The sequence below is a fragment of the Xenopus laevis genome, chromosome 4S, assembly GCF_017654675.1.
Source record: "Xenopus laevis strain J_2021 chromosome 4S, Xenopus_laevis_v10.1, whole genome shotgun sequence".
Taxonomy (NCBI): Eukaryota; Metazoa; Chordata; class Amphibia; order Anura; family Pipidae; genus Xenopus; species Xenopus laevis.
Window position 1 is genome coordinate 22772927 of NC_054378.1, and position 267521 is coordinate 23040447.

The 267521-nt window shown below is 43.1% G+C and overlaps 5 protein-coding genes, 1 non-coding gene and 4 pseudogenes across 16 annotated transcripts; 8 read left to right on the forward strand and 2 right to left on the reverse strand.

The window, feature by feature from the left end:
- Positions 1 to 1561: 1561 nt before the first annotated feature.
- LOC108714946 lies at positions 1562 to 8944 on the reverse strand (annotated as a pseudogene).
- A 184-nt stretch (positions 8945 to 9128) lies between these two features.
- LOC108715316 (F-box/WD repeat-containing protein 7) lies at positions 9129 to 11241 on the forward strand. Of its 2 annotated transcripts, none has more exons than XM_018260370.2 (2): positions 9129 to 9285; positions 9447 to 11241. In XM_018260370.2, the coding sequence occupies exon 2, from the start codon at positions 9533 to 9535 to the stop codon at positions 10844 to 10846; it is 1314 nt and encodes a 437-aa protein (XP_018115859.1). In that variant the 5' UTR covers positions 9129 to 9285; positions 9447 to 9532; the 3' UTR covers positions 10847 to 11241. The 2 variants fall into 2 exon arrangements, with proteins under 2 accessions (XP_018115859.1, XP_041416992.1); XM_041561058.1 differs by having other exon boundaries at positions 9150 to 9302.
- Positions 11242 to 18600: 7359 nt separating this feature from the next.
- rps13.S (ribosomal protein S13 S homeolog) lies at positions 18601 to 22160 on the forward strand. The gene is made up of 6 exons (XM_018260371.2): positions 18601 to 18730; positions 19364 to 19412; positions 19929 to 20007; positions 20491 to 20660; positions 21575 to 21675; positions 22081 to 22160. The coding sequence occupies exons 1-6, from the start codon at positions 18708 to 18710 to the stop codon at positions 22112 to 22114; spliced, it is 456 nt and encodes a 151-aa protein (XP_018115860.1). The 5' UTR covers positions 18601 to 18707; the 3' UTR covers positions 22115 to 22160.
- LOC121393472 lies at positions 20318 to 20408 on the forward strand (annotated as a pseudogene).
- LOC121393471 lies at positions 20993 to 21084 on the forward strand. The gene has a single exon (XR_005961088.1). It is a non-coding gene; the product is annotated as a small nucleolar RNA SNORD14 (small nucleolar RNA).
- Positions 22161 to 61781: 39621 nt separating the features above from the next.
- On the forward strand, positions 61782 to 148463 carry plekha7.S (pleckstrin homology domain containing A7 S homeolog). 9 transcript variants are annotated; one of them, XM_041561047.1, is made up of 28 exons: positions 61782 to 62527; positions 62637 to 62713; positions 64862 to 64919; positions 116205 to 116288; positions 120623 to 120734; positions 121521 to 121625; positions 122031 to 122103; positions 122478 to 122578; positions 131420 to 131592; positions 131874 to 132329; positions 132632 to 133145; positions 133552 to 133638; positions 135678 to 135731; positions 136765 to 136845; positions 137525 to 137593; positions 138167 to 138247; positions 138334 to 138483; positions 138723 to 138824; positions 139260 to 139368; positions 139542 to 139780; positions 140503 to 140709; positions 140793 to 140910; positions 141446 to 141537; positions 141702 to 141902; positions 144415 to 144561; positions 145400 to 145533; positions 145898 to 146040; positions 146140 to 148463. In XM_041561047.1, exons 1-28 carry the CDS (start codon positions 62172 to 62174, stop codon positions 146160 to 146162), a joined length of 4146 nt encoding a protein of 1381 aa, XP_041416981.1. In that variant the 5' UTR covers positions 61782 to 62171; the 3' UTR covers positions 146163 to 148463. The 9 variants fall into 9 exon arrangements, with proteins under 9 accessions (XP_041416981.1, XP_041416982.1, XP_018115864.1 ...); XM_041561048.1 differs by having other exon boundaries at positions 133552 to 133608; XM_018260375.2 differs by lacking the exon at positions 136765 to 136845 and having other exon boundaries at positions 61783 to 62527.
- Positions 148464 to 158093: 9630 nt separating this feature from the next.
- Positions 158094 to 185958, forward strand: LOC108714947 (annotated as a pseudogene).
- Positions 185959 to 190306: 4348 nt separating this feature from the next.
- XB5962542.S (uncharacterized XB5962542 S homeolog) lies at positions 190307 to 212825 on the reverse strand. Of its 2 annotated transcripts, none has more exons than XM_018259678.2 (14): positions 212529 to 212825; positions 211456 to 211788; positions 208525 to 208848; positions 208295 to 208390; positions 205421 to 205867; positions 204600 to 205016; positions 203332 to 204184; positions 202906 to 203089; positions 197733 to 198085; positions 197384 to 197388; positions 195938 to 196405; positions 194306 to 195158; positions 193892 to 194072; positions 190307 to 192151 (listed from the first exon to the last, which is right to left on the reverse strand). In XM_018259678.2, the coding sequence occupies exons 1-14, from the start codon at positions 212623 to 212625 to the stop codon at positions 191888 to 191890; spliced, it is 4875 nt and encodes a 1624-aa protein (XP_018115167.1). In that variant the 5' UTR covers positions 212626 to 212825; the 3' UTR covers positions 190307 to 191887.
- A 13536-nt stretch (positions 212826 to 226361) lies between these two features.
- On the forward strand, positions 226362 to 237479 carry LOC108714948. Its single transcript, XM_018259822.2, has 12 exons — positions 226362 to 226764; positions 227950 to 228294; positions 229403 to 229726; positions 230436 to 230543; positions 231633 to 232094; positions 232307 to 232669; positions 233084 to 233389; positions 233590 to 233901; positions 234605 to 234904; positions 234987 to 235295; positions 235519 to 235551; positions 236968 to 237479. The coding sequence occupies exons 1-12, from the start codon at positions 226686 to 226688 to the stop codon at positions 237282 to 237284; spliced, it is 3258 nt and encodes a 1085-aa protein (XP_018115311.2). The 5' UTR covers positions 226362 to 226685; the 3' UTR covers positions 237285 to 237479.
- Positions 237480 to 240195: 2716 nt separating this feature from the next.
- Positions 240196 to 263251, forward strand: LOC108714950 (annotated as a pseudogene).
- Positions 263252 to 267521: the final 4270 nt, after the last annotated feature.

Here is a 267521-nt window from a genome sequence, read left to right on the forward strand (position 1 = left end):
AAAATTATTATTCAAAATATTAATGTACATCAAAAGAGCATGACCTCAATGTGGGTAGGTGAGTCGCTCCACTGAGAGAGACCAAATTAAGTTGTTAGAGAGAGGAGTTTAAATGTTTAAATGTGGCAGGAGAAGCAAAGTTGTCAATGGGTATATTAGTCACCTAGAATGAGAGCAGGTGTCTTGCTGGAGAGAAAGGATGGAAACCAAGCAGCAAAGTAATCCAAGAAAGTAGAGTAGGGACCAGGGGGGCGATATATGACAGCAACGTGCAGAGAGATTGGAGAAAACAAATGTATGCTGTATTCGACATGAATACACAAAGGGGTGAGGCAGAAAGTTGAAGCGTTAGGGATTGGAGCCAATATCACAGACATTTCCAGTACAGCGGCTTCGTGGGTTCCAGAGAAAGGAATAAATACAATCTATGGCTTCTGCCGGTGTAATTAGGTCCAGAATTTCTCCTCCGTCCCTCGCTGTTCCATCCCATGACCCTCCCCATGTATGACTATTTCAACGCCCACCATCCTGTGTGAGCCAATCATTGCATGTTCCTCCACTACATTCATCAGCTAGGAAGTCACAGCCAATAGGAAGAGAGACTGAGCTGCAGTCAGACAGTGCTACTGGCTGGAGCCAGAGCTGGGAGGAGCTTCAGAGGCAATTGGTTGGCAGATGTTTCCTGCAGTTTATCCTCCCAGGAATGTGTCTATGCTGCTACTGCCCTACTCTTACCCCTCCCATGTGGCCCCAGCATATTTGCAAACAACTAGGAAGTGCCAGTAAATTCTCTTTTCATACACATGTATAACATATAGAGAGGGAACCCTCCTGCTGCATAACTGCCCCTTCATGCTAACACACTGCCCGTGCCCAGCAGGGTGTAGCCATATAGGTAGGATGATACGTCATGAGATTTATAGACCCCAAAGATCTCTGATAGGGACTCTATAGGACTGGGGGTTATTCCTGGAGTAAGGGGCAGTGGTGGAACTTGGATAGGCGTAACTATATTGTAAGGGGCTGTTAGAAAGTTGCATTAATCCTGCTGTAAAGGATTTATAGGATGGGATAGGAAGGGTTGAGTTACTGACGTGTTCCTGATCATAGCAGGGGACTGTACACTGTGGGGTTAATGCTGCAGAACTGTCTGTATCATTTGGCCCTGTGGGGCCAGTAGCCACTGTGCTCACTAGACTGGGGCATGGCGCTATCCAGTACCCATCCTTCCTACTGTTTGGCTGATGGAATGTGCCTTCACCTTTTCCAGTAGCTCCCCATTTTCAGTACAAAGATGTAACAGTCTAAATCTGGCCATAGATGTTGAGATTTTTAAAAGATCAGATCCTGATCGTGAGACCACGATCTTCTCAGAACGATCGTACGATCGTACGAATCTACCATCAACTAAAAAGACCAATTTACCAGGAAAACAAAGGGGAGCTGCCTGCTTGGCCCTGCAAACATAGAGAGATTGCACTGGGACCGACAAAGATTTTTTGACCTGGCCGATCAATTTCCCGACAGATGTCGGCCGAAAAATCGTAAGATGTACGATCGTTCGAATACCACTAACCGCACGATAATTTCGAAGGATTGGTCGGGCTTCCCTAAAATCGGTCGTTCGGCAAGAAGAATCGTCGCGTCTATGGGGACCTAAAGGCTCTGAAGTTTATTCAGCCCCACCTCCAATAAAGCTACAGAGGGGGCAAAGCAGTTTATCCTGGAGGTCTGGCAAAATCCCTCCCTCTACTAAAACAAAGTGCTGTTGTTGTTGCATTAGGGGCTGAGGAAACTGCAGGTGCAGCACCTGGTTAGGGGCATCTTCTTGTAAGACAAACATTCAATTATCCAGCACCTTCTATATCCATAGAGATTGCAGCACTCCCAATTTGATGATATTAAAACTGCCTTTAACACATTAGCAGCTTTCTTATATGCACACACAAAGCAATGCCCCCTAGTGGTTATAACACCATTATACAAATTATATTAATACATATTAATACATATTTCAGGGTTAAGCAGTTAGTAAATTGAAATGAGCACGCACTCCTACAGCACAACCAGTTCGGATAAAAATTCGATCTTTATTCCATGAATTAAAAACAAAAGTCAGTACGAATTTTTATCAGGACTTTTTTTAATTCATGGAATAAAGATTTAATTTTTATCCGAACTGGTTGTTCTGCAGGAGTGCGTGCTCATTTCAGAATTTCCTTGCATCTCATCCCAAGCTACAGGTTCGGGCGCTGTACCTGGGCCACCCATCTTCATCGGTGAGTGCGAACAATTTACATACATACATTGTTTATGCAACAGTGCCGAGAAGGCTGACCCCCTTTAGAGACGGACCTGGGGCTTTGCACCCATGTCAACTTTCATACAGGGTGAGCTTCAGCTTTTTTTTTTTTTTTTTTAGAAATGGTTAAATTAATATTTGGATATTTCAGTTTTTCTCTTTGTTTGTTAAGCAGTTAGTGACATGTGAAGCAGGATGGATTAGGAGGTTGAGGACCCTAATGCCTGGGAGTTTAATTAATTAATTAAATACATTGATATAGGACATGGCTTTTGGTCATTTAAGGGCAAGATCACACGGGGAGATTTAGTTGCCCGGCGACTAATCGTCTCTTCTTCTGGGCGACAGTCTCCCCGAACTGCTTTCCCCTGCCTTCCCGCTGGCTATATTGAAAAATAAGAAGTCGTGAGGCAACTTCGGGTGACTTCAGAAAACGAAGAGCTGTGAATGTCATCCCGCTGACGATTTTTCATTATAGCCAGCGAGAAGGCAGGGGAAAGCGATTCGGGGAGATTGTCACCCAGAAGAAGAGGTGATTAGTCGACCGGGCAACTAAATCTCCCTGAATCTCCCAATGTTACCTTACCCTAATGAAGTTTTTAATTATTGTTTTGTTTTTATTCTCCAATGGCCACCAAAGAAAGCACAAGTGGAGCAGTAAAGTTGTTGGAGTCGCACATTTTCGACATATCGCTGGAATCTCTTCCGATTGGGAAAGTGACCAAACAGCTCAGGGTCCCAGATTTTCAGGTTGAAATTGTCATTTAAGCTGATCACCCATTGCCCATCATCAGGGCTGCCATCAGGGGGGGACAGGGGGGACAAGTGTCCCGGGCCTTATGGGGGCCCCGGCAGTGCTGCATTTTTGAAAGAGCCGGGCCCCCCTTACGAGCGCCCGAGCCGTGCGGCCATTTCTCAGGTTGTAGAATGCGGAAGTGCCGAAAAGCCGAAGCAGCGAAAAGACCCGAAGTCACAAAAACAGCCGAAGCCGAAGTCCCGAAGCGGTGAAAAGACCCGAAGTCACGAAAACAGCCGAAGCCGAAGTCCCGAAGCGGCGAAAAGACCCGAAGTCACAAAAACAGCCGAAATTGAAGTCCTGAAGTGGTGAAAAGACCCGAAGTCATGAAAGGAGGCGAAGTTGAAGTCCTGAAGCCAAGAGTTCAATTCTACTGAATTTTTTTTAATCCCCTGGCCACCAATGTATTATTTTAATATTCTATAGGCCCCTGCCACCAATTTATTTTTTTTTAAATTTTTTGGAGCCCCAATTTTTTTTTTAACTTGTATGGGGCCCTTGCCACCAATGTTTTAATTTTTTTTGGGGCCCCAAATTTCTTTTAATTTGTAAGGGGGCCCCTGCCATCAATGTTTTTTTTTTTTTTGTTTTTTTTAAATGTTTTAATTTTTTTTTTGGGGCCCCAATTTTTTTTAACTTATAAGGGGGCCCTGGCCATCAATAGCTTTTTATAACTTGTGTGTGAGGGGGATTACTTTTTTAGGCGCTGATGTCTGTGTGGTCTTTTAACTCTGATGTGGAGCTTGGGTGTGAGGTGGGCGGGGCCCAGGGGGCCCCAAAAATTTTGTTGTACGGGGCCCCGTGATTGCTAATGGCGGCCCTGCCCATCACCAATATATGGAATATAGCCTGTATGTCCCATGAGAACATGTAAGCACTGTCCTGTCTCAATGTCCCAGATTCTGATGGAGCCGTCACCTGACCCACTCACCACCCATCTCTCATGGATATGTATAAAGCATATAGGATCAGTATGGCCACACACAGAGTGTGTATACCTTCCACGCTCTCTCCATTTCACACTTTTATTGTCTGATCCCAAGATCCACTGACAATGATGTGATCTCTGATTCGCATTGTTATGATTTAATCTGTGTGTTCCACAAGGGTCCTCAGACTCTCGCCTGTAACTGCCGACCAGATCTGTATTGTCTTTCCACACAAAATACAAATCATTTCCTTCCCATCAAAAGTCCAGGTTGTAAAATCCATATCCCACCCACTCATATCAAGTGTAATTGATCTGAACCTCCCTCAGCACCAGTTGTTATTGATCCTGAGCCGATAGGTGTAAGTGCTTTTCCATGGACCGGATCTAGAGCCTGTAGCTGAGCTTATGTGCAGCGGCTCCTCAATGCCATCAGCCTTGCACTTTCCCTGCCACAGGCCTTCATCCTCAGCCAACTGTCTCCAGCGCTGGCAAGTATGTGCCACCTGCAGGATATCCTTGCCATCAAGGTACCAAAGAATGCGCAATGCCAACTCATCCAGCAACTGGGAGACAAAGTACTCACTGGCTTCCATTCTGCTCTGATTGGCACCTGCCTGAGCCCTCTTGGTCCTTTCCATTGGCTGGTTGGTGGGAACAGTTAATGTGGCCCTGTGCTCTCTATAGGGGTCCCAGTGATGGGATCTGATCTCCCTGCTCCTCTCCCCTGGGGGCCAACAGAAATAATGAAGGTTAGTCAATAGCCACACAGGAAGGAATGGAGGATGCTGGGAAGTTGGAGAGAGGAAGTGGCTCAGGAGTGGAAGATACTGGGAAGTTGGAGTGAGGAAGTGGCTCAGGAGCGGAAGGTGGCGGGAAGACAAACACAGGAACGAGAGAGACTGTCAAGCACCTGAAGGACTGAGTTACCAAATCTGTCTCTGGGCTCCCTGTGATGCGGAACCAGGTGAGACTGGGGTGTTTCTCCACGACCTGGTAACCTCACTGAGAAACTTCCAAGTAGGAATCTGTCAACTGCAACTGCCAGTATTCATCTACCCAGCATCCTCCATTCCTGGGGAACCTGGAAAAACACAGAGTTGTTTGGTGACATTCCCACTTCCTGCTAGGATCCATCACTCAGAGCTGAGATGCTTGTGGCTATTACTGGTCACTGACGATGGTGAAATAAACATTCGGGACACTGAAACAAGGGGAGTACATGCAAATAATAGGGGAACGTTACAAATACATCATTACAGTATCAGAGATGGTCAATTGACAACTGGGGAAAGATGTTGACTCCTGGGTTTGATGGGAAGACAATCTGAGTGATGTGGAAACCGTGCCACTTCACAGGAATTTTGTGATGAGCAACACAGGGTTTGGGCCAGTGCCACTCTGGGATTTCAAACCCAACACGTACTTGGACATAAAAGAAAAAAATTCTTTGTTTCACTTTAGGAAATCAAACCCCTGTCTTATCTCATTGTTTCCTGTTCAAAAATGATCTGTGTGATTGGGGTAAATATAAGAAAGTGCAGGAGAAAGTGTTGTCACTCGGGGAGGAGGAAAAGGTTACAGTTACACATACATGTCAGTGTCTCATTTAGGGATGCACCGAATCCACTATTTTGGATTCTGCTGAACCCCCGAATCCTTCACAAAAGATTCGGCCGAATACCGAACCGAATCTGCATATGCAAATTAGCTATGGGAAGGGGAAAACATTTTTTACTTCCTTGTTTTGTGACAAAAAGTCACGTGATTTCCCTCCCCACCCCTAATGCAAATTAGGATTCGGTTCGGCCGGGCAGAAGGATTCAGCCCGATTGGAATCCTGCTGAAAAAGGCCGAATCCTGGATGCATCCCGAACCGAATCATGGATTCGGTGCATCCCTAGTCTCATTAAAGGACAAGAAAAGTGGCCATGTTCCCTCTTGGTGATGCCCAACAGGGAGTCTGACAGTGTAACATGGCCAAAGATGGCAGCCTCTCCTGGGCTCATTCAGTGCAGATGGTGCTACACTAGGGTGATGGAGGGACAGAATTGCCTCCCAGAGATGGGAAAGGACAAGAGCACAAACCTGTGACACAGTCAGAATTCTGAGCCCAGGGGATTTAATGGATCCAGTAGGAAAGATTTGGTGAGACAGTGTTAGAAGCTAAATAGGGAACAGCCCCAGGATGAATGGGGGGGGGGGGTATAACCTTCATTATCTCCTCCTCCTCCAGATACACTGTATGGGATGGCACTGATAGCTTCCGACTGTAAGGTTCCTGCAAATGCCAGCTGGGTATAATGACACTAAGCTGCTCATGGCTTCCCACTGTAAGGCTGCTGTACACAGGGCCGACATCAGGGGGGTACAGGGGGGACTGTTGTCCCGGGCCCTGGTGGTTTGGGGAGTTAAGGGGGGCCCGGCCGTGCTGCATTTACTTGCACTTACTTGCATTTACTTGCACAGCCGGGCCCCTGCATCAGAGGTCCGATGACTGGCTTCTTGTGTTCTGATTCGCCATTAAATGTAAGTCCCGGTAAAGCCACATGCGGATTGGTTGGGAGAAGTTTGAACCTCCCCTCTACTTTAACCAATCACCATGCGGGTTTACCGGGACTGACATTTCACTGGCGAATCAGAGCACAAGAAACTGAAGATACCGGGATCTGAACTCCCTGGCTAAGGTACGTGCAGTTTTTTTTTCTTTTAACTTGTGGGGGCCCTGACCAATTGTTTATTTATTTTTTTTAAATGTATGGGGGCCCTGGCTGATAGTTTTTTTTAAATGTGTGGGGGGCCTTTGCTATTTTTTTTTAAATGTGTGTTTTTTTTTAAATGTATGGGGGCCCTGGCTAATTGTTGTTTATTTAAAAAAAGTGTGGTGGCCCTGGCTATTTTTTTTTTTTAAATGTGTGGGGGCCCTGGCTCATTGTTTATTTTTAAAATGTGTGGGGGCCTGGCTAATTGTTTTTTTTTTAATGTGTGGGGGCCCTGGCTCATTGTTTATTTTTTAAATGTGTGGGGGCCCTGGCCACAAATGTTTTTTTTCTTTAACCACCACCTGACACCAAAACTTGTAGGAGGGGCCTGGGCACCAAAGTTATTTTTTTAACTTGTAGGGGGGCACTTAATGTTTTAATGCCTGTGTCTTGTGTGGCCTTCATACTTAGGGAAGGGGGGCCCAGAAAATTTTGTTGTGCGGGGCCCCGTGATTTCTGATGGCAGCCCTGGCTGTACAAGTAGGGTATTTATACACTGGGAAAGAGCAGCTCCTCCGCTAGACCTAATGTCCAGCCACTGTGTATAAAGGAACCGGATGCACCCCCCCTACAGTTCCACTACAGTAATATTAAGCACCGGCAGGGCCGGACTGGGAGTAAAAAGCCGCCCGGGCAAAAAGATCAAAGCAGCCCATATGTAAACATGCATTGGTCTTGAACTCATCCACTCATATATTGGCAAAAAAATTATGTGCATAAAGAGCTGCTTTTCTCACTTAAGTGTAATTAATGTAAAATATGTGAAAGATTCTGCAGCCTTGTGCCTTTATATGGTCACAGAACAACTCCTCAGTGACTTCTAATATCCTTATTTACAGTAGGGGGTACATTATCCCTTATAATACATGGGTGATACTCAGAGTTCCCTGTATAACTCAGCCTGCAGCCTTGTGCCTTTATATGGTCAAAGAACAACTCCTTAGTGACTTCTAATATCCTTATCATTTACAGTAGGGCAGGGGCACCCAGGTTGTCATTCACATCAGTCCAACCTATGTCACACAGGGCATCATTGCTCACACAGTGCGTGAGCATTGAAAATAATGTAACTCGTAGGAATACTTGCTCTTTCTGTGTTTGCTGTTTTAATTGGGATCTTCCCGGAATGATCGTATGATCGTACGAATTGTCCATCAACTAAAAATACCAATTTGCCAGGAAAACAAAGGGGAGCTGCCTGTTTGGCCCTGCAAACATAGATAGATTGCACTGGGACGAAAAAAGTTTTTTGACCTGGCCGATCAATTTCCTGACAGATGTCGGGCGAAAAATCGTAAGATGTACGATCGTTCGAATCCCACTAACCGCACAATAATTTCGAAGGATTGGTCGGACTTCCCTAAAATCGGTCTTCCCTAAAATCGGTCGTTCGGCAAGAAGAATCGTATCGTCTATGTGTATATTTTTAAGGTCATACATCAACATCAGTTTTAGTTGCTGCTTAGTTATAAATGTTATAATGAGCCTATAATGGGTAGTATAAGTAAGTCACTTCCCAGCTGGGGCTGTTACTGTTGCTTTGTCAATCTATTTTTTAATTTGTTACTGGGACCTTTTATTTTTAGATGGTACTTTTCTTTTTGTAGAAGAAGAAAACATGATAGCTCAGAAGGTGAAGGAAGTGAGGGGTTAACTTACGTTTCCTGTCGTTTATTTTGTCAGAACTTGGATAGGGTTACATCATTCAAAACATTTATTTCTTGTCCACAGCCAATACATAGAATAGTTTCACCTATAATCTAGTGATAAAAGCACTAAAAGCGCTAAATATTACAATCAGCTCACAGTTGATGAGTATCACGATAAAAAAATTAGCCACTCACTTACTTCATTCAATATACAGTTTAAGCTGAAATGTGCACCTCCCCCAGTATTTGAAGTCAATCTACTGAAAGCATAACAAAGTAGGAGCACAGTTCTGTGCTGTGTCTGTTGCTTCTTCCCACCGCTGGCTGCAGAAGGCAATAAATAAGCAGACAGGCAGCTCAGGAGCCTACCGTGCGGGGGACTGAGGAGCAGTCCGGCGCTGCCACTGCTTCCGGTTTCTGTGACGGAAGAATCACCACCCACTATGCCCTGCTTTGCGCTTTTAAAGGAGCAGTCGCGCTCTTAGGCATGCCTGAGCACCGGCTCCTTACAGTGGCATTTGCCTGACACCCCCTGCACTGGGATTAAGCGGAGTCTTTCAGGTGCAGCTTGAAACGGTGCTGGAAGAGAACCGCCCCGCTCTGCCTCACTGACCCCTCCCACTCTCCCCTATAGTCGTCTGAGCTCAGAGGGGCAGGGAAATCAAGTGACTGCAGGGAAGGCTTGTGCTTGGCTGAATACACAAAGGGGCGGGGCAGAAAGTTGAAGCGTTAGGAATTGGCGCCATTATTACAGACATTTACAGTACAGCGTCTTCGTGGTTTCCGGAGCAAGGAATAAATACAGCCCCGCCTGGTTCCGCATCACAGTGGGCCCAGAGCCGGATTCGGTAACTCAGTCTTTCTGGTGCCTGTCAGTCTATCTCATTCCTGAGTCTGTCTTACCAGCATCCCCTGCTCCTGAGCCACTTTCTCTCTCAAACTTCCCAGTATCCTCCCTTCCTTCATGTGTGGCTTTTGACTAACCTGCATTATTTCTGTTGTCCCCTAGAGGAGAGGAGCAGGGAGATCAGATCCCATTACTGGGACCCCTATAGAGAACACAGGGCCACATTAACTGTTCCCACCATCCAGCCAATGGAAAGGACCAGGAGAGCTCAGGCAAGTGTCAATCAGAGCAGAATGGAAGCCAGTGATTACTTTGTCTCCCAGTTACCGGATGAGTTAGCATTGCGTATTCTCTGGTACCTTGATGGCAAGGATATCCTACAGGTGGCACAGACTTGCCAGCGCTGGAGACAGTTGGCTGAGGATGAAGGCCTGTGGCAGGGAAAGTGCAAGGCTGATGGCATTGACGAGCCGCTGTGTATAACAAGGAGAAAGGCTAAAGCCTCTAGATCCAGCCCTTGGAAAAGTGCTTACATCCATCAGCTCAGGATCGACTCCAACTGGCGCCAAGGGAGATTTAAGACAAAAACACTGGATATAAGTGCGTGGGATATGGATTTCACAACCTGGACCTTTGATGGGAAGCAACTTGTTTGTATTGTGTGTGAAAAAACAATAAAGATCTGGTCGGCAGTTAGTGGAAAGCATCTAAGGACCCTTGAGGGACACACAGATAACATCTTTCCAATACAAATGAGAGATCACATCATTGTCAGTGGATCTAAGGACCGGACAGTAAAAGTGTGGAATGCAGAGAGCGGGGAATGTATACACACTCTGTGCCATACTCATGCCGTGTGGCGTATAAATATCCATGAGAAATGGGTAGTGACTGGGTCAAGTGACGACTCCATCAGAATTTGGGATATTGAGACAGGACAGTGCTTACACGTTCTCATGGTGCAGCTACACAATGTTAGATATATTCACTATGATGGTCAAAGGTTGGTCAGTGTTGATGACACCCTGAAAATCTGGGATCCCGAGACACAGAGCTGTTTGGTCACTTTCCCAATTTTGAATAAAAGTATCCGACATTCAGAGCTGAAAGGCACACGGCTATTACTGGCTGATGAGGATGCTACAATAACAGTGTGGGACACGGACACAGGGCAGTGCATCCAAACAATAACCGACCTTCAACGCTACATAGCCGCAATATCACTGAGGGCCAATATACTTCTCTGGGGAGATGGACTACCTGTCAGTTTTGATCGGAAGAGATTCCAGCGATATGTGGAAAATGTGCGACTCCAAAGGAATTTTGTGATAAGCAACACAGGATTTGGGCCGGTGCCGCTCTGGGAGTTGGAGTCCACAACAGTCTGGGATAGGAAAGAAGACATTTTCTTGTGGCGCTTGAGAAAAAAAAACCGACTTGTTTGTTATTTCATGGTCTCTCAAACAAAACTGATCTGTGTGATTGGAGGGAGAGAGGAACAAGTGAAGGTGAAAGTGTTGAACTTTGATTATTGGGAAACGAGGGGGAGAAAAAGGTTATAGTTACACATTCATGTAAAACCTGCAACATGTTCAGTACCAGCCAGTAAAATAATTTGTTACCATGGTGGTACTACTTTTTGGAAAATACTGTACTGGACTGTGTTAAAAAAAAAAGTGCCGCTGGGTAGTAACCCACTAACACCCTCAGTGATATATTGCCTTTCTTCATTTTTTAAAGACACCAATTAGAGATTTAGTTTCAGGTTCTACAGTAACAAACTGTGCCTTATCGTTAAGAGATTTGTACACACAAACACACTTGTTTTTGTTTAACAATTTTGTTTATTGAAATTTACAGTTATAGTTACAGAGATAAATAAGAGACCAGCATATATTGTAGAGTTGTGAAAGCAAATTCAGTAATAAACCAACATTGAGCATTGAGTGAGTCCAAACTCTTTGTTGCCTGGGACTATTCACTCCCGTGAGGGTTTTTTTTATACTGTGTCCTTGTGCGGAATTGAAATTTACAGTTATAGTTACAGAGATAAATAAGAGACCAGCATATATTGTAGAGTTGTTGCCTGGGACTATTCACTCCCGTGAGGGTTTTTTTTATACTGTGTCCTTGTGCGGAACTAACTTTAGGTACAGGAAACTTTGCCAGTGGGAAAGCATCGGGGGGTGGGGGTTACAAACACTTAATCGGACAAATTAGGAGAAGCTTCACATCTGTATTGGGGTTTCCCTCAGCTGTCGCCATCCAAGTCTCTCACCCCCCCAACTATACAGTTATTAATAGAACATACTGTGGATGGTTATTGCCCACATTATTTGCCAGTCCATATGTGCACAATTAAAAGTGGTGGTACATTCTGTAGCCCCGCCCTGTTCTTAATGCATTTGCCTGTAGTTCAGCCACACCAAAAGTTATAACTGCTGCACTTCCCATTGCAGTTTGGCTAGACTGCCTGACTGTATTTCCTTTGCTTACAGTGGAACAAAAGCAGCAGCTCAATCTTCCCTTATTCCTCAAACAAATCTGAAACTGTACTGGGCACAAGTAGTGGCACCTTCTAGAACATTCCGTGCCTATGGTTGGGGGGCACTTTTTTCACTAACAGTACCAGCTGCACTGGGATTAGGCAGGAGGATCAAAGGGTCTCCCACCTTTCCCCAATGACAGTGATGCTGGTGAAAAAGAGCTGAAAAAGTTTTTTGCCGCACACCACTTACTTTCTTGCTGGGTGCATCCGTATCCCTGGCTGCTTCCACGCCAATTGTTACAACAAATGTATATCCAAAGTGGGAAGGAGCACACCAGAATAAGCAGGCAATGCCTTAGATCATTTGCAGATTGACCACTATCTCTTGGGACTTTTTGTTTTGGATAAATACTGAAAGGGTTAATAAGTCACATGATGGATTAATTGCTTGTTTTCGTCTGGGGGTTGAATGTTTAAATTGCACCATGTTCATTGTTTCTGTATTGCACCTGAGGAAGGGGTTGTGTCCCCGAAAGCTTGTGTATTCAATAAATCTGCAAATGATCTAAGGCATTGCCTGCTTATTCTGGTGTGCTCCTTCCCACTTTGGATATACATTTGGTGAAAAAGAGCTCTCACTGCCAGTAACAGCGGGTAATATGAGAGAAGGGTGGCATTGAGTTCTGTGCTCGGGTTTGGCACACACACCTCTGCCAGCAGCAGAATCAGTATTTATTGTTCATTCATTCATAACCAGCAGTGTATAATCCCAGCAGCATCTCTGCCTCCATTCCGAAGTCTATGCTTTGCTCCCAAACTGGCACTCATTATTCCCTCTGTCATAACCCACACCCCCTTTACCTCTCCAACAACAGGCTGGATATTGGATATTGGTCAGGTCTGGAAATTCCACCAGCCAGGGACTGCATTTCCACGTTGATCGTCTCTTGATGGAACTACATAGGCACCCGCTGTGATCTGAATGTTGGCCTGGGGGCCAAATTATTGTGTCAGCATGATTTAGCCCAGAATGTAGGCACTAAATAGGACATAAGCATCTTTAGCCTCAAAGCTCCTTGTCTCTCTGATGTTCTAGGGAATCCTGAGCCACTTCCTCTCTCCAGCATCCTCCGCTCCTGAGCCCCTTCCTCTCTCCCAACTTCCCAGCATCCTCCGCTCCTGAGCCCCTTCCTCTCTCCAACTTCCCATAATCCCCCATTCCTCCCCCTGAACTTCCTATGTTTATCTTCCAAGCTGCCCCTTTGCCCTTGGGTAGGGTTGCCACCCTTTCTGGAAAAAAATACCGGCCTTCCTATATATTTATGTTTTTTCCCTATTATTAAGATTGGGATCAACCATAATTTATACCGGCCAAGACAGTAAAATACCGTCCAGGTGCCAACCCTACTCTTGTGGGACTACCTTTGTTAACGTTTCAAGCTTTCTTCATTCATTCCGAGGAACTTCCTGTGTGGCTGTAGGCTAACCTCCATCATTTCTGTTTGTGTTGGCCCCCAGGGGATAGTATGTAACCAACTGAGCAGGGAGATCAGATCCCATCACTGGGGCCCCTATAGAGAGCACAAGGCCACATATATATATATATATATATATATATATATATATATATATATACACACTTGCTCGTGTGCTACACCCATACTCTGGAAATCTCTGCCCTGTCCCATTAGATTCCCCCAGTGCCCCCCATCCTTCAAACAATCGCTTAAGGGAGAACTAAACCCCCTTTCTAATAAAAACCAAAAAAACCTACCCTCTATAGTCCCTGTTCCTCCCCCCCCCGCTCAGGAGTTAACACAAGTAAATACGCCTAAGCCGGTAATTACCTTGTTGCAGAGTCAGTGCAGCGGAGCACACGGGGGCCCACCTACCCACTTACTCTTCACTCTCTCCATCTCCAGAGACCTTAATATTCCTGTGCTCACTGTCCTCTTCCCATAAAGAAGTAGTGTGAGGCCCATGGGACTGTTCAAATGGAAGTGAAAGAACCCCAGACAGATACAGGGTACAACAGTTCACATCAATGGTTGCCAACACAATGAAAACTGTTTTCTGGGCCCACTGCTAGTTCCATCTCTTGAAGCAATGATATTGAAGTCACTTTGAAGATTTCCATTCATCCAGGTCATAACATCTCTAGTATAAGTAATTCTGCAGACACTGCTTGAATGAGTAGTGAAACATCTTCAATAATTACTCAACAAGTCCAGTTTCTGTATATTTGCTTTTTCTAGATAGATGTTGAAATCAATTCTTCTCAAGATGGTTTGTGGTATATTAATTCAAGAGGCAGAGAGAAAAGGATTAACCTGATCTGGCTGAACATGTAGGTGGCCAAGGCAGGGAATGATCCACTTGGTTGGTGACCTCAACAAACAAGTTGATCTCATTCTGTGGCCGTTAATGCTTTCTCAAAAAGGTAGCAAACACCAGGAAACAGCAAAAGAGGCTGGCACAAGCCTGGGCCCCACCAAGTAGAGAAGCCGAAGTCAGATGGTAAAAGTTAAAAATTTACATTTTATTTTCCATAATTAAAAAGTGAAAGTGTTTCATGTCCACCAAGGACACTTAGTCATAGGCTAAACATTGAGTACAGCATACAGAGTATTTAAAAGAGAGAGAGGCAACACATTCTCAGTATTATTAACAAGAAATCTCGAACACCTATTGCTAGACATTTTGAAGAATGTAATAACAGGACTTCCTGCTTCTTGAGTGAGAAATGCCGACTGCCCTGCTAACGTGTGGGACATTAAAACAGGCCGGTGCTTATGCACTTTGCGGGGTCCCGACCAAATCCCAAGCCGACTGGAAAGTCTGCAGCTCAGAAGGACCTGTGTGATTGGCAGCTCCAATGATGGAACCATGATGTTGTGGGACTGGAAAAGTGGCGCATCTTGGCAGAATCTGGCGCTGTGCCATAGAAAAGGGCCTTGTTTCACCCAGTTCCACATCTCCAAACATAGGCAGCAGAAGATGGTTTGGTCTGGGGGGGGGCAACAGAGGAAGGAGTTGCGGCACGCCCACTTTTTATGGCAAAGCCCATTTGACTCCACCTATTTTACCATGTGCTTTCACCAAATTTTCAGGAAATCAAAACCATAGCATTGGGGCAACATTTGCTTAAAGCCTGAACCCAAGTCCGTGCTATATAATATAGTAAGAATCAGTGAGCACAGGCACTCCAGGCCTATTATAAGTCTGACATTGCAGCATCTTCCCAAGCACTGCCTCACTCTATTGCCCAGGCAAAAAGCAAAGCATATGTAGCTGTAGGCCTAGAGCACCATGTAACTTGTAGGAAAAGCCATTCAGTGACATGCATAGTGATGTGCAAAATCCATATATCTCTCACAGCATGGATGCCTTTTTGCTGGTTTAAAGGCTGGTTAAGGGATCACATTTAAGCAATGCCAGTAAGCAGCATCAAGAACAAATAAGGTCTTGAGCTGTATTAAAAGGGTCATTGATTCATGGGAGGAGGGGGTCATTCTTCCACTGTATAGAGCACTGGTAAGGCCCCATCTAGAATATGCCATACAGTTTTGACCTCCATCACTCAAACAGGACATTATTGAATTAGAGAGGGTACAGAGAAGGGCAAATAAGCTGGTAAAGGGATAATCTTAGCTATGAGGAAAGACTGGCCAAGTTGGGGTTGTTCACGCTGGAGAAAAAAGCGCTTAAGGGGTGATATGATAACTATGTATAAATATATAAGGGGATCATATAATAATCTCTCTAATGCATTATTTACCAGTAGGTCTTTACAGTTGACACAAGGTCACCCATTCCGATTAGAAGAAGAGAGGTTCCAGCTAAAAATTGGGAAGAGGTTTGTTACAGTGAGAGCTGTGAAGATTTGGAATTCTCTCGCTGATTAGGGAATTAGTCGTACAGGCTGATACATTAGATAGCTTTAAGAAGGGGTTGGATGGTGTTTAGCAAGTTAGGGAATACAGGATTATGGAAGATAGCTCATAGTACAAGTTGATCCAGGGACTAGTCCTTTTGCAATCAGGAAGGAATTGTTTCCCTCTCTGAGGCAATTGCGCTCTCTGCACTAGAAGAGCCGAATTTCTGGGTTGAAAACTGGAAATTCGCTCTTAGTTACCAGGGGCGGCATGAGTGGATCAACTCACCTCATTGGTGGAGCGCCCCTGCCCGGGGGCCAATTGTGGCCTGTTTTAAAATTTACCCCAGCCCCCAGCCTCCATCATGAAATGTATAATAAGGAGCCCCCCAGCACAGTGCTATTAGGAATCCCATAGCAGTAATATTAATATTAAGGCACGTTATTGAAATGATCTGCCACTTGGTCTATATTGCTGCCTCTGTGCTGAAGGTGTTAGCAATAGACACGTACTGGCACATAGAGATCCACTGTCTCCACATACTTCTTTAGAGCTGAAGGTGTCAATAGACGTACTGACGTGACAGTACAGTAAACTAAAGAAGTATGGCATCACTACGTTCCAGTAAGTGTCTATTAATAACACCTTCAGTACACAGGCAGCAGTATAGACCAAGTGGCAGATCATTTCACTAATGTGCCCAAATATTACTGCTACGATTACTCTATTCCTGTAATTTAAAGTTAATGGTTCAAAGAATGTCGGGCTGAATGGTCGGCCCCCACACATTTTCACCTCACCAAATATGGCCCTCATTGCAAAAAGTTTGGGCACCCCTGATATACACCATTGAGAGTTTTCAACAAAATTTTCAGTGTGGTAATGCTTTATTGACGGCGTGTTTGCTATATGGGCGGGGGCCACAGGAAACCATGCATTTGTTCCTCGAATATATAAATTTGTTATCAACCCCATATTAAATTCACATTACATGCTGATTTATATAATATATATTTTTTGGACACTATGGTAATCAAGGAAGGTGATTGTTTAACAACTGATCTTTTTGTAAAAGCTACAGACAAAAACACTATACTACATTATGATTCTTTTCACCCACCACAGACACATACATTTTTACCTAAATAACAATTTCTAAGGGTAAAAAGAATAGTCTCTGATGACCTAAGATTGTCTGAACAGCTAGATAATATGGAGGATCAAAGCTGGGCCAACCCAGCCAGGCGCCCTAGGCAACCTGGCCAGCCACGACTCTTGATTGCGCATGTGCGAAAATGCTCTCAAGTGTGCATGCGTGAAACTGCGATTGAGCATGCATGCGTGAAACGGTGTGCGCGCATGTGCAAAAAAATTCCAGCCGCAGTCGGGGAGAGATGGGATCGGACATAGGGTAGGCAACATAGCAGGTACATGCCTGGCGCCTCCCCAGCTTTGCACCCTAGGCATGTGCCTACTCTGCCTACCCCTAGTTCTGGCCCTGTGGAGGATAATTTCATGCAGAGAGGGTATCCAATGCCTCTTCTGAGGAAACAAAGGGCCTTAGTTAAAAAGAAAGATAGGGATTCCCAAATTCCGTCTAAGGAAAAGGTGAAACGGATCTCCTTTGTCTCAAAATATACTACTCTCAGTTGAGAGGTGGCAAAAATCATACAGAGACATTATTAAAAGATGGGTTACCTGAAATTGAGTTTTTTTAAAAAAAAACCTCCAGTAATGTCTTATAAAAAGAATAAAACTATAGGGTCTAGGTTGGTAAGATCAGAGGTGGGAGGCCATAATAAAAAACGACAATTACTACCTCCAAGGAAAAATGGATTATTTCCGTGTTTATCCTGTAATTGCTGTTCAAATCTATCATCCACGAAACGGTAATCCCATAAAAATGAAAGTATACTACACTTGTATGTCATTGTTTGTAGTTTACACTATTAAATGCGCCTGTGGACTCCTGTATGTGGGACAGAACACTAGGATGGTGAAGGACACTATCAGGGAACATGTCAGCCATAAAGCTTAAAAATCAGGCCGTTTCATCACATTTTACTGATAAGGGCCATGGGGTCCAACAATTGAAATTCCAAGTAATTGATCATGTTCCTATATTTCTCCATGGTGGCAATAGAACTAAAGAACTTTTTAAAAAAGAAGCTAAGTGGATTCGTACCTTAGATACATTGGAACCCATGGCCTAAATCGTGAATATGATTTACAGGACATTTTTTAGACGATGCTGTATAAACTTCAGGTGAGATTTTTTAAGTAGGTTGTTTTTACATTTTGTTTATCACATTTTATCTTTTTCAGACTTTGAATTGATCTGTGTGGATTATCATACCAAACCAGATTTATAAGGACTAATTAGGGACGGAGTCAGAAAAAGGAACCTAAATGCACCTTAAAAAAGATAAGTGATACATTTTTGACTCATTGTGGAACCGTTGGGAGAAATAATACGTCACAGTCAAAAGATGGCGCCGCTTGAGAGAGTATGAATTGTAGTAAAACTTGATAAAGGGCCTGGAGCAAGCCAGAAACGTTGTATTTGTTACAGATCACAAAGCCATGTACCAAATAAAGGTTTTTTAAGTTTTAACGGAGCCGTGTCATATATTGGAATCAGACAAGGAGACAGAATAGGGAGGACGGTGAGAATACGGGTACAATATCTATAGTGAAACATCAGTGAACAACTTCTCACACTCAACTCATTTCTCACACAACTTTCATGTGGGCGGGCCTGAGACCTGACACTACAGAGCTGTAAGTGAGAGGAGACAGAGACTCCCAGTCATAGGGACTTAACTCACGGGCTATATCGCGGCTTTTGGGGGCAGAGCTCAGAACGCTAACCATGGAAGGAGCCGTCTCTTCCCACCCAATTAGAAACCAGTTTACTTCCCCCAGATCGAGGCTCGACACGCAATTCCCCCTTATCCCTGATGCGCTAGCGGCCCCGCCTTCTTTTAGACACGCTTCCGGCCTGGGCAGTAATCTTCGTGCCGAGCACTTCCGTTCCCTCTTTTCCTTTCCGCCGCCATCATGGGTCGCATGCACGCTCCAGGGTAAGAACGGGGAACGGTCACGGGGCGCGCCGGGAGGCATGGGGGGGGGGGGAGCCGGGGTTGTGAGGGAAAGGCGAGTCGGATGTTGGGATGTTAGTGTTTTCGACTGGGCCTTGGATGACAGCGTGGCGGCTACTCCTCGGATCTCTCGCTGCCTCGGGACTGTCCGGCGTGGGCAAATGCGCCTCTGTGTTGGGTTCCCGGGCCCCTTACATCTCCCCGCATACTGCCAGTATCTCCTAGTGTGTTTCCCCGCCCTACAGCCAGTCGTCTCCTCCATGTGGCCTATCGACTACAGGCCGCTGTGCTTGCTGTCCAATTACAGGCCGAACTGTCGTGCCTGTGTCTTTTCCCTCAGTGTGATGTGCAGAGAAACAGAGCTGCACTGGTACCAGCGTTTCACTGATAATTGAAATGTGTCCCAGTGCTACTCTTATACTTTATATGACAGTGGGGCCCAGCCTCAGCAGCTGCCCAATGTGCTGTCTCAGTGTGATTCTGCTTTCCTGATTGACTACAACTCCCACAATCCTCAGACACAGTTTGAGTGTTAGGACTAGAGCCCCAAATCACTCATTTCATACAGATGTGGCTTTATTGGATCTGACCGTTGCTTGTGTTTTTCTTTTACAGAAAGGGCCTGTCCCAGTCAGCGCTACCATACAGACGCAGTGTCCCCACGGTGAGTGCACTTCCTTGGGGAAGGGGTTGATTAGCCGGGTGTTGGGATTCTGTAGTGCAGTGTATGTGTAACAATGGGAGCTGGTAAGCGGGTGGTGCTGTTAACTAGTGTGCTGTCACTAGGGTTATCAGACTAGAGTAAGACTAATAAAAATCCATTACTGTGTTTCTCTGGCATACTCTGTTACCAAAACTGGCACTGCCCAATATACACAGTTGTACGTAAGGTGTGGGGTGTTATATAGCCAACAGCCCCAGCACCCAGATCTGGGAGACTTTTCCTGGGTGTCGGGTCACAGATCTCGCCCGCTGTGGTCTGTCTTCAGTGCCTGGCACTTCCACTGCTTTTGCCACACATTATTGCTTATTCATGACACATTGTGTCCATGCAGTGCTACTGTGTGATTGGCTGCTTTGCCTTGTACTCATATGCCCGTGTGTAGGGTGCCTAGTGCCCCTGTGTATGAATGACTTCCTTATTGGGTGGGTTTATTGACTCTGACTCCTTATCTTACAGTGGCTGAAACTCACATCTGATGATGTCAAGGAACAGATCTACAAACTGGCCAAGAAGGGTCTGACCCCCTCCCAGATTGGTGAGTTCAGTGGTTATCTCCTCCCCCTTTAAAAATCACAAACCCTTGTGCTGAATAATAAAATGGAATTGAAGCTCATAGCACGAGGACGTCTCTTCCCTGTGTGCCTCTATATTAATGTAGCTGCACATGTACAATATCCCTCCCTGGTGTGACAACATGAGCTCAGTCAGTTGGGGGGTGTAGACAATAGGCAGGTTTTATTTCTGTAATGTGTTCTCTGGCAGGACCCCTGGTCATGGTCCCAGGTGGGCACAGTAGGTTAGCAGCTCACAGTGAGGGTCCTGGGTGGGCACAGTAGGTTTGCAGCTCACAGTGATGACTGGTTTCCAATCATTCGCAGTTTCTACCAGAAAGCTTTGCTGGTGTTGGCCTGTAACCTTCCTTGGATGTCTGAGTGAGCGGAACCTGCCCCGGTGGTAATGTACAACTGGTGCCCCTTAATTGTGATCTTTCTGACCCCCCCAATGTTTGTGCCTACAGGTGTCATCCTCAGAGACTCCCATGGTGTTGCCCAAGTCCGCTTTGTGACTGGCAACAAGATCCTGAGGATCCTGAAGTCTAAGGGTCTCGCTCCTGATCTCCCAGAGGATCTGTATCACCTGATCAAGAAAGCAGTGGCTGTGCGCAAACACTTGGAGAGGAACAGGAAGGTAAGTGGCTGTGGCTCTTCTAAACAGTGACATTTGCCTCCAGTATGTGGGTTACGTATTGGTTATGCGCTGGTGAGGGGAGTCTTGTAGAGGTGTGTGTATTTCCCATGCCTTGAGGTTAGGCATCACCTGTGCAATATACTATTGCAAAAACTGACTCTTGCAGCTGCCTCTTGTTCAGATACTTATAGTTAAATTGTGGGGAGGCTTCAAGTGGGAAATTGAATTAGCTTGTGCCCCTGGATGTAACGGGTGCGCGTAGGGGCAGGGGTTATTCTTATTGCCCTGGATAACATGCAGCTACTGATCTTTTGCTTAAACTGCTCCCCAGCTCACAGTGATGACTGGTTTCCAATCATTCGCAGTTTCTACCAGAAAGCTTTGCCTGGTGTTGGCTAGTAACCTTCCTTGGATGTCTGAGTGAGCAGAACCTGCCCCAGGGCTAGTGGGAGCATAAAGGCTTCTCTGTAAGTGGCTGGGTTAGCGAGGAGCCCATTCTTAAGCGAAGAGCCTCTGCTAGAGACCCCAGGCATTGTGTTCAGGGAGCAGTGACTGGTTTAAGCCCAGTAAAATATAGATCTGTGTAAAATGGAACAACAGTCTGTTCCTTTGTTACTTCAAGAGAAATTGTTTCCTAGAACTGAAGCAGATGTAGTTCTGTGAGCATAATCGTGGTATTGTGGTTCCAGATCCGAAAAGTTTAATTTTGACTGCTGGTACAGTGGTTGTGTATCACAGGGGCTTGCTTCCCCTTACATGTAGTTTGCAGTTAACGCTGCCATAAAGAGATGCACCTGTAGCCATTTATTCCTGTAACCAGTTTGGGTATTAACCTGTTATGGGGAGCAATGTGACTGTGTGTTGAGGGCAGTTCCACTGAGATGTTGCATTAAATTCCTTGACCTTCCCTCTAGGATAAAGATGCCAAGTTCCGCCTGATTCTTATTGAGAGCAGAATCCACCGTCTGGCTCGTTACTACAAAACCAGGAGAGTCCTCCCACCCAACTGGAAGTAGTAGGTGTCTCTTTGCCCCTATGTATACAAGATTCCATCTGTGGGCGTCATTGGCTTTAGGGCAATATTTCCCCTTTATAAGGGTTGGACTTTATATAAATATTGAGTACAACATTGGGCAGACTAGGGGTCTAATGGAGTCCATGCACAGTCTCCCCCCCCAATCTAAATCAATAGCTGCATTGTACTTCCTAAACACACTTCTAATTGTGTATTTTGGGGCATTATACATTTTAGGGACTGGACTGATTATGCAGCAGAGAGGGGAGTAACCCCCAATAGCTGCTCTTGGGCCCCTGTTTGCCTGTCAGACTGATGCATTATCAGTAAGAGAAGTGGCCAATATGCAGCTATCGATGTACAGGTTTATGTTGGTAATAACATGATTTTTTCTCTTCTTTGCAGCGAGTCCTCCACAGCCTCTGCTCTGGTCGCATAAACTCCTTCCAACTGAACCCAATAAAATGTCTCTCTAAATCCCTTTACATTGTCTGTTGCCTGATTCTGATTGGCTGGTGTTGGTGGGGGGGCAGTGACTGTCTATGTAGCTAAAGGTGATCATATGATTGGTTACAATTCTCAGTACAGGCCAGTACAGATGGAGTATGTGGTTGGTTCTGATATGGTGCCAGTATGGCAATGGGTAATTTACAGCTGCATGTTCACCCATTGATGCCAACATGTCACATCTTTTCAGTGTTAAATGTATCTCTAGGGGCATGGTTTGTACCCAGAGACACCACATGCTTAAAGGGCCAGAAGTACCAGGCTCTGCCCTATATATTCCTTATGTGGCACAACCTCACGCTGTGTTTATTTTATGTGGGTGAAGCTGCAAACAAGCAAAATGCCTCTACTGATCTCCAAATCATGGTCTTTTTGTAAAAACTGGGTGGAAAGAAGGAATAGGGTATGAGCTGCTGAGCTTAGTAGAAAGACACATGGGGAGAAAGACTGGAGTGGGAGGCAGTGTCAGACTGGGATGCCAGAAGCCCACCAGAAAGCCTTAGACCTTGGGCCCACCAGAAAGCCTTAGACCTTGGGCCCACCAGAAAGCCTTAGACCTTGGGCCCACCAGAAAGCCTTAGACCTTGGGCCCACCAGAAAGCCTTAGACCTTGGGCCCACCAGAAAGCCTTAGACCTTGGGCCCACCAGAAAGCCTTAGACCTTGGGCCCACCAGAAAGCCTTAGACCTTGGGCCCACCAGAAAGCCTTAGACCTTGGGCCCACCAGAAAGCCTTAGACCTTGGGCCCACCAGAAAGCCTTAGACCTTGGGCCCACCAGAAAGCCTTAGACCTTGGGCCCACCAGAAAGCCTTAGACCTTGGGCCCACCAGAAAGCCTTAGACGCTGGACCTTTACAAACTAATATTCCTCGTGACTGAACCTCTTTATTCTCCTAGTTTTTTTTATATATACTTACAATATTCTCCCATTTTCCCCCAAAAAGAAATGGGGAATGACCGTGAAATAGGCCAAATGTTTATAAACAAGAGGGCCCACTGACACCTGGGCCCACCGGGAGTTTTTCCTGGTATACCGGTGGGCCATTCCAACACTGGCTCATGCTGTTGTACATAAAAAAAAAATTTCAGTGGGTATCATTTGTGAATCTGCCACTATGCGATTCTATCAATTCTGGGGGGGTGTTATACATGGAATCGCCTTTGTATAAAGTAACCTCCCCCCACTTCAGCAGAACAAACCTTCCTGGTGCCTCTGGACGGACCTTCCTCTTACCATTTTCCCAAAGGGAGTGATATGTGCAGTGAACCTCTGGGGAGCAGGGTACTATGGTAAAATATTCACTACGAATCAAAATGTAGAGTAAATTATGTACATCTTACTTTGGCCCAGGGCTCCTTGAATTTCCAGTGGCCCCTAATATCCCGCCTGTTTTCAGTAGACCTATCATGGGATTGACTGATGCCCAATGAAACATATCACAGACCTGCCTTTCCTCTGCCCAAATAATACCAAAGGCAACTTTATCATATGACAAACGTCTTCTAATGACAGTGGCATGTTTATGGGTCAGCTCTTTCTAGACCCAATGAGTCCTTTGCCCAAAGGATACTAATAGCAGTGACATGTATATCCAAGTCCCTGCTAGACCCAAAATAACATTAATAAGTCAGCACCTTCTGAACCCAGTTTCATAATGTACTAATCCCAGTGATATGTTTATATACACTGTATATCAATTTTATATGATTGGTCAATTGGTCAATTAAACATCTGACATCTGTGCAGATCAGTAGGACTGGGTCCAGACATGGCTTATCCCCTTCTTATTTATTCATCCTTAGCATCTCCTTTCACCAATTTCTCCCACCCTGCCTCTTGATGCCCCCTTCACTTTTCAGTGACCCTTTTCCCTTGCACTAGGTCTTCCTCCTCTGTAATGTTCCCCGGCAATACTATAGAACTAAAACAAATGCAAGAACACCAATGAAATGTGTTAACATATTTATTTATAAATTGAATGTTATATTTATGCATTTTAGGTTAATTCATACTAATTTAAATTAGGAAGGACTCACATCCATTAGGTTCAAGTTTTAGTGTAAAAGAGATCTTCCTATTTAATAGTTGGTACAGAGGAAGGCAAAAAACCCATCTGAAGCCAGAGCCAATTTGCCTCAGAGGGGGAAAAATTCCTTCCTGACTCCCAAAGGGCAATCGGACAAGTCCCTGGATCAACTGGTACTGAGAGTTTGTCAGTATCCGTACTAAGTTTATGTCTGGGTTTAGAGTAGGAGATGTGACTGGTTGTTGAGTGGATTGAAAGGATAGCAAGACAATTTGAATAGGAAGAACCACTGATGAATTGGTGTTAGGAGATTGCAGGGGGAAGCAAAAGAAGAAAGTAGAGAAGAGAAGCCTTTGTGTAGGGGCATAATTTTTAGCGTGTGGTGGTGACTACATGTATTGGTGAAATGGAAGAACCAATGGAGGTGCAGGAAGAAGGGCAAGGATTAAAAGATATTTTAAAGAGGAGAAACTGGATGATATGTAAATAAAAGAAGATATTGGTGGAGGTGTGATAGCACAGTTACAGAAGCTGCGGGTAGAGGTAAGGTAAAATACGGGATAAGGGCTGGCGGTGGAGCTAAAGTTAAATGAAAAGTCCTTTGGTGGAGAGGTAGTAAATGAGTACTAATAAAAACTAAGGTTCTAATAGTGGAGCTGTAGAGGTTGAAAATGTGTGCTGCTAGTGGAGCTGTAGAGGTCGATATGAATGATGGCGCTAAGGTTGTGTGAAATGTAGATGCTTAAGGCAAGATGTTGGAAAGTGAAGTGGTGATGTGGCCCTTGAATGTGAGACTGCTGGTGGATTGATGTAAACCGAAGACACCACTGGTGGTGATGTGGTTGTCTGAAAAGAATATGAATATGGAGCTACAGAAGGAGATAAAGTCCCTTCTGGTGGAGTGGGAATCTTGAAGTCACCACTGGCTGAACTGCATCCGCTTCAAAGGAGATGTTGCTGGTGGAGCTGCAGACGCCACTGGATCTTTATGAGAAAAAATATGTCAGTAATAGATCATCAGGAATTCTCATTCAGATGCATGGCATTTAAGCACAAGCCTTATTCATTAGGGGTGCCAACATGTTAGGGAGTTTTTCCTCCCAGGCTGATGCTCCTTTTAGGAATAAATGCACTGGCCATGGAAATTGGAAATAATGCCTGAGTTTCACGTTTTACCCTGTTGTGTAGGCTAATGTCCATCAGCACAGAAACCCCTACTGCCCGGTGTGTTTATTTGCTTCACACATGGGGAGGATTGTGACCAAGAAATGTAAACTTGAGCATCTTCTGGCCAAAACCCTCCTCTTTTGCACATTGAGGATTTGGGTCATACCAATGTAGACACACACTAGGCAACAGGAGATTAAATTGCTATTTGTCTACCAGCTGAGAACCATTGTACAGGGATACTGAATGGAGTTGGGACCTTACCCTGTGGATGTTTCTTCAGGGATCTCATTCTGGGATGTTGACGTTATTGGCCACAAGATCACTAACAGGAGAAGCCCTCCAGGGCCATTTGCAGAGCTGCTTCTTGTTCTGCCGATGTCTGTGTGCAGAAGTCACAAGCACGCCGCAGCTGTTTCTGGGTCCAGAGAGCTACTCCCTTCAGTCCTGTATAGGGAAAAATCATATTTGTGAGTCATGAATACTAATTAGAGCTTGTATATGATTCATAAACAAAAAAATAAAGACTGATGACCAAATGCAAATTGTCTTAGAAAGCCATTGTCACCATTATACTAAAATATAATATTACGCTAAAGTACCCCTTAAAACATGTTTATTATTCCCCTGCGCCATTATAATAAAACCAACTCTTGCAGCTATTGAGTTACACTGTGTGATGGTGCAGTCGTATCAAATATAATGGATTCCCTCACCTTTCTTGGCTGGCCGGTTCTGCAGTATCCGGAGATGTTCTTCAATCTCAGCCCTGATGATCTTCTTAGGAGGCAGTTGGGTGATGAATGGGTGCTGCAGGAGTTCTTCAGCACTCCCTCTCTCTGAAGGATCCTTCTTCAGACAGGACTCCAAGAAGGACACAAAATGTAGTGACCTGGAAAAAAAGTTTTTAGCTGTAGCTAGCAAAACAAATCCCCAGATCATTATTTCCAGATTCCAGAAGCTTTTACCCAGTAACCATTAGCTATACCCCAGCATATACATATATTTTGCAGTATATCTATCTACCTGTCTATCTATCATATATCATCTATCTATCATCTATCTATTTATCATTTATCTACCTATCCATCTATCTATCTATCTATCTATCTCTGTATCTATCAATATATCTAACGATCTATATATCCCTCAATCTATCATCTATCAATCTCTCTATTTATCTATCTATTTTGATGTGAATTCTTTAGCATGAAGTGAGACCCATAGTATTACAGCATTACACATTATAGAAATCTTCTCCCAAAGTCTTGTCCCTACTGACTATGCCTTACCTTGTGCACTTTTTCATCTCCAATTTGTACCTGTATGTTAGCTTCCTATCCACTTAGACTGTTCTACAGGGGAGGGAACTCCTTCCCACTATGTCTCTTACCCCATAACACTTAATCTCTTTGTCCTATGATTCTGTATATATTTATTATGTGATTTGTCTCCCCCATGGATACTTTTATATATATTGTACTTTTATGCACTGTACAGCGCTGCTTTGCAAATAAAGTTATACATACATACAAGTGTTCCCCAACCCAAGATACCCACCACTATCCCAAACTGGTCAACAAGTGTATATCAAAGTATATCAGTGGCAAATCTAGATGTCTATAAGGCTATGAGGGACAAGGTAAGGTCCTGTGATTTTCCCACACCCTCTCCTGACTGCACCATAGTGCATATGGCCTGTAATCTCACAGTAGTGGGGCCCATAGTTATACTGTTATGCCTTTAAAAAGAAAAACAGTGATTATATGCATAAAATATATAATATCTGCTCTGAATCCACCTATATTTCCCTGAAAACACACATATCCCTGCCTGCATCTCATGGGCCACATTTAAAATCTGCAGTAGAAAAACCTCTATTTATATTTAGGAGGTATTAAAAAAAAATACACATCCCCCTGAGCTGAGACTGCAATCTCCCCATTGTCCCAAATTTGTACAGACAAGGGGCATGGTGAGGCCATACTATGGAAGCTGCTAAGTGGATATAGGAGTTGCCAAATGTCCCAAATGTGGGGAGTTCCATGTCTGCAAGCACAGGTACAATGTACAGTGACACGAGCTGGGTCCGACTCACCATCTGTTTGATTGAAGCTTCGGTGGTTGGGCTTCTATTATCAGGTGCTCCACTGGGTATTGATCTGCATATGCTAAAAGTGAAAAACATATATATGAGGCCCAACAAACATGTCTAGAAGTTATTTATTTAATCTATAGCAAAAGTAATTTTTTGCTGGAAATAGCAAATCACCCCAAATTCCTCCCATTCTGATATAGAACCTCTGCTGCTCAATGTATAAAATAAAGTAGCCACAATTGTTGTGATTCACTTAGGTGGTTTTCCCTCAGCCATTTTGATGGCGGTTATCCCCAGCGACCAGATGTCACACTGCAAAAGACACACCAAAGAGCATTAGAAGGAGAGAATTGGGTTAATGGGCATTTAATAAAATCTAAGTAAAAATGCTACACTTATAACTCTCTTTTAGAAACATATACATATATTATTATGGGTGCAAAAGTACACGCCATTCTCCTTAGCTCAATTATGGCCAGAACAGAACAGAATACAGCTAAAATAACCCAATGCACACCCTAGTAAATGAACACACCATGGCATATGTAAAAGTGAAAAAAATGCTTTATTATATATAAACATGTATACAGCAATACATCTCCATTACAAATAATAGCAGTTACATAACACCAGCGTCACAATGCAAATGAGCAAATATATTAAAGCAGACACATTGTGCAAAAGGTTAAGAAACCCAGCCTTTCTGAAAAACTCCTTTCTCTCCATGAGAAAATGACTGCGTCTATGTCCCATTAACACTGATAAGTAAATGCTCAGTGTTGTTACAAGTATTATAAGTACAACATATTTTGGTGTCGTACGCCAGGCGCTGGCCCTTCTGCCTTATGGCCTCAGGTGCCATCCAATATGGAGTCCCTTCCGCTTCATGGCACAAGCCAGTTTGGGGGTCCAGGTCGCAGCTGTGTCCGAAGTCGACTGAAATGACAGATAGAATCTATTAATGGAAAATAACTTTATAATAATAAGATAGGAACCTGAATTATGAAACCCCCTGACTCCATATTCACAGAAGCTCCCCACAATCCATTACTCTTATAACTGTAAGTTTTACTCACTGATCTTCACTTTGGCCGTCTCTGTGAGCACGATGTTCAGGCTCTTGATGTCTTTATGAATGGCACGGTTCTTGTGGATGTGGTGCAGCCCCTGGGGAGATTGAGATGTAGGTTATAAGACTATAACAGACATAAGACTAAACATTCCCAACAAAGAGATTGTAAATAAAATTTATGCAATTAAAGAAGAGTCCTTTAGGGGTAAATCTGGCCTTACCTTTAAAACCTCCTTGCAGACATAGCCAATCCAGGTCTCCTTCAGGGATTGGCCATTGGTCTTGTGGATGAGGTTGTAGAGAGAGCCTCCACCACAGTACTCCAGAACAATCTGCAATATATAGAAATTATTTAAGGTCATGTAATCTATCACTTCCAGTGGAGATTGCTTTGTCACAAGAGGAATGAACACGATACAGTAAATCATTTCTTACTTCCAAGAGCTCCAATGAGCACTCCATGAGTGGAGCCCTGTAGTAGGCTCCATAGTAGGAGGCTATGTTTTTGTGGCCTCCAAACTGCTGGAGAAACTTCAGCTCCCTGCAGACTGACTCTTCATCCTGGAGTGGAATAATAGAAATCCCTTTAGCTCACATAGGCAACTACACAAATAGGATAGATATATAGAGAATGGAATTATAAAGATACAGTACTCGGCTGATGTTGGCGATCTTCACCGCTACCACGCCTTTACGATGGTGTCGTCCCTGTAATACACACAGAAAGGTTAACTTATATTCAAGTAGGAAAGAGAGGTTCTAATGCACCCCCCAAACCAGAAGCTTGAAATGTCTGCCAAAATCATTGTGTGATTGTGTGGAGTGATCACAATCTTGTTCAGTTCCCCTACTCTCTAGGAATTGCTTGGTCCCTTACCTTGTAGACGTCTCCGGTGCCGCCCACTCCAAGAAGCACATCCTTGGTCAGCCGACCATCAGGAGGCTGGAAAATAAAATAGAAAAAAGAAGGATTTTATTGATAACATAATATTCCCCAGGTTACAAAAGACGTCTCACTTCCAGCAGAAGCGGCGAGTGTTTTACCCTCCTTTCTACTCACCTTATAAATCTCGGAGAGGGGCCTGGATTTCGCCTGTGGCTGAAGGAGAAGAGAAAGATTCTATTACATTCTATACTTTATCTGTATCTGTTCTCTATACAGCAAACCCCTAAATTCAGATAAAACAGTAGCAGTTGTCTTACCTTCCTCCACGGGGCGCAGAATTGCATTGCGTCCAAGTTTTTTAGCTCTTAAAAGAGCTGTTGGGTTATAAAGAGATATCAGCTGACGTCAATGGAAGATGGTTTTTCCAAACGCCAAAAATCAGATGGAATATCGCTGAATATCTCTTTCAAACAATCGATGTGAAATCACTTCGAAAATCACTTCGGAAAATCGCTTCGAAAACGCTATAAAAACGCTTCGTCGCTTGGAAATTTCACTGTGTGGGGACACAAAAAGTAAGAAGAGATTGTGAGCTCACATGCACCAGCCCTCTCTGTTATACAACAAACCCTAAACGTATATATATTTTTTATCTGTTTTATCTGTTATTTTTATTCTGACAATAAATTCTGAAATCTGATATCCATTGGCAAAAAAACCCAAAATTTAGCATGTTATTAAAGCAAAGCTCCCCTTTAATTGACATGAAATTAAACAGGTTGCAGCATTTCCCTGCCTGTATTGGCACCATCCATTCTTCCCTCTATTATAACACGAGGCCCAGTCCCTGCTGAAATGCAGCCTCTCAACATCATATTATCACAGTAAACGAACTAGTAAAGGCTGACAAGGGATCCTGGGATTTGTAGGTCAGTAACAGCTAAAAGACCACTAGCTTCTGGTCTGACAAGGGATGCTGGGATTTGCAGTTTATTAAGAGCTAGAGGACTACGGGCTGCAGGTCTGACAAGGGATGCTGGGATTTGTAATTCAGTAACAGTTAGAAGACCACAAGCTGCTTGTCTGACAAGGGTTGCTGGGATTGATAGGCCAGTAACAGTTAGAAGACTACAGGCTGCGGGTCTGACAAGGGATGCTTTGATTTGTAGGCAGGCCCGGATTTGTGGAAAGGCCACCTAGGACCGGGCCTAGGGTGGCAGGATTTTAGGGGGGCGGCATGCTGCCCAACCACACCCATATTTGTTCAAAAACACTGGGGATGTGCTGGAGATACAATAATTTTTTTAAATTTCCCATGCGCCAATCACCATTGCTCCAGTCCAGATGATGAAAATTTGCACGAATAAAGGGGGGACAGGGGTGATGAACGACAGTGGGCCTAGGGGTGCCCACTATGTAAGTCCGGCCCTGTTTGTAGGTCAGTAACAGATGAATAAAGGCTGCAGTTCTGACAAGGGATGCTGGGATTTGTAGGTCAGTAACAACTAAAAGGCCACAGGCTGCAGGTCTGACAAGGGATGCTGGGATTTGTACTATAGGCTACAGGTCTGACAAGGGATGCTGGGATTTGTACTATAGGCTACAGGTCTGACAAGGGATGCTGGGATTTGTACTATAAGCTACAGGTCTGACAAGGGATGCTGGGATTTGTAGGTCAGTAACAGTTAGAATACCACAAGCTGCTGGTCTGACAAGGGATGCTGGGATTTTGTAGTTCATTAACAGCTAGAAGACTACAGGCTGCAGGTCTGACAAGGGATGCTGGGATTTGTAGTTCAGTAAAAGTTAGAAGACCACAAGCTGCAGGTCTGACAAGTGATGCTGGGATTTGTACTATAGGCTACAGGTCTGACAAGGGATGCTGGGATTTGGAGTTCATTAAGAGCTAGAGGACTTCAGGCTGCAGGTCTGACAAGGGATGCTGGGATTTGTACTATAGGCTACAGGTCTGACAAGGGACGCTGGGATTTGTAGTTCATTAGGAGCTAGAGGACTATGGGCTGCAGGCCTGACAAGGGATGCTGGGATTTGTAGTTCAGTAACAGTTAGAAGACCACAAGCTGCTTGTCTGACAAGGGTTGCTTGGATTGATATGCCAGTAACAGTTAGTAGACTACAGGCTGTGGGTCTGACAAGGGATGCTGGGATTTGTACTATAGGCTACAGGTCTGACAAGGGATGCTGGGATTTGTACTACAGGCTGCTGGTCTGACAAGGGATGCTGGGATTTGTACTACAGGCTGCAGGTCTGACAAGGGATGCTGGGATTTGTAGGTCAGTAATAGTTAGAAGACAACAGGCTGCAGGTCTGAAAAGGGATGCTAGGATTTGAAGGTCAGTAACAGTTAGAATACCACAAGCTGCTGGTCTGACAAGGGATGCTGGTATTTGTAGTTCATTAAGAGCTAGAAGACTACAGGCTGCAGGTCTAACAAGGTATGCTGGGATTTGTAGGACAGTAACAGTTAAAATACAAGGAATGCTGGGATTTGTAGTTCATTAAGAGCTAGAGGACTACAGGCTGCAGGTCTGACAGGGAATGATGGGATTTGTAGTTCAGTAACAGTTAGAAGACCACAAGCTGCTGGTCTGACAAGGGATGCTGGGATTTGTACTATAGGCTGCAGGTCTGACAAGGGATGCTAGGATTTGTACTATAGGCTACAAGTCTGACAAAGGATGCTGGGATTTGTACTACAAGCTAGAGGTCTGACAAGGGATGCTGGGATTTGTACTATAGGCTACAGATCTGACAAGGGATGCTGGGATCTGTAGTTCATTAAGAGCTTGAGGACTACAGGCTGCAGGTCTGACAACGGATGCTGGGATTTGTAATTCAGTACCAGTTAGAAGACCACAAGCTGCTGGTCTGACACAAGATACTGGGATTTTTTAGGCCAGTAACAATTAGAAGACTACAGGCTGCGGGTCTGACAAGGGATGTTGGGATTTGTAGGTCAGTAACAGAGGAGTAAAGGCTGAAGGTCTGACAAGGGATTCTGGGATTTGTAGGTCATTAACATCTAAAAGACCACAGGCTGCAGGTCTGACAAGGGATACTGGGATTTATAGTTCAGTAGAAGTTAGAAGACCACAAGCTGCAGGTGTGACAAGGGATGCTGGGATTTGTACTATAGGCAACAGGTCTGACAAGGGATGCTGGGATTTGTAGGTCAGTAATAGTTAGAAGACAACAGGCTGCAGGTCTGAAAAGGGATGCTGGGATTTGAAGGTCAGTAACAGTTAGAATACCACAAGCTGCTGGTCTGACAAGGGATGCTGGTATTTGTAGTTCATTAAGAGCTAGAAGACTACAGGCTGCAGGTCTAACAAGGTATGCTGGGATTTGTAGGACAGTAACAGTTAAAATACCACAAGCTGCTGGTCTGACAAGGAATGCTGGGATTTGTAGTTCATTAAGAGCTAGAGGACTACAGGCTGCAGGTCTGACAGGGAATGATGGGATTTGTAGTTCAGTAACAGTTAGAAGACCACAAGCTGCTGGTCTGACAAGGGATGCTGGGATTTGTACTATAGGCTGCAGGTCTGACAAGGGATGCTAGGATTTGTACTATAGGCTACAAGTCTGACAAAGGATGCTGGGATTTGTACTACAAGCTAGAGGTCTGACAAGGGATGCTGGGATTTGTACTATAGGCTACAGATCTGACAAGGGATGCTGGGATCTGTAGTTCATTAAGAGCTTGAGGACTACAGGCTGCAGATCTGACAACGGATGCTGGGATTTGTAATTCAGTACCAGTTAGAAGACCACAAGCTGCTGGTCTGACACGAGATACTGGGATTTTTTAGGCCAGTAACAATAAGAAGACTACAGGCTGCGGGTCTGACAAGGGATGCTGGGATTTGTAGGTCAGTAACAGAGGAGTAAAGGCTGCAGGTCTGACAAGGGATGCTGGGATTTGTAGGTCAGTAACAGCTTAAAGACCACAGGCTGCAGGTCTGACAAGGGATGCTGGGATTTGTAGGTCATTAACAGTTAGAAGACCACAAGCTGCTGGTCTGACAAGGGATGCTGGGATTTTGTAGTTCATTAAGAGCTAGAAGACTACAGGCTGCAGGTCTGACAAGGGATACTGGGATTTATAGTTCAGTAGAAGTTAGAAGACCACAAGCTGCAGGTGTGACAAGGGATGCTGGGATTTGTACTATAGGCTACAGGTCTGACAAGGGATGCTGGGATTTGTACTATAGGCTACAGGTCTGACAAGGGATGCTGGGATTTGTAGTTCAGTAAAAGTTAGAAGACCACAAGCTGCAGGTCTGACAAGTGATGCTGGGATTTGTACTATAGGCTACAGGTCTGACAAGGGATGCTGGGATTTGGAGTTCATTAAGAGCTAGAGGACTTCAGGCTGCAGGTCTGACAAGGGATGCTGGGATTTGCAGGTCAGTAACAGCTAAAAGACCGCAAGCTGCTGGTCTGACAAGGGATGCTGAGATTTGTACTATAGGCTACAGGTCTGATAAGGGACGCTGGGATTTGTAGTTCATTAGGAGCTAGAGGACTATGGGCTGCAAGTCTGACAAGGGATGCTGGGATTTGTAGTTCAGTAACAGTTAGAAGACCACAAGCTGCTTGTCTGACAAGGGTTGCTTGGATTGATATGCCAGTAACAGTTAGTAGACTACAGGCTGTGGGTCTGACAAGGGATGCTGGGATTTGTAGGTCAGTAACAACTAAAAGACCACAGGCTGCAGGTCTGACAAGGGATGCTGGGATTTGTACTAGAGGCTACAGGTCTGACAAGGGATGCTGGGATTTGTACTACAGGCTGCTGGTCTGACAAGGGATGCTGGGATTTGTACTACAGGCTGCAGGTCTGACAAGGGATGCTGGGATTTGTAGGTCAGTAATAGTTAGAAGACAGCAGGCTGCAGGTCTGAAAAGGGATGCTGGGATTTGAAGGTCAGTAAAAGTTAGAATACCACAAGCTGCTGGTCTGACAAGGAATGCTGGGATTTGTAGTTCATTAAGAGCTAGAGGACTACAGGCTGCAGGTCTGACAGGGAATGATGGGATTTGTAGTTCAGTAACAGTTAGAAGACCACAAGCTGCTGGTCTGACAAGGGATGCTGGGATTTGTACTATAGGCTGCAGGTCTGACAAGGGATGCTAGGATTTGTACTATAGGCTACAAGTCTGACAAAGGATGCTGGGATTTGTACTACAAGCTAGAGGTCTGACAAGGGATGCTGGGATTTGTACTATAGGCTACAGATCTGACAAGGGATGCTGGGATCTGTAGTTCATTAAGAGCTTGAGGACTACAGGCTGCAGGTCTGACAACGGATGCTGGGATTTGTAATTCAGTAACAGTTAGAAGACCACAAGCTGCTGGTCTGTCACGAGATACTGGGATTTTTTAGGCCAGTAACAATTAGAAGACTACAGGCTGCGGGTCTGACAAGGGATGCTGGGATTTGTAGGTCAGTAACAGAGGAGTAAAGGCTGCAGGTCTGACAAGGGATGCTGGGATTTGTAGGTCAGTAACAGCTAAAAGACCACAGGCTGCAGGTCTGACAAGGGATGCTGGGATTTGTAGGTCATTAACAGTTAGAAGACCACAAGCTGCTGGTCTGACAAGGGATGCTGGGATTTTGTAGTACTTTAAGAGCTAGAAGACTACAGGCTGCAGGTCTGACAAGGGATACTGGGATTTATAGTTCAGTAGAAGTTAGAAGACCACAAGCTGCAGGTGTGACAAGCGATGCTGGGATTTGTACTATAGGCTACAGGTCTGACAAGGTATGCTGGGATTTTTAGTTCTGTAACAGTTAGAAGACCACAAGCTGCTTGTCTGAGAAGAGTTGCTGGGATTGAAAGGCCAGTAACAGTTAGAAGACTACAGGCTGTTGGTCTGACAAGGGATGCTGGGATTTGTAGGTCAGTAACAGTTAGAAGACCACAAGCTGCTGGTCTGACAAGGGATGCTGGCATTTGTAGTTCATTAAGAGCTAGAAGACTACAGGCTGCAGGTCTGACAAGGGATGCTGGGATTTGTACTATAGGCTACAGGTCTGACAAGGGATGCTGGGATTTGTAGTTCATTAAGAGCTTGAGTACTACAGGCTGCAGGTCTGACAAGGGATGCTGGGATTTGTAGTTCAGTAACAGTTAGAAGACCACAAGCTGCTCGTCTGACAAGGGATGCTGGGATTTGTAGTTCATTAAGAGCTAGACGACTACAGGCTGCATGTCTGACAAGGGATACTGGGATTTATAGTTCAGTAGAAGTTAGAAGACCAGAAGCTGCTGGTTTGACACGGGATGCTGGGATTTGAAGGTCAGTAACAGTTATAAGATAACAGGCTGCAGGTCTGACAAGGGATGCTGGGATTTGTACTATAGGCTGCAGGTCTGACAAGGGATGCTAGGATTTGTACTATAGGCTACAAGTCTGACAAAGGATGCTGGGATTTGTACTACAAGCTAGAGGTCTGACAAGGGATGCTGGGATTTGTAGTTCAGTAACAGTTAGAAGACCACAAGCTGCTCATCTGACAAGGGATGTTGGGATTTGTACTATAAGCTACAAGTCTGACAAGGGATGCTGGGATTTGTACAACAGGCTAGAGGTCTGACAAGGGATGCTGGGATTTGTACTATAGGCTACAGGTCTGACAAGGGATGCTGGGATTTGTAGTTCATTAAGAGCTTGAGGACTGCAGGTCTGACAAGGGATGCTGGGATTTGTAGTTCAGTAACAGTTAGAAGACCACAAGCTGCTGGTCTGACAAGAGATGCTGGGATTTGTAGGCCAGTAACAATTAGAAGACTACAGGCTTTGGGTCTGACAAGGGATGCTGGGATTTGTAGGTCAGTAACAACTAAAAGACCACAGGCTGCAGGTCTGACAAGGGATGCTGGGATTTGTAGGTCAGTAACAGAGGAGTAAAGGCTGCAGGTCTGACAAGGGATGCTGGGATTTGTAGGTCAGTAACAACTAAAAGACCACAGGCTGCAGGTCTGACAAGGGATGCTGGGATTTGTACTATAGGCTACAGGTCTGACAAGGTATGCTGGGATTTTTAGTTCTGTAACAGTTAGAAGACCACAAGCTGCTTGTCTGAGAAGAGTTGCTGGGATTGAAAGGCCAGTAACAGTTAGAAGACTACAGGCTGTTGGTCTGACAAGGGATGCTGGGATTTGTAGGTCAGTAACAGTTAGAAGACCACAAGCTGCTGGTCTGACAAGGGATGCTGGCATTTGTAGTTCATTAAGAGCTAGAAGACTACAGGCTGCAGGTCTGACAAGGGATGCTGGGATTTGTACTATAGGCTACAGGTCTGACAAGGGATGCTGGGATTTGTAGTTCATTAAGAGCTTGAGTACTACAGGCTGCAGGTCTGACAAGGGATGCTGGGATTTGTAGTTCAGTAACAGTTAGAAGACCACAAGCTGCTGGTCTGACAAGGGATGTTGGGATTTGTAGTTCATTAAGAGCTAGACGACTACAGGCTGCATGTCTGACAAGGGATACTGGGATTTATAGTTCAGTAGAAGTTAGAAGACCAGAAGCTGCTGGTTTGACACGGGATGCTGGGATTTGAAGGTCAGTAACAGTTATAAGATAACAGGCTGCAGGTCTGACAAGGGATGCTGGGATTTGAAGGTCATTAACAGTTAGAAGACCACAAGCTGCTGGTCTGACAAGGAATGCTGGGATTTGTAGTTCATTAAGAGCTAGAGGACTACAGGTTGCAGGTCTGACAAGGAATGCTGGGATTTGTAGTTCAGTAACAGTTAGAAGACCACAAGCTGCTCATCTGACAAGGGATGTTGGGATTTGTACTATAAGCTACAAGTCTGACAAGGGATGCTGGGATTTGTACAACAGGCTAGAGGTCTGACAAGGGATGCTGGGATTTGTACTATAGGCTACAGGTCTGACAAGGGATGCTGGGATTTGTAGTTCATTAAGAGCTTGAGGACTGCAGGTCTGACAAGGGATGCTGGGATTTGTAGTTCAGTAACAGTTAGAAGACCACAAGCTGCTGGTCTGACAAGAGATGCTGGGATTTGTAGGCCAGTAACAATTAGAAGACTACAGGCTTTGGGTCTGACAAGGGATGCTGGGATTTGTAGGTCAGTAACAACTAAAAGACCACAGGCTGCAGGTCTGACAAGGTATTCTGGGATTTGTAGGTCAGTAACAGTTAGAAGACTACAGGCTGCAGGTCTGACAAGGGAGGCTGGGATTTGTAGGTCAGTAACAGTTAGAAGACCACACGCTGCTGGTGTGACAAGGGATGCTGGGATTTTGTAGTTAATTAAGAGCTAGAAGACTACAGGCTGCAGGTCTGACAAGGGATGCTGGGATTTATAGTTCATTAAGAGCTTGAGGACTACAGGCTGCAGGTCTGACAAGGGATGCTTGGATTTGTAGTTCAGTAACAGTTGGAAGACCACAAGCTGCTGGTCTGACAAGGGATGCTGGGATTTATACTATAGGCTTCAGATCTGACAAGGGATGCTGGGATTTGTACTATAGGCTACAGGTCTGACAAGGGATGCTGGGATTTGTACTAAAGGCTACAGGTCTGACAAGGGATGCTGGGATTTGTAGTTCATTAAGAGCTTGAGTACTACAGGCTGCAGGTCTGACAAGGGATGCTGGGATTTGTAGTTCAGTAACAGTTAGAAGACCACAAGCTGCTTGTCTGACAAGAGTTGCTGGGATTGAAAGGCCAGTAACAGTTAGAAGACTACAGGCTGTTGGTCTGACAAGGGATGCTGGGATTTGTAGGTCAGTAACAGTTAGAAGACCACAAGCTGCTGGTCTGACAAGGGATGCTGGCATTTGTAGTTCATTAAGAGCTAGAAGACTACAGGCTGCAGGTCTGACAAGGGATGCTGGGATTTGTACTATAGGCTACAGGTCTGACAAGGGATGCTGGGATTTGTAGTTCATTAAGAGCTTGAGTACTACAGGCTGCAGGTCTGACAAGGGATGCTGGGATTTGTAGTTCAGTAACAGTTAGAAGACCACAAGCTGCTGGTCTGACAAGGGATGCTGGGATTTGTAGTTCATTAAGAGCTAGACGACTACAGGCTGCATGTCTGACAAGGGATACTGGGATTTATAGTTCAGTAGAAGTTAGAAGACCAGAAGCTGCAGGTCTGACAAGGGATGCTGGGATTTGAAGGTCATTAACAGTTAGAAGACCACAAGCTGCTGGTCTGACAAGGAATGCTGGAATTTGTAGTTCATTAAGAGCTAGAGGACTACAGGTTGCAGGTCTGACAAGGAATGCTGGGATTTGTAGTTCAGTAACAGTTAGAAGACCACAAGCTGCTCATCTGACAAGGGATGTTGGGATTTGTACTATAAGCTACAAGTCTGACAAGGGATGCTGGGATTTGTACTACAGGCTAGAGGTCTGACAAGGGATGCTGGGATTTGTACTATAGGCTACAGGTCTGACAAGGGATGCTGGGATTTGTAGTTCATTAAGAGCTTGAGGACTGCAGGTCTGACAAGGGATGCTGGGATTTGTAGTTCAGTAACAGTTAGAAGACCACAAGCTGCTGGTCTGACAAGAGATGCTGGGATTTGTAGGCCAGTAACAATTAGAAGACTACAGGCTTTGGGTCTGACAAGGGATGCTGGGATTTGTAGGTCAGTAACAACTAAAAGACCACAGGCTGCAGGTCTGACACGGTATTCTGGGATTTGTAGGTCAGTAACAGTCAGAAGACTACATGCTGCAGGTATGACAAGGGATGCTGGGATTTATAGTTCATTAAGAGCTTGAGTACTACAGGCTGCAGGTCTGACAAGGGATGCTTGGATTTGTAGTTCAGTAACAGTTGGAAGACCACAAGCTGCTGGTCTGACAAGGGATGCTGGGATTTATACTATAGGCTTCAGGTCTGACAAGGGATGCTGGAATTTGTACTATAGGCTACAGGTCTGACAAGGGATGCTGGGATTTGTATTATAGGCTACAGGTCTGAAAAGAGATGCTGGGATTTGTACTATAGGCTACAGGTCTGACAAGGGATGCTGGGATTCGTACTACAGGCTGCAGGTCTGATAAGGGATGCTGGGATTTGTAGTATAGGCTACAGGTCTGACAAGGGATGCTGGGATTTGTACTATAGGGTGCAGGTCTGACAAGGGATGCTGGGATTTGTACTATGGGCTACAGGTCTGACAAGGGATGCTGGGATTTGTAGTTCATTAAGAGCTTGAGAACTACAGGCTGCAGGTCTGACAAGGGATGCTTGGATTTGTAGTTCAGTAACAGTTGGAAGACCACAAGCTGCTGGTCTGACAAGGGATGCTGGGATTTATACTATAGGCTTCAGGTCTGAAAAGGGATGCTGGGATTTGTACTATAGGCTACAGGTCTGACAAGGGATGCTGGGATTTGTATTATAGGCTACAGGTCTGACAAGAGATGCTGGGATTTGTACTATAGGCTACAGGTCTGACAAGGGATGCTGGGATTTGTACTACAGGCTGCAGGTCTGATAAGGGATGCTGGGATTTGTACTATAGGCTACAGGTCTGACAATGGATGCTGGGATTTGTACTACAGGCTACAGGTCTGACAAGGGATGCTGGGATTTGTACTATAGGCTGCAGGTCTGACAAGGGATGCTGGGATTTGTACTATAGGCTGCAGGTCTGACAAGGGATGCTGGGATTTGTACTACAGGCTACAGGTCTGACAAGGGATGCTGGGATTTGTACTATAGGCTACAGGTCTGACAAGGGATGCTGGGATTTGTACTACAGGCTGCAGGTCTGACAAGGGATGCTGGGATTTGTACTATAGGCTACAGGTCTTATAAGGGATGCTGGGATTTGTACTATAGGCTACAGGTCTGACAAGGGATGCTGGGATTTGTACTATAGGCTACAGGTCTGACAAGGGATGCTGGGATTTGTAGGTTAGTAACAGAAGACCACAGGCTGCAGGTGTAACAAAGGAATGCTGGGACATTAAGGACATGCATAACAGTGACGGAGAAGTTGGAGCTCCAAATATTTTTTCCTTTAATGCTTTTTAAGAAGTCATTTTAATATACAAAGTAAGATGCAAAGAGAAATATGGATATTAATAGTATTGGAGGAGAAACACCAAGTGGCCAACTGTCACTCCAAACACTGGGTGACCCCTGTAATATGGGAACATGGGGGATTTCAGACTTTTTCCCTTAATAATTGCTTAACTTTTACTGAAAAGCTTTTTAATAAGTAAATGTTATATACAAAGTGAGATACAGAGCGAAATATAAATATTAATAGCATTAGAGGACAAACCATAACACTCCAAACACTGTGGCCAACTGTCACTCCAAACACTATCAGTGACCCCTGTTATATGGGAACATGGGAGATTTCAGACTTTTGCCCTCAATAATTTCTTAACTTTCCCTTAAAAGATTTTTTAAGAAGTAAATGTTATATACAAAGTGAGATACAGAGAGAAATATAAACATTAATAAGATTAGAGGAGAAATCTGAACAGTAAGTGTCCAAATGTCACTCCAGATGCTGCCATACTGACCCCTGTTATATGTTAACATAGGAGATCTCAGACTTTTTATTATTTCTTAACTTGCACTTATTTTATACACTAATATATTTACTAATATAAAGCAATTGGAATCCCAAATGTTATTTTATACTTTCTGTATTTAGCCTGACAGGTGTGTAGTCTCCCTGCATCCCTGTTCCTTCCCCCAACCCCAACTCTCCTATAATCTATTAAAATGACAAAACCAAGGCTAATATCTATCTAGTGACTCAATTGAGTAGTGATTTTCTTCATTTATATCATTGTTTTCCATAAATTGTCCCCCCAGTGTGTGCTGTGCATCCACTCACTTCTGATCCCAGAAATGAAAGTGAGAAATCCGTTATTTAATTGTCACTTAGCCGTGCGGCCAAATGCCAGTATGTACTTCTGTGTGTTTATCCTGAGTTGTCTGTAGTCTCCCTGTTTCCCCATTCCTCCCATAATGATATTTTCTATTATAATATGCACAAAACCAAGGCTAATATCCCAGGCAGTAGCCAGTGTCACACTCAAATAGTGATTTCCTTAATTTCTGCCATTATTTCCCTTAATGCCCCGTGTATCAATGCTCCACTCACCTAAAAAAGTGAGTTTAAGGTCAATCACATTTTATGTTTATATCCTGATAGTGATTGGCTGCAAGTTCACCACATGTTTACATGTTGCTTAGATAAGTGGGACCTCAGTAAGGAGATGTGGGGGATCAGCTCATGAATCTTTGATAAGGAATATTAATTCTAATAGCCAATGTAAGAAGTCTCAATGAGTGAGCCCTATTGAAACCTCCCATGAGCCTCTATGGATATGAAGCTTACACCGAAGATAATTACCTGCCCTGGAATGTTGCACCAGCTGCTGAGGGAGCCCCATTCTGCCATCCTTAATACTGGCATCAATATTCTCTCCCAGTGTGTGATGGCCCCACAGTAGCCATTATGCTACTCTGTCACAGATCTCCCTTTCTGATTGAAGGTCTCCAGTGATGTCCCACCTCTACCAAAGGTTCCCATCCTTCTTGTACCTCTGTCCTACCGAGAGGTAAAGTCCTCACACTATTGGAGAGCAAGTCTGACTGAGTCACTGGGAAATTGGGGTTACAACAAAGGTAAAAAGTATAATATTCATCTTTAATTCTTATCACACAGACCAACTGCAGGAAGTTTATACTTCACTTCAATCCCATCGCTGAAAGTTGTGCAGATTCAGATATAGTTAAATAGTTAAATCGGGTTGAAAAAAGACAAAGTCCATCAAGTCCAACCCCTCCAAATGAAAACCCAGCATCCTAACACACACCCCTCTCTATTTTTAATTAAATTATATATACCCATACCTATACTAACTATAGAGTTTTGTATCACAATAGCCTTTGATATTCTGTCTGTCCAAAAAATCATCCAAGCCATACTTAAAGGCATTAACAGAATCAGCATCACAACAACACCCGGCAGTACATTCCACAACCTCACTGTCCTCACTGTGAAGAACCCCCTACGTTGCTTCAAATGAAAGTTATTTTCTTCTAGTCTGAAGGGGAGGCCTCTGGTTCGGTGATCCTCTTTATGGGTAAAAATGTCCCCCTGCTATTTGTCGATAATGTCCTCTAATGTACTTGTAAAGTGTAATCATGGCCCCTCACAAGCGCCTTTTTTCCAGAGAAAACAACCCCAACCTTGACAGTCTACCCTCATAACTTAAGTCTTTCACACCTCTAACCAGTTTAGTTGCACTTAGTCTCTGCACTCTCTCCAGCTCATTTATATCCCTCTTAAGGACTGGAGTCCAAAACTGCACTGCATACTCCAGATGAGGCCTTACCAGGGACCTATAAAGAGGCATAATTATGTTTTCATCCCTTGAGTTAATGCCCTTTTTTATGCAAGACAAAACTTTATTTGCTTTAGTAGCCACAGAATGACACTGCCCAGAATTAGACAACTTGTTATCTACAAAGACCCCTAGATCCTTTTCATTTAAGGAAACTCCCAACACACTGCCATTTAGTGTATAATTTTAATTTATATTATTTTTGCCAAAGTGCATAACCTTGCATTTATCAACATTGAACCTCATTTTCCAGTTTGCTCCCCAGTTTTCCAACTTAGACAAATCACTTTTCAAAGTGGCAGCATCCTGCATGGAACCTATAGTTCTGCACAATTTAGTATCATCTGCAAAAATAGAAACAGTACTTTCAATGCTCACCTCCAGGTCATTAATAAACAAGTTGAAAAGCAAGGGACCTGGTACAGAGCCCTGCGGTACTCCACTACCAACACTGGTCCAATTAGAAAATGTTCCATTTACCACCACTCTTTGTAGTCTATCTTTTAGCCAGTTCTCTATCCAGGTACAAATACTATGTTCCAGGCCAACATTCCTTAATTTAACCAGTAACCTTTTGTGTGGCACTGTATCAAATGCTTTAGCAAAGTCTAAGTAAATCACATCCACTGCCATCCCAGAATCGAGGTTCCTGCTTACCTTCTCATAAAAAGAAATTAAGTTAGATATGAGCAAGACGTTTATATAACAGAATAAATAGAATAGTGAACTTTTACGCCTCCATGTCCTTTCCATTGGAATCAATAATCTCTCCCAGTGGGCTCCTAATATATTGTATTAGTGGATTTCAATTTCAAAGAGGGGATAATTCCCTATCCTGGGATGTTAGTGTCTCCCCAATAGTGAACATTTCTGCCTCCATGTCCTTTCCATTGGAATCAATAATCTCTCCCAGTGGGCTCCTAATATATTGTATTAGTGGATTTCAATTTCAAAGAGGGGATAATTCCCTATCCTGGGATGTTAGTGTCTCCCCAATAGTGAACATTTCTGCCTCCATGTACTTTCCATTGGACTCAATACTCTCTCTCTGCCAGGGTGCAGTTGCCAGACACAAACCAACTTTTTTCTTGGAGGCCCCCGATGATGAGATCTCCCACCTGGGCTGAAGATTTCTGTCTTCCTGAGGACTAAGCAGCCCCTTCAGTTTGAACAGTGAGCTAGGAGCGGCTAATTGCGGGGGTGCAATGAGGCCATAACCTCAAACTTCATACACACAAATACAGAAGGTCTTCTGAACTCAAACCATTATTGATTTGGGACATTTGAGCCTTAAGCTATTTAAAAATACCCTCCCCTTTAATCAAAACAGGGATTGTTTGTCCATACCTGCAATTTGCCTATTTTTCTGTGTGACTACAAAATTTATACACACAAATACAAGAGGTCCTCTGCATTCAACCCATTATCAATAGATTTAGGACATTTTGTGCATTACAAATGCAAATTGCAACATATTCACTTGCTGCTCGATGCCATATCAAATACAAACAGTTATTGCTGCTGTTAAGCTCACAGTCAGCTAATGAGTGGTATTATCCTGAAATAGCTTAAAAAATGATAACTGAAGCAAGATATCGCACATCTGAGTTGCTATCAGGCTTAAAATTGTAAATAAAATGTTATGCATATCACTTTAGTATTTCAGGCATATACTGAGTGGTGTAGAAAAACCTGTTTAATTCATTTAAATGGGTGGTAGTTCATTGGTTAGCCTCGATTCCCTGCATCACTAAGCACATGGTTTATATTCACCAGCCACACAGGGGTTCACTTGTGAGACACACAGAACGGATATCAGGGTGGAAGTGTGAATTTTCAGGACAATATCTGCTGCAGATACATGGGTGTTAGAGGATTTATATACCAGCGTTAACGTGTTAGCACAGAAAATTAAGAGAAAAAAATAAAAAAAAATATATATATATATATATGACCAGGGCAATATCAAGTTCAGCCCCCAACCCCCAGGTTGACCAACCTCCCCAGATACCACCCCCACACCTCAAACAAACACTAGGAGACAGTTTTGAGAGAAAAAGGCAGCAGAGCATTTTATTAAACAGAATACAATTTATAATTGAACCACAATGTGATAACATATCTATATATAACAGTTTGTATAACAAATGACCAAACAGGCCAAATTCTTGTTCCACTTCATTACAAATACTATCCTCTTCCAACCACACTTGACCCTACCCAGGTTTTAACCCTGTCCTGTCTGATTTACAGTACCTGCCCCTGACCTATCCTACCATGAAACTTCCCTGCTTACCTTGACCACCAGGTCCCCACTCACCCAGCCATCCCATGCCCACTTGACCAGTTTACCTCTCCTCTAACACTCAATGGCTTACCTCTATGCACAAATACCCCCATGACCATGTAAACTTTCCCTACACTTTTCCATTGCTTTAAGGTCCAGCCAGTTTCACGTGACGATCAGACCACCATCACAACATCTGGGAGTACAAGCCTGACTCTGTTTAGATCCACCAACCCCGTTGCATCTGGCATGAATTACTAGGACATCAGGCCGCCTCCCAGGCCACTTCACAGCTCTGGATCCAAACCACTTGATTACCACTGTGTCCTCTGGAAAGTGCACCAGATAGCCGTACCTCGCCATACCTCCTGACAACACATTCAGTAAAACTACTAAACATCTCAAAAGTATTTGCAGAATATAGAATAGCCCATAGGGAGGCAGAGATAAATGCCATGGGCCTGTCAAACCAGCTCCTAAACAAATCATGGCATTCCCGGTGAAGGGGGAGGAGGCGGAATGCGATGCCCAAAACAATAGTTTTTCTTTCCTTGTGTTCTCACTCTGCTTCCTTCATGTTGGCAGCACCCCTGTGTCTGGCTGCTCCTCTCCATCTGCCCCAATCTTGTCTGACCCTGTGCTACCCCTGTCGGACTTGCCCCCTTGCCATCGTCTTACTGTGCCCCTGGCCCCGTTTAACCTGGCACTGTGCCAGGCTTGTCCCAAAGCCAGGCCCTTCTGGTCCCTACTTGTGTCTCTGTGGTCCCCTGATGACTGTTTACTGCTGCCTCTCCACCCTGCCAGTCAATTCCTCCTACTCTCGCTGCACTGCCGCTTTTACTTCTGACTAACCGGCATCTCAGACCAAGACTCCTAACCTGCCCCCACCTCCTCGGCTACACTTGCCTGTGCCTCCTGGTGGGCCTTGCTGAGAACTTGGTCCCCTCCTCCCCTGCGTGTAGGGTTGCCACCTGGCCGGTAAAAATGATGGTTGATCCCAATGTTATTAAAAGGGAAATTAGATAAATATATAGGAAGGCCGGTATTTTTTTCCAGAAAAGGTGGCAACCCTACCTGCGTGGTCTGGAGCCCCTTGGTGTTGTCCCCAGATGGGGCATCCAGGTGTGGTGTTCCTAGGGTGGCCACCTTTTCCTTCCTATATGTTTATCCCTTTATCCTTTTAATAACTTTAATATCCCTATTAATAACTTTGGGATCAGCCATAATTTTTACTGGCCAGGCTGGTAAAATACCGGCCAGGTGGCTACCCTAGGTGTTCCCCCTTCCCCACCCCCTCCACTTGCCTGCAGCTGAGAGCAGTTACCGATCCTTCCTGGACAATCATCAGGTTTCTCTCTGCCAGTTCCTACACATCACACCTCCTGGGCTGATGCCAAGACTCCTCGCCGGTTGACTGCCTTCTCCCACAGGATTTAGGGTTTGGAACTGCTGCGCATACCTCTTTTTGCTCAGTCTCCTCCTGCAATGGCCCCACTGTTATTCACATGTTCATGTATCTGGGGAGTTCATTCACTATATTGGGTCCCTTCTGGACCACAATTAAAACAAATATAAATGTTAGGGTCAATCCCTGTACTCACTGCAACCAACTCAATTCCTCAATCACTCTTAGGTGCTTCTTCTGCCCCTTGCAGCAGTAGAGAGCATTTTCCCTTTGGTCACTCGCTCACCAAACTGACCCACATAGCTGAAGTAACAGGCATAGTAAAAAAACAAGGTGGCCAGCCTTAATCTGCCACACAGGACTATAATTATAGAGGTGTAAATACCAAGAACATGGTGAAAAAAAAACCCAATTACCAAAAATGATAGGACACAAATATTAAATAAAAAAATATTGTAAACCTGGAAAAAGTGCTAGGGGTCGGCAACTCCTCCCAATCCTGAATTTGGAGAATGCCTATTAATAATAGGGGGGGGGGGGGCTACATTACAGAGCGATAGGCAAGTTTCCGGAAGTGACCGTTTCCCAGATACTGTATGTTCTTCATGGTCACATTCTTTCCTTCCTAGATGTTACAGATTTTTTGCGGTTCTTGGGAAACGGTGAAAGCAGTTCCACTGCAGTTACCATCAAGATGCAGTATTTAAAGAAAATAAAAATAGAAGAATGATACACATTAAGCACAATCATTGTTCTTATTCTAACTTTTCCCCAGGTAAAATCTTCAACATCAGATTTACTTAGGTTCGGCTGGTAAATTAAAATTTGATTTTTTTTTGGTCAAAACTCCCAAATTCGAATTTAAAACCACCAACTCAAAACTGAATCTGAGATTTATCACACTTTATATTGGAAACAGTTCTAATTGGACTATTGTCCACCTAAAACCTGCTGAGTTCATATAGAAGTCAATGTCAGAGGTCCCTTGAACTATTAACTTGATTTAAATTGAATTAGAGTTTTTGGGTCGGGACTATTCGATAGAATTTTAGACGTTTGAATTTTTTCATAAATAACATAACTTATTTATTAGAGTTTAAAATAATTCACATTGCTCTAAAATTTGACCTTTTAAAAATAACCCAACTGTTTCTAAAAGGTGCTTAATATTCTATGGCTATAGTTAAATGTTACAGGGGGACAAAGGGTATATAAATAGAGGATTTTATTGGTTTTTTTTCTATGTACAATTCATTTCACCAGCCCTTTTATATATTTCCATCGTTCTGCTGTATATTCACAAGTCTTGCTTGGGGCAGATGAGAGAGCAGACACAGACTTTTGAACACCTGGAAAAGAGTAAGGAAGACAATGTAACAGCCGGAGACAGTGTCGGACTGGGACACCAAGGGCCCACCAAAAAACCTTAGACAAGGGCCCTCCAAAAAAACATTAGACCAAGGCCTCATCCTCAGTACAATTTTCTTCCTCTCTTCACTTAACCTCTATTCTCCTAGTCTATTTTCTTTACATACTATAATCTATTATTCTATCTATTTAACCTCTTTGTTCTCATAGAAATAGGGAATGGCTATGAAATAGGCCAAGTGTTTAGCAGCATGAGGGCCCACTGGGAGTTTTCCTGGTATCCCGGTGGGCCAGTCTGACACTGGTGGGAGGTATGGAAATAGCATTAAGCAAGAGAAGCTGCAAATGGGATGTAGGGGGTGGGAAACAAGGTAAATATGGGGTGGTGGCAAATAAAGGGTTGGAAATAGGAAAAGACTGAAGGAGACAAGTGAGACTGGAGAGAGAAGGGATTGGCGAGCAGAACAGAAAAGATACTTAATAGGTACTTACATACAGGATCCTAAGGGCCAAGGTACCTGTATATTGTGGCTTTTAGACAGAAACAAACACACCCATAAATCAGCCCAAGTGGCAGCTCACGTTCCCAGTGCCTTATTTCTCAGTGGTGGATGGGAGGGCCAAGTACTACCCAATGATGAGATTAGCCTACTTGTATCATTATGGGTGCAACATTTGAATTGCTCAAAAAACAGTTTGGAGTTCAAGGCCTCCAACCCTGTGTCCTGGGCACGGCTGCACATATCCATGGTGACAGTAATTGGACCCACAGGTTGGCATCTTGTTTATGAAGATCATGGGTCAGCCTGAAACCCAAGAAAGTTTCCCCATCAGTTGCCAAGCAAATTACAGACTTCTATGGTGGAGTGGTTCCTGGTGCAATTGGCACCAGCTCACATGCCATTTGGAGGAACAGAACTGCACCCAATCACCTTCCAGATTGTCTTTAGGTACGAACCACCTCCTACATGGCACTGCCACACGATAAGGACTCAGCAGCAGCACAAAGTGTAATGGTCCTGTAGAGGCTCCACTTGCTCTGTATACAGGGGGTATTCTCCCTGGGCCATAAACCAACAACTTGGCCCTGTGGGACTTCATTTGCAGGTGGCCATCAATCCAACTCACTACACTTCCTAAATGTAACCAGACTCTCCAACTGTGTGAGAAGGACCTCCAGCTAGAGTCCTGCGCGGGTCCATTTTTTGGAACCCGTACCCGCAACCCGCATTTTTACCTGATTGGACCCGCAAGTACCTTATCCACAACCCGGACCCGCTGACCATCAAGAATCAGGGAGTGCTGTCATTGTAAACCAGAAGTGACATCAAAGGAAGTAGGTGTGATCAGAAAAAAGGAGTCAAAATTGCTATTGAGAAGACCTGCGGTCTGCAAAACAGACCACCCACATATATACCCGCACCCGGGAACTTCTACATGCAACCTGCAGGTTTTTGCGGGTAAGCCGCAGGTACCCGACCCACTGCAGGACTCTACCTCTAGCATAGGGGAGGAGACATTCTTATGAGGTGCAGTCCACAACGGTCTATTCCTCCAGTAGGTTAGGAAATGGAAGGAGATAGAGTCCAGGAATGGCATGGGTGCTTTTCAGGGTAACGCTGGCACGTAACTCTATCTCCCATTCAACTAACCATCTCTGTAAAGAATAGCAGCACCACCTCCCAAAAGGATCACTAACATGTTCAGCTACAACAGTGCTCAGAAATGCTCATGTGTTACTCCAGAGTGACAACAACAGGGGCCACTGGTCTTGGGAGTGGGAACACAATCAGGGCAGGTGGGTCCAGGCAGCTAGTGTACCAGCAGGGTCAGGAACATTAGTGGTATTATATCCACTACTGGATGCGCACTACTGGCTATCATTTAAATGAACTGTTAGTATGATATAGAGAGGGATATTCTGAGGCAATTTGCAGTTAGTTTTCATTTTTTATTAATTGTGGTTTTTGAGTTTAGATTTTTATCGAGCAGCTCTCCAGTTTGCAATTTCAGCCATCTGGTTGCTAGGATAAGAGACTGGAATATGAATAGGAGATGCCTGAATAGACGAGTAAGAAAAAAAAAGCAATAACAATACATGTGTAACCTTACAGAGCATTTTTTTTTCAGTAACCCCCTTTTGAAAGCTTGAAAGAGTCAGAATAAAAAGGCAAATAATTAAAAAACTATAAATAACGAAGACCAAATTAAAAAGTTGCTTGGAATTCGTTCTTCTAGAACATACTAAAAGTTAACTTAAAGGTGAACCACCCCTTTAATGAGGAATTCATTCATTATTTGGGCAAGACAGTGCCTTCTGGATCAGGCACATCCAATTCATTACGGTGCAGCTTTCTGGACCATACAGAAGCAGCTGCACTCACAACACTGGCCACTAGATGGCAGAAGCCACTAGCCTTTAGCCCAACACAAATTGTAGCGTGAGATTGATTGTTTTCAAGTGTTTACCATTAGACCAGTTATGATTCTGTATCCCCAGGGATTATGCAAGGGGTAGAAATACATAAATGTGACCTGTTTAGGTGTCACTGAAATGTAAAGTCAATCTGACACTTAATAAAGGTGCCACAGATCGGAGTTCCATGACCTGTATAAAAACACTCGGCCTTCGGCCTCGTGTTTTTATATGGTCATGAAACTCCTCTGTAACTGATAATATCCCTATATTTTACAAAAGGGGGTACTTTATTCACTACATCACCTGAGGTTAAAGCGTTGCAGGGAGTTGTATGGGATCCAATTACAAAGCAACAACCAACGCAAAGTGTACAATGTGTCTGTTGTACCAATTGCCCCCCTCCCTTTATTGCCCCAAACCTGAACTGATAGGTAAAGTCTGCGGCTCAGAATCTCATGTTTCACCTGTGAGTTTCCTGCTGAGAGACGGAACAATGGCATTATAGCCGGCCCCGGGGTTACGGGCAGGTCAGTGGCAAAAAGGTGATTTTACCAACATCACCGAAATGCTCCGTTTCTACAGAGAGTATTAAAGTGTAACATTTCCCCCCGTGATATTATATTAACCCCCTAAGTAATCTACCCCCCAAGTCTGAATGATCACCTCCTCCTCATGATGTTTCTATAGGTGTAGAACAGACAATACATATAAAGTGCCAGCAGGTTCCGCAGCGACATACGACATGAAACAAGGGGATCCCAAAAGTTTACAATAAAAAAGGTTTGGGGTACAGTTGTCAGATAGATTTGGGGATTATGCTTTATTGGATGCTGAGTTGAATCCAGGGGTGTCAGACGGACCTCCCAGGGAGTATCAGAAGGGGACAGGCTGATAGGGAGTAGAATGGGGCGTGGTTAGAGAGAAAGGGAGGAGTTTGAGATAAATCTGGCAGCCAGGAATGAGAGAAGAGAAAATTGGTAAATTAGGTAACAAGGTACTGAGTTTGGGTTGAGCGTTTGGAGCAGTGTAAGGGCTCTTAGTGACGTGCGTTTTTACCTGCGCTCCCCTGCGTTCCGTTTTTCTGCGTTCAGCCACAGGGGAGCGCAGGAATAGACGCATTCGATTTTTTCCAATGGGGCTGTACTCACACAGGCACCGAACGCAGGAAAAATGCAGCATGTTTCGTCTCAACCTGCGTTCGGCGCCTGCACGCGTCTGTGTGAGTACAGCCCCATTGGGAAAAATCGAATGCGTCTATTCCTGCGCTCCCCTGTGGCTGAACGCAGAAAAACGGAACACAGGGGAGCGCAGGTAAAAACGCTCGTCAGTAAGAGCCCTAAACCATGAGCAGGGGCGTAACTACAAAGGAAGCAGACCCTGTGGCTGCAGGGGGGCCCAGGAGGCATAGGGGCCCCATGAAGCCATAATTAATGAGTCATTTTAATATATATTGGTAATACACGGCAACCACTGGATATTTTGGGGGCCCTAAAATTATTTTGCTGTGGGGCCCAGTAACATCTAGTTATGCCACTGACCATGGGGTACAGGTTACATGGCCATACATTTTCCATATTTGCTTGATCCAATGAGCCTCGGGGGCCCCACACTGTGGAGCCCCACAAAGGTATGTAGCCCTGTGACAGTGAAGATTCATGCTGCCAAAAGATATTTATTAAGGAGGGAGGGCACTCTTCCTGGGGCCCAGAGGGCATGGTCAGTGGTTCCTGTTAAAGAAGATGTTGGGCAGAAATCCAGGATAGACGTGAGGTCACATGAGCTACGTCCATTTAACAGAGCCGGGGATCCAATTTGAATACATTTCCCTTCTCTGATAACGTTCCACCAGAATATCTGCCGCTCAGGCAGGAATCCTCACAGTGTAGAGGGGCAAGTGCTGTACCAAGTTCAGGAATGTGACTGTTCTATGGGCAGAACCACTCCCCTTCCCAAGTCTCACCTGCATTCTTGCTTCTCACCTGAGCATTAACCCTTCACCTGCAGGAAAGTATCAAGAAAGGCTTTAACCCAATTCTGAAAAATAAGTTTTTACCTATCAGCATAGGAAGGGGTTCTTGTCAGGTTATGGGATTCCATACCAAGAGAGGGGGAATTAGTGATTCATTGGTGGGGAGGAAAGGAGATATCACCGTCAGCATAGGAAGGAGTTCTTTACTATGAGGGCAGTCAAGTTATGGGATTCAGCAGATATATGTGTATGGGGAGAAGCCAACCTTGTTGTTATTCCACCTCGTTGTTGCAGAATCCAAACATAAGGTCACGTGACACCTGTAGGTGGGAAAAGGAGTGGATTTAAACCTGTGCAGTGCGCCCGGCTACTTCTCTCATTTACATGCAAGAAAAGAGAAGAATTGGTCTATTGGTCCCTCCCTATGGATATATAGTCTGGCTCCATCTCTGTTTCTCCAGTTCTGTTATAAAGCTAGGTGAGGTGAGTAGGAGACAGCTAGGGTTGCCACCTTTTCCTAAAAATTTTACCGGCTTGGGTGGGGGGCAGACCGCGACGTAAAAGGGGGCAGGCCGTAATGTAAAAGGGGGTGTTGCCGCATCGCAGCAAAGAGCAGAAGGAGAACAAAAGTTATGTTTGCAGGGGGCAGACCAAGGGGTTTTGTTAAGGGTATTACAAATTTACCAGCAGCTTAATTTGTAAATTTGTTGCAGTTGCCCCGGCCTTGGCAGGTGTTTTACAGGCTAGGCCGGTAAAATACCGGGCAGATGGCAACCCTAGAGACAGCAAGTAGGAAGGAAGGTCAAGAGACAATAGAAGAAAAGGTAACATATGTATATATATATATGTTTTTTTTTCTTATATATAATATAGTCTTTTCACCCATACTAAAATCAGCCTGGGTGGACTAACTGCACTGACCGTCTAGAAAGGATTTTCTGGTGAGTACAAAATCCCATTTTCTCTTGTCGGCCCTCCTGTCAGTGCAGACCAGTGGGGACGTCCAAACACTGTCTCGTAAAATTAAAAAGCGTGGGAAAGCTGACCCCTGGGTATTTCAGTCATTTACTTATGCAACTGCAGCCTGTAAAACTTTGCAGCCAAACACAGCCTGTTTAGAAGCAAAAGCATGTAAGCATCTCAAGAATCGCACTACATATTAAATCTCAGTTAATTGAATTTCATTTATTACAAAACACATAATTGATTAAATAAATATACTGTGAAAATTGATTAACCATATTGTCCAACCACTGTTAAAAAATCCTGAGAATGGAAGTGGGAGATTATATTTTAGTAGCAGCCAAGTAATCTCATTAGTATCAATTTGTTTCATTAGAGGATCACTACTTTTATTTCCAGAACAGGTCACAGTCTTTCAAATTGGAGTCAGTGTTAGAACTAATTCACCATGCATGGAACTCTTAAATCCACCATCTCTCTGCTGTGGCTATTAGTGAGTAATTCGCTTTAAAAGAAGCACGATATGCGATAGATGTATGTATGTTACGTACACTAACATTTAGCGATATATAGAAATTGTTTGCATCACATAAATACAGACATAAAGGAATACTTTACTGCACTGCTCTTTGGAACATTAGTACTTGCGATGATAAAACTAAGTAAGCCTTAAAGGAATTGTTCAGTGTAAAAATAAAAACTGGGTAAATAGATAGGCTGTGCAAAATAAAAAATGTTTCTAATATAGTTAGTTAGCCAAAAATGTAATGTATAAAGGCTGGAGTGATTTGATGTATAACAAGTCAGTCAGATCACTACTTCCTGATTTTCAGCTCTCTTGGTTTAAACTGACTGGTTACCCTGGCTACCAGACAGTAACCAATCAGAGACCTGAGGGGGGGGCACATGGGTCATTTCTGTTGCTTTTGAATCTGAGCTGAATGCGGAGGATCAATTGCAAACTCACTGAACAGAAATGTACCATGTGGTCCCCCTTCAAGTCGCTGACTAGCTCAGAGTTATAGAGCTGAAAAGCAGGAAGTTGGATTCTGGCTGTTTTATTAGACTGTTCACTCCAGCCTTTATACATTTTTCGCTAACTAACTATATTAGAAAGATTTTTTATTTTGCACAGCCTACTGTATTTACCCAGTTTTTATTTTCACACTGAACTATTTTCCTTTAAAGGGCAAACACTATAGCCCGCAGTTCCAGCACATTGATTGGCAATCGGAACTCCTGTTGAGTCCAATGGTCTTGTAGTGTGTGAGAGTGGCATACCGATCCCCATCTGAACGTACTGGCATCGGTCTTTACCACTTCCCAAGTTATGGGCACCCAAATTCTGCCTGTAATTATGTAAGAGAGACTGTCTCTTGTTTGGGTGGTTAACAGAATGATTTGCTGAAGATCTTGGAGATCTTTGTTCCAGTACTGTAAGAAATTGTGTTGCAGAACCTGCAAATGAAATCTGGCATACGGAATGGCCTCCAGTGCTGCCCCCACGAACTCTAGAAGTTGCAGGCAGTAGCCTGCCATGACTGTGGTTTTTTTGATGAGGCTTGGCATGGCACGGATTATATTGTCTACCTTGGCTTCTGTTAACTGAACTGTGACATCTGGAGTCGAACTGTAGGCCTAGAAAGCGTATTTGCTGGGCAGGTAGTAGTGCACTCTTTTGGTGGTTGATTAATCACCCATGTAGTGTCAGGACTTGTAAGGTTAATGCTGTGTCCTTGGTTGCTTGACTCTGTGACTGTGCTTTGAGAAGAAGGTCGTCTAATATGGTAATACATGTACTGTATTCCCATTGTTCTTAAGTGAACTGTCACTTTTGTGAAAACTTGTGGCGCAGTAAAGAGACTGAAGGGAAGAGCCACGAAAAGTTGATCACAGACTGCGAACCGGAGGAAGATTTGGGATTTTGGGTGCATGGGAACATGAAGGTAGGCATCTTGGAGGTCGATTGATGTCATGAAGCATTCAGGTTCCATGAAGGCTATTGCAGATCTGATCAACTCCATTCTGAATTTTTGGTTGTGAATAAATTTGTTTAGTTGTTTTAGGTTTAGGACTGGGTGGTATATCCCTTCTTTTTTGGTTACCAGAAAAAGATTGGAATAGAACCCCTTGAATTTTTGTTGTTCTGGTACAGGAGTAATGACGTTAGGCGTGTAGCTTGTGTGGAGGTACAACCGATGGGACAAACCGTCCTGGTGGAAGTGTAGTGAATTGTATTCTGTTACCCTGCTGAATGACTTTGAGAAACCAATTGTCCACGACGTGAGCTTCCCAACACGAGACGAATCTGGACAAGTGCCCCCAACTTTGGGTGCTGGGTTCTGCTGTGAGTGGTCAGCGTGAGGTTGGCTTTGTGGTGGGAGCCTTCCTCTGTCTTCCCAGTTGCTGCCACTGTAGTCTATTGTATCTTGCACTTTGGTCCATATTGTTGTTACGAAAAGTAGGCGAGTGAAAGAAACAAAATTGCTATTTGGTGCTGGCCATGTTCTCCTATTGGTCGATCTTTTTGGCTGGTACATCCGTCCCCTTTTTCCTGGTGAGAGGAAGGTACTTTTTCCTCCAGTGACATCAGTGATAATTTATTTAAGATCTGGTCCAAATAAGGATTCTCCTGTATAACGTAGTCCCAACAGTTTATTCTTTAAGGCTGTATCACCTGGCCAATGGCGTAACCAGACTTCCCTCTGGCCACAACCACATTGGCCGTAGATTTTGCAGCTAAGCGTACAATTTCTAATGCTGAGTCTGCTAGGAAGGAGACAGCCGTGTTAAACCTAATGATGTCCCCATCTAATTCTTGAGCTGAGGTAGGTGGATTGTGTGTCATTTCCTGTGCCCAGTGTTTTGCTGTGCGGGCTTAACCTGCCGCTGCCATAGCTGGCCGTAAAATTGCAGCTGTTTTGTGTGTATGCCCTTTTCAGGGAAGACTAACTTTCTATCCATGGGATCTTTGAAAGCTGCTTCTTCAGTTGGGAGAGTAGTTTGTTTTGAGAGTCTAGAAATGGCTAGAGTCTACTCTAGGTGGTTTATCCCATACATTAAGCGGGGGGAAGAAAGGGTTAAAGGCGAGTGTCAGTACCAGCATGATCAGGGTGCGGTGCAGGGACAATACTTCTCAGGTCCTGGTGCAGCACAATCAGCGCCGGCTCCGGGGATCTTATTGTGCAATCGACCCACAGACAGAAGAATGTGATAAAAATAACCCTTTGTTCCTGGGATCTGATTGTTTTATGACAAAAGGTCATATTTTGTTCAATGCCCCACAGGGCCAAACCAAGGGCCTCGACTGTATAATGTCAACTCCCTTTGCCTCCAGTTTATTGGGATTTAATAGGAATCCAAATCTGCCCACACACAACCCAACATTGTCTACTGGGCAGCGTCAGCAGCTTATTGGTCAGTAACTAGAGCCAGGCTGTTCCTGCAGGAGAATCTGAAGAAAAACAGCGTAAGCTCTTCTATCTGCTTTTTATTATGATGAGCTGCAACGTGATTGGCTGCCACGTGACCTTGTCTCAAACATCTTTTTTTTTTTTTTAATTATTCCTGGCACCAGCTGAAACTGGCGGCAGGCTTGGTATAAGGGGGTAAAATCTCTTTTATAACTACACTGTGTATTCTCATACTATGGGGTAACACTGCTTTTCAATCTATTGGGGTCTGAGTTGATCCCCATCACTGACTGGGGAATGGCTGCTATTGCAGGGGGTTTACATCTAAATCTGCCCCTCACAGCAGGAACAGCCCACAAGAAAGCACGAGATTCTGTCCTTTGTTACATATTTAAAGGACCTGTAACATTGAAATTAATTTTTTTTAAAAACATTTTTACCTAACTAAAAAAAAACAAAACACCAAGACACGTTTAACTTTAAATTTGCAAAGTCTTTATTAAGAAATAACTTACCGATTCTTCGCTTGCGCTCCTCTTCAGAAATGGCGATAGGGCGCCGATCCATCGTGCATCGCTCGATTTCTCCTCACTGCCTTCTATAGGAGATAGTCAGGGAGGAGAAATCGAGCACCGTCCCATGGATCGTTGCCCTGCCGCCGTTTCTGAAGAGAAGTGCAAGCAGAGAATCGGTAAGTTATTTCTTAGTAAAGACTTTGCAAATTTGCAAAAGTGTCTTGGTGTTTTTTTTCCCGTTAAGTAGAAACCAATTTTTTTTCTAAAAATGTTTTTGTTATTGGTCTTTTAACCAATTCTCTCCTGTTTATCAACATCCTCCCAACACAAAGGAATCTCCCCAAAACAGAAAAGCACCCCCACAAACATTCCTCACACAGACCGAATTGCCCCTAATCTCAGCTAATTGCCCAGCAGATGGAGTTGATAGAAGACACATTCATCAATTCCAGGAAACCCAGGGAAAGGAGGAAAATTCTCTTTTAACAGAGCAAGATCCCTTTTTTAGCAGGAAACATCTCCCTAGATTTCTTGGGGGTGCCAGACAATGAATGGTTGGTGGGTGCTGAAGCAGTTGGGTACATTTGCCCCATGGGAGGGACATCTGGCTGGCTCCCCTTATCAATAGGGCACAATAAACCATATATTGGGGCTCCCCCTGATTTATAAGGGAGATGAGGCACACTCCATACAACCCCCCATATAACAAAGCCCTGGGGTCTAGGGCTTTTGCTAATAAATCGGATACATTCCCAGCCTTTTTCATTTGCTTTATGATAAGGGAGTTTCCCTGTGTGTCTCTCCGGCTGAGCTGGCCCTTTAACTACAGCTTTAATTAAAGGGATTATGGCAGAGGATTTTGGCGCTTGTTCAGTGGCCTCAGGACAGAGGTGAGTGGACGCCTTTAACTCCTTCACTGCATACCTATAAACATTGCACCTGCTCGGTGAACCCGATTTTTTTTTTTACCCCAAGAGAGGGCTCAGTTATGGTGCCCAGGGACAGAGATAATGAAGAAGGGTAATTAAGCACATAATGGCAGTATAAAGCGACACACAAAAGATCAGAAGATGAGCATTGTAAATCCTCATTGGGATATTTCCTGAATCCAGGTCAGAGTAGTATAACGTGGCCCCAGCGCTGCCTGTAAGCTTACATCCCCCCCCCCCTGTCACTGTCTCGCTATGGACAGCCCATGTTTTATAGATACCGATTTATTCCTGGCTCCGGCATCTCTATTGTGCCCCTGTGTCACTGATAGAATTATATAAAGAGAAGGTTGAACTTGATGAATGCGAGTGTTTTTTCAAACTCACCTACTGAATTATTAATAGAGGTAGGAGCATGTACTTATAAAGCACCAGCATATGCCACAGTGCTGTAAAATAAATAGATTTATACAGTGAACATATAGGAATAGAAGTTCACCATCAGCATAGGAAGGGGTTCTTTACTGTAACGGCAGTCAGGCTATGTGATTCTCTACCAAGAGACTGATATGAGTGATTCATTGGTGGAAGAGTAAAAACTGTTTCCTTTGCAAATATCTGAATGACTTGAGGCTACTTAGCAGAGTTAGGGGCCCAGGAGATAGGTTCCGGCTTGTGGGTGCAAGTTTATGGTTTTTTGGTTTCTTTACCAAGGGGAGCTCTAGAAGTATCTCTCCCTGGTCCGGTGGGTAAATAAAACAGGAATAATGGGACTGAGCAGAAGGCTCAGGTTATAATGTGGTGGGGTTACTGGGGACACGACTCTTTAGCACTTAAAAAAAAACACCCCATTTCACAAAGACTTATCCATCGACAGGCTTTAACCCTTCCCCGCCACAGGGTCCCAATGATGTGCAGAATAAAAGGGCACATAGTTGTGTGAGTGCCAATTGCAGCTCATGTTACCCCCTCCCTCCCATGAATAATCAATGAGAGCCGCCTTTGTCTTCCCTTCCAAATCCCCTCGGCAGGTACAAAGTGCGGGTAACGGATCCCTGCCAGAGAACAAAACAACCCCCCGCTTGATTAAAGGAGAAGTAGCACCTTTTATTGCAACATCTCATACTATTCCATTAATAAAAGGGAGGGGACACTTACCCCTGCTCCATGCCAAACATCAGGTTTCTGTAGGGGGGCACTGATCTATTGCTTCTCATGGAATGGACTGACCATGTCTGACAGGTGAAAAATGGTACTGCATGTTACACAAGGAATCAGGCGTTCCAAGTCCTAGAACTATACTGGATATGGTGCATTGCTGCCTGGATCTCTTAGTTCTGTATATCCTTAGGTGTCCAGGGAACTCCTGTAATAAACTGGTCTACCGTGTGTAGCACCCACAGAATGACAAGTGCTTGATGAAGAAGGTAAAGCCACGAATCGCAGCTTTCAGGGAATTTCATTCTAAACTTGTACCCAAATTCTCACCTACCCATCAGCCTGCTTAACCTCAGTCACTTAGAGAAATTCCTGCACCCACAGGTTGGCACTAGGCTCTCTCTGGGGATAAGCACTGCCCTGGGGCACATAAGTGGCATTGGCACACACATGCTGCACATTTAACTACTAATTAACGCCTCTGTGTCATTTCATTGGCTCGTTAACTCTCACTTTAAACTAGGGATTCACGTGTGGGACTTCTGCGCAGAACTACCACTCCCAGCATTCTGCACAAAGCGCATTGGGTGGGCTGCGAATTAGGGGGTGGCAAGGGGAATGTTAATAGAAAAACACTCAGAACTATGGACCTGTACTGATTTCAGCGCCCCCTGAGCCTGGAGGGCACGTTTCTTGCTGCAGCCAAATACCCCACAAAATAAAATACCTTCTGGGCTCATTCTACAGACTAGGGCAGAGGTGTCCAAACTTTTTGCAACGAGGGCCAGATTTGGTGAGGTGAAAATGTGTGGGGGGCCGACCATTCAGCCTGACATTCTTTGAACCATCATTTAACTCATTTAAACAAGGAATCGCCTAGCTGTAGCAGTAATATTTGGGCACATTAGTGAAATGATCTGCCTCTTGGTCTATACTGCTGCCTGTGTGCTGAAGGTGTTAGCAATAGACATGAACTGGCACATAGGGACGTGCTGCTCTCGCATACTTCTTTAGTTTACTGAACTGGCATGTCAGTCTGACACCTTCAGCCCTAAAGAAGTATGTGAAGTGGTGCATCAATATGTGCCAGTACGGGTCTATTGCCAACACCTTCAGCACACAGGCAGCAGTATAGACCAAGTAGCAGATCATTTCACTAATGTGCCCAAATATTACGGCTAGGCGATTCATTATCACTCTGTGCTGGCGGGCCGCATTATTCATTTCATGATGGAGGCTGAGGCCTGGTGTAAATTTGAAGACGGGCCGCATTTGGCCCCTGGGCCACACTTTGGACATGCCTGGAATAGGGCACCAACTCGTGTTGGGGAGGAACACAAGCATGACAAATGTTTCTGTGGAGCCAAATCAGGGCTGTGAGTGACAACTGGTAGCCCCTATGTGGACTGGCCACTACAGGAGGCAGTTAGGCATTAAAGGAGACATATAGGATCAGTGGCTTAACTAGATATTACTGGGCCCCACAGCAAATTATTTTTCAGGCCCCCAAAATTGAAAGGGATTGCAAGGGGCTAATGTATTTTCCTGCCTGAACACTTGATTGCACAAGTATGCTTCTTATCACATACACACCAGCTGTAGACTGTGTAAACGTACTATAGCCACTCAGGTGTTCAAACATTACCAAATATAGGGTAATCACATTGTGTATGACATCACAATGGAATCTCTTTGTTTACTATGCTATATGTTGTAGTACTACCCATAATAAACTGAACTTGTTTTGCAACACACAAGCCTACAGTGTCGTTCATTGCAAGTTCCCTGATCAGCAAGCCTGGAGATATGATATCAGATGATTTACCGTTGCATCAATTATAAGACGAGCCAGCTCGCAGCTGCAAGGACAGTGCAGGGATAGCACAGTGGAGGTTCAGGGGCCCTTACAAAAATGTCTAGAGGTGGACCTGTATTGACCAATATATATTGAAATTGTATATGAATTAGGGCCTTATGGGGCCCCTATACCTACTGGGCCCCCCTCAACTGCTGGGTCAGCTGTAGTTACGCCCCTGTATAGGATACATGAAAAAACCCTAATTTTGCAGGCAATTATGAGTAATATATGATGTTGCTTTTACATGGTGCTAAAATTATCTTTAATAAATCGCCCCTTTATTGGAGCTCCCTATAGATGTTCTCTGGTCCCTGTTGTGTTTCAAATGAGGGGTGGGCGTGTCCTAACAGTCCCTGCCAGAAGCACAGTAGGAGGGGGATAGCCAATCACAGCCTTGCAGTCACACCAGCAAAGACAGGCTTCAGTTCCCTATCAGGTCCTGCTAGCTGCTGATTGGTTCCTGTCCTACAGAGCAGTGAGCAGAGAGCCACCGCTCCCCTGCACAGCCTGGGAATTCAGGGAGCAGATAGTGGAAGGGAGGGCCTAGTAGGGTTTTTGCTGAAATATTCAATAAATCAGCCTGAAACACTACTTTTATTAGCACAATTGTTCTATATCTAAATGAGTATAATGCAGTGGTACATTCTTATTTTTTACTCAAAATGTCTTTAAGCCTGGGTTTTATACAGCCAAAACTTGCACCTGCCAAGTACTTTCTGGTAATATTACTCAGAGGGAAGAGAGTGGGAATCAGCAGGGGTAGAAGCGACATAGGGCAAGGAGGGGTAGAACTGACAAGAGAGCATGAGGAATAGAAGCGACAATAAAGACAACAGATTTGCGCAGAAAGGTCAGTCAATTACTCAGGGGTCACAGGAGGATTAAACTTAAGTGTCCGGTTCTGATCCAGCTCATTATGTGAGGGAAGAGCCGACAGACCAGTCTGGGGACATTGGGAGCAGTCAGTAGAGAGAGATTTGTACTAGGGAGAGATTTAGGTGAGATATAATGGGGGTACAACGGAGAGGTAGAGAAAGAGAAGACCGATACAATGAGGAGGAAAAGTGAGCGAATGATTTGTCTCCTCAAACTTTCTCTCACGCCACAAACTGTGAGACTTTGTTCCCCATTCACGTACCCGCGCCTCCCTCACACACAATCACGTGTCCGCGCCACCATCCCCAGTCGGAGAGCAGATACGTGCCCGCGCTCCATTCTCCCCGGCGGGACGGGAAGCTTTTGTGCACGCGCAGAGAGGGACAGACACAAAGTGAGAGCGGCTTGGGGCTGCTGGTGGCAGCGCTCTTCCCGGTGTCCGGTGAAAATGGCGGAGGCTGCGGCGGAGGGCTGTTTACCCGCGGGCTGGTCGTACGGAGTGTGCCGGGACGGCCGCGTCTTCTTTGTAGAGTAAGTTGGGGGCAGCAGGTGCCACGGCGGGAGGGGGGCCTCAATAACTTCTGCCCAACTATCAGTTCCCAGTCCCGGACTCACCCGATTCTCTCTGTCTCTCCCGCAGCGACCGGGGCCGCAGCACCAGTTGGTTACACCCCCGCACCTGCGAACCCGTCAACTCCGGACACATGATCCGCTCAGGTATCGACCCCCCCCCCTTCTATTTATACCCCTCCCTCTCCTGGTCACATGATTCCCTCACTACTGACCCCCACCCTACCCTCCTGTCTCAGCCTTTACAGTGCAAAACTTGCACTTACTCACGTCACGCCGCGTCACTAAGCACCCATTACACCTGATGACATCACTAAGCACCCATTAGATCTGATGACATCACTAAGCACCCATTAAATATGATGACAACACTAAGCACCTATTCGATCTGATGACATAACTAAGTACCCGTTACAACTGATGACATCACTAAGCACCCATTACATACCTCCCAACATTTTGGAAGTAAAAAGAGGGACAAAAATTTTTTTTACGCATGTAGCGCAGCAATTTTTTGACCACACCCCTTTCTGTGGCCACACCCCCTAATTACCATGTTTGTCTTACAAAATTTGGCAGGTTATGAAAGTTTGAAAATATTTCTCCTTATCTAAACTGTGTTTTTGTGTCTCAAAATTGTTACAAAGTATCTTATTTGCACCTGTTAGCTGTTCTGGGCTCTCTGCTAAAAGCCAATTAAGTGAGAAACTTTGTTTCTTTTTCTGGCTGTTCAGTGCAGAGAAAAGAGGGACTTTCAAGTACAAATGAGGGACTGCTGGTTGAGCTGTCAAAAGAGGGACTGTCCCTCCGAAAAAGGGACAGTTGGGAGGTATGCCATTATAACCGATGACATAACTAAGCACCCATTATAATTGATGACTTCGCTTAGCACCGTTTATAAGGATATTCATGGCTCCCTTGTATAACGTATATATAGTAAATAAAGTAGCCTCTTGTAAATTATATAGTGAATAAAGTACCTCCTCTTGTCAATTATAAGGAAATTATAAGTACCGAGGAGTTTCATGACCATATAAAAACACGAGGCCGAAGGTCATGGAACTCTTCGGTAACTTCTAATATCCTCATATTTTGCAACTGGGGGTACTTTATTTATTATAATACACAAATTTCAGTGAGTCATGTGACTCATCAGAACTCACCAGATGTCTTCAGAACTGATGAAATCAGTACTCACCATTTATATAGTGAATAAAGTACCCCCTCTTGTAAAATATATACATATATATATATATATACACATATATATTTCCATGACCATATACATGGTCATGGAACTCTTCGGTAACTTCTAATATCCTGATATTTTGCAACTGGGGTACTTTATTTATTATAATACACAAGTTTCAGTGAGTCGTGTGACAGAAATGACATCAGAACTCACTGTTTATAACTGATGACATCAGAACTCACCGTTTATAAGGATATAATTTACAAGATATTCATGGCTTTTGTGTATTATATATGTATATTTACAAGTAATACAGAAGAACTCTGGACGTCCTGTAAAACACATCCCTATAAACTGAGTGATGTCATCAGTTATAATCAATGCTTAGTGATGTCAGTTCTGTCAGATGACTCATCAACAACTTATATAGAATTTATTTCCTAAATCTGCCCCCCCCCCCCACCAAGCAGTTAAGATGAACAGACAGGCAGGCGTTTGGGGGCTTGCATTGCTGGTTCTTACTACACATACCATTAAAACAGTGCAGCAGTATTCAGCTCTTCTCCAGCCGAGGCTGTTATGTTTTGTTATTCATAGGAATGTGCAAGACATGATGGGAATTGGAGCCTAAAGAAGAGCTGCCTCTAGCTACGTTGTTTTTCAGCTACACGTAGTCAGGACCAGCAGTGCAAGGAATAGCAGTTACTTTCACATATAAGTGTGTGATTAATGTATATTTGGAATTTGCTTAGAGAGCATTACCAACTGTAGTGCCATCCAGCGCTGGCTGTATAGCTGGACATGTACAGTAAATTACAGTCTGTATTCAGCCAATTTCTCCCCACAGGGCTGCAGCAATGCAGTGCCAGATTTTGATCCATGCCAGGCTGATGTATGCAGTGTAATAATATATTTAGCCAGAAGAGCATTGCAACACTCAGTTTGCCTAATAAGCAATGGCATTAATAAATGTTATATGGAATTAGCTCTTATATAGAACTAGCTCTTATATGGAATTAGCTGATATATAGAATTAGCTGCAATTAGAAGACATAAATGGCAACAAGTTGGACTGACGTGTCCTGTCTTTGTTTTCTTTCCAGATCTGCCCCGAGGGTGGGAAGAGGGTTTCACGGAGGAAGGAGCCAGTTACTTCATAGAGTGAGTACTGATACCCTGTCTCTGCCTGGGATGCTTCCTCTTTACTGGATGAAACTGGCGCCCAAGGCTTATAGCTGGCACAGGATGGCAGTTTTCCTATTGAGCACCTTGTTCTTTACTTAGGGTGAAATCATTGTCACTTATTCGTGTTTGTAACATGCCGGAACATGGGCCAAAGCAAAGGGGGGTGTTTGTTTAGTCTCTCATTTGGGGTTTGGAAGAGACTGTGGATGCTGAGCAGAGGAGCTAACAGTCTCTAGTTGCAGATGAAACATCAGGACGATAGGAATGAGTGAGAACAGTCTGGCATCCCCTGCCGTCCTTCCTGGTTCTTGCTGCGACTCCCAGGGGGGGTCTGATAATACTCTGCACTCCTGGAATCAGGCTCTGGGTTATTCTATTGGTTCCTGTCTGTGGGTCTCTTGTGGGACTGTCTGTGGGACTGATGCCAGAACATTGGGTAAAGAATGCAGTGGCCCCATGAGCCGTAGGGACACACATTTACTCTGCACTTGAGTGAGGGGCATCTGGGTAGCACCGGACAGATTTACAGGAGGTTCTGTATGACTCCCAAATAAATAAAAAGTATTATCATGTCCGTGGGACGTAGACTTGTATAAGATTTGCATATTCGTGAATATTTTATCTCTTATTGCATTGTTGATTTCTCTGTGCCATTTGGCAAATCCCTCTGTTTCTTTCCCAGCAAGATGTCTGGGTGTCACATAGTTCTGCATTGTGTCTGTGCACTAATTAAACTTATATGAAGCTATAACGAGAGCTGTAATGAACCAGTCGCTATTGTCCCATGGCTTAGAAAGCCCCAAACCACTATTCTAACCATATCTGTTCCACCAATAAAAGGCAAGTTAAGGGGAACTTTCTTTGTACTTTAAAGGAGAACTAAAGCCTAAAAATGATTATGACTAAACATGCCATATTTTATATACTGAACTTATTGCACCAGCCTAAAGTTTGAGCTTCTCAATAGCAGCAATGATCCAGGACTTCAAACTTGTAACAGGGGGTCACCATCTTGGAAAATGTCAGTGACACTCACATGCTCAGTGGGCTCTGAGCAACTGTTGAGAAGCTAAGCTTAGGGGTCGTCACTTATGATCAAGCACAAAATGAGATTTGTCTGTAATAAAAGCTGATGCTACAGGGCTGATTATTAAATTCTGATGCTAATTGCACTGGTTTTTATGTGCTGCCATGTAGTAATTATCTGTATTAATTACTAATCAGCCTTATATTGCGACATTTCTATTCTATGTGTACTGTATATTGTGAGTGGTTCCCTAAGCCCAGTAAGTGACATCAGCACAGAGCATGTGCAGTGAATCATCAGAAAAGAAGATGGGTTGCTACTGGGACATCTTTGGAGACACAGATATTTACTGCTAAACGGCTGTGGTTGCCTTGGGCTGGCACAGAAGCACACATAATGTACAACATTTCTAGATACTTCTTTAGTTAAGCTTGAGTTCTCCTTTAAAGCAAATGAAAGTGAATAAGTTAGTGGCTCGATGACACCATTGTTATGTCATAGCCAGGTCTGTTTCCCGGTGCCTGCAAGGAGGGAGTATACGGGCAGCACGTTCATGTAGCGTTTATTTTCCTATAGCAACTGTCAGCGTTATTTGCAGACCATTTCCTAGTGCCAGGCAACGTGCTGGGACAGGAGAGGCGGCACTTGTTTGCTTTTGGGGCTTGTGGTTCTGTCACAAGGGAAAGGGCAGTGACTGTGGAGCTGTTGTGCTGGGCGTATGCAGATTTGATGGGACTGGCCTAACACCGTTGGGCTCAGCTTCTTTCTCCAACTTTCCCTTGCACAGGCTCAATGCCGAATAATTCCCACTGCCCCAACCAAGTCCTGTCCCCCTACGATTTTCTACCAGTATATCTATGTTCTACTTAGAAATGGGAAGTAACACCAACACATCAAATACCTTAAATGCAGCAAATGAGGGTTTTTCCACCAACCCATTTTTTTTTTTCTATTATCAAAATTGAGTCCAAAGTTGGCAATAGAGTGATACGAATCAAAGGTTTGTATGATTTTCAGACCGTTTATGGATCGTCCCAAGATTTTCAGTTGTGATGTGTGGGTAAAGAAAAGCTAGACCTGCGCCCGGCCCAGACCCGCGCTTCACCAATCCGCACCCGACTTCTGGCTTATTTTATTGACACGAAGATGCACGCCTTTAAAACTGGAAGTCGGAAGCCGTCAGTGTGAGGTCACAGATGGGGAGAAAAGGCAGAAGGGCAGTGAGGTCGGCCCGACCCATGGATCCCACGGATATTGGGCCAGCTCGCACATCACTAGGCCATTTAGTCGATGGGACAGGTTAGACAGGCTAATGATGATATCTCTGCATGTATTGTCTATCTGACCATATCAATGGGTAACTGTCACTATTTGTCATACATAATTTCGTATGATTGCTGTCAGGGCCAGAACATCGCCTGATTTGTTCTTTATTTACTTTATTTCATCTGAATGGTTAGTGGCAGGTAGGAAGTTTGTGACGTCCGACCGTTCGTTGGATACAAGGCTAAAATCTGCACATTTATGGCTGGCTGAGTCTTAAATAGATATCCGGGGGGGCTGAAGCAGGCTTTGGTTGTGGTGTATAATATCACAGTGGCCTATGGAACGGGTGGGTTTGTAAGCAGAATGTGCCGATGCAGAGATCACCAGCTGACGCTAGAAAGCAAGGGATCGGTGCTGAGCAAACATGGATCTTTTATACATCTGTGAATATTGATTTGGATCAACTGAAACGAGCTTGGAACTAACGCCAGTGAATGTGGCCCCGGAGAAAGAAATGGTCTTCCTGGCAGTGCTCGCTCCTTACCCAGATTGAAGAATGTGATTGTAACGCTTGATTTTTTGCGGATTATGGAATATATATAAATTTGTAGAAAGTGGAAGCACTCACGGGTCAAAATATTGAAGGATTTATAAAACTTATCACGTTCCCTCACATAAACGCATTTCAGTTCCTTTAGAACCGTCGTCATATATAAATATAATAAATTTATATAAATCTCCGGCAAATTGGGCTTTAGAGCCCTCAAATTCCTTCCGCTGCCACAGGATCTGCGCCATAGTGCACTTATCAGTCTTATCTGTATATACCCACCTGTATGTACCTAACTGAATATAGTGCCCAAACTATGAAGACTTCAGACAAAGGTTTTAATAGTATTGGAATAAGGAATGCATTATTTAACTTGTCCTTTATTTAAAGCATTGGAATCCTGTTCTCCTACTTTGTTGTGTGGGGTGTTACTGTTCCAGTTCCTGTGCCCATGTGTTATTCTCTTGCTTGATCAGTACATAGTGATATTAGTCCATGTTGTCAGAGCCAGTGGGCAGACACTCCCAGAGTACACACGGGCGCAGGGTGCTTGTTATTCCCTGTCACACAGCTCCCATATGTTTGGCCAATGTGCCAGAAATGGCACCGGTGTGTGACCTTTCTCCTGGGAGTGGAAAGCCATAAATCTTCCTTGCTCTCTGCTCCCAGGGGCCAAAGTGGCTCTAATGAGATTTGAACTCGGCTCCTTAAATATCAGCATCCAGGATTTGGGTTGGGTTCCCCTATCAGCATCCAGGATTCAGGTTGGGTTCCCCAATGTGATAATTTCTGTCTATTGATCCAGTTATTGAGCTGCTTGCACTCGCTTTGTATTTGGAGCAGGAGTGTTTCTAATGGATGTGCTGAAAGCCAGGGATCAATGAGGATGATCAGGTCGTTACCATTTCCTAATCTGCCCCTTTGAGGACTTTATTATAAGGGATCCAATAGGTAGCAGCTTCAGCTTTGTACTAGGCTTTAGAAGGTTGGGCAGGGGCACAAGAGGGTAATTGTGTCTAGATCTTGTCTCCCATGATCCACTGGGCGCACTGTTTTCCAACCTTGTGCCACAGGTGTTGAATAGGTGTTGTGATTGGCCAATGATCATCAATATAATCCACTAAACAAACAGTCACAGCTCACATTGCAGTGTGCTAGTACCAGTACCGTACCAAGGATGTCTGGCCTGAGGGGGTGTCACAATTAATTATGTTGTTGGTGCTGCAGAACAGGGCTGATATCACTGCTGGTTGGCACACTAAATGCAGGCAACAGAGGGTGCTTCTTCTTATTCACGGGGTTCGACTTCTTGCTTGCAGGATGATGCTACTATCTTTTCTTTTACTCTCATGTAGATGTAGTTTTGTATCATTATTGTATTATTCTAAGTCAAAACCAACCCACTTGTGTCCACCCAGATACTAGCACTCACCTGTGTAACATAACCTGTACAACCACACGTATGTACCATAGACATGCCTGCCCTTTGCTCTTCCTCAATGGCTCCATAGCAGAGCACAGCACCGTGTGCTCACCTGGCTGCACAGACAACTCCCACACTTACCTGTCACAAGTGCACCTGTACAAACTGTCATTGGGCTAAACCCGCCACCTGGAGCTGTGTGTAATCTTGATCAGACTGGATTTCCAGGGCCCTTTCTGGGTCCAGGATGATTCTAAGGGAGGTCAATAGGATCTTATGAGACTTTTGTAAATTGCCTCTGTTCTGTCCAACTGATAGAGGGGCATTTGCATGGGAAGCTTATGGATATGTCGGATAAATATATACAGTTTCACACTGCTGCTGTGTTGCACTTTGGTACAGCAGCCCTTGCCCATAGCATTTTATTAAAGGAATGTTCTGTAGCTCAGAAACATCATGAATGAGATCTCATGTTTAATTCAGGTTACAGATCCATCTGCATGGTCTTCTGAGACATAGATGTGACCTTATTTGTGTGTTCCCCCCATGCTGGGCCCTAGTGAATGAATGAACCTGCGCTAGGAATTATATATAAATGATAGAGACGGGCTCCTGGCAGCTCCGTTGCTTGGGATCAGTGTTTGAAGCAGGGGAAATATACATTATAATTGGTCAGACAGCACAGGAAGATTTATTCACTGGCACTGACATTATATCTGCATTACAGTAAGCGGGGCAATTTCCCTGTGATCCAGGCAATGGCCAGGGAATTACTAAATGTCTGCGGGGAGACTGCAGGCCAGGGGCACAGAGCATATTCATCTTCATGTAGTTTAGAATCGCTGCTGACAGAACCACAGACAATGAGGGGCATGGGGCCAATTGGGTTGGATATGCAGTAAATTCTGTCTAATGGGCCCCAGGAAGGGGAAAATACAAAGGTGTATATATATATATATATATATATATATATTATATAGTCCGTTATCCAGAATGCTTGGGACCTGGAGTTTTCCAGATAACAGATCTTTCTGTAATTTGGCTCTCTAAAAAATTGCGTAAAAATTAAATAAACCCAATAAGCTGGTTTTGCCTCCAATAAGGATTAATTATATCTTAGATGGGATCAAGTACAAGCTACTGTTTTATCATCACACAGAAAAAGGAAATCGTTTCTAAAAAATTGGATTATTTGGATAAAATGAAGTCTATGGGAGACGGCCTTTCCGCAATTTGGAGCATTCTGGATAACAGGTTTGTGGATAACATATGTTGCCAATCTGGTTTACAACCCCAGGCTTTCCTCTGTTTAACCAGACAAATATAAACCTCTTTGTTCCCCTCAAGCTGGACTCCTAGATAAGACTGGGGGTATCTCTGCCCTAAGACTTCATCCCATCCGACATGAGTTACAGGGGTTAAAGATTCATTTATCTTGGTTGATGTGTGTGTGTGTGTGTGTGTGTGTGGGGGGGGGGAATATACACAGACAAGCCAATAAATCCCCACCCAATTGGCAGCTTATCGCCCGTGGCGATGTGGCTTTGTGGCTGGTAATGGGAAGACATCAATGTATGAACCCTAAACCCTTCAGATGACGTACAATAATTTGAGCGGAGAGCCCCTCGCTGGGGTACTTTCTGCTCCTCTCAATCATTTTAATTAGGATAAACAATCTGCTCTGCTCACAATCTGACCGGTATATTTAGCTGCGGAACAGTGCGTTCTGTCTTCATTCCCAGACCCTTCAGCGGATTCTTTCACTAGCCTTAGTTTTAGGGGTAATTGTGTCCTTTAGGGGAGCACCGGGACCCTTCATTTTCCATTTGACATAACACCATGTCCTCTTCATGCTGATATGAAGTAAAACGCTAATTTACATATAACAATTTAAGCATCAATGTTGTGCAACATTTTTGGGGTCAGTTCCCTTGAAAACAAACCAACCCGGGGGAAGCTTATTGGGGCGCACATGGGCACCATTTCCTTACATGAGGCACATCAACAGAAACATTTCCATCATAACCTCTACCCACAGGAACATTCCCTCCAATACAATTATTAATGTCATTCATTCTGGACCAGTTTATCGGTGGTGATTCTGGGCAGGGATGAGATTTAGGGGTAAAAAAACAAAACTGTGATCCATCTGCTGTATTTATTTAAAGAGAACAAAGGCGGACGGTGTTGTTTTTAGCAGAAGGGAAGAAGTCAATGAAAGCCTTAAATTGTATGTGTGTGGCCCACAGTTGTCTCTATGTAGAGTAGGTACATATATATCAGTATTTAAAGATACAGCCACCTGGTTAGCAAAGTAATTGGGCAGTTCATGCAGCTAAAGTGCTCCTAAGGAGGTGGGGGATTGGGCCATTTAGAATCAGTCTTCCCATTGCCATTCCTTTTCCTTGCTCTGCCACCCCACGGGACATGGAGTTGTCATACCGAGTGCCAGAGATGCATCAGTAGTACTTATGATCAGCCCATGAGTTTATAGTGAATGTGTCGAGGGACGGAGTCAGCGTTACTATAACACAAGTTGCTATTTTTAACTATTTTGCTTTATTTACGTTTCACTTTCAGGAGCGCTGTGGTTTGGCATTTACACTGCTGTCTGGTTGCTATGGTGAGGATGCACGCCCAGCAGGCAGTTGTTGGAGAGTCAGGATGGGCCCAGGGCCATGGTTTCTGGCAGCAGGTAGCACAGTGAGGTGCAGGTTAGTGACAGGTTCTACTGGATTAACAACAAATAGACAGAAGTCTGTTGTCACAGTGCCTGAGATGAACTTTATCTACAATATATTAATTTCAAGTGGAACTACCCCTTAACTGTGCCGTTAAACATTAACCCATGCCCTAGGCACAACTCCTCTGCCACCTGCAAACCAAATGTACTTAAGCATAAAAATCTTCACCAGTGAAATAATTCACCAAGTTGAACAGGTGGCCCAGGTGCTCCTGCCCCAGGCCCTCAGCCCAAGGGAGTGGACAATCCGTATATGGAGACACAAAATGTTGGAGCAAGGCACTCTGATAGGTCACGCATAGATCAGACTTATAGATAAAAGTATGAAAGTTGTATTTATGTAAACATCTCATGCCTAACGTGTTTCGTGTCACTTGGACACTTAAGGTCCCCATAGACGCGACGATTCTTCTTGCCGAACGACCGATTTTAGGGAAGCCCGACCAATCCTTCGAAATTATCGTGCGGTTAGTGGTATTCGAACGATCGTACATCTTACGATTTTTCGGCCGACATCTGTCGGGAAATTGATCGGCCAGGTCAAAAAATCTTTGTCGGCCCCAGTGCAATCTCTCTATGTTTGCAGGGCCAAGCATGCAGCTCCCCTTTGTTTTCCTGGTAAATTGGTCTTTTTAGTTGATGGTAGATTCGTACGATCGTACGATCGTTCTGAGAAGATCGTGGTCTCACGATCAGGATCTGATCTTTTAAAAATCTCAACATCTATGGCCAGCTTAAGTCATAGCTCAACGAAGTGTTCCAGTGACACGGAACGCTTCTCCTCTGCCACCTGCCCCACACATCCTCACGGTGGCCAAACATACAGAGATCCTCACCAAACTAGCAGATCTCTCCCCGATATGCACACCTTAAGGCGATTGATATTGAACTGATCCGATTGTGGGACCTAGGACCCAACGATTGGATCATAATGCCGACAATACAGTCGAGCAGCTTATATGGACCCATGTATGGCCACCTTTAGCAGGGTGGAATGCTGATATATGCTCTAGGGATTGGAGGTTTTGTGTCTCCCTTTAGTGGGGTGTGGGGCAGCACCAAACCCACAAGTCAGGAGTGTTGTGTCTTTGGTGGGTTGTGGGGTGCACACACTCCATGCGTGTTATGTCATGTCAGTACTGTAGCCCTGGCTCACATTCATTTACATATCTGTATCTGTGCCCAGAGATGGATCCAGGCTTTGGGTCTGTGCAGTTGGGATATCCTCAGTCTTTCTGCCGCGGGGTGTAAAGCAGCCATTGGTGCCACTGATGAAAGTTGGGGGGGGGGGCACATACCAATGTAATGACAACTTGATTTTGCTTTAATGGTGCTGCAGGCAGATTGTTAGAGTCACACAATAGTGCCACTGTTAGACACCTCGGCACAATGCCGTCCATTTGATCTTTCGCTCCGTTCCTTCCCTGAAATGGAGAGATAATGTTGTTGGGGTATAAATTACGTAGGAATCTCAGGCATGGCCAGTCATTTCTCTTTATGTGTTATCTTAACCTTTCTCTTATTGGATCAAATAAGAGCGCAGATTCACTTGCCTGCGCTGGAGGAACGACTTGCTCTCTAGCGTCACGCTCTGGTTCTCACAAGACACATAGTGGGTTAAATTCCCCTTTATTTGCAGCTATGTTTACAACACTACTGGTTGGAGATGTCTGGACTGATTTAGCTAGGAGAGTGACAGAAAGGAACATAATGCAAGGTTATATCAGCATGAATAATAATAATAGAGTAACTATTAGTGGTACTGTCTAATACCTACTCTTTGTTTTTCCTGCCCAGCTTGGAGCCCTCCTGTGGAAAGGCTTTGGTACCTGGGATTCATGAAACAGTGAACTTGATTAGTGGTATATATGTATTAATTACCAACGTTAGTGCTAATCGTTAGGACTGGTTCCTGCAGCACTGAGGGGGAGGTGCATAGAGTGCAGGAGACACAAACAGAGAGGCAGACATCCGCTGGAGGGCACATTATATATATATATATATATATACTGTATATGTGGGTATACGCTAAGCTACAGTCCTCCATGGGTCCAGTTTTTGAAACCTGGGCCGAACCTGAACCCTGCATTTTTACCTGCTTCCCAACCTGTTTTGCAACATGGAGACCCACACCCCTACCCCCTGCATGCAACCTGCAAAATACACCCCTTATTGTGCTTAATCCAACCTATGGTTGCCACCGAACACATATAGAATCCACCGAACACATATAGAAGCCACAGTCTGCATGGCTAATTAGCAATTCATTTAGATGCATGCTGCAGACTGAACTGATTTACGTGCAGCCATGCAGCATGCATCTAAGGGCTGAACTCCACGGTGCTCCAAGGAGTAATCCGTCGCATGTGATGTTTCAGATGTCAAGAGGCTAAAAGAAGTGAACGAGAAATTGCAGGTAAAAGCTACTTGTCGCATGAAAACGATGCATCTTCAATTGAGAGTCTTATATATGTAGTTTTTACCTGCTATTTCTCATTTACTTCCTTTATCATCTGGACATCTGACATGTCGCATGCGTGTCATCACATGCCGGTGGATCGCTCCTTGGCGAGCCGTGGAGTTCAGCCCTTAATGTGTCACTAATTAGCCATGCAGACTGTGGATTCCATGTGTTCGGTTTTAAAGGGGTGAGGTGCCAATCCTAAGAAGGTCTCTAATACAAGCTGGCTTGCTACTGCTTAATTGGGACTGGGCTTTGTAAAAGGGACCCCCCCATTCCATTTTGCACCCCTCTGTAAGAGGTTCTGTTCCCCACAGGAGACAGGGCGCCATGGGGCCCTACTTACAAGATTGCTCAATAAAATAAATCTCCGGGAGACGCTGTCCCACAAGCTGAGATGGAATATTATATTCTAAGCATTTGCTCCAATTTCCTGCAGTCTGTGGCTTTGTGATGAATTCATTCATTTCCACAGAGAAACAGCTGAGCCACTGGGACCCCACCCCACAATGAACCCAATGGCTAATGGTCATCAGTCTCAGTGGTAACGAGCCCATCCGGCTGTCTTTGTCTCCCCTCGAATGATACCTTTAATAGCAGAGAGGGTGGGTTCCCTGGACATTGGGGCAGCAGGGACAAAACAGAATGTATTTATTAACATTCCAGTCACTTCTTTATCCCTATATTCAGTTTATTGTGGGCTTTATAGGCCCTAAGGATAAGATATTCCTCTCAAAACATATTTGGTTAATCTGGGGCCCTTGAGACTTTGCACAGGGGCACTGAATTCCGAGATCACTTTGCCTTTACAAACATCCTGTAGGTATTTGCATGGAAAATATATGTATATGTGTATTATTAGTATTCATATTATTTCCCCTTTGGGCTTATAATGTTCTGGTTAAATTCCAAGCGACTGAGCCCCAGACAGGCGGACAAACAATGGCCCAATGTCACCCCTCTGGGACCCTGAATATTCTTCTCTTTCAGCAGCAAAGTGTCAGCTCTGCAGCCCCCATGAGTCAATGGTGCAGAAAAGCAGGCATTTTGCATGGGGGTTGATTACTGTTTGTATTCAGATGCTGCAGGATTTTGGTTCTGGGGCCGTTGGGGGTGGGGGATAACAGAATATTGAGCAAGGACAGAGCATATTAGTAGGGACCCATTTCTCTTTGTATATTATGGCACCTCTGCACTGCTGTACACGACTATCTAACACTATTACATATAATTCAGCACGTAGCATAGATAGACAGGGGCACGCTTATGCTTTCTGGATGGAAAAGGCATTCTGTTTTTATTACCCGTGTGAGCTGGAGATGAATATTGTTGGAGGCCTCTGATCATTAGATGGGAAGGCCAGGGCTGTATCTCGCAGATCCATCATACTCGTGCCAATTACCCAGATATATTGAATTCTGTGTCACCTACCAATCAGTCATTGCATTACACAGTCTGACTTGCTCTTTAACTCCAAAGTGCCAATGACCACCCACTGGCTGTGCCACAATCTCTGCTGTGTTTCACCCCGGCCAATAGTAAATGTTTCTTTTTCTAATGAGAATTGAAATCCTATTGGTCAATTTAAAAATGATCTGTGTTCCTCAGCTATAACCACTTCCATCAAGTTTAACCCTTTCAAACTGCCTTCAACAGGCCAATCCAGAGGAGCACACCCAACTGCATTGCTACGAAGGGCATTTGTCTCTTACTAATCCAAACAGTCGCATCTTATTTAGCTTCCCATTAAGGGCTCTTACAGACGAGCGTTTGAAGCTGCGCTCCCTTGCGTTCCGTTTTTATGCGTTCAGCCGCAGGGGAGCGCAGGAGTAGACGCATTCAGTTTTTTTCAATGGGGATGTACTCACACAGTCGCATGTAGGCGCTGAACGCAGGAGAAATGCAGCATGTTGCATCTCAACCTGCGTTCGGCGCCTATATGCGCCTGTGTGAGTACAGCCCCATTGAAAAAAACTGAATACGTCTACTCCTGTGCTCCTCAGCGGCTGAACGCATAAAAACGGAAGGCAGGCGAGCACAGCTTCAAACGCTCGTCTGTAAGAGCCCTTATTGTTCCGACTGCAGTCACAGCAGTGATGGATATGGAGCCTAATCAGTAGTTGGTGGCTGCAAACGTCCGTCCGTCCGTTCTGAACCATTTGCCTTGCATGTCGCTTTAATAAACATTCTTTGTAGCATTTAACAAGCCCTTGCCCCTACCCACTCTTTCACATTCTTGCTAAATGATGCATTTTATAACAGACAAGCTAGCAACTAAATGGATGCTCCTGCTGAATTGTGCTTAGTACAGTGGAATACTTATGCTGCCATAGTTTTATGGGATCTCTCTGTACAGGCTATGAGCAAACTTAGGTGCTATTCCTGCTGAACTGCGCTTAGTTAGGGTTGCCACCTTTTATGGAAAAAAATACCGGCCTTCCTATATTCTTGCCATTTTTTCCTATTAATAACATTGGCATCAAGCATAAATTTTACCAGCCAGGCTGGTAAAATACCGGCCAGTTGGCAACCCTTTGCTTAGTACAGGGGAATATCTATTCTGCCATAGCTTTATAGGATCTCTCTGTACAGACTATAAGCAAACTTGGGGGGTTGTTCCTGCTGAATTGTGCTTAGTACAGGGGAATACCTATGCTGCCATAGTTTTATGGTATCTCTTTGTAAAGACTATGAACAAACTTAGGGGGGCTGTTCCTGCTGAATTGTGCTTAGTACAGGGGAATACCTATTTTATGGAAAGAGTTTATATTCCCATTAGACCCAGAGGCAGTTGAGAATAAGCAATTAAGTTGATTTACTGATTCTGTTGTGAAGTGAGAAGCTCAGTGACAGTCGTGCAATTGAGGCAAAACTTTAAGCAGCCGCAGGTTCTCATCCACTAAGATCTATTCACCTGTGGGATGAGAAATGTCACACACTGTTGGTACGGATCCTCCTTGGCACTGTATGGGGGTCCTTCCTCGTATCTGCTGGGCCCTCCTTTGCTTTATGTGAGAGAGACTTTACTAGAAATTATTGTAAGAAACACAAGAAATGTAATGTTTTGGGAATGATTACCTTGTACAGCTAACAGAAAGTCCATGTAATGGTTAATTTCCCCTTTAAAGACTTATTTTCATTACTTTAAAACACTTTTATTTTTTAACATTACTGTTCCTTTTATGTGCATTGTTGCTGATGCAGCTGTGGGGCCGGGGTGGGTTGCAGTACCTGTCAGTGCATGTGGGGCTGTACATAGGCAGCCAAGCGTGGGGCCCAGTGACGTCAATGCTCAGGACCAGGGACAATGGGTTTGTATTGATTCACATGAAAATTTGTGTTTTTACTCCACATTTCCCAGGAAAGCCCCAGTCACGTGCTGCATTCCTGCTCCAGCTTCCCTTAAGCCCCTGGACCCTCCCACAATGCACTGGGAGGCAGGTGAGCAGCAGTCACGCAGAACAGTGCACTTTGCTAATCCTTTCCTATTAACAGAGCAAGTTCCCTCCTGTATCCCCCCCCCCCAAGTAATTACCCCCATGTTATCTGTATAGGGGCATGTGGCCTTTACTAACATACACTTTCATACCCACCCATCTCATGATACTGTCACAGGCCTTTACTACAACTTGAACCAGCTCATTGCTCACTCCCTTCTGCCATATGACAAACATAAGGATATAAAGGTGCCAATGTCAGTAATAGTGTGAGCTTTGTGTTTATTACCCCCCTCTGTAATTCTGTATAGTGAGCTTTGTGCATATTAACCCCAGGCAGGCCAGCAAGACAATGCCACTGTAATAGATTATTCTACCCCAGTTAGGAGTAAGATCTCCCATTGGCAAGTGATCCTCAGCATGGCACAGAGCTTGGCTTAGAGGCAGCACATCCCATAGACTGATCTCACACATTACCCTAACTAGAGGCCGGGAAATCTCTTTCAGCACTGTGTGATAACACACTTGTCTTTTGCACAGATCATTTGCACGGTACCCTCCTAGGGATTATACGTGTGTTTCTAAGGGAATCCTTGTGTAAGCAGCAGGGCTGGGATGTGATGGGGCACAAAGCTGCATTGAAAGAGAATTTCCCAGTGGGAGTCTGACACTTGCCCCCAGTCACAATCCTCTCGCAAACTCACATTCCTTCCAGCAATCCGGCAGTCGGGCCCCGCTGGATCTACAGGGCCAAATCATTATCGTTCATCTAGCAACACAGATCTACAGCTTGGCCCGGAGAGATTTTCACAAACAATGGGTTTGGGGTGCAGTTGTGTCCCCAGAAGGGGTGGCTGGAGGAGCAGCGAGGAGGAGCCCAGGGTGAGACATTGCACAGGGTAGGGACTTATGCAATTGCTAATAACATATCTATGTCTGTAATAGAGAAATTTGATTGTAAGTTCCTGGGAACAGAGTTGATATATTTACATAATATCTCTGCACAGCTTTAAAGGGGTGGTTCACCTTTAAGTTCTGGTATGTTATAGGATTCTAAACAACTCTCCAATTGGTCTTCATTATTTATTTGTTATAGTTTTTTAATTATTTGCCTTCTTCTTCTGACTCTTTCTAGCTTTCTATTCAGGCCTCTCCTATTCACATTCCAGTATCTTATTCAAATCAACAAATGGTTGCTAATGGTTGCTAATCTTAGCAACTATATTGCAGAAACTGCCAACCGGAGAGATGCAGAATAAAAAGCTAAATAACTCAAAACTCACAAATAATAAAAAATTAAAACCAGTTGCAAATTGTCTCAGAATATCAGTCTCCACATCATACTAACAGTTAATTTAAAGATGAACAACTCCTTTAATAGAATCCTTTTAAATGGAACTTATTCCCAAAGCTTGAGGGTTGCTGAATATGACACTCTGATGCCCAGAGTCTGATTGGAACCTTTACTGTGTGACCCGCCTTGCACCAGTACAATTTACTGTCTGCTTTGAAACACATTAAAGAAAAAAAGCAAATAGCTAATCGCTGATGTCTAATTGAAGAGCCACCCCCGAGATGAACGGTTGTTGCATTTATTCACTGTAATTGAACGTTTCGTCTGAATGCGCCGGCACGATGCTGGGAGTTGTGGCATAATAAACCCTTTTAAATGCCCCCAGAGCCCCCTCTGTGCAACTGCCGGCCTGAGAATAAATCCTTCCAAGAGTGGGAAGAGTGGATCTGAATGGTGGCATGCTCCGGCATTTAAAGGATATTTATCTGTCCATTTGGCCAGGAAAGGGTAATGAGAATCCAGTTCTGTGAGTAATTCCCCATTATTAGATTTTGCTATTAAATGCACAGGTCTTAATGATCTCAGCTGAGTGATCTGGGCAAAGGCAGTGCCAGTGCCACCTTCAGTGCCCATTTTGATTGGCTGTCGGCAGGCTCCGACATTGTATGCAGTCCCATTGTTGTACTTTACCGCCATACTATATAGTGACCTCAGACACCCCCCACAATCTAGTAGCTTTATTGGTGCACCTGGGCGTTGTAGTTCTTCTCGTTCCCAGAGTCCTTTGCTGGACGGCTGTCATGGGAATGATATTCAGAGGGTGCAGCACAATCTCTAGCTCCGGCACTGCACTCTGATTGACTGCTGAGTAGTAAATCCTGATATGAAAGAGAAATATGAGCAGATACTTGGGACTTTGTAGCGACAGATGTTTTTACCCCCCCCCCAACACATGAAAAGCCAATAGGAAGAATTCACTCTATATAAATGGCTCTCATTTCCTCCTGTTTGATGGGTCTCTCTTCCCAGGCTGCAATTATACCCCAGGGCTTTTAACCTTCTTGGTAAGACCTACACTGTCTTCTACTCAGCATTAAAGAGGAACTTCAGCTTCATCAAAATCATTGCTTTCAAACAGTTCTGTATGCAAAAAGCTGTCCAAGGGATGGTTCACCTTCAAGTTGACTTTTAGTATGGCCAATTCTAAGCAACTTTTCAGTTGGTCTTTATTATTTTATTTTTTATAGTTTTTGAATTGCTTGCCTTTTTCTTCTGACTGCTTCCAAACTTTCAAATTTGGGTCACTGACTCCATCTAAAAAGAAATGTTCTTTAAGGCTTCAAATTTATGGTTATTGCTACTTTCTATTCCTCATCTTTCTATTCAGGCCTCTCATATTCATATTCCAGTCTCTTATTAAATCAAATCATTGTTGCTAGAGGAATTCAGAACCTAGCAACCAGATGGCTGAACTGCTGGATAAAAAGCTAAATAACTAAAAAAAAAAACCACAATTTATAAATAATGAAAACCAAAAGCAAATTGTCTCAGTATATACCTACTGTATACAATATATCTCTACATACTAAAAAATGAACAACCCATTTAATGGAAAAAGCACCTTTTTTGGTCTTGAGGCTGCCTCTGTCTTCCTAATGCGAGGCTATTGGAAAACATGGGTCAGAGGTAGTTGCACGTGTCTAGTGGAACTGATATTACAATCTGATGTGATAACTGAGAGATTTCCCATCTGGCCAATGCCTCCTGTGCAGTTCTGCTCTCAGCGATACAAATGTAACTGTTCCAATTGCTGCATTAACCACAGACCATGGATTCTTCCTATATCACGGCTGAGATGTGTTGAAATGTTCTGCAGTTCTATTTGCCCTTTACTCATGATCATTAAATTTGTTTCGACCCCAGACAAATGGAGCCCCAGTCTCAGTGACCCTTCTACCTCCAGATTGGGGTCCATTTTGCTAATGATTGCCGTTTATTAGAGCATATCTGAGATATATATATTTCATCTTCATGCCTTTCCACAATGCGGAATGTGAGCTCTTGGTGGCAACTGAAGCCCACAGATACTGACGATTAATATAAATGCTGACGTGGCTACACATAATTATTGACAGGCATTAAAGCTTTTCAGTGTGTCTTCATTATTTATTTTTCATTACTTATTTTGTAGTGTTTTTGATTTATTAGCATTCCTATTCTGCCTCTAAACAGGCTGCAACATAAATACAACCTCTTAATAGTTATTGGGGTCTCTAACCCTGGAAACCAAAAAACAGATATATTGCCATGATTTGTGTTAATCATAATCCTTATTTTTCCTACTTATCGTTCTTATCTAGTTGCAGTACTGTAGGCAGAGGGGACCCCAACAAACATAAAAATGTTATTTGTCGGTCGTGAAGGAGAAAGGGCTTATTGAAGAGCCTACCTTGTGCACATTACCATGCCCCACTAGGGACAACATATTTGGGGGAGAGTTTGGGCACAAGCACAGAGCTGCTCTATGTACGGTTTTCTGCAGCAGATCATCTTGATTCCCATCCCCTGTTCCTAGTGTATCATTTATTCTGTCCTGTGTGTGATCAGGGGGAGAAAAGGCCCACCACGTTTGATTGCTGGCACCAAAGTGTGGGTCTTGGATCCATAAGGGTTTTTATACAGACAGTTGACCTAGCTCCGGCCTTGTTCGTGTCTGTGTGTGTGTGCAGACCCATAGAGATCAATGAGATGTGTATTTCCTTGTGCTGCCATCTGCTGGACATTAAGGAGCTGAGCACATGCAGCTTGCTGAGTGGCAGAACGCCTGTGAACAGGGTAAGGCAGGTGGCATTGGCAGCAATGAGACACGTTACAATTATTTTTGTATATTCTGCTTGTCTCTCGGCCCCCATGTGATTTTACAGCTGAATGTCGCATTTCAGAGCTGGTCTTCAAGCAGATTTGTTTTACAGCGAGAGGCACAAAAAGAAACTGCATTCTCCGTGGGACGGAATAATCACTGATTTATTGTTGCTGCGGCTGGGATGTAATATAGGAAAGAAATCCACTGGGGGCTCCTGGAAACTGAATGGCACAGTATCAGTCGGCTGTCATCTCATCCCTTATAATGCACATGAGAAAAGGCTTGATGCAGACTGCACTGGATCTAGTGTTGTGTTTCCATTCTGTGCCCAGAACACTGCCTGCCTGACATGGTAGCAATTTTCCCACACTCCTCAAAATGTGCGTGTCTGTGTAGCAGGTGTGACAGGTTTATGTGTTTGTGTCTGTGTAGCATTTTAAAGCAATCTCTGTGCCACATCGTGTGTGTGTTGCATTAGGAAGGAATCTCTGTGCCACATTGTCCGAATGAACCAATAACCTCTGCACTTAAAGCATTATCTGCATTCTTCAGCCGGGACTATTTGCAGCCTCGCTTGTTTGTGTAACCTACAGGTGCGGCCCAGGAAAGTACAACACTGGCTGGTTTGTAGCACAACACAATGTCACATGGACAGAGCTGTGTGTGTGTAAGTGCTGGTGCACTTCTACTCCTTATGTTGTGGCATTTCCTCCAAACAATAGCCACTATACAGCCACATGTACTTGCCATGTACTCACCTGTACAACTGCAACTCCCTGCAGAATGAAGAAATCTTGGATTCTAGGGCATTAAATGATAATCACCAACCGGCAGGTACATTTGCTCTGAGTGTAATACTCCCTTTCCCAGAAAAGCTTGCAATTGAATGACCCCCTCCTATACACAATTCATGCCCTTGGCACAACATCACATGAATGAGCAGTTGCGTTCACTGTTATACAATTGCGTGTGACTCTGAAGTACAGTGGGATAGGAATATTGAGTGAGTTGATATTATTATTAATAATAATAATTTTGAATATGAGTCAGTGTATTTAGTAGTCGGTGCTGTGCAGGATGTGAGGATGATACTAAGTGATACATTATATCTATAAACTCTCCTCTTTCATCTCTGTCCACATTCACTGACTTTGCTCTTGATTCTGTGGTAAAGTGGACCTGTCACCTACACATAAAAAAAGCTGTATAATGAAATTCCTTTGCATATTAACCATGGGACCTAAATTATTTTTTTCATTAAAACATCCATACTTGTTATAAAGCTGTTTAAATATTAAATATTACCTGCCCGTCTCTATGCCTGAGGCATAGAGGTGGGGCAGTCAATTTCTTTCACTTTCCATTGAGTAATTCTTAGATGTCACTGCTCTCCTCACATTCCCGCTCTCTCCTCAGGCTCTATAATTGTGTAGTGCACTGCACATTGGCATTAGGTCCCCAATTCTGGTGCATACGCAAGATTTTGGGGTGTCCACAAAATGGCTCCTGCCTGCTTGCTGTGATTGTGTAATTCCAAGACTGTAGGAAACAAAATTTAAATAATAAATATAGTGTAAATAAAGTTTATGTTACTCAACTAACATGATAGAAATGAATCTGGAATTATTTCTTAGGGTGGCAGGTCCCCTTTAAGGGTTGTGGATTCCAGGCTGCAGGTTCTCCAGCTGTATAATATTAATAATAATGGAAAATAATAATAATGGAAATAATAATAATAATAAATAAGTGAGAGGTGTTGCCGGGGGGCAGGATGGTGACAGTTATGTGTTATCTACAGCAGGAGGATATTTTTGACAGGGGGCTGCGACTCTATGTGAGAAGCTCTGGGAGTCGAGCGCTGCAGAACTTTCCCTGTATTGTTATTTAAAAGTTAATTCCCTGAGTGGCAGCCCAACTGATATGATATTGAGTCTCTGGCCACCGTCCTGAACAAACAGTGGGACAGGGTATTTACTCAGGGAATTAAAGGGAACACAGAGGAACGGAGCAAATCTAATGGACAAGACCGATATAGTGGATGCCGGCAGGTATGGGGCCCTTTGTGTTACACTGTGTGTGTGTGTTTGTGATACCTGTGCTGTCAGATACACACATTTATATTATTCTGCTCTATCTGCCCCCTCCCTCCAATTCTGTGAAAAATCACTTACCCACCACAATGACAACATAAACCCTTTGGTGGTGCGGGGCTTGGGAGTGGGGGACTTGTTGCACAGAGTGAATCTCAGGTGTGTATATATAGATATATATAGTTATTGATTCAGTGTTGTTTGCTTAATGCTAATGAACTGTGCCAGTTATGGTTCTGATAACCTTCTCACTTAGAAGCAAGCAGACTGTGTGAGGGTTGCCTATTTACTTAAGGATTGTTAAAGGGGAAGAACACCCCAAAGAATTCTGCTTAATGAAAGAAAATGTACATGCTAAACAACTTCCCAATATCCATTTATTCCTTCTCACTGGGTTTATAGTTCTGTGTAACTGTCATTGTGTCTGTCCCTCTCTCTTCTCTGCTGGTTCTGACTCTTGATACAACTTCCCAATATCAATTATTTCCTCATTCTCACTGGGTTTATAGTTCTGTGTATCTGTCATTGTGTCTGTCCCTCTCTCTTCTCTGCTCTGCTGGTTCTGACTCCTGATACAACTTCCCAATATTAATTAGTTCCTCATTCTCAGTGGGTTTATAGTTCTGTGTAACTGTCATTGTGTCTGTCCCTTTCTCTTCTCTGCACTGCTGCCTCTGACTCCTGATACAGCTTCCCAATATCCATTCATTCCTCATTCTCACTGGGTTTATCGTTCAGTGTAACTGTCATTGTGTCTGTCCCTTCCTCTTCTCTGCACTGCTGCCTCTGACTCCTGATACAACTTCCCAATATCCATTATTTCCTCATTCTCACAGGGTTTATAGTTCTGTGTAACTGTCATTGTGTCTGTCCCTTTCTCTTCTCTGAACTGCTGCCTCTTGACTCCTCCATGTCTGTGAATCACCTGGCTGCTGCTACATTGTTTCCAAGGTCACCAGCAGTGCAGGTAACCGAAAGGGACAAACAGCAACAGTGACAGACAATAGTAGTGAAAGTTATGAATGAATGACTATTGGGAATCTGAATTATCTCAATTCAGATACATTTTACAGACTGTACTGGTTTGTGTACAGCCATGCAGCACACCTTTAGCCACTCAGAATGTTACTTTTGCCTAATTGTTATTGGTAAGGAAGTGGTACCTTTATGAGCATAATTGATAATTTATGTTTTTTTTTTGTCTTATGTTTTTCCCCATAGGCTAGAATGAAAATTCGCCTGCACTAATGCACACGCGGCGATGCGTTTTCAATAGTCGCCCAAAGTTGCCTCTGAGGCAACTTCGGGCAACTATAGAAAACTCATCGCCGCGTGTGGATTAGCGAAGGCAACTTTCAATAGTCGCGCAAAGTTGCCTCTGAGGCAACTTCGGGCGACAATAGAAAACTCATCGCCGCGTGTGCATTAGCGCAGGCGACTTTTCATTCTAGCCTATGGGGAAAAACGCTGAGGCAGTTCAGGGAAATAGTCGCTCAAAAGACGAGGTGACTAGTCGCCATGCGACAAAATCTTCCCGAATCTCCTCGTGTGGCCTTACCCTAAAGGGTATACACCCTAGAAATGAATATATACATATATGTAAATGCACAGAAGCACAGTATATACTCTGTGAGTTTTTAGTGCATACACAACTGTATATGTGCTCCTGTTCTCTGTCTTTCCCTCTGTCTGTCTTTCTGTCTTTATCTCATTCTCTCTGCTTCCCCCTGAACTATAACTCATATTATTCCCAGTAACTGCTTCTACATGAGTCGGTGGCTGCTGCTTGCTGTGCCCGAGTCTCCTATTGGATTGGCAGTGACACACAATCACTATTGTTAGCACAATGGGGAATTTTGGTGCCGGGTTTAGTTTGAAATAAGAATGCCATGGCACCCCTAAAGATTGCAGGAAGAGGGGTGCAGCTGAGAGCCCTACACCATACCCCCTCAACTGTCCTGTTTTTAGAGGGACCTCTTTCAACAGCTCAAACTGCAGTCCCTCGTTTGTACTGGAAAGTCTTGTTTTTCTCTGCACTGAACAGCCATAAAAAGAAACAAAGTTTATAACTTAATTGGCTTTTGGCAGAGAGCCCAGAACAGCCACAGCTACATATAAGATACTTTTGTAACAATTTTGAGATACGCAAATTAGTAGTTGTAACAATATAAAATAAGGTCCCTTGGGAGAAGTTAGACTCGCAGCTTAAAGGTCAATTCACCTTAATTAGCAAAACTGTAATAACTGGAAAAAAAAAACAGAAATATGTTCAAACTTTAATAACCTGACAAATTTTGTAAAATGAACATGGTAATTAGGGGGTGTGGCCACAAATTTGGCATGGCAGCAACTTTTTATTTCCAAAATGTTGGGAGGTATGCCCTACACACACCTAAAGCTGGTGACACGGGGTGACTTTGGGATACTGCACATGTGGACATCACACACCCCAAATATTATGCTTCCCATTTAACTGGCTGCAGAATGAATGTGACTTACTGGCAGCAGGAGAAGTCTCTGTACCCCCATTAAATGCACAAAGTAGGAGGTCCCTGTAGACATGGGGCTTGTTCTAACGAAGATATTGTTATGTCTTAGCTCCACTTGTCCTTCACGTGACCTTCACCCCCATCTTTCCATGTGCTACACAGTAGCAATGCCAATTATTTTATCAGGAATGTGTCAGGGGCTTTTGGGGGAGTGATGTGCATGGGACGAGGGCCAGGGCAGCATGTTAAGCCTTAATAAGGAAAGCCTGCACCTATCACTCCGCTTGGCTGCTAGGGTGTTAGACGGGGGGACGGTTTATACAGAGGATATTTCTCATAATGTCTCTGCCCTGAACCTGACTTTTTAGCTCTGTGTTACATACCTGTCCATGGAGGGGGTTTGTGATAGCTACTCAAGGGGAGTCACAGAGACAAATGCACTCCTGGGGTTTAGCTTTATGGGGGAGCCCAGCAACAGGTTTATAAGCGCTAATGATTCATGATCCCCCCTGATGAATGCAAAATTGCTGCTGGGGTATCAATTTAGGTAACTTACCAGGGACATGTGTGGCAGCTTCAGCCCACTAACCCCCTCCCCAAAAACACAGGTTTGAAAATGTAATAAAGAGTGGCAGCTGGTGCTGCGTGATATGTCACCAGAACCCTTAGGTGGTGGCAGAATCACAAGTAATGAAATATGCTTTGTACAGAAAGCCATAAACCCCCCCGACAAAAGAATAATAAAAATACTTTGTGGCCCCCGCACTTCCAGAACTGTGAATATAAAGGTAGGGGGTGTTTGTTTTCCTGTATTTGTTCTCTAACAACAAAGGGGAAGTTTCCCTTTAAGGCACAGCCCTTAGAATATTGGGGTCCATTAAACCTTACACATGTGATCTGTGTCTTGGGATGGTTATTTAATTCTTATTGGTGACCTTTTTAACTAAAGATATTCTGAGTTTTGTACCAGAATTGTGTTTGGTGGAAATCCCTGTGCCGTATGGTTATATATATAAAGTACCCCCTCTTGTAAAATATAAGGATATTATAAGTTACCGAGGAGTTTCATGACCATATAAAAACACGAGGCCGAAGGCCGAGTGTTTTTATACAGGTCATGGAACTCCGAGGTAACTTCTAATATCCTCATATTTTACAACTGGGGGTACTTTATTTATTATAATACACAAATTTCAGTGAGTCATGTGACAGAAATGACATCAGAACTCACCGTTTATAACTGATGACATCAGAACTCACCGTTTATAAGGATAGAATTTACAAGATATTCAGGGCTTTTGTGTATTATATATGGATATTTTCTCCTTTGTGCTGAGATACAAACTAAACATTCGGATCAATGAAATGAGGAGCCATCGGTCACTCTCTCCCCTTGTCGTTTGATATTTGTGAATGTTAAAGTGGATGAATGAGGTGCTGGGTGGCGTGGATGAAACAGCAGATGATTAAGATGGATGGCGGGGAAAGCAAATTCTACACATAAACTCACTTTGATAGGACAGACGCACAGCCTGGGGAGGCATTGCATAGAAATATCTACTTAGTGCTTCTCTAGTAATTGAGGAGGCCAAAGGGTAATGTAATGCGAAGGAACTAAAGCCTATAATGGATCTGCCTAGAAATGGTGTAATACTGTATTTTGTGCCTGTTACATTGTATCTATACCGTATACTGTTCCTGTGATATTGTATCTATACAATATATATTGTGCCTGTTATATTGTGTGTGTGTGTGTGTGTGTATATATATATATATATATATATATATATATATATATATATATATACTGTATATTGGGCCTGTTATATTGTATCTATACCGTATATCAGTGCTGTCCCAACTTCTGTGTTACTGAGGGACAAAATTTTTCTGGCCTACATGGCGGAGGGCCGATAATTGAAGTCAGTGTTGACCACTCCCTGTTTTTAAACCACACCTACTTTAAACCACACCCATGTTACCACAAGACCATATCCACATTAATTGTAGTAGCACACCAAAAAACCAAATGGTTGGTGCTCACTGCAGGGATATCAATTATCACTCATATGTGAAAAAAGTTGTCATATTAAGACATACCCAATCCATATACCTCCTTATCCCCCGTGGATAATACAGCACCCCCAGCACATGATTAAACACTTTCCACAGGCAGAGCAGGGCACATACAGGCAGAGTATGACACACAAGACAGAGTATGTCACACACACGCAGCGCATGTCACACACAGGCAGAGTATGTCACACACAGGCAGAGTATGTCACACACAGGCAGAGCAGGGCGCACACAGGCAGAGTAGGGTACACACAGGCAGAGCAGGGCAGACACAGGCAGAGCAGGGCAGACACAGGCAGAGTAGGGCACACACAGGCAGAGCAGGGCACACACAGGCAGAGTATGTCACACACAGGCAGAGTAGGGCAGACAGGCAGAGTAGGGCACACACGGGCAGAGCAAGGCACACACGAGCAGGGCACACACAGGCAGGATACACACAGGCAGAGCAGAGCAGGGCACACAGGCAGAGTATGTCACACACAGGCAGAGCAGGGCACACACAGGCAGAGTATGTCACACACAGAAGAGCTAACGAGGTCGCACAGCCTTATTAATAATATAATTAGATTGTGTGTGTAACTTGGAAACCATGAAAGGAATAATTATTGCCTTAAAGGATGTTTTTGATGAGTGCAAATAAATTCATTCAAAATAATTGCATTGTGTCCACACTTTGATGAGTTATCATTATTATATCTTGTGATAAACAATAAAGAGTTAATAAAGTGCATTAGTGTAAGGGGTGCTAATTACGTAAGCAACAGTTCGCATTCCACTAGTGTGTAGAAGAAGGAATTACTCAATAAAACATAACATTTAATAGTTCATTTAAAATCAAAAGAGGAATTTAATGAAATATAAAAACACTTAAAAATATGATGTATCCCGATCTGGTTTCACAGTTATAAGGATTGCAGTATATCTGATTAATGAAAATACTGGTCCCACCTAGATCATTACATCAGCCTATATGCCCTCTGATAGTAGTATGAGTTTGGGTGGGGAGCAGGAGGGTGTCTATAGTAAAAGAAATTAGGTAGCTCCCATTGTGGGAAAAACAACGGACAAACCAACACCTTGTATGCTGAACCTTGAAGTATCGCACAAGTGTTAATTCCAAAATGGTGTGCATAGAGGGCATATAGGTTGATGTATTGATGTATTCATTCAAAATTATTGCATTGTGTCCACACTTTGATGTGTTGTCATTATTATATCAAAAATGTGAATTGTTGTGGAACAAATCCAAGGCAGCAAACTCGACTGCATTATTATATCTTGTGATAAACAATAAAGAGTTAATAAAGTGTCTTAATACAAGATTTTTTGACACAAGACCCTTGGTGCTGGCATTTTTTGTTCTTCATTATATATATATATATATATATATATATATATATATATATATATATATATATAATATATATATATATATATATATATATATACTGTATATTGTAAGTGGGTTCCTAAAGTACAGGTAAGTGACAGCATCCCAGATCGTGTGCACTGAATCAGCAGAAAAGAAGATAGGGGGCTACTAGTGCATCTTTGCAGGTACATATATAAGTTGATAAAGTCAAATTTAGAAATGTTCTGGTTCTGCAGGAAGGAAGGTTCTATTGGAAGGATGAGCCCCAGCTCAGTGCCACTCTGGCTTATTTCCCTGCTTTACAGCACTTTATTAAGGATCAGTTGGAAGCTCCATTGCCAGAGCTAATTGGTAGCTCCATTTCCAGATTAATTAGAAGTTCCATCGGTGGAGATGGTTGGAAGCTCCATTGCTGGAACTGGTTGGAAGCTCCATTGGTGGAGATGGTTGGAAGCTCCATTGGTGGGTTGGAAGGTCTGTTACTGGAACTGGTTGGAAGCTCCATTGTTGAAGCTGATTAAGCTCTATTACCAGAGTGGGTTGAATGCTCCATTGTCAGAGCTGGTTGAATGCTCCATTGGTGGTGCTGGTTGGAATGGCTCTAGCTGGAACTAGTTGGAAGCTCCATTGCTAGAACTGGTTGAATGCCCCATTGCCAGAGCTAGTTGAATGCTATGTTGCTGGAACTGGTTGTATGCTCCATTGCCAGAGCTGGTCAGAAACTCCATTGGAGGTGCTGGTTGGAAGCTTCATTGTTGGTGCTGGTTGGAAGCTTCATTTGTGGTGCTGGTTGGAAGTGTCATTGGTGGTGCAGCACAGTAAGAAGAAAATACCATCCCTGGTACCCCCAATTATATTGCATTTATACCCCACACACACACAACTCCCCATAGAAAAACACAGCTTCAACCAGTGGTTCTACAACCATAATAATGGCTCCCATCATTCTTTATCTAAAACCCAAAATGCTCACTTATTTAAAGGAGAAGGAAAGGCTAAAATTAAGTAAACTTTATCAGAAAGGTCTATAAAAATACACCAGTAATGCTGCGCTGAGTCCTCTGTCAAAAGAAACACAGAATTGATGTCCTTCTATTGTGTACACATGGGCTTCTGTATCAGACTTTCTGTTTTCAGCATAAACCTCCAGGGCTAGGGCTTGAGCATGCTCAGTTTGCTCCTCTTCCCCTCCCTCCTCCCACCCCTGCTGTAATCTTAGCTCAGAGCTGTATGTTAGCAGGAAGTGATGTCACACCAAGCTTATATGGCAGCTTCTATCCTAATCAAACAGAGACAGTGTCTACAGCTGTTTATTCAGGTATGGTAAAGCATTCTGAAGAATAAATATAGCGTTCTAGCTTGCACTATTGTGGCTAATCTGTTGGCAATAAACTGTCTTGGAGCTTTCCTTCTCCTTTAAACAAATCAGTTAGAATTGCTCACAAACACAGTGCTGTGTAAAAAGTGGAATTTGAGTGCTATGCATTAATTGTATGTTCTAGGTTTTAGAGTGGGAATTGAGTTCCAGGTATTATTGAGTTGTATGTTCTAGGTGTTCGAGTGGGAATTGAGTTCCGGGTATTAGTGAGTTGTATGTTCTAGGTGTTAGAGTGGGAATTGAGTTCCAGGTATTAGTGAGTTGTATGTTCTAGGTATTAGAGTGGGAATTGAGTTCCAAGTGTTAGTGAATTTTATGTTCTAGGTGTTCGAGTGGGAAATGAGTTCCAGGAATGAGTGAGTTCAGAGCCCTGTGATGTTGCATTGCAGGATAATGACTAATCCGCTGCCTCCCTATCTGTGCGCTACACACAATATGACAGTTATTTCAGGCACGTGTAGCCAATTAGAGTGAATGGCATTGCTGGGGCATTAGATCTGAATCCAGGGGGATTCTGTGGATTAAACCAGATGGGCCCCTTATATCCTGTAAGTGAATGTCCAGGGATTCCAGTGATGTGTCTGCTGTAACCTGCGCTCCATGGGCCGCAGGGGGCGGGTTAAATGTAATAATCTTGTGCCAGAAGCATAAAAGGGAAAATAGATACCCTGTTTAACTGGAGGATTTAGATTACATTTCCTCTAAACAGAGAGTCAGTAATGAGCACTTAGCTAATTATTTGCCATATTGCTCCCTTCTCTATATAGCTGGGGGCAGAAGCACAGTCTTGTTATAACTTCTGAATGGGACTGTTCTTTACTGATCTATGGGCTGGATCTGTATCACGTGAGTTAGTGCTTTGCCCATTATATTTGAAACATTTTTTTTTCTGCTGTTGCACCATTTTCCTCTATTTCCATCTGATTTAACCATGCAACAAGCTGTGCTGCTTGTGCTCTCAGCATAAATGAAAGCAGTGTCGGACTGGGATGCCAGGGGCCCACCCGAAAACCTTAGACCGTGGGCCCACTTTCCAAACTATTATTCCTCCTCTCCTCTCTCGACCTCTTTATTCTCCTAGACTTTTATCTCTACTTACTATACTCTATTCTTCCATTATTAAGCCTCTTTTTTCCCATAAAGAAATTGGGAATGACCATGAAATAGACCAAATGTTTAGAAGCAAGAGGGCCCACTGATACCTGGGCCCACCGGGAGTTTTCCTGGTATCCCGGTGGGCCAGTCCGACACTGAATGAAAGCAAAGTGAGTGTCTATGTGACCATAATGATTTCCTATTGACTGGTCACTGCTGAGCACCATTAAACACTACATTGAGCAGGGCTACAAATATTTGTATTTAAAGGAGAACTAAACCCTAAAAATTAATGTGACTAAAAATGCCATATTTTATGTACTGAACTTTTTGCACCAGTCTAAAGTTTCAGCTTCTCAATAGCAGCAATGATCCACGACTTCAAACTTGTCACAGGGGGTCACAATCTTGGAAAGTGTCTGTGACACTCACATGCTCAGTGGGCTCTGAGCAGCTGTTGAGAAGCTAAGCTTAGGGGTCATCACAAATTATCCAGCAGAAAATGGGGTTTGTCTGTAATATAAACTGATGCTACATCAGAATTATTAAATTCTGATGCTAGTTGCACTGGTTCCTGTGCTGCCATGTAGTAATTATCTGTATTAATTACGAATCAGCCTTATATTGTGACATTTCTATTCTATGTGTACTGTATATTGTGAGTGGGTCCCTAAGCTCAGTAAGTGACAGCAGCACAGAGCATGTGCAGTGAATCAGCAGAAAAAAAGATGGGGAGCTACTGGGGCATCTTTGGAGACAGATCTTTACTGCTAAAGGGCTGTGGTTGCCTTGGGCTGGTACAGAAGCACAAAACATCATGTACAACATTTCTAGCTAGTTCTTTGGTTACGTTTTAGTTCTCCTTTAATATATTTATATTAGAGATACAATCATTTTAGTGGGATGTAACCCAATATGGCCAAATGAAAGCAAATATAATTCTAATCAACTTTCCTATATTCATTCATTATTAATTGTGAGTGAGTTTATAGTTATGTGTAAATGTATTTGCTATTGCATTGCAGCAGTAAAGAGTGACTCAAGTTTATCAGAGCACAAGTCACATGAGGCACCTGGAAAACTGACAATATGTCTAACCCCGTGTCCAATTTTAAAATTAAATATAAAAAAACCTGTCTGCTCTTTTGAATTTCAGTGCAGAAGTCTGCTGGAGCAGCAATATTAACTGATGCATTTTGAACAAAAAAACATAACAGAATCCCTTTTAGGAGAAAAAGCTCCTTATGTGTATTTTCATTGATTTGCTTCTATTCAAGTAAAACATACATGGGATATTCTGCAGGGAGAAAGACAAACACAGGGAGCAGTCACAGACCTTATGGATTTATCTTCCTGCTGTGCTGTCAGGTGAAAAACGTTCCCGATACGTACAATCTCCAAGTAGAATTATTGAACACGGAGCACCAGCAGTCATTAAAATCCGTATTTTATTGATTCTTCATTAATAGGTTGAGCAAGACATATATCCCAAAGCACGTGTGACGCGTTAAATGGGCTAAACCACTTTCTCAAAAGCTATTCTCAATCTGTCCAGGTGAACATTTAAAAGGTAACACCACACCCCTTTAAAAACATTAACCCCTGCGTTGCTGGCCCTTACAACACATAGGGACTCGTAAATAAATATTACAGCAAGAGAAAGGGTTTAGTCATATTAACCATATTATTCATATTATCTTTTGACATTATCATATATCCTTCATACTATAATTAATTCTGGTGTCATATCGATAGAATCCTCTATATAATCATTGATAAATAATTAGTTAATAAAGCTCATGGACACAGTTAATAAAGGGAAAGGAAATTAGAAAAAGGAAAACACCGGCTGGAAAATATCCATAAATTAAATAATTATATACAGCTGGGCATAAGAAATCAATTGAATCAATTAATGCAGTGATATAATAATATATAATAAATTCATCGTGTCACAATAACAAACTTTTGTGTTTGTTTACATACTCAGTTACTTGATTTACAGGTACATGTGATAATAATTTAATCCAGAACCGCTGCTGGCAACCTCATGTAATAATAAATTATAGTTTATGTTAATAGAAACATGTTAGCTCACATTCGCGATTAAGTCCACCGTAAGTATCTATTGTTTTAAATTGATACATCCAATACACCTCCATCCTAGACAAAATCTTATCTTTGTCTCCTTGTCTCACATTATGTTTAAGTTTACAAGGAATTTAGATAGAAAAAGAAACCCCACCAATAGTTACTGTTATATAGGTTTGAAAGAAAATTTATAAGTGTTCAAGATCGGTGTTGAGGAAAGGACGCAAACTAAGTTCGGCGCATCCTCTATGACTACGTTCTCGCGAGAAGTAAAATCAATGACATATATTGCGGAAGTCTACTTCTATGTGCACACCGAATGGGCTCCTCATTTCCGCCCTGACAAAAATCTATGTATCGAAATGTACGTCGGCATTTCCTGAAATTTCTAATTGTTCTCTTGATTCAAATCGATTTTTTCTTACAAACTTAGCTTATAGATCATCAGTCTGGTCCTGATTTTAACTGAAGTGGGCCGAAGTGCTGTTGGGTCAAATCCTATCTTTTTGTTTACAACCTCTCCATTATTCCTTCCATTCTAAGGGGCCGACGGTTTGTGGCTTTTTAGGGTTACTTAGCCTCTCTAAACATCTAGGGCAAGTTAAATATCAAGGCCACAGCCCCAGTTACCCTGTCCTTCCTTATCTTTGTGGTGTCCCAGGATCTAGAAAAAATCAGGCAGCTCGTTTATGCAACAACTCCACCATCTATTTTTCCAATTTCTATTAACTATTTTATGGATTACGACTACAGATTTTTTTAAGACACTCTCAATTTTGGTCATTTTAATACTACTTTTTAATTAGCCAATGAATTATCTAGGTCATACACATTAATTTATTGCACTGTACTTTAACTGATAATCAATTGTGAGCTCTGAAATATTAATTGAAATATCCTAAACTCGCTTTTTTGTATAAAATTATTTGATGAATTATACTTAATTAGTTAATTCTTGGATGAATTTGTGAAGTATTATTAACTTATAGATGAACTTCTCTTCATAGAAATTGATTATTCTTATAATTTTTTTCACTTTAAGTTATTTAGGATAACTTAATAGAATCAATAACTGCACTGGCACTTTATTTCAATTGCACAGCACTTAATCTATTTATTTATTTTCTTATATAGGTACGGTTGAACACTTATTAGAATTTTCTTTCAAACCTGATAATTATATAACAGTAACTATTGGTGGGGTTTCTTTTTCAATCTAAATTCCTTGTAATCATTTGTATTATCTGACTTCGTCAGACCTCAACCAATAGCTGTAAATAAAAAGTTGTTTTTGTACAAATAAGGGCACCTAATTTGGGCTTTAGATTATGTTTAAGTTTGCCAATTATCTGAATGGTTACGCTAGACTCACCATTATGCTGTTCTACAATATGTTTGGCAATAGCCGTTTTTTTAATCTCCTCTCTCGGCAGCCAATAAATGTTCCAGGAACCTGACTCCGGCACAACGTGTGGTCTTGCCCACGTACTGCACACCACAGGTGCAGGTAGCCAGGTAAATGAACCCCTTGGAACAACAATTAAAATATTGTTTCATGACAAAAGACTCCCCAGTGTGTGTGCTTATAAAAACGGTGGAAACATTAAGTACTGCACAGGCTTTACATCTGATATGGCCACATTTATATGTACCTTTATACCTTAACCAGGCAGATTCAGGGTTAGTTCCTTTTGATCTATATAAACTAGGAGACAGTTGGGAGGTTAAAGATTTCCCCTTCCTAAAGACAAAGGAATGGGATTGATCCAAGGATTGTTTCAGAATCAGGTCTTGTAATAACACACCCCAGTGTCTACGGATACTCCGTTGTATGGAATATGCATCTTTAGTATATACTGTACTGAAATGTAATTGTTGACCCTGTTCCTGGACTCCTAAATGTACAACCAAATCATCTCCAATTCTATCTTCATTTTGATTATCACTTTTATTTCTATTTTTGTTTTTATTTTTACTGCTTTTTTTATCAACATTTCCCAAAAGAGCTGATCTATCTCTGGAAACTGCCTTTTCATATGCTGATTTGATATCTTTAGTGTCGTATCCACGATCCACAAATCTATCCCAAAGCTCCATGGATTTATCCTGAAAGGCAACCCACGTGGAGCATATGTGACGTAGCCATAAAAATTGTCCCACGGGGATGCCCCTCAGACAAGCTGCTGGATGCCCACTGTGAGCATGCAACAGCGTATTCCGTGTAATTGGTTTACGATATAATGTAGTTTCGATGTTGCCTTGTTTCACAGGAAAAACAGTGTCCAAAATGTGTATATAGTCATGGTGAAGCCTACACCTTTCGTTGTCTTATTACAGTAATTGAAAAATGATGCTAGATATTGTTCATCCCCATCCCAAATTCCGATACAATCGTCGATATACCTATAAAATCGGACAGTGAGTTTATAGGTGTATAATACACAAAAGCCATGAATATCTTGTAAATTATATCCTTCTAACGGTGAGTTCTGATATCATCAGTGATAAACGGTGAGTTCTGATGTCATTTCTGTCACATGAATCACTGAAACTTGTGTATTATAATAAATAAAGTACCCCCTGTTGCAAAATATGAGGATATTAGAAGTTACCTCGTAGTTCCATGACCTGTATAAAAACCCTCGGCCTTCGGCCTCGTGTTTTTATATGGTCATGAAACTCATCGGTGACTTATAATATCCTTATATTTTACAAAAGTGGGTACTTTATTCACTATATAAAATGGTCAATGAGTTTATAGTTATGTGTAAATGTATTTGCTATTGCAGTGCAGCAGTAAAGATTGACTGAAGTTTATCAGAGCACAAGTCACATGAGGCACCTGGAAAACTGACAATATGTCTAGCCCCGTGTACAATTTTAAAATTAAATAGAAAAAAAACCGGTCTGCTCTTTTGAATTTCAGTGCAGAAGTCTGCTGGAGCAGCAATATTAACTGATGTATTTTGAACAAAAAAACATGACAGAATCCCTTTAAGGAGAAAAAGCTCCTTATGTGTATTTACATTAATTTGCTTCTATTCAAGTAAAACATACATGGGATATTCTGCACTTAGATGTTTCTTTGCAGCTGCCATACTGCTCCCCATTTAAAGTGACCTACTCACATGCTTCTGGGTAATAGCACCTTGCAATCATTTACCAACCATTGCCCTAAATGTCCTACAGGACAGGGGCCTCCATATCATCCATGTACTCATTGATGAGGGGGGCCTCCTTGTATGTTACCAGCATGGGCTTATTTAGCTGTCATTGCATGTGCATGGCTTTGTTTTAAGGGATAATTTACCCCCTACTGTAAATAATAAGGATATTAGTAGTCACTGAGCGGTATGTGACCATATAAAGGCTGCAGGCTGAGTTATATAGGGAACTCCGAGTATCACTCATGTATTATAAGGGATAATGTACACCCTACTGTAAATGATAAGGATATTAGAAGTCACTGAAGGGTTCTGTGACCATATACAGGCACAAAGCTGCAGGCTGAGTTATACAAGGAACTCTGAATATTACTCATGTATTATAAGGGATACTGCACCCCCTACTGTAAATGATAATGATATTAGAAGATACTGAGAGGACCATATAAAGACACAAGGCTGCAGGTTTTTATGTGGCTCCAATCCCCTTAGTTCTTTCACTACGGAGTTGTACTAATGTCCTTTATGTTGCTCCCCTGGGGGGATGTGATAATGGTGGGGTAGATCATAAATACTGCAGAGAGGTGCATGTCTGAGGGTCACTAAGTTCTGTAGCAATAAATTTTTGTTGTGTGTGACAGTCGCCTCCTATTTTTTAGGAATTTATATGCCAGTGCCTCCCCCCTATATAACAGATTGCAAGGTCAGATCTGCATCCGTCAGCCTGTAACCCCTCACTGCAGTAACCGTCACGCTGACAGACTGAGAATCCTTATTCTCTGCTCATTGGGGGGATCAAATTGGAAATACATTTGTGCTGCTTATAGACCGACCTGCCAGGCAGAGTGAATGGAGATTGATTGCTGAATGACTTTTCTATATCCTTATGCAAAACCCTCACAGCTCAGTGTGGGGTAACACTGGTTTGGGCAGTAGGTCAGAGGGTGCAGATGCACCGGGTTACAGATATGGAACATCCCCTGCAATATGAGAAGAGGCAGACATTACACAGAGACAAGACCCCCCCCCTCTCTGTTGCCTCTGTCCCCCCCCTCTCTGCTGCCTCTGTTTACCCTCTCTGCTGCCTCTGCCCCCCTCTCTGCTGCCTCTGTCCCCCTCTCTGCCGCCTCTGTCCCCCCTCTCTGCCGCCTCTGTCCCCCCTCTCTGCCGCCTCTGTCCCCTCTGTCCCCCCTCTCTGCCGCCTCTGTCCCCCCTCTCTGCCGCCTCTGTCCCCCCTCTCTGCCGCCTCTGTCCTCCCTCTCTGCTTCCTCTGTCCTCCCTCTCTGCTGCCTCTGCCCCCCTCTTTGCTACTTCTGTCCCCCCTCTCTGCTGCTTCTGTCTCCCTCTCTGCTGCCTCTGTCCCCCCCTCTCTGCTGCCTCTGTCCCCCTCTCTGCTTCCTCTGTCTCCCCTCTCTGCTGCTTCTGTCCCCCTCTCTGCTGCCTCTGTCCCACTTCTCTGCTGTCTCGCTTCTCTGCTGCCTCTGTCTCCCTCCCTGGCTCAGCAATTATCCTCTCATTGCTGCTAATGGTCCCTCTGCATGGGAGCACTCACTTCTGATATAACTGGCCATTTGGCAGGAGGAGTGTTTTATATCTAAACTTCCCCGGGGACTGACTCTCTGTCTCTCGCTGCGGACCCTCAAGGTCGTCGATCACCGCATTCATTTCACAGCCAAGTGGGGACAATTCGCTCAAAAATCACATTACACCTGCAGTCTGGATCTTCATTAGCAGATAGATAGGATTTGCAGCATGGGCAGTAAGTTGTGCAACTGACTGGCTGGGAGCCAGGGGGTAGGTTGATCTCTCTGTTGCGCACACACACGCATGCATGGATAAAGGGACAGGCACTCGTATTCTTTTACAGAAAAGAGCTTCTTCCCCTGTGGGGTGTTGGCTATAGAATTCTGTACCTTACATGGAAATAAATGAAGGCTTAGGAGCTGCCACAATAGTATCCAGCTCTCGCTGGAGTCCCTTGGAATTGATTGTGTTTGGTTCTGGTGCTGGCAATGTACTGGCCATAGGAGGATGTTTGCAAAGTGGATCTAAATGCAGAAGACAATGCAGAATGGTGGATTCTCCGCTTCCCTTCCTCGGACTGGATACCAGGTGTCCTGCAGGTGTGTAACATTCCCGGCTGTCATTCCCTGTGTTTTTCCCTCTGCTGCAGTGGGAACAAGTGGCTGCTTGAACAGGGAGGACCTCGTTAATTCACCCTAACGATCCTCACGTTCCTTTCTTTCTAACTCATGTTAAACAGATGAACAGCCCATCGTTAGATTGTCTGATATCCTGTAGTGTTGTATCCTTTTGTTCCTTTCATTCCTATATGTTACATTGTATCCTTGTCTTTCCTTTCCATAGTTGTTTGTCTCCTGTCCACATGGTTTCTATGTGCTTAATCCTTATATGTTACACTGTCTTGTGAATGGATTGTATACCTGTGTTTCCTCCTGTACGTTACCTTATGTAGGGATTGTGCCTCTATGTTTAATTCCAAAGTGTTTCATATCCTGTGCATATAATTGCCATGTGTTTAATTGCTATACAACGTTACACTGTCTTGTGTATGGATTATACCTGTGTGTTTCCCTCACCGCTGCAAAACTGGCAACAAGGTGGCAAGTGTCGGACAGCGCTGTCAAACATCATGCATTCGTGCAACTCTTTCCAGATCAGTTTAGTGCAGTCTTTGCAGTATTTCTTGCCTGCATAACACACACACGGACTCTGCATTGCATCTCAGCCTGGCACAGGCGCCAATCACACTTCCAAGTAAGAACCTCTATAGAAAGTCTCATTAGAATGCGGTGTTATTCCAGGGCTCCTGCTGTTGTGATTATTGCATTAGAATAGACAATATGGGGGCTATGGGAAGCGGGGGTGCATATCCTACATGGAGCAGCTGCTGCATGGCAAGTTTGGGGTATTTTGGGACATAGTGCTAGGGTAACTGTGCAGCTTCACATGCACTTATATAAAGAGACCAATCGTGAGGCTGGGGATGTGTTAGAGTCTGTTTGTTCTAGGGGGGCACAGGTAAATGGATATGGTACCCAGAAATCCTGCAGCTCAATCGAATGCATGACAGCGAGGTTCAGATTGGTACAAGGTGAAACATGTCTGGCTTCACTCTCTCAGGGATTATTATTCCAGTGATAGACATGGGGCTCCACCTCTCATTTCCCTGGTGAGATGTACATTAATAATGATGCCCCATGCCTGGCACTTGTACCATATAATGGTATAAATAGAGGCACCCATGTAGAACACTATGGGGACACTGCCGTCCCATATAAATGTGTCAAGTGGGTGTATGTACAGTAGTGGGTGTATAGAGGGTAGGGGCGAGTGTTGTTTGTACAGATCCCACTCCAGGTTTTACCTTAATATCAATGAACAACACATGGAGGAAAGAGTTAGCTCTGTGTCTCATGCACAAAGGGACAGAGTGTCTGGCTGAGCCCATTGTTTTCTGCTCGCTGGAAGGGGGCGAGTTCCACTCTCATTACTCATCTTTTATCAGCTCTTCAAATAATAGCATTCCCTTGGCGTTAATGATTGATCCGAGCCGAGGGAGCTGTGCCTTTAATACTCCGTCTCACACACCCTTGCTCCTCCCTATAGAGACTCTCCACAAGTCACCTAACTGCATTTTTTGTACCTAAAGTCACTCATATAAATGTGTATTGCTGCCGACACATTGACTGCATCTATTGTGCTATTTGCTGTACATTCCACTTACACTTTGTCTGATACACGCAGAAAATCTCCAGCTGAGGCCACTGCCCAGGGGAGCAGCATGAGGCAGGAAAGTGAGAGCAGCTGCAGGTAGGGTGGCATGATGGGCACAGGAGAGCAGGTTGGCATCATTAGGGCATAAGGATGTCAGAATGTTAGGACATTGGGGAAAGATGAATCCAGTATGGAGATATGGATTAGGAACATATGGGTCTCCTCTATCTGTTACTCACACCTCTCACTTGTTATTGGCATCACCCCAACAACAGAATAGCACCCCACCTGGGAATACGCTGCAGACATTATGTTTGAAAAGCTTCCCCCCAAAGTTAAACATTCCCCTTGTTATCAACCATAATTCAGCATGTTTGTTTCCCAAAAAAGGTGCCTTCCGTGTCCAAGTTCTGTGCAGAAGGTGCCATTATTGTATCCCTTCCCTCTGATGATTGGTAGTCTTGTTCCCCATGCTAGCTACCATGACATGGTTCCTAAATGCTTCCTAAATAGAGTTTATGTCACAGAATGAGGAGGGGGGGGTGTATGAAATGATTTCTCTGTGTGTGTAAATATTTATATCGATTGAGGAAACCCTGAGCTGTAGGATCAGTGCCAGGCTGCAAAGGTTGATACATTACCCACTTGTATAAATAGGGGCAAATAATCATGCAATGCCCAGTTCTACATCTCTTGCGGGGCTGAACCTTCAATATATATATATATATAAATATAGTTCACTTGTGCGCTGAAAACCTGAAACGGTTCTTAACTTAAAATCTAAAGCCATGCACTTATGTACAGTGACTTTATATTCATAGGACAATGTAAGTGACACAGAGCCATGTACAGGAGGGGATATTTTAGCATCAGTAAAGGAAAGGGGTATTTTCAGTAGGGTTAGTGATCTGCCGGCCTATGGAGGTGGCAATAGTGGGTCCTGTAGATACATTTAATAAATGATTTATTGTGATTGGGTGATAAATCTGTTTGCCCTGCTTGAGTTAGAGAAGATTGTAATGCCCTCCTCTGTGGCTAAATTGGTACCTGCCCCACTGTGTGACTTGATCTCCACTGGCAGCATGGTTCTATGTGACCAACCCACTGTTGATTGGCTGCAATACATGTTGCCTTGATTGATGATGCCCCTATATAAGAAAGTGCATGAAATGCATTGGGCCGTTGTTTACCATGTCTTAATAAACTTTTGTACTTTTTACTACATTGACTGATTTTTTGAGGGACACACAACTATTTTCTTGTGGATGTGCACCTATGGACTGGGGTGAACTGTGAGTATCCTCCTCCCCTTGACAATTGTTGTGCTTTATTGCAACTATATTAACTCTTGGTAGTGCCCAAACTGGCCTTTGGCAACTATTCTTTTTGTTTTTGGTAAGCCACTTTCCTCTCAGCCTTTGGCCCCAAAGAATTTATGAACATCCCTGGGATTCTACAGTCCCTGCTGGAGTGTGCATGTGTGGGAGCTGCCACTTCGCACCTGGTGGCAGCATAAAGAGTTAAAGAGTGCAGAAATGGTGTTTACGTGATTACGCCCCAACGGACCACAGACTATTTAATGCATGGGAGATATATGTCATTTATCGGTTTAAAGGGCTTTGGATTGGGGTGGGACTGGCATGGCTTTGTTCTCCTTGGGGGGTAGGGGGTACTACTTGGCGAGGGAACTGTTTCCCTGTGTAATTCAGTACCGCCCATCATGGATCTCACTGCTGAAAGCTGAGGGTTCAAGGCCCCCAGAACACAGCTGCAGCCAACACCTGGCTTGACAGGTAACTTGCTATTGGAAATCTCATTAACTATAGATGGGCAGCAGAACCCACGCCATTCATATTTAATCAGCTCTGCCACAAAGAGAACTGGCGGCTGTGCATGAACTGTTATGTGCCATCCAATCAGCATTCACCGCTAGATGCTCTGCATTCTTCAAATTGAGCTTTATTATGGGGGTTACGTGTGCCACCCTGGCATTATTGGAGTTACATGTGCCCCCCTGCTGAGGCTGATATTATTATAGAATTTGGTGTTATTCATAGGGCATGGGTGCCACTGGCTGGGTTTAATGGCTGCTTGGGCAGTTATTATACCATGGAGCGCTCTCAGAATATTTTCACACACACAATTCACTCATCCACTGCAGCTTAAAAATAGACACAACGAGTGTGCGATTATTTGGACTGGATGCACCCACCCCAACACACACGTCGCAAAAGTGGCTTCATATGCTGATGCATAAGAGGTTGGTGGGCACTCCCTGCACCTGCGTCTCTTGGCCTTTTTGTCATGCGACCCAGAAAAGGGCTGAAAAAAAAGACCCTCAACCTTATGTTAGTGTTTGCCCTCTTAGTGGTTAGTTGGGGCAGTAGGAAGGGGTCTCAGTGGTTAGTTGGGGCAGTAGGAAGGGGTTTCAGTGGTTAGTTGGGGCAGTAGGAAGGGGTTTCAGTGGTTAGTTGGGGCAGTAGGAAGGGGTTTCAGTGGTTAGTTGGGGTTGAGTCTACACTGGGCAGATGTGGCTGTTGCTCAGCAGAAAAGTTCCATATTATTTGCCCCCTTTGGCCACCCTAATGTTCTGTACATTAGAAATGGGTAGATGTGGGCTCATAAAAATACAAGATTTAAGGCACTTAGTGTAATAAAGTACTCACTGTACAGTATTTTCGCTCTAAAGTGAATGATAGTTTCCATAACAACTTTAGACGTGGGTCCCTTAATCATTTTTCCTCTATAGCCTAATTAAAGTGATGTAATGCAGAGTGACTTACCTACAGCGGGAAGGTGATACACACGTTGACTTATAATTGGACCTATTGTATCTACGCCCCCCCCCCCCCAATCATTACTGCCCTTTTTTCTGTTGGGCTCCATGAACTGGACCAGTGCTCCATATGTACAACCCAGGGAAGGGACTTTCGCACGGCTGACATTTCATGGAGCATAAGCTCATGGTTTCTGTCTATTCGGTGGATCTGGCACAGACGAACTCATTAACATAAGTGAACAAGAAAACAGCACAAGAGTCACATTTGCCCAAAATAAATCTCCGTTCCGCACTAATCACTTGGATGGGAAGTTCTGGACACATCCTGCGTTTCCTAGAACCACTTTCCAGCGACGTTCTCCGGCACCAGATGTTGTGTAGATATTTGCTCTGTGCATTTCAGCTGCTCTCCGATGGGAGGGATTGGAGCAAACCCTCGAGCCGGTCCCACACAAGCCTTTTAGGCTCCATGGTGTAAAGGGAAAATGTGATTCATTTGGGATTCTTCAGCCCGACACATTCCTGCTCAACCTGTTTCTCCAGGTAGGAGGGCTTAGGAGCAGATCAGGCCTCTACCTCCTTCCCTTGCAGGGAGGTCTCCTGGCACATAAAGGAGCCTTTCATCAGTAAATGCCACAGTTTGGAATTTTATTAAGCCTCATGTTGTTGCTTTGTGCCGACTCCGTGTGAATGCCACTCTGTGGGCACCTTCTCTGTCCACAGCCTATGTTCCAGGCTTCTTGCATCTCAGCACTTGAGCATAGACCTTATTTCATATTCCGCCTCTTTATTTCGTCTCTGATGGAGACATACAAGAATAATAACCTGCTGCTTATTTCCACTTTTGTTGCAAGTCAAGTCTCCAGTCTGTTCCAGGGCAAGTCATGCCAAGTCTAGATTCTAATTTAGAGTCATTGTCTGCAGCCATTGCTATTGGTTCTTGGCTCATGGTGCTCTTCAACACTAGTCAGTGTTTTGGGGCTGAAAAGTACTAATAAACATCAGGTGGAAGGACTCATCCGTCGATTGGTCGCAGCCGGGTTCCAAGTAATTGATGGTTGCAGGATGGTGGGAATTCAGCTGGAAAGCCATAAGTTGAAGATCACTGCCTTACCAAATAGGAGACTGAGGTACGGAAGCCTTTGGGGTCACCTGCCGACCCTTATTAGTTTCATGTATTTGCACTGGCAGGTGTGTCACTACTGTACTGATGGTGGAGGATCACTTTGATGTTTTGGTTAAATGGGTTTTGCTGCTCCTTTGATGTTCTCAGAACATTTTCTATATAGTTATATCCTTCATATATTATGTGTGCTGATTAAAGGTTATTTTTATTTACTATCAGACCTATGAGGAGCTGCCAGTAGCGCCCTAGTAACACAGGACTGCACTCATTCTATATGGAACAGGTAGCAGCCAGGCTTTTGTGTAGAAGGAAATGTAATTAGTGTCATTGCTGTGGAAGTCACTTTGTTGTCGCTTGTCAGAGATACCTGTATGATGATTATAGGTGTAATACTTCATCTTCTCTCTAATTGCTTTCTCGCTGCATTTATATTCTCTCCATAGACTGGGCCTGCGTACTGGAAAGCCTCATATCGGCTACCTTTACCACCTCCTACAGCCATGTCCCCTATCCTGTACCCTTCTGCTGTGCCACTTTGGTGCCACTGTAGTGCATTTCATAGTCTGCCTGTTCTGCTGCATTACACAGCACTGAGCTACATAATACAGCACTGAGCTACATAATGCAGCCCCTCACTACTGCACTGCATGTCACTCCTCGCTACAACATCATACGGTGCATTCATGCCATAGTTGTACCATGCACTGGTATCATTCACTCCAGTACAGTGCTGCAGCTTTGGGTTTTTAATCAGAAAGAAACAATACACAGTGTTCCGGATCTGTGCCCGAGGCATTGTTTCATCCCGCTCCACATGCAGCTGCACGTTACATCCTATTTAATAAAGGGCGCCGTTTATTGTAGGCAGTTTTCCCGTCAAACAGGTTCTTTGCTGAGTGGCTGCTGCACAAATCACTTCTGCCAACTACTCCTTGGCACTGCCCGCTCTCTCGCCTGGGGCCCCTACTGCATCCAGCCTCCCCATGCCCTTTCCATTGTATCATCAGCTCTGCATTAATGAGATATGTGTATTAGCAGTAGGGATGCACCGAATCCAGGATTGGTTCGGGATTTGGCCTTTTTCAGCAGGATTCGGATTGGGCCGAATCCTTCCGCCTGGCTGAACTGAATCCGAATACTAATTTGCATATGCAAATTAGGGGTGGAGAGGGAAATCACATGACTTTTTGTCACAAAACAAGGAAGGAAAAAATGTTTTCCCATTCCCACCCCTAATTTGCATATGCAAATTCGGATTCGGGGGTTCGGCCGAATTCAAAATAGTGGATTCGGTGCATCCCTAATTAGCAGTGAACCTTTTATATTTTAAATTAATAGTTTTATTAAAGGAAAACTAAAATCACTAGGGAAGTGCCAAGTTGTTTGTCTATAGTAGAATAAATGAGGACTGGGCAGGGCCCCATACTAATGTTACCATTATTAATCCATTGGTCACCTGGTCAGAGGACCCTGACACCAAGTAAAAAAATAAAATAAGCAGTGGCTGCAAGGCCACGCCACTGATCCACTTAGCCACACCCTTTATACTACTGCCAAAACCATACATTCTGACCTGCAAGCCCCGCCTGTAACCTTCAAATCAAACTTACATCTCTTGAATGCAGCACTCCCTTGATGGGGGCACTGGGAGTGGGTGTCTAATAACTTGGCACCTCCTGGTTGATTTTACCTTTAAAATCCACTTCAAAGTACTTCAGTATTTCCCCTCCACCCTATCAGTGCAGTAAAGTCTATCTGGCAAGCTACTCATGCTCCCTTTCTGCCAGTCTGTGACATGCCTAGGGTGGAGCCACTAAGGAAAGTCATTTCAATCTCCTTCCCTCTTTGAGAAACAGTAAGGGTCAGTCCACACGAGCAGATTCGGGGAGATTTAGTCGCCTGGCGACTAATCGCCTCCTCTTCTGGGTGACAATCTCCCCGAACTGCCTTAGCGTTTCTTCCCTTAGCGCTTCGTTTTCCGAAGTATAGTGGACGGGAAGACACGCTAAAGCAGTTCAGGGAAAATGTCGCCCAGAAGAAGAGGCGATTATTCGCCAGGTGACTAAATCTCCCCGAATCTGTTCGTGTGGACTGACCCTTAGAGTCCCTCTCCTAATTGCCCCTCTCCTAACTGCCCCGAGGCTCCAGCACACAATGTGCCCAATCAGTGCAGTCACAAATGGTGATGTCATAGGTGTAGTCATGATGCGATTAAGAAGTAGAGTTAATAGTATTATTCGTTTTATATCTTTTCATCTAATTGCTGAGAGCTTTTATTAATAACAAAACCCCGAATTGTGTGGGTTACATGAGATGCAATTGTAGCAAAGAAAGGGAGCTCTGCCGAGCGGCACATCAGACCCGGCTAATTTCCATTTAAATTAGAGGCTTTTTGTTGCTCAGACAATTAGGGAAGATAAACAAAATGCTGAAAGTGTCACGGGGGGGAGGAGGGGTTTACAGACTTTCACCTTCGCTTGTCTCCACTTGCAGCTTTATTCTGCCATCGCCATTTAATGCGCAGTCACATTATTCCCCTAAACATTGCGATGGGGGCTGCTCCAGGAGCTGGAATTAAACGCAACACAAACGCATGAAATATCAAGGTCACAGCATCTGCTCAGGCTCCTTATTTTCTGTGTCACTTGGAGCAAACCTCTTCCCGTCACATAGAATGAAAGGCGGCAGTTAGTAGACCTGAGTTCACTCTTACGTAGTTACAATGTGACTTACAGTATCATTGTAGAGAAGTAGATTGAAGGATGTGCTTTATACTGCTTGATATACTACAGACATTTAATCAGGAACCTTTGTAATAGAATTGTCTGCTTAACTACTAGCTTTATCTGATACTTCAAATGCTGTCTGGTTGCTAGTATTGTCCTTGGCAACCAGATATCCGGTTGATATTTCCTAGTGTGAGTCGGAATTAGATAAAACCATCCTGCAACGCCAACGCCAACGCCACAGGCAGAATATACATTAAGGGTAAGGACACACGAGGAGATTCAGGGAGATTTTGTCGCCTGGCTACTAATCGCCTCGTCTTTTGAGCAACTATCTCCCTGAACTGCCTCAGCATTTTTCCCCATAGGCTACAATGAAAAGTTGCCTGCGTTAATGCACACACGGCGATGCGTTTTCAATAGTTGCCCAAAGTTGCCTCAGTGAGGCAATTTCAGGCAACTATTGAAAACGCATCGCCGTGTGTGCATTAACACAGGCAACTTTTCATTGTAGCCTATGGGGAAAAACGCTGAGGCAGTTCAGGGAGATAGTTGCTCAAAAGACGAGGCGATTAGTAGCCAGGTGACAAAATCTCCCTGAATCTCCTCGTGTGTCCTTACCCTTAGGGTAGGGACACACTGGGCGATTTGGGGAGATTTAGTCGCCTGGCGACTAATCGCCGCGACTTTCCACGACCAATCTTCCCCGAATGCCTCCCCTCACTCTGTGCCTGGATAAAATGAAAAATCGCCTGCGCTAATCACACGCGGCGATTTGTTTTCCGAAGTCGCCCGAAGTTTCCTCGTGAGGCAACTTCGGGCGATTTCGGAAAACGAATCGCCGTGTGTGATTAGCGCCGGCGACTTTTCATTTTATCCAGGCGCAGAGTGAGGGGAGGCATTCGGGGAGAAAAGTCGCTGCGATTAGTCGCCAGGCGACTAAATCTCCCCAAATCGCCCAGTGTGTCCCTACCCTTAGGCTTAGTCCACACCAGGCGATTCTGGGAGATTTAGCACCTGGCGACTAATCGCCTCTTCTTTGAGGCGACTAATCTCCCCGATCCTCTTCCTCTTCTCCTGCGCCGGCTGTAATGAGAGTCGCCTGCGTTATGACACACGCAGTTTCCTCGTGTATGTGTTTAAAATAAGTGACTTCATCCCTTTCTAATAATATACTTTCTGTTTCAGAGAAATGGTGGCAGATGGAATTAAACTATTTATTTAATGAATTTGTGAACCTTCTATTTGTTCTTATTTGGGCAGATAAAATATCACCTTGATCCTGTTATTTGACTGCCGGGGGAGCGGCACCTGCCTCTTCCTACAGTGAGCAGAGCCTAAGGGCACTGGGGGTCTTATGGAGTTCACTACAAATTCATGACTACCCTTTGGGGAAAAAGCTTCTTGTAGCTGCTTCTTCTTGCTCCATAGTAAACAGTGAAACCTTTCTATAGCAACAAGCCTTGTCATACATAAACATACCAGGTATCTGGACTTGTTGAGCCTGCTGAGCTCATCTTAGGCTGGACAATACTAGGGTCATGTAGAGAAGTACTTGTACTGTATGTCTCCTGGGGGTTACAGACCCATGAGCTGTTCTTTAATATTTGCTTGTGAATAATGTGTACTGTGCCCCCAACTTATCCTTGTACCCCCATAAGACACAGCTAAATGAGTACAGCCAATCACAATAAGCCTGACCCACCTGCCTGTTGCTAGAATGCCACCTTGTGCACTTCCAGTACATTGCATGCTTCGGTGGATTGGCTCACATTGGACCTAGCCATAAGGGTGTGTGTGAGTGCTTCTGTTTATTGGTACCAGTATCATATACATATCCAGGGAATAATCTCACAACAAGAACTTTTCATACGAGGCCTTAGGAAAAGGTATATAGAGAAAATAAGTGAGCCGGGGCCCCGGTTGTACAGCTATGGCATGAGCCCTACATTGGCCACAACAAGCTGCAGCTTTGTTTTCATGTTTCGGGCTGATTTATGGAGCCCATTGCTGGTTTATGACTCCCATAGATGAAAGTTCTGCCAAATGTGTTTTTTATGAGTGTGTGTTTCAGCTCTATAATGAAGCACTTGCTCTCTCGGGCCATTTATCTCTCTTTTCTTCGTTTGTTCAACCGCAATTATCCTCAAGCTACATGCCAGCCATGGGATTGGTTTTGTGGGGCTTCTGTTTAATATGAGAAAAGGGCACCGTGAGCCGGGAAATCACTGATGTCCTCAATCTCATGATACAGCAAGAGAGGTTCTGCATTGGGATACCGTAGCCTTATTTGCTTTGTGGTTATGGGGGTACACAGTAAGAGTCTGTATTGGGGTACTGTAGCCTTATGTGCATTGTGGTTATGGGGGTGCATAGAGGGTATATATTGGGGTATTGTAGCCTTATGTGCTTTGTGGTCATGGGGGTGCACATAGGGTCTATATTGAGGTACTGTAGCCTTGTGTGTTTGTGGTTATGGGGGTGCACAGAGGGTATATATTGAGGTACTGTAGCCTTATGTGCTTTGTGGTTATGGGGGTGCACAGAGTGTCTATATTGGGGTACTGAAGCCTTATGTGTGTTGTGGTTATGGGGGTGCACAGAAGGTCTGTATTCGGGTACTGTAGCCTTATGTGCATTGTGGTTATGGGGGTGCATAGAGGGTATATATTGGGGTACTGTAGCCTTATGTGCTTTGTGGTTATGGGGGTGCACATAGGGTCTATATTGAGGTACTGTAGCCTTGTGTGTTTGTTGTTATGGGGGTGCACAGAGGGTATATATTGAGGTACTGTAGCCTTATGTGCTTTGTGGTTATGGGGGTGCACAGAGGATCTATATTGGGGTACTGAAGCCTTATGTGCGTCGTGGTTATGGGGGTGCACAGAGGGTCTGTTTTGGGGTACTGTAGCCATATGTGCTTTGTGGTTATGGGGGTGCACAGAGGGTCTGTATTGGGGTTCTGTAGCCTTATGTGCATTGTGGTTATGGGGGTGCACATAGGTTCCATATTATGGTACTGTAGCCTTATGTGCTTTGTTGGGGTTGGTTAAACCACAATCTTGGAAAATATAAAGAATAGTGATATAAATGATGAGGATATAATATATAAGTAACATTGTAATTAGTTTTATTTGAAGAGCTTATCGGGACACCTTTATTTAAGCCTCTCATTAATACCCATCAGTTGTGTTGCAGTAGGAGAATGTTCTGCACAAATAGATGAAGATGATGGCTGAACTGTTGTTTCAAGGAGTGGTGACACTTTGATAACAGTGTGTTGCAATACTTAGACCCATATTAGGATATTTTCAATTTGGGAGTGGGCATGTTGTTTGCATTGGGCACCAGTTCTCTGGGTTGTTCCAGCTGCTATAGAATTACATGGTGGTTCTGTTACAGTAAGACACAGGACACGTATGGCTGGGGCTGTCATAGAGATTAGTCACCCACCACCACCGTCCCCTCCCTTATAAATCATCCCAGCTGAACTCCCAGAGCATCCATTTAATAAATCAGGCACTTATTCGGCACAAGCCGTGGCGCGGCAGGGCGGCCAAATAATACACAAATCTATAAAACAAGTGGCGGTTTGTTCAGAATCAATGAAAAAGGTTCAGAGAGGTTGGGGGGGGTGGTACTGGCAGTATCCCAGAGTCTCAGTCTCGGCTGCAGAAATTCTCTTATTGTTCTAATTGAGCAGACGAGGTGCTGGGTTCATGTCTTCTGGTTCTGACATATTTAAACAGGTTTGGACTAGACCTAGAACACTATGGGGTCCCACTGGTGCACCAGTAGGTACACAAATTTTCATGCAGACGGGATGTTCATCCGTCACAACTTGCATCAGTTGCATCTTTTATCATTGAAGCTGCACCAGTTGCTTTGCATTGATTTCTGCCATTAAGGGTAATTCTATTTTTGTTTTATGAACGGCCAATTGCACTAGTGCGGGTGTCTGCTGATGGTCACAATTCCTCCGAGGCAGTGTTAATGTTCATATTAATTGTGTGACTGTGTGTCCCATTTAGGTGCATCAGCGCTGTGCCAAGTCAAAGTATCAGGTTTGGTTTTTGTGGTTTGTGGGTTTTTAATCACTTTTGAGAAAAAGCACGTGAGGAATGAAAATCCTTGCAGAGAAAGGAAAGCCCCAAGGCATTCTGGAGTATTGGGCTTGGCCAGTGCCGGTTCTGTGTGACTGTAGGTCCACGTGATGTCATAGGACTTGGACATTAAGGTTCAGTATCTGCTGATTGCTTTTACTGTTGTTCCGAATGGACCTAACAAACTCAGTTTGACTGCTCCAGTGCTCTGTATATTATATACAGTTATGGGATTCCTTATCCGGAATCCCATTATCCAGAAAGCTCCGAATTATGGAAAGGCTGTCTCCCATAAACTCCATAATAATCAAATTATCTAATTTTTTTTTAATTATTTCCTTTTTCTCTGCAATAATAAAACAGTAACTTGTACTTCGTCCCAACTAAGATAAAATGAATCATTACTGGAAGCAAAACCAGCCTATTGACTGATTTTCTTGTAGACTTAAGGTATGAAGAACTAAATTACGGTAAAATCCATTATCTGGAAACACCCAGAACCTGAGTATTCTGGATGTGTTGGGCCCACATTTGATCTCCGGCAATTTAGCTTTTATATGACGGTATAGGCCAGACCTACAGCACTCCAGCTGCTCCAGTTGGGTTTAATCCATGGCTGAGCAGTGCAATCAATACTATACTGAATGTTCCTATGGCTAATAGCTAAGTGTGAATGGGGAGCTACTATATTACTGGATACAATGTATCCCTGTGGTTTCAGTAGGGCAGGAGTCACTGTAATATATTTCCTCACTTCCCCCAAAGAGCCGATGGCTAGAGACCCCCTGGTGGAGCTTTCATTAAATATTGAGCCCCGGTGATATTTCTTCTCTGGGTCCAAATGGAGGGCCACTGGCCCCAGTAATGAGATTTGGATGGCCCCAAGCAAGCATCATTTCTGCTCAAATGCAGGAAACAGTGTATTACTCTGCCCATATCATAAGCTATAAATTAAGCACCATTATAATGGCCCAGTGATGTGTTACAGCAGGTACTGTTACACAGTGCATCAGAGCTAGCACGACGTCTCACAAGACACTGAAAGGAAAATATTACTTTTATTTCCCTTTGGCAACATAAATGACCCGCTGCGTTGCTTTATACTCCAATAAGTTTTTACTTTTTTTCCATCATTAGAGAAGTGTAACTGGTGATTTTATTAGTTTATTATTCAGTGTTGCACTCAGTCGGGGAGGGTTTTGGCTTGGGCTGTGAGGGGGGTACAAGCAGGCCTGGACTGGGAGTCAAAATAGGCCCTGCCATTCCAAGAAGAGCTTTGGAGAAGCCGCACACCACACAAACCCAAAGATTCTTATCCTGGTGCCCAGTGATAGAGGAATCGGCCACCTCACAATACAGGTAAGAAGAATTTCACTGTCACACAGGAGTTGCGGTAGCAGGGCAAGCCCTTGCAATTTTATTATGCAGCTGTGCAACGTTTCGGGGACACGCCCCTTTATCAAGCCTGCCATTCCAAGTACATAGAGGCCCAAACAGCCCCCTACCAGCCCACTATATGGTACCTTTCTATGGCATTTGCCAGAACCCAGAGATTGCCAGTCCAGGCCTGGGTACAAGGGGAACCCCAAAGACTGTTTGTTACTAGGATAACACGAGTCTCTGTGAAGAAAACATGGAGAATGTTAATGGCAGAAGAAGCAGAGCCTGTTGCCTCACTGACTCTATGACAGGTTGGGGGACACACAGCCGCTGCCTATTCATATTGTCTTATAATAATGTCATGGAATCCAGGCCCCGCGGATTAATGGGAATATGTGATGGAGGGATACGTGCGCATTAAGGGGATTAACGCATTAACGGGATTGAATGTGTGCAGGGGGGCTCTCGCTCGTCGTTGGCTTAGATTGGAGCCATTCCGTAACTGTCCTGTGTCGGGCCACGTCAAACTGTCAGAGAGACTGGCACATATCTATCAGTTTGTATCAGGGAACAGGGTTTGCTGGGGTCTGTAACTCAAGCACTAGGTGGGACTGATGCCATTGCATGGGGAGATTGGTCAGAAGTCTGGGACTCAAGCAGTGGGTGGGGCTAGAACTAGGCAGCTTACAGGGGAGTGACAGGGAGCCTATAGCTATAGCAGTGGCTCCCAAACCTGTCTTTTCCCTTTATATATTCCTTGCCTGTGTTTATTGAGGAAAACATACCCAGGCTTCTCTTCCAAGAACCCTCTTCCCACTCACATGTTTCTTAGAGCGATGTGTCTGATTTGCGTTTGGTACAGGGCTTTTCCCATACACATTCCTCACACGGATCAGTCCCATTGCACCCAATTAATGAGCATTAATGAGGCTCCGGTTGCTTGTGAGGCCAGTGAAATGCACAAAACCCCTCTGTGGCCAGTAAGTGAGGGCGTCACATTATACCTCATCTGAAAAGTATTTTGTCCCAGTGCCAGTAAGAGTGGGCACTGCCAAGTCATTAGCACAAGCACTGATTTCAGCAGCTCGGGGGAAAGGCAGGAATGTGGCTCTTTGTGTTTTTCACTATTTGTGTACTTAGTCAGGGTGCTTGGAGGTAAGTCCTTCACTTCTTATGCTTCACTGCGCAGCACTTAAGTGTCTGCCCCTCCTACTGAATGGCATCAGCCCTGACACTTTATCTGTGGAATCTCTGCACATATAACCTACAGATTGCATGTGGTTTGATCATATCTTTCCCATGCACAGAGGCAGCTCAGCCCAAAAGCCTGTTTAGCTTTAATCATTCCCTTCATTTAAATATATGATTATTAAAAGGTATTTATTTAGCACCAGCATATTAATCAGCACTGTATAATAGTAGGGCACATACATGATACAGGTTCAATATAGATATAGGAGGGGAAGAGGGCAGCACTCATTATAGGCCATGGCTTTTTCCTGGACCTTCCTTGTCTACTTCATGATTCATATCCCTTATCCTGTTGGATACTTCCTGGGCCTTCCTCGTCTACTTCCTGATCCCTTTGGGTGCTTCCTGGACCTTCCTTGTCTACTTCCTGATCCCTTTCCCTGATCCCTTTGGATACTTCATGAGACTTTCTTGCCTACTTCCTAATCCCTTTGGGTGCTTTCTGAACATTCCCTGTCTACTTCCCGATTCATTTCCCTGATCCCTTTGGGCACTTCCTGGGTCTTGTTCTTTCCCTGATCCCCTTGGGGATGTGATTGGGAGCACAGGGTAATGTACTGGCATTTCCTTCATTACTTCCTGACCCCCGAGTATCCTCTATAACACTTCTGTTCAGACTGTGTATATTTCTGCTGTTGTTTGGTCATAGAGTAAAGGTTATATTAAGGGAATAATTTAAGATAAACAGGAATCAATTAGCTCCATAACAGGTTGTTAGAGTAATAAATGATAGCAACCAGCCAGAAGAGTACTGCCTGCAGTAAGACATTTTGTCCCTGCCTAGCCACCTTACTTCCTGGTTGTACTCTGAGCCAAGCACCTCCCTCTTAACCTGAGTGGGCAGAGTCAGAGCGTTTTGGTTGCACCTATTGGTGTATTGGGAACAAGCATTATGGCAGCTTTCAGAGGAAACTGGCTGCTGTTAATAATAATAATAATAATAGGCCTTTAATTGATTTTCCCCAGAATGGAAGCACTTGACTGAGAAACTAAACCCAGGCCAGATATGGAGCTGGGGTTGAATTATCCCCTGTGCTGGTGCATTAATAGCCACAAGATACAGGGGCTCATGGGTTACAGGGGCCCACGAGATACAGGGGGCACACTGAGCCAGCAGTTGGGGTTGTGTTTTTGTAAAAGGGGGGGCTAAAACATTTTTGTTGGGCTGGTGTTGTTTTGCCCCTGCACTGAGGGAGGGGCACAGGGGAAAGGGATATGGCTGGCATTAAAGGAAGTGGGATGTGTGAATTCCATCCCCCATGAAGGAGTTGTGTATGATAATAACTGTATTCCTCTTATCTGAATCATCTGCTCACACTTACCATTCTCTTCACAGCCACAATCAGAGGGCCACCACTTTCATGCACCCCGTGACGGGCGACATCTCCCCAGAAAACTTTGACTTTGATTTACGAGACGGGTAAGTCCGGCCACCATCATTGTGTGCAAGTGTCTGAGCTCAATGTTTAACATGACCCCGTGTCACCCATCTGTGCGCTCATTTATTATCCAGGCCCCAGTCACCCTGTATAACACAGGGCATGGTGATGCTGGAGATGTTTCTCAGGCAGTGGTTACATCCATGTGTGAACCCAACATTCGCCTGGTACAGCTCATATGATATATGGAGGTTCATCTGATTGCATGTCGGGGTGCAGTACATAGGAATAAGAGTATCACACAGGCTCCAGCCGCTGCCCAACGTCAGTAATGTATTTGATTTGAATAAAGTGCCGCTAAATTGTAGCCGGGAGTCCGAGGATGTGACGGGGAGATCTTGTCTGCACTGAGCAACTCATTAACTAATGTGTGTCTGCCTCTAACGATCCCTTCCTCATTAATCTGCTACATGGCTAATACCTTGTCTGACTGGCACAGCAGCATCTCATTACACAGATGATATTAATATCCAGCCAGGACGGTTACATTCACACCGCATCACTCCGGGTCCACACATTTCCCCTTCAACACAGACATCCAATAGAATCACTGTACTGAACCTAACTACATCTCAAGGACACGCCATTTATTATAGGGGTACTCTGCACCACTTACAGGTCCCCCAATTACACTTACATCCAAAGGGCACCCTACTTCAGTCAAATTATTGGGACACTCAATTTGCAGCAATTATGGCCTTTATTTATGGTACTGAATATGTATAAGGAGAATTGTGGAAGGGATTAAAGGTACTTGATCTGTTATACCCACCGGTCTGCAGTTACCTGTAATTATAGAGAATTAGAGCTACCTGTGGGTTATATGAACTTGTCCTTTGCGAGGGGCACAGGCTTGCAGTGCAGTATGGCACCCCACTTCAGTACCATAGGGAGCAACATTCACACAAGGTTCACCTAAATATCTGCACTGTGGCCACCATGCTGGAGCGACAAGCTGTAACAATATTAACCTGCCCGTGTCATGTGTCTACTTCCATAAAGTAATTGCAGCTGATAACGGTGGTACGTGGCCCCTGGGGAGTTGTGCAGTTTCATCCATCGGGCCCGTTACTATGGCAGCAAAAGAAGAAATGAATCAACACCTGGGAGCTAAGAACTTTGTCCGTTTGTCTCCCACCTCTCCCAGCACAAAAGGTGGGCAGGTTCCTTCCTCCTAATTAATAGAGGTGGTCTGTCCCCGTGCTGGGCATATGTGCCTACATTAGTGTCTGCCCTTCTCTCTGCCAGGTAAGAGTCCATTAGCATTTTATCTGCACCCATAGAGGGCACCTCATTCTGCTGGGCATTAGGGCTATTTATACCCATCTGCCCATGGACACTGTTGGCAGCAAGAAGGCATACAGGATTAGATTTACATGGGCACCCCCGTCCCTGCATGTAAATAATAACTCTGGCATAATAAATTGCTTTGATGGGAGAGAAGGGATGGGTGAGGTGGCAAGGAATGTGATACTAGGACTGGCAATTCATTAATAGGAAGAGAATTGATCTGAGGCACATTGATCAAATAATTTGGTTTTAAAGTGCAACATGTGCCAACGTCTGCCCGTACCTTCCTCTGGCACATGCTATAAATGGAAACCTTTTCTACCCCACCCTTGTATCCTGGCGACTCATGTGCCCTCCCCTGGTACCAACTCTGTAAACAGATATGCCAGCTGGGACCATCTGTTTGTGTGCAGTCCCAAAGGCAGGGCATAGGCTGGCACTAACCCTCTATGGCCCAGGCAGCTCCTGGTGTAGCAGAATCATTGTTTGTGTAAACACATTGGGAACTTCACTTGTTCCCTTCAGCACTTTCCTCTGTTTACTGACTCCCTATTCACTGCATGGGCCCCTGGGGCAGGATTTTACTCACTGGAGACATCACATGGGGTAAGTTACTCACTGCACACACAACCCAAATAACCTGTAGTCAAAGCCTGGCTCATTGCTGCAATTTACACTAGTGATGGGCAGTTCTGTATAATGGCACCTTCATAGAGAGGCAATGTCTCCATACAGGAGGGTTTACTAATTCTAATGATAAACTGGGGGAGACATGGGCTGGTGGGTAACACACTGGAAAAGACACAGGCTGGTGGGCAACACACTAGGAGAGACACGGGTTGGTGGGTAACACGCTGGGGGAGACAGGGGCTGGTGGGTAATACACTGGGGGAGACAGGGGTTGGTGGGTAATACACTGGGGGAGACGGGCTGGTGGTTAACACACTGGGGTAGACAGGGGCTGGTGCGTAATACACTGGGGAACACAGGGGCTGTTGGGTAATACATTGGGGTAGACAGGGGCCGTCGGGTAACACACTGGAGGGAGATGGGAAAGGAGGGCACAGCACACATGTTATTTAACAGAAGCAGCATCACAGTTATTATAATTAAGGGCAAAGGCAGTGAAATCCATGTGATATTATAGAATGGAATGACAGACTTGGGCTGGAGGAAATAAGGGAAGTATTGATCCACTTTGCCTTCTTTTCATTGTGATTTGACTCTGTGTGTATCAGATGGGATCATATGGGTATAGGATAGTATGGGTATAGGTATCAGATGGGTATAGTATGGGTATTGTATAGATCTCAGATTGCTATAGGATAGTATGGGTATAGGTATCAGACAGGTATAGGATAATATGGGTATAGTACAGGTATCATATGAGTATAGGATAGTATGGGTATACTGTAGGTATGAGATGGGTATAGATGGGTATTCAGGCTTCATGTGTATTGAACAAGAAAATTGTTTCTGACAGTGCTTTGAAGTCTGATGATTTGAAATTGGATTCTGCAGTTTCTATGGGGAGTCAGAGAGAAGGAATCGGCTCCCTCTGTGCCCAGTGCCTACTGAATGCCAAATACTCCACAAATCACATTATTTTCACTCCTTTTTTTTACAGGAAACAAAGTGCAGCTGCTTTTCTCATATAGAAATTGTACAATTCTCAAAGGGCTGAGCTGATAATAAATACTGTACTTCTATTTGCTGGCAGAACCCAGGGCACACGCTGCCATGTTTCTGTAAAAGTAATTTATCTGATAGGCCCCCCTTCCCCCCCAAGCCCACAGCACCGCAGGCACCCAGAGCAGTCCAAGGACATCATTCTCCGTCTCAGAGACATTAGTCAGTGATATTGTACTTTTCCCTGAAACAGAAAGAATGCACTCACCAGTAGAACATTGTTCTATCCCTGACACACTGTGTGCTAAATGTATAAGAATTATATAATAACTCCACTCTTATCCTCTCTAAGATAGAAGGGGCCCAGTCTGAAGCTTAGTTTGGGGGATATTTAGGGTGATGCTTTTTTCATTTTCTACACATGAAACCCAACTTGAAGGTCCAGTAGGGTGAGATTTGGAGCAAACACTTCTTTCCTTTCTAACATATTTGTGTAACTGTGACTGGTTTACCTGTTTATATTATTTATATCTGTGTGACTTTCTTTTGAGCTTCTGGGGGCCACAATCTAAGGTTGGACCTCCAAGGGGGGCTTCAACTGAGAAAAAGTCCAACCAGCCACATTTTCTATGAAGGTTATACACCCCAACCCTCTTGCATCCACCTACCTACTTATCTACCAATGTGACATTGGATGGTTTCCATGGTAACCTGGCAGTGCAAACTTTACCCCTTGAGCCAAGGTGTAAAATGTGTTGTAAAAGTATCTGTTTATCTTCTCATGCCTGTCTAAACCATCAGTTTTGGCCCATCCCATAGATGTTTTGTTGGGGTTAGGTGCAGGCCACGCTGGTTCTTCCACTCCAGTCTGAGAGAACCTTCCTCAGGCTTCATAACTTGAACCTCTTTTTGTGAGTATGTGTGGCCTGAAACTTCACAGCTGCCCAGAGATATTTCCAGTTCATATATCGGGCCACTTGCATTTGGGTGGAGCAGGTCTAGCAGAGAACAGACTATGTTGGTGCCACATTGACAGTCACTTCAGTGCCACCCGTTCTACTGGCAGTGTTTGTGTCTGTAGATCACACAGCTGTACAATTAACTATACAATATGATAATATGCTTATTATCGGGGATGTCTGAACGTGGGGGCTCACTAATTTAGCTGGTGACATTATTGTTCAGCAATAAATCCAGAGAAAAAGCCATTCCTGGAAACTACATGGCAACTCACCCTAAAGATTCAACTTGTGTTCAACCCACATCCATTGCACTAAATATTATTGACTCATCACCCCTATCACGTGTGCCGTATTTGCACCTGGACCAAGTCTTCTTCTCTGGTGGCAAATCATTATGTCTTAACAGCAGGTTGCCTTCTCCTTCTTCCCTGCAGGCACAGATCAGTCATGACCCAACCAGCGAGCGGCCAGAGACCTTCCAGTGTCATCAGTGAAGGCTCCACAGAAGTCACCAATTCTACCAATGAGGTCAAACCAGTCAGCAAGGTGAGGAGCCCTCATGATTAACGTTCTGTAGGTGGACACAACATGAGGACTCGGTGAGAGCAATACATATAGTGATACTGAGAATAACCAGTCAGCAAGGTGAGTGTCCCTCCTGGTTGAGGTTCTGTAGGTGGGCACAACATGAGGACTCAGTGAGAGCAATACATATAGTAATACTGAGAATAACTCTCCAGCAGGGAGCCTTCTAACAGTGGGCTTTATTGGCAGTCTCTAAGCAGACATGGGAGCAGTGTGCTGTATAATCTGCTGCTTCTAATGAACCAGTGCAGGGGGGGGTAATTATAGTCTAGTCTTGTGTTTTAGCCCCTCCATCTGCTGTATTGACATTTCTCTCATCCTGCCTGGCACTTGTTCCTATTGGGCATTAGGGGCTGCTCAAAGCTGCATTGCCAGGCTTAGGGTAGAACCAACACGTCATTGGTGGGTGCATCTATCATGGCACTTATGGTTTGTGGGTGCAATACTGGGGTATTACTAAGCCCCATGGATGTGCCTCAAAACTAACAGATGTAATATGACAGCATGGCAATCCAAACTCTCATTTACTCTGCTGCTGTAATTCCCCACTGCAATGTGGTTGATTGGTTCAGTACCATAGCATCCATAGCAACCATTGTTCTTTTGTTTCTTTAATTCCATCTGAAATATGTATAGCTTTAATTTAACAGTGAGTGTCTCCTCTTCAGTGTGAATGTATCTGTACAAATGCCCAGGGACTTAATGCAACTAAAGCCACACTACAGTCACTTTGCTGATCTCTTTAAGGTCCACAAGCCCAGTCAGAAAAGCCACAGCTTTGGCAAGAGAGACCATTCCATCAAACGGAATCCACATGTCCCAGTGGTGGTGCGAGGCTGGCTGCATAAACAGGTACGTTACTGTGTTATATCCTCTCTCTGTCTGTCTGTCTCTATATATATACTGTATACATACAGGTCCTACTGAGCAAGGACCAACCAAGTACATGAGAATGACACGCCTTCTATGGCAATATTATTCAAAGGGATTCTGCTGTAACACATATTGGGCTAGTGGATAGTCATTCCTGGCCAGATTATTTTGCCAGTACCCCAGATTGGAACCTCCCTTACAGCGAGTCTTTCCCTGGGGTACAAGAGCACAAGAACAACCCCACTAGTGAAATAAGCCTGGTATCTCTCCCGGATAATAGGTCAGGGTGCTCATGGGAGAGACAGGTTCTTGGGGTGTATTCGGCAGTCAGGGTAACCCCCATATGTACATGGTGTGACCCCAGCTTTGTGCCTCTGTGTGCAGGACAGCTCAGCCATGAGACTCTGGAAAAGACGCTGGTTTCTTCTGTCCGACTACTGTTTGTTTTACTATAAAGGTAAGAGACCCCGTCACCTGAAGAAGTGGGATTCGCAAGAAGGGAATGTCCCTGCCTTGTTCAACTCTTACCATGTTGCAAACAGACACGTTGCAATTGGGCTCATTTTTATGCGACTTTTGAATGGTTATCTTTCTTCAAGGTTGCAATCTCAGCAGCTATGTGATTGCTAGGGTCCAGTTTACCCTAGCAACCAGACAGTGTTGTACATGAGAGATTGAAAGATTAATAGGAGAGAGGTTGAATAGAAAGTGAAGTAATAGAAAGTAATAATAATATTGTAGTCCCACAGAGGAATAGTTTGTCGCTTGCTTGGATCAAGTACTCCCTTTTAAATGCTGGAATGCCACTCTAACAAGTTCTTTCTATTCCAGATCACCAAGAGGAGGCAGTTTTGGGAAGTATCCCCCTGCTCAGTTATGTCATTTCACCTGTCGCACCCGAAGATCGGATTAACCGCAAATATTCCTTCAAGGTATCCTTGTGCCTCTGTTACTTGTACTGGTGTATCCTTCCACACTCACATTACTGCTCAACTTCACTCTGAAGCAGGACCATCACTGCAGTCTCTTCATGTCTCACAATAACCCAACTGCAGTCTCTGCACATCTCACAATAACCACCATGCAGTCTCTGCACATCTCACAATAACTCCCCTGCAGTCTGCACGTGTCTCACAATAACCCTAATGCAGTCTCTGCAAGTCTCACAATAACTCCAGTCTCTGCATGGAAATCCTTCCCTCATGCAGGGAATTCCTTGCCTTGCTCTGGATCATCAATTGTCCAGCAGGTCTTATTTGCACATAAAAGGATGAACTCAATGGACGTGTGTCTTTTTTTCAAACATTTACTGTGTTACCTACATTAATTTGGGCCATTGCTGCCCCGAATGTGTGTGTGTTCTGCTGTCTCTGTGGTTACAGGGAGTAGTTGTGTCTATTAAAGTTACTTATAGGCAGGGTTACTTCCCCTTTAGCTTGTGTTGCCAATTCCAGTAACCTGGGGGGTGTCAGTGGACGTGAACAGGGCAGGAGGAATGATTGGGATGAGGTCCTTTGGTTCAGCCGAATTGCTGAGTTGACGGGCGAGTGCGAGTGAATGGCTTGTGTTATTGCTGTGTAATGAGAGATTAATCCTGTCTGTCCTACTGACTCCTTCTCACTCACTGTCTGACCTCCCCACTGTGCTCTGCCCGCTGGTACTGGTACTGGCCCAGAACCACAGCAAGGGAAATGTTATGTAAGTATCAACTGTTAGCCCAATGTTTCTTTATATCTGTAACCTTGTTATGAGCTAAGGGGGTCCAGCCTGAAGGCCAGTTAGGAGGAGATTTGGGGTGAGTGCTTATTTGTGACCTGGGTACCCCTGGAAATATAGCAGGGTGACTGTTACCCCAATGTTTCTATATAACTGTAACCTTGTTATGAGCTAAGGGGGCGCAGCCTGAAGGCCAGTTAGGAGGAGATTTGGGGTGAGTGCTTATTTATGACCTGGGTACCCCTGGAAATATAGCAGGGTGACTGTTACCCCAATGTTTCTATAACTCTTAAACCTTGTTATGAGCTAAGGAACCTGAAGGCCAGTTATGGGGAGATTTGTGGTGAGTGTTTATTTGTACCCTGTGTACCCCGGGAACTATTGCAGGGTTATCTTAATTAAATGTTGCCAGCGTACACATCTATTTTATATATGTTTACATTACCCAAATCCTTGTGGGCGGTGCGTGAGATAAAAAATGAATTAATTTGAAATTGATAAAAAAGTATCTATTTTATGGCACTCTGTATATTACTTCATAATAATAATTTGTTAATTATTTTTCATTTGTGGATTTTTCATTTGAGATTTCCAATCCACATAGAAAAACACAATAAACGTTACATATATTTCTCAATAATCATTTCATATATATAAATCAATTGATCAGTTTCATGTTTTATTTTTATTTTTTAAAAAAAAAAAAAAAAAAGTTGATGTGAAATCACAGTCAATAATTTAATTCCAGAATTGATTGCTTATAGGGATGCACCGAATCCACTTTTTTGGATTCGGCCGAACCCCCAAATCCTTTGTGAAAGATTCTGCCGAATACCGAACCAAATCCGAAACCTAATTTGCATATGCACATTAGGGGTGGGAAGGGGGAAACATTTTTTACTTCCTTGTTTTCTGACAAAAAGTCATGCAATTTCCCTCCACGCCCCTAATTTGCATATGCAAATTCGGATTCGGTTCGGCCGGGCAGAAGGATTCGGCCGAATCCGAATCCTGCTGAAAAAGTCCGAATCCCGAACTGAATCCTGGATTTGGTGCATCCCTAATTGCTTTTAAGAACATCCTTTGGAGGTATCGGTAAGTTCATTCATTACACGTAGTATTTGCAAGCAAAGTCAGTAATAAATTAAGTGAATGGCCTCAATCAGCTCTTGCTGGCAGAATTATATCTTAGGAAGTTATTTGTGTCTGTCCCGTTACTGCTTCTTGTTACAAAGTTATAAATCGCATGCAGTATGAACAATGAGGCAACATTGTATCCTAGAGCAGTACATTTGAATCGGCACAATCCTTTGTGGGAGAGGCAGCACTCCGGCTCTATAATCAGTATGACAGTCTGCGTTATTATTCAGTCTATAAACAGACTTTCATTGAAGGGCCGACACGACTGCCGTAGTTGCTCTCACAGTGGCTCCGTGTTCCGTCCAACTTCAGCTGTCCGCCAGAATTCTGAACACACTCTCGATTCCAGACTTCTCCTTCCTATCTTTCAAATAGAAGAAGGGGGATGGTGGTTAGCACAGTTTTTCCAAATGGTATGCGTCCAATTCCTTAATGGTTGCTCTGTGCTGCAGCTGCAGCAAATGATCCAAGTATAGGAGAAATGAATTCACTTGATAAAGGGTATTGAACCCGAAACATGTTATGTTTACCACTGCCTGGAATAAAAAGTTGTTTGCAGTAAGACTGCTGGAGTTCCTCTTCCTTCTCCTATACTTGGATCCTTCCTATCTTTGCCAGATTATCCGGACCGTCATTGAACCCCAATATCTCCACGCGGCCAACCATGGATGGCTTTGTCAGAGCGCTGTAATGTCATCCATTAATCGCCTCTTATAGCCCATTATTTGGTGAATTACATGTAAGTTGCTATGGCAACTTGTAAGTAAAACCATTTCAGATTTTTAATCATTTAATCTAAAGTCTCCATTTTATCTTATTTAATTTCATTATTATTGAAATATTTTACAGCTATACATTAAAGCATGAAAAAATTAATTAATAAAATCACAAGTGTTTTTTTTTAGGTCAAAATTATTAAATCCAAATGAATTTTTTATCACAAAATACCCCAAATTTACAATCTTTATTTAACCATTAGGCCAAAGTGTGTTGAGTTCATACATCCACCTTAATTCTTTTTCCAACAATATTTTGTCAATTTCCCCACCTCGAATTCCTGAGATTAATATCCCCAACAAGAGTCTAGTACTTACAGATCTTTGTGTTTTTCCCACATACCTTAAGGGGCATTCACATTCGAGGACATAAATTACTCCTGTTGTTTTACAATTTATGAATTCATCTTGAATTTCTTTTCACTCTGCAATTGTTACACTTTTTGACATATTTACAGCCTTTGCAGTGCCCACACTTAAACATTTCCCTCTCTCATTTTGGTAGCCATGTCGGTGATTTCTCACTACTCATATTAGTGAAATGGCTGCGCGTTAATTTTTCTTTTAAAGACGGTGCATGTCTCGCTGTCATTCTGGGAAAAGGGCCTACCAAACCATATAGGTCTGGGTCTGCCGTCAAGATGTCCCAGTTCCTTTTTAAGACGTCTTGTATATCATGCTGCTGATCATTACAGTCTGTTATGAATCTAATTTTAGTTTCTATTTGTTTTTTATTATTTTTAAAAACAAATTCAGGTCTGCTTGACTGTTTTGCTCTCTCGTATCGTCTACTTATTAGTTTTTTTACTGTATCCACCGGTTGGTCAGTCTCTGCGACAAGTCTTCTGCCTGAACTTCATAGTCAGCATCTTGTGAACAATTTCTCCATACTCACCAATTGGGATACCTTTTATAAGTGACTGTGGATGATGAGTTTTAGCCCTTAATAATGTGTTTGTGGCTGTTGACTTTCGATAAGTCTTACTACAAAAATCTCCATCTGTTTTGAAAATCAAGTTGTTTATGATAATTTAATGTTAATTTTATATTTTTATTATTCACATTATGTTTTTCAACAAATTGTAGCAAAAGGCCAGGATGACCGTCCCATAATAGAAGGAGAACGTGCTTCCTGGCCCACTCCGCCAGGATATTTTGTACTTCCCAACGTCCTAGATGAGCATGCGTAGGTCGGATTTCCAAAACCCACCAGCACTCCCTGGCCTCTCGAGTTAAAGCTGGTCCGGTGCACAGTTGAAAGGGACATACTAGCAGGAAAAAAACCGGCACTCAGGACTCAATACAAGCGGGCAAACCCTGCGTGTTTAATGCATTGAGTCCTGAGTGCCGGTTTTTTTCCTGCTAGCATGCGTAGGTCGGGGCACACGTTGCTCCTATGGTTGTGCCTCTGATTTGTCTATAATATCTACCATCAAAAACAAAAGAATTGTTATTGAGAACAAAAGTCAAACAGTCAATGACAAAATTTGTGTGAAGTTCATATTTTTTGCCCCTGCTATCTAGATAGTCTTTAAAGGCTTGACTACCAACTTTGTGTGGGATTGAAGTATACAATCCTTCCACATGTAGGGTTACTAATAGCACCTCATCTGAGATGGGCAGCTGATCAGTCTTCCTTATGACGTCGGCCATATCTAACACGAAAGAGGATAGTGTTAAAAAAAATATTCTTAAACTTTCATCAACATAATTGCTTAAACTTTCTGTCACACTTCCTATGCCTGATACTATTGGACGTCCTGGAGGGTCGTCCAATCTTTTATGGATTTTTGGAATTATGTAAAAAGTTGGGGTGACTGGATCTTTTACATTCAAAAATTCAAATGCATTTTTCAAGATTATCCCAATACTTTTTGCTTCGACTAAAATTTGTTTTCTAGTGTCCAATTTTAATCCTTCTAAAGTTTTTCATACTGCTGTTTGTCGTTTAGTTGTCTCATAACTTTTTTCTTATATTTGGTTTCCTCCATTAGCACTGTATTTCCTCACCTTTTATTATAAGACCTTTTTTACTTCGCAAATCTGCTAGGGCTAACCTGTCTTGTTTTGTTAAATTATCCAAATGAATTGACTTCTCTGATATTGCTAAAATGTATTTTTCTACCCTCTGTGCAAAAGCTTTTACATTGGGTACTTGTGAAAAAGCAGGCATGTACTCAGATTTCTTTTTTAATGAAGAAAATCTAATTGTTGCATCTTATAATATTAAGTCGGATTCAAACATTAGTGACTCCAACATATACACACTAAGATTATTATTTGTGGTTAAATTAATTCTGTTAGGTGTCTGTTTGTATATTTTCTTTAAAGCTAGCCTTCGGGCAAAGAGGTTTAAATCTTTTATGGTAGTGAATCTATCAAGCTTTTTCATGGGACAAAAACGTAGTCGCTTTTTTAACAGTGAAATATGTTGATTCTTTTAATTCAATGCTGGATAGATTCACAATTTGCAATTGGTCTAATTTGTTTTCTTCTTGAACGTTCTTTTCAAGAAATATCCCTTGACCCTTGGACCTGTCTCTCAGCTGTACTTGGTTTCCCCCCTCTTATCGCCCTCCTCGCTTTTCTTTTTCTCCATTTTTTGACTGCATTTTTCTCCCTAAATTGTTCTGTCATTTCTGATTCACTATCACTAAATGTTCTCATTGTGTAACTGATACACCTGGCTTCTCTTATAGTCCTCAGTGTCACGAGAATTTTTTTTCTTTTTCCTAATTCTAATATCTTTATTTTAATCAACTCATTCTTTATATTTTTATTAAGTGTGCTGAAGTTACTTTCTTCTTTCTTATTTTATAAATGTTTTTTTGCTTCTTCTACTTGTATATTAGCTTTTTACTGTTTTCATCTATCATCAGTTGCATGAGCCTAAAAGAAAGTCAGAAAGAATGGAATTCCATTTCTCAATGAACTCTTGACCAGCACTTCAAGTTAAATTGCTCCCCGGGATTTTTATTAATCTTAAACCCCTGGGGATCATTTTTGCTTTTAAGATATTTTCTAAACTTAGATCTCCCATCTCAGTCTCATCTGTTGTATGACGACTTTCGTATATATTTTAAACTAAGTACCTAATGATTGAATTTCATTTTCTGAAACACAGTAATTTTCTGATATATTTTCAAATACCTCGCTGATATCCGACTCCCATTCTGAGTTTCTTAAGCTAAAAGCCATATTGAACCAAATAAAAAAAACACTCGTTAATAGTTCTGAAATCTCAAATCGAATGCAAATCTTGTTTCTTTATAAATTTGTAAATTTATCGTGATGCTGCTGAACCAGAAACAAGAATAAAGAATGAGCTCTATTATATTAATTAAATGTTGGCAGCGCACACATCTATTTTATATATGAACTTTACATTACCCAAATCCTTGTAGGTGGTGTCTGAGATAAAGATTAATTAATTGGAAATTGATAAAAAAAGTATCTCTTTTATCGCATTCAGTAAATTACTTCACAATAATAATTTATTAATTATTTTTAAGGATTTCATTTGAGATTTCCAATACATATAGAAAAACACAATAAACATTTCATATATTTCTCAATAATCATTTCGTATATATAAATCAATTTCATATATTATTTTTATAAAAAAAAAGTTGATGTGAAATCATTAGTCAGTAATAAGTTAAGTGATTGGCCTCAATCATCTTTTGCTGCCAGTGCCCCATGAACTATAGCAGGGTGACTGTTACCCCAATATTTCTATAAATCTGTTGTTATGAGCTAAGGGGGCAGCGATTGAGGGTCATTTAGGGGGTGATTTGGGGTGCGTGCTTATTTGTACCGTGGGTAGGTACTAGTGATGGGGGGGTCAGGGTTTTCCTGACCTGCACCTGACCCTAACCCGCCCTGCTGCAGCCCGCGCCCACCCGCGCTTCCGGGGTCCTTTTATAGACCCGCCTCGCCACTGACGTCACAAAAGGGACAAGACGAGCAGACGCAAGACTATAGACCCGGAAGTCAGATGCCGGCATTTGAAGGTGGGGAGAGCAGGAGAAGAGCTCAACCCGCACCCACCCAGCACCCGTGAGGAGCAGTGCGAGGTCGACCCGAAACCGCGTGTCCCACGGGTATCGGGTCTGCCCGCACATCACTATTGGGTACCCCTCGAACTGTAGGAGGGTGACTGTTACCCCAATGTTTCTATATATCTGTAACCTTATTATGAGCTAAGGGGGGCCTAGCCTAAAGGCCAGTTAGGTGGAGATTTGGGGTGAGTGCTTATTTGTGCCCTGGGTACCCATGGAACTATAGCAGGGTGACTGTTACCCCAGTTTTTCTATATATATGTAACCTTTTTATGAGCTAAGGGGGCCCAGCCTGAAGGCCAGTTTGGGGGACATTTGGGGTGAGTGCTCATTTGCTGTATTTTTTAAATATTGCTTGTTACTGGGTAAATGTTAAAGAGAAACAAGGAATGTGTGGGTATCCGCGAGTGATGATATATTTGGGGTATATAGGAGCAGAACCTGCCGTTAGAAATCACAGGGCCCTGTACACCAAAATGTTGGGGCCCCCTGGCTTTTTTTTTTTTTTTAAAAAAGCATTGGTGCCAGGGCCCCCCTTACAAATTAAACAAATTGAGGCCCCAATGAAAATTTTTTTAAAAAAAACATTGGCGCCAGGGCCCCCCTTTCAAGTTAAAAAAAAATTGGGCCCCAAAGAATATTTTTTTAAAAGCCATTGGCGCCAGGGCCCCCCTTACAAGTTAAAAAAAATTGGGGTCCCAAAGAATATTTTTTTTTTAAAAAAAACATTGGTGGCAGGGGCCTATAGAGTATTAAAATAATATATTGGTGGCCAGGGGATCAAAATAAATAAAAAAACACAGACATTGGTGTTCAGAGATATTGAACTCGAGGCTTCAGGACTTCAACTGCTCCTCCTTTCGTGACTTTGGGTCTTTTCGCCTCATCAGGACTTCAATTTCAGTTGTTTTCGTGACTTCGGTTCTTTTGACTGTTTTTTGTAAATTTGGGTCTTTTCGTGGCTTTGGGACTTCGGCTATTTTCGTGGCTTTGGGTCCTTTCGCCGCTTTGGGACTTTTTCGCCACTTCCGCATTTTGGCTGTTCGGGACTTCGGAAGAAGGCGGCACAACTTCGGTGCTGTCAAGGAGGGCCCGGCTCTTTCGAAAAGTTCAGCACTGCCGGGCCCCCCTTCACTCCCGGGCCCAGTACACTTGTACCCCCTATGCCTCCCTGATGGCGGCCCTGTATAGGAGCCTATGCTTGTGGCTTTACTCAAATCACATACGGAGATGCCATATACTTCTATGCATATAGTCTAAATTGCTGCTGCACACTGACAAAGTGATTCAAGTTTTAGTTGTGCAATTTTATTGGCTCAAACAAAGTAGACAAGGCAATGTTTTGGACCTCATAGGGCCCTTTTTCAATGCTTGATAAAGGGCCCTGTGAAGTCTGAAACTTTGCCTTGTCTACTTTGTTTGAGCCAATTAAATTGCACAACTAAAAAGTTTAAACACTTTGATAGTGTGCAGCAGCAATTTGGACTATATGTGACTTCCTAACCATGACAGGTTGGGTAATACGCTGTTTCTCACCTGATCCAAAAGGAAGAAATACAGGGATTGAGCACTTCAGCATTGAGTGGAATATAATTGTATGCAGACCATACTTTAGATATATAATATGCAGTGGATATATACATACAGTACATATATGGTGATCAGAGATGGCACAGTGAGAATGAAGAGGTTGTTAGTGGGTCCTGCAGTTTCTTTTGTTTGAATGTATGAATTGAATGTTTGCCAATGAGCAGTTTTATAAGCATTAGATTCATTCAGCATCTTCTCCATAAAAGTTTAGTGACCCAATTTCCAAGGCTTTGCCCCCCTCCCTCCCCCCAGCTCCCCCCTTACTGTCACCTTTTGTCTCAGCACAATTCCCTTTTTCATGGAGAGAGAGGAGAGAATGTCACTTTGTCCCAGTGTAGCCGGATTATGATGCCCATAGCGAAGGGCAGGGTGTGCCCATTACACATATTACAGGGTGCGGCTGGGCATTCCCTGTAGGGCACTAAGCACCGGGTAGAGGGGAACATTAGAGAGCTTCCCCACATTGATCCATTTGCTGTGTCTCTTTCAGGCTGTCCATGCTGGAATGCGAGTGAATATTAACCAGAAAGGATCTGGAGCTCAGCAGGACCATTCGGGCATGCGCACCTACTACTTCAGCGCTGAAACACAGGAGGATATGAACGGCTGGATCAGGGCGATGAATCAAGCTGCACTCATGCAGACACCCCTAGGGGCACAGAGGCAAGTTCCCTGCAGTACTGCACTCAAGCAGCAGAATATCTGATGTACTTAATAGGCCAATTAGAATTTACTTGCAAGGTGTCCTGGAGTTTTCTGCACCCTCACACTGAACCCCTTGTTCCAGTTGACATTAGGTTTCCTGACATCTGTGCCCATTGGGTTCCTGTTCTGCAAAATGTAACCTTCTGTGCACAGATCTCTGAGGAGCAATAAAGGGTGGGTAAGTGAGATACATGGGATTATGTGTATTGTGTCTCATCTCTGTGCTGTCTTTTCTGCAGTGACAGTGCGGAGTGGTCGGCGGCACAAGTGGATAACCATGTGGATTCCTATAAAGAACCGGCACAACCAGAAGGCGTCCAGAGGAAGGAGAAATACCAGGGCGCCAATGAGAAGACTCTGCCCAGCAAGCCAGAAGAGCCGAGGCGCGAGTTGTTGGAAGACAATCGATATTTCCTCCCCAGGTCTAAGAACTTGCTGGTTTCCAGCAACAGAGAATCGGCTTTTACTGATTTCTCCAAAACCTATAGAAGCCAGAAAGCTCAGCCGCAGCCTCAAACATTGGAGAGGAACGGGAACCTCCCCAGCACCTACAGCACAAGCCCCATCCAGCAGAATGGCACAGACGGGTACAGGAGAGTGTTTGTCCCCCAGGCCAATATGGAGAGGCATGGCCAGAGGAGAAGCAACATGGTTCAGGTGGAGCAGTGGGTCAAGGTGCAGAAAGACAATAGGAGGTGAGTATTTACCTGCCGAATACAATCATCTCAGGTTCTTGTCTCAGGCCCAGTCAGGGTGACACCCCATCCCAGTTCCTTTTATTACTTATCTGCTGGTTCCAGCGCTCTTCTGCTCTGTACCATGGGCAAAGCTCTCATGCTGTTTTGGGAGAGGGCAGTCCCACAGAATCCCAGAATGAGGTTTTGTATCTTTACAGGGGCTGTTGGCAGTGGGAAGGGCTATGACAGCCCTATCCCAAAAAGAAAGAGCTATACCAGGTACAAGATCACAATGGCTCCTCTGTATCTTTTCCTTTCAGACCTTCGGATTACACTGTCCCTAGACACGTAGTCAGTCAACACAACCTTCATTTTGAGAACTACCAAACGTTGCCAAAGACCACCCGACAGCCTTCCGGAATGTCCCCTCCAACCAACCGGCATTTGCCAAGTGACTATAAATATGCCCAGGACCGAGTCAAGAACTACAAGATGTCCAACAAGGAGCGCAAGGCCACCAAGGAGGGGACCGTGTGGCAGTTGTACGAATGGCAGCAGAGACAGCAGTTCAAACACGGCAGCCCCACCAGCCCCATTTACATGGGCGCTGCTGATGTGGTGGATCGGAGCAGGAGTAAAAGTACATTAGATGTTCCCCGGTGCATTTCTGTTCCCCCCTCTCCATCAGACGTCCCCCCATCACTACCTTCAAAAACCTTTTCCATCAGGAGGCCGAACACCCCCTCTGAAAGGGTGACAGTCAGGCCAGAGGAGAGGCTGTCGGACGCCCCCTACATTGGATCTCCGCAGAAGAGCCGCGTCCATGCTGTAAAGGTAACGAGCCTGATGTGCACTATGGGTTCTCCTTCAGTACTTCACTGACTTTGCACTTCAACAGAAATGCCTTTGCTTTGGGGGAGAAAGTCCATCTTTTTGCATGTACATAATGATAAACCTCCCTGGCTCTATTTTTGGAAAGGCAAGTTCAGTGTGTGTGTGTGTGTATAGAGCAGAGAAACAATGGCATTGGGGTGGGAGGAGCCAATGTTGGCGCTGCGCAGGTTAAATGTTAATTATGAATCTGCCAGAAGGTTGTGAGTTAGTGATGTGCCCACTCAGGGAAAGTAGCATGTTGGTATAACTCATAGTGATTCCTCTCTGCCCGTTTAGTTGTGCTCATACCCCACCCGTGATCCGCCGTGTCCCCAGTATAATGGTCCCTCTGTGCTTCCTTTCCCAGGCTGCGGCCCACGTGAACAGGCGCTCGATGCCAGCTTTCGGGTACATGACTCACACTGTAAGTGCCCCGAGTTTGCATGGCAAGACGGTAAGATGTTCATCTTCTTATTTGGCATTCTGTAGTTTCCGGCTAGACTCGTTTCTGTTCCCTGTTCATTTAGAATAGAAAGTATCCACCAAGCCTAACGAGCGATATAAAGACGGGGAAAATGTAGCCGTAATAATTACACACGGGGATGCATATGGGTGCAGAGCTTCTTCATCTGAGGCACAGGCTCCTGGCACTGCATTCAGTTCAAACCCAAACCTCCCTGATTGCTCTCCCTTATATTAAATGGATTCTAGACTTGCCCGTTTGTCACAAAGCCCAGAATTTCGAGCAGCTAAAATTGTCAGAACCACGGAAAAAGAAACTGCAGCCGTACAGAGGCTCGAAGTGCAGCAACTCCGGCCCAATGCAGCGGCCAGCACCCTCCCACAGATTAGGAGCACCTTGAGGAGTTCAGGAGACAATCAGGCTGAATTGGTCAGTGTGTGAAATTACACAATTGCCAAATAAACAGGCGCATGAGTGAAGCACCCTCTCAAACACATGTCTGGCTGCTGCTGGCGTATTTGTGCTGCCACCTAGTGCTCACCATTGTTCCTCCATGCTCTGTACTGGGAGTCATTACTTCTTCATCCTCTCCTGCTTCTTCACTGCTTGTTTGGGGGGAAAAACATTTTGTCACCTACTTGCCCCCTGCTAAATGCCACTGCAACATGTGTAATAGGGCACAGTCAGCAATGGCACAAGCTTTATGGTGAATAAGCCCCATAGTGCTGGAAGGTGGAACTTGTAACAATCCCCAATTTGGGGCCCTTTGCTTTTGTACAGGGCCCACTCTGCTTTGTCTCCAGACTATAAAATAAACACAACAAGGGCTGCACTGCCCAAAGCAGAAGCCTGTCAGTGAGAAAGAAAATGATTGGTCAGCAAAGTCTGCGGCCATAGAACTGACAATAAATCCAGGGGCCCAGATCAATGATTGGCAGCGGCTCCCATCTCTCTCACGCCCAGGCCTGAGGGGAGCGATCTCATTAATATCGCTAAATAATTAATGCGCCTCGGGATCAATGCGCCACGCTTTGGTACCGGGGGCTGTTTATTAATAACCCGGCACAACTGCAGCAATTTCCACAGTCAGAGCCAATATGCTGTTTTGGGTTTTGGCTTGTCTTGTGTCCATATGCACGGGGGCTCTGGGGTTTGTTTTCATGTGATCCTTGTACAGACTGTACGGGAGACTGGGGGAACCCAATCGATACACGCAGCTGGTGGGTACCACTAAAATCACTATTATAATCCTGTTTATAGCAGGGACATATTCCACAGTGTGTTCACTCACCTTGTCCCTGCCCAGCTTAAAGGGGTGGTTCACCTTTAAGTTAACTTTTAGTATGTTATAGAATCGACCGTTCTAAACAACTTTTCAATTGTTCTTCATTATTTATTTTTTATAGTTTTTTAATTATTTGCCTTCTTCTTCAGACTCTTTCCTGCTTTCAAATGGGGGTCACTGATCCAATCTAAAAACAAATGCTCTTTAATGCTGCAAATTTATTGTTCATATTCCAGTCTCTTATTCAAATTAATGCATGGTTGCTAGGGGATGTGCACCCGAGCAACCAGATGGCTGAACTTGCAAACTGGAGAGCTGCTGAATAAAAAAAACAAATAACTGTAAAAGCACAAATAATAAAAAATGAAAACCAATTGTGAATTGTCTCAGAATATCACTCTCTACATCATACTAACAGTTAATTTAAAGGTGAACGATCCCTTTAATCTCTACTTCACATACACCCTAGGGCCACTGTCACTGGGGCAAAAAACAACACACCTCGGCACTTGTGTCACACGTGACTCACGACGTACTCCAAAGGACCATTGGCATCTGTTCATGTGAACACACCATACGTTATTAGTTGCTCCATTCCACAGGCCAGCTGGTCATGTAAATGGGAAGTCATAAACGCTGGTGCATGCTTCTCTAGTAACAAAAACTTTTACATGTATATTTATATTCATGGATCATTTTGTGAACCCTAGGAGAGATTGTTTAACATGTTCTCTGTTTCCCACAGGCGGATGACACCTATCTGCAGCTGAAGAAGGACTTGGAGTATTTAGATCTAAAGGTAACAGCACTTGTACCTCATTCCTGCTCCTTCTACTGACTGGATTTGCTTTTGGTTACAGGCGTCTTTTAATCTGTATCCTGCAAGGGCAACAAACACACAATAGACTTTGCCGTGGCTGCTGTTTTCTTATGGCTTACACTTTTTAGTGGGAACATAAAACTATGTCAGCATAGGTATTCCCTGTACTAAGCACAATTTAGCAGGAACTGCCCCCTAAGTTTTCTTATAGTCTGTACAGAGAGATCCCATAAAACTATGGCAGCATTGGTATTCCCCTGTACTTAGCACAGTTCAGCAGGAACAGCCCCTAAGTTTGATCATAGTCTGACAGAGAGATCCCATTAAACTATGGCAGCATAGGAATCCCCCTCTACTAAGCACAATTCAGCAGGAACAGCCCCTAAGTTTGATCATAGTCTGACAGAGAGATCCCATTAAACTATGGCAGCATAGGAATCCCCCTCTACTAAGCACAATTCAGCAGGAACAGCCCCCTAGGTTTGCTCATAGCCTATACAGAGATATCCCATAACAATTATGGCAGCATAGATATTCCCCTGTACTAAGCACAATTCAACTGGCACATGTTGGATTATATGGCCTTTAAATCATTGCTTTGGTGATGACATTGTGGTGTGGCCAATGAAGCTGACACTCTCCAGGTCAGCAGATTTCTATTAGTGAGCCACCAGTTTGTGGTCCATTTGTGCTGATGCCCGGGCACCACATTACACCCTAATTACTGGCAGGAAGGAAGGTGAAATCGCAGTGTTTTATGTTTTCTCTTAGTTTTGCTGACAGCAGCCCCACAATCCTGACCGTTACACACACACACTCCATTAGAGTCTGGAAAGTAACATTTACCTAATTGTTCCCCCCTGTTGGTCCCCACTAAATGAGAAAGCCCATCAGCACCTCTTTGTGCATCTAGTGACCCATATATGTTCAACTGCCCCGCGGGGCTATAGTGAAACACTAAGGGACTCTGGGCACAGGGCCTCATTAACACTTCCCCTTTAATTTGGAACAGATAAAATATAACGAACCTCTGGTCAACCTGGTTCACAGTCTCTTAAAGAACTCCACCCCGGGGTATCGAACCAGCATCAATGTAAGCCGCCCAGTTGGTACAATGTTCCCCGTTCTACGGCTTGGCAGAAAGCGCCATCGGTAGCGTCATGGCTGCTCTAGTGTCAGTGATTCACTTCTCTGTAGGTTTTTTTCAGTTCCATCTTTCCCGAGCGCAAAAGTTTTTATTTTTTTGGCTGCCTTTTTGTTTGCTTTCATAGCACCCCCCCCCCCGGGGTACTTCATTAGATTGTGAGCTCTGTGGGCAGGAATTCGTTGTAGCCTGTTGTGTTTCAGTTGCTGCCAAATGTTCCATTTCATTTCTGTTATATTTGCTGTAAAGGGAAATCCATAGACTATTATGAGGTGCAGCTTCCAGTGTCTGACCCCATTATACAGGTGGGAGTCACAGACCTCTGCTCTCCTTCCAGAACTGGATCCTTTAACTGTGGGGCGACAGTGTCCATTTATTATTTACTCTATTTTTCGTCTTGTCCCAAAAAACTGACCTTTCCTAAAAAAATGCAAATGTTTCATTAATACAAATCCCTTTTGCCCCCCAGGAGAGGGGGAATCTGGGCAAGTGCTAAAGCTTTATTGTATGCGCTTCCTTTCTTTGCAGCAAATGTGGTGCTTGCATGCGCTTGGCTAATCCACTACCTACATTTCTCAGGATCCTCTCTGTCCCCGGAATGAAAACACTCTCTTTTACTGTTCTTTAGGTTTCTGGGAGAGAATCACAGAAAGATCGCTCTCTGAAACCCGTCAGGATTGCCGAAAGTGATGTTGATGTAAGTGCCAAGATGCATACTTCCCCTTTAAATGGTACATTGTCTCTGTATCAGTGGATTTCCATTGTAAGGGATGTGACTGGCAGGACAAGCGCACACAATAAGATGTGTAGCCGTTATCAGGCCTGACACCTGTGCCTCGGTGCTGAGATGGCCAATTAGATAGAGCCGCTGACAGGAACCCGTTTGTTATTGTATATAAAATGCAAATACAAATGAGCCAGTAAATCACAGGCACGTGATTGGCCATCAGCAAAGGCCCGATCCTGTGCATTTCAGGGTTTCCATATCGGCTCGATCTCTGTGTATCTTGTACTGTGATTGTCAGCCTGTCTCCCCCATAGAATAGAGAGCATTAGACTGTCAGGGGGTCTATGGAGTATGATGCCTCTCTGGCTGGTACCCCAATTTAATCATTCTACCCTCTGTGGAGGGATGGAGCAATTATTGCAGGGAGTAATGATATAGACAGATTTCTGGTTCTCCCTTAAGTCCTGTAAACATAAAGTTTCATATATTGATTGTGTTACTGTTAAAGGTGAATCACTTTTTTTCTTCTATTCTTTTCTGCAGGTGAAACTGAGCATTTTGTGTGAACAGGACCGGATCCTGCAGGACCTGGAAGACAAGATCCGAGCCCTGAAAGACAACAAGGTGAGAGAGGGGTCAATGGATCCCGGGGGGTGAGGGTGCAGCCGGAATGGAACATGGCGTAACCTCTTGTCTGTCTCTTGTTGCAGGATAAACTGGAAACTGTCCTGGAGGTTCTGCACAGGCAAATGGATCAGTACAAGGAGCAGCCACAGCACACGGAGAAGATTTCCTACCAGCAGAGGCTCCTACAGGAGGATTTGGTGCAGATTCGAGCCGAAATGTCCAAAGTTTCTACCGTAATTATTATTTTTGGTTTCTGAGGGAAAATTAATGTTTAGGATCTGCCCTACTGACAGCCAGAACATTGCGTTTGGAGTTTTCTATGCACCATTTTGAGTGTTGGGCCCTTGTCACATTCTTGTAAAAGTCAGCTCAAGGGCCAGATGTTGCAAGTCACCATTCTACAGTATTCAGTAAGTGCAGTGTCCATTAATTCAGTTAAATTTTAACAATTCCCCCCCCCCCATTGTTACAGGATATGGAAAACGCTTGGAACGAGTACATGAGGTTGGAAAACGATGTGATCTGTTTACGGCAAATGTTACAGCAACAAATGAACAGATCTCTGTCTTCTCAGGTCAGCTGACTCTTAGCAAGGTTTGCTTGCCCTTTAAACCCCTGTGTGCAAAATAAGCCAAGTGATAGCTGCTCACATGGAGATGCTTAATCCATTACAACTGTGTTACCTTGTGTTCCTGTCAAGGCAAAGGGGCAGTATTTTATGATGGCTGATGAAATGTGATTGGTTACTTGTATTAAGTTAATAGCAGCCAAATACTCAGAGCAGATCTACTGGCTTTATCAAAGGCATTCTTTCCCCCGAGCACTGCTGATCCTCACCAGAGATTCTGTTTTCAATGGCTGCATATGCCCAATAGTCGGGTGACCCAAAATGGTGGGACCAGACAATAAGATAATAAGTACAGGAGGAGCCTAGAATAAGACTGCTGTATATACATTCTATTTAATAGGGCCCGGTCTAATTATACATTTGTTTCTGTTTGTTCCGTAGGAAAAGGCCCAGATGCAAAAGGATTTGTGGAGAATTGAAGATGTTACCGCCGGACTCAGCGCTAATAAGCTCACCTATAAGGTTCTTGTAGAATCTTTTAAGAATCCAGGTCAGTGTCATGAGTAGTATCACCCAGAAACTGATCCATGTTTGGGAACCCCATAACCCTGGGGGTTTAGTCGTCTGCGGTGCTAGGATTTGCCTGTATTATTTATAAGATGTGAGTCTAGTAAATACATTTCATTTTATTGCAGCTAATACATTGGTCTCTTCTTTTTGTAGAAAGGAAAACAGTGCCTTCTGTTAATCCGCCATTCGTGCCTTCTGGGACTACAGCATTTACGTCAGTGCGCAGTAAATCTGTATCCTCCCAAAACCCCTCTGTGAGCCTCGTGAAGCCCACACTGGATGTGAGATTGTATGCACAGCCCTACTCCCAGACACGCTCCCACTCCCAGCCCCAGCTCCTCTCCAAATCCGATTTCATCCTCCATTCACCCACAGGAGGAAAACCAAAGCTTGTAAGTACCTTATCCACCCACTAGTGGGCTGTACTGCAACTACTTCTGCCACCAATGGGCTGTATTGCTTCTACTACTCCCCCCAGTGGGCTGTGTTAATACTCCTCTTCCCACAAGTGGACTGTGTTACTACTTCCCCTCACACCAGTGGGCTGTACTGCTACTACCCCTCCCACCAGTGGGCTGTGTTACTACTTCTCCTCCCACAAGTGTGCTTTGTTACTACTTCTTTTCCCACCAGAGGGCTGTACTGCTACTACTTCTCCCACCAGTAGGTCCTACTGCTACTACTCCTCCCACTAGTGGACTGTACTGCTACTCCTCCTCCCACCAATGGGTTGTACTGCTACTCCTCCCACAAGTGGGCTGTGCTACTACTTCTCCCACCAGTAGACCTTACTGCTACTAATCATCCCACTAGTGGTTTGTACTGCTACTTCTCCCACCAGTGGGCTGTATTGATATTACTCGTCCCACCAGTCGGCTGTGTTACTACGTCTCTTCTTACTAGTGGGTTGTGTTAATACTTCTCTCACCATTGGACTGTGTTATACTTCTTCTCCCACTAGTGGGCTCTGGTACTACTTCCCCTCCCACCAGTGGACTTTGCTCATACTTCTCCCACCAGTGGGCTGTTTTTAGCCTCTGTTCTTTAAGATCCGATGTGCAGGACACTGTACAGAAAAAAAACCCAAATAAATAATACCTATCTTTCTCCCCAGGATGAAGATGCCCCACCGCGGCCCCCACTTCCTGATGTGTACAGCCCAGAAGGGCCAGAACCATCACCCACAGCCCCTCCTCATCCAGCGCTTCCACCTCCTCCCAGAGACTCATCAGTGATCAGACACATGTCAGTGCGTGGCTTGAAGCGCCAGTCGGACGAGAGGAAACGGGACAGAGAGCAGGGGATGAATGGGGATTATAGGGTAAAGCTCCTCTTTTTCAATTGACCCGGAGTCAGTTCTGCAGCTCTGGCATGTTCTCATTACAATGTTGTGTTGAACTACAGGTCGACCTGCGCACGTATGTGAGTGAACCAGAACTTGCAGCAATGGGGAATGAGTCCAGCCCACCAGCCCCGGGTTTCTTAGGTTCTGATGCCAGCTACCAAACATTGCCATCCAGAGGTCAGTTACTTCCTTAAGTGCAACTACAGAATAATACTGTGAATCTGACATCAGGCCCTCATAGTGGTTCTGTTGTGAGCCCCCCGTATACAATGTATTGTAGGGACAGAGTGGGCCCCGTAATGGTCACAGTTGGGCAGAAAGGCCAAATAACAAGGTGTGGTCACTCTCAGAGGCCAAGGATAATTCAGAACCAATCATTGGGGTAGGGTTGCCACCTTTTCTGGAAAAAAATACCATTGGGATCAACCATAATTTTTACCGGCCAGGGCGGTAAAATACCAGCAAGGTGGCAACCCTAATTGGGGGTTATTTATAAACACTGGGCAAATTTGCACCTAGGCAATTACCCACAGCAACCAATCATATGTTTACTTTCATTGTTTTCCGTGTAGCTGGCTGGAAAAATCCAATAACTGGTTGCTATTGGTTACTGCAAATTTGCCCAATGTTTATAAATGAGCCCCAATGTATTCTGTTCTCATATTATGATGTCACATATTAGGCATTAAATTATCACTTGTTGCCCCCAAAGGTCTATCTGGATCCACCTCCAGGCTGCCGCAGTCTTCATCTGTCACCTCGTATGTCACACTAAGGAGAGGGGTGAATTCTGACGTTGCTAAGGTAGGAACAAGGAGAGGAACCTTTTGGGTTACTCAGCATTAGGGATAACACAACACAAAGACTCAGATCCAATCAACAAGTAAATACCCGCTACTTAAATCCTCAGTGCCTGAAGGCTCCCGTCCCCTCCCCCAGCGCAACTCTCAGGGTCTCCTCTCTTACAGGAAAGACCAAAAAGTGCCTTTGAGCGCCTTTACTCTGGGGACAACCAAAGAGGCAAAATGAGTGCGGAGGAGCAACTGGAGCGAATGAAGCGTCATCAGAAGGCCCTGGTCCGCGAGCGTAAGAGGACTCTGAGCCAAGGGGACAAACAATCGGTGGCCAGTAACTCCTACATGCAGCCCATTCCTGCGGACATCAGCTCAGTATGTTAGCTAAGGATCATGGGAGAACAATGAACCTTTAACCTTTAGCATTTGGATAGTCAACTACCTTACATGCACCATGTATTGTAACTCACTTATCAATGTAACCACTACCTACGTCTGTGGTGGGCAATTCACTTGTACTCTAGTCTCTGCACCCACAGATCTAGGTAAGTACTTACCTTTATCTATACCATTGCTCTGATACCTACCCACCAAGCTCAGCAGGCTCACTTGCTTCTTCTGCATTCACTGGTCGGCTTTCATGTGGCTTTTCAATGGCTTTTGTTGCATCAGGGTGGATGAAGGGTAACTTTGAGGGTCCTCCTTAAATCAGGTCAAAGTGAGCCCACTCAGCTTGGTGGATAGGCTTTACAGAGCGGGTACAGTTAGGGTTTGCTTTGGAATTCTGTAACAGAATGAGGAACATGTGCCGATAGCAACAGGAAGTTTGCAATCTATTTCTCAATAGACGACTACAGGTGAATTACCCCAATTCATCCCTTTAAGATGATGTTCATTACTGAATGTGCTCGGCCTGGGGACATCTGTAGTACCATGTGGGGGGGTTCTGGTGCTAGATTAGAGGCTAAATCAATGCAATGATGCTTGCAGTGGCTTTTTTATACAGAATAGTTGAATATTTTTTAACTGAGGCACCGTTATTTTGGGGTTTTCCACAAGCACCCCTGCTTCTGGGCTCTGTAACAAGCACAACCTCACCGATAGCAGTTTTTGCACGTTTCTAGGGAATTGGAATGAAATCTAAAGGCTTGAGCACAACAGGTAAACAGGTGGCAACATGGAGCACCTTCCAGGCTTTCAGAGGAGCCCCCACACACATGAGCAGGCCCTGGGGCCACACTACCTGATGCCGGGCTGAGCCTTGTACTCATACAGTGAATCCTTCCATCGGTACCATGTGGCTAATCATTTTATCATTCCAACTCCGTGCCAGTGACCCCCAAATTTCATTACTCCGCTCCCCAAATGGCTTTCCATTGTACCCGCTGCCTTCCTTTAACCTTCCCAGAGTGCATCTGTGTGTAATCTCTGCTAACCGCCATACTCATTCTCGCCAGGCTTGTCTCTTGCTTTGCATTCAATACATGCCCCCCGTGAATAGCATACAAAGTACTCGCCCATGTAATTCCCTTCCTGTAACTCTCATTCTCCATCCGTCTGCTTCTGACTTTGAGGACCCCCTGGAAGTCTCACGCTCGCCCTGGATGATTATATGTACAGTTCCCACTTAGGGGCCAATAAGCTGCAGTTACACAGTCACTTTTGGGTGTCAGGGGCCCGACACAAGTAGCTGTAGTTTTTGGGGTAGCAAGGCAGACATAGGGCAGCCAGTAAGTACTGAGGGCTCCATTGCAAACCCAAAGTTAGGGGACCAGGGGGCGAATCCATATTATCCTAATCATTGATTTCTTCCTTATTGATTGTGTTCTGATCTATTAACTAATCAGTTGATTGTATAACAGGGAATGGTACAGAAATTATAAACATAGCACTTAACGAAGCGGATCTGTAATTAATGGAGGGGGGGGTTGAACTGTGCCAGGAGATATTTGGTACCAAAACTTGGACATGCTGGTGCGCCTTAATCCTCCAAGCTCAACATGGGCCATGAAAGGAGAGAAGGAACACAGAATTGTCTGAGTGATAACCTTCTCCCCTTCTTTCATTTCACTATACCCCGCACTTTCCATTCTCCCACCCCAATGCCTTCATATGTTCCGCCCTCACTGTGGAATGGGAAAACCTGGGGAGTTGCTTAAACTCCCCGAGACTTCCTGTAAATATAACGAACAAGAGCAATAATGGACTCTCCCCCCGGCATCGTTAGCTCGGCAGAACCGCTCTCATGTTTCCCTTTTATGCAAATATTAACTTTGTCCGATTTTTCATTAGAGCCTTTTGGGAATAATGTTTAACAAGGAGAGTTGTGATGTCTGTCCGACCAATAAAAATGTGTCGCCTTTATCTCACTCTTCTCCTTTATTCTCCGACGCTACTCTATAGACATCTATGGGCCCCCTAGCGGCCTGGCTAGAATGAGAATGGACTGGTTGCTCAGTAGTCTTGCAATGAACCATTTGATTGGTTGGTGAGTATCATACTGCTCTTTGTGATTGGTACAGTGGAACTGTAAAGAAAGGCACCTGAATCTGGTAACAGAATTTACATGATGTCTGGGTTCTGTATAGAAAACTGGTACTGGCAGGGAGTGTATGTGTATGTATGAGTGGTTCCTATATTGTGTATATGGGCTGGTACTGGCATGGAGTAACTGTATGTGTATGTTTGAGTGGTTCCTATATTGTGTATATGGGCCTGGTACTGACAGGGAATGAAGAAAGGTGCATGTGATACAGTGTGTTTATGTGTGTTTATATATATATATATATATATATATATATATATATATATATATAGTGTTAGCGCCCCCTGTCAGTGAGGCATGACACAGCTTGTGCTTAACTGCCCCTCTTGGTTCTGTTCTTAGTGGAAAAGGGAGCAGGACTTTGACCTGCAGCTGCTGGAGAGAGCGGCCCGGGACCAGGAGGAACAGGATTGGCTGATGGCTAAGGTTGTACGTGTGACCGAGTTGGATCTCGAACCGGAGGACTATAATTTGGACATCAGCAAAGAGGTGGGAGTCAGGAATGGGGAGCTTTGCTTCCGTAATATGGAGTTGGGATTGGGGAAGCAGCTTAAAGGGGAAGTATTCCTCAGCGGCCCTCAATGCATTTTCCCATGTTGTTTATTGTCTCAGAGGGAGGGAGGGGCACCAATGTAAATATAAAGATTCCAGTTTCTCCCTGTCCCATATTTGCCCTAAAACACTGCAACCTCCATGTGCCTTAGTGTTGACAGCAGTGGTGAGTTGGTGGAAAGACCTTGCTGGTTACAAAGAATAAAAAGACTCCATTTCCATCCTGGCAGCTCCTAGTGATTAAAGGACAAGGAAAGGCAAAAAAATAAAATCTCATTTTTACTTTCTTTAATGAAAAAGAAACCTATCTCCAATATACTTTAATTAAAAAATGTGTACCTTTTTTATAAGAAACCTGACTGTATGCAGTGAAATTCTCCCTTCATTTACTGCTGTGGATAGGAATTGTCAGATGGTCCCTAACTGCTGAGCAGGGAAACAATCATACTTATGAACAGCAGGGGGAGCCCCCGCCTTACTTACCAGCCATGCAGAATTCAAGCAGCTTTGTTTATGATGATCCCTAAGCAGCCAAGACCACACTGAGCATGGGCAGGGTCAGGGTCAGGCAAAGATGTTTAACAAAGTTACAAGATGACAGCCCCCTGTGGCCAACTTTGAAAGCATAAATCATTTGTTTGATTAGGCTTTGGGGTGCAGTAAGTTCATGCTTATGTTTAGTATACAAAATACAGCATTTCTAGCCTTATTCTATTTTAGACTTTCCTTGTCCTTTAAATGCATGAAGTGAATTGTGCCCTCTGCTCTGCCGTAGCTCTCCATGCCAGATAAGGTTGCCATCCCGGAGCGATACATTGAGATGGAGCCGGACGAACCGATGAGCCTGGATGAGTTAGAGGCCCGACGGCACAAAGTCGAGAAGATAAAGAACATTCTGGCCCGGTCAAGGTCAGTAGTACCTGATTTACTGAGTGTCATTCCTTGTCCTCTGCCTGTGTGAGTCCTACACATGCTAATTAGCACCTAGTTAATTAGAGGCAGTCATATGATGTGTAGATATATAGATACTCCTAGATCCCTTGCATGATGCTCAGATCAAGCGGCAGGGGGTAAGGAGTCATTAGAAACAATATAATTTATATTATAAAAGCTGTAACCTGTTATTTCTGTGCCCCCCCCCCATCTCCCTCAAAACATGCAAGTGAGCTGTTCGATTCCTGCCCAGAACAGTCCAGGTTCTGCTTTGAGCCTTGAATAGGGGTTAGTGCAGGGGGCAGTATAATATAATCATGGTTTGCTCCCCCCCCCCCAGTGTGCACAATCTACAGAGCTCCGTGTTTCCGGAGGACCTGGGACTGACGGATTTGGACACACAGAAAGAGGAACAGGAGCGGATGATCACTATATCCTATGCATTGGCCTCGGAAGCCTCCCGGCGTAGCAAGCAGGTAGCAGGTGAGTGGGGCAGTGCGACTGAATGTAACTACCCCAGGGGCAAGATGGGCTCATTATGGCACTCACTCCTCTAATCTTATTGGTTCTTCCCTGTAACAGCTCATGCTGTGAGTGATCACTGACCTGCCGGAATATTCCCAGCAACTGCCACCTTTCCTGACGTCTGGTGGAGACAAGTACAGAGAAGTTGGAATCAGCGCTGCTTTCCCATCCTCTGGACTTTATCTCTCATTCAGACTCTTTCGCCGATATTTCGGGTCAGAAGCCCAGTCGTCCGCTATCTGGAGCCAGTAAGTCGAGCCAGTCGGTTGGATCCATGTGAAGGCCTGGGGTGTTTGTATATATATTTATGCACGGGTGGATCACAAGGTCCAGGATCCTTCTCAGATTCTTCTTGGGGGTCACCCGGGGCTCTTTGCTGCCAGCAGTACAGACGTCATCAGGAAAATAAGGGCAAATTTATGTAAAATAAAGTTTATTTTCCCAACATAAACTGAGCAGCGTTAGCCCATCAGAACCCGAAGGAACAGCTGAGCCTGATTGGACCAGGAAGTGCAGAACAGGGAGGAGACTATTTTGGGGCCAAGGAAAGGAATTAATGGACTCAGTTGTGATGAGAAGTCTCAGAACCACAGAATGAGATGAAGCAGCAGGGGACTTACTGGCCTGGAGTGGCCTGTGCCCTAGCTCGGGGATAATAAACCTTACAAGAGATGCTCAGGTGCATTGAGTTTGGTATTGGGACGTGGCTGATAAACCCTGTGGTCCGTATTTAAATGGTGCTGGCAAGCGATGCCGTGCCTTATCCCATTGTAGCTCTGTGATACTATTATTTCCATTGGCTCCTCCCCCACACACTAACTGGGGGGCACTGCGCTACAGTGTACAGGACATTAAAGGGACAGTAACTTATGTTATGGTGTCGCCCACACACTGAATATAAAGGGCGGAGATCAGATTAACATTATTTTCTGGAGTAAAAGAAAATATGAATAAATTTAGTTTGTTTTCAATTGGGTGCATAAGTAATTGCAACTCATTATTTTGTGTCCAGTCACATGGCCCGTAAATATTTCCGTTTTCCCTTGGTTCTTCTTTTCCCCTGGGAAATACCCCAACTGCATCAGTTAAAGGTCAACTAAACACTAATGGGTTGAAGTTTCCATTTTATGCTTCTGCACCAAAACTCCTCCTCGTTCTGTTCTTTAATTAGTCAAATTTGAGGGAATTTGTTTTTACTCATTTTGTATTTTATAGCAGGAAACTTCCTTGAATGTAACAAATAACGTTTTTTTGTACATCCCTTTAATAACCACACGTGGAATTGCCGTGGTCCAAACCGACAGCACTGACCCCTCATGCTGACCAAGAACAAAAATCACCTTCTATTCATGGAGAAAGATAATAATATACATATATTTATATGTGAAATCACTGTGTGACACCAGTATCCTGTGTTTTACACTCACTTTCCTATCAGAAATGTACATTTATTTTTCTAATAACAAATTGCTTTTGTAAATCCCAAGGATTGCTGTGGTTTCTGACTCAACTAACTCGCTCTTTGTACTGCGCCACTAATACGTCACATGACTTCAGGTTTAATTGGAAACAAAGATTTATTGTTTTTTATTTTCAGTATTCTGACAAAATAATCTATTATTATATCTAGAAATGTCTATTTTAACTAACTCTAAACTGCCAGTATCAGCGTCATGTCTTTGCCAAAATTAAATCTATTTTTTGCCTTTTTGTAAAAAAATGTAAATAAAAAAAAAGCAATAAAAATAAACAGAAATGTCTACTGAGAATGTTGTATACATTATCCCCAAGGTTTGGGGGGCAGGAGTATAAAGGGGCCAGTGGGGTTCCTGACTGAGGTACGATATAAATAAATGTGTGAGATACAGATCATTATCCCAAGGTTTGGGGGGTGCAGAAGTATAGAGGGGCCAGAGGGGTTCCTGGCTGATCAATATATGTGTGAAATACAAATGATTATCCACAAAGTTTGGGGGTGCAGGAGTATAGAGGGGCCAGTGGGGTTCCTGACTGATCAATATATGTGTGAGATACATATGATTATCCCCAAGGTTAAGGGGTGCAGGAGCATAGAGGGGACATACAGTGCATCACTGTAGGGAATATAACATTGATGTTTTATATAGTTCATTCAAATTCGTTGAATTTCTGAGAAATTGAAACTGATCCATTGAAGAAAATTTTTGGAAAATCTGAGAGGGGAAATCATGTTCTTTTATAGGAGGGCACACCCAGCAAAACATTTGTACAGGATAACTAAAAAGGATATCAATTATTCGAACATTTTTTGAACTAGCACCCTTACAGTATGTGTAAAGAAAAGTAGCTGTCATGTTATCTTCTTGCTGTTCATTGTGAAACATCCAATAAAATATTTGAAACACAAGAAGAATCTCGGCCAAGACTAGTCTACCAAAATCCAAAGAGCTGACTATTCCTTTAAAACATTTGCTATTCCTCAGTTTTTTACTACATTTTTTGCAATATATATATATTTTTTCCATATAAATGGGTTTTGTGCCACATGAGCACAGTCACCTTTAACTCCTTTAATCCCCCAGGAACCTGGTTTCTTAATATTTATTAACCTTCTATTCAGTGATTTTAAAGCAGTATATAAATAAATCAGTATAAGTCTAAATGGTTATATCTTTCTATATCTGACCACAAATTTTTTTTTTTTTAACCACAAATTTTTAATAACAATATTAAACCCAGTCCTACAGAAAACTGTATCAATCCACAAAATTAATTGTTGTCCCCAGCTGGGAGAACATTTTAGTCACCACGGATTTACTGTCTTCTCAGCTGCAACTTATTGGTCCATCAGCCCACAGCTGAGAAGAATAAACATTTTGGCATCAAGTTTGATCAGCTGTGGCTCAGGTGTAGATACTTCATAAGCATGAAGTGTCCTCCTAGAACCTCCATGTCTTTTAGGTGCATCAACCAAGTCCAAAATACTCTCTAAGTTGCCATAGACGTAGAGATCTGCTCGCTTGGCGATGTCGCCAAACGAGCGGATTTCTGCCTGATATGCCCACATTGAAGTGGGCAATATCAGGCTGATCCGATAGTGGGCCCTACAGATCATTCTGTAGGAGAACGGGCGGGATTTTTTGATATTGATCGGGAAAGCCCGTCGGATGGGCCCACATATGGGTCAATAAACTGCCGACTCGGTCTGTCGGCAGCTTTTATCTGCCGGTGTATGGGGGCCTTTAGGGTTCACAACTGAAATACAAAATGCTGGCAAAAGTCCTTCTGTTTTGGGAAACTCTAAATATTGCCCTCTTGACATTTCTACCTGAACCCTAGCATGAGTCTCTCATTGAAGTTGACTTTTCTCCTGGTTGTGTCTTCCATTTATAACTTTTTGCTTAGGTCTTTTCTTCCTGTATTTCTCTTGGTATCGCACTCATATTATAGAAGTTGGTCCCTTCCCAGCTGCCTCCAGTGGTTACAGTGCCGCCTTGGCCTGTGAGTAGCTGGACCTCGTAGTGAACTCTTATTTTGGCTTTCTAGACTGTGGCCTCCATATGTATAGTTTTACCAATTTCAACCACAACGGATTCTTGCAGTGATAATGTGATCTACAATAAATGAAGGAAAAATATTTTCAGACTTATTCAATACAGAAACTGTGCAGCTTAGAGGCCCATTGCCCCACCCAACAATGGTGTTGTTCTCCTGCAAATAAGCATAATCAATTGGGCTCATCTTACAAACCCCAGATCATTGGTAAAATGAATACAACTTTAGTCTCTAGTATGGAGAAAGGAAGATATGGAATTCGTGAGTGTAAAGAGAAGAATGGCGATGGGGGTATGAAGAGAGGCAAGATCTTCCCTGAGGACATGAGGGCTCCATTGAGATGAGAAGAAAGGAGTAAGTATGGGATGTTAACGGGATGTTAACGCACAGGTTACAAATATTGTTTGTTTCAATCCCTCCACAAAATAGCCTTATACTGTAGTTAATTAATAACATTGCACAATCACCAAGACTTTCATTTATTGCTGCTTCTCATGGGGAATCAGGGACATAACAGTCACGGAATTGTCAGGATATGCTGTAATGTTAAGGTACTTTCATTGGAACCTTTTCCCAAACCATGAAAAAATAGACATACAGTTATTTAGGTGGGTCCTGTTCTGCTGGTGGTTTCCAAATTCAGATGACATTTCCAGTTGGTGAAGAGCAATTCCCAGTCTAATGGCAGCACCACTCCAGCTGACACTTGGGTACCACAAATGTTTTTGTTTAAGGGAGCCTGTCCCCCAAAAAAAACTATTGCCCCCAAGATAAATAGTACAGAGTTTTAATGTCATCCTGCTGTACACATGAGCTGCTTGGTGGAATCTCAGGAGCTTCATGTAGAAATGAATTCATTGTGTTTGACTCTGAGGAAGGGGAACTATATTGTAAATGGCACTGCAGAACTATATTATGTAGTTATTACTTTCATTGTATCGATTAATCAGCTCCAACTGACATGAGTAATTAGACTACTGGCTCTAAGTTAGTTGGAGCCCGCCAGTTCTTGGATTGAGCTTCAGTTGCTCCCTCTTAATATCCATTTGGTGGTACCACCCCTGCACCCAAGACAATTAACCCTCTCTATGACTGGGTTTCATTCATTGGTTTGAACCCTAAGGTGGGCGGGATGATCAAAAAAACTGACAATCGCTGCTAGAGGCACTTACACATGGGGTTCCCTGGGTTTTCATATACAGGATCTACAGGCCAGTGAGGCCAATGTTCTGCCAATATCCCAGCCCCAGATCAAGGTTTCAGTAATACAATGGTATTTCCATCTTCATGCTTTACTTTCTGCTCACACCCATACCCTCTGCTATGTGTTTTACCTTTTTTGTCTCACTGTCAGCACTGGGCCAAGCTGGCCAACCAACCTGCCTTCCCCCCACGCATGTGACAATAAGCTGGTGCCCACATGAACAAACGGGGGTGCATGCCAGTTGCTGATGGGATGGGGAAATCCAAATTGTGAGCAGTGAAGGGACAATGGCCTGGACTAGGGGTGGGCTGCAAATGAGATACATGCCTAGTGCTCCTCAAGCATTGTGCCAGAGCCGCCTGCCTCTTCTGCCTGTCCCTAGTTCCAGCCCTGCTCACTCCATGTTTTATCTTCTGCTTCTTCCTCCATTGTAACTTATTCACCTTCTGCCCCCATACCTTTGTCTGCACCATGATGTCTGCCTTACTCCTACAAGTCATTTTCTCATTAGTCATTTTATATGGCTGAGCCATGAGCAATGAACTCCCTTCTCTGCATCTCACATGGCTTGCGACATCATCCAAGTCCCCTAGTTAAACAGAAGAAATGGTGTCAGTCAGATGGGCAGTGCCACTTGGTCTCCTTTCTATGCCATTTCCTATGGGCTAAAGCACCAGTGAACAGAGCAAGGAGCTTTATTATTAAATATTTAATATTATTAAGTATCCAGCCATCACTCATGGTAAAAAAACATAAAAAAACTATTAAAAGGAACACTCTCACCTCCTCATGTAAGATTCCCTTATTTAAAAACCTCTCTAGAATCCTGGTATAACAATATGTGTTCCATCTCACCAGATTTCCAAGCCTGTAAGTTTCATGCTGCATGGTTTAGACTTCCTAGGCAGCGCCCACATGAAGCCTGTTGCAATAATATATGGGGGTGGGGCAACGAAGGCTGGGATGCATTGCTCATGGGTCATGATATCATGGGGCATTAATGACACATATCATGATAAATGTTAGCCAGATTTGTGTTCAGGTTGCACAATGCTGAAACCCACACTGACAGTTTTCATTGAAACACACCCAAAAAAACTGGATCAAAACAATTTTTAACTCTACGAAGAGATAATGTGACCAGTGAATAAGGGGGTAGCAGCTGTATATGTAATAAATGTTCAAAATTCAAAACAGAACTATCCCTTACTTTACTTTGAGGCAACCACCAGGCTTAGGAGGCCATTGGCCTCTTCCTTATCTCTACCTGGGGAAGGGTACAGTAACCTCCTCGGCTTTCTCTACACTTTCAAATTCATGTTGGCTCGTCTGGCTCCATAAATTCCAAAGGGAAAATCCCTTCCCAGTAGCACCTGATGCATAAGAGATTTTACCACCACCCCAGTGGGCTCCAATGGTAACTATAGCAGTGGGACCCCTATGTATACACATTACCCCCAGGCAGGGCCCTTAAATTTATCACTGCCCACATGGTTGGCATTTGCTAGACTGACCTCACTGCCAGAGTCTAGTAAAGCATTAACACTGCAACCCTAAATACTACTAAAACATTCCCTGCCCTTGAAACAAAACAGGGATTGGTTTCCCATATATTGCAATATATTCAAGCTGACCAACTGCATCATAATCTGGCCAAGCCTAACACTCACTTTCATCTAATGAAGATCATGAAGAATTCATGTGTTTATGAAGTTATTTCTATTGTCATTTTTACATGTAACTCCCAGGATTTCCCACTTTATTGGTAATGGGAGTTGGCCACTGCTCCTGTATAAACGATAACAAAAGGGAAAAAGTGATGCACCAGGCACAGAATTAAATCTTCTCTCTTTATATCCCAAAGGGGGGCCAGCAAAGCTGAACGGGACCATATTTCTGGGCTCAGAATGGGCAGCAGAAATATTAGTGAGTAATAAGTTACACAATAACAGGATCGGCAAATCTGAATATCTTATTTACATGGCAAGTTGTTTATTGTTTAGCTCATTAATGTCTAAAAGGGTTAACGGACACTTTCCTGAGAAAACGTATGTTTAGTTGTTGATTACTTTGAGGTCTATGATGATTCTCATCCATCAAGTCATGATATAAAGTATCCAGTAGAATTAAGTCAAAGTCAACTGGATTTTTAGAGTTTTCTTTAAAACGTTTCATCCCCCACATAGAGGATTCTTCAGTTCATCCGAGTGGCTTTTTCAGGTCATCCGAGTGGCTTCTCCAATTCATCAGAGTGGCTTTTTCAGTTCATCCGGGTAGATTCTTCATTTCATCCGAGTGTATTCTTCAGTTCATCCGAGTAGATTCTTCATTTCATCTGAGTGGATTCTTCAGTTCATCAGAGTGGCTTCTTCAGTTAATCCGAGTGGCTTCAATTCATCAGAGTGGCTTCTTCAGTTCATCCGGGTAGATTCTTCAATTAATCTGAGTGAATTCTTCAGATCATCCTAGTGGCTTCTTCAGTTCATCCGGGTGGATTCTTCAGTTCATCCGAGTGGCTTCTTCAGTTCATCCGAGTGGCTTCTTCACTTCATCCGAGTGGATTCTTCAGTTCATCCGAGTGGCTTCTTCAGTTTATCCGAGTGGATTCTTCAGTTCATCCGAGTGTATTCTTCAGTTCAACTGAGTGGCTTCTTCAATTCATCAGAGTGGATTCTTCAGTTCATCCGAGTAGATTCTTCATTTCATCCGAGTGGATTCTTCAGTTCATCAGAGTGGCTTCTTCAGTTCATCCGAGTGGCTTCTTCAGTTCATCCAAGTGGATTCTTCAGTTCATCAGAGTAGATTCTTCATTTCATCCGAGTGTATTCTTCAGTTCATCCGAGTAGATTCTTCATTTCATCTGAGTGGATTCTTCAGTTCATCAGAGTGGCTTCTTCAGTTAATCCGAGTGGCTTCAATTCATCAGAGTGGCTTCTTCAGTTCATCCGGGTAGATTCTTCAATTAATCTGAGTGAATTCTTCAGATCATCCTAGTGGCTTCTTCAGTTCATCCGGGTGGATTCTTCAGTTCATCCGAGTGGCTTCTTCAGTTCATCCGAGTGGCTTCTTCACTTCATCCGAGTGGATTCTTCAGTTCATCCGAGTGGCTTCTTCAGTTTATCCGAGTGGATTCTTCAGTTCATCCGAGTGTATTCTTCAGTTCAACTGAGTGGCTTCTTCAATTCATCAGAGTGGATTCTTCAGTTCATCCGAGTGGCTTCTTCAGTTCATCCGAGTGGATTCTTCAGTTCATCCGAGTGGCTTCTTCAGTTCATCCGAGTGGATTCTTCAGTTCATCTGAGTGGTTTCTTCAGTTCATCCCAGTGGATTCTTCAGTTCATCTGAGTGGCTTCTTAAGTTCATCCGAGTGGCTTCTTCAGTTCATCCGAGTGTATTCTTCAGTTCAACCGAGTGGCTTCTTCAATTCATCAGAGTGGATTCTTCAGTTCATCCGAGTGGCTTCTTCAGTTCATCCGAGTGGATTCTTCAGTTTATTCGAGTGGATTCTTCAATTCATCTGAGTGGATTCTTCAGTTCATCTAAGTGACTACTTCAGTTCATCCGAGTGGCTTCTTCAGTTCATCCGAGTGGATTCTTCAGTTCATCCGAGTGGCTTCTTAAGTTCATCCGAGTGGATTCTTCAGTTTAACCGAGTGGAATGAGTAAACCCAAGGAAGGCTGCAGGACCAGACAAAATCCCTGGCAGAGTGCTAAGAGAATGTGCAGATCAGCTGGCAGATGTTTTCACTGACATATTTTACATCTCCCTGAACACCTCCACTGTCCCGAAGTGCTTTAAAACCACCACCATTGTCCATGTGCCGAAGAAGTCATCAGTATCCTGCCTCAATGACTACCACCCTGTGGCACTCACCCTTAGACTTCAGTTAAGCATTCAACACTATCATTCCTCAGCATCTGATAGAAAAGCTGAGCCTGCTTGGACTGAACACCGCCCTCTACAGTTGGGTTCTGGACTTCCTGACCGACAGACCTCAGTCAGTCAGGGTTGGAAACATCATCTCCAGAACGACCACACTGAGCACCGGAGCCCCTCAAGGCTGTGTGCCTAGTCATCTACTGTTCACTCTGCTGACGCATGACTGTGCAGCCACGCACCGCATAAATCACATCATAAAGTTAGCTGATGACACGACCATGGTGGGTCTCATCAGCAATAATGACGAGTCACCATACAGAGAGGAGGTGCAGAGGTTAACAGACTGGTGCAGAGCCAACAACCTGTCTCTCAATGTAGACAAAACAAAGGAGATGTTGACTTTAGGAAGACTAGGAGTGACCACCTGCCACACATCGACGGCTCTATTGTGGAGATCGTCAAAAGCACCAAATTCCTTGGTGTCCACCTAGCGGAGAACCTCACCTGGTCCCACAACACCAGCTACTTAGCCAAGAAAGCCCAACAGCGCCTCTACTTCATGCACAAAACCCTACAGAGGATAGTGAAGACAGCAGAGAAGATCATAGGTGTCTCTGTTCCTTCCATCCCAGACATTTACACCACACGCTGCATCCGTAAAGCCACCAGCATTGTGGCTGATCCAACACACCCGGTAGCTGTAGAGGAAATCGCACACCCACGACACCCGTCCAATATTGTAGTACCTGGTGCCCGGTGATGGAGGAATCGGCAAACCTCTCAAGTAGACACGAAAAAGCACACCGGCACACAGGATTTGAAGCTGCAGGGCAAGCCCTTGCAATTTTTTAATGCAGTGCAGGTGCAACGTTTCGGGGTCACGCCCCTTTGTCAAGCATCGATGCTTGACAAAGGGGCGTGACCCCGAAACGTTGCACCTGCACTGCATTAAAAAATTGCAAGGGCTTGCCCTGCAGCTTCAAATCCTGTGTGCCGGTGTGCTTTTTCGTGATCCAACACACCCCTCACACTCACTGTTCATACTCCTGCCATCTGGAAAAAAGTACCGAAGCATTAGGGCCCTCACTACCAGACTGTGTAACAGTTTCTTCCCCCAAGCCATAAGGCTTCTGAATACTCAGAAGCTATGTGCCACGGCATTGCACAGCCACTGTACACCATTGTATGGATGAATAGCCATTGGATACAGTTGTTCTCTATGAGCACATCTGCACTTTAAATATTTATATCAGAAGATATATGTCCCAAGGCTTAAATCCAGTAAAAACAAATTGTTTATTAATGTTCACATGTTAAAAGATAGATACATACTGATCCCACATGGTCCACCTTACGCGTTTCGTACCCTCCGGCACTTAGTCATAGGTGTCTCTAATGGCAATATGTTCCACACCAGCATTTAAACCCAGGTTATCCCTCCCATTTTTTACTTAAAACCAATCAAGGATCAAAAGGGATTAACCCTATCTCATCTATCCTGATATCAAATTAACACCCGTAGGGTATTTGTATCATATCCTTCACTGCATATTTTATTGGCTCCAATTTCATTTTAAGTACAACATGTATATTAAAGTTTCGTATAGCATTATATATAAAAAAAAAGTATATATAAACAATACATAAATATATAGAGCATCAAAAAAGTTTCAAGTAAAACACTTTGCACATATATCCCATATTATAAAAGCCGTCATTAATTCATCCAGTTTCAGTTCTCTAATTAAGGTATTTGTGCTGTTCAAAACATTAAGATTAACTAATCACTTCCAAAATCAGGTATAGCAAGTGACATCAAATTCATGATTTAATCGTAACGGTAAGCGTATACCCAGATGGAAAATCTAGTAAACCTCTCTCTTTTCCAAAAGACTTAAACAATCTACCCCTCTCACTCCCAATCTCACTTTTTCTATCCCCTGTATAGAGAAACAGTCTACATCCACTCCATTGCATGTTGCAAAATGTCTAGTGATATTACTCTTTTCTGCTGCCCGGGGATTTTTAATCTGACTCATATGCTCCCTTGCCCTTTCCTTCAATTTCCTACTTGTACACCCTACATACTGCTTTTGACACCTCAAACATGTGATTAAATAGATCACAAATGTGGTGTTACAGTTGATATATCCTTTAATGTCAAATTCCCTACCTGTCACTGTTGATTTAAATTTCTTAGATATCTTCATATGCTTGCACGTTATGCATCTATGACTTCCGCATCTATAGTTACCCATTGATGTAAGTGGCCCCAAGTCCTGTTTCTGACAATTTGTTTTAAACAGACTAGGCGATAGCATGTCCTTCAGGGTGTGAGCTAATTTAGGAATAATACTAATCCCCGGGCTCAACACCTTGAAGAAGTGCTCATCACCATAAACAATAGGCAGGTATTTCTTTTGGACATTTCAAAGAATTGTTTGCTATATCTAGTGGTAAGGGCTACCTTCTCAGACCATTCCTTTTTCCTAGTAGTATTACCTCTCCCTTTAAGTAGATCTTCCCTATTGCTCCTTTTTGCTCTCTGAAGTGCCTTCTGTATATTCTGATGTTTATAACCTCTCTAAGAACCTTCTCTGCATATCTCGTGCCTGGCATCCGAAATCCTCATTTGTGGAGCAGTTTCTACGGAGCCTTAGAAACTGCCCCACAGGTATTCCCTCTATCAACTTCCTAGGATGGCAGGATGAGGCATGCAAGAGAGTATTGCCGCTACATGGTTTGCGAAAAATGCTTGTACTCGAGTTACCATTTACCCATAGCACCACATCCAGAAATTCTATTTTGTTTAGGCTAAACTGACTAGTGAATGCCAAATTTAAGTCATTCATATTGATGTCTCTTACAAAATGTCAAACTCCTCCTGGGTACCCTGGCAAATACACAATAGGTCATCTATATAGCGCAGGTAAACTTTTAGATGTTTCCTTTGATCCACAGTAATCTGGGTTTCTTCCCACCACCCCATATACAAATTTGCATATGAGGGGGCAAATTTTGCACCCATCGCTGTCCCCCGCTTTTGTAAATAGAAACAGGCATCAAAGATAAAATAATTATGTTCCAGGAGGAATTTGATGGCCCTGAGCAAGAGACATATCAATTCTCTTGAGTAACCACTGTATTTCGTCAAATGGTACTGGATTGCGCAGAGACCCTTATCATGTGGTATCGAAGAATACAGAGAAATTACATAAAGTGTACCCCATGCATAGTCCTCTGCCCAATCAGTATCACCCAATCGTTGAAGCACATGTGTGGTGTCCCTGGTATAACTATCTAGGCGTACTACCAGTGGTTGAAGATGTGCATCAATCCACTCCGAGAGATGCTCATTCAAGGACCCAATTCCAGAAATAATGGGTCTCCCTAATGGGGGCCTCTCCTTCTTGTGGACCTTCGGGAGATGATAAAAGGTAGGAATAATTATCATCTGGGGAAACAGATAATCATGCAATGCAGTATTTATTACATTATTCTCCATTACCTCCTGGATTAGACACTCCAATTCAGTCTGAAACTGCCTTGAAGGGTCTCCCTTTAGTTGTACATATGCTTCCTGATCACCCAAAGTGCTTCTTTCCTATATACCACGGTATCCTGTATTACCACCATGCCTCCCTTGTTTCTCTTTCACACTCAATTCTTTTAGCTTATTGCCCTGTTCCTTCACTTTATTATTCAAACCCCATAAGTCTTCCTCAATTTTCTTCTGAAATTGTTCCACTAAGGGGCCCCTCAATTGTACTGGATAAAATTCACTCTTATTTTTAAATCTCCCATTGATCCCATCATCCTGCTGTGTACTCTCACTTCCTATTGTCAGTAACTCATTTTCTTGTCTTATTAGTAGGAAATGCTTTTTCAATACAACTCTACGCACAAAATTGTTTACTTCAACAATTGTATCAAAGGTGGTAAAATTTCTATCAGGAGAAAAGGAAAGTCCCTTGCTCAATACTTGTACTTGTAATGATTTTAAGTCCTTTGATGATAAGTTCAGTACTTTCTCGGATGTTTCTTTCGTAGTCCATATCGATTCTTGTCCTCCTGTTCTCTGGTCAGCTCCTATGGTTGTCGCTTCCACAGTTCTCAGTTCGCATTTTTCTGTGTCCATTGACCGGCACCTGTTTGGCTTTTCTTTAAAAAATGTTGTTCCCCCACAAACACATCCTTTGCTTTTTCACTTCTTTTACTCTGTTTCTGTGAAGAAATAGGAGAAGAGCGAGCAAGGGAACCATCGAGAGAATCTCTGTCAACACTAGAGAAGCTTACTTTATTTGGAGTACTAGTGTTTTTAAGGATTGAGCGCTGGCCATTGTATTCTCTACTGTTTTATTGTCTATTACTTGCCCAGTTATACACCTAATCTTTCATATAGTCAAGACTATCTCTATTGTATTTCCTCTTTTTGTTTTCCATAATGTCACTCTCCAGTTTTTTAATGTATTGCCATTAGAGACACCTATGACTAAGTGCCGGAGGGTACGAAACGTGTAAGGTGGACCATGTGGGGTCAGTATGTATCTATCTTTTAACATGTGAACATTAATAAACAATTTGTTTTTACTGGATTTAAGCCTTGGGACATATATCTTCTGATATAAATATTTTGTGTTGACTGCGTTTTGAACCGGGGCATGTCCCTTTGGCTGTGGTAGAAGATACATGGCAAGCAGCTGTATGGACTCCCAATGATACACCCATCATGTCTGATGTTTAGCATTATTTATTTAACATCTGCTTTACAACACACTACTTTTTTGTTGTTATTGTTCCTTTAAGAAGTGTGTGGGTTTTTAGCTCATCATGGGGACCCCTGAACTCCAATTTTCCTGTCTTTTTAACAGCATGTTAAAAAGACACTTGACTAGACTGAGGAAATACCATCAAGAAGAGGCTGAACTGGCAGTTGGCCTTATGGGAGCTCTGGTTGCTTTCTGGGTCAGTACAGAACTTTGCTATTTGGCCAATCTTTCCTCATAGCTAAGATTTTCCATACCTTTTACCAGCTTAGTTGCCCTTCTCTGTACCCTCTCTAATACAATAATGTCCTGTTTGAGTGATGGAGACCAAAACTGTACAGCATATTCTATACAGAATGACCCCCTCCTCCCGTGACTCTATACCCCTTTTAATACAGCTCAATACCTTATTTGCCCTTGATGCTGTTGACTGGCATTGCTTGCTACAGCCAAGTTTATCATCTACAAGGACTCCAAGGTCCTTTTCCAAGTTAAATAAAAGTGGACCCAATACCGAGCCCTGAGGAATCCTACTAAGAACCTTACTCCAAGTACAGAATGTACCATTTACAACCACCCTCTGTACTCGATCCTGTAGCCTGTTTCCTATCCATGTGCAAACGACTTCATTAAGCCCAACAGACTTTGGTTTAGAAAGCAGTCGTTTGTGGGGCACAGTATCAAATGCTTTGGCAAAATCCAAATAGATCACATCTACTGCCCCCCCCCCCACTGTCCAGAATCTTACTTACCAATCATCAAATTTGTCTGACATGACCTATCCTTCATAAAGCCATGCTGATTGCTGCTCATAATGCCATTCACTAGGACTAAATTTTGATCCCTTAACAAGCCTTCAAATAATTTGCCCACCAGAGATGTCAAATTTACTGACCTATAATTGCCAGGCTGAGATTATAATCCCTTTTTAAATATTGGAATAACATCATCTTTTCTCTAATCCATAAGCACCATACCAGATGAAAGTGAATCTGAGAAAATCAGAAATAGGGGCTGGTCTAAAACTGAACTAAACTCTCTTAGAACCCAGGGGTGTATGCCATCAGGCCCTGGAGCCTTGTTTACATTCATTTTTATTAAAGCTTTATGAATAATATCCTGAGTCAGCCACTGACTAGATTGATCTGAGCCATTAGTGCAGCTACAAAGTAAGCCTGGGAACTCAGACTCCTCTATTGTATACACTGAAGAAAATAACTGATTTAGCACATTTGCCTTTTCTGTATCTGTTACAACCATACTGGTACCATTATTTAATGGAGCAACACTCTCAAACTGCATCTTTTTACTATTAATATATTTAAAAAAAAATTAAGGGTTAGTTTTCACCTCCACTGCAATTAACTCTTCATTTCCTTTCTTTGCCTTCCGGATTGCTGATTGATTTAAACAAAAATTTTTTTTTACTATTAGTTTTACCAGTGTTTCCACAGGAAATATGGCGGCTTCTGACGGGGGACACGGCATTCCCTCTGCTTGTGTCTCCCAGACAAGATGTGCTCATCGCCGCCTCTCACTATGGAAAAGGGAAAATAGTGGTTATGGCTCATGAGGATTATCTCAACAAGAATGAGTTTATGGTCTTTTTGAAAAATGCTGTTTCCTGGCGGAGTCCAAATTCAGAAGCCAACATTGGGGTACATGATACATTACAGGTATTAGCAAATGGCCTTTCTGACTCTGGATTCAAAATCTAAAACACTTCCACCCTGGCACACGGCCTGGATGTCTTCTGTACTAATGGATATGATGGCCACCAAGCTCAGGAGATCATCTCTTTTGTACAAGAAGGATGAGGCCTGCTGATTGGGGCTCAGGCTTGGAACTGGTCTTACAGCCATAAAGGGGAGCATGTTCTCCTCCATTTTCCAGGAAACAGAATCATATCTGTATATTGGAGAGACAGGAGATTTCCTTGTGACTAAAAATATCCCACATGCTCCAATTAACACAAAGTGAGTGGCGATCTATCATCTATCTATTGATACATCTATCTAACTATCTATCATCTATCTATTATATATCTATTGATTAATCTGTTGAATCTATCTATCCATCATCTATCCATTGATTATTAAATCTATCTATCTATCTTCTATCTATCATTTCTCTATTTTATATATATATTTATCTATCTAATCTATCTATCTCTCTCTCTATCATCTATCTACAGTATCTATCAATGATCTATCTATTCATCTATCTATCTATCTATCTATCTATCTATCTATCTATCTATCTATCTATCCCTCATCTATCTATTTATCTCTCTCTATCTCTATCTATTGATCCATCATCTATCTATCTAGTTTTCAAATATGGTCCATAGTAAAAAAAATGATATTGAAGAAACCTCCAACAACACCAGGATATTTAGGCAAACCAGGGTATTTAGAGCTGTTGCTGGCGGTTAGTTTATTTCTCCCATGGTTTCTAGTGGTGGGACACACTTAAGTTACCCCTTTCCTCAGTGTTGGACTGGCCCACCGGTATACCAGGCCAAGGTGTTAGTGGGCCTTTTGCTTCTAACCATTTAGTTTATTTCATGGTCATTCCCTATTTCTTTATGGGGAAAAAGCATAATAATAGAAGAATATAAATATAGTGAGTAAATATAAAAGACTAGGAGAATAAAGGGGTTGAGCGAGGAGAGGAAGAATAATTGTTTGGAAAGTGGGCCCACGGTCTAAGGTTTTCTGTTGGGCCCCTGGCATCAGGGGCAATACTGGTCATTTTGCTGCCTGAGGCAACCTTCCTTTTGCCACCCCCACTCCATGGAACTCACCTCTTCAGCACTGGAGTGGTTTGGGGCGGTCCACGTCGCGCTGGAGGGGTCGGGGGTGGTCCACGTCACTAGTGCAGAACTAGAAGAGTTGAATTTCCGGGTTGAAAAGCAGAAATGTGTCTCTTAGTTACCAGGAGCAGCATTTTTGCCACCCCTGGCAACCAGGGGCGCGCTGCCGCCTGAGGCAAGTGCCTCAACTCGCCTCATTGGTGGAGCGCCTGCCTGGCATCACAGTCCGACACTGCCTGTCCTAAACAATTGGGGCATACACAAACACTTTGCTATATATGTTCCAGTCTGTTGGGGCAATTAGTGGCCATGCCTGGGACAGTGCTAGGTGTAAATCTGCCACTGAGTATCAGACAAAGGAAGGAATGGTGCACTTGTGGATTTGTGAGAAAATCATTTTCAGAAATTCAGTAGTTTGCATTTTATGTAAAGTTCAGTTTTCTTCCCTTCACGTCACATGTGATGTCTTCTATTCCTCTGGTGCCATTTCACAGTAACCATGTTCTTTTCTCAATTCTACTGATTATTAAAACCTCTACATTCTCTCTCTCTCTTGTGCAGTTGTGACTTCTCAGTTGATCAGAAGTTCCTTCTAAATGGAGTTTCTCAGCTGGACATCAGTGGGTCAAGCATCCCTTCAGATCTTCTCTTGCATGGAGCTCTATCGTTTCCCGTTGGATTGAGTGAAAACAAACAATGTTTTGTTGGTGCTGCTTATTATGGGAAAGGGAGTGTAGTTGTAGTTACACATGAAGGTTACCTCTTCATACCAGAACTGAAAATGTTGATCCTAAATGCCATATCTTGGCTGGACATAGGCCACAAGAAAAGTATTGGTGTTCATCCCAAGCTGAGAGACTTTGCTAAGATTTTGCATAAGGAAAACATACCCTATAAGGTGTCAGGCTTAGTTCCCAAGTTCAGTGTCTACTGCTGTGAGTCCTACAGGGATGCTGAAGCAAAGGCAATCCATCAGTTTGTTGCAGAGGGGGGAGGACTTCTTATTGCTGGCCATGCCTGGTGGTGGTCATCTCAGAATCCTACCTTAGATGTCCTTACCCACTACCCTGGAAACAAAATATTGAACAAGTTTGGCATTAGCATTCTGGAAAGAACCATTTCTCAGGGTGTCTATAAAGCAATCAAGCCCAATGTAGCTAGAGAACAGTATCACTTCCTCAGAGCACTCCATCATTTAAATGCTGAACTGCAGAGAGATACAGAGCTGCAACCTCCCTTGGGCACCTGGATAGACAAGTTCATGCGAGATGTCACTGCCTTTATGAGACTTCCAGCCAGTCCTATCGTCAGCTCCATTCAAAGTCAGTTGCTAGAGATGATAGAGTCTTATATACCCAATATCAGCCAAAAGTGGCCCGTGAGTCGCAACTCCAAGGAAGCTTTAATCCTGCATTTGTCCCATGAATCCTTCAATGTGTACGATGAATCAAATATTCTGAAACAGGAACCTTTAATCTCTGTTAATATCGATGCCACAAATCCAGGTAAAGTCTTATTCAGTGATGCTCCTTAAAGGGATTCTTTCATGATTTTTATGATGTCGTTTTTATTCCTAAATGACACTGTTGACACTGCAAATACTTCACTCTACAATACAAAATTTCATTCCTAAACCAACAAGTGTATTGTTTCTCCTACTCAATGTAACTGAAGGAGTCACAGTGGGACATGGATTTTTACTATTGAGTTATGTTCTTATATCTACAAGGGAGCTGTTATCTGCTTACCTTTCCATTGTTCTGCTGATGGGCTGCTGGGGGTGGGGTTATATTCCTCCAATTTGCAGTGCAGCAGTAAAGAGTGACTAAAGTTTATCAGAGCACAAGTCACATGACTGTGGCCAGATGGGAAACTGACAATACTGTATGTCTAGCCCCATGTCAGGTTTCAAAATGAAATATAAAACAATTTGTTTGTTCTTTTGAAAAATGGATTTCAGTGCAGAAGCTATTATCTGATGCATTTTGAAAAAAAAAAAAAACATGTTTTCCCATGACAGTATCTCTTTAAAGGGGAACCCCACCCACTTTTTAATTTTATTTTTACATAACAAAATTCCATGTAATTCCATACATGTATAAAGCAATATTATTAATTTATGCAGCACCAACATATTCCACGGCGCTGTACAGAGATTATAAATCATTCACATTAGTCCCTTTCCCACTGGAGCTTACAATGTAAGGTCCCTATCACATCACAAGCACTAGTGAACATTTTTATAAGGAACCAGTTGACCTGCCTGTATGTTTTTTGGGTGTGGGAGAAAACCAACACAAGCATGGGACGAACATACAAAATCCATGGGGATAGTGCTCTGGCTGGAATTAAAACTAGGCCCACAGCACTGCAAGGCTACTACCATTGTGTCACTGTGACACTTTCTACACTGCTGGTTCCATCCCTTGAACCAAGCCACTCCCACTAATAACTCATACAATCCTTTGCATGCTTCCTCATTGGTTCCTGGGCACGATATATGTGTTTTTATTCTTTGCCCTAGGTGATGATGCCTGGAGAAGCATTGGCCTGTACTTGGCTCCCAGAAAGGTGGCAGTTCTTGAGTTCCCAGGCCTCAGTTGTGCATCGAGGATTCTGGGTAACTGAGGAATAGAGGGACAATGCTATGGGGCTGGTTTAAATTACACCAGTGCAGATGATCACAACCACCAATTCGATTTTTTTTAATTTTCTTACTGTCTGTACACTGATTGCTGATTGGCTGATAACAGGCATCTAACACCCTCTCCACGTCTGTATGCAAAACAGCAGTAATCCTGGGAAGGAAGCAGTACATATAACAGTATTAATGCAAGACCAGCTCCCCATCTTGGATCTTATTGGACCATTTATTGCACATGCTCAGTGAGCTCTGTACTGCTATTGAGCTGATAAGCTTAGGGAAAAGCTAAGAATTAGCAGAAAGCTTTCCGTTTATTTCTGAGATCTTGAATCTCAAAAACTTGATTGTGTATATATGCAGAAAAATTACATTCTGTTCATCATTTTCAAGGAGTCCAATTTCGAATTAATTGAAAAATAGCTTGAGTTTTACTCTTGTTGACTTCCACAGTAACCCCACAGATTTTAGTGGACAATTTTTTTACGCATAATGAATCTCTAAAAATTTGGAAATTTGAATTCCATTTTACAAATTTTACCCCAAAAAACTTGATGCTGATAAATTAGTTGCTTAATGTGTTGAACACAAGAAACAGCAGATATTTCTAAAATGACTGCTGTAATTCATGAGCCTCAGTCCTGCCTCTAAGGTCTTATTAGTTCTTTGTCCCACTCCTTTTTTATGTCTATTTATTTTGTGTCTGGTTTAGAGAGTGGGCCCCTGAATATCCGATTCTCTGGGAACCCCTAGAAGTCCTAGACAAGTCCCCCCTGAATGTTTGGGCAGCCACTCATCCCCAAATTAAGCTATCAGACTGTTTCTGAACAGCAGTCAAGCTATCAGACCATTTATTTCAATGCACACAGTCAAGCTATCAGACTGTGCTTTTAGCAACAGCAAATCACATTTTCCGTGTATTCCACCACTACTGCCACAAAGTACAACACCACCTTACTCACTCCACTTAGTTTCGTGAAATTTCACTGTCGAAATTTACCGCAACGCTTCGCCAAATATTGCAAATCGCACTAATTTCTAATCCTCAAATTCAAAGTTCTGTTATCCATAGCAACAGCAAATCACATTTTCTGAGCATTCCGCCACTAGTGCCAAGAAGTACAACACCACCTTACTCAATTCACTTAGTTTCGTGAAATTTCACTGTCGAAATTTATCGCAACGCTTCGCCAAATATTGCAATTCACACTAAATTCTAGTCCTCATGTGCCAATTTCTGTTACCAATAGCAACAGCAAATCACATTTTCCGTGCATTCCACCACTAGTGCCACGAAATACAACACCACCTTACTCAGTCCACTTAGTTTCGTGAAATTTCACAGTCGAAATTTATCGCAACGCTTCGCCAAATATTGCAATTCACACTAAATTCTAGTCCTCGTGCCAATTTCTGTTACCAATAGCAACAGCAAATCACATTTTCCGTGCATTCCACCACTACTGCCACAAAGTACAACACCACCTTACTCAGTCCACTTAGTTTCGTGAAATTTCACTGTCGAAATTTACCGCAACGCTTCGCCAAATATTGCAAATCGCACTAATTTCTAATCCTCAAATTCAAAGTTCTGTTATCCATAGCAACAGCAAATCACATTTTCTGAGCATTCCACCACTAGTGCCAAGAAGTACAACACCACCTTACTCAATTCACTGTCGAAATTTATCGCAACGCTTCGCCAAATATTGCAATTCACACTAAATTCTAGTCCTCATGTGCCAATTTCTGTTACCAATAGCAACAGCAAATCACATTTTCCGTGCATTCCACCACTAGTGCCACGAAGTACAACACCACCTTAGTCAGTCCACTTAGTTTCGTGAAATTTCACTGTCGAAATTTACCGCAACGCTTCGCCAAATATTGCAAATCGCACTAATTTCTAATTCTCAAATGCAAAGTTCTGTTATCCATAGCAGCAGCAAATCACATTTTCCGTGCATTCCACCACTAGTGCCACGAAGTACAACACCGCCTTACTCAGTCCACTTAGTTTCGTGAAATTTCACTGTCGAAATTTATCGCAACGCTTCGCCAAATATTGCAATTCACACTAAATTCTACTCCTCATGTGCCAATTTCTGTTACCCATAGCAACAGCAAATCACATTTTCCGTGCATTCCACCACTAGTGCCACGAAGTACAACACCAGCTTACTCAGTCGACTTAGTTTGGAGAAATTTCACTGTTGAAATTTACCGCAACGCTTCACCAAATATTGCAAGTCGCACTAATTTCTAGTCCTGATATGCAAAGTTCTGTTACCCGTAGCAACAGCAAAACATATTTCCAGTGCATTCCACCACTAGTGCCATGAAGTACAACACAAACTTACTCACTATATTAAAATACTAAAAATATTAACATGGCTTGTTAACAGTGAAAATATTATTTTCTGATGAAGATTTAATGACATATACATTTATCTGTAACAGGTATATGCTTTGAAATCGATTTAACACAACTGATGATTATTAACCTTATATATGGTTTGCCTGTGGAATAAAGCACAATTCAAGAAATTTCCTCATGAAATTTGAGCAAAATGCTTGTATTTTATTTGTACTGTGGTATTATAATGTTAGTATTTTTTTTTTTGTAATTATAGGTTTTTTTTTTGCGTATATTATATAATGTTCGGAAAATCCTTTTCTTGTATGCCCAAACTGTCAGTGCAGACATCAGTGTTTTGTCTTTATTCACATCTAGAGGCAGGACAGAAAATTGATTTCTCCATGTCTCTCCCTCTGGTTATATCAGCTGGTTCCACCTTCTCCTCTCAGTTCTATTGGGAAGCTGGAAGGCCAAGAGACAATAGGTAGATTATATAGCGAGAAGAGGTCCCAATGCCCATACTAAAATCAGCCTGGGTGGGACTAACTGCACTGACAACTAAAAAATGATTTTCCAGGGAGTCCAAAATCCGCTTTTCTCTAAAGGCCCTCCTGTCAGTGCAGACGCCAGGGGACGTACAAAAGCTGTCCCTCTGTAAGGGTGGGTATACCTGAACGGTGCGAAGCGTAATTTACATAATTATGCTACGGCAGCCTGTAAAACTTTTCGCCAAACATGGCAGACTGTGAAGCAAAAACATTTAACTTGTAAAACTTAATGAAAGTATTTGGTGAGGTCCAGTTTGCTGCTCTGTAGATTTGCTCTGCTGTTGCCATGTTTTGCAGCGCCCAGGAAGTACTTTGTGCTCTAGTGGAATGAGCCTTCACTACGAATGGTCTGGACCTTTTTTTTTTATGGTCGTAGGCCATATTAATGGTCTCTACCAACCAACATGCAATAGTTCTCTTAGAAATAACTCTACCGTTGTGTGTAAAGGAGTAGGAGAAAAAAAGATTGTCAGAGCGGCGGTAGGCCACTTATCGCTTTAGGTAAAAAGCTCTAACTACATCCAATTTGTGTATTAGTTTTTCTTTTGCATTTGTCGGTGTTGGGCAAAATGATGGTAAAATAATGTCTTGGTTCATATGAAGTTCTGACACCACTTTAGGGAGGAACCCAGAAATGGTTCTGAGTACAGCCTTTTCCTGGTGGATGGTGAGCCATGGTTGCTTAAAGGAGAGGGTGGCAATCTCTAACACTCATTTGCTTGTTATAGCTATGAGGAAAGTTACCTTGAGAGATTGCCATTTGAGGTTGCATGTCGGGAGTGGATCAAATGGGGGCTGTTGCAAGGCAGCTAACACTAGTGGCAAGTCCCAGGTTGGTAATGGTTCTCTCTCAGGGGTGGTCTCTTACAGGCCAACCCCTTGAAGAATTGTTGGATTGCATTGTCGTCTGCCCAGTGAGTGTGAGAGTCGAAAGGCGGAGACCTGGGTCTTCCGCATGTGTAAACTAAGTCATTTTTGGAAACCTTCAGTGAGAAATTTTATTACAGAATGGTTGGATGCAGTCTGCAAATGTATGTGGTGTAGGTCACACCAGGTAAGAAAGGTGCGCCACTCTGTAGTATGCTTTACCCATGGGCGACTTATGTGCCTGAAGTAATATATCTGTTGCGTTCTGCGAAAAACCTGTGTTGGGTCCACCAGCTGGCCTCGAGAGCCAGGCTGTCAAATGGAGCATGGGTAGATTTGGATGATTGAGGGGGCCCTGAGAAGGTTGGGTCTCTGAGGTAGTCACCAGGGTCTTGCTACTGATAACTGAATGAAGTCTGTTTACGATACTCTGTTGGGCCAGTCTGGTGCTATTAGGATCGTGCTGGTGCTGCTGAATTTCATCTTTCTGATTATTCTGGGTAGTTTGGGGAGTGGAGGGAATGCATATACCATCTTTAAGTTCCAAGGCGGGACAAGCATATCTATGAACACTGCCTTGAGGTCCTTCATCTTTGCGCAATAGCGTGGGACCTTTTGAGTTTGGACGCTAGCATTTCCACCTCTGGCATTCCCCACTTGCGCCTTACTTGTAGGAACACTTTGTTGTTTAACGACCATTCTTCTTAGTCAATCTGCTTAAGTTGTCCGCTTGCCAGTTCTGTACTCCAGCGATGGATATTGCAGATATTGCCGGTACCATCTGCTCCACCCACCTGAGGATTCGGGACAGTTCCTTCATGGCCAATTTACTATGTGTCCCTCCCTGCTTGTTGATATATGCCACGGCTGTGGTATTGTCCGATTGCACTCTGATTTTATGGGTTCTCAACAACGTGGACCATCCCTCCAGCGCCAGGGCGATTGCCCTGAGTTCTTAGATATTAATGGGTAATATGTAGGGATGCACCGAATCCACTATTTTGGATTCGGCCGAACTTCCGAATCCTTCGCAAAAGATTCGGCCGAATACCAAACCGAATCCTAATTTGCATATGCAAATTAGGGGTGGGAAGGGGAACATTTTTTTACTTTGTTTTGTGACAAAAAGTCACGCGATTTCCCTCCCCGCCCCTAATTATGTAAATACGGATTTGGTTCAGCTGTGCAGAAGGATTCGGTTGAATCCGAATCCTGCTGAAAAAGGCCGAATCGCAAACCGAATCCTGGATTTGGTGCATCCCAAGTAATATGCTCTCCTCTGGGGACCATAGTCCCTGTAGTGTGTGGTTTACTGCGATTACTGTCTGGACTAATTGCATTTTGAATTATTGGTTGGCTGCTATTGGGTTGAGCGGTTTCAGGTTGAGTACTGGCCTGAATCTTCACTCTTTTTTCGCACCAGGAAGAGGTTTAAGTAAAAACCGTTTAATCTTTGAGTGTCTGGGACTTTTTTTATGGGATCTACTCTCGACACCTGGCCCCCATCAGGAGATCTACCTTGATGGTTTAATAAGGCCCCGGACACATATGCGGTTTTTGGCGGGGGTGGGATGAAACGTCAGTGGCTCTCAGCAAAGTCCCGGATGCATTTGCAGGCAAAGCTACTGTGACATACCCATGACCACCACATTGAAAAAGGAAGCAAAATAACAAACACTACTGTTTTTCCAGTTTCCTAAAAGGCACTGCCAGGAAGCTTTGGTGAAAGTCCTCCAGAGCTGGCAAAGTCGTCATGGCGACTGAACTTTCCATACCCGGATATTTGTGTGTGCATTGCTGGCGAGTCCACCGAGGAGCCATGGGGAGAGAGCAGTCCAGGCTTGTAACAGCGACAGAGGCAGATGTTATGCGGCGGTCAGTCCAATCACAAGGACATGTCGCGGTCTACCAGGAACATTAATGGGATCTACTGGTAGACCGTGATTGACATCCTGGGCACCGCTGGTGTAGGGGGTGAAGTTGCTAGTAATTTATTAGCTTGGAGGTAGTGTCTCATTCGTAGGTATGTACTGTATATAGTTGGTTGTTGGGGAGCCCATAATTGCTTTGGATTGTTGTGAAGGTTTTAATGCCTTCTTGGTTGTATAGGTCCCCCATTGTTTGTAATCCTGCTTGAGTCCACGTGGTCAGGGTTAAGTCCTGTATAGCCCCTTCTAATGTTATTAATGGGGCTAAGACCTCTGGGAACTGGACCAGAGTTGCTGTTGATTTTGTGGTTTGCGATACTTGTAGTGTTGCTTTCATTGGTAGTGGCAGTGGGTCCTTGCTTGACTGTGGTCTTTTGTCTTGTGACCATAAATTTGTTGTTATGGCTTGTTTAGTTTGATTTTTGTAAATCCAGTGTTCTAGGTCCACCTAGCTTTTTGTGTTTGGGAGAAGTTGCCAGTCTGCTAGTTGGCTCAACAGTGTTGCTCTGTAGTAGTTTTGTAGGTTTGGGCATGCCAGGCCCACTTTTTTCTTGTTTGTATACATAATGTCTTTAGCGATCCTTGGCTTAATTGGGCCCCAGATGAATGACATGAGGAGTCTCAGCAGTGGTTGGAAGAAGGCATTTCCTAATGGTATTGGGAGTGCTTGGAGCTTATATAATATCTTGGGGAGCATCAGCATTTTTATTGCATTTATCCTTTCTAGCCAGGACACAAAGGTAGTTTTCCAGGCTTGCAGTTCATTCAGTCTTGCAATATTGATGCAAAATTCTGTTGGTATGGAGCAGGGATCCCCAACCTTTTTCAACATTTCATTCAAATGTAAGAAGGGTTGGGGAGCAACATAAGCATGAAAATAGTTCCCGAAGATGCCAATGAAGGGCTGTGAACTATGTGAACTGGCAGTTTACAGAAAGCTCTATTTGGCAAAACTACAGTTTTTTATGCAACCAAAAGTTTCCTCCAAGCCTGGAATTAAAAAATAAGCACCTGCTTTGAAGCCACTAGGAGCAACATCCAAGGGGTTGGGGAGCAACATATTGCTCACAAGCTACTGGTTGGGGATCACTGGTATAGAGCATTGGGGTTAGCTGTGATGTTGATTCCTAGATACTTAATCAGGCATGTTTCAGGGGCTGCTGCCACCTGAGACAGCAGCCCCGATGCCGCCCCCTCCCCACTCGGTGCTTCTAACTTCTATTGTCGGAGCGGGTGGAGGAGGGGGCGCAAAGCTATTGCAGAGAGCGCTATTGCGCTTGCTGCACTAGAAGAGCTGAATTTCCGTTTTAAAAAATGGAAATTCGGCTCTTAAAGTTATCAGAGGTGGCTTTTTGCTGCCCCTGGTAACTGGCCGCTCTGTGCCGCCTGAGGCAAAATTCTCACCTTGCCTCATGGCTGGAGTGGCCCTGTACTTAATAGAGGTATCTTGCCAGTCCATGTTGTAGTCTCCTTTCAATCTCTGCAGTTCAGTATGCGCCATGTGGATGGGGAGTGCCTGGGTTTTGGACATAATGAGCTTATAGTGGGATAGTCTTTTGAAGTTGAATAGTATGTAGTGCCGTACATGGGTTTGTAAGGATTAGGGCCACATCATCGGAAAATAGCTGAATGTTGTATTCAGTAGGTCCAATTTTGAGGCCTTGTATATGTTGGGCTTGCCGTGTTTGTTGGCCTAGGGCAGAGATCCCCAACCTTTTGAACCCGTGAGCAACATTCAGAAGTAAAAGGAGTTGGCGAGCAACGCTCGCATAAAAATGTTCTTGGGGTGCCAAATAAGTGCTGTGATTGGCCATTTGGTAGCCCCTATGTGGATTGTCAACCTACATTGAGGCTCTATTTGGCAGTACACCTGTTTTTATACAACCAAAACTTGCCTCCAAGCCAGGAATTCGAAAATAAGTACCTGCTGTGATGCCACTGGGAGCAACATCCATGGGTTTGGAGAGCAACATGTTGCTCACAAGCTACTGGTTGGGGATCACTGGCCTAGGGGATCAATGCTTAGGATGTAGATGAGGGGGGATAGGGGGCAGCATTGTCTAGTCCCATTTGTTAAGGAGAAGTTATCAGACATGAAACCTTGGATGTTAACTTGCGCTGTTGGGATGGAGTAGAGTGCCATGATAGCCATCACCAAGGGAGCAGGTATAGCAAATTTGTGTAGTACATGTGTACTGTATAGCCAGTTCACCCTATCGTACGCCTTTTCGGCATCGTGTGCTAACAGTATGGAGGGTGTTTTACTTCTAAGCAGGTGTTGGGTCAGTGTGAGTAATCGTCTAGTGTTATCATATAGCTGCCGTCCTTTACGTAGCCAAACTGATTTTATTAGGCCTGGTAGTAGGGGTTGAAGTCTTTGTGCTAAGATGGTATCATATATTTTCAGATCTTCGTTGAGGAGGGGGATTGGCCTGTAATTAGCATACTGTGTTGTATCTTTCCCTGGCTTTGGTATTGCTGATATGTGGGAGAGTAGCATTTCTTTGAGGAATGTGCCTAGTTGGAATGCCTGGTTTGGCATTCTGGTGAGGTTTGGGACAAATTGGGAATATCTGTTAGTAAACCCATTGGGTCCCGGTGCTTTGTTCATGGGTAGGCCTTTGATGATAAGATAGTTCTGGAGCTCCAGATTCTACCAGTTTTGTTGCTATTCATGATGGTCTTCCTGTTGTCCTGGGAAATCCGCCACCTGTAATGGGTGCCTGCCTCAGTCTGCCACCTGTAATGGGTGTGAAGGGGCCTGTCCTGGCTCCCGATTCTGGAAATGTTCCTGTCCTGGCTCTCGACGCTAGCAATGTTCCTGTCTTGGCTCCTGACCCTGGCTACTCCTCCATTCTGGCTCCTGACCCTGGTGACTCTTCCGATCTGGCTCCTGACCCTGGCGACACCTCCCATCTTGCTCCTGACCCTGGCGACTCCTCTGATCTGGCTCCTGACCCTGGTGACTCCTCTGATCTGGCTCCTGACCCTGGTGACTCCTCCGATCTGGCTTCTGTCATGCTGAGCCACAGGTGAGTGGCTGGCAGGTTGGAGCCTATTTGCTGTGTTACGTGTGAAATATAAAACTGGTACTTAAAAGGCAGCTGACATGTTGTAAGCATGGAGATTTATTAAAGAAAGAGTACAGCAGCAAGGAATGTAGGCTCAAGTAATAAGTCCTTTACCAGGCCAAAGGTCGAAGGCAGGCGGCTGACAAGGAGAGTCCGATGGGCAGGCCGAGGTCAATACTAGGAGATCCAATTAAGGAATGGTAAAAGGAGTAGAGGAACCACAGGCATGGCGCAGGAACAGGGAACCAGGAGGGACTCAGTAACTATGGCAGGAATCAGGAAACTCCAGCAGGAATCAGGAATAAAGGAACACAGGAACAGACCACCGCTAGAACTGGCGAAAGGGCTTCAATAATCAAGCAACCAGGGGTTGCTTCCAATGGGCTTATAAAGTCCCTTAATTGAATAATTGGTAACACATGATGAAAATGAGTTGGGCGGAGGGAGAGACCAGCAGGCAGAGAGAGACCCATGACCAACAGGATAGTTAACCCACATCCACACTGAAAACCCCCAGTGACTGAGTAGGTTAATGCAGATACGGTTCATCAATCAGACCAGGGTTTGAGAACAGGTAAGTCCTGAAAGATGGTGGCTAGGATTTCCGTTTGTAGGATTAAAGCTGTTGCTTCCTGTCGGATAGCAGGGAGTTGCAATGTATCTAGGAATGACTGAATATCTCTGGTAAAGGGTAGTGCTAGGTCTTTCAGGTTGTATAGGTGAGAATAAAATCCTATTTCTTTGGGGTTTATTTTAATTTCCTGATTTGTTGCTTTGTTGCTTGTATTTTGGCTATATTATTTTGGGCGGCCTGCCTGATCAGTTGCTTCTTTAGGGCTGCATGTGCTGTATTGTCCATAGCTTAGGTATGGCTTTGAAATTTGAGTAGCTGGTTCTGACATCTCTGGAGGACTAGGATGTTGAATTCCTCTTTAAGTTTAGATAATTGTGTTGCGTGGTGGGAGAAGGAGAACTGTAGGTTTCTTGTTCTAGTTCATTGATGTGGAGTAGTAGTTGTTTCTGCTTGGCCTTAGCTTAGTTGTAGCTATGCTTATGAGTTGCCCTTTGACAGTCACCTTATATGCACAACTCAGGGAGAAATTGCTTATTCCTTGGGTGTGTTTTTTTATCAAGTAGTGGTCAATTTCTTTGGGGATTTGGTCAGTTAGTGTGGGGTCATTTAGGAGTGAGTTGTTTAATCTGCAAGTTGTCCTGGTGGAAAATTGATGTTTTTCTTCTAGAGTGAAATTTACTGCTGAGTGATGTGTCCAGGTTGCAGATTTGATGGAGCTGTGTGTTATTTGGTTTAATGTCTGAGGTTGTACTAAGGATAAGTCTATTCTTGTGTGTTATTTATGGTGTGGAGAGTAATAAGTATAGTCCTTTATAATATGGTTTTGGACTCTCCAGACATCATATAGATTGTGCTGAGTCAGTAATCTTGTTCCTAGCCTCTTTGATAACTTTGCATCTGTACACTTTGGGTAGGTTGGAAGCCTGGGGGGTCCTGTCCATTTCAGGGTCTAGTATAGTGTTGAAATCTCCTCCAATTACTAGTGTACCTTGCTGTATGGGTGATAGTTTTTCTAGTAATTGTCTAAAGAATTAGGTTTGGCTGTTGTTGGGAGCATAGAGGTTGACCAGCGTATATTTTTGTTGGTTTATGGTACATATTATTGCAAGGCATCTATCTTTGGGATCTGCCAGTTGCATTGTACTTTGTATATTCAAGTTAGGTTTTGCCAGTATTGGTATGCCTCTATTCTTGTTAGAGGCTACAGCTGCTGCAATCATTCTGTAATGTTTATTTTTCACAGTTACAGTATCTGGTCCTTGTGATGTGTTGTGATGATTTTGTGTTTCTTGCCATTGTATTAGTTTCATTGGGTAGCCCCATTTATATGGTACTCCATGGGCTTGCAGGGCTTGTGTTATTGAGTTCACGCTGCTTTGCAAGCGTGGTTGGAGAGAGGTCTGCAAAGATTTGTATTTTCTCATAAGGTTGGGGGAGAGATTTCTGTTTCCTCATGAATTGCAGCAATTCTTCTTTAGTGTGGTAGAAGTGAATTCTCAGTATGACATATTTGGTGCGGTTTTTGGCTTAGGGAGTCTATGGATCCTGTCAATAAGGAGGTGATCTGCAAGTCTTTCTAGCAGTGCTGACAGTATGAAGTTTTGTGCGTATTGGCAGAGCAGTAGCTGTGTAATGTCCTCTGGTACTCCTCTCAGACTGATATTATTCCTTCTGGAGGGATCCTCCAGATCCCCTATTTTGAATTGCAATGCTGAGATAAGGGAGTCTTGTGCATCTACTTGGTCTATTGTTCTCTATGTGGTCAGTGCATGTTGCTAAGGCCTGTATGTCTGCCTTTAACTCACGTACGGTAGTTTTGGAGTCCGTTATATCCACTCTAAGCTGTGCCAGCATTGTTTTGAGGTGCGAGCACTGCAGTTTGTTTCTTACAATTATCTGCATTCGGCTCTGTGTCTGAATAAGGAATCCCCGGTAAATTAAAAGCAGTCTCAACTTTGAGACTGCATCACCCGACCAGTGTTGGAGCCAAAGGGCGCACCTCGCTACCGCGGTGTTGGCTGCTGTTTTAGCTGCTAGTTTGAACACTTCGATAGCTGCGTCAGCTAAGAAAATTAATGTGGTGGTTAGCCTTTGTACTTCTGTGTGGAATTGTTGTCGAGATGATGGCGGCTGGCATGCCAGTTCTTGTGCCCAGGTTTTTGCCGTTCCGGCTAAACCTGCTGATGCCGCTGCTGGGCAAAGTATTGCTGCTGCTTGAATATAAGACCTCTTCAAAGTTGACTCCATGTGTCAGTCCAATGGGTCTTTGAATGCTGCTTCCTCTGCAGGCAATGCAGTCTGTCTGGATAGCCGGGCAACTACAGAGTCCGCCCTGAGTGCTTTATCCCATTTTTTTTGATGGTCCTCTGGCACCGGGTAGGTTTTGAAAAAGTGAGGGCAATGAAGCCTGAAATCAGGCTGAGACCATTCAGTTTCAATTGTTTGGGTAATATCCGCTTTTGATAAAGCTACTGTTTCATATCTTATCTCTAGAGTTTTAGCATTTCTCTGAGTATTTTTTTGGCTACCTCAGGATTTGCTGAGGAAGAGTTATCATTCTCTGAGTCAGTATCCGACAATTAGAGTCTGAAGCTAATCCTTCTTCTGACTCAGAGAAGGCAGGCTGTGGAATTGGTGCTTTTCACTTTTTGTTGTATTGCGTGTTTGTTTGAGTTGAACCGTATTCATTATACATTAAAAACATTCCCTCACTTGGTTAGGTACTGGTGCAGAACCTGAGGCTAGAGCTGAGTTCTGACCCCAAGGTAAGGGAATGGGGTTATCTACTATGCTCTGTGGAGGAGTATGCGAAATAGGAGTATTTGGAATGGCTATTGGGGGTGTAGTGGAAATTGAGCCAGGTCCCTCTGATATCTGAGGCTGGGCGGGTTGTGGTAATAGTACAGGTGCCTCCAGCATCTTCTCAATGTTTGTGTGGTGTTTGCAATCGGAACAGTAGTTTCTCTCTGATTTCCAGAGAAAATGTTTAAATTTTTTACATTTAGGTAATTTTTCAATTCTTTTTGTCTTTTTAGTTGATTGTAAATCATCTCTGAGTTCCTCAAGGGAGTCAGTTTTTTTCATGGTGAAGTTAGGTATGGTAAAACCTAGTAGGGTATAGGGCAGGGATCCCCAACCTTTAGAACCCGTGAGCAACATCCAGAAGTAAAAGGAGTTGGGGAGCAACAACAGCATGAAAACTGTTCCTGGGTGTCAAATAAGGTCTGAGATTGGCCATTTAGTAGCCCCTATGTGGATTGTCAAACTACATTGAGGCTCTGTTTGGCAGTACACCTGGTTTTTATACAACCAAAACTTGCCTCCAAGCCTGGAATTCAAAAATAAGCACCTGCTTTCAGGCCACTGGGAGCACAATCCAAGGGGTTGGGGAGCAACATGTTGCTCACGAGCTACTGGTTGGGGATCACTGGTATAGGGTATGCAATTAGTGTGGTATACATAGGTTAACAGGATCGCATTCAAAGCGCCCTTGAGTCAAATGCGTGTATTGTGGTAATAATGACACACTCACGGACTGTAGTGATGTCACCTATACTGACACTGGTCCCAGTAACTGCGCAGTCATGCCTGGGAAAGTGTGTCCCGTCTTGAAGCTCCGGCAAAGTGCGCAGTTACAGCCTTGTCAGCTCAAGAGCGGACTGTGGAGGCGACCGCTTATGACTTTGGCACACCAAGAGTTATGAATAGGCGTGGAGATACGGCGCGAATCGTCACCTAGCAAACGGATGGTTCTTTTGGGTGCAAAGTGGAAGTTCAGTCTTTGTAAGCTATAGCTGCACCTGATGGTTACCAATTACCATAGTCCACAGTCAATAGTTACCCCACACTGTGACTCCTCTGCTTGAAAACAGAATGGCTGGCTAAGGTTGTGATATAAGTCAGTGGCTAGCTAAGTGTGAAGCAGCTCTGCATGCCCCATGCTCACTTAAGCTCAGAACAGCTCTGTGTTCAGTTAGAGCCCCATCATTTCTGACCCTAAAGCAACAGCTCTGTGTGTTGTCTGGGAAATATGACGTACAGCTCGGTGTGTCTTTCAGGAGACGTATTCAAGGATTCCCTTGTGGTACAATTGCACCTAAGGACAGCTCTGTGTGTCCCTTTTGTGCCGCTGTGTTTTAGCATATTCCTGTAGAGTTGGATTAGAGTATGTAAGAAATAAAAGAAAATTATAAATAAACAAAAAGAAGAATTGCTATCTGTCCTTCATTCACCTCAGAGGCAGGACAAAGAACTGAGAGGAAAAGGTGGAGCCAGCTGATATAATCAATCCAAAGGTGAATGAAGACAAACCCCTGACATCTTCACTGACAGGTGGGCCGCTAGAGAAATACTGAATACTTTATTTAACTATTTCTAGATTTGCATTTACAGTAAATTATATTTTTTGTATTTCTAACAAAATATTTATCTACACTTTCTATGAAGCATTTTATTAAAATGTACTATTATAAAATAAAGGATTATAGTTAAAATATTTAATTTATTAAAGTTAACTTGGTGTTGCCCCCATTTGCCTCCTTTATTATCTACTTTTGTCGACTAACTGTCAAGACATTTTTGAATCTTACCAAGTAGTCTTTGTAGTTATTGTTTACTACATAACTTGTTCAGCAACGTATGGGTATTTTGAGCTTACTGTGTTTAGGACAAGGGCACACCATCTTGCATACTGGATGTCCCACTTCTCTCCACTGGAGAGAAAGGGGTCCGTCCTTTATATTATGTAATCATGTTTAGGCTCCATAGGCTCATCTGTGCAAGAATGGTGGGCCGCAGTTTCTGACTGATTTCCATGCACTATGGAGTCTAAACTTCTCTTTTCAGCTTGTTATTCTGATGCATTTTGCATCATTGAGCAGAACAATAAGAAGCTGGCCATACCATATGTCATGCCTCTCAACTGTCCCATTTTTTGTGGGTCAGTCCAGATTTTGACAGCTAAGCCCACAGTCCCAGATTCTTATTAAAATGTCCCACATTGATCTCTTGCACAGATGCCAGAAATTTCACCGATCTAAGTGGAGTGAGTAAGGTGATGATGTACTTCATAGCACTAGTGGTGGAATGCATGGGAAATATGTTTTGCTGTTGCTATGGGTAACAAAACCTTGCATTTGAGGAGAAATTAGTGTCACTTGCAATATTTGGCGCATCATTGCGGAAAATTTTGACAGTGAAATTTCACCAAACTAAGTGGACTGAGTAAGGTGTTGTTGTACTTCATGGCACTAGTGGTGGAATGCACGAAAAGCGTGATTTGCTGTTGCTATGGATAACAGAACATTGCATATGAGGATTAGAAATTAGTGCGATTTTCAATATTTGGCGAAGCGTTGCGGTAAATTCCGACAGTAAAATTTCACGAAACTAAGTGGACTGAGTAAGGTGGTGTTGTACTTCGTGGCATTAGTGGTGGAATGCACGGAAAATGTGATTTGCTGTTTCTATGGCTAACAGAACTTTGCATATGAGGATTAGAAATTAGTGCGAAATGCAATATTTGGCGAAGCATTGCGATAAATTTCGACAGTGAAATTTCACCAAACTAAGTGGACTGAGTAAGGTGTTGTTGTACTTTGTGGCACTAGTGGCAGAATGCACGAAAAATGTGATTTGCTGTTGCTATGGATAACAGAACATTGCATATGAGGATTAGAAATTAGTGCGATTTTCAATATTTGGCGAAGCGTTGCGGTAAATTCCGACAGTAAAATTTCACGAAACTAAGTGGACTGAGTAAGGTGGTGTTGTACATTGTGGCAGTAGTGGTGGAATGCACGGAAAATGTGATTTGCTGTTTCTATGGATAACAGAACTTTGCATATGAGGATTAGAAATTAGTGCGAATTGCAATATTTGGTGAAGCATTGCGATAAATTTCGACAGTGAAATTTCTCCAAACTAAGTGGACTGAGCAAGGTGGTGTTGTACTTCGTGGCATTAGTGGTGGAATGCACGGAAAATGTGATTTGCTGTTGCTATGGGTAACAGAAATCGGCACATGAGGACTAGAATTTAGTGTGAATTGCAATATTTGGCGAAGTGTCGCGAAAAATTTCGACAGTGAAATTTCACCAAACTACGTGGACTGAGTAAGGTGGTGTTGTACTTCATGGCACTAGTGGCGGAATGCACGGAAAATGTGATTTGCTGTTGCTATGGATAACAGAACTTTGCATATGAGGATTAGAAATTAGTGCGAAATGCAATATTTGGCGAAGCATTGCGATAAATTTCGACAGTGAAATTTCACCAAACTAAGTGGACTGAGTAAGGTGTTGTTGTACTTTGTGGCACTAGTGGTGGAATGCACGGAAAATGTGATTTGCTGTTGCTATGGATAACAGAACATTGCATATGAGGATTAGAAATTAGTGCGATTTTCAATATTTGGCGAAGCGTTGCGGTAAATTCCGACAGTAAAATTTCACGAAACTAAGTGGACTGAGTAAGGTGGTGTTGTACTTTGTGGCAGTAGTGGTGGAATGCACGGAAAATGTGATTTGCTGTTTCTATGGATAACAGAACTTTGCATATGAGGACTCGAATTTAGTGTGAATTGCAATATTTGGCGAAGTGTTGCGAAAAATTTCGACAGTGAAATTTCACCAAACTAAGTGGACTGAGTAAGGTGGTGTTGTATTTCATGGCACTAGTGGTGGAATGCACGGAAAATGTGATTTGCTGTTGCTATGGATAACAGAACTTTGCATATGAGGATTAGAAATTAGTGCGAAATGCAATATTTGGCGAAGCATTGCGATAAATTTCGACAGTGAAATTTCACCAAACTAAGTGGACTGAGTAAGGTGTTGTTGTACTTTGTGGCACTAGTGGTGGAATGCACGGAAAATGTGATTTGCTTGTGCTATGGATAACAGAACATTGCATATGAGGATTAGAAATTAGTGCGAAATGCAATATTTGGCGAAGCATTGCGATAAATTTCAACAGTGAAATTTCACCAAACTAAGTGGACTGAGTAAGGTGTTGTTGTACTTTGTGACACTAGTGGTGGAATGCACGGAAAATGTGATTTGCTGTTGCTATGGATAACAGAACTTTGCATATGAGGATTAGAAATAAGTGCGAATTGCAATATTTGGTGAAGCATTGCGATAAATTTCGACAGTGAAATTTCTCTAAACTAAGTGGACTGAGCAAGGTGGTGTTGTACTTCGTGGCATTAGTGGTGGAATGCACGGAAAATGTGATTTGCTGTTGCTATGGGTAACAGAAATCGGCACATGAGGACTAGAATTTAGTGTGAATTGCAATATTTGGCGAAGTGTTGCGAAAAATTTCGACAGTGAAATTTCACCAAACTAAGTGGACTGAGTAAGGTGGTGTTGTACTTCATGGCACTAGTGGCGGAATGCATGGAAAATGTGATTTGCTGTTGCTATGGATAACAGAACTTTGCATATGAGGATTAGAAATTAGTGCGAAATACAATACTTGGCGAAGCATTGCGATAAATTTCGACAGTGAAATTTCACCAAACTAAGTGGACTGAGTAAGGTATTGTTGTACTTCGTGGCATTAGTGGCAGAATGCACGAAAAATGTGATTTGCTGTTGCTATGGATAACAGAACATTGCATATGAGGATTAGAAATGAGTGCGATTTTCAATATTTGGCGAAGCGTTGCGGTAAATTCCGACAGTAAAATTTCTCCAAACTAAGTGGACTGAGTAAGGTGGTGTTGTACTTTGTGGCACTAGTGGTGGAATGCACGGAAATTGTGATTTGCTGTTGCTATGGGTAACAGAAATCGGCACGAGGACTAGAATTTAGTGTGAATTGCAATATTTGGCGAAGTGTTGCGAAAAATTTCGACAGCGAAATTTCACCAAACTAAGTGGACTGAGTAAGGTGGTGTTGTACTTCGTGGCACTAGTGGTGGAATGCACGGAAAATGTGATTTGCTGTTGCTATGGGTAACAGAAATCGGCACATGAGGACTAGAATTTAGTGTGAATTGCAATATTTGGCGAAGTATGGCGAAAAATTTAGACAGTGAAATTTCACTAAACTAAGTGGACTGAGTAAGGTGGTGTTGTACTTCGTGGCAGTAGTGGTGGAATGCACGGAAAATGTGATTTGCTGTTGCTAAAAGCATAGTCTGATAGCTTGACTGTGTGCATTGAAATAAATGGTCTGATAGCTTGACTGCTGTTCAGAAACAGTCTGATAGCTTGACTCCAGTAAATTAAAGCAGCTGAGCAAAAGGCTAATTTTCTCTCTACCTTTGAGTGTCGTGACTATGTTATATATATGTGTATATATATATATATATATACATATATGATCCTTGATAAAGGCCTGAATGCAGGCCGAAACGTTGGATGCACAGTGTATGAAGAATAAACACTATTTTTGATTGAAGATAAACGGTGTGCTGGTCCATTTTGAAAAATATATATATATATATATATATATATATATACAGTATATATATCCGACCAAGAGCTGGTGCACATAAAAAATCCAAATCAATGCCTGGGTGCTGGTTAAATGACTCAATAATAAGCTTACCAAAAAGAACCGCATTCACAGGACTTCTTTTAGTGCCAATTTCGACTAACAACTTAAGCCGTCATCAGGAAGTGACGGCTTAAGTTGTTAACTTTAACAAAAAACGCACTTAACAGGCACAGATTCTTCCAGAGAAGTTCTATGTGTCCATCTTCCGGCTCCTTGTTAAGCTGACTGAGAGATCAGCAATTTCCGTGTAATTCTGCGCATGCGCAGTTATCGCAAACCGGCAAACTGCTCCAACTGCGCATGCGCAGAAATACTGATCTCTCAATCAGATTAACAAGTACGCGGACGATGGACGCGTAGAACTTCGCTGGAAGAATCTGCGCTATGGGGTAAGTATGGAGTATGGGGCATCCCCCCGGGGGGGGGGGTTGTTAGCCTGGGGAGAGGAGGGAGGGAGGGCAACCTGGGGTGGGGTGGGGGGTACGTTTTTTTTCCCCCACAGGTTGATTTCTCCTTTAAGCAGTGTTTACACTCTTGTTAGTTTTTAACCTGAGGAAGATCACTATGATGTGATCGAAAAGTTGGAATTTATTTTGTTTTTCTATTAAAATCAGTTATTCTAAATGAGCCTGTTGAGTGCGTTTTTTTTGCTATTTTGTAGACATTTTACCTGCACTCAGGCATGATGTGTTTTTTTTGTTCCTCCATGTTCCATGTGTATATATACTATTGTGTTTGGTGTAAATGACAGGTGCAGATTGGGTGTCAGTCAGATGATTTGAGTGAAAAAGAAGCACTTTATCGCGCTCTTGTCATTATTCGCAAAATTCCAGTTGATTGACAGAAAGTTCCCGTGTCCAGTTTCGGGGGGGGGGGGGCTCCTGTACATCATTGTGAGATCTAACAGTGACTTTGGTCCAATCCCTGTCCAGGTGTATGGAGCAGAAGCAGCCCCAATCTATATAAAAGGTAATACTCCTACCTGTCTGACATTATGTATCCATTATAGAGATTAGCTGCAGTGGCATAACTAGATATTACTGTGCCCTCCTCCAGCAACTGATTTTTCAGGCCCCCAAAAAGTCTAAAGGTTGACCTGTTTTACCAATATTTATTCAAATTGTATCCCTTTACCTCCTGGACCCCTCTGCCACCACCACACATCCCCCTCCCCCCCACACGCGCACCTTTTTCCTACGCATCAGGTCTTTGAGGGAGATATGACGAGTTGCAGTGCAGGGAGCAGGTCTGGGCCGGAGGGGCCAAAAAAGTCAGGGCCAGTGTTACGCCAGCCCAGTCTGACCCTGTTTGTTTCCATGGCCATCATACGCATGGTATGAATTCATTCCAGGCCGTCCCTTACTTGCCCTAAACCAGTGCACAGCACCCCTTGTACTTGTTTGACCCTAAGACTGTTCTTCCCCCCACAGGCCAAACCAGTCTTGATTCCTGGTCACAAATAATCAGCAAGTTGCCTGCTCCTTGGGCTGAGCTGGAACATTATACTGACGGTGCCCTCATATTCTATTCACTCACTGAAGGATCCAGAATCCCTGCTCTCCTATTGGGAAAGGATCATGGTCACTATTACTGAACTTGCAGCAACACCAGAGAGATTCCCCCGGGCTGAGCGATTTGTTGCAGATGTGCAGATATCAGTAGGTAGGTACTTACTGGGCTCATGGCCACCTGCTCAGTATAGACACAGAGACAGAGGCATGGGGACTCTGCTTATACCCCAGCAAGGACCAATATTAAAGTAAATCAATATAAAATGGTTAGAGTGCTCTTGAACATGTTTTAGTTCCGATATGGGATCTATTTTCTGGAATGCTTGGGACCTGGGAGCCCTCTGCTGTTGGGAAAACAGAAACCATGGAGCTGCCGCACACACTGCTGATTGTATAAGAGGGTATTTTCATCTATTGATAGGTTGGATGCACTCTAGATACCCCATCATGTGTCTTACGGAATCTGTGAAAGAACTGACTGATCTCCATAAACAGAAAGAGTGAATGTGGGGACCAATCCATGAACTTGGACACAATCAGCAGAAAGAAGAATGGGAGTTCCACCTCATACCACAAAAGCCACGTGTAACCTTTGGTCTGTGTATGTGCATGAAACAGTTCTTGGGATCCCCCGGGATCAAGCTCATTCACAACTTCAGCCAGACGCCCGGAGATCTTGTATCAAAAGTTATTTGAAGAGTGGAGCCATATTAAAGCACTGGGATGGATGGACAGCACTGGAGACCTACCTACAGGTAACCTCTGTCTCTTATATCAAATAAGAAATAAGTCTCACATGAAGTGGAATATAAAAGAGAACTTTATAATATCTAACTGAATAAATGCAATGTTACTTTTATAAAATGCAGTTCATAAATTGAAATGTCACTGACTGACTTGAACTCTATAGGGCACAAAGGTACAGGCACAGAATTTGGGGCCCTTGGATCTAATCTCCTGTAACTAATGAACTTGTTGGATTCTCACAACCCAATAAACTGCCCCCTCTCTCCTTCTTTCCCCCAAACTTTTTTTCTATTCTGTTTAGAAAGAGGGTGATCAAAAGTCCTTCAAATAGTATAGTAGTATTAAAAAAGCCAGTGGTGTAACTCGAGTGCATAAAAATCTTCAGAGGGGCCCAGCGCACTCCGATCCCCATCCTCCCACCCACTACCCATCCCACCTCTGCCCTGCCCACTCCATCCCCCTTACTTGCAGCAGGTAAGAGAGAACAGCTGGGGAAGAAGGGGTTTTAATTAGCTACAGAGAAGGCAATGGGAATATACTCAACTTTCACAGGAAACAAAGCCACTTCCCTAAAAATTACCAAATAACATTAAATATTCAAGTTAAAAAAAAAGTTTAAAAAAAAAATCAAAAGTTAAAAAAAATCTACAACTCAAAAAATATGCATCATACTTACCATTATATTCCTTTCTTGGACTAAATCTGGCTTTTCCTCTGATATAATAAAATGAACTCCACTTCGATGTTTGAACCCTCAGTTTCATAGTAATCACTGTATGTGGGTAAGGGGGGCTGTGGGGTACCAGGATGAGACTATGGGATCTGTCCGTCTGCTACAGCTGCAGGAAGGTTTTGGCTGGGAACCATTCAAGCGCCTATTCAGAGACTACCAGAACATCTCAGGCATCAGGAATGAAAATTAATTTAAAGGGGTTGTTCACCTTCCAAACACTTTTTTCAATTTAGTTGTTTTTAGATTGTTCCCTAGAAATAATGACTTTTTCCAATTACTTTCCATTATTTATTTTTTAAATTTTTTCCAAAATCTAAGTTTAAAGTTGAATGTTCCTATCTCTGGTGTTTGAGTCTGACAGCTCAGTAATTCAGGTGCAGATTCTGAACTGTTACAATTTTGCAACATTTAGTTGATACATTTCTCAGCAGCATCTCTGGAGTATTAGCAACAATTGTATCAATTCTAACAGCTGCCTGTAATGAAACCCAGAGATTCTGCTCAGCAGGGACAAAGATAAGAAATGTATCAACTAAATGTATCAATTTAGAACAGTTTACAGGATCGGCGACCCCCCCTCCCAGAGCTGCTTCAGAAGGAGAGAAATGACACTTTATACTTCAATATTAGAAAAACCGTGACACATAGAAAATACAAAGTCATTGGAAAAAGTCGTTATTTCTGGTGATCTATCTGATAACAACTAGTTGTTTGAAGGTGAACAACCCCTTTAAGATGCACCTGTGAGCGAAGAAGTTCTCTCAGGCTGTGAAAAACAATCTGGTTCCATTCTTCAAGGCCTGGGGTTGGTCCATTGACCAAGAAACTCACAGTCAATTATCTGCATTTCCCGAATGGGAGAAAAATCCCATGAAGCCGTATCTTACTGCAAAGGAATCTAAGGGCAAACTCATCTACTTCAGTTACTATTGAAGTAATGATTCTTAGCCCTATACTATTACATGAGATACTATTATATGTGATACTATTATATGCTTATATAATGATAATATAATGAAAAGTGCCATACATATATTCAGAATTATATGAGATACTATATGATATACTATTATATGAAATACTATATGAGATACTATTATATGCTTTTATAATGATAATATAATGATAATTGCCATACATAAATTCAGAATTATATAGTAGACCCTTTTCTTGTCAAATATACAGTAATGTATGGGTCTGGGGTGAAAACATAAACTTGCCTTTTTCTTATGGAGCAAATATTTTGATCCCGTTATTGAAGAAAGTCTGGATGGCTCTGTAACACACAAACCCACTGAAACTTAATTTAACAGTGACAGAAGAAGGTTAATAAAGTTGCCACCTATCCTGTTTTGACTTGGACACCCTGGTTTTTGTACCTGGTTTTCCAAATAAGGAAAATGGGACAGGAATCCCTGAGACTGACACGTAAATCAACAGACTGCTACATCATAGCTCCGCCCACCATCACCAACCTGTCCCCAGGAATTACCAACCTACCCCGCGACATCATTGCCCCACCCCACACCTGAGATTAGCAGCAGGGAAAGTCAGCAACCCTACAACCCAAGGATCATTTTCATTACACAGAAATTCATTGTTTTCCTTAACATCCTGGTACCCCACAGCCCCCCTTACCCACATACAGTGATTACTATGTAACTGAGGGTTCAAACATCGAAGTGGAGTTTTATGATATCGGAGGAAAAGCCAGATTTAGTCCAAGAAAGGAATATAATGGTAAGTATGACACTTATTTTTTGAGTTGTAGTTTTTTTCTAACTAAACTTCATGGTTTCTGGGTAATAATTATAGGCTTGACACATAACCCTCCTCTCTGTTTCTTCCTCTATAAAAACATCAGCGGGCACCAGGCTGGCACTGGGTTTAACTGCACAGGGAGAAAAGGGGCATTTGAAAAATGGATGTATCAATATCTAATATTTATTAAAGGGGATATAATTTTGAATGATGTATATGATAATATTCATATTAAAAATGTACACAAACCATGAAGTACCGGCTTAATAAAATAGATTGCCCCATTGATACAAGGCGCCAGTACAACATTTCCAAAGTCACATTTAATTGCACATATAAGCAAAACGTGGTGGGATATGAATGTCCTGATGAGATTACCAGTGATAAATGTATTATTTATTTACTATAAGTCTAGTGACAAAGTACCACACTCAAAGGGAATACTTGTGAAAAAAATCAAGATTGTGCTCTTTCTCAAGGATATCCTTGAAGGTGGGTACAGGGGAAATTCCAGATCTGGTTTCTCAGGAGCCTGTGTACCTTATACAGTCAGTTGTTATTATCAGTATATATATATATATATATATATATATATATATATATATATATATATATATATATATATATATATATATATATATATATATATATACTTCATGTGGATATACTGTATACACAACTTCAGTGTTCAACATAAATGCTCATTACTCTTTGGATCCTGAATAAAACAAGGTAAAGGGCAGCAGTCAGGGAGATCAGAAAAGTTACTAGCTCATGCAACTGAAGACATATTAAAGAAGAACTAAACCCTAAAAATGAATATGGCTACAAATACCATATTTTATATACTGAATTTATTGCACCAGCCTAAAGTTTTAGCTTCTTAATAGCAGCAATGAACCAGGACTTCAAGCTTGTCACAGGGGGTCACCATCTTGGAAAGTGTCTGCGACACTCAGTGGGCTCTGAGCAGCTGTTGAGAAGCTAAATTAAGGGATTGTCACTATTTTACAAGCAGAAAATGAGGTTGGTCTGTAATATAAGTTGATGCTACAGGGCTGATTATAACATTCTCATGCTAGTTGCACTGGTTTTTGTGCTACCATGTAGTAAGTATCTGTATTAATTGTATTAATTACTGATCAGCCTTATATTGTGACATTTCTAGTCTATATGTACTGTATATTGTGAGTGGGTCCTTAAGCTCAGCAAGTGACAACAGCACAGAGCATGTGCAGTGAATCAGCAGAAAAGAAGATGGGGAGCTACTGGGGCATCTTTGGAGACACAGGTCTTTACTGCTAAATGGCTGTGGTTGCTTTGGGCTGGTACAGAAGCCCAAAACTTAGTGTACAACATTTCCAGCTACTTTTTTAGTTACCGTATATACTCGAGTATAAGCCAAGTTTTTCAGCACCCAAAATGTGCTGAAAAAGTCTACCTTGGCTTATACTCGAGTCAGTAGTTTATGCTGACGACGGTACTGAATATGCAGTACATTGGGGGGCGTGGCTAGCCAAGCAAACACATGGTCGCATTTCGGGACTCTCCTGGGGCTGCAATCTCCCCTCAGTCTTCCACCCCACCTTACATACCATCACGAGGCTAGCCATAAGACAGAGGAGCAGTCCGCTCGTAACTCTGAACAAAAGCGAGCACTCCAGCAGCTGAGAACGCAGTGCGGCCTAGTCACACAGGGGAAGCCGAGGACTAGATTAACTGCTCTTCCCCAAGCGCGGCCGACCGGAAGTGCGGTACCAGCAGTTGTGGCCTAGCAAAGAGATGGGAACCAGGGACTCACATAAACGTGACCCAGGCCGCGACCACAACGGAACTGCAACACACCAGATCCCTAGCACCCAACCTCTTCTAGAGTGCACACCATAGGGTGAGTGAGCTCCGGACCCTGCGGGTGCCCTGTCCTGGACCCTGGGAAGCCTGCAACCCTACCCTGCAGCCCAACACATGACGCAGTGAACCTGCCCCACAGACACCAGCCCATACTCTGCCTGCACAACATAGACCTAGGAGCAGGGCATATAAACAGGGTCCCTTGACCCTGGTGGATTGCACTACCTGCAGAAATAAGCCCAGTGTCAGCAAACACCAGCTAACACTTAAACCTAACAGTGGTGCCAAGTCCCCAAACTCTGCCCTACCAGCTGACAGGACACTCTGCACCAAGCAGTAGCTTACCTAGATCTCCCATATCCAACCTCACAGGAGGAACTAACTCAGGCCTAATAACTGGGAGAAGCTGGGGACCTGTGTGGCCATGTCCCCTGCTAGAGGCCCAATTGGAAGCGGAGCTTGGTGCCACACAATTAGTCAAGGTAAAAATGTCCTGCACTCTATAACTGCTTTTGTTTGTTTTACTTAACTAACATGTTTTACTTAATAGTAGTTGCTGCATTTCTCACCCTAGGCTTATACTCAAGTCAATACGTTTTCCCAGTTTTTGTAGCTAAAATTAGGTACCTCGGCTTATACTCGGGTTGGCTTATACTCTTTTTAATACCCATGCTAGAATGAGTTAACAACTATTAACCCCTCCCTGATACATTTGGGATTCCCCAATTATTTTTTTCTGCTGCAAATCCAGTTCTGCAGTTCTTTCAAAATGTGGATTCAGGTCACCACATAAGGGATTTCATATCAGTTCTAGTCTCTCCCTTGGAGCCCAGCAGCTTTAAAGGTGTGGAATACAATTTGTGCCGCATGCAATGTAGGTAGGAAGCAATACTTTGTTCTGCTATGTTTAAGAGGTGATTCTCTTATTTATCTGCACATATTTATTGATATATTGATCAGAGCTAGTCATCAATATCATCAAATATCACATATCATCTCAGTAATGAAATCACCATTGTTATTACAGTCAAGATAATATACATTTTATTTTCAAATTACACAGAATATGCAGATACTGGAGGTCACCAAAGGTGGGTACGGGGGCAATTCCAGATACTCCCTAACAGGTGTCAATGTGAGCTTTATTGCTGCAGACCAAGGGCCCACCTCCAGTGCTGCAATGAGCTTCAACTTAGGAATGGAAACCAGGCACATGTTTTTTTGGTGAGGGGAGAACTGAGCCCAACCCCAGTTGCTCTCAACTCACAGGCCTGTGCTGCCTACCCCTAGTACTGGGTCTGCTGACCTGAAAGAAAAAAAATTATAAATTGCCAATTAACCCCTGAGGTGTTTGTTATCATGATGCACAGTAAAACTCCCAGACAGGTTTTAAATGGGACCTGTCACCCCAATAAATAATTCCAAATCCTAATTGATTGTGGTAGTCGAGCAAAACAATCTTTCCTTATTAGACTATATAAATTATTTACATTTTGTTTCTTCGTTCGTTTTTGAATGCACAATTCGATTTACAGACAGGTGCCATTTTATGGAAACTTAAGATTGTAAGCTCTATAGGGTAGGGACCTCCTTCCTACTGTGTCTCATATCACATAGAACTTAAGCTCTCTGTCCCTTATATGAGCTATGTGCCCTGTGTAAATTTATTGTGTGACTTGTCCTCCCTGTGCAAACTTTTATATAGTGTACTTTTATTTATATTGTACTTTTATATATTGTACTTTTATTTATATTGTACTTTTATGCATTATATGGCACCGTGGCTCATTAACATCTATATACAAATAAAGTTATACATACATACATACATACATACATACATACATACATACATACATACATACAAACAAGAGAAGCTTTGCATGATCCCAAAATCTTATGTAGGCGCCAGTAAGGAGGACCTGATGCAAGTTCTCAGAATTTGTGTTTCATGATTAATTTGATAAGGATTTATATTATACAGTGTTTTATGACTCTGTATTTTCCTCCTGTCAGATGTTTTCTCCCAATCTCTCTCAGCCTTTGTCTGACCCTGGAAATGAAATGCATTACAGTCAGGAACAGTGTATCTAGGGTAGGGCAGTTCCAAGACTTCTGTGGCCCCTGTGAGCAAAACATGTTAAAGCACAAATACTGTGTAACAATTGTTAGGATGTGTCAGTTTATACAACAGTGATCTGTACCTTGAGCTGCTGTTGTTAAAATAAAACGGACAGTCTCTCGCTAAAAGCCAAGGGTTGGAGGGCTGCAGATTTGACATCACTGAGTTACATTAATTCTTAGATTGGTTCTCATTGGTGAGTTTTTTTTGGTGCTACAATGCACTTTTATTCCTGTTTTCAGCCTCTTCCCAGTGAGAAGAAAGTGAAATGCTAGGGGAATAATCAGGGTAGTGGCTGCCGGTGGAGAAGTAACAGATCCCAATGGTCGCCCCAGATAGGATCTCCTTGGGTGCCACTTCTGCACCCATTGCTTTGCATCAACCTCTAATCAAAGTAGTTCTCCTCTTCACAACTGTCTGTAAATGTACAGCCAAGACCACTCCTCCTGCCCCAGACATCTCTTGGTGCCGCACTCAGATTATAGAAGGTGGTTCCTTCCCAACTGCCTTCAATAGTTACAGTGCGGCCTTGGCCTGTGAGCAGCTGGACCTTGTAGGGAACACTTATTTTGGCTTTTTGGATTGAGGCCTCCATACGTATAGTTTTACCACTTTCAACCACAACAGGTTCTTGTAGAGATAAAGTCACCTAAAATAAAGGACAAATGTTCATCATCCAAATGCAACGTTATTGCTCTCTTGCAAATGGGAATAATCACTTGGGCATGTTACAATCCCCAGATTATTGCTAGAATGACCAGAGCAGCTTTGCTCTATAGAGAAAGTAGATATAATGTGAGGAGTGGAGAGTAACTAAGCTAATAAAGGAAATGAAGGATTCTAGACAGGACATACCGTCTGGAATTGTTTCCCCTGGAGTTTAAGGAAGAATATGGTTGATATCTATAAATATATGAAGTGGAACTATCAGTAACGCTTTATTAGTCAGCAGATAGATTAAGATTTTTTTTAAAAATAAATTTGGGTGCCTTTTAGCATTCACAGTTATTTCAGGGACAGGTAAAATTGTCAGTTTTCAGTCACAATAGATTTATTTTTCCCACTTTCAGCTAAAAATGAGCGAAGATAGAAATGATGTATCAAGAGGTTGAATTGATAGATGCGTTTTTGCCCTAACTATTACTTATTCTACTTTGTATTATTGGTACAGGGCCATTGTCTCCCTCAATGAGCTATTGGGGAAAATTCACTAAAGCGCGAATTGTTGCCAGCGGCCGATTCTCCACACTTTGCGCCACTTCGCCAGGTGCAAATTCGATACCACTACGCTAATTCCCTAAAATGCGAAGTTGTGTCTCGGGTGCCGAACGGTGGTGACTTTTCGCTAGCGTTTATTCTGCTTGGCGAGCATTTCATAGCAAATTTTCGCTAGCGATCATTTCTGCCTAGTGAAACTTAGCTAGCACTCTTGCTCTTTGGTTAATTTGAATAGGGCGAGTACATTAAAGTCATATGGACATCTTTATTAGAGATATTGGTTCAAATGCTTATTATGACATCTGTCCAAGGAACTTGAATAAAGACAAAATAGATTCTCTAATGCCCTACACATGAGCCCACCCTAAAACCAATTTGCCAGGACTTTTGCAAGTAATCCCATTTAAAAAAAAGACAAGTTACCAGAGTGTTTGTGAAGATTCTTATTCATTCAGTTCATGGTAAATCTGTTGAAGTAAGTCAAATCAACTGGATTTGCTGTGTTTTTTCCTTGAAGATGTTTCACCAGTCATCCAACTGGCTTTCTCAATTCAACTCAGTATTTCCAGAAACTGTCAACATATCACTTACCTTTCTACAGTTCTTCCAGTAAAAACTAAAAATTGTGTATTACAAAGAATAACATTCTCCTGCTGTATGTTAAACAAAGAACCTACAGCTTTCTACAGGTATTTCTACAGTCACATAATGAATAAACAATTTCTAATATCCTTATCATTTACAGTAGGGGGTACATTATCCCTTATAATACACGAGTGAGACTCAGAGTTCCCTGTATAACTCAGCCTGCAGCTTTGTACCTATATATGATCACACAACCCCTCAGTGACTTCTAATATCCTTATGATTTACAGTAGGGGGTACATTATCCCTTATAATACATGAGTGATACTCAAGAGTTCCCTGTATAACTCAGCCTGCGGCCTTGTGCCTTTATATGGTCATAGAACCCCTCAGTGACTTCTAATATCCTTATCATTGACAGTAGGGGTATATTATCCCTTATAATACATGAGTGATACTCAGAGTTCCCTGTATAACTCAGCCTGTAACCTTGTGCCTTTATAATGTCACATAACAACCCAGCAGTGACTTTTAATATCCTTATCCTTTACAGTAGGGGGTACATTATGATCACTTATCCCGTTACCTCTCGTTCATTGGTGTTGGTAAAATCCCACCGGTGAGTGATATTTTCAAATGAAATCTTGGAATCTCTTTCTATGTCAATAACAGGAATTCCATCCATGAAAGTGGTTTCTGCCACCTCCACAAACACAATGTTATGATCATGAATAAATCTACTCACTTCCTTTATGGTTTTCTTGAAGCTGAATGAAAGAAAGAATGAATTTGTGATATCTACTTAGCATTATCTCAATATTCCCCTTGTGAAACTGTTTCACAATATACGACCGTATATTTCTAAAATTCCATTTAAGAAAGGTTTACTGGTGGGAAGAAAAAGAAATCCGTAGAATTTCTAGGCTTTCACTCCCTCAGTCATTAATCCATTAGGCAACTTTCCCTGAGGCATAGTATTAAAATAGGGTAAACCACTCACCTGAAAGTCTCATTTAATGTGGAGCTCCCATCACTATTATCATAGGTTTCTGTATTTAAGATCATACTCTTTTCTGTGACAATTTCCCCCAATTCAGGGAAAAACTCAAAACCCTGAATCCTCTGAATGAATGTCCCTCCTATGAACCCAAACAGCCTGTATTGATTATAGTCCTGGCCCAAGAGCGTGGCCTCCTCCCAATATACTGGATTCTGTTGAGTTGGCTGTGGCCCTTTATACAGTTTGCCTTCAGTCTTACTGACCCACCAGAGGTTTCCCTCAGGACAGAAAGAAATTACATGGGGAGAATCTCTGCTGTCTCTTTCTTTCAGTGCAGTTCCTAAGTCCAACCAATCACTATCTGTCTTTGCTGATTTCACCCACATCTTAATCTGACCATCACTTGTTATTGCATATAAAGAACCTTGTGGGTCGAAGAAGACAACATCAACATCACTGCAGTTATAGTTTCCTACATGTTCACCCAGGTCACCAATCCAGTTCTGGCTTTCATTGTCTGGACGTGGGCCCCTGTAAACTGATCCTAAATCCTTTACTGCACATAGAAACCCCCTGGGGTCAACTGAGATGAGTTTAAACATGTCCCACGCACCACACCCAATTCTTCTGTCAACAGAAAACAAGATTTGGTTTGTACAAGATGATACTGGTCCGGTGTAGAGATTTCCCTCTCGGATGGCAAAGAGGGTCCCAGTAGTACTCAAGGCAATGTTCTCTAATCCATCAAGTCTCCCAAGTGTTATTGCCCTTTCATGAAAATTATCTGTAGGGTCCTGGGGTGCTGGGCCAACTCTCACTCTGTAATCCTCATCCATCACCAGTAACATTGTCTCTGCAAAGGGAAAGAATAAAATCACAAATACCTGAAAGATACAAATACATACAGAATATTTGTTTACCAGGAAAGGATATCAGCAATTTAATATACATAAACAGGCCCCACACTTCATTCTTATGTCCATTAAAGGAATTGTTCAGTGTAAAAATAAAAACTAGGTAAATAGATAGGCTGTGCAAAATAAAAAATGTTTCTAATATAGTTAGTTAGCCAAAAACTTAATGTATAAAGGCTGGAGTGATTTAATGTATAACATGTCAGTCAGAACACTACTTCCTGCTTTTCAGCTCTCTTGGTTTACACTGACTGGTTACCCTGGCTACCAGACAGTAACCAATCAGAGACTTGAGGGGGGGCCACATGGGTCATATCTGTTGCTTTTGAATCTGAGCTGAATGCTGAGGATCAATTGCAAACTCACTGAACAGAAATGTACCATGTGGCCCCCCTTCAAGTTGCTGACTAGCTCAGAGTTATAGAGCTGAAAAGCTGTTCACTCCAGCCTTTATATATTAAAAATTTTGGCTAACTATATTAGAAACATTTTTTATTTTGCACAGTCTATCTATTTACAGTTTTTATTTTCACACTGAACTGTTCCTTTAAAGGGCGCATATTTTTTGCCTGTAGGTTTATATAACTGTACCCCTTAACTCTTGCAGTTTAGAGTTCAGTTCCACTCTCCTTTGAATCAATTTAACTGGTCCCCACCCACCCAATGAATGTAGCCGGGCCCCTCCTTCTAATATCAGTGAATAAAATACAAAACAAACCTTCGTTGACCTCCAGCCGACAGGACACAGAGAAGGGAGAGCTCAGGGCAGATTGAGTGACCCTCACAGTCAATTCTGCTCCATCATCTTCCTCTATGTTAGGAGTTATATGGATTGTGCACCGACAGTTGGAATCGCCATTTTTACTTGTTGTTATTATTGGAAACATTTCCACTCCCAGTGGCCTCTGTGCTGGGGCCAGCTTAGTCTCCCCATTACTCACTGCCTCTTCTCTCTCTGACTCAGTAGCCACTGGCGCCTCTGGAATTTTTGACACTGCAGTAAATGGCAGAAGTTTTTCTCCAGATTTCCAAGAGAGAATCTCAGTCTGTTCTTCACCTTTTCTTTGCAAATATAAAGTGATTTCAGTGGGTTCTGGCAGGGACTCAGGGATCTGACAGCTCAGAGTAGATTTTCTCATATGCACCAATCGTTCCGCTCCAATAAATGAGAAGAAGGTTTTGGGGGCTCTGTTAAAATAAAGCAAGTTAGGAGGTGAGCAGCTGTAAATGAAGAGTATTGGTCCCATAGAGATATAGAAGCTACAGACTGTGCCCATTACACAAGTAGCTGAATAGTGTTACAATTTAGTCTTTGGAGCCCATTCCTGCATTAACACTGAGTTAATTACTCAACTGAGTATTAGTGCAATTATATATGGGGATTGTACCTGCATTTCCCATTCCACCCAAATGCCAATACAGGAGTTAATCAACCCAAGTCTCTGTACCCAGAAGAACACACATGCCTAGTGTTTATGTGCATTCCTGTGGGTATAGACCTATAGGGGCACCTGAATAAACCTGTCTCACTGAGCCCCCTATTTCTTTGTAGAAAATGACAAAGATAATTTACACATGGAAAACAACTGGACAATGAGAATTGCTTAGAGGACCAGCAAAATAAATGCAGTAATGAAAACATAATATAGTGGTGTCCTGAACTGGGAAAACTTGTGTGTTTGCTTCAGAACTCAACATCGATTGCCAAGAAATAGTTTGTTTGCAGGTTCTGGACCAATAGATACAAACACTAAGGGGGTTATTTATCAAAATCCGAAAATATCTCTGAAATATGCTCCAACCCAATCCACAGTGCGGGAATTTTTTTTAAAAAAAAATCGTGAAAAACGTGCGAAAATTTGAATCCCCATTATTGCATGAAACCAAGCACAGATCAGGATATCTTCGGGACTTATACCATTAACTTATATACAACCTCGGCAAGTCTGAGATGCCGGATTTATGGATTCTGAGGTTTTTTTTTCCACAAACAATTTTGATTTTTAAGTAAAAAAAATCGAGTTTTTGGCATTCGGACTTTAATAAATAACCCCCCAAATATATATTTTTTAAAAATTCCCTTTTTGATTGAAAAATTGTCAGGTTTGGGTGAAATAAGTGCTACATGCAGTAATACAGTTACAACAACTGGTGGACAGAAAACAGGGACTGTAGGAGCAGTGAATACTTATGGGCATAGGAGTTTCTACCCTAATGCTGCCCCCCCTCACTTTCTCCACCACTTAAAGGTTGGCGTTGGAGGGGTTCAAGTAGGGGTGCCGCATTACTAGTGCAGAGATAGTGTTATTGTACTTTCTGCACTATAAGAGACAAATAAATACTGAAAATGCAGTAGACAATCATTACATTTTGCATTAAAATTAACGATAACTTATATTTTTGCCTTTCGTGTCCCTTTAAATGTGTTCATCTAAAAGACATACAAAATACTGTGGCGACTAAATAGATAATTTACATACAATTCACAGAGAGGGAAACCTCTTTTTCAGGACCTGCCTTTTTTCAATCTGCATCTCGGTATGCACGTCTCATTATTGGAGCGTTCCCTGACCCACCCATCACTGTACATGAGCCTTGAATTAAAGCAGCTCTCCTCTTTCCAAATGTCTTCTGCTGATGACTTCAAATGTGAGCGCTTCTTCTCTCTCTGGGATTCTCTTGGTGCGGCTCTCAGATTATAGAAGGTGGTCGCTTTCCAGCTGCCTCCAATGGTTACAGTGCAGCCTTGGCCTGTGAGTAGTCGGACCTTGTAGGGGACACTTATTTTGGCTTTCTGGACTGAGGCCTCCATATGTGTAGTTTTACCAATTCCAACCACAACAGGCTCTTGTAGAGATAAAGTAACCTGTAAAATTACATTAATTGTGATCTATCATTTATAATTCCACACATGATTCATCTTGAGCTTATTTCGTTGGGTTATATACACGAACACTACCTGTTATTTGTAAGAACCATATACCATTTTCCCTTAGGATCAAAGAGTAATGCATCTCCTCCCCCCTCCTTGTTCTATTGTGAAGTGATGGATTTTGGGACTAATCGAATTTTTGTGGTGGATGTTGAACAGAATCTCTGGAAGACTCAGAATCCATTCACAACAGAATAAGGTGAGGGAGAAGCTGCAATACACTCTGAGCCTAATGAAAATTGGTATATTGTTCTCAGGAGTAACATGATTTCCTTTCAGTTTGTGGAATCGGGTCTTTTTCTGTAAAAATACTTATTTCTCAAATTTTAGGTACAATGTTGATTCCAATGTTGATGTTTGAAATTGATGAATGCATCTTTTTGATTATTCCAACTACAATGTAACCATGCTTATACATATTTGTGCATGTGGTAATGGCTCTTACACCTTTACTATCCCACCCTTATTTTTGGGCAAGTAATTATGGAGAAGGATCAAGATAGACAAGCCCCTCTAATTTACAAATTGTTTTGCACACAGAGTTTTATGTTAAGTACAGCAATGGCATCCCCCTGGTAGATTGTGAATGTATATGTTTATTTAACTAGCACTACTTATGTATGTAGCATTGTACAACAGAACAATAAATGAACAGAAGGGGTCATTACAAATAAATACAAAGTGCATTGACATTAGAGATTCCCCAGAGTTAAGTATTAGGGTCAGGCCACACAAGCAGATTCGGGGAGATTCAGCGACAAATCTCCTCTTCTTCGGCGCGACAATCTCCCGAACTGCCTTCCCCCTGCCCTTCACTGGCTAAAATGAAAATCATCTGCAGCAATGCAAACCCGGCACTTCATTTTCCAAAGTCGCCCGAAGTTGCCTCACGAGGAAACTTTAGACGACTTTGGAAGTGCCGCGTGTTTTTTTGTACTATATGAGGTTATACCTCTATTTGGTCACTAGAGGACCCTAGCATGCAAGCTAATTGTATACATTTGTCTTTCTCCAAATAACAGAATGACTAACTGACCCTTGATACAAAACGTGCCCAAGTGTGTGTTTTACAACACTGGCCAACACACAGGACAAAAACATTTCTATCCACTTTGATTTGCTGTTGTTCTGCCCGTCCTTCTAAACTGGGCAGTGGAACTTAAACCTTTAAGTCCACTATGTCATTAGGTTACAAGAAGTTTTTAGGGTGCTTCTGCCATTGGGCAAGCGGAGAACATTGCGTCGGGCTGCAGCACCCCACAAGTTCTCAGGGGCAGAAAAAAGCAGAACCTGGTAACTGAGCAACATTTTGGGTTTTTAGATTTTTAAATTTTGCTCTTCTAGTGCAGAGAGTGCAAATGGCACCTAGTCTCGTGCCCCCCACACCACATCACGGGAGTTGGAAATGCTGAATATATGGTCACAGAATTCATCAGTGACTTCTGATATCCTTATCATTGTGACTTCTAATATCCTTATCATTTACAGTAGGGGGTACATTATACCTTATAATACATGAGTGATACTCAAGAGTTCCCTGTACAACTCAGCCTGCAGCCTTGTGCCTTTATATGGTCACAGAACAAACCTTCAGTGACTTCTAAAATCCTTATCATTTACAGTAGGGGGTACATTATCCCTTTTAATACATGCTTGATACTTAGTTTCCTATATAACTCAGCCTTGTGCCTTTTTCTTAACAAAAGTTTTTATTTAGTTCGATACAGTACATGAACATGGATTAAATACAAGTTTGCTCAGTATATTCATGTAACACAGACATTATTATAGTGTTATGATCAGTTTACAATAGCCTATGACATCTTTATACCCTGTTTGTACCATTCTCCTTGTATGTACTACCTTAATTACTCTGCTACTAGATTTCCAATAAACCTAACTAAACTTAACTTTTGCACTGCTTCATTATGTTTGTATTGCACTCTACCTATGATGGGGAAGGGTCTGAGTAGGGCATGTTTATTCTCCTTCCTTGTTTAGGTTATCCTTGGAATCATTAGGGTTGTTGCCTTGGTTCTAATTGTGACCATCGTGTGCGTCAATCCAAGGGGACCATATTTTCTCAAACTTTGCCGGGCATCCTCGTCTTATATAGAGAAGTTTGTACAGTGGTACTGCATTTGTAATCTGCGTCTCCCAGAATTGTATAGTTGGGGCCTTAGGCGCCTTCCATTGCATGGTAATGGATTTACGAGCATAAGCAAACATTATGGAAATCACTGCTTTCTCTGCTACCGTGGGAGCTAGATCCGCAACTTGATTCAGAAGCATTCCCCGGGGTTCCACCATGATTGGTATATCCATCATGTCAGACATATACTGTGCTATTTCCCTCCAGAACCTTTGTATCTTATTACACGACCAAACCATATGCATGAAGTTTGCTGGGGAGAGATGGCACCTGGGGCATTCATCCACCTGGGTTGGGGACATTTTGGCTAGCACACTAGGGGTAAGATAAGCTCTGTGTAAGAATTTATATTGTACCATTTTATCTCGGGATGCAACTATATGGTCAAAAATAGAATCGAGGACCTCTTTCCAGGCGTCAGTGTCTAACTCAGGGATATCATTACGCCACTTCTCAAGTAGTTTACCCAGTGGAGATTTCCCTGCAGTAATCAAAATGGCATAGAAACTGGACAGGTTTTTGGTGTGTACGTTAGCTAGTGCCCTTTTTTCTATTGGCGTAGGCTCAGTATTCATTATCACCTCTTCGAACTGGGATTGTGTGGCATGTGTAAGTTGGATATACCTAAAAAACATTTTATTGGGCAGATCGTACATCTCTTTCACGGTTTGAAAATCCATTAGTTTACCATCTGACATTATATCCTGAATATACTTTATTCTGTAGTTTGCCCAGGCTTGAGGATCCGGTATAGTTTGCATATGTGGTAGTTTGGGGTTGCACCAAATAGGGGTGAGCCCTGAGCAGTGACCCTCCAGTTTGGGGAGAAGACCATGAGCTGTGTTCCATGCCCAAACTACTTCTCTCACAGGTGTTGTTGCATTTATTGCATATTTACAACCTCTGTAGAGGAGATTTTTAAGTTCCTCATATGACCCAATATTTTGTGCCTCTAAGCATGTGGCAGGATTGTCCAAGCATGGGGTCACCCACCCTTTTGCTGTAGCCAGCTTCGCTGCTAGATAATACAAAAAAGATTTGGGGCTGCCAACCCCCCTGCATGGGTTGGGAGCTGTAATTTTGCCATGGCAATTGTTGGTGTAGAGGGGTGCCAATATAGCTGCGTAAGTAGACACCTGATTTTTTTGAAGTAGTGAAGTATTTGGGATCCTTACAGGGGATTGCCTAAATAGATATGTAAATTTGGGTAGCATTACCATTTTAAATAAATTAATGCGTCCAATCAGGGATAATGGTAGGCGAGTCCATACTTTAATTTTCTGTTCCAGACCCTGCGTCAAGGGCAGTAAGTTTAACTCCACGAATTTACCTGGATCCTTATGGATGTTAATACCCAAATATTTGAAGCTATCTGTCCAGTTTAAGCCTTCTGGTAGTATTGGTAAAGGGTTTGGGAAGGGGTCTATTGGGAAAAGAGCGGACTTACTCCAGTTAACCTTAAGGCCTGAATAAGACGTGTGGACATTAATAATATCCAATGCTGCCTCAAGGTCACGATCTGGATTAGCTAGGTATAGTAGCGTATCGTCAGCAAACATGGATATTTTTTCTGTTATCCCCCCCATCTTGAGCCCCTCTATCCTAGCTGATTGTCTTATCATGCAGGCCAAGGGTTCCATGGCCACTGCAAAGAGTAGGGGGGAGAGAGGGCACCCCTGCCTAGTTCCCCTATAAAGTTTAAATGGCTTGGAAGAGTTGGAGTTCGTGTGAATAGAGGCTTCCGGAGCACTATATAACATTTGCACCCATTTCATGAATTGGTCAGGGAACCCCACACATTTCATTCCTGCTCACAAATATGGCCATTCAACTGAGTCAAACGCTTTTTCATTGTCTAGGGTTGCTATGACTCTAGCTTTGGAATTTCCATGAACTACCATGAGATTTGTGTAGAGTCGTCTGATATTTATGTCTGTGGTTCTCATGGGTATAAAGCCCGACTGATCTTCATCAATTATTTGCGTGATAACTGTGTTGAGACGCCTAGCCAGGACCTTCGCTAGTATCTTGGCATCACAGTTCATTAAAGAAATCGGTCTATATGATGCACATTGTTTGGCTTTGGGAGGACTATAATTAGGGCTTTATTCATGGATGCAGGCAAGGCTGTGCCCTCCCTAACGTCATTAAATAGTTTAACCAAACTGGGGGTCAACTCCTTTTGATACGTCATATACCATTCCATGGGGAGCCCATCTGCCCCTGGTGTTTTCCCCCTCAGGAAGGATGCTATGCATCTGCAATTTTGTGGTCTGTTATAGGAGCATCCAGCAATAGCCGTCCCTGCAGATCCAAGGTGGACATGTCCACCTTCCCTAAGTACCTTAGAATCTCATCGTAGTCAAACCTAAGTTTTGAGTCATATAAAGCTGAGTAGTATTCCCTAAATGTGTCATTTATTTCCCTGGGGACTGTTGTAAAATCACCTGATCTCATTTTTATTACAGGTATTGTTGTCAATTGGTTGGGGTCTCTGCTTAGATATGCTAATAGTTTATCACATTTGTCCCCTGATTCCAAGACATTGACTTCTAATATCCTTATTTACAGTAGGGGTTACATTATTCACTGATCCTCTTACCTCTCGTTCATTGGTGTTGGTGAAATCCCACTGGTGAGTGATGTTATTATCAAGTGAAATCTTGGAACCTCTTTCCATGCCAATGACAGGAATTCCCTCCATGAAAGTGGTTTCTGCCTCTTCCACAAACACAATGTTATGATCATGAATAAATCTACTCACTTCCATTATGGTTTTCTTCAAGCTGAATGAAAGATATATATATAAACAGACAGGTTAGCAAAGGCCTGAACACAAAGGCCCTACCTTACACTGATTTTGCTAACCTACCAGTGTGATCCCTATACCTCCACACAGGATCTGAAATAGAACCATTCCATGAACCAGGCCCTAGCATTCCAGTACACAGAGGCCCAAACAACCCCTACAGGCCCAATAAATAGTTCATGTCTATGGCAGAAGAAGAAGAGAAGGTAAATTACTCACCTGAAAGTGTCATTGAGTGTGTTGTCCCCTTTGCTATTATCATAGGTCTCTGAATTTACTATTATATTCCTTTCTTTGACGATTTTTCCCAATTCAGGGAAGAACTCAAAACTCTGAATCCTCTGAATGAATGTTCCTCCTATGAACCCAAACAGCCTGTATTGGTTATAGTCCTGGCCCAAGAGCGTGGCCTCCTCCCAATATACTGGATTCTGTTGAGTTGGCTGTGGCCCTTTATACAGTTTGCCTTCAGTCTTACTGACCCACCAGAGGTTTCCCTCAGGGCAGAAAGAAATCCCATGGGGGGAATCTCTGCTGTCTCTTTTTATGAGTGCAGCTCCTAAATCTAACCAATCACTATCTGTCTCTGCTGGTTTGAACAATGTCTTAATCCAACCGTCACTTGTTATTGCATATAAAGTCCCTAGTGGGTCGAAGAAGACAACATCAACATCACTGCACTTACACTTCCCTACATAAGGACCCAGGTCACCAATCCAGTTCTGGCTTTCATTTTCTGGGTGCGGGCCCCTGTAAATTGATCCACAATCCCCTACTGAACATAGAAGCCCCCTGGGATCAACTGAGATGAGTTTAAACATGTCCCATGCACCACACCCAATTCTTCTGTCAAGGGAAAACAATATTTGGTTTGTACAGGATGACACTGGGCCGGTGTAGAGATTTCCCTCTCGGATTACAAAGAGGGTCCCAGTAGGACTCAAGGCAATGTTGTCTAATCCATCAAGTCTCCCAAGTGTTATTGCCCTTTCATGAAAGTTATCTGTAGGGTCCAGGGGGGCTGGGCCAACTCTCACTCTATAATCCTCATCTATCACCAGTAACATTGTCTCTGCAAAGAAAAAAATTGCAGATATTTGAATATTAGAATATAGAATATTAATGTATCTGTGATTTCAGCAATTCAGTATATAAATGAACCCCATATTCCAGTCTAACAATCCTTAGAGGCCCCAGGATATCTGCAGGTTTGAATTACTGGACCCCAAAATCCATTTCCACTCTCCTTTAGATCTTGTTAAGTGGTCCCCAATCCACCCAATTAATAAATATTAATAATAGGATCTCTTCGCTTGATAGACATCACTATGCCCCCCAGTAATGATCTGACAGGATATGATTCACACCCCCTTCTTTGAATTAGCATAACTTGATCTGACAATCCCTTCTACTGATCATTGTAATGAAGTCACATACATACTCTTAATGATCTTTCCCAAATTATTGACATAAAATAGAAAACAAACCTTCATTCACCACTAGCCGACAGGATACAGAAAAAGGGTCTCTCAGCTCTGGGTGATTTACGCTCACAGTCAGTTCTGCTCCATCATCTTCCTCTATGTCAGGAGTTATATGGATTGTGCACTGACAATTGGAATCTCCATTTGTACATGCTGTTATTACAGGATCCATTTCCACTTGCAGTGGTCTTAGTGCTGCGGGCAGATTAGTCTCCATATTACTCACTAACTGTTCTGCGTTTGCCTTATATGCCACTGATTTCCAAGAGAGAATCTCAATCTGTTCTTCACCTTTTCTTTGTAAATATAAAGTGATTTCAGTGGGTTCTAGCAGGGACTTGGGAATCTGACAGCTCAGAGTTGATTTTCTCATATGTACCAACCGTTCCGCTCCACTAATTGGAGAAAGTCTCAGGGGCTCTGTTAAAATAAAGCAAATTAGAGAGATTTTGTAAATAAACAATACTGGTCCCATACAGATATACTGTGTAGAAGTTACAGGTTATGCCCATTACACAGGTATAATCTAGATAATGTTACCATTCAGTCTTTGCTCAACTAATCAGTGTTAAAAATCCAGCAATGGCATCAGTTACAGATGGGTGTTGTACCTGCATTTTCCATTCCACCCAATGGCAAAAGGAGTTAATCGACCCAAATCTAACTTAAAGGGGTTGTTCCCCTTTGATTTAACTTTCAGTATGATGTAGAGAGTGTTATTCTGAGACAAGGTTGTAGCACTAAAACACATACAACCCCACTTTAGATCAGAGACGCTGGGACCAACCCAAGCAATGAGGAAACTGAAAAGAAAATGTTCTTACCTTTCATCACTTTCAGCCGACAGAACACAGAGATGGGAGACATCAGAGTAATGTGATTGACCTGGACTGTCAGTTCTGCTCCTTCATCTTCATGTATGTCAGGAGTTATATTGATTGTGCACAGACAGGTGCAAATACCTGTTCTACTTGATTTTACATCAGGAACCATCTGAAGTTGCATACGGGACAAGTTTTCCAAATCCGCATCACTCACCGATTGTTCCATCTCTGCCGTGCCATTTCCATCTTTGTTTTGTGGGGCAGAGGAACCAGTTTGTACCTCAGAATTCCATGAGTAAATTTCAGCTGATTCTCCCCATTTTCTTTTCAAATATAAAGTAATATGGATGGGTTTGGGCCGAAAACCAGAGATTTGAAAACATAGCTTTGCCTTTTTCTTATGGAGCAAATATTTTGATCCCGTTATTGGAGAAAGTCTGGGCGGCTCTGTAACACACAAACCCATTTACTGAAATGTAATGTAACAATGACAGTAGAAGGTTAATTCTAATGGACAATCCAATGATCATGCTCTGACAGATCTGTACGCATTATTCATAAATAAATATAGAATTCAAATTGAAAAGTGGAAAAGCTGTTACACCGAGATTAATTGTTCTAAATACTTTTACATGATGCAGTCTTAGAAATATGCCCCCCCCCAATTCATTTACATGAAGAAGATGAGATATAAACAGACCAGAAGAGAGATTTCAAAATGATCTGTTGTATCTTTTGAGAGGGGTAGTGAAAGGGTAAGCTTGCCCCAAACCTACAGTTTTACAACTGGAATGAATACTGAATGCCTCACAAAGGATATAGAATTGCAGCATATGAAAAACCCTTAGCTCTCCAGTGGTCAAAAATGAAAGTGTTTTAAAGTAATACAAATATAATGTACTGTTGTCCCGCACTGGTAAAATTGATCTGTTTGCTTCAGAAACACTACTATAGTTTATATAAACAAGCTGCTGTTCAGCAATGGTGCAAATTGAAAAAAGGCTATATGGCACAGTTTAAATAGCAGATAATAGAGAACACCAGTATGTTCAACAACGCTTATCTAATATCTGCTGTGTAACCGGAGCCTTTTCTCTCCTTTGAATGGCTGCCCCCATTGCCACACAGCATCTTATTTATATAAACAATAGTAGTGTTTCTGAAGCAAATACAGCATTTTATTAATTATATTCCTATTACTTTAAAACACTTGTTGCTGTTTCTTTAAGTAATGCAAGACTAATGGTTCAGATTTGGTGTTGCATGGCATTCTGCATTTGGCTCAGTGGCGGAACTACCGGGGGAGCAGGGGGTGCGAGCGGGCCAGGGCCCCCCGGCAGTCCGTGCAGTCCGCGGCGCATATTCCCGGACAGTTTCCGGGTGTCCTGCGCCAGGGCCCGCCCCCCTCTAGTTACGCTTCTGATTTGGCTGCATGTGAGAACAATATGGAGTCTGGAGCATCCTATTTAAAGGGGTGTCATGATAGAAGTTCTATAATAATACTGAAGGAGAGTGAAGAAAGTGGTCACCCTGTCCTGTTCCTTAGTATATCCTAATAGAGTTGGGATATGGGCCATTGGTGAAAGATGAGTTTCACAAGAATCACTGATTCGATAATGAGCAGGGCCGCCATCAGAAATCACAGGGCCCCATACGAAAATATTTCCTGGGCCCCCTGGGCTGCCCACCACAAGCCCCACCTACAGGTCCACCCCCACCATACACCACACTAAACAAAAAAAAAACATTGGTGGCTATGGTTCCCACATGTTAATAAAAAAATATTGGTGGTCAGTGCCCCTCCCATTGAAAAAAAACATTTGTGGTCAGGCCCCCCCCCATTTAAAAAAAACATTTGTGGTCAGGGCCTCCCAGTAAAAAAATATTGGTGGCTAGGACACCACATGGGGAAAAAATGGTGGCCAGGGCCCCCGCCCCCCCACGTTATAAGAAAATTGGTGGCCAGGGCCCCCCTTAAACGTCCATGAAAAAAACTTGCCCTCCCAGAAGTTTAAAAAAAAATTGGTGCCCAGGGCCCCACCACACAACAGGGACCACAAAGGGATTAGTGTGGCCCACCTGCTGTCAGTGAGCTGCCAACTACAGTAGGGAGGAGGGGAGCACAGGTGGCTGCATCTTCTTCCAGTGACAGCATTTTCTTCCCTTATTGGTCACAGAATTTCAAGTGCTGGTAAAGCTGCATGGTGATTGGATGAGCTGGAGGAGAAGTTCAAACCTCAGCTATACAATCCCTGAGCAGCTCAACCGGGACATAAACCCAGTGAACAATAAGGGGAAGTAATGGACAGAAGATACCTCCCTTTGTGCTCCCGCCCTTCCTTCCAGAAGTCACCAGCTCTCAGAGAGCAAGGGGGCCCGGCTAATCAAGAAAGTGCAGTGTGGCAGGGCCCCCCTTACCCTCGGGGGCCCCCTACAACTCTCCCCCCTGTCCCCCCTGATGGCTGCCCTGATAATGAGTAAAAGGGAAGACAAAGCCCCACGATTCCTACATTTCTCATGATCCAGGGGTTCATACAACCTCTCTAGATATTATAAAAACTTGACCCGAAGTTGCCAAGTGAACCTTAAATCAATCACTATCTCTTAATAGGTTCTCACTGGTCCCATGATAGTGGCCTGTATATCTCCTCTCACTGAGTAAAAAGATGGATAAGCAGGCACAGGGATTAGGTGTACAAAGATGGCAGCTTGCAGATATCCTAGTACACCAATGGACAATGTTTTTAGGGTTGGCGCTAATAAGAATATTAGATATTATATTTGTTACCATCTTTCATAAGTTGAGCTTTAATCATTTTTCAAGGCTCTGCCCCCCAACAGTTCAGGAAAATACAAATGTTATACATCTCTTACCATTTCTCAAGAGTGTTTTGTAGCCCCAAATGAAAAACGGCAGAATCAGTGCAGCGAGTGTTCCAACCACAGCTCTGATCAGTACGATATGTGACTCTGTAACCGCATGAAATAAAAATGTATATATAATAACAAGTTCATTCTCTGCTGCTAACTAGTTACTATAGTTACTGCAACCGTAATCTGCTGAGAGATACAGTATATATATTAGACCCTCCGCCAGTACTTACCCTTTACAGACAGAATAAAATTCAGGACAAGAGAGTTTCCCAGAGATCTGTGGGATATAATACATGAATACTTTTCCCTATCATCCTCCATAGACGGCTTTATCATCAGCTGACTGGTTACATTGAAGGTTCCATCCTCATTCTCTAGTGGCTCATTGGTGGAGACTCCTTGGCGCAGCACAATATGTTGGGCATCACTGAGGTGTTTTATCCATTGAAACTTAATTGTTTCTGGGTAATAATTATTGGCTTGACATGTAACCCACCTCTCGGTTCCTTCCTCTATAATAACATCAGTGGGCACCAGCCTGGCGCTGGGTTCAACTGTACAAGGAAAAAAGGGGCATTTGGAAAAGCTCAAGTAGAAACTCAGAGCAATACAGGGAAGTACATGTTTGGAAAAATAATCTTTATAAATAATGAATCTTTATTTTAAGTGGTCTCATTTGTTTCCCCCCCCCCCAATATAGCTTTACACTTCACCCCACAGGGGATTTTCTTTGGCCCCTTAATACTGCACTTTTTATGCTTTTGTTAGAAAGCACAGAACTCCAAGAATTAGGGCCCAATGTCCAGCAAATACTACCTTTAACTTGTAGTTCAGCCAGTTCTATTATACTAAAAAAGCTTTCCTTGCAGGTAAAGCCCATGTTAGTGACAAGCCCTGTAGTATTTTTGGGATATTTTTTTGTGCTTTTCAAGTTCCTGTCCTATCTTAGGATCACTCTTAGTACTGCTCTTTTTTAGTGCCTTGGCATGGGCAAGTTTCTTTGAGCTCTAACATTTGGCCAGGGAGCCCACCCATTTCTGTTCCAACCTGCACTTACATTGTCTGTTACCCTCTGTACTTATATTGCACTAAAGGCCATCTGAGTAGGAATGTAAAACCAACATGGCTAGAGAATAGAACCAAAGGGTGTCATAAGTGTGGCAGGTGCTTGGCCTGTCCATATATTGAAAAAGCTCTGACATATCTCGGGAGAGAAGACAAACCGGTTTATACTCTGGAGCATTTTATGAATTGTAAAACATCAGGGGTAATATATGTGATGACCTGCGAATGTGGTAAACGCTATGTAGGTAAGACGAAACGCGAATTTAGGAGAAGAATTCTCGAACATGTGGGTGATGTCAAACACAGGAGAAATACGTCAGTGGCTAGACACATCAACGAAATTCATAATGGGAGCCTCGAAATGCTAAAATTTACGGCAGTTGACCATATTGAACCCACTATGCGAGTTGGGGATATTGACAGAAAATTGTTGCAGCGAGAAGCGCAATGGATATACTGGCTAAATACGAGGGTCCCCAATGGCTTGAATAAAGGCTTCACCTTCTCCCCCTTTCTTTAAAATTGTGATTATAAAATAAAATATTTTCTCTAACTCTTTATATAAGATATATTTGACTGTTGCATGATTTTTCTTTATAAAAATCCATTTGGTGGTTAAAGGGGTTGTTCACCTTCAAACAACTAGTTGGTTTCAGATAGATCACCAGAAATAACGACTTTTTCCAATGACTTTCTATTTTCTATGTGTGACGGTTTTTCTAATATTGAAGTGTAAATTGTTATTTCTCTCCTTCTGAAGCAGCTCTGGGAGGGGGGGTCGCCGATCCTGTAAACTGTTCTAAATGGTTACATTTAGTTGATACATTTCTTATCTTTGTTCCTGCTGAGCAGAATCTCTGGGTTTCATTACAGGCAGCTGTTAGACTTGATACAATTGTTGCTAATACTCCAGAGATGCTGCTGAGAAATGGATCAACTCAATGTTGCAAAATTGTAACAGTTCAAAGTCTGCACCTGAATTACTGAGCTGTCAGACTCAAACATCACAGACACAAACATTCAACTTTACACTTAGATTTTGGAAAAAACGTAAAAAATAAATAATGGAAAGTATTTAAAAAAAGTCTTTATTTCTGGGGAACAATCTAAAAACAACTGAATTGAAAAAACTGTTTGGAAGGTGAACAACCCCTTTAATTTATCTGATCTGGGTATCCCTTATATGTTAAAATTGTCAGTTCTTAAGTATGATCCACTTTGGGATTCAGTTTGGCATTAAGAAGCTCCTATGACACAGAGCTATTATATATGGGCACGCATGCGCAGCAACTTCCAGGAAGATGAAGTTGTATATTAGTAGCTATGGCAGCGCAATAGTGAGGGCGGCGCATGCGCACTGGCCCATTGAGGCTAATGTGGGCATACTCGCGGCAGCGCAACCGGAAGTGAGGATACGAAACCGGAAGTGACCGGACAGAGGTCACGCGAGCGCACAAACGCTCATGAGGGATTAGGGACATCTATTTAAACCCATTTCGGACGCGCACTCGCCACTTATGCCCCTGAGGAAGCCGTGTAATGCGGTGAAACGCGTCGGGCAGGTGGCATAGGTGGACGGTGGGCGACTAGCTCCCACTTGTTCCCCACGTAGCTAGGTAGAATTTTCGCTGGGGAATGACTGGAAGGGAGGTTTTTGGGGAATGGCCATAGCAACATGGCAGACACTTTAATACTTTAGTGGTCAGGCTGCAAAGAGAATGCTGACCACACGGTTTGTCCATCGATCTATCCTATGCCTGGTTTTTAAATGTATGTATTTTTAGGGACACGGTCCTGGACTTCCATATAGATTTATTGGAGTCAGTCTCGGCATTGTCTGTATGGGTGCGGGTGTGCTTTTAACTTATTTGGATTAAAAGTTACGTTTTAAGTTATTTTTCACGAACTCTATCTAATATTTTCATCTGAACTGGTTAGCTTGGAGTGTACAGGGTCCTAAAGTCCTCTACTTTCCCTGTCCCTCTGGTGGTTGTTTATATTATATTGGTTCTTTAATGAACACTAACCTGCAGAGAATTCAGGTCTATAATTTGATTACACTCACCTGAGTGAAGTGATCACTAAAGGCCACTTACCTGACACCTCCAGAGAAGATCTCCCCTCATCCTCCTCATTATCATATGTAACAGTGCAGGTATATTCTCCCTCTTCAGCCACTTGTACCTGCGCCAGGTACAGCCCAGCATTGCCTTTAATCAGATGAATGTCTAATTGTGATCCTGGTCTGATGGGGTTGTGGGAGCCTCCGTCATAGATATAAACTGGGTCAGATCCCAGGATCCACTGAACAGAGAGACGCTGTAGATCCAGTTCTGTGCTGCTGTATCTACTGATTGTACATGGGATAAACACATCTTGGTCCTTCAGTACTTTCACTGGTGAGTCGCTGACTTTCACTTCAACTGCTTCTGAAATGTAAAAAAGAACAAATAAATCCGTCAACATCAGAAAAATCACAGTGGCACTGACCTGGTAGAATGAGTCAAGCACTGGCTGAGAGTTAAATAGTGTGTAAATTTAATGTGATCCAAGTATCAGCAGAAGTGAGTCAGATGCCATCTGTGGGTGAGAGGTCTAATAAATCAGGTTTAGTTAAGGATTCACATTTTTTAATATGGAGGTAGTTGGGGGCACAGATCCTGTTATCACCGACTTTTCCTATTTGATATTTCCCTAAATTATTATTATAAATGTGCAGCAGTTAACACACACCTCAGCATATACAATAGTTCTGATTATATCAAAACCATTAGCTTATACTCCTTACAATGGCAATAAAGCTGAGGAAGATCTGTCACTAGATACTCAGTATTACTATACAGAGCTGCACAGTGTTACACAGACTGAGAGGGGGCTCTATAACCAATAAAGCTGGGACAGTTGTGTCACTTGATACTTATAATTACTATACACAGCTGCACATTGTTATATAGACTGGTAGGGGCCTCTATAACCAATAAAGCTGGGGCAGATGTGTCACTAGATACTTAGCATTGCTATACACAGCTGCACATTGTTATATAGACTGGAAGGTGGAAGGGGCCTCTATAACCAATAAACCTGGGGCAAGTGTGTCACTAGATACTCTGTATTACTATACAGAGCTGCACAGTGTTACACAGACTGGGAGGAATAGTAATGTACTTACCAGTTGCGGGCAGTGAGAGAGAGACCAGTAGAAAGCTGAATAGGACGGGGGGATTGAGGCTGATTCTCAGTTTCCTCTTTATCCCTGGGGGCTCCATGTGGTCTGAGATTATTGGGGTGTCGGTGAGTGATACAGTTCTGCACTCTCTCTCTCTCTCCAGTTCAGCTCAGTAGAAGGAATGGGCAGAGGGGCAGGAGGAACCTGAGAAAGAAGAAACACAGGTGTGACACATGAATATGAGGGAACTATGGGACACAAATCCTACAGAGACAAAGGGCACTGAATAGATGACTTCTAGTTAAGCTCCTCCTCTAGCTGCTCCCCCTCCTGCACACGGTGCTGCCAATGACGGGGAACATGTCAGTCTCACCTGTGAGTCGGGTCCATAGGTCGCTTCAGACACAGGCTGCAGATAATGTGTGGGTTTGTGTAGGAGTGTATATGTGTCAGGGAGTGTATTAAGTAACTTTTTTTTACTCCTCTCATCTCACACAGCTGTGGCTGCTACTTCCTGTTTCTCTCTGTCACAACAAGCCCCGCCCATCGCTTGTTCCTCGCACAGAGATTCTCTGCCTCACAGGCAGCTCAGTCGATAGCTCAGGCATCAGTGGGAACAACAGGTTCTTTTCTGGCTGTTCAGTGCAGAGAAAAGAGGGACTTTCCAGTACAAATGAGGGACTGCGGGTTGAGCTGTCAAAAGAGGGACTGTCCCTCCGAAAAAGGGACAGTTGGGAGGTAGAGACGCAGCGCGCAGCGCCTGCCTCTGAACTTATTTTTGTTGCATGCATTTTGTCGCAGTGCGTCGGATCGCAACAAATCGCTCGTGGAGTGCTACCCTTAGAATTCGGTTCGGCTAGACACAAGGATTCAGCCAAATCTACATGCTGCTGAAAGAGGCCGAATGCTGGCTGAATCCCAAACAGAATCCTGGATTTGTGCATTCCTAATATTAACAAACCAAAATATTGAGCAAGAAATACAAATATTGTGTTGTATGTTGAAGACACTGTGACACCCGTATGTTTCAATCAGCTGCACCTCATACAAATCTATATTTCCCCCCAAAATGAAAAGTAAATCCGATGCCTTGTCTTGTGTCCCTACAGCTCACTGTTTATACAGTTTATAAAGGCAAATATGCCAATAAGGACTGGTCCCATCCTCACAGCTAGACTTGATTCCAGTATAGAGCCCTATGGAATATTCTGAGTTATAAAAAAAATTATCTATTGACCCAGCCAGGTTTCCTGATACTGGGATATATAAATGTGTTTTGTGTAAATATATCATGCCCAGTTATATACACTAAACTCAGTACATTCACATTTCCCAAAAGAACTTACAAAATGACACAATCTATTTATTGAAACTCTAAAAATGTGATATACTAATTACCGGCAAAATGTTATGTCACAGGCTGAAGAGGAGAACAAGGAAACAGACAGGAGCTGGACACTAGGCACAATTTACTGATCACTCCAACTCCCAAATCCTTTCTGAAGGATTCATCCCAGGAGCATAACTACAAAGGAAGAAGACCCTGTGGCTGCAGGGGGCCCAGGAGGTATAGGGGCCCCAGGAGGCCCTAATTCACATGCAATTTCAATAAATATATACAGGTCAACACGCTAGACATTTTGGGGGCCGGAAAAATAATTTGCTGTGGGGCCCAGTCATATCTAGTTACGCCAATGATTCATCCAACTACCGAACTGTAGCCAAATCCTCATTTGCATATGTAATTCAGGTGTTGGAAGGGAAAAAGCAGCATACGGTTACTTCTTTGTTTTGTGACAAAAAGTCATGAGATTTTAAAGATTTGGTTCGGCCAGGCATGAGGATTCATCTGAAACCAAATCCTGCTGAAAAAGGCCGAAGCCTGGCCGAATACTGAACTGTATCCTAGATTCAGTGCATCCCTACTTCTCAGTAATAGATATTGAAATAATTATTTTAAGAGGTGGAAATATCCTCAGTGAAGTAAAATGGATATTGTATGAGGGTACCAGATATTCTTATAGAATGAATTAATTTCTGGGGTTATTTCAACTCCATTAAACCAGCTGTAAAGTGAATAATTTTCTCTGAGCCAGAAACTTAACTAGAGGGGGGCGGGCCCTGGCGCAGGACGCGCAGCCGGGGCCCCCTCCGTACACCTGGAACTGCCCAGGAATAAGCGGCGCAAAGCGGCGCGCGAACTGCCGGGGGGTCCTGAGGGGGTGCGGGCCCTGGCCAGCTCGCACCCCCTGCTCCCCCGGTAGTTCCGCCACTGCTGATTGCCCACCACATTCTGACTGCTGACATCAAGTCTGTAGTGTTTAGAAACACAGCAGTCAGTTATTAATGGTGTAGGGATCCATAGGGTTAATGTGCCCCTATGGCTTTATTTCCCTTCCCTAGTTAATGGGCAGAAGCTTGTGTATCTAGTTAAGTATTTGCATATCCAAGTTATTGGCCAGAAGGGAACTATGACCACACCCTGTCACACTTTGGTATAGTGAGAGAAGGGGTGGCTCTTCCTCTTTGGCTGCTGGTGTCCTGATTGACTGGTTGTTCCCATTGAGCCTGGGTACAACAAGGCCCAGTAAATTGTTAGCCCTGGAGGGACCGGGACCTCTAGTCTGAGTTGGGGAGCAACGAACCCCGTGAAGGAGGTTAGCTAAACAGGGTTAGTTCTGTCATAGAGAGGACAGATAGTTCTGTCATAGAGAGGACAGATAGTAAGAGCAGCTGGAGCTCCATCGAGGATTGTAGCAGGGAGTAGCTTCCCAAGGCTTTTGAATTGCCTAGAGTGAAGGGTCCCACAGTGGATAGGGTGTCAGGATTAGAAAGGTATTTTCCCTGACCACTCCACTGGGTGGGAGCTGGACCACTTTGCAGAAGGAAATGGATATACTACCTGACTACCTTGCCTGTTGGGAGTCAATGTTCTCTGCTGTGTAATGTAACCTATTTCAGCCTGCTGTGTGGCATTGTGTATGCCTTAACCTCTGTAAGTAAACCCTGGGCTCATTTGTCTTATACAAATAAACTGTTATTCGTTTGGTTCATCACAAGAATCTGCTGGTGCCCATTATTTCTATTTGGTGTAGCAAAGTAGCATGACAGACCTGGCACAGCTGAGAAACAATTAAGTCTGTGTAAGATTATGGGGTGCTACAGAGCCCTTTCAGGGGCAGATTGTGGCCCCAATACAAACTTAAAGTCAATTTCTCTCTGATAAACACTGAGTTGATAAATTCAAGAAGATTATTAATTGTGCAGTCTGGCAGTGCTGCAAGGTGGGACCTCCCCCAAATCTGGATCAGATGCTGAGCGTTATTTTACAGCCCCCCGACATCACCTGTTTTCTACTCAAATGTCTCTCCCTGCCGGGGACAGGTAAGTTCTCCTCTTCCCGCTCCCAGTCTGAGTCTGTTCTGTCTGTCCATTATTAAACTAGATAGCCGGATTTTGTCAGGTTCTGTCTGGTCCAGAAAAGTTTGTTGGGTATCAGTGTTCTGAAAAGACAGAGAATCATATCTGTGTATCTCAGTCAGCTGATGTTAAAGCCTTCACTGGAGGATGATGGGGGAAAGTGTTCCCGTATCATATCCCACAGATCCCTTGGAAACTCTCTTGTTCTTTATTTTACTCTGTCTGTAAAATGTAAGTACTGATGTCAGGTATAATGGTATAGCAATGGTAGAATAACACTAGCACTGATGGTTAGGGTTGGCTCTGCACTACCATTTGAACACTGGGGCATCCAACTTCTCCAGGGCCAGTGGCTAAATAATCCTCCAATAAGAATCCCAGCTGATGTGTAAATCTGGCTTCATATTACCTGTGGCTCCAGAGTTTTTCTCTTGTCCCGCATGTTGCGCACCTATTATAACAGCTAGCGTTAGGCGCTTCGGCGCTTAGTGAATTTATCCCACTGTAGGCAAGACACTGCAGGTGAGACACGCTATAGGTGAGACATTCCAGGAGAGACACACTGTAGGTGAGACACTGCAGGTGAGACACTGCAGGTGAGACACACTGTAGTTAAGACACTACAGTTGAGACACACTGAATGAGACACTGCAGGTGAGACACACTATAGGTGAGACACTGCAGGCGAGACACACTGTAGGTGAGACACACTGTAGGTGAGACTGCAGGTGAGACACTGCAGGTGAGACACACAGTAGGTGAGACCCACTATAGGTGAGACACTGCAGGCAAGACACACTGTAGGTGAGACACACTGCAAATTCACTAAGATGCGAAGTTGCGCCAGGCGCAACTTCGCCGCGCGTAGTTTCGCCAGCGCTTCGCAAATTCACTAAAATCTGAAGTTGCGCACAGGGGTAGCGTAAGGTTGCGGAGTTGCGCTAGCATTGTTTCGCTATATAAAGCGAAGTTGCGCTAGCGAAGGCTAATTTGCATACGGCCTCGAAACTCAAATTTCAATGGAGGAACACGTATCTGCACTACAAATGCCTAGAAAACCTTCAAATCTGCAAATAAAAATTTTATTTTGCCCTACACATGTGCCCACTGTCTAGGTAAGTTGCCATGAGTCAGGAAATGTAGGGGGGAGGAAGGGGAGCCCCAAAAAATTTTCAATCTTTTTCAGCCTATCAGCCATCATGTAGAAAACACGCCAGCGTTTTTGGGACTTAGAAAAAATTTTGACTTTTTTTTAAACAATCCCTATCTACTCTATTGCGCTTCGCCAGGTCTGAGGTGGCGAAGGAAGTCTAGCGTAAAAGGTAGCGTTCACTACACTGCGCAAGTTAGTGAATTTGCGTAGTTTCGTCGCTAGCGAAGATTCGCCTGGCGTAAGGTTGCGAAGTAACACTAGCGAATTTGCGCAGTAGCGAAAATGCCAAAAGCTAGCGAATTAACGCTAGCATTCGGCACTTCGCGCCTTAGTGAATTTGCCCCACTGTAGGTGAGAATGCAGGTGAGACACGCTGCATGTGAGACACTACAGGTGAGACACTGTAGGTGGGACGTTGCAGGTGAGACACTGCAGATGAGACACTGCAGTTGAGACACACTGTAGGTAAGACACACTGTAGGTTAGACACTGTAGGTTAGACACTGTAGATGAGACACACTGCAGGTGAGACACTGCAGGTGAGACACTGCAGGTGAGACACTGCAGGTGAGACACTGCAGGTGAGACACTGCAGGTGAGACACTGCAGGTGAGACACTGCAGGTGAGACACTGCAGGTGAGACACTGCAGGTGAGACACTCTGCAGGTGAGACACTCTGCAGGTGAGACACTCTGCAGGTGAGACACTCTGCAGGTGAGACACTCTGCAGGTGAGACACACTGCAGGTGAGACACACTGCAGGTGAGACACACTGCAGGTGAGACACACTGCAGGTGAGACACACTGCAGGTGAGACACACTGCAGGTGAGACACACTGCAGGTGAGACACACTGCAGGTGAGACACACTGTAGGCAAGACACTGCAGGTGAGACACTGTAGGTGAGACACTCTGTAGGTGAGACACTGCAGGTGAGACACACTGTACGTAAGACTCTGCAGGTGAGACACATTGTATGTGAGACAGGGCCGCCATTAGAAATCACGGGGCCCCGTACAACAAAATTTTTGGGGCCCCCTGGGCCCCGCCCACACTGACGACCAAGCTCCCCCCATATCCCGCCCACATCGCAGTTAAAAGACCACACAGACATCAGCGCTAAAAAAGTAACCCCCCCCCCACACAAGTTGTAAAAAGCTATTGATGGTCAGGGCCCCCTTATAAAAAAAATTGGGGCCCCAAAAAAAAAAAAAATTAAATTTTTTTTTTTTTTTAAAAACATTGGTGGCAGGGGCCCCCTGTTAAAAAAACTTGGGGCCCCAACAAAAAAAAATGTAAAAAAAACTAAAAAATAAACAAACATTGGTGGCAGGGGCCCCCTTATAAGTTAAAAACAAATTGGGGCCCCAAAAAAAAAATTTGGAGAAAAAAAAATTTTTTTGAAAAAAAAAAAAAAATGGTGGCAGGGGCCCCCTTACAAGTTAAAAACAAATTGGGGCCCCAAAAAAAATTTAAAAAAAAAAATAATTTTTTTTTGAAAAAAAAAAAAAAAACTGGTGGCAGGGGCCCCCTTACAAGTTAAAAAAATTTGGGGCCACCAAAAAGAAAATTAATTTTTTTTTTAAAAAAAAAACCCAAAAAAAAAAAACAATGGTGGCAAGGGGCCCCTTACGAGTTAAAAAAAAAATTGGGGCCCCAAAAACAAAAGTTTTAAAAAAAAAGATTGGTGGCAGGGGCCTATAGAATATTAAAATAATACATTGGTGGCCAGGGGATTAAAAAAAAAAAAAAACACAAACTGGTGTTCAGTAGAATTGAACTCATGGCTTCAGTACTTCAACTTCGCCTCCTTTCGTGACTTCGGGTCTTTTCACCGCTTCAGGACTTCGGCTGTTTTCGTGACTTCGGGTCTTTGCGCTGCTTCAGGACTTCGGCTTCGGCTGTTTTCGTGACTTCGGGTCTTTTCGGCGCTTCGTGACTTCGGGACTTCGGCTTTTTCCGTGACTTCGGGTCTTTTCGTCGCTTCGGCTTTTCGGCACTTCCGCATTCGGCACTGAAGAGGCAAGACGTACGGCTCGGGCGCTCGTAAGGGGGGCCCGGATCTTCAAAAAAATGCAGCGCTGCCGGGCCCCCCTTCATGCCCAGGGCCGGTACGCTTGTCCCCCCTGTCCCCCCCTGATGGCGGCCCTGATGTGAGACACTGCAGATGAGATACACTGTAGGTGCAACGCTGCAGGCAAGACACACTGTAGGTGAGACACTGTAGGTGAGACACACTGTAGATGAGACACTGTAGGTGAGACACTGTAGGTGAGACAGTGCCGGTGAGACACACTGTAGTGAGACAAACTATAGGTGAGACACTGCAGGTGAGATACGCTGTAGGTAAGACACGCTGTAGATGAGACACGCTGCAGGTGAGACACGCTGCAGGTGAGACACGGTGCAGGTGAGACACGGTGCAGGTGAGACACGGTGCAGGTGAGACACGGTGCAGGTGAGACACACTGTAGGCAAGACACTGCAGATGAGACACACTATGGGGCAGATTCACTAAAGGGTGAAGTGACTAACGCTGGCGCAAATTCGTAACTTCACCAATTCACTAACGGGCGATGGCGTAAATTCGCTAGCGAAGTAGACCTACTCTAGTGCTACTTTGCACCCTTACGCCAGGCGAAGTTACGCTATGGCGAATGGGACATAACTACACTTATTCCCTAACTTGCGCATTTTACTGAACGTTACCTCTTGCGCCAGACTTGCCTTCGCCACCTCAGACCAGGCGAAGTGCAATAGAGTAGATAGGGATTGCTTCAAAAATAGTTGAAATTTTTTCTAAGTCACAAAAAACGCTGGCTTTTTTTCTTTTTTTACGGGTGATGGGCTGGAAAAGATTGTAAATTTTTGTTGGTAAGTCATTTTAGGTGAGACACTGCAGACACACTGTAGATAAGACACACCGCAGGTGAAACACACTGCAGGATAGACACACTATAGGTGAGACACTGCAGGTGAGACACTGCAAATGAGACACACTGTATGTGAGACACTGCAGGTGAGACACTGTAGGTGAGACAGTGCAGGTGAGACACTCTGTAGATGAGACACTGCAGGCGAGACACTGTAGGTGAGACACTGTAGGTGAGACACTGTAGGTGAGACACACTGTAGATGAGACACACTGCAGATGAGACACACTGGAGCGGAGACACACTGTAGACGAGACACTGCAGGTGAGATACACTGTAGGTGAGACACTGCAGGTGAGACACTGCAGTTAAGACACACTGTAGATGAGACACGCTGCAGATGAGACACTGCAGGTGAAACACACTGTAGGTGAGGCACACTTTAGGTAAGACACACTGTAGGTGATACACACTGTAGATGAGACACGCTGCAGATGAGACATACTGGAGCTGAGACACACTGTAGGGGAGACACTGCCGTGAGATGTACTGTAGGTAAGACACTGCAGATGAGACACACTGTATGTGAGACACTTCAGGTGAGTCAAATACAAGAGTCCTCTGCACTCAACCCATTATCAATATATTTAAGACAGCGACATTTTGTGCATACTGCTACTAAAAAATGCCTTACCCTTTAAACAAAACAGGGATTGTTTGTCCATATATTGCAATATATTTAAGCTGGCCAACTACGTCAAAGTCATCCCATATCTGGCCAGTCCTATGCTCAATTTTATCTGATTCATTAAGAATTCTATTGCTTCATTATACATTTTACAAAGGGACTAGGTATTACCTGCAACTTAACTTGCTGCTTTCAAAGTAAACCTCCATACTTGGCTGCCCTTTTATTAGACACCAGTGGGATCACCTGACTATAGCTGGGAAGGGTGGGAGCTACAACATAGAGCTGGTCACTGCTCCTGTATAAACTATAACAAACAAGGGAAAGTTGTGCTCACCACTATTTTTTAAAACCATTAGGCGGGGGTGCAATGAGGCTGTGACCACAAAATACATATAGTCAAATACAAGAGTCCTCTGCACTCAACCCATTATCAATATATTTAAGACAGCGACATTTTGTGCATACTGCTACTAAAAAATGCCTTACCCTTTAAACAAAACAGGGATTGTTTGTCCATATATTGCAATATATTTAAGCTGGCCAACTACGTCAAAGTCATCCCATATCTGGCCAGTCCTATGCTCAATTTTATCTGATTCATTAAGAATTCTATTGCTTCATTATACATTTTACAAAGGGACTAGGTATTACCTGCAACTTAACTTGCTGCTTTCAAAGTAAACCTCCATACTTGGCTGCCCTTTTATTAGACACCAGTGGGATCACCTGACTATAGCTGGGAAGGGTGGGAGCTACAACATAGAGCTGGTCACTGCTCCTGTATAAACTATAACAAACAAGGGAAAGTTGTGCTCACCACTATTTTTTAAAACCATTAGGCGGGGGTGCAATGAGGCTGTGACCACAAAATACATATAGTCAAATACAAGAGTCCTCTGCACTCAACCCATTATCAATATATTTAAGACAGCGACATTTTGTGCATACTGCTACTAAAAAATGCCTTACCCTTTAAACAAAACAGGGATTGTTTGTCCATATATTGCAATATATTTAAGCTGGCCAACTACGTCAAAGTCATCCCATATCTGGCCAGTCCTATGCTCAATTTTATCTGATTCATTAAGAATTCTATTGCTTCATTATACATTTTACAAAGGGACTAGGTATTACCTGCAACTTAACTTGCTGCTTTCAAAGTAAACCTCCATACTTGGCTGCCCTTTTATTAGACACCAGTGGGATCACCTGACTATAGCTGGGAAGGGTGGGAGCTACAACATAGAGCTGGTCACTGCTCCTGTATAAACTATAACAAACAAGGGAAAGTTGTGCTCACCACTATTTTTTAAAACCATTAGGCGGGGGTGCAATGAGGCTGTGACCACAAAATACATATAGTCAAATACAAGAGTCCTCTGCACTCAACCCATTATCAATATATTTAAGACAGCAACATTTTGTGCATACTGCTACTAAAAAATGCCTTACCCTTTAAACAAAACAGGGATTGTTTGTCCATATATTGCAATATATTTAAGCTGGCCAACTACGTCAAAGTCATCCCATATCTGGCCAGTCCTATGCTCAATTTTATCTGATTCATTAAGAATTCTATTGCTTCATTATACATTTTACAAAGGGACTAGGTATTACCTGCAACTTAACTTGCTGCTTTCAAAGTAAACCTCCATACTTGGCTGCCCTTTTATTAGACACCAGTGGGATCACCTGACTATAGCTGGGAAGGGTGGGAGCTACAACATAGAGCTGGTCACTGCTCCTGTATAAACTATAACAAACAAGGGAAAGTTGTGCTCACCACTATTTTTTAAAACCATTAGGCGGGGGTGCAATGAGGCTGTGACCACAAAATACATATAGTCAAATACAAGAGTCCTCTGCACTCAACCCATTATCAATATATTTAAGACAGCGACATTTTGTGCATACTGCTACTAAAAAATGCCTTACCCTTTAAACAAAACAGGGATTGTTTGTCCATATATTGCAATATATTTAAGCTGGCCAACTACGTCAAAGTCATCCCATATCTGGCCAGTCCTATGCTCAATTTTATCTGATTCATTAAGAATTCTATTGCTTCATTATACATTTTACAAAGGGACTAGGTATTACCTGCAACTTAACTTGCTGCTTTCAAAGTAAACCTCCATACTTGGCTGCCCTTTTATTAGACACCAGTGGGATCACCTGACTATAGCTGGGAAGGGTGGGAGCTACAACATAGAGCTGGTCACTGCTCCTGTATAAACTATAACAAACAAGGGAAAGTTGTGCTCACCACTATTTTTTAAAACCATTAGGCGGGGGTGCAATGAGGCTGTGACCACAAAATACATATAGTCAAATACAAGAGTCCTCTGCACTCAACCCATTATCAATATATTTAAGACAGCGACATTTTGTGCATACTGCTACTAAAAAATGCCTTACCCTTTAAACAAAACAGGGATTGTTTGTCCATATATTGCAATATATTTAAGCTGGCCAACTACGTCAAAGTCATCCCATATCTGGCCAGTCCTATGCTCAATTTTATCTGATTCATTAAGAATTCTATTGCTTCATTATACATTTTACAAAGGGACTAGGTATTACCTGCAACTTAACTTGCTGCTTTCAAAGTAAACCTCCATACTTGGCTGCCCTTTTATTAGACACCAGTGGGATCACCTGACTATAGCTGGGAAGGGTGGGAGCTACAACATAGAGCTGGTCACTGCTCCTGTATAAACTATAACAAACAAGGGAAAGTTGTGCTCACCACTATTTTTTAAAACCATTAGGCGGGGGTGCAATGAGGCTGTGACCACAAAATACATATAGTCAAATACAAGAGTCCTCTGCACTCAACCCATTATCAATATATTTAAGACAGCGACATTTTGTGCATACTGCTACTAAAAAATGCCTTACCCTTTAAACAAAACAGGGATTGTTTGTCCATATATTGCAATATATTTAAGCTGGCCAACTACGTCAAAGTCATCCCATATCTGGCCAGTCCTATGCTCAATTTTATCTGATTCATTAAGAATTCTATTGCTTCATTATACATTTTACAAAGGGACTAGGTATTACCTGCAACTTAACTTGCTGCTTTCAAAGTAAACCTCCATACTTGGCTGCCCTTTTATTAGACACCAGTGGGATCACCTGACTATAGCTGGGAAGGGTGGGAGCTACAACATAGAGCTGGTCACTGCTCCTGTATAAACTATAACAAACAAGGGAAAGTTGTGCTCACCACTATTTTTTAAAACCATTAGGCGGGGGTGCAATGAGGCTGTGACCACAAAATACATATAGTCAAATACAAGAGTCCTCTGCACTCAACCCATTATCAATATATTTAAGACAGCGACATTTTGTGCATACTGCTACTAAAAAATGCCTTACCCTTTAAACAAAACAGGGATTGTTTGTCCATATATTGCAATATATTTAAGCTGGCCAACTACGTCAAAGTCATCCCATATCTGGCCAGTCCTATGCTCAATTTTATCTGATTCATTAAGAATTCTATTGCTTCATTATACATTTTACAAAGGGACTAGGTATTACCTGCAACTTAACTTGCTGCTTTCAAAGTAAACCTCCATACTTGGCTGCCCTTTTATTAGACACCAGTGGGATCACCTGACTATAGCTGGGAAGGGTGGGAGCTACAACATAGAGCTGGTCACTGCTCCTGTATAAACTATAACAAACAAGGGAAAGTTGTGCTCACCACTATTTTTTAAAACCATTAGGCGGGGGTGCAATGAGGCTGTGACCACAAAATACATATAGTCAAATACAAGAGTCCTCTGCACTCAACCCATTATCAATATATTTAAGACAGCGACATTTTGTGCATACTGCTACTAAAAAATGCCTTACCCTTTAAACAAAACAGGGATTGTTTGTCCATATATTGCAATATATTTAAGCTGGCCAACTACGTCAAAGTCATCCCATATCTGGCCAGTCCTATGCTCAATTTTATCTGATTCATTAAGAATTCTATTGCTTCATTATACATTTTACAAAGGGACTAGGTATTACCTGCAACTTAACTTGCTGCTTTCAAAGTAAACCTCCATACTTGGCTGCCCTTTTATTAGACACCAGTGGGATCACCTGACTATAGCTGGGAAGGGTGGGAGCTACAACATAGAGCTGGTCACTGCTCCTGTATAAACTATAACAAACAAGGGAAAGTTGTGCTCACCACTATTTTTTAAAACCATTAGGCGGGGGTGCAATGAGGCTGTGACCACAAAATACATATAGTCAAATACAAGAGTCCTCTGCACTCAACCCATTATCAATATATTTAAGACAGCGACATTTTGTGCATACTGCTACTAAAAAATGCCTTACCCTTTAAACAAAACAGGGATTGTTTGTCCATATATTGCAATATATTTAAGCTGGCCAACTACGTCAAAGTCATCCCATATCTGGCCAGTCCTATGCTCAATTTTATCTGATTCATTAAGAATTCTATTGCTTCATTATACATTTTACAAAGGGACTAGGTATTACCTGCAACTTAACTTGCTGCTTTCAAAGTAAACCTCCATACTTGGCTGCCCTTTTATTAGACACCAGTGGGATCACCTGACTATAGCTGGGAAGGGTGGGAGCTACAACATAGAGCTGGTCACTGCTCCTGTATAAACTATAACAAACAAGGGAAAGTTGTGCTCACCACTATTTTTTAAAACCATTAGGCGGGGGTGCAATGAGGCTGTGACCACAAAATACATATAGTCAAATACAAGAGTCCTCTGCACTCAACCCATTATCAATATATTTAAGACAGCGACATTTTGTGCATACTGCTACTAAAAAATGCCTTACCCTTTAAACAAAACAGGGATTGTTTGTCCATATATTGCAATATATTTAAGCTGGCCAACTACGTCAAAGTCATCCCATATCTGGCCAGGTGAGACACACTGTATGTGAGACACTGCAGGTGAGACACACAGTAGGTGAGACACACAAGGGGCAAATTCACTAAGATTCGTAGTTGCGCCAGGCGTAACTTCGCTGCACTTCGCCACACTTCGCCAGGCGTAGTTTCGCCAGCGCTCCGCAAACTCACTAAAATCCGAAGTTGCGCTCAGGGGTAGCATAAGGTTGCGAAGTTGCGCTAGCGTTGATTCGCTAAGCAAAGCGAAGTTACGCTAGCGATGGTTAATTTGCATACGGCGCCAAATTCAAATGGAGGAATACGTAGAATCACTACAAATGCCTGGGAAACCTTCAAAACATCAAATAAATTTTTTTTTTGCCCTACACATGTGCCTACTGTATAGTTAAGTTGCCATGAGTTAGGAAATGTAGGGGGGAAGGAGGGGAGCCCCAAAAAATTTTTTGATCTTTTTCAGCCTATCACCCATAATAAAGAAAAAATGCCAGCGTTTTTTGGGACTTAGAAAAAAATTTAACTTTTTTTGAAGCAATCCCTATCTACTCTATTGCGCTTCGCCTGGTCTGAGGTGGTGAAGGAAGTCTAGCGTAAAAAGGTAGCGTTCAGTACAATGCGCGCGTTAGTGAATTTGCGTAGTTACGTCCGTTGCGAAAAGTCGCCAGGCATAAGGGTGCGAAGAACCACTAGCGAATTTACGCCAGCGTTCGTTAGTGAATTTGCGAAGTAACGAAAATGACCAACGCTAGCGAATTGACGCTAGCATTAGGCGCTTCGTCGCTTAGTGAATTTGCCCCAAGAGGTTAGACACTGCAGACGAGACACACTGTAGGTGAGAATGCAGGAGAGAGTTCTGTCAGTTTTACAGCTCAGCTTTGCAGCATTTGAAAAGCCAGAGCCAGTAACCCTTTCCATTCCAGTACATATGATACTGCACACATAATTAGGGGAAAGATCACTAACGTGTAATTAAGCACCTTTGTACTCCAGGAAGTAGCAACATTTCTCAATAAACCTGCTCTAAAGTGAAAGCAAAGATTTCTGTTCAGGTCTGAACTTGGCCATGAGAGACAGAACTATACGACCGACTAAGAACTAAAGCTAAGTTGCTGCAAGATGGTCTTCCAGGGGGTGCAGGAGAGACCCCCAAAGTTCCTCTGGATCCTACTGTTGTATCTCTCACTGCCGGACACAGGTACAATTAATTATATCCCTCCCTGCAATAATGTAAAAATGTGCAGCTCTGTATAGTAATATTGAGTATCTAGTAATAGAGTCTATCTGTATTGTTATAGTAAGGCAGTGGTCCCCAACCAGTAGCTCGTGAGCAACATGTTGCTCCCCAACCCCTTGGATGTTGCTCTCAGTGGCCTCAAAGCAGGTGCTTATTTTTTTAATTCCTGGCTTGGAAGCAAGTTTTGGTTGCATGAAAACCAGATGTACTGCCAACCAGAACCTCCTGTAGGCTGCCAGTCCACATAGGGGCTACCAATAGCCAATCGCAGCCCTTATTTGGCACCACCCAGGAACATTTTTCATGCTTGTGTTGCTCCCCAACACTTTTTACATCTGAATGTTGCTCACGAGTGAAAAAGGTTGGGGACCCCTGTAGTAAGGCATAGACCCTCATAGTCTGGGCTGTGTAACTATGTGCAACATTGTAATACTGAGTATATAGTGAGGGATCTGTCTCAGCTTTATTGCTATAGAGGCCTGGCTGGGTGCATTCAGGAAGGGAAAACATAACAGCCAAAACATTGAAAATAAAGTTATCCTTACATAGGCTTAAGGCATAATATTTGCCAGCCTGGAAGTTCAAAGACATTTGTATTTCATGTTCTGCTTTTTCCTGGTCCAGGTTTCCCATCCATAAAGAATTCCAGAGATTCCCGTAGTCTGGGCAAATCTCATTTTTATTTTCATAGACATGTCAGTGAATTGGAAGATTTTTTTAGATCTTTCATCCTGGTTCTTCCCAGTTCCTATTGGGATTGTATTTCTTATGTTAATAACTGATGCCAGGAGGCACTGTTGTCTGCATCTTCTACATCTTCACCATCAGCTCTAACCATCAGCTCTAACGTTGCTGGTTATTCCCATTATTATATCCCCGGTATTTCCAATCCTGACACCGAACAGGTGGATCAGCCAAGCAGCCATATATTGTATGTTCCCATCTTTCCTAAAGTCAGTGCCATTTCTCCCTTTCCAGTGAATGAGATGTCTGGCTTGTATCTGATTGGCTGACAACTCTCAGGTTAAGCGCATCCCCAGGAGTTAGCGTGCAGGATCAGGTTCTGCCTCTGTATATAGGAACAGTACAGGAATGGTAAAGCCCATTACAGTGATTACTGTTATTTTCCTCTTTCTTCCCATTAAGATGCCCTGGGAATTAAAATGGGTGAGTCACTGGTTAAAGCACTGCGGGACCATGATGTGTTCATACCATGTACCATTACTGGATATTCAGAACTGGATACCACCCAACTCTCTGTCACGTGGACTATAACTAATAAAGCTGCAACAAACCAAATTGTCTATAAGTTTCTCTCCCAATCCCACCAGCCCACCCGGCCGGGATCCTACATTCCAACCAGTGAGCTTATAACAGGCAATGCTGGACTTCACTTACCCCGGGTTCAGTTCACAGATGAAGGAGAATATACCTGCACTGTCTTTTATACCCCAGATAAAGATGAAGGACAGTCTGCCCTGCAGGTGTCAGGTAAGTGGCTTTTATTTATTGTCAAGTTCAATGTAACTTTCTGTCTCTCTCAATGGGGCAGATTTACTAAAGAGAAGTGGCTAACGCTAGCGACTTTTCACCAGCGTTGTCACCCGCAGGGACAACGCCAATTTACTACCAGGCGCAGGGGCCAAATTACTAGCGAAATAAACCGTCGCTAGTGGTCATTTGCACTGTATTGCCAGGCGACTTTTTGCTCTGGCGAACTGACAGATTTTACTGAACGTTACCTCTTTTGCCAGAGTTGCCTTCGCCACCTCAGACCAGGCAAAGTGCTATAAAGCAGCTAGATCTTCCTCAACTTCTGTTACTTACATTGTATCCTGTGTGCCGAAAATGCATCAAAGTTCAAAAAACGCTGGTGTCTTTTATTTTTTTTTAATTTGATTACCTGAAAAGTCCTAACAAACTTTTTTTGGGGAACCGTTTTTTTCCAGACATTTCCTAACATATGGAAGATTCATTTTACAGTGGGCTCATGTGTAGGGCATTATATTAACACTCTTGCCTTTATTAAGGTTCCCTGGACATGTGTAATATAAACTGTAACTTAAACCAGCAACATTTATAATAAAGACATCCATACAACTTTAAATTTCCCACTCTATGCAAATTGACCTAAGCGCAAGATCACTAGCGAAGTTTCACTAGGCACAAAAGAATGCTAGCGTATCTTCGCTATGAAATGCTCACACAGCCGAAGTAACGCTAGCGAAAAGTCGCCTGCTGAAGTGCTGCGACGGGTGCGAAGCTGACGCTGGCAAAAATTCGCCAGTTACTGAATCTGCCCCTAGATTAATAAATAAGAGCATCAGTAGGTTTGGAGAAAAATTAGTCAATGGCTCCTAAAGGTCTAAACTGTCCAAAAAAGGAGTAAACATTACTTGGTACTGGCACCCAAAGCAGCCAATCAGCATTTTCTTCTCGTTAGCCTTACTGGGTTGTACAGTCAGCACAAGCTACTGATTGGCTGTTATGGGTCAAGGTAACATTTATACCAACAGTTTGTTCCATGGTTACAACAAGCCTTAAATTTTACATGAAAAATGTCTATTTCGTCATAGTAAGAACCTATGTCTCTCTGTAGTACAACCAACGGGCATTGTGGCACCTACTGATGTTGTAGTTCAGACTGGGTCGGAAAAGTCAGTGATGTGTGAAGCCAACGGGTTTTACCCAAAAGATATAACAATTCAGTGGGTAAAGTACCTGAATGACTCCAACTGTGTCCCACTCAACAAAGGAACCTGCACCACTGACCCAATCGGCAATAAAGACGGAACATTCAATATATCGAGTCATCTGACAGTTACCCCTAGACTAGACGAAGATGGAGATGAATATTCATGTATCATTTCCCACAGATCCTTGAAAAAAGAACAGAAACTGAATTTTACTCTGACTGTAAAAGGTGAGTTTTGAACTGTTCTGCCCATGGTCACAGTACAAGAGTGGGATTTTAGCAGATTCCTCACTGATTGGATAAACTGTGAAAAAAACCTACAATATAAACACTGACTTTAACAAGACTGGAACTGGTCTGCAATTGAACCTGGAAAGCCTGTACTGTAGCTGTGCTAATGGACTAGTATTATAGGTTCCTGTGCCCCTCCCTATGTAAGCTGCCATCAAAGTGCTTTAGTTCCACCCATTGCTGAGTCACTGACTCCATGGAATGCTATGATTTGTGGATCACAAAAAGGGGCAGAACTTGAGGAGGAGATGGGGTTTGGGTGGATAACAATTGGTTCTAGGGCATAATGTGGGACATTGTAGGGTGGATCAGGAACTTTTTTTTATTGGGGCCCCATTTTATTTGTTGGCAGGGCCCACCAATTGGAGGGGCAAGATTACTGGTGAGCTAATAATTGAAGCCTCTTGGTCCAGTTTACTTAGTAGTATATTTCCCCTATTATAAATGAGGGAGGCTTTGCCCCCAAATACATCCATTTTGTCTAGACTTCTGCAAAAGTGTGTCATATAAACATGACTTTTCCTCCATCTCTTCTTACCTAAAAGCATCACAATAAAAGTTATTTCAGGGTTGCGCAGAAGTTCAAAAACTACGAAACCAATGATATAAGAAATAAAATGATTATTATATATTTTCCATCCTTCAGAACAAGATGACAAAACCAGTCAAGTTATTGGAGCTGTAGTCGCAACAGTCGTTGTAACATTTATTGTGGTCTTAGCTGCCTCTGGTTATGTTACTTTCATCAAAAAACGTAAGTGGCACAAATACAATAACTTCTCTACTGCACTGGTCTTCTAACTTTGCTCAAGATCTCCTTAAGCTCATAACACGGTTAAACTGATATAAAAATATTGGGGGAACAGTCCCCGGCCATAGTTCCAGGGGTACCCAGGGCATAAGCTTCCCTTTACCCATGTTCTCCTGAATCCAATTGCAGATAGACAAACCCAGCAAGAGGAAAGACGTGTCAGGGTAGGTAAGGGATACAAATATTCAAAAACTGCTCATATAACAGCAACGAGCCATTGGCTAGGCCTGCATTTTCCTACCGAGAATAGAGTTTGATGCAAGAGTCACACTTTCTACTTAAACACATGATTGGTATGAAAACCCAGTGTAAAAACATGAAAGTTTAGATCTATAGAAGTAAGTCAAATCAACTGGACTGTTTTTTGCTGTGTTTTTTTCTTGAAGACATTTCACCAGTCAACCAACTGGCTTTCTCAATTCAGAATAACTTGTACATAGGATCTTGCTTTGCTTTATATCCTATGGAATGTTGCTCCAATCAGCATAATCTGTTTATCATAATCCACAATGATGTCATTAAGATCCTATGTACAAGTTATTCTGAATTGAGAAAGCCAGTTGGATGACTGGTGAAACATCTATAAGAAAAAAAAAAACACAGCAAATCCAGTTGATTTGACTTACTTCTATAGATATACCATGACCTGGATGAATGAGAACTTTCACAAACATGAAAGTTTAGAATTAGCAAGGGAAGGGCAAGTGTGAGCTTTGTACCCAGCTGTGATTATATTATTGTCTCACACAAACAAATTGTTTTCAGTTTTATAACTTTGTGATCTCAATTAAATCCCTCATAAAAGAATGGCAACCTCCCCCAACCAGATTGCTGCCCAAACTGAGCAGGATTCTGGCCCGGGCTAAACTGGGAGAGAGTTACAATTCATCAGGTCTGGTGGATACGGGTGCATTACTCTTTACTAACCTGAAGGCAACATTTTTTCACTTTTCTGAAAACCTGATACATTGACATGTGTTAATGAATTAAACCCTTAATATAATGCAATGCTCTCATAATGATTTGTTACAGAGCCCCCAAGACTCTCTCCCATTACTGGAGCAGAACATTTGGTGCATATGAACAAGGGGACTCTGTCCTGCCAGATCTCTGGTTACCGCCCAGAACCCATCAAGATTGTATTGTGCTTGAAAAGGAAAGGGGCAGAACTGGAGGCTATTTGCTCCTGGGAATCAGAGCCACAAACTGATCAATCTTCAAAGAGAGAGGAACAATCTGTGGCCATTAATTTCGATGAGACCCAACACTTAGTGAGTTATGGAGACAGTCACCTGCCCCCGGCACAGAGGCCTCTGCGAGTGGAAATGTTTTCTCTGATAAAAACAAACAAAAAGCGTATTTCCAACTGTCAGTGCACAATCCATATAACTCCCAATTTAGAAGAAGACGATGGAGCAGAACTGTCAGTGTGGGTCACTCACCGTGCTCTGAGTGTTCCCAGCTCTGTTAGTTGTCCTCTGAAGGTAGAAGGAGGTAAGTAAGTTGGTATTCACATAGTTTTTATAATTCAATATTAAAATAAAATAAATACAGAATATATATTTGCTCCCACTAATTTATCTTCTACCAGTGCTTGTCGTTGTTTCTCTCCTGCCCCAAGACTTTCTCTGTAACCAGCTTCTTTCATGTAAAGCCCATCTAATTCCCTTTCAGCTTCTGACCATGTATGTTCTCTTCATATTTAGTTAGACCCAAACTCTTCACCATTGTATTTCCACTTCGTATCATCCACGGAGAATCCCTGACTCTGACCTGTCCCATCAATGGATTCAAGCCAAAGCCACTCTCCGTTATTTGGATAAGGTTGGACTTGGAGGGTCTGGAAACTGAAATTGTGTCCTGGGAAGATGGAAAAAGCAACATAAAATATTCTAGATATTCACATTGCCTGAAAGAGAATATACATGAAGACTATTCCAGCAGCTTTCTAAGTCAATTGACCGTAAAGCCAACAGTAAAGGAAGACCATGGAGTAAAATATATCTGCAGAACTTTTCATTATGCAACAAATACTGGTGCAGAAGAAAGAATGGAAATGTGTGTTTTAGGTAATGATCCAATATATAAATTAGAACTTAAAATAATTTTCTATTTGGGGTGGAACAGTACAGTCCAGGGCTTGAGTGTGGCAAATCAATCAATAGGCCCATTCTGCTCTACCACTGATACAGTGGTACCAGTACTTTTGAGTACCTTTATGTACCTCTAAGCAGTCCAGGGCTTGAGTGTGGGGAATCAATCAATAGGCCCATTCTGCTCTACCACTGATACAGTGGTACCATTACTTTTGAGTACCTTTATGAATATAATCAATAACTAAATGATTCATGAATGAGATATTATGTTACACACATCCCAATCACCAGCCTGTAAGTATTGGATTTGAACCAACGACAAGTCCAATCTGATATGTTGCTGCTATTGAAAGGGCTAACAGTCTTCTCTCATCTTATACTTTGTAGCTGTTCCAGAACTGCATCAAATCAAGACATTTCCAGAGATTCCATGTGTTGGGGAAGAGATAAAGTTCTCTTGCAAAATCCATTCCTTCCACCCCCAAAAGTTAGAAGTTTCCTGGTATAAAGGGAATGAAGTCTTGTCAACAGAGAACAGCACAACTGCTGCAAATGATAATGGTCTGTTGAGTTTCACCAGCCGCATAACATACAGCCCTTGTGTGAGGGACATTGGGAAGAAGTTCAGGTGTGAGGTCTCTCATCTAAGTCTCCAAAATCCTAAATGTGTTTCCTGGGAACTAAAACATCTCAGTAAGTAGCACCTGATCCTTTTTGTCTTATATTCTGGGTTCCACTGTTGGGAACCCAAAACACTGGTAATCTTATTATAATGATATTTCTGCTAAGACTTTTTTAAGGTAAGTCTGGGGTACCCAGGACATGCATTACAACGTGATATTAGTTCCTACAATCTCAAAATCAACTTCCCTGTGATTATATTCATATTACAGTTCATAAGCCAAGTGTAGGACCCATGGAATGCAATCCTGAAATTCTGGAGCACAACCAACTGGCAACATTATCATGTATTATAAAGGATTTTTATCCTAAAGACCTCTCGATTCAATGGTACAAAGGACCAGAAGCTGTTTCTTGTGATAATTATACAGAGGTCCTACAGGAAGACCAAACATCAGGACTTTTCTCCAAAACCACAGAAATGTCATTTATTCCTTCCATTAATGACCATGGGACAGAGTTCCAGCTGGAGGTTACTGCCGGGGCACAAGTTGTCAAAAGAACAATCTGTATTGAACTTAAAGGTACGTGTAACTGGAGAACCTGAGATGGGACATCGAGACAGGGTAAATGGCAGTCATTAATTGAGACATAGGCTTAGCACAATCCATTTTTTGCTAGACCTTCACCAAACATACCCACCAGGATGAAAACACTTGACTTGGGGTATGTAATAGGGGGTCTTATCTATGCTGTATCTGTTGATCTTCATGTGCTTAACTCTAGACCTTTTACAGGCTCTAAACTGCCCATACACATACCAATGAAGTAGTATATATATTTCTATTTAGTATTTTTTCAAATTTAGCCAGTGTTGCCTTGAGTACCAGGTAGTCTTCCTGCTCTGAATAGATTCAGGAAACAATGCCAATGGGCAGCAGTCAGGGACATTAAGCAAAAAGGGACACTGTCAGAATACATGAAAAAAAATAGAAAAAAATTTTACTAAAAGGAATGGGAAATCTAAGTTATGAAGGGTTTCTTTGGTCAAGATGGGATTGTTTGCATTGGTGAAGAGGTACTTAAAGGAAGATTTTTTAGGTGAGAATGAGCTAAGAACGTAGAAAGGCCTATGTACAGATGAAACCATCAGAATTTTACATTTTGTTGCTGTGTAATTTTTGTTTTTGACAGTCAATAAGTCCTCAGCTCATTTGGGACCTGTGTATTTTGCCGTGTTCATGAATGAATCTTTTTATTTGTATTTCAATATTTGCTGCATTTCAGGGCTGCCACAAGTTAAAGATATCATTTGCAGTAATCTCTCCCCAAAATATGGGAAACCCCTAACACTAAGCTGTGAGGTGAGTGGATGCAATGTCCGAGACATCACAGCGGAATGGCAAATGGGAAATAATCCAATAACAACAAGAATGAGAGCAGAAACCCAAACAAATGGAAATTCTGTCTCATTCCTCCTCACATTGACGCCTACAGCAGAGCATTATGGGAAATTATTCACCTGCCTGATAAAGCACAACGATCTTAAGCAGCCAATGAAGAAGAATATCTCTCTGCGGCTGCCGGGTAGGAAGAGCTGACACATCCTTAGAGGAATTAACAGTTAAATCAATAAGAAACTTTAACTTTTTCTCATGTTCTCTTCTAGATGTCCCACCCACCTTATCTGACATTACAGTGTCCCCCAAAAGACCTGAGGCCAACAGAGAAGCCATCTTCCATGTCTCCATTTCTGGATTCTCAGCAAAAGGCCTCCAAGTGAAGTGGCTGAAATCCTTTATTCCCCTTACAGCAAATATAACAACCACAGAGCCCCACATAGGAAAGGATGAGTTATACAGTTGCACTAGCACATTGAAATACACCCTGACCGACACCGACCATAACAAGTTCATTCGATGTGAAGTCACTGCCAACAGGGAAATCAAGGGAAAGCAGTTCCAGTTAGACCTTAGAGGTGAGGTCTATCGTCCTGTTTGAGTCCCAATTATAAGATCCATCCTTGGTAACATGGAGGCACCCATAGTTGCAACTCCACATTCAAAAGGAATCCTTGCAACAGTATCCAATAGCAACGTTTGCATTTGGTGCAAAAAATATGATCATTAGTTGCCTTTATGTGCCGGTAGCAAAATATTTTCCATTTCCCCATCTAATTATTTGTATATTTTTATTTGTAGGGGATGAAACCGAGGGCAAGCAACCCCTAAATGGTAAGTGATATTCCTAATAATGTCAATTTATTCAACTTACCCAAGTACAGTATTTATTTACACACATGTACATTATGGAATAAAAACTACTAGCTCACATTCAAATGCTCATGCCCATCCTTCTACATAAATACTTATGTATATTAAATAAAATGTTTCTGGGTGTTTGAGGTGGGTGCAACCTAGTGTGCTGGCTCAGGACATGTGTTTCCATCACCAGCGCCCAGGGAAGTTATTGAAGGGTCAGTTCCGGTCTCATTGTATGGTGAGATGTGTTTAAGGTATGAACCCTGTAGTTAAAAGACCACGTTTACAGCAGAACCCCTGCTTTTATGTTTCTCAATTTGCATATGCAAATTAGAGTTGGATTTGGGTCGTGATTTGGCCAAATCCTTCTTGAAAAATTAAAGGTTGGGCTGAATCCCCAAAAAGAGGGATTTACAGCAGTCTGTGTGTGTGACGCTTAATTACTTTACATAAAAGTTTAGATCAAACAGGAGAAACCTCTGCCTGCTAAAACGGTTGACCAACGATTAAATCTGGTGAATACAAACTGTGTTGTTTTTTTCTACAGCCAAACACTAAACATTGTCTAAGAAATCATTGAAGCCCCTCTTAAAAGCATCCACCATATATGCTTCAACCACAGGGCCCACACTATGAATAACCCCTTATGATGCTTCAACTGAAAGTTCTATTCCTCTCGTATAAAGGAGGGGTGCTCTCGTACTTTGATCTTTTTTATGGGAAAATAGGCCCCCACTATCGGTCTATAATGTCCCCTAATGTCTCATATCCCATTGCAAGTGCCTTTTCTCCAGTAAAATAACCCAAACCTTGGCAGTCTTCCAAACAATAGTTGCATTGTTTCATTCCTTGTCCCAGTTTAGTAGCATGCCTCCATTGCAACCGTCATATTTCCCCCTTCTTGGGAGTTTGATATGGGTTTAATTTTAAATGGAAAAGATAGATATCAGCAGCCAGAGGTTCCTTCTGTTTGATCAAACATTCAATTTAATTGAGTTACCATCCAAATTATTAACCTAAATACCAATTTTGAAACATGTATAACTTCACTTTCAATGAAACTGGTTATTTTACGTTAGTCACTAAGCACCTTCATTAGCCCAGAACCAAAAGCATGGGCTGTGCTTTAGGTCACAAGGGGAGGGAACACCCAGATAGGAAAAACAGGGCACTGTGATGGTCAGTGTTGGTTTGATGCATGTTCAGTGCTAAAGGTTCACTCTATCTCTGGCCACTAGATCTGTACAAGTAAATTATTGATTAGTTGCAAGTGGTTGCTGAACTAGGTTATAATAATGGGATGTATGTGAATGTAGACCTGTTGAGGGCAAACTGTACGTTTATGGTCACAAAGCTGAAAATCTACCAATGAAAATGTATTTTCCAAAGCACCTGAAGACAACAAAGTTCCGTTGCAAAAGACAGTAGAAGTGAAAGAGATTGAGTGTGTGACCCCCAACCCCAGGAAGGGAGAGGTAGTTACCCTTCAGTGTATGATTAAAGGACAAGATGTGAAACATGGAGACTTCTCCTGGAGTGATGGAATATTCCCCATTGATGAAAGCCTCATAGATAACTCCAGCCTCACTGATGGATCCGGCTGTATCTCCAAGGTCACCTTCACCCCTGAACATGGCAAAATTCGATTTGAGACCACGTTTAATTTTGTTACCACTGAGAGAACCTACCAACTGCAGCTGGCATGAGATTTATGTGTTACTGGGGATCTATATAAATATATTGACTGTAGGAAATGCTCTTCAACAAGCGCAGGAGAACCATAACATGAGCCTTCAGGATACAGAGGTTTTGGGTAAATTGCTTTACAGATAGGGATGTAGCGAACTGCCGATTTGGTGTTCGCGAACGCCGTTCGCGAACACCGGCAAAAAATGCGAACGTTCGCGAACAGTTCGCGAACTTCGAACACCCGCTAAAATCGTTCGATTCGAACGTTCGAAGGATTTTTCATTCGAATCGAACGTTCGAAGGATTTTAATTCGAATCGAACGTTCGAAGGATTTTAATCGTTCGAACGAATGGAAATCGTTCGAACGAATGGAAATCGTTCGAACGAATGGAAATCGTTCGAACGAATGGAAATCGTTTGATTTTAGCGGTCGAATGGTCGAATGGTCGAACGATTTGTATTCGAATCGAACGCGAACTCAAAATGCAAACGTTCCCAAACGTTCGCGAACATTAGGCGGACGCGAACGGTCGAAGTTCGCGCGAACAAGTTCGCCCGCGAACAGTTCGCTACATCCCTATTTACAGATATATCTGCTGAGGCCATTGCAAATGAGTTTAAATGATAAAACTTAAGGTGCAATGAGGGCAAGCCATCACAATACAAAGACTGAATACCCTCCAACCTAACCTTATAAAGAAGAGGCATAGAATATGTTGAAATTCTGAATAAACCCTGTAAGAGTAGGGTTGACCACCACCAGCTTGGATACTAATGCTCAGCTTATATTGCAATATATGGGCACAATTGTTTGCTTAAATGGGCGGGGGTATTTTTAAAGCATTTATACTGGATGTCTTAATGCCCATTAATCTATTGATACAGTGGGCAGTTTGTCTTTTGTCTGTCTGAAGGGTGCCCCAAAATATCTTTATGCCTAACTTATAAATCAAGGCAAATAGACAAAGGCTAAATATTAAATGCATTTAATAATAAAAACTGTGAATTAACTGAGTTTATACTCTAATATGAGTCGTTTGTGGAACAAAGAATATGTAAATAAAGTACATTCATGTCTTGACCTCTGTTCTGGATTCATATTCCTTTCACTTCCTTTACTTCTTTTCTACATCAGTCTCTCTCTGTTGTTAAAGAATAAAGAACCTATTGTTATTATTTTGTTTTGTTTGTTCTGTTCTTTAGTTTCTTAAATGTTGGTGTGATACTGAGCTGTCTCACTCTGTTATTAATAACAAATGGGGGTATAGTGGGGGCCGTGGGTAGTAGCCCATCTGTCAGTACTGATATTTATTGATGTAATGGGAATAAAAGAATAATAATAGACTATGGAATTATACCAGTCGCTCTTTAGGGATCTGATACAGATCTGTTATCCAGAAACCCATTATCCAGAAAGAGCGGAATTACAGGAATGCTATCTCCCAAAGACTCCATTTTAATCAATTTCATTCAGATTTTGAAAAAAAATATTTATTTTTTCTCAATTATAATTAATCATTACCTCAAACTTGATCCCAACTATGATATACTTAATCCTATTGGGTTTATTAATGTGTAAATTGTTTTTAAATCAAATTAATGTATGGAAATTATGGATATACCCCTTATCTTGAAAAGCCCAGGTCCCAAGCCTTCTGGGCAACAGTTCCCATACCTGTGTATCTACTGTGTAAGTACTTGGCCAATTATAAATATTAATATTCATAGCTTCAATCAAACTAGAAACTAAATTTATCAGATATGATTGTTCAGATGGATAAAGTCATTAAATGGCTGGGAACCTTGCAGTGGGATTTTTGCCTTTTCTCTGTGTTTATAATTAAGTCACAATTAATGCCCCACATCTCAGCAACAATTAGGATTTACAATACATTTATTACAAATCATTTAGGACAGAGCTGACATTACAGAGAGACAAGATGTTGCACTTGAGGGTTGGGGAAAAGATCTCTGTGCTTGACTGTAAGTCAATGGGAAGTGAATCTAAGGTTCAGAAGAAGAGTTGAGAGCACATTGGAGTTGCTGGAAAGAGGTTTATCGGGGGAGATGAGAGCCCTGGGGGTATGGGAGACTCCCCCCATCCTCATCCTGCTCCTACTGAACCATTTATCCCAAGACACAGATAAGAAACAAACACTGACTTTATTAAAGTTTCTATGAAACTATTCTTGTGTATTTGTAGTAACTACTGTGCCCTGATGGACAATAACCCGGGGCAGATACAATGTACATGAAATGTATATACACTATGAACAGATACTATGAATGGACTGGGAGGGAGAAGATGTAACAGTACCCAGTTCTGCCCAAACAAACAAATCCCAAAAGGGAAAATATTTGCTACATGATCAGAAGTAAGTGACTCTGGGAGCTATTCAATATTCCTCATCCTTACTGGGGGGGGGGGGGGCAGGTATGGGTTGCAGTCCACTCAAGGGGAACCTTTCAGCTATTTTCTAGGAGCACAAAGAGCAGTGTCGTAACTAGATGTTACTGGGCCCCACAGAAAATACATCTTAGGGCCCCCAACATATCCATATGTTATCGTGTTTTACCAATACATTTTGAAATTGCTCATTGATTAGCATATCGGGACAGATTAATTAAAGGAGAATTCAACCCCTTCGGCGCTAAAATCCCTCCCCTGTGTTGCCCCCCTCCCTCCGACCTACCCCCCGGGCAAATGCCCCTAACTTGTTACTGACCCCGCGGCAGCCATGTTCGCCCGTGCGCTCTTCTTCCTGTATTAGCTGGCATTTGGTGGCGCATGCGCAGTAGATGTATTTACCAGTAAGGATGTACTGCGCGTGCGCCCGAAAGTCACAAAGTTTACGATTTCTTTTTTCTGAAACTTCGTGACTTTTGGCGCATGCGCAGTAGATCCTTACCGGTACAGCAGTGATGATATGAATTGTTTCTTCAGCAATCTGATCCTTACACCCACAGTGACGGAAGATCATGGGGCTCAGTACATCTGCAGGACTCATCATTATAAAACAGGGGTAACAACAGAGAAACGTATGGAAATGCAGGTTTTAGGTAAGAACCTATTGTGTATTCGGTGATACAGTGATGTGTTACTGCCTTTGTTTGAAAAGATAATGAGCTGTATATCATACGCGTTTTTCCAGAACTGTGTTTTTTTTAGCAAAGTCCAAACTAGCCTTTCTATTTATGATGCTTTAGTGGCTTGCACCTTGCAGTGCACCCTCTGTATTTACTTTCATGCAGTCTTCTCTTTATGGTAGACTTGGATATCGACAAGCCTGCCTCCTGGAGAGTGTTGTTCACTTGTTTGACTGCTGTGAAGGGGTTTCTCTTCACCATGGAAATGATTCTGCGATCATTCACAACTGTTGTCTTCCGTGGACGTCCAGGACTTTTTGTGTTGCTGGGTTCACCAGTGCTTGTTCTTTCTTTCTTTCTCTCTTTTCTCCGGATGTACCAAACTGTAGATTTTGCCAGTCCTAATACTGTAGCAATTTCTCAGATGGGGTTTTCTGTTTTTTGCAGCTTAAAGATGCCTTGTTGTCTGTTAACAGCAAAATCTTCCACATACAAGCACCCCCCTATCAAATCAACTCCAGGGCTTTTATCTGCTTCATTGATAATGACTAATGATAATGAAGGAATTGCCCACACCTGCCCATGAAATAGCGTTTGAGTCAAATGTCCAATTCCTTTTGAGCCCCTGAAATGAAGCGATTGTGTTAAAAAAGGCTTCAGTTCCTCCAATTTTTATGCAATCTTTTTGTTCAACCCACTGAATTAAAGCTGAAAGTCTGCAGATCAACTGCAGCTGAGTTGTTTCATTTAAAATGCATTGTGGTAATGTACAGAACCAACATTAGAAAAAAGTTGTCTCTGTCCAAAGTTTTATGGGCCTAACTGTACAGGGAACACATTTCTGGACAAGGGGTACCCCCTGTTTTGTGTGAACCCAGCTGGATTGGCTTTGCACAAGTGAGCACTGGCTGTTCTCTCATATGGTCTATACTTCTGGGCTCCTTCATTCAGACCCCTCAGCCTTACTGTTTTCCCTGAGGGGCTTCAGGCATTTGTTGTACCCTACTTCCCTCTCGTGGCCAACAGTAGGAACTGCACATAAAACCTGACAATTACTGACACAGTTACTCTCTCCAAAATAGCAGCCCAAAATTTGCTGTGAAAATAAATGTAAGGACAGATCTTGATTTTATGTTAGTAGTTTTGCCTTAATAAATATTACCCGTGATCCCCAGGTCGTGCCCTAATGTATACACATAAATGTAGCTGGACAGACAGACGATAGACAGACACAGATAGATAAAAACTAATTCAACTCTATACCTTTAAATCCATTAATGTTTATAAGTGACATGAGTCCAACATGCACCCACTGCCTTTGAAAACGTAATGGGGCATCAACAAAACACATTGAGAACACACTGAATGGAATTTTGTGATGAACGATCATTGTACATTGTAAGTGTGATGTAGTTTTATGTTAATAAAGGTTCTGATACAATTGTACATGATGGGGACACACCCCTTCTTTTATGTTTATTTGTAGCTCTTTGCCTGCCTGGCAGCAGCAGATTAAAGGAGAACTAAAGCCTAAAAATGAATATGGCTACAGATGCTTTATTTTATATACTGAACCAGGGTCGGACTGGGCCGGAGGAACACAGGGAAAAAACCTGGTGGGCCCCTGGCCCTCAGACCTGCTCCACGACTGGTTGGCCCATAAAAAATACCTCAACTAGCAGTTAGGCACGTTTTATATATAGACTTAAGGTTGAACTTGATGGACGTGTGTCCTACGTATGGGGTGAGTATAAACTTGTCAGTAGCTGAAATATACTTAATGTCAGGCAATCACAAATATTCCTCTACCCTGCACAGAATATCTTTTTTGTCTAAAATATGGAAATAAGGCGCCATCGCAGCCGCTGCTCTGTGCACAGAAACTGTAGTAAAATGGACTAACAGAAAATAAAATAATTTCTTCCACTTTTTTTATAAAGAAACCAAGAAACATGTGATGTTCCCAAACACATTTCACAGTTTGTGTGTTGTAGCGCTAGCAACATACACTGCATGACGTAATTAAATACTGAATGTATATCACTTCTTACAAATGGTGCCAAAAAGCGAATAAATTAGACAAAGCAGTGGGATTAATAAAATGCAAAAATATTAGGACACGTGGGTGATGTACCGGCATTTATATGATACTTGTGAATAGGCCCCCTAAGCCCTCAATAAAATAATCATAATATAAAAATGTTTGAAATATTTTGGGAAAACGTTTTGCAAAGGGGAAGTTCTGACCCAGTTGGACCCACTTCCCTGGGAGCTGCTTCTTTAGACTATTGGGCCTTGGAGAGCTTAGGAGGGTCCTGCTCCATCTGTGTCAACCCCTTCCTGTTCTATCCCTGACATTTTAGTATCCCAGCTTGGCTGTTACTGGTGCCACTGGGTGTACTGGTTTATCAGCAGCTGGAGGTGAAACATCCCTGTATAGGGGTTACACTCACCACATATAGCCACCACTAGGTTTACCTGTGTGTCTGATGGGTTTGGGTCTATTCCGCACACAGTTTGCAGGTCACAGGCAGGTACAGGTTGAGCTGTTCCTTCTGCTCTCTCAGACCGCAACCTAACCGTGCCACATTCTGCTTCCGGCAGCCACTATTTATAGGTGCAAGCCTGCCCCACCCCCTTTTGTGACATCTTGCGGTCGGGTCTATAAATAGAAGTGCTGGTAGGGTTCGGGTCAGGTGCAGGTTAGGAGTGGGCTGGTCAACTTTTTCTCAAACAACACATCACTACCACCCACCGACTCTGCTAGTATCATGTGTTTACACTGACCATGTGACTGGTGGGTGCCAGTCTGACCCTGGCCACATGAGGATCGTGGGAACTGAATATTTGCAACAGTTTAAAGGGAAACTGTAACCAAAATTAACTTTATAAAGTACCGGAAAGCACTGCAAGAGCAAGTTATTTGGGTTAATACTGTGTTCCAGGTTCCCTATTACCAATCAATTAAATTCTGACCAGTCCCCAAAGTCCGATAGAACTATGTTGCCCAGCAACCAGAAACCAATTAAAAATACATCCTGGTTTCTGGCACTGGAATCTGGCAGGTAGTTCTGAAGGGGGTATGTGCCCTTCTCATTGGCAGTACCTTTGTGGCTGGTGCCCAGTGCTCTATGAAGTGACACCCACTGACACCTGTTCTGGCTGCAGTTCCATTCAGTTCTGTTATAAGGGCTGGGTATAGGGGTTGGCAGAAGGGGCATGTGGTTAGGGTGCAACAGTGATGAGGAGGACACTAATCACTCACTACTTATTCCTGTCCACCCCTAGTCTGGTCCATTCTGTCAGTGCAGAGAGGCATCCGTGCAGGTGCATCAGTGAGCAAGTGAATGGGGGCAGAGTAGGGGGAATTAGTTGCTCTGGGGGTGGAGGGAGGTCAAATGAAAAGGAAGGACATTTGGTGTGAATTATTGACTTGGTAAGCAAGTCAGAAGAGCTGAAGCTATATTGCCCCCCAAACAGAAGGATAGAATGTGCTTGTCATGCCAGGGCCACCTTGCACTGGCATTTTAAAAGTTAATACTTTAATTACTCAGTCTCAGGCTCACACAGAGACCCTTAATTTTATATCTCACCAGGGGGCTGTGGAAAGGTGACATCCATATCTGTCATCTGAGACGGTCTGGAGCCACACCATTTGGGCAAGGAAGCTGGGCCAGTCTGTTCTTTGATCGGCTGATCAAAGAACAGAGCTGTGGACCTAGAGCAGCAGGGGGGGATAGCTAGTAGAAAATTATGGATTATAGGAAAGTATCCATATCTCCTGTGTCATAGGATTCACAACCTCATAACTTACATATTGGTTATGAGGAGGTCACATGCTTCCTAACAATACCAAACAGGGCTAGCCTATACCCACCTGTTAGGAGGGCTGGTTCCTGGGGGACTGGAAAGTGGGAACCTATTAGTGTTTGGTATTGTTCTTCTTGCCCACATATGGATCACAGCCTGCCCATGTTTTTATTATAGTATTGGGTACTGGCAAGTACCCATATTTTATTAAGGGATATTGGGGAATATTGCCTGAGAGTAGCAAACCCCCTGCAGGGGGTCGTAAATGACATGTTCCTGGGCACTCCTACCTCATGCATAAGGTAATGAGGGGAGTGTCCCAGCAGGAAATAAAAAGGTGACATTCCCAATATCACATTGTCATACAAGGAGGCTCCATTTATTCAGTGGATTGTATGTCCAGCTTCCAACTCGTGCCTCAGAGGAAATACACTGACAACTTCAAAACTTGGTAAAGTAAGGGTTTTCTTTGTGTTTTTACTCCCTTTTATTTTATTTACTGTATTTGCAACTGTGTGTCATCTTTGTAATATCATTTTTATATATATACATATGCACTGTTTCTTTTAAATATTAAATATCATTTAATACGTTAGTCCTTGTGCTCTAAACGAACTCATTGCCCATATGAATGCTTGTGCCTACGTGTATGAACTCTTCGTATGTGTGGAAAGGGAAAGTTGCCTATTTGTATGTTGGATAACTAGTACGGCTAGCAGGAAAGTGTGTTTGAATGTAGATTAACCCTTTGGCTGCTGGAGTGCTTGTTAGACTTGTAGGATCTTACCCTGAGTAACTACCATAGGAGAGAGTGTTTGATGCATTGTGTAGTGTGAGTTATTACCTGTTAAAGAGGGCAGGGGAATAGTCACATTAGGTTTCTATCGCCTGTTAATGATAGATGGTGGCAGCAAATGAACTTTGTGGGTGTTGGTGTGTTTTTGGGGTGTCTGATGTTAGTCTTACCTGTGTGTAAGGTGATTGAGAGACTGATTGTAACCCCTTGTAGTCAAACCCAAGAGTTAAGTGTGGTTGAGTGAGGCGGTTTTGTGACAGTGCTGATCTAACCAATCCCATTAGTCAGACTAATTATGACATTTGTGAGCTTATGTGGTTGGGGGTCAGCTGCCGACTCTGTATACTCAGTATAGACAGTAAGTCTTTCTATAAAGTTATCCTTTACAAATTGACAACCATCAATATATCGGCTGATGAATTGGTATTTCTCAGTGTTTCTGCCCCAGACACCTCCCCAATTCCCTCTAATTTCCTTCTCCCCACCCCTAAACATGTAGAGCACCATAAAGGGGCCACCTGCACAGTAGCCAGCCAATTAGTCCATGGACCAAACACACAGATTCCGTACATGGTGCATGGCCAAAATTTCTGTTGTTCCTTTCGTTAGGGTAACTGACCCAATATTCATAACAGCAGAGATGCAGCTCCTCTTCACCTTCTTTCCCGACTGATACATTTCTCACCAGGTTCACAGGGGGTATCAGTGTGAGGGGCCCCACAACTGACTATATACCCACATGGTCTGGTCAGAATCCCCCAACCAATCTGAGCAACTTCTCTGCCTTTTGGCTAAGATCAAGTGTAGCATCTTTGGAAACACTTGGTCCTCTGGCTTGCAAGATCAAAGAGGAGTATCTGTTCTTATGATCCTATGTGAAGAACGGAGAAACACTTGGTCCTCTGGACTAGGCTGGCAAGCGGAAGCTTGATGAAAGCTGGGTTGCTGTGCTCCCATGAGGGAGGCACCTGATTTGCTTTTGAGTCAGGGCAATGCACATGCACCTATGCCTAATCATGCTTCAATTCCTTTGCCGTGGCCATTAGGTTGGCAGGAAGTTTTTCTTTTTCTGGCTGCCAGCTGGAGCCTTACTAAAGGCAATCAATGGCCTTACACCTCACACTCCAGCACCTTTTTTTGTGTTTGGTTTGAGCACCCTGGATGGGGTCATAGTCCTTTGGCTGGACCCCAGGCCATGACACACCCTGAGGGAAGCTTCGGCAGAACCCAGGGTAGACGGGACTCCCCCTAGCTTTGGCGAAGGGGACACATCTGTTCAAGCTGTCCGCGGGCGTTAGCCTGGGACACTTGGGCAACGGAGCCCATGCCTTCTGGTAAGGATGATTCAATATCATGTGTGACCAGTATTGGTGATCATATTTTTTCATTTATTACAGTTTTGCTGTGAAATTTGTGTTTTCCATAGTGGTGAGACTTTTCACGAATCTGCATTATACATTTGTATATATATATATATATATATATATATATATATATATATATATATATATATATATATATATATATATATATATACAAATTCATTAGGTTTAAGCACTCCCATGCGATTATCCATCAGACCCAGGTGCTATTCCTCGCCAATAGTATAGATTTGCTTGAATATAGGAATGCACACTGGGATTTAAATAAAATCTTCTTTATTTATTCCAACATTTAAAAGAAACAGGTCAACGTTTCGGTCCCCTGCTTGGACCTTTATCAAGACCCTTGATAAAGGTCCAAGCAGGGGACCGAAACGTTGACCTGTTTCTTTTAAATGTTGGAATAAATAAAGAAGATTTTATTTAAATCCCAGTGTGCATTCCTATATTCAAGCAAATCTATATATATATATATATATATATATATATATATATATATATATATATATATATATATATATGTATATGTGTTTATTATACATGTTGTTTCAATGGTGAAAAACACCACCATAATTATTAGAATTTCTCTATGCTTTTTTTTACCAGAATTTTTTGTTTTGTGTCAAACAGTAAACACCCATTAACTCCAGTGCATTTGATGCTAAAAAAAAAAACCCTCAGGAGGTCCTGGCCAATCGATATCTGGTGAAAATTTCAGCAGTACAGTATTGTGGTGCCTTTTCCCACACCCTGCAGGGACATAGAACACAATGTGCAGTTACAGTTCATGAGAGTCCTATGGGGTACCTTTTCAGGGCCACAATGTCAGAACCCTGTTCCTGGAGAGTGAGAGTGAGCTGAGAGTGCAGGGAGTTTCTATGTCACTTAGCTCCTCCCCCTGCACTGAAATGAAAGTGAATTCTTCTCTCTTTTTCTGTTTCTGGGCTAACAGGAAAGTCACCATGGCACAGGGCTGAGGGCATATTAACATGAGAGATGGGACCCCCAAGACTGTAGAAGGAACTGACCATCAGTATGGGCCCCCCCCTGCTTCATCTGGTTCCTACTGATCTCACTCTCACTAACAGGAACAGGTAAGATCTTATTCCTCCTTATCTGGGGCCCAAACTAACAGCTTTGTATACACAGTGTCAGGGTCCAGGGCTCCACAAACTTTGTTCAGTTATTTATATGATGAGCTGCATTCTGACTTGTGCCTGTTGAACTATAATTACCCATAAATGCCTTAGGGTTCAAGCACACGGGAAGATTCGGGGAGATTTAGTCGCCTGGTGACTAATCGCCTCTTCTGCTGGGCGACAATCTCTCCGAACTACCTTCCCCCTGCCTTCCACCTGCTATAATTCGAAAATGCCAGTGCCAATGCCTCACGAGGAAACTTAGGGCGACTTCGGAAATCAAAGCGCCGCGAGTGCATTGCTGCTGGCGTTTTGTCATTATAGCAGGCGGCAGGCACGAGGAAGGCAGTTCGGGGGTGATTGTCGCCCGCAGAAGAGGCGATTACTCCCCGAATCTGGCCATGTGCTAGCTCCCTTAAAGTATTCAGCAACAAGGAGCCACAGCTTGGGTAACACAAATATGAAGTGAAACTGTCACCCTCTTGTTCTACTACCAATGTGTATCAAAGTGCAGCTCTGTATAGTAATACGGAATGTATAATGGCATATTGTAAGCTCTTCTGGGCCTGCACCTTATTTCAGTCTCTGTGCTGAAATTCCTAAATGAATTTATTATTCATTGATATTAACTGTCCTGCTGTTTCTGTAAAGCACTGTGTACACTGGTGATGCAATATAAATAAATACAATACAAGTTACCCCAGATTTAGGCTTATGGCACATGGGTGCCTGATTGTGGCCATTTGATGTCATTCAGTCAATTGGAATTTTTGTCCAGAAAACAAACATTTCAGCACTTTCTGGCTGGGGGGTTGTCAAGTGAATTCTACTAAACTGAATGGCAGGTTGAAGAGCCGCAACTGGGCATTTGTATGAGCCTCAATTGCCTATACTTTTGGATGTATAGTTGGGCACAGAAATATCTCAACAGACAAAGAAGCATCTCATTGAAGTAAAACGGGGGAGCCACTTTTTACCTCCATTTCTGAGCTCAATAACCAACTAGATTGCAGACTCCAAAATCATATCCCCAGTCCCTGGCGGCTGGCCCCATTAAATGCACCATGGAAAGCAAACAAACTAGGGCAAAATGTATCTCTCTTGAAACACGTCCCCCGGTACCACCTTACACTTCCTTGTTTAATATGGCTCTGTGTTGGTAACACTTTTATCGTTAAAAAATTATAGAAGATTCTGATCTCCCTTAGTGATTGGCACCTTAATAAGGCAGTTTCGGGGCACTCAAATCCCAATGTCATTTGTGTATGAGATACAATGTATCTTGTACCACAATACAGTGATCATCCATGATTCAAATATATAAACTGCTATTAAAGAGTACATAACCAGTCCATAGATGGGAGATTCCAGGCATAGTACATTTGCCCCCCTCAACCATACACCCAATAAGTTGGGACTGTTGGTGACAATGGAAGTTCCGGTGAAAGTTCCTTTAATTGAGTTTCCATTGATACACAGTGCTTGAGTATTTATTCAGCAATAACCTTACTTGCTTTTCTGTTTCTTCTCCACCTACAGAACAGTGTGGGTCATTTGCTCATCTCTGTTTCTCTATTTTACTCACCGTCTCCCCCTTTCCTTCTCTCTCTTCTTCTTCCACTCCCTCTCTTTGACTGTTCTCCCCTACTGCTGTCACTGTAGTATTCCTGCTAACATTGGTGCTCTCTGTGCTAAAAGAAGAGACAATTCAGTTTTTTTTTTGCCAACTAACAGAGAAGGAACTATGATTAGGCAGGAGGTCTCAGTAGGAGAAGAAGATCAATATGGTAGTACTGGCTAAAATGTGAGGGCTAGCGCCTGTAATAACTCACTCTAGGAGTGACAGATAGGATTAGACAGGAGGTCTCAGTAGGAGAAGATCAGTAAGGTAGGACTAGCTAATGTGAGTGCTAGCTCCTGTTGTAATTCACTCTAGTACAGAGGCTTAGGGTTTTTAGCAAAGCAACTAAAGACTCCAAGGAGGAGTATAGAAAGGTTTAGTACCCTGGATGTCATTGCTAGTACGGGGACTCAAGCTGTTAAACTCAAAGAGAAATCTCATGAGGATCACACTGTGAGGGCCTAGTACTCTGGGGAATGGATGCTGAGTCTGTAACATATTTGTAGCAGTGTCCTGTGTACCATCTGGTAACCTTTGGGTGAAAGTCTCTCTGTCTATAATGAATATGAGCAAATTAGTTGCTGTTCTTGCAAATAGGCCTGAAGACAGCAGTCATGTATTGAGTGAATTGGTCATGCACACTGACTCTTTTAGAGAGTGTTTATGTAGCAATCAGACAAAGTCCTTATTTCTCCCACCCAAAAAGCATATTAACGGGCTCTCTATAATGTAAGGGGGTCCATACATTTCAAAAAGGCTGGCACTTAGCTCCAACATGGCCAAAAACCCACATCTGCACATTTATGGTAGTGTAAGAGGGTGCCTGGTGCATGAGATGCAGAGTTCAGCTGTGCCAAGAGGCTGGAGCTGAGTGATTGGGCACTGAGGAGTGTGATTTTGCACACTTGGTCATCTGCATCCAGGGTATTTGTAAATGACCCCTTAATTATCTGCCTGTATTATATGAGGGTCATTTAGCAAGTGCCACCATGTTTTTTGCACACTTTGCAGCTAGCACTTTCCTGAATGTCTTTATGCTCCAAAATGACAAAATTGTGCAGATGTGACATCACCACAAAATGGCATTTTAACTATGTACTGTTTATTTCTGTATATTGCACATTTATTATTTACTATGGATTTGGAGGCTGGTATCTTAGATTTACATTTATTAACACGTTGTGTAATTTTACTTATTGTTTTGTTCAACTTTTACAGTTTCACACTATGGGTATATGCCCCTTCTCTGTTGTGTTATGTTTTATTATATTGTGGCCCTCCAGACACTGCTGGACTACAACTCCCAGAATGTCACAGGAGCTGAAGGGAAGCTGGTCACCCCACATTTATTTATCTCATCTGGGGCCCCCACTTTGCACATTGCCCTAAGCCTGCCTTCCATTCTAGCTCCAAACCATATTGTATTTATGAATCTGTAAAAATTACGTCTTTGTGTTTTTTTTTTCATTTCCTTTATTTGCCCTTTAGATGCTTTGGGGGTTAAAACAAGTGACTCTCCCATTAAATCCCTGAGGAACCAAGATGCCTTTATTCCATGTACAGTAACTGAATATGGGGCTGGGAAACTGGATGTGAAGCTTCTCTCTGTCATCTGGACCCTGAAATCCCTAAATGGAAGTGAAGAGTGGGTGTATCTTTATAAGTCTGGGCATCATACCCCCACCCGGCCGGGATCCTACATATCCGACAGTGATCTTATAACAGGCAATGTGGGACTTCACTTACCCCGCGTTCAGTTCACAGATGAAGGAGAATATACCTGCACTGTCATTTATACACCTAATAAAGCAGTGGGTAAATCTGCCCTGCAGGCATCAGGTAAGTGCCATTTATCTGCTGCCCAAAGAAGTGCATAAGGAACCATGTGTGTCCGCAGAAAATTTTCCAGTGAGGGGCAAGTAAGCTAATATCACATAGGGTAGCATCCCACTGAAGATGAATTAAATGTACAAACAATTTCTTGGAACTAGCGGGAGAAGTCAGGGTGGGGCAACTGACCCTTCTTGCCCCCTTCTGTGGACACCTGCATAAGGAACCCCAGCAGCACCACCATTATTATTAAGGCTGCACATTGGAACCAGCGACTTATAAATAGTCTGCCCCCACCCATTAGAAGCCTATTAACCAATCAGCTGCTTGTGACAAGTCAAGCACGACTGCAGGTACAAATAGTAAATATTAACAGAACTGAATGTGTCCTTGGTGCTGATTTGTGTCTTTCACCAAATACTCCTGATTAAATCCAAATTCATCAAGTACCATCAACCAGTAGAACTATTATTTCCCCCACTGGAGTTGAGAGCTAACAGGGCTGGCACTCTGGTTGGGTACAACAATACTCGTTGTGCAAATAACAAGCACTATGTCAGCCTTACTGGCAGAGAGCTCCTGGTTTGGGTTGCCATGCTAGGACACAAGGATGAAAGGCCACAGTTTATGAGTGCCCATGTTTGTAGGATGATCTGTATGATTTAAGGGACTCAGTTCAGGATTCAGATTCAGTTGAATTCCAGTGTGTTGGTAGAAACAAATAAGAAACCAATAAGCCATGTAACTGTGCTTTCTTCCAGTGCAACCTGCTACCAAGTTGGAACCTCCTGATGTCAGTGGTCTGCTTGGAACAGAGAAGACAGTTCAATGTGCAGCCTGTGGGTTTTACCCCAAAGATATAACAATTCAGTGGGTGAAACGGCTCAGTGAGACCAACTGCATCTCCCTGGATAAGGACAGTTGTACTGGAGACACATCTGAGAACGAGGATGGAGCATTCAATGTTACAAGTCATCTAACAATAAAACCTTCCCTGGAAGACAATGGGAGAAGGTATTTGTGTATCATTAAGCACAGATCCCTGGAGAATAAACTGAAACTCAATTTCACTCTCTCAATACCAGGTAAGTTCATTGTAAGTAGAAAGTTGGACAGTGGGGGTGCAGTATTTGGACAGTTGGGGGGGGGGCAGTAGATCTGCTTGGATTGCGCCAAAGCTTTTTGATACAGTGTTGCATAAACGTGCTTCCTAAAGCAAGTTCTATGAGCCTGGGTAATGTTGTTGGTACATGGATTGGAAACTGACTAAAGCATCGGGTACAGAGTAGTGTTCTTGGTACTGCAGGGTTCTGTATTGGGCCACCTTTTATTTGAGACACCTGCCTTTGGAACCCCACTCTGGCACCCTTAGCTTGTAGTTTAAGCACTAGCTACATGGGATCCCAGGTACTGATTACAAAGTTATATACATGTAGCACACCCTTGAGTGTACTTTCGCTGTGTATTAAGGCAATGTGTGACCAGGCTAAAACTGCTTGTAGTGTGCCCAGACCCCCCAGTGTACCCGTGCAACTCCCGGTACCTGGTGTAGATGAATACAGCAGGATATTCAGCCAGGCAGTTTCTTTGCAGTAAACTATAACTGGTTTATTTACAGAGAACAGTAACAAGGTAGTAGTTCACAGGCACTTTGATGTTCACAGTTATCATAGAAAAGCTTCACACAGCAATAATCCCTCTAGAGAGTACAGGGTGCAGCAAACGGGCTAGTATTCAGTATTACAGCAACAATAGACGTGGGGAATAGTTACCACTCTCACTAGGCACTATCCCTCTGGTGAAACACTAAGGCAAGGGTTTCTCAGCCTGGGGTCTTGTATCTTGGCACCGAACTTGATCCTCACCTCACCCACTGTATTCAGCCTGGGATCTTGGGTCTTGGTATCCTATCTGGTCCTCAACTCACCCACTGTAGTCCCTGCACTAGTGGTTCAAATACCACGGGGTCCTAACCCCACTACACCTCCTCGTTGGAGCCACATCTGCTCACTAGCTACCCTGAGCTGACTTTCACTCCTAGAGCGACTATTACAGTACTACTAACACTATCTTACACTTCACTAACTTTCTCGGCAGACCTGGACCTGTAGTACCTCTCAGTGAGGCAAAGTCCCAGGACAGACCCAGACCTCATGGTGCTAAACCCTTTTATATTATCAAACAGTGCCATCTAGTGGACAATCCCCAGGTACTGGTGTGGACCCCACTAGGGACATAGCTGCCTAACTTAACTAAAGAACCCTTAGGTGTCCAAATACTAAAGAGGAATGCCTGAGATAAATACACCCAAATCTCAGGGTCTCTACATACAGTAGGCACATAGAGGGCACTTTGGCCATAGGGCAGTTAGTATATGTATATATGGTAAGTAGAAGGTCTAGGATACCCTTAATTTTAGGTTTAAATCAGGGAAAATATATAAATGTAATTTACTGCTGCACACCCATAGAAAAGATTTGAAATGCCAAATGGTATGCAAAAAATTTAATTTTTGTTACAAAAAATTGAACACTGCTAATCAAGATACAATATACATCGCACCCAAATGGCAAATAATGTTGAAAAAAGCAAAGCAGACACTTTAGTATTGATAAGAATAAGCACAAGGGGCAGGTAAGGGGGCACAGTCAGCATCCAATGGCCGTGCGTCAGCTTCACTTACATGACTGGGTGCTCTTCTATAGGAGGGAGATGGTACTTGCTAAGGGGAGATCAAGGGAAAGGTAACAGTAAAGGTCCCCATATTAGCAAAGATTTTTCTTTGGTGAACGACCGATTTTAGTGCAATCCAACCAATCCATCAAATTATCGTGAGGTTAGTGGGAATCGAACGATCGTGCATCTTACGATTTTTCATCCGACATCTGTCAGAAAATTGATTGGCCAGGTTAAAAAAAATTTAACGGTCATAGTGAAATCTATCTATGTTTGCAGGGCCAAGCAGGCAGCTACCCTTAGTTTTCCTGGCTTCAACTAGACAATATCACTTGAAATGGTCTTTTTAGTTGTTGGACATAGTACATTTAAAAAATAGTGGTTTACACGGTTGGGTGATAAAAAAATGTCAGAAAGGATGAGAAGGATTCATAAAGATGATAATGACAATTATGACATGAGGGGGGTTACAGGACAATAAGGTGGGATTAATGATTATTTGATGTTGTTACAGAGTCCCCCCCCTGAAGATAAGACAACTGTTCCAGTTTTGGTTGTGATATTCCTTACTATAATAATTGCAGCTCTCCGTTGCTTTCTCTATTGGAAATTCCTGAAGAAAGGTAAGATAAATAAAGTATATTCCTTACTGCAGGTTTGGGGGGGGTTCTATAAACTGTACCCTGAACCTGCTCTGTATGTGGGGGGGATGGGGACATAGTTCTGCCAGTTCTGGCCATGAAAAGAACATTATCGCCTTTTCAAATGCTGCCCCATGCACAGTTTCTGGCAGATCTCAATGTGATCACTTGCCCTAATTAGCAATAGTAAAGGTTTTTCACTCAGCCCCGTGGGAGTCCCAGGCACTTAAAGAATAAAGCTGGCCATACATTCAGAGATCTGCTTGTTTGGCAAGGTGGGTGATATTGAGCTTAACTGATTGTGGGCCCTAGGGCCCAGCAGTCAGCTCAAGGATAACATAAATGAACCAATGCAGTCCTCGATCTGACGTTTTTTTTTATAAACCTGCCCGATCTACAACTGGCTGACTTTTGGCCAGATATCTATTGGGAAAGCCTGTCGGAGGGCCCCTATATAAGCTGCTTGACTTACTCTGTCGGCAGGTTATATCAGCTGTGTATGGGGGCCTTTAGGTAGATGCCACAGGGTAAGATTTGTTGCCTGTGGTTAAATCTGCGGTGCGGCGGGTGACAAATCTCCTGAAATTGCCTTACCATAATATAACATTAAGATCCTGCGAGTAAATAATTACTTTTGGTAACCTGGCTTAATTGTGGGAAATGAGAAGACAATTCTCCACAATGAAGACAGATCGCTGTGAGTAATAGGCTTTACTTGGAGTGTTATTTTCAGGATATTTGTTATTTGCAGGTGCAGGTCAGGTACAGTCAGTTTTAAATGCGAGTCACATGCCCATTTTGTTTTATGGGCTCACATGCAAGCTGCATTGGTCTGGGGTTCCCTGCAACCGTCTGCATGTTAGTGCATGTCTAGAAAAGATTTCTCTGCATATGAATCACATTAGTGGCATTATATAATTTGTAACAATAACAGGAGGCAGTTTGAATGAATCACTCAGAATCACATAACAGCAACCACATCCCATGGGTAATCACATGTCGGACTGGGGTGTCCAGGGCCCACTGAGGCTGAGACGTCCTGGACTCTCCCAGCGAATGCATTTCCGGAATCCACCCCGTGTGCCCCCTGTACCTTTTAATTCCCTCCTCCAGGCGAGGGAGAGGATCTAGGTCGGCAGGGCTCATGGAGGTCGGAGCCACCAGGTTTTTTCCCAGTGTTCAGCCAAACCAGTCAAATACTGTTAGAATATATAGTTAAAGAGCGAAATCCTGGGCACAATAACAGATTTGGCTAGGACTTTTGGGGGCTCAACCCTCTACTCTTCTTTGTCTTTGAGGCTACAGCATCTGACCTTAGGGTTAGGGAAACAACATCTAACAAAGTAGGTTCCTCACTAGGGCACCACACAGGGGATACACATTTAACTACTTGCCTTTTACCTGTTAGAAATAAAACAATGGTTCTTATTAAAAATGTTTATTTGTTACAGAGCCCCCAAAACTCTCTTCCATTAGTGGAGTGGAACATTTGGTGCATATGAACAAGGCGACTCTGTCCTGCCAGATTATTGGGTTCCGACCCAAACCCATCAGAATTACATTGTGGCTGAAAAGAAAAGGGGAAGAAGAGATGGAAATTCACTTCTGTGATTTAAAAGCTTGTTCCTCTACCCCAGTGGCACATTACAGAGATGAGGAGTGTGTGGTTATTGGGACAGAGAGAGAAGGGTTAATGAGAAATGGGAATGTGACTAATCTGCCCCTGGCACAGAGGCCACTGCAAGTGGAAATGGTTCCTGTTATAAAATCTAGTAAATAAAGGAGTATTTCTTATTGCCAATGCTTAATCCATATAACACCCGACATAGAGGAAGATGATGGAGCAGAACTGACTGTGAGGGTCACTCACTCTGCCCTCAGACTCCCCATCTCTGAGTCCTGTCGGCTGGAGGTGACACAAGGTAGAATATTTTCTTAAACTTTTTATATTATCAAGTCTTTCTGAAAGTCTGTTATTAACTGAATCATCCCCTCTTGGTTTTAGAACCTTGGGTTGCCCCTCCCCCCAGGGTCAGGGTTAGGGTTAGGGTTTTGAGGAGTAATATTCCTTTTCAGTGACATGGCAAGTAAGTGCTGTGTTGGGGAAGGATTTGCAGGTAAGTCAAATTCATTATCAGTGTAAAATTTGTATAACTACCCTAATCACTACTAATGTTTAACAATAACGTTTTGCAAAACGAATATTTTTTAATGGAATGGGAATAAAACTTCACAAGCGAATAACTAATGAAAGTAAGGAATATGGCATTTATAAAATGTAAACTCACAACTGTTTTTTTGGTGTTTAGCTGTACCAAAGTTGGATCCAATCCTGGCATCATCCGAGACTGTATATGGTGGGCAAGAAATCGGCCTGTCCTGCAGAAACCATTCCTTCCTCCCCAAATCCTTGACAGTTTTCTGGTATAAAGAGGATGAGCTCTTGGAACCATACAATGACCAAATACTTGATGCCAATGGGTTGTTCTATTTTACCAGCCATATAAACTACAGGCCTTGTGTGAGGGACATTGGGAAGAAGTTCAGGTGTGAGGTCTCTCATCTAAGTCTCCAATATCCTAAATGTGTTTCCTGGAAACTGAAACATCTCAGTAAGTAGCACCTGATTCTATTGATTATACACCATAACTTGTAACAGGAAAAAGTGGAATATACGTTTAATAAATAAGGATCCTAAACTGTAAGTTCATGGAAACCCACTCAGGTATTATAGTGTATTTATTTATAATACACAAAAGCCATGAATATCCTGTAAATTATATCCTTATAAACGGTGAGTAGTGATGTCATCAGTTATAAACGGTGAGTAGTGATGTCATTTCTGTCACATGACTCACTAAAATTTGTGTATTATAATAAATAAAGTACCCCCAGCTGTAAAATATGAGGATATTAGAAGTTACCTCGGAGTTCCATGACCTGTATAAAAACACTCGGCCTTCGGCCTCGTGTTTTTATATGGTCATGAAACTCCTCGGTAACTAATAATATCCTTATATTTTACAAGAGGGGGTACTTTATTCACTATATATTTAGCCTCAATTGCTTTAAATTGTGCAAGCACAAAAAGGGGTCCAGTATGAATGAAACAATCAGAATCGATTGATATGTGCTGGAGAATGGACAATTATCCTTTGGATTTATCATACAGAAGGTCAAACTGTTCTCTTGCCCCTATGTCTTCTTCTCTACTCAGTCGCTGTGCTACTGCGCTTACTTACAGATCTTACTCATATCTTCAATTCTCTGGCCTCTGGGACTTTCTTCTTCCTATTTAAACAGGCATTTGTCACCCCTACCCTTACTGTATAAAGGCCAGGGGAAGTTTACCTTGGATAGCCATCCATGCAATGTCCTTGTGTCTGTCTGCGAAAATATTCCCCCAATCACTTAGCAGTGATAAATGGTAGCCCTAGAATAAACTCCACTGATAAACTTGTGGATTGTCTTTCGTTTCCACAAATCATGCTTAACTCCCTGTAGTTGGTGTTCCCTTGTGGCTTTTATAACATCCAGGTAACACCAAGGGGCGTTTCAGTTGTAATTGTAGGTGCTGTCCCAGTAGTCCTGCCCCAGCACATGCCAGAGAGGAAGATACTACTAAACCAAACTCCAAGGATTTTGATAAAGTCCGACTTGATGGAAAAGGCACGGTGTGAGAAGTCCTGTTCCATTCTCTGTTGAGCATGGTCTCTGACTTCCTGCAGTTGACATTAGCCCCTGAAGCTTTGCTGAAGTCCTCACAGGTCTGGACGAAATACGCTCGATGGCTGTTCAGCAAAGAAGATGGTCACGACGTCCATATATGTAAGCATTTGATCTGACCCCTCACAGAACTGGAAAATTGTCAGTTTTGAAGTTGTTCGCCAGAACCAAAGTGAAAACATCACAGTACATAAGACTGACAAACAAACAACACATTTCCCCCAGCCCATACTTCCGCAGGAGCTTGTTCATAAAGACATGGGACACACAATCAAAGACTTTTTCCTGATCCGGCCACATCTTTAGTGTTTCTAATGAGTGCTGGGCTAGCTGTGATCCTGCAGCCAGGAATGCTGCAAGTCTGGCCTGGGTTGACGATATGACCTATGACAGGCTTGAGCCTATTAGCAAGTTCCTTGGCGAGGAACTTGTAGTCCACATTCAGGAGAGAGATGGGATAGCAATTTTCAAGGTTGCATCTTTCCCCTTTCTGCTTATACAAAATCGTGATCATTCCTTCCATCAGTGACTGGGCATTCTAGCCTCCACCACCATCCTTATACAGCTCGAGCAGGTCCAGACTAATGAGAACCCACAATACTACATTGAGCTCCACTGACAACTGTCACTGTCTTGCCTAAAGGATCTGACGGCAGAGTGCAGCTCCTCCAAAGCCAAGGGAACTTTGATGGTTGACAGACCTGCAGGATCAACTATGTTAGTGATACCTGACAGGAACCATCAGCCGATATGTCCTCTGTCTCTTTCTCAGAATAGAGGGAGCTGTAGTTGTCACTGCTTATTTACTTTAGGTGCCAGTATCTATCAGGGTATGTGGCAGGAGTAATGTGAAAAAACGGTAAACCGCTCAGACTCACCGCGTCTTTCTCTTGTAGGAATGCAGGCAGTCCATGCTAAATATCATCAGGTGCTGGAAAGACCTTGGCGTCCCAGGCCGTATATTTCAAACGAAGATAAAGTTGTATTTTCCGCACACTGCTTCAGTAAAAATCCAAATTCTTTATTAATCCATTTAAAAGCGAGAACACATCACACAAGCGTGACGCGTTTCGGGCGCATGCGCACTTAATCATAAGCATAGAGGAACAATACATGGAAATGCTCTATAAATAGTACATGAATGCAGCGCCATCTGTTGGTTAAAGCGAATATCATAATCTGTAATCATTACACACATTACTATAAATAGATACAAATAGACACCAATAAGTACATAATGTGCAAAGTGCTTAAAGTTTAAAAAGTGAAACTTAAAAATGATACATAATATCAAAGCGAGTGTTGAGGCCACATGGATTCCTTGTACTAAGGGTAAAAATCCAGAAGGCCTCTCGTTTGTTCAATAAAGTAATAGGATCACCGCCTCTTTGAGGGAGCTTTATTTTCTCAATAATTTTCACTCCCAAATCAGAGGAACCGTGTCCACTGCATTGACTAAAGTGTTTACCTATAGGCGATTTAGGATCAGATTTCTCAATCGCAATAAGATGTTCTCTGACTCTGTCCTTAAGTGGACGAGTCGTGCGCAGTGTCGGACTGGCCCGGCGGGAAACCGGGAAAAAACCCGGTGGGCCCCGACCCTCGTGGGCCCCCGCCGGGCCAGAACCCTTCTCTAGATATTTCTAGCTAAAAAAAAAAATTTCCGACGATGCGCAGCGCCGCCAGCGCATGCACGCAGAACGGCGCTCTTGCGCATGCGCGCCGAACGGCGCTCTTGCGCATTCGCGCCAAGCGGCGGTGTTTGCTGGGCGGATGCATTTTAGTAGGGGTGCAGGGGGCCGGAGGGGGGCCCCCTGGACAGCAGTCCCGGTGGGCCCCAGGCCCCCCAGTCCGACCCTGGTCGTGCGACCCACATATTGTTTGTTGCAGGATTTGCACTCAAGTAAATACACTACATTTCTACTGCAGCAATTATTGTATGTGGTGTTGTTAAATATCTTCCCAGTAGTATTTGATTTAAAATCTGAACTAACTGTAATCACCTTACATGTTTTACAAGGAAATCTACCACATTTGAAAGTTCCTTTGGCATGTAACCAATTACTTGACGGTGGAACCAAAGGACTGGAAACTAGACTTGGGGAAAGTTTATTACCCAAAGTTGAGGATTTCCTTGACACCAATTTCAAAGGACAGTCGGACAAAATATTTCTCAAAATTGGATCATTGAACAAAATGGGAAGATGCTTACGTATTATACGACAAATATCATCATATTCTACACTGTATTCTGTACTGAAATAAATATTTTTACATTTGGAATCGTTTTTCTTATATTTCTTATTCAAGGATGATACATTCTGTTTACTTTTGCATCCTAAAAGGAGATTGTCCCTGTTACGTGCGCGTGCCCTAGAATACCCTGACTCAATTACTGCTGTAGGGTACCCCCTCTCTGCTAATCTTAATTTAAGTAAGTTTGCTTGTTCATCAAAAATCTCAATGGTAGAAGAATTACGTCTATATCTCAGAAACTGGCTAAATGGAATACTCATCTTGGTATGTCTTGGATGACAACTGTCTGCTCGCAGGATTGTATTCCCAGCTACTGGTTTAGTATATACTCTTGATTCAATCTTACTTGTAATAGAAGTACCTTTGAGCATGACATCCAAAAACTCAATTGTTTCAAAATCTTGATTTGAAGTAAAAACCAAATTTAAATCATTAGTATTTACGTATTTTACAAAAGTCTCTACACTATCAGGTGGCCCATCCCAAATGAAAAGAAGATCGTCAATGTAGCGGCCGTACCAAATGATACGGTCGCTACATACATTGGTATCTCCAAAAATGTGGGTACGCTCCCACCAACCCATGTAAATGTTGGCATAGGTTGGGGAGAAGGCAGCCCCCATAGCAGCCCCCCGTCTCTGGAGGTAATAGGATCCATCAAAAAAGAAATAATTATGAGTCAAAAGAAACTCAAGGGCCAAAATCAAAAAAGAAATACAATCACCTGAGTATTGATTATGCTCATGTAACATACAATTGATAGCCTCTAGGCCTTTATTATGGGGTATGGATGAGTATAACGATTGAACATCCATTGTTACCCAACTATAGCCACTAGACCATGATATATGGTCCAACAAAGATAGTAAGTGACATGTATCTTTAAGATATGATTTTAAATTTCTCACAATAGGTTAGAGACAATGATCTACCCAAATTGATAGACCTTCACTTAGGGATCCTATGCTTGAAACAATCGGCAGGAGTGAAGCTTCTAGAAGAAGAGTTACACTAAGGCTGCTACTACAGTGAGGGGGGGGGGTGAAGAGTTCTTGCCACTCTTGTTCTTTTGTGGCTTGGATGGAGCCAGAGGAGCAGCCTTGTGTTGTGCCACAGCTGCATATGTTCTGATTCTTTTCTATCATATTTTGTAGATGTGGTAATGTAGGGGTGCAAGACTCTGTACTTGGTCCATTGTTATTCTCTGTTTTTGGGAGATCTCGTCCATTTATTTGGCTGTAAATTGACACTGACACTTACATCACCTCAAACTTACAAAAACTCAACTAATCATCTTCCCACATAAACCTGCTCCTATTTCCCCTTTACTATCTCTATAGATGGCATTACCTTGTCACCTCAGCCCATTGTCTGGGAGGAATCTTTGGCTCCTCCCTCAACTTCTCTGACCATGTTAACTCCTCCCCTGCACATATTAACTCGTTCCTCTCCTTTTCTGAGCATATTAACAACCAGTGGCCTTCCATGAATGCCAGCTTTCTCCTGGCCTGTTGCCTGAAATGCCTGCAATCCCGTAATCATCTCCGTGTTGTATATTTTTGTATTACAGTCTGTGCCCCAACAGCAAGTGAAATACAGTGCACCCCAGCCACTCTCGAGTGCGACAAACCTGCAAGACTGCTATGCACTATGAAGGATTTCTTCCCAAAATATTGTTCTATCAGTTGGTATTGGGGCGAGAGAATCATGCCTCAATCAAGTGTTAAAGAGGTCCGACAGGAAAACCCCACATCGGGTCTTTTCTCCAGAACCACAGAATTACAGTTCACACCTACTATTAACCACCATGGGACAGAGTTCCAAGTGGAGATAATGCACTGTATGGAGACCATTTCAAGGACATTTACTGTAAAACTTAGAGGTATTTATCCATATGTCACTTTCCTCAACCCTTTTATAGAAGCCATTGATGTAGAGCAATCCCATTGAAATGATCCCCAGTAAATATACATGCAGCGACATATTGATATCCAGTGTTTCCCTATGGCCTTTGGGTACAGTTGGTGTGGTGGTGCCATCACTCTGATACATCACATATATTGCTTGGCACCAGTGTTTGGCTGCACAGACCCACAGGCAGGGCATGTACTTGATATTCACATTTATCCTATATGTTCCTTTCCAGGGCTTCCTTACATTGAATATATCACTAGTAATGGACTTAATCCAAAGGTTGGAGAAGAGCTACTACTTCAGTGTAATGTGACTGGCGCTAATGCACAGGATATGACAGCAGAATGGCTGGCAGGTTCTGATCCAATTAAAGGAGAAACTAAAACATACACCAAAATAAACAGAGATTCCGTCACCTTCCTCTTCGCTGTGATTTCTACCATAGAGCATTATGGGAAAATATTCACCTGCCTGATAAAGCACAGGGATCTTCAGGAACCAGTGAAGAGAAATATAACCCTGAAGTGGAAGGGTAAGTTCACAAATCAGCATCTATTGCTCCTTCTCTACACACTACTGAAAGAAATGTTAATGCTCGTATATTTAACATCCTAAGGTGTCTGTATAACCAGCACATCTCCACTTTTCCAGACCATCCTCCTACCCTGTCAGATATTGAGGTGCACCCCACAACTCCAGAGGTCAATAAGGAAGCCACCTTCTCAATAACCATCTCAGGTTTCAGCCAGAAAAATCACCAAGTGAGGTGGTTCCTAAAAGGTTCCCAGATTCCAGAATCTCTAAAAAAAGGTCTGCTCTGACTCTAAAATAGATGCCACCAAGGAGGAAGACAATGTCCCCAATCTGATAGAGACATCAGAGCCACAGGTTGTGTGCTCCAGCACCTTGAAATATAGCCCCACTGATAAAGACGATGGCACCTTTATCCGCTGTGTATTTACTGCTAAAGAGATCATTAGAGAGAAGAAGTATCAGCTCAGTCTCACAGGTAAGAGGTTCCACTGTTACTTACCCAAACATCATGTTATAACAATAAAGGAGTCGACCCCCCACCAATCTGCTATGTTATTAGGGTCAAGCACAAGAGAACAACTCAGTAGTTAAGACATCAACCCCACCACATTTGACAGCAGCAGGACCTTATTTCAATAGGAGACGTGATTCAAGTTCGGGGTTCCTCTTTCTTCTCTCTGGCACCCTGTGCACCCATGTCTGCCATTATGGTTATATCAAGCAGCAGCCACCATGGGATACCATTAAAGTTTGCTTCAGGACAGGATCAAATACATCTATCCTTTAGCTCTGTTTGAATTTATAGGGCACCCCAAAATATTTCCATAAGAAAATGAAAATATCATCAACGTTTTGGTGGTTGAACAATGGGGAGACATGTTGTGTGTTTGGTTTTCTGGAATAAATCACTTTGTATCAGTAAATCTGCTTTTGGATTGCTCTCCTCATTATCTTTTATTTATGGTTACATTGAAGACCAATGGTGAGGTCTAAAGAGGATAGACGCACCACAGCATTTTTAGAAACTTGGGCAGTGCACTGAAGTATCCCAGTTTGATACTCTATGATGTTTTTCTGATTATATCAGTATTAAACTAATATTACATTATATATTTCTTTAGTTTTCTCTCTTTTAATTATTCTTTTCTGTCCTTTGCTCTACGTTGTCCCTTCCTTTTTTTGGATAAGCAATCCAGTGACAGATCCTGCGGATCTTGAGCCTGAAGTTGGAAGGGGGCTGTGCCCAGAATTGATTTTATTTGTATGTAATCATAACAAAGAGACCCTACTCTTGATATTATAAATAAGAAAGTGTAATAACCAGCAGTGGCCACTGGGTGTCAACATTACTGCACTGTGAATGGAAAGTGCTTAAACTTTACAAAGTAAATGCTTATTGGTACTGTTATGATTTTGACCCAGAACTCACATTTTGTAACCCTAGACCCCCAACTTACCACCCACATAGAATATCATGGAAGTGGTTTGGACTGACTAGGGACACTAAAATCTATTTTTTTTTACATTTTAGTTTTGGAAGGTGCTCACACCCCATTAGGTGCATTATGCAAGGTGCCCACAGACTGATTGAGTCTATAAAGAAAATATATGGGGGCCGTTGGGAATGCAGAGAGACTGTGGCTGAGATAGAGAGTGCAGCTGAGATAGATACAAATACCGCAGCTGTGGTAGAGGCAGAGACACTGCAGCTGACATATAGGCAGAAACACTGCAGCTAAGATAGAGACGGACACTGCAGCTGAGATAGAGACAGTGACACTTCAGTTGAGATAGAGACAGACACTGCAGCTGAGATAAAGACAGTGACACTTCAGTTGAGATAGAGACAGAAACACTGCAGCTGAGATAGAGACAGAGACAGCGGCTGAGATAGAGACAGAGACTGCGGCTGAGCTACAGACAGAGACATTGCAGCTGAGATAGATACAGATACTACAGCTGAGATAGAGGCAGAGACAGCAGCTGAGACAGATACAGATACTGCAGCTGGGATAGAGGCAGAGACACTGCAGCTGAGATAGAGACAGACACTGTAGCTGACATAGAGACAGAAACACTGCAGCTGAGATAGAGACAGAGACAGTGGCTGAGATAGAGACAGAGACTGCGGCTGAGATACAGACAGAGACACTGCAGCTGAGATAGATACAGATACTGCAGCTGAGATAGAGGCAGAGACACTGTAGCTGAGATAGAGACAGAGACACTGCAGCTGAGATAGAGACAGAAACTGAAGCTGAGACAGAGACAGAGACAGCGGCTGAGATAGAGACAGAGACTGTGGCTGAGATAGAGACAGAGACTGCGGCTGAGATAGAGACAGAGACACTGCAGCTAAGATAGAGACAGAGACTGTGGCTGAGATTGAGACAGAGGCTGCGGCTGAGATAAAGACAGAGACTGCAGCTGAGATAAGAGACTGCAGCCAGGGCCCCTAGGCCCACTGCCATTTGTCGCCCCTGTCCCCTCCCCTTTATTTGTGCAAATTTTCATCATCTGGACTGGAGCATTGGGGATTAGCGCACGGGAAATTTAAAAAATGATTGGGGAGCATGCCGCTCCCCTAAAATCCTGCCTGTTGGCACATGGGAAATTTAAAAAATGATTGTATCTCCAGCGCATCCCCAGTATTTTTGAACCAATATGGGTGTGGTTGGGCAGCATGCCGCCCCCCTAAAATCCTGCTGCCCTAGGCTCGGACCTAGGTGTCCTTTCCACAAATCCGGCCCTGACTGCTGCTGAGATAGAGACAGAGATATGTGAGTGTGGGAAGGAGACTAAATATATTAGGAGCTATTTGTTCCTCTCACTTCCTCTACACTCACTATACACACACACACACACATATATATATATATATATATATATACTCAAGGGAAGCACAGAGCTGCATTTTGTTCTGTAACCAGCTCATAGATTCTTTATTATAGAGAAAGATCTGTGGCCCTAAGAAGGAACAACCAGAGACAGGAACATTACATTCCAGCAGGAGGGACTGCGAAGAGCACAGATATGGCCCCGGGATGTTGCAATATTTATAAAGTGCCTTGAATAGAAGCTGATTCAGGAGGCAGAAAGATTAAATTCAACACAGAGAAATTAAAGGGGAACTAACCCTAGGGGTAGACAACTGGCTGGCAAAAATGATGCCAGTGTCACTAATGAGGAAGAAAGATACAAAAAGGGGAAGGATTTTCTTTCACAGAGGAAGTGTCTAACCGTGTCCTAGCTGCCTAATTATCTGGGTGCCTGTTCCATGGCCTCCTGAACCCCACCATACTCACACCCCCAGACATCTCAACCCCTGTTACTAGATCATCAAAAGCACAGCTGTCAGGAGACATAACTATAGAAGAAGCAGACCCTGCGGCTGCAGGGGGCTCATTAGGTATAGGAGCCCCATGAGGCCCTAATTCATGCGCAGTTTCCATAAATATTGGTAAAACAGATCAACCTCTAGGCCTGAAAGATAATTTGCTGTGGGGCCCAGTAATATCTGTTACAGCTGTGTAAAGCTGGCTATAGATGTTGAGATTTTTAAAAGATCCGATCATCATCGGGAGACCACGATTATCTCGATCGTACGAATTGTCCATCAACTAAAAAGACCAATTTGCCAGGAAAACAAAGGGGAGCTGCCTGCTTGGCCCTGCAAACATAGATAGATTGCACTGGGACCGACAAAGATTTTTTAACCTGGCCGATCAATTTCCTGACAGATGCCTGCCGAAAAATTGTAAGATGTTCGATCGTTCGAATCTCACTAAACGCACGATAATTTCGAAGGATTGGTCGGACTTCGCTAAAATCAGTCGTTCTGCAAGAGAAATCTTTGTGTCTATGGGGACCTTAATAGAATGGGTACCGCTATGTTTAGCTGATCAGATCTGCTTCCGACTCCCTGATCACCCACCTCCATGCACATGGAATGGAACCCGCGCTCATCCTGGAATCAAAGGGTGGAGTTTGGAGCCCGTAGGTCATGGTGTTTGGGGTTAAATAAAAGCTGAAGTGGGGCAGTTGAGTTATTATAGTTTGTCTGGGTCCAATTCCACTCCAAGATCTGTGTGTCATGTGGGGTTCATTGGCTTCATTGAGTTCCGATGAGTGGGGTCTAATGGGATAGGGCTGATATAAACTGCTGCTGGACTATAAATTAACATATTATATTAATAATTATTAGAAGACACAGGGCTCTGTTTAACACTTTCCTTGCCGGCGGGTTTGGATCATTCCCCCATGGATTAACCTGGAACTCAAGAGACTCAAGAGGGTGCAGACAGACATCAAGGAGTATTAAACCTGATGATGTGGAACATCTGGATCATATATGAAGAACAGCTGCTCGCCCCACTTCCCAGTGTTGCCAATTCCCCCCAAATGTTTGGCTGCAGTCTCCCTTAGTAACATGGAGGGGTCTGAGACTTCTGTACAGAGAAGGAACATTGGATATTACTGAGCCTTTTCCTGCTGCTGCTGTTATTAATATTATTATTATCAGTCCCAGTATCAAGGTCTCATATCCTAAGTCCTGTCTGTTCCTTCATTTCCTATGAGACCCCATGCACCTCCTCTGATTGGCTGCTGCATTTCCATCTCCTTCCAATCTCCACCCTCGCTTGTGTCTCACTCCAATATCTTACAGTTAAAGCAATTGGTCTGTGTTTCATCTTTGTGTTTGAATGGGTTAAACTCCTGCATCACCATTTCTGTATAAAATATATATGATAGGGACAGTTTCCCTTTAAGGCAGGATCTCCCCTTACACTGCAGGTTCTGACTGTCTGAATAATTGATGGGGATTAAGTTGCCGCCTTGAA

Excerpts from the sequence above, each read along its gene's own strand:
- XB5962542.S (XM_018259678.2), bottom strand. The coding sequence starts at position 212,625 with ATGGAGCCCCCAGGGATAAAGAGGAAACTGAGAATCAGCCTCAATCCC. Across the intron at positions 208,849-211,455 it reads ATCTTCTCTGGAGGTGTCAG|TTGAACCCAGCGCCAGGCTG; the intron begins GTAAGTGGCCTT and ends TTCCTTGTACAG. Across the intron at positions 195,159-195,937 it reads TCGGCTGGAGGTCAACGAAG|AGACAATGTTACTGGTGATG; the intron begins GTTTGTTTTGTA and ends TTCCCTTTGCAG.
- LOC108714948 (XM_018259822.2), top strand. The coding sequence starts at position 226,686 with ATGGTCTTCCAGGGGGTGCAGGAGAGACCCCCAAAGTTCCTCTGGATC. Across the intron at positions 234,905-234,986 it reads TATCTCTCTGCGGCTGCCGG|ATGTCCCACCCACCTTATCT; the intron begins GTAGGAAGAGCT and ends GTTCTCTTCTAG. Across the intron at positions 235,296-235,518 it reads GTTCCAGTTAGACCTTAGAG|GGGATGAAACCGAGGGCAAG; the intron begins GTGAGGTCTATC and ends TTTTATTTGTAG.
- LOC108715316 (XM_018260370.2), top strand. The coding sequence starts at position 9,533 with ATGGAAAGGACCAGGAGAGCTCAGGCAAGTGTCAATCAGAGCAGAATG.
- rps13.S (XM_018260371.2), top strand. The coding sequence starts at position 18,708 with ATGGGTCGCATGCACGCTCCAGG. Across the intron at positions 19,413-19,928 it reads ACAGACGCAGTGTCCCCACG|TGGCTGAAACTCACATCTGA; the intron begins GTGAGTGCACTT and ends CTTATCTTACAG. Across the intron at positions 21,676-22,080 it reads CTCCCACCCAACTGGAAGTA|CGAGTCCTCCACAGCCTCTG; the intron begins GTAGGTGTCTCT and ends TCTTCTTTGCAG.
- plekha7.S (XM_041561047.1), top strand. The coding sequence starts at position 62,172 with ATGAGGAGGAAAAGTGAGCGAATGATTTGTCTCCTCAAACTTTCTCTC. Across the intron at positions 62,528-62,636 it reads GGCCGCGTCTTCTTTGTAGA|CGACCGGGGCCGCAGCACCA; the intron begins GTAAGTTGGGGG and ends TCTCTCCCGCAG. Across the intron at positions 132,330-132,631 it reads GTGCAGAAAGACAATAGGAG|ACCTTCGGATTACACTGTCC; the intron begins GTGAGTATTTAC and ends TTTTCCTTTCAG.